The following is a 226,456-nucleotide window of genomic DNA, read 5'->3' as shown; positions in this document are numbered from 1 at the left end:
CACATTTTACATTGAGGTGTAAAATGAAACGTTAATAATTGTGCAGTGTCCCTTGTACTTAGGTAAATAAATGTTCCAGATATAAAGCAGTGTGTAAAGACCAGACACCAGATCAAAGGTCGCTGTATGACGAGATCACTGATTCTGAGAAGTGACAAACTGAAGTTTCTGAGGTCAGTTCTCATACAGTGAACAAACAGACATTAAATCACTCTTCTGATCAAGCTAGAGGAAGTCTGAAACAGGTTTTATTGGTGTTAAAGGGAAAGTAAGGGCAGGAAATATGCTGTTCCAGGAATTGGCTGAGGATCAGCATCAGGAAAGAAGAGCTTATGACTGGAAATGTACAAAAATGCAGCAATGTGGATGGGAAACTTGAGCAAATTTGAGCAATAAAGCAATATGCGATAAATAATGATGCAAGCATTTCCTCTTTATGAGGCCCCTGTTGGTCTGGCACTGCCTTCTGCAGGGGAATGGAACTGAGTGTAATGCAGGACACATTGTTTTTACAGCCAGAATATTGAGTTCATATGAGGACATTTTTACATTCGAACTGTGGAAATAGTGCATTTGGGGCTCCTTTTATGCGCAAAGAGTCGACATGGAGATCCCATTTTCTAACTTTTGTTTGTGCAAATAGCAATTCAACTGCAATGAAAATCAACGGCATGTCTTTTTATACTGTTATTTCTAAAACAAATTGATAATACAAAAAAATAAAGAGATGGAAACCTACTGGAAACACAAATGCTCCACTATTGTTGGAGGAGATGAAACACCAGGAGGTATCGTATTGCTGCTATGATTTGAAATAAGGTGGCATGTTTTTTTTGTACAATAGATGCTTGGATTTCAATGTTAGGCCTACATATACTATTTATACATAACACTTGACCTCATTACACTTCTTTTATTTCATTTCCGACCAGCGGTGTTTCTCGGGGGATCCCTGGACTTCCCTGCCTGGAAACCACATATTGTGTGTGTGCAGCTCCGCTACATATCCAGCTCATATCGTGGCGCTGATGTGACCTCCGGGATTCCCATGAGACCTTTGGAGAGTGTGACAGCTGAGATAAGGCGGCTAGACAAACAGAGACAGTGAAGGAAACTGTTCCTGCATTACTGGGCCTCGGCCTTGCTTTACAACATTCTCTCTCTCTCTCTCTCTCTCTCTCTCTCTCTCTCTCTCCTTCCCCCTTGTTTGTCTCGGTGATAGGAAATGAACACAGACTGGTTTGAGGACAGCATGAGGGGGTGTGGAGATGTGCAGCTATTACTGTCAGCAGCTGCTGACTCAGCTGTCTGAGGAAGCAACTGTCACACTTTCAGTTCTGGCCTGCAGCCAATCAATCTGGAGGATCAATGAGGCCTAAACGGGGCAGCACGGTGATTGGCTTGTGCAGTTGTGTGAGTGTGATTGTGTGTGTTTGTTTGTGTGTGTGTGTGTGTGTGTGTGCGAGTTGGACTTCTAATATGATGACTTTTTGACGTGGATGTGGGGAAATGAAGTCACAGTTACAGTACATCCCTTTAAGTATTTCTGCGGCATGACAGGGGGTTTTCAGATTAGTTACAGTCAGCCAACATGTCAGAGAGGAATTTACTATTCTCAAGACAAGGGAGATACATAAAAATAAACATATGCCATATAAACGATACCGCCTAATCTAATATTGTGAATGTTTTTACATTGGGCGCACTAGGAGAAAACAAATATGCCATAAGAACCCTCTTAAAGCCTCTGAAAAGTGGAGGTTATTATTTTTTTGTGGAGCAGTCCATGATAGGTGGTGATCGCCTCAATAAATTACTTCAGAGATAAAATAAGACAATCCTTTATTAGTCCCGCAGCGGGGAAATTTACAAGAGAGGGACACACTGGATTATTAAACTTTTGTGGCTGAAGTAAACCTTTGGCTTCCCTTTATTCTTGACTCATTTGACTCCAAGATCAAGTTGTATTCACCTAGAGTTTAGCTGCTTCGCAACTTTTGAATAATAAAGTGCCCTGTGGGGTGCCCTTAAATGGAGGAAATCTGCAGTGCCAGAAAATGATCTGCATGCTTGTGCCTGACTGCATGCAGCTGGTGCCCTTTTCATTATTTTTTTTGACCCTGCCCTCAGAGTGCTTTAGTCCACCACTGCGAGGAAATCTCCACGAGCAATATACCTGGGTATAACTTTGAGGTACTCGTACTTGTATTCATATTTCTTTTTATTCCTTTTTTTTTCTGAGCTACATATGTCTGGCAGATTACCCGTTACTTTGTAGATAACATTTTTACAAACATACTGTATGATAAACACATTAGAGTATGTTCCAGTTTCAGCATCATTATAAATGTGCCTTTAGAATAAGCAAAACATGGATAACATAATGCATTAAACACTGCTTGAACATTAAACTAACAGCAACTTTATTCTATTTTAACTTCTTATTAAATTTGATCTCTTTGGGTTTAAGGTCAAATCAAAAGAGTCACAAAGTTGCTATTTACCTTTTCTTCATATTTTGTTTTGTCTCAGGCAGAAAAATGCTCTTATATGCTGGACTTTTGCCTCAGGCACACATTGTTCTCTAATTCATTTTGGTAGGTTTATCTTTGGTCACTGCTACAGCTCTCTCTTTCTGTGTGTGTGTGTGTGTGTGTGTGTGTGTGTGTGTGTGTGTGTGTGTGTGTGTGTGTGTGTGTGTGTGTGTGTGTGTGTGTGTGTGTGTGTGTGTGTGTGTGTGTGTGTGTGAGAGAGAGAGAGAGAGAGAGATAATTAAAATAAGCTTATGTACAGCTACAAACGTTGGATAAACCAAACTGTGAAACGAACAAAACATTTCATCTGTCAATGCTCTGATTGTGTGTGATTTTTTTTTGGAAAACCAATTTAAATCCCTTTTTGAACCAGAAGGCGTCGCTGTTCTCCAGATTGAGGGCGACAGATTTGGGTGAACTGTACAGTAGATTAGACTTAATCTAATCAACCGGTCTGCTCACAGCTTTGATCATGGAAGAGTCAGAGGAAAGTGAGTCCGAATTCAATGACCCTCAGCAATGAAAGGAGCCACAGCCTCTCTCTCTTCATTTATCAGCAATTAATTAATGTATGACTCTATATTATTATTATTATTATTATTATTATTATTATTATTATTATTATTATTATTATTATTATTATTATTATCATAAATATTTGTTGTTACTATTATAACTATTATTATCAATATTGTTGTTCTTATTGTTATAAATATTGACATTATTATTATAGCGATTTAGCTTTATTCTTTCTTTTTTAATGAATTTATCTATGAAAATTAGTAGTTGGTCATTTGTATTGTTTTGCACAAATGAGTCCGTAAAAAAAGAGTGCTTAAAAATCAAAACATTGTGCATATTTGATTGGGCACATAAGACAATGTGCACAGAAAAAAGAAACAATAATAATAATAATAATAATAATAATAATAATAATAATAATAATAATAATAATAATAATAATAATAATAATAAGATTAAATACATATGAAAGGAAAAATATAGTAATACGTGAAGTTTGAGCAGATAAGGACAAATCATGATAGATCAGTGTCAGTGTTTATTTAGATCACTCTTCTCCTTTCAGCCTGAATCCAGCTTTGGTCTCAAATCAATCATCAGCAGGTGAGAAAATAAACAGAAAAACTGTTTCCCACTCGCAGACGTTCAAGAACCACCGGAAGTGGGCGGTTTGACAGAGAGAGAGAGAGAGACACACACACACAGAGAGAGAGAGAGAGAGAGAGAGAGAGAGAGAGAGAGAGAGAGAGAGAGCAGAGAAGTGTCAGGCGAACTGTTGTAAACTACCCGGCTGACTGACGGACCGAGCAGACTCTCAGCTGAAGGTTGTTCACGTCGATGCAGCCGCTTTCCTCTCATTTTTATGAAAACAACGGGACAAGGAGTCTCCAATCGCTTCCGCAGAGGTGAGTGTGTGTGTGAGTGTGTGTGTGTGTGTGTGTGTGACAGTTTCCAATGTCTCTGTCATGTGTGTCTGTCCGTCCGGAGGACTGGTCGTCCTCGTCCCGCTGACCACGGTCCCCGTTGCGAAACAACATTGTGACAGCGCTTTGTAAACAGACGGAGCGCTGCGGGGAACACACGCAGGACCAGTCCGGGTGGACGCATAGGGGGATATTTATGTTGAACTTTTTCCTCTTTTTTTATTATTGTGGTGTGTTATTAGCGCTGCAGAATCAACAGGCGAGCTCTCCCTGATGTATTTCTACAATGCGGGCTGACACAGATATGAGTTTACAGTCATTGCATTGCCATTGCTTTTTAAATAGCACTACGAGGACTGACTCACTGACATAGTGGCATCTTTCTATAAATGTAGTAGTTTTTCCCTATAGGGGCGAACATCCATAGTAACCTATACGACGCTTTAAATCCCTTTGTCAATGTTGTCTCCTACTAAATAACGTCCCCATACAACTATAATGCAATTTCTATTATGTTTGGAGGAAAGTGTGCTTTCTTTGCGATTTTAAACCGTTTAAACATGTTGGAAATCATCATAATAAAACAAAAAAAACACTACAACTTTGTTTGGTTTAGGCAACCAAACTGGTTTAGTAAAAAAAAAAAAAGAAAAAAAACAAAAGAAAAACACCAAGGTTTGGCTTAAAATGACTGCAAAATTGAAACAAAACGAAAACGCAACAAAGGTACTTGCTTAGGTTTAGGCAGCAAGACCACTAGTTGGTAATGTTTAGGCAACAACAACTACTTGGTTCACCCGGGACACGAACAGCGGTCTCGTTAGTGAAAGCCCTGGGTTTTGGATCCAGCCACCACCCAGGTCCAGGTCCAGGTCCAGGTCCCTAAGTGCACTTCTGCAGACTTTTTAATTTAAAAGTTATTTGTGATACGACTAAACATTCCCCCTTGAAATCTAATTCACAGAGCTGTTTCGTTGTATGGGAACGTATTTTATAATGAGACAGGGCTGCGCCAAGAGGAAATTGGACCTTAAAGATAACCTTCGGCAGCACACACACACACACACACACACACACACACACACACACACACACACACACACACACACACACACACACACACACACACACACACACACACACACACACACACACGGTTTCTTTCTACAGGCTTTGGCTGTAATGAGCGTTAACCAAAGCTTGGGAATCTAATGTGCATGCTTCAGAAGTTTGACAGTCTGTCTGAGAGCTTTTGTTCAGTCACTCTGGTCCTGTCACTATGCTCAGCACTATGCTGCTGCATTCAAGTGAAGCTTTGAGCTTCTTTAATAGAGGATTCCATTGGGTGGAGTGACTTTTCCTTCATATTTCAGAGATAAATCTTGTACTCCATGTCACTTGTCTGACTGATATTCTTCATGCATATCAGGACGTTGGATTGACGTCATACCAATAAAACCCGACATGAAATACAGCACAGTCACTCAGTGGTGAATACCATAAATACAATTGCAATATGGTAATATGGGTGATTTCCATAAAAAGAAAGGTCACTATTATCACTACTAGTTCTCCACACGGACACACACAAGTCTGTATAATGTAGTTGTTTTACAATTAACAGAAAAATGGCTTGAGAGAAGAATAAATTACTTTTTTCCAGCTGTGTCACGAAAGTTGAATCCTGAAATTTGAAAGGGGTCTAGTGTTAACGGAAATAAGTTTGGTCGTTGCGATCAGGTCTCTCTGCCTTTCATCTTAGCCGTCGCAGCTAAGCATTGCTTTAAAAACAGAGGATGCATTGTTGCTTTGCGTTGGCTCGATGTTGATATGTGGTCTGAAAAAGCATGAAATTATGGTTCATGAGGGTTAACCCAAAACTGACTATCAACGCTGGAGAGCACGACTCCTGAATCAAAAACCCTGGTGTGTGTGCATGCTCTTGCATACACATACAGAATTGAAATGTCACTGATGCTTTCATATCTGTGTGTGTGTGTGCTGTGTGTGTAAAATGGGTCCTTGGTTATTTGTGTTTGCATCCTGATATGCATCCTTTGTCATTATGCTGCTCGCTTGCTGAATGCTGAGTTGCACAGATAAGACTCTCTGTGTTTTCCTTTGGACAAACCGGCAAAAATTTCTTGCAGAAACCTCCGGTCTAGCTACCATTGTCTTGGTCCCCTGTGGCTCCTAATTGAGAATTATGTGTTGTGATAATGCCCTCTGCCCACTGTGATAATGTCCCCCGTTGAGGCTGCCATGTGAAGACTTTGGATGAGCACAGCAATAGGAATGGTTGGTTTGCGGACACCCTCCTGTTTGGCCACTGGGTGTGTTTTTAGTAGCTCTGAAATTAGTCAATTTAACACAAACCAACAACGATTATGTTTCTTTATTTAGTCAATTTGAAATGCAGATTCATATCCTTGGAAATGTAATACATTTTTGTTTTTTACGGAGCAATTTCAAGTACGACTGAACAGTTTTTGAAAAAATATGTAATTGACGGATATTGCAACTGATATCGGTTGCGGTATTTGAGGGAATTTTAATTGTTATACATATACATTCTCATTTTCACTGATCAAATATATAAATAAGGATTTTTCGCGGTGATCTGTACCAAACAAGGATGTTTCCCCAGGTCTGTAGAATATGATGTGTGGGGGGGGACATCTCTGCACCACGACAACATTTTATCTAAAATGTTATTTATTATCTTTTACAAGCAATGTGATTGCAATTGGAAAAGTGCAGTAGGCCATATTGCAATTTGAGAAGAAGGACGAATAATTGTTCATCTCCAATTTCAAGACATGAGTCAAGACTTATCTCCCTTGTCAGTTCTCATTCTAACTTCCCTTTTGCTCTTTTCTGCATGTATGCTCTCTCAATCAATACAATATTTCAGTCCAGCTGTCAGTGACTTTTACTGTTTAACCATGTTACCCTGCATGCTCCTTCTGTCACTGCAGCGCACAGGAATGCAGGGTTTTCCCAGGTTAAACAAGTTTCTTTTGGGGGGGGTCGGCATGGGAACAAGGCATGCTGGTCAGGCATGAATTGGCTGGCACACTGTGTCCCTGACAGAGAGACCCAGATGCTGGAGGAGTAGCGGCAGGGGGAGACAGGGGACTCCAGTGTTTTATTCCATAAGCCGACTGTGCCATGTGTCTGTGCTTTTCACTTTTTTCACTCCGACCTGACAGACAAGGGTAGGGTTCAGCAAGGCTGATGAGCATTTTAAACAGGCCCTATTATGCTATTTTCCAGGTGCATATTTTTATCTCAAACTACAGTTACAACATGTTTACATGCGTTAATACTCATAATCCGCCTTGTTTTTCTCATCCTGGCTGTCCTGCAGCACCTCTTCTCACCCTCTCTCTGAAATGCTCCGTTGTAGCACTTGCTCCTCCCTCCAGAAAGCAAAGTCTGCTCTGATTGGTCAGATAGCCCGCTCTGTTGTGATTGGTCTATGTTTCACATCTCAAAAAACTCTTCCTCCAGAGCTTCAGTGCCGTCTCTCTCTTTTGTTGTTTGAGGGTGGGCCAAACTAGCCTAATGAGTGTCACTTTCGTAACATTGTGACCTCGTAAAGTTACGGAAGTGAAGGAGAGAATTCAATGGAGCCGTTTCAGGCAGCTCAGGAGCAGTGATTCTGAGGGGGAGGGTAACTCCTTTTATGCGTGGACTTCAAGTTTTACGCTCTACAGACCTTTTTCATGTACAAAAATATATATAAAACACTAAAGAAGAAGGAAAAAGTGGAACAGCATAATAGGGCAAGTAAGGGGGGCATACTCATGATGCCAGCCAATCAGCATCGACATCGAGCCGATTAGAGAAGTGGTTTTTATCTGACTGAGCAATGAGTCAAAGGTGTCAGAATCACTTATGCCCTAACCAATGTGCTTAACATGGGGGAAAGGATGGACAGATGAAAGAAAGCAGGAATAACTTCCTTGAGAAGTTCCTTGTGAAACTCTGTGGTGAAAAAAATGATCAAATAAATAATAAACTGTGAAAGACAAACAGAGTGATGAGGGGGACATTCAAAGCGAAAGAGAAAGGGAAACACAGTCAAAAGGGGAAGTGATCAGGAAGCATGCGGTGACATGCACCCTAACCTCCTCCCCCTTTCAGTTGGGCTAACGCTAATCCACTGGTCACGTGACCATGAGCTCTTAGCCTGGTCCAGGGCAGGAGCGCTCTGATCCATCTGTCAAATAGCGTAGCTGATTGTTGGCATCCGCAGCGTGTGCGCCTGTCCCATGACCACTGCCTGCTCCACACAAGACTCAAATTTGATTTCCATCAGTTGGCTGCCTCTGCAGGGTTTTGATCAGCAGTTCCCCTCAGTATTGCTGTCTCTCCTATTATCCCTTATCCTCCATCCATCCCTCTCTTTGTCCGACTTTCATTGGATTCCTCTTTTCTGTGCAGTGACTAAGAGGGAGAAAGATGACAGTCAGCCCTTCCAGACCATCAGTAGCATGATAAGGCCTTGGGTTATTATCTCAGTGACACAACAAGAAAAGCTAGAAGAACGTTCAGAGGCACATTTGCACACGCTTGAATTCCCACGGATTGTATAGGGAGACGTCGGACAGAGGTCAGCCCAGAATAGACTTAGAATGGATTTACGTGGTCGGGATTAATCAATTTCTCATTTTTACACAATGCCTAAACCCTAAACACACAGCAGAAAAATGCTGTTGCAACTTTCTGGCCCGGCCCATAATGCTCTCAATTACACACGTTTGTTCATGTCGAGAGGCGACATGCACTTAATCACTTCATTTGCATTAATCAGAAACATACATGACTACAAACGCTGCCAAGGTTCAGTGATATGAATAATCTTCATACATCTTGTTGACTCAGAATCTACATTCAGACCCTGCCTTTGTGATTTAGATCATAGCAAATGATCATACATAGTATCTCCCATTCTTTGGATTGATCCATGTTGTTTTGTTACGCTTCAGCATCAGAAAACACACACACACACACACACACACACACACACACACACACACACACACACACACACACACACACACACACACACACACACACACACACACACACACACACACACACACACACTTGTGCAACAGTGTTTGAAGGATATCCTGGCAAGTTGCCCTTTTACTTCATATCCCCCAGAGCATTGGGAGTTGGGGATTCTGAGTGAGAGAAGAGAAGTCGCTTTCCTCTTAAACTACTATCGGTGTGTTCCCAGCAAATCTTAACACCAGAAGCAGTCCAAGAGTGACCAACAGTACATAAGTGTGTCTGTGCCTCGAAGCTCTGAAGTATGAATGTCATTAAAATGCAAAATCTTCAGGGTTTAACTGCACATGTGCTTTAGTTAAATCAATCCATTAAATGAGGGTTTGAAAAAAGGGTGATTTACTGTAGAGCATGGCTGTGCAATATGGAGAAATATAATATCAATATATTTTGAGTAAATCTCTCAATATTGATATTGATATTGCACCAATATGGTATTGGATATTGGTGTTTTTACAAAATAATTAAACAATAATTGAACTAGTAATGTGGAGATAACGACAAAGTCGATAAAGGCAATTAAATTAACTCTTATGACAATACCTTGTCTCATATGACATTAATGATATGATATTGATATATTGTCCAGCCCTACTGTAGAGTATTAGACGTGTTATTTGGTAAGCTATCGATCTCTGACTTTTTTTCAGTGAGAGTCATGCTTTATCTCTGTCATGCATGAATTATATATGAACGAACGGTTTCATCTGGGCCCTAAAGAAAACTGTATCATGTGAAGTCTTGAATCTGAAAATGAGGTAAACGCGTCGTGTTTGTTTAGTATGTATGCCATAAACAGATGTTTCAAACATCATTTTTAATATCGTTATCTCGAGATTACAAGTTAATGAATAAGTTATCAACAGAAAACAAGAGGTTGTTGCCTATTATTACTGAAAAAGTTTGGATCAAATCAACTGACGGTAAATGCATCGAGCTGACAGTGATGGACTTGGTGAAGTGGTTGGAAGGATAAACGTGTGACTGTCCGGTTTTCAAAATAAGGTGTTAACAAGGGTATACAAAATATAAAAATTAAAATAATATGAAATGGGATACGTTCAGAAGAAATAACTGGAGATCTGAGAAGAAAACATCTCAATTGATAAAATTATTTTATGTCTGTACAAATGTACACATGTCGACACAAATGTATTCGTTAATGTCAGGAATTCTTATTATTATTAGTCTTTTGAAGATCAGAGAATAAAGACATTTCCCTCACAACTTTTTGGGTATTTTCTTTAAAATTTACTCGGGACACAGGTAACATGCTTGTCAATATAATCCATTTAATAATATTTCCATATTTATATTTTGTATGTATCCTTTTTAACACCTTATTTTGAAAACCGGCCGTATCCTTCCACTTACTTCACCAAGTCATCACTGTCAGTTCAATCCCGTCTATTTGAATGCATTTACCATCCGTTTTTTTGACCCGAACATTTTAAGTAATTAGAGGCAATATGCTTTTGTTTTCTCATTATTGCAAATTAATTATAGATAACAAAGCTTGTTTTCTCAGTTAAGAGCATTATTAACTTGATTGGAGATAACTATATTAAAAAATAATTGAATCTTGTTTGTTTATGGCTTCCATAGTTTAGTGCAGAACATGTGCAAGACTAATTGTTAGTGAGTGATCACGTCCAGTGTGACTTACAAAGAAGGCATCAAAATGCAACACGGTCAAAACTGTTTAATAAGACAGTGGTGTAGAATATTAACGTGCCTGTAGACATATAAATATGCTCATCTATTCTATATTTACACTTCAGGTATAGTTATACCTCATTGCGTGGCACCAAAGTTGTTTTTTTAACTGTTTGCAGTGTGTGGGCAATTTATTTTCTCTTTTCACAGCCACACTCCACACGCAGTGGGTCGCGACCTCATATAGCCCGACCTGCTGGCCTACTTCTGAAGGCAGGTTATTTTATCACCCATGAAGTGAGCAAGGCTGTACTAAACGCACTGCCATCTGACAGTATGTGTCAAGTTCAATAGGGGCATACAGTATACAGTAACACTGACACTATGAAAATAACCGAGTTTAAAGTGTCTTCTAGGACCATACTGTACATGAACAGCTAAAGAGAAAGTTCTCTCAGTGCAGCAAAGGCTCAGGCTTAGTGACAGGAAAAGATCTGGAACTATAAGCTCTTGAAATGGATAAAGATTGTGATACTGTTAATTCAATATTACTTGACTTGACACCAATGAAAACTCCTTAACATTACCATTTTTAATTCTTACAAACTGCCATGGTGGATCACCTCTCACATCTTGTTCAGACTGTTTCAGGTAATTAGAACTGGTGATGGTATAAATGACCTCACTGTGAGGCAGTGATGTGTAAAGCCTCATCCTGTCCTCCTCCGCCTCATCTGGGTCATGTTCACACCCAAACACTTGTCCTTCTAATGAGGATGCCAATCTTGATGGAACTTGAGTCCGAGGTAACTGTACCCGCACCACAGGTGTCAAGGAAGCAGACAGGAACGAGCCCACATGCCAGTTCTCTCTATGTTGCTGAACACGTTTTTTAAATTACATTTTTCACTTTTCTTTTCACATTTTTTGCAATTAATTGCTTGCTTAAGAGCTACAACTCTTCCCACGTTGTTTGCTTTAAGTAAAGTAAAAATGTGTTGCATAGATTTAATGACTTAAAGCAAAAAAAGATCACTTAGAGTAGCTTAGCATTATAATGATTTTTAACTGTGATTATAATTCGTTGTATGATTATTGTTATACATCTTTCGTGCTTAAAGCAGATAATAACACATAATAAGTATGTTTATGATGCATCATGACATTGATGTCATAGAGGTGTTACCAAAAATCCTTCAAGAGCCCGACTGTCAGTGGATTTCTGATGCAGTTCCCAAGAAGTCCGATAACAATATATCAGCCAACAGAGCACATAATATGAACAAACAATTCTAAACAGGAAAAGTGTATTATCACAGAATTGTAACCACAGTATCTGATTTTTTACAGTAGAGAGATAAACTTCTCTGGTTGACAAAGTAAATTTTTATTTAAGTTGAATTCAAAGGACCTCCAACATGTATTTAACTTTTCAGTACGCCAGTTTCTTGTTGATTATTGACTGGCATATACACATAGATCTATATATTGGTAATAAGCGAAATTGGGCGTATAATATTAGCTGTGCTGATGGGATGTATCGGACAGGTTGAAATTTTCTTAAAATACAACTTTATTTTGGACGATTGCTTGAGTGTGAGGCTGAAGAGAAGATGATAATGCAGGTTTCACCATGACAATTACAAACAATAAATGGCCAGGGTTACAAACTGATCATGACTAACAGGAATCATTTATTTGTTATTTTAACATGAGAAAGACATGTTGAAGCTCTAACGTACTGGATGTAGATATAGGTTCAGTGATAGCTCGTGCTGTTTTTTTGCAGCGTTAAACCAGTTTTGTTGCTGTACGGCCTCCACAAAGACACTTGTGTCTTAATCGAGCAGGATGAGAGGTTGCTGCTGCCGCTCACATGTTCAAGCCTATTCCAGATGTACAGATTGGGAAACCAATGGACAGCTCATGGACAAAAATAAACACCTTTATTTGCAGGGAGAGGAAGCTGATAAAAACTTCTAGATTCTAAAAACAGAAAATATGCTGTCGGTAAACAAAATAATGTCACCTAATGTGTCTACAGTGGCAACGCTGAAGTAGCACATGTTTGCATGTGGGAAGGACAACATAAACAATTTAGCTCAGTTGTTTGTGCTGCCATTATTCATGACTCTTGTTAGAATGAATATGTGCGTGTGACAACGTCGACTAGATTTAGGTCATGGATGCTCCCTTGTGTCTGGGGGAAGAGCTAACATCTGTGTAAGATTACTGTAAGAAGCATTTGATTAAAAAATGATCATGATGACATACAAAGGGGAACAAAAAAATCTAAAATATTGATGCTTATGTATGTCAATTATATGTGGTTGTACTTTGGATTAAAGTGTGCTGGATTAGAGTATAAATAGAGCTCAATGATTGAACATAAATACTGTCTTTGGCAAGCATTTCCCTTATCCCTCTCTGTATTGTTATTTTAGAAGTGTGTTTGACTTTTGATTAATTATCTGCCCTTCTTTTTTTTCACATATATGATAATCTGCAGTGATGAATTTTAGAAAACAACACCATAAAAATAAATGCTCTGTGTCTTCTTTCCTTGTAGAGGCACTGGTGCAATATAATGCAAAGTCAGCGTTAGGATTTGTGGAGCTGTTCTCCCGTATTGATTCTGTGTGCTCATCTGGGCCCGCGGCAGTGTCTGACTAACAAGGCTCTCATCCTGCCACTCCCACAGCAAAACCACAAAACTCTCTTTGCTTTTGTTTATCATATAATACACATTCAGTGTATTGTAGATGGATTGCAGCAATGCTGATGCCAGATGTTAATTAGTCAAAGATAAAGATCTACTTGCAAATGAATGGGTCAAAGAGGGGTCTACAATGAAGTGTAACTATTTATAAAGATGTACAGCCTTGTGCCATGTTCATAATTGACATGCAGCGTGTTGCCAGATCTGGCTGGTTGAATGAAAAATGGGCTTTGAAAATATTGTGAAAACAAACAAGCTCTCATTTTATTTATTTATATTTGTACATAGAGATACAAAATGAGGTAATCTTTGTGGTGTATATGAAGCTTTGTTTGCTTATGATGTGGTTCACATTGTGCATGTAATGTTTTTACACTGGCTTCCAATGTTATGATTCAGGCTTGTGTTTTATTGTGTAGGTTTTAAATTGGGATTGGGCTGGAAACTGTCACTCTGATCCGGCAACACTACTTACATGAGTTTAATCATCACCTATGCATTAAAAGAAACCTCAGGGATTCCAACCTGGCTTACATCTTTGGCTATTAGATCCCATCTTCTGCCGTCTTCACTGTTCCCTGACACCCTTTTGAGCCAGTAGGCCATGTGAGTCAATCACATGTGCTTTTACATATACTATGAGGAGTGGGGGCAACATGTTGTTGCATGTTTTGCAAATACATTGTTTATCATCACCATAGTTCATCAAACCTCATTAAACACATTTTCGATTCTCACTGCAATCCCTGCTCTTTGTTTTGCACCCAGTGGAGCCATGAGGCACCGTGTGTATACAGTATACCTTGTGGATTATAAATAGATGGCCCAGCACTGGAGTGTTTGTATTGTTCTCTTCTATGTTCCCTTTTCACTTACAGAAAGACTGAATTGTGGACAATTTTCTTTTCTTGCTACATTCAACTTTACTGAAAAGGCGTATAAAGGACAAAGTTTATTTTGAAATGCAAGGTTTCAATTCCCCTCATATATATATATATATATATGTATATATATATATATATATATATTTTTATAAAATATATATATATTTTTTTTAAATACAACCTTTATTTCAATATCTCCTGGGTGCAGATGATTCTCTCTCTTCCATTCTGTTGTTCTTCTTCTTGGATTATGTTCTGTTGCCTGCATTCACCTAATTCCCCATTAAGAGTGCACAACTCTTTCATGCTGAGCGCTGGTGACCATACGAGTATTCATGAAGGATGAGTTGAGGAGGCAAGCAAGTTCAGGAGCATTTTCATTACGCGTTACCTGGCCTCAAACTGCCATAGCAATGCATAGATTTCACATGAATGTGGGGTGAATTAAGGAATCATCTCATGTAGGGAAAGCAGGGTAATGAGGGTGAGAGGGTGGGTGTGTGGCTGTGGCACTCTGTGTTACTTCAGAGTGCATGCTCAGCTTATCCAGATTATCCCTGTGCCACTACCATAATCACCCAGACGCTACCGTGCATACAACAGCATACGGTTGATGCCTTTGTGTTAATGTGGCAGAGATGAGAGCTCTGTCTTGTTTTTCTGTCTGTCCTCCTGACATAAGCAACTCTGCCCAAACCAAGCACTAGCAATGCAATGTAGCAACAGTGTGACATTTTGATTATTATATGATGAGGACACTGTGTGTGGGCCACTGGGTAGAAAAAAGAACATGGTGTTGGGGTTCTGTAATGTGTCATCTATAGTGTTGCTATTAAATGGACAGACAAGCCATATGCTGAGATATGTGATAATAAGTGACAGACTGCTAGCTAGGCCAGAGGATTAGCATCTGAGATCTCACACTTTCACCTGAGACTTGGCCCCTAAAGCTGCAGGACTGACTGAGGTGATAGCTGGTTCTTGTCTTAGCACATTCATTCCCCTAATGGATGACGGATGTCTTCCTCTGACTGTCACCAAGACAACAGGTGTGTTGAAACATATCTACATAAAGAGGAGATTGCACTGACAATTAAGGGACAACCACAGGGGGCTGTCAATAGCTCAAATCTGGTTTCGACATAGGATTGTGGACACCACTTGTCTGGTTGTGGTAGTGATGTCGACACCGGCTTTTTGAATCCTGGTGATGCGGAGGAGGAAACTCTGTGGATTTCAACACTAATCTGTTGATGGCAGGGAGGAGATTCAGTATCGGTCTAAACTGCTGAGGGGTTTGGACACTGCATACATCTACGGTCTGTTATTGTTGCATGGTTTCCTTCAGAGCTCACATGACATTGCATACACTGCTCTTGTCAAACAAGCTCAACCCTCATACTTAATTGTGTCAAACTGCAAACAGTGCCTGCGTTGGTTTGCAAATGTTAGTGCGCCCTCCTTCTGCTCTTACATGGGTCAGGAGTGCTCGCAGGTCAAACATTGGCTAGCTCAAGGCTGTACTTCCAGAGCCCTGACATGAGTTTACGGTCAATATTTCAGTAAAGATAAAGATGAATTAAAGCTAGCTCTGTGAACCCTGAGGACCGAAACGGTTTTCTCCGAACACCTTGGCACGATACATTTTATTGAAGCAATCAAGTTGCACTCCAGAAGCCTCTGTATTTCCTGAAAAGTGAATAAAAATGTAATCATGGTGTAATAACTAGCTACCTTGAGTGTCTGTGTTTTGATTGAAGAGGAAGTAACTGCTCGAGTGATGCGATTGGGAGCTTATTGGCAAGCCAGAGAACGAGTTGTAGGCATGTTCTTCTGGCCTTGATTGTCTTTTTGAATCATCTTTACTCTGAAGCCACTGTTAATCATTCTGGTCATGTCATTTCTCGTAGCTGGTTGTTTGTGTTTATGAACTTAACTTATGGGACATCAGCTACATGGGTGATCTTATTTCTGCTCTAATTGCCAAAAAAGTCATATATATATATATATATATATATATATATATATTTCAGATATGCTTCCTATTTTAAAGTATTGATTGGGCTCTCGGGATCTTAGTACTCAGCTCTGGACCCTGTTGGGGGCTTGAACTGGTGGTGCTGGAGGTGGTGCCCCACCTCTCTGGGGTAAAGGTGGAGTTGACCTTTAATGAAAGCCCTGAGCTTGCCATGAAGGCAGGGGAGACATGGTAAGGGGAGCATCAGCTCAGAGGTGGGGGGGGGGGGGGGCATAACATTTCTTTCTACAATCAACACTTGAAATGATGAAGGCCCTTGCAAATGACAAGGTAGTACAAAATGTAAACCATACTTTGGTGTTTCATTTTTTACCTCTTTACTTAAGAGGTAAAGCTCTGGTGACTGTGTGTGAGAAAATGCAGCTGTCTGACCTCTGACACTTGACAAGCTGGAAAGATCACAGGGTTGAGCTCCCAAAATTTGCCTGCATTGGTGTTTACAGGAGAGCTGATGGAGGAGAGAGGAAGGAGAGAAGAAGAACACCACCACGGTGAAGAGATTTAAAATTAGAGAAGCAGTAAGGTATTAGATTAAAGGTGCTTTTATCAGCTGTAACCACCATATCAGAGTAGTGCAGAGCGGCGGCATGGAGCTAACCAATGGAGCACAGTCACATGCACGTACATGCACTAAAATACACGCGCGGCCGGTCCGGCAATGTCAACAAAGAGAAGAGAAGCTTGAATAACAACACACACACAGATGGAGAGAGATACTTTATTTTCAGCTCAGGAAGACATTACTCCACTGTATCTTTGAATAGCAATTTCGTTGTTTGGTCCAGAATGCTAGAAAGCTGCAATAAGTAGGCTGGCATGTCTGCAATGAACAGTATGTTTTGAATGAAAAAAAAAAAAAAAATACAACAAACAATTGGCTAAACCCACGTCTAGACGTCTATAAGGCGTCTTAAAACACAATCAAACTCAAAAACAAGCGGCGATGAATGCCGGCCAAGTTGTCGGATAAGACACATCATACAATCATGCCAAAAACAAAATGATGTCAATGTGCTTAGCTGTGTTATCACTAGCGGCTCCTAACGGCCGGAGGACGGTTAAGTGTAGTGAGTGAGGAGTCAGCAGGCAGTCAATGGCAGTATAAAGCCAGCTATTAAAGGTGTTTTGAGAAAGTGTGAGTCACCGCAACGATGAACGGTTCCAGGAGCATGCGGTCATAACTGGGCGACCAAAATATTCTGCAGATTGCAGAATGAGAGATGTGAGAGACGCACACATGTGACGGATCGCATGATCATCCTGGCAAAGATAATAATAAGATTTCCAATAAAAAACAATTCTTTCCATTTTATAACAATACAATTCTGCCTGTCCCTTTTGCCTTTAGACCAGTTTGACGATGTTGAAACAACACACATAACCCATATTTGCCTGACCAACCTCCCTACCTCTCCCACACACACACACACACACACACACACACACACACACACACACACACAAACACACACACAAACACACACACACACACACAAACAAACAAACAAACAAACAAACAAACAAACAAACAAACACACACTATATGCATGCACTCCTTGGTTCTTACAGCACGATGTGCCTCTCAGTGCGAGCGTAGAGGTCAAAAAACCGATTTAGAGTCTGCATGACTGAAAGAGGAAATGGGCAAGAACATGAGGCCTTGAGATAATGTTTAATAGAGTTAGAGCATTCAGACACAAATTAATTTGGTGTAGCTTTGAATAGAATTTCTCGAGTTAATTTAGTTAACGTGAGGGTTATCTAACTTATCTAATCACATGTAAATGTCAACTTATTGGCTTTGGTAAACTGATTTAGCAGCACACCCTTTTATTCCAGCTGATGAAAAGCATTGATTTGTCTGCCTCAACCCGCCGTATGGATGTGAGCTCACGCAGTGCACGGCCGACTCCACCCAACTCCTCTCGCAGCAGGGCGGCTAAACCAACGCCAGCCAGGGCTCTGCAGCGAGATCCTCCTCTCACAGTTAGTTAGATGTTGGAGCAGAGCAGGAGGATAGAAAAGGCCTTTGAGATGAAGTATTTGAGATAATGATCAGGCAGTCAGTTGACCTCGTGATGAGCAATGTGTCAGTGGAAATGCACTGAGAATTCAGCTATTTGAGTCAGAGTTTATTCAGCCTCTCCGTTTTGAGCAGCAACACTTTGAGCAGCTGTGATAGCAAGACGTTGACACAACTCTGTTGATTTAAATCCCACAGGAGCATCTTGTTTTGGAAAGGGGATTTTTGACTCCTGCAGGTTGGAGTCTGTATATAAACATGTAAACCTGCACATACTCTACATAATCATCCAGTCCATGTATATCCACTCAGAATTTATTTATTTGCACTATTCACAACTAACAGAACACTTGACTTGTATATAAGTGTTTTTTTTTATTTTTTATTATTGGTCTTTTGCGCTTTTTAAATATATTTACATAATATATACACCTATTTTTCACTACTTGTGACCATAGCAGTCTGGTCGCATCATTTATTTGTTCGGCTTTGTTGTCCTTGTTCCTAGCTTTTCAGATGAAAAAAAATATACACATACTTGTCCAATAAATTTTGATTCTGAAAATCTAAAATATATATGTAAAGAACATGTATGCAGTATATAAATCCCCAGTCTCATCCCTGAATGAGCCTGCTTACTTTCAACCCTTGGCCAGTAATGATTAAAACGAATTTTCTGAGATTTACCTCAGAATTTCATTTCCTCCTTTTTTTTCCTTTTTTTTTTTTAAACAATGAAACAGTCGCTTCTGAAAATCCACTCTCTGCACTCTGTAAGTCCGGGGTTTTACGGTTGGGCCTCCTCCTGTGCACTACCACAGAAATATATAAACACCCTCATCTGGGGCCTCATCACAACTCCTCATTGTCTGTCGCCGGAGTCCTGTCTGGGACATGGAGGGCCCCCTTGATGTTTATTCACTTGTCAGATGGCATTTAACACTTTGTTTGGGAAGACAACAAGGCTGGTATCAGAGGAAGGGGGTCAACTGACAGGAGCGTGCAGGGAGGTCTGATGTGGAGGAATACTGTTTTCAAGATAAATGAAAACCTTGTACCCTGTCATGTAATCTATATGAATGTACTAGTGATTTTGTTTTTAGCATTTACACAAGTTGTAGGTAAGCAAACACAAATGGTCTCATCTACTGTTCAGACCATAAGTTATATTTGCAACTACCAATCAAGTATAATTCTGACCAAAAAATTGCAAGAATAATGGAATATATGTGTTTTGTCTACATTGTTGGACAAGACTAAACACTCTGTGAACTGGCAGTCAGATGAACAGCAGACCGGGAGCTTAAGTTGGTCATTTATTTTCCCTAGACATCTTTCGACAAATGGCAGAGCGTGGCAGTCATGCTGCAGAGGAAGGCCAGGTGATGCTCATGACAACCATGTGTTCATGGTCATTAAGTGTTTTATTAGAAATGGACACTACTGTAAAGCAAAGGTCCAGACAGAGTTAATAAAGGTGTACTATTATAATGGAATCTAATGTCGATGTGTAAAACTATTTTCAAGTGCCCATGCGTCGGGTCTCCATGTTAGTTCAAACCAAGATACATTACAAACATATATTCAAATCAAGGCAATTATGGCAATGAATCTAATGTTCTAGCAAATTAATGAGGGAGTCAAAGGTCCTTCCTCTGGCATTTGAAGTTGGCAGATGTAAAAACAGCCAGGTTGTGTGAATTATTTGAATTACTTGAGAATAAAACCCCATAAAAACTCTATTTTATAATGAATCAAAAACATATCGATAGCTGAAAACTTTTGTTCAACTATTCCTTTTCTAGTTTTTTTACTTATTTGTTTTTATTTTAGACCGAATACTAAATCAGAGAATCTGCTCTAATTGAATATAGTTTTTACAATTAATGTGTTTGTTTAAATTATTTAAATTGGTAAAGTTTACATCTTGTTCTCTGGTCTTTGAAGAGTGGTTCTGTACAGTATGCAATTTTGAGCATTGTAGACAACGCAAACTATATTATGCAGCTTTCATATTACTTCTCAGAGCAGTATTATTGTATTAATTATTAGACATGGAACCTTTCATAAAGATGGCCTCATACAGAACCAATGCAATTTGCCAGTATGAATCAGAGATTATTCGATATTTTGGACATGCGCTGTGTGCTTAACTGAACTTAAATATAAGGGTCTCTCTCTGTGTTTTTGCCAGGTACTAATTTGGCTTGGTCTCCTCTTCAGGAAAAAACAACTGTTGGCAGAAGGCCACTGTGACAGGTCCCAACTCTGAACAATAGCTTCAGTGGAAATGCTTCGCTCTGCTTCATCAGCTCAGGATGATAATTAAAATAGTTTAGTTGTTCTGTATAGATTCAACTAATATCCAGCCAAAATAATAACAAGAGTTTCCCACGGATTACAATAAATTAATTCAGACTATTTTCAGCCGTTAGTTATCTTCCATTAAACACTCCTGATCAGATGATAAAAGGGTAAAATTGGGCATTATATCAGCAAATTTGTAAATTATCTAACCATGACAGAAAGCAGGCAGAACAATGCATGTTGAAATGACACAGCAGTTGGGGGTTTAAAACCACGATGTTGTGAAAGGTCTGTGTAAGCAGATTAGAGCTCCCACCGTATGTGTTCGGTTCAGAGGAGAAAAGGGACGACACGTTGCGACAATTACCCCAGATGCCCTGAGTGGACACATGGACCATAAATCTTATTCAACTTGAGCTGGTGCATGTTCTTTGTTTCCAATTCATGCTGTATGTAGGTTAAGCTTCAAATCGGGTGATTATTTGCAAAGCGTTTTTTCTCTCTCACCAGTCCACCTAAAGCTTTCTGCTCTGTGTCTGTTGTCATCCCAGAGTGTGCTATTCACATAGATGAGCTTCTCTTGTTGGTAGTTTGTTATATGTCAAAATATGTTTGTCAACAGCCCATTTTTTTATTGACGGCTGACAATTGTAGGACTTGAATTTGAAGCAAACAGGTGCGTTAGGGATGTTTGGGGAATGTTGGGACATGGATGTCTTCAAAAAATACTTACCTACTTACTGAAAAGTTTGGCAGAACAGCTTGTTTCTTGTTTGTCCCCGTTTCAAAATTCTAAACAAAGACAGCCAAATTAGTGATGTTATCGTTGATTTAGGTATCAGATGATTTCGTTATGTGGCTTGTATCTGGCTGAGCCACACAGAATGTGTGTTAATGAGTATTGTTCTTTCTTAAGAGGATTCTGGCAGTTTGTGAAAATATGCAGCCAAGAAAAACATTCATAGTTTAAGAGTAATCAATCTTTTTGGTTGCCGTTTTTGTAATCAAAGGAAGATGCAACAAAGATTTGAAGAAAGATGAGCTGTGAAGATTCATTGATCAGTTTAATTTGATCATTGATTAATGGTTAATGGACAAAAATGGCAATCTGTTTCTCCTATTTCAATTCCGATATTTGGAAAGGTTGAGAGGTTTCCGAAGCTATCCGACCATCCAACATGCTCTTCTGAAGCATAGTGGCAGCTTAAAGGGTTGGAGGTTCTGCTTAGAACCAATGTCTGTTTTTACAGGTGGACTATCACTATCCTGCGTTGATGTATCATTACAGCAGACTGCTGCACAGTGACAACTGGTTTGCTGTCCATGTCTGCTCAGGGGTTTTCTGGCTCGGAAAATGGCTCCACTCCAGCAAGCTGGCATTCCGTCTACCATGGACTTGAGCTTCAAGCCATGTCCACATTTAACACTCCCTCAGGGGCTCAGATTATATAATCACCCACTGGTTCTCTGTAGACGACACTATGGATACACTCATACGTATAGACGAATAAATGCACACCTAGACGTCTCCTGTTTGCATTTCTCCTGCGTGCACAATTGCAGAAATGCAAAATTCAACATCCAGAAGTAAAAAGTGACGCTCCGGGGGTAGTCTGTGTTGCAGACAAGACAGATAAGAAAGAAGGAACTGCTTTTAATAATGTTAAGCATGATACTTCACTGTAGTATAATATAGTATGTATTATTCTGGTCTCACAGTTTCTGTGAGGTGTGAAAAGCGACTGTCAACTACAGTGTGATATTTTGAAAATAATGACACAGATAATTTCCTGCAGCTTTTTAAGTCCGTAACCCTATTTAGGAAAAAAATGGAGGCAGAAAGTTGAACTGCCGAGGGAAAGGATCCTGTGAACTTTATACTATTGGCAGCTACTTTTCAAAGCAAACCATTGGTTGGCAGCGATTCGTTCCTCATTCATGCCAATAACATAAATGCAAATAAAACTGTTAGAGATACTGCTGGTAATCCGTGACCTTGTACAGTTTTTTTATTTGCCTAATTAAAACATCTTCATGAGGTAATGCATTTCTAAGCAGGGACTATATAAAAACTATCTTAGTGATGCATTCAAGGACGCTCTTTTTAGGCCTTTTTGAATGAGAAATCTACCAGAAAAGGATAGCTTATCAGTTGACTACGATGGGTGTCTGGAAGGCAGGAAATCCTTCTTAACACTTATGATTTATGAAATGATCAGCAGTCTTTTTTAAGTGCATGCTATCTTTAGCTCCTTGGGCTAAACATAAAATAAAGACATTTGTGGATGGATGCCATGCACAGTGGTCCTGATAAAAATCACTGCAGTAGATCATCTCGACTGCAGAGGAGAAAGGTGAGAACACAACGGAGCTCAGCTGTTAGCTCCTGTCACCTGTTTGCATATCTGCATCTGTTGCTTTATGCACACAGACAGACACAGTAAGCGGTTGCTGTTTCATCTCTGTGTGCTCTGTGTTTATTTCAGTACCCTTACAGATATTCATTTATAGTCTACTGTACAGAGTATGCAAAAAAACATGCAGGTTACAAATAGGGCTGCTCCCTCTCAGTTGATAAGTTGACTACAATTAGTTATTTTTTTATGTTTTTGGTGCTGAATGATTTATTTCCAAGAACGATATGAACACATCTCTAAACTCTAAGATTTAAAGTGGTGCTTTTGTGTGACTCCTTACGGCTCATTTGTTTAAATCAACTTATCGATTAGTGGACAAAATCATATGTGGGTTAGTTGACTAAGAATATGACAGCCTTAGTAACAAAGTTTATACATTACATACTAGACACGGAGGTTGATTTAATGTTGCAGTTTGATCAAAAGTTCTGTGCGTTCAATGAAGCCAGCTTTCATTCTGACATTCACGTATTAAATATGGCTGTGCATTGTGGCAGTTTATTTTGCCATAGCACAACTGATCTGCCTTGAACCAACCGTACAATACAAAGGCTTTGTTGCACTTGAAAAAAACAACAGATTCAGTCTCACACGTCAAAGAACTTCAGAGATGCACAGTTTCCTTTTCACATATAGGCTGCTGCTGCTGCTGCTGCCTTTCTCAGCTCAAATACCTTGACTTGCTCTCAGGCGTCTGTCCAGATGGCTGGAGAGCGTGAGCCTGGCAAACAAAGCAGATCATTGGCTGGTCGAGCTCTGGCTGAAGTGGATGGGGTTTAGAGCGGGGGTGTCTGAGGCTAGCAGGCCAGCTGAGCACAATGAGGTCACACAGGGAGTACAGAGAACATCAATAAAGATCTGTAAGAGCCACTCAATCCCTCCATGTAAAGCACTGAGTGACACCACGTGGTGTGTGTGCGTCTTGCTGTGTTAAGCATTTAACTCATTGGTATAAAAAGTGATGTATTCAAAAATATTTCATGAACATTTGCAGTTATCTTATTTTCACAAATGAATAGGGACACTTTGAGTTTCTCTGTAATTACTCTGCCTTGGGGGATCTTAAACTTATGATCACAATAGATTGAAAAGATATTGCAGCTTCTCTGTACCAGGCCAGCTCCTTTAAATAGTCTGCCGTTCTCACAAGGTTGCAAAAGGCCACCATTGCAACATGTCATCACGGGTGAAGTAAGGCTGCCGTGTTACCAAAAAAAAAGGCTCTGCGAATGTACTTCTGCATAAAGTTGCACAAAGAGACGCAGGCGTGCTGAAATGCTTCAACTTTTAGAGGAGTCGTTTGCTTGTGGCTGCAAGTCAATGACACACAACGTTATTCTTCCGGGCTGGAGTCCGGCTGGGGACTGTCACCTGCAATATATTATGACTCCCAGATTGATCCCGCTTCATTCTGACTGCAGCTCCATCACTCTGCTCAGTCACAGCTCCAGCCAGTCGCACAGAAATAACAAATTGCTGGTGTTTCACGTAGGAGCAAAGCACAGGCGCTGTAGGAGGAACACTGTGACGGAGACAGCTAGTGATATAGTATATATTTTTCAACTTCACCTGCCTATCTTCACTTCAGTCCACCTTTTGCTTCATTCCCCAGCCTCTTCTATGCAGAGCTGACATATTCTATCTATACTTGTCTGGTGCTAAATTGTTCATACATAAATGCACCTTTGTGTTAACTGTAGCGTACCTGCACAGGTAAAAACACAAACAGAAATACATAAAAAGAACATAAATTGCTGCACAAGACTCACTAATTATTGATGGATGGCATCATCAGTCATACAACTGCATTTGAATACACCCAATCAGCAATGACCTCTTGACTATCCTCTAACAGCCAGAGTTTAAGAAGTTGAATCGGCCGGGAAGTGAGATTTTTTCTGTGGAAAAACATTCCTCTTAAAGTGGAAGGCGATGTCAAACCAGTATTTGGCCACACACTCCATAAAGGGGATCCAGGAATCATAAAAACATACCACAGTGCCATTATATTCATCATATTGTATGTGTCTTGGCTCCTCAGTCACTTTTTGGCCAATGCACATTTGAAAAGAATGAGGATCAGAAATAGGATTTACTTTACTGTTAAAATGATTCATTTATATTCTGGCATTGTGTATCTTACATGCAGTGACATGCAGATGCTTATTCACCTTTCTCATCGTTTACATTTATTGTTTTGTACAAGAAAAACAATTTAAGCAATATTCCATCCTCCTTCTCAGTTGAGTTTATCTCGTTTTGCCTTGTCTGGTCTGCCCCCACAGAAAGTTTTAGCAATCACATCATAATATTGTTAACAAGCCTACAGTGTCCCCAGGGGGGCTACTGTAGGCTTGTGAGTAATAACTTTATTTTCTCTCAGGAATAGGCTGCTAGCTTTTGGAAGATTTATTTGTGCTGTCAGCGAGAATATGCTAACGTGTGTACACATGTGTTTACTGTAAACTGTTATTATTCTAAGGCAGAGGCTTTCGTACAGTGGAGAGTATGCTTGATGCTTGTTTAAGAAAGGAGATGCACTTATGACTTCTGGTGACTAGTAGTTCTCTTGAATACCTTTGTTGAATACACTTATTGTAAGTCGCTTTGGATAAAAGCGTCTGCTAAATGACTGTAATGTAATGTAGTACAAAATGAGTACAAAACCATTTTCAGGAATCAAAACTCCAGAATTTACCTGAGAATCATTACGTTTTTAAGATTTCTTAACTATGCCTCTGAGCCGGTGACATGTGTGTCATATTGTTGTTGATGTTTTCAGATTGTCCATCCATATATCTCAGGAATGCCTGGAGGGAATTTGTTCAAATCTGGCACAAATTAGTGGTCAAAGCTCACTTTGAGCTCACAAAACACATTTCTGGCCAAAGCTCAAAAATGTATAAGCAAATTATGGCAATTTCACACAGATGTGTAATAGGAAAAAATTATGAAGTGAAATCTTGCCAATTTTGCCTCAATGTGAACAAATATAAGCTAAAATAAATGGGGCTCAAGTTGTATCCATAGTTGACTAACTGAAACCATGGCAACATTACACTTCCTGTTTGATTCCTCCAATAGAGGTTGTAGACAGAGGAATGTTGGAAGTTAGGATGGGTGCATGAAACCATGCATCAGAATCCCTACCATACCAAATTACCCATACCTCCTTTCTGTAAAAACAATCCAAACTACCCCATTACACTCACTCAGCAAGGTGCACTGTGTTATTCTACTGTTTGGCCACAATGTAAAATTTGCTTCAAAGCCCAGCGCTCTTACAAACCCTCAATGTATCCAAAACCAAACAATGTATCCAAAACCAAACAATGTATTAAAAACCAAACAATTAATTGTATTGCTGATATATCACAGCAATACAATACATTGATGTAAACAACACTGTGACCTCTTACATTTTTTGTATGTTTAAACTAAATCCTGGCCAGATGTTGCACAGTGCACTTTTTAAAGGAAATGAAATACTCACTGAGTAGTTGACGAGTGTGTTGAGACTTACAGATGTCTTTTACAGTGTTGACAATCGGCACAATACCCCCCCACAGGTCATTGATCACCTGTGTAAAAGCGGCTGTATAATGCCTTTCAGAGTCTATCTTCTCATTTTATCTGTGGTGGATCATCATTGCAGCTGGACCATCATCCGCAGCAGCGCTGTGGGTAGCTGACTATGTTGGTCTGTCAGTCTGAATGAATTGTGTCTGTGTGTCTGAGAGCGCAATACAAAAGACAGAATTTCAGCTCTGGAGAACAGAAGTGCTCGTGTTTGAACATGATAACAGCAGGCCGCTCTAGCTTCGTCAAACTGAGTGACGTATGCATCAACCAATCAGGGATTATTTTTACATCGATTGTTCATTTCTTTATTTAAAATAAAGATTCTGTCAATTGTAGATTACATTACATTACAGTCATTTAGCAGACGCTTTTATCCAAAGCGACTTACAATCAGTAGTATATTGCATATCATTCATCCATTCACACACTGATGACAGGCTACCATGCAAGGTGCCACCATCAGACTCTAACTAACACTCATGCAACATCCAGTCCACACCGATGGCAAGCCTTCGGGAGCAACTTGGGGTTAAGTATCTTGCCCAAGGACGCATCGACTGCCGAAGCCGGGTATCGAACCACCGACCCTCTGATTGGAGAACTACCTTTCTCTCCACTACGCCACAGCCGCCAGTAGATGATGTTGGGATGTGTCTAACACAATCAATGATATTTCTTTCTACATATATGTACCTAATATGCTTTTGCAGCAATGGAATATTATAGTTATAATATTTAAAGGTAAGGAGAGTGACACATTTCAGGTTGACAATGGCCCTTCCACAGCAGGTACTATTTTGTGCTGCATCACACTGACACGCAACAATTTCTGTCTTTTTACCCCGTCACCCCTCTGGCCCTGTACCAATAATTTTTTAACACATTTCTCTGTTTGGTATTCAGACTTCATCAACAATAAGGCAATAAGCTCTAACAGATTATCCTCTGGCTGCAGGCAGATGTTCTGTTGCCTTAAAATGGCCTTTTATCAGGTTCATTTTTGTGTGTTTCCAATTCATCTTGTGTGTGTGTGTGTGTGTGTGTGTGTGTGTGTGTGTGTGTGTGTGTGTGTGTGTGTGTGTGTGTGTGTGTGTGTGTGTGTGTGTGTGTGTGTGTGTGTGTGTGTGTGTGTGTGTGTGTGTGTGTGTGTGTGTGTGTGTGTGCTGTAAACACCCCTTGTGGGGTACGTACTACCACATGGCATGTCTTGTAGGTCCGTGTGTCCCCATGCACGCAGTGTGTAAACGTACAATTTTTCTAACTGGTATCTGTAAAGATTTCTTCCAGCTGTACCCAGACTCCTAAACCTGTTGATTTGACTTCATACATTGGTTCTGATTCTGATTCTGATACATAGCCATTTCTTTTTTAAATAAAAGGGACTTCATTGAAAAAAATTGATACAACATTTACGATCCTCAAAATAAATAATTCAGCCTCCACGTGAACCCCCGGAGAGTACTACATGGAACAATATCTGTTATCTGGTGGATTTGTCTTTTTTAAAGAATCACTCAGTCTCACTCTGCAACTGCATTACGTAGCATCTTTTAAGAGCAGAGAAAAAAATTTCTGTCTTTTTACCCCGTCACCCCTCTGGCCCTGTACCAATAATCGAAAGCACCGTAAATCCATTAGCCCACAAGCTAATATTATGTCCACATAAAATCAAACAGGCCTCTAACTGCTTCTGAGTGGTGCACATTTTGACTGATTATAGGTGGTTTTCAGCAGCACAGTCTTTTGGTCCTGTCCATTCTGACCTTCATGTCACTGACCGCTCAAAAATAAGAGTATCTCGCTAATGTGAGGATGTGACAGTGATGGCCATATTCCTTGTTTAGCCTGTTGCATGGAGAAACAACAACAGAAGCTGACGCTGATGGGAAAAGCCTACAGGGCAGAGATGTTCGGCTCACAATTTGATTTACCCATCAAATTAAGTCTTGTGAGCCATATTTAATTAAAGTGTCTCCACATTCAAATGTGAGAAAATACACAAACCATGTGTCACCACCTGCGCACTCCAACGCACGCTGGTGAGTGCACACACACACATACACACAAGCACTTTACTGAGCTAATGAGCGAACTTCCTCATGTTGACAGCGTGATGGGATGTGGGTTGGAGCTTAGCAACAGGACCTCAGGGCAGGTTGGACCGCACAAAGACCCTTTTATAGTCGTCTGTCCTTTGTGCTCCTGGTCATGTGCTCCTCTGTCACAACAACTCTCCCATGTCTTCTTCTATAATTCTTGATTTTTTTGTGTTCAACGTGAATCCACAGTCACATTCGTTTGACCCTCAGTCGATGGTTGTCGCCAGTTTTATATATGTTTAAAGGAATTTTCCCCTTAAGCCTCTCGTCCGCACCAGTTGTTTTCCATGTCCCCAGATAAGGAAGAGGTGCAGGTCAATATAGGCTCCAAACAGAGGTGCAGCAGATCTCAAAACTCTCAGTTTGGATCTTGTCACCTTTTTTTAATCGCAGATCGCATCAGTAAAAAAAAAGAAGGGAGTATTACTTTTAGAAATACCAAGATTAGGTTTTCTTACCACTGATACCAATTGACAATCGTTGATAATCCATATTGGTTCATACAGATCCTTTTTGTTTTTTGTTTTGTTTTAAATATCTGGTACACAAGCCTCCAGACTATTTTTTTCAATACTGTTCCTGAAAAAAAAATGTTACCTCTCCGAAGTGTAAACTACGGATTTCCCAGATTGATATGAATCTATTCAGGATATTTCAGTTACAATAGAATGTACAATGCAATGTGTACAATAAGAAATGAGCCCAAAGCAGTTACATTTATTTACTGATGTGTGTGTGTGTGTGTGTGTGAGAATACGTAGGAAGAGTTTTTTATATATATATATATATATATATATATATATATTCCAACTCTTACCACTTATTCACATAAACCAACTTTACGCCTTTAAAACTATTCCTAAAATGTCATGCCCGCAGAACTACTGTGTGAAAACGGCCAAGGCAGGGCTTAAGCACAATACACATGTTTACATATTACGTTGGACTTGTTGGTATAAGAGCAGTGTAATATGTGGACACGGCGTGTGAGTATTTGAGCGACAGATCTATTTTATATTGCTGTGAAAACATATTCTTCAAATAACTGTATTCATTCAAATTTCTTGCCAAAAACTACAAGATTTCATGTGACCATATCATGATAACGCTTTAACTTACCTTCGCCCAAAATTTTACTGAATAGAGCCCAAACGCATCATAATTGTACTGTAACTGCTGTTAGCTCCAATGCTGCCAACGTTACTAGCTCTCCTCTTGCCGATTTCAACACTGATTTTTTGTTCACAATGTAGCATTATCAGGGATCGGCGACTAGAAAGCATCAGCGCTGATCTCCTTTTTTACTAAATACAGGCCAATAACAATCTTTAGTCAAACTTTATCAAACCTGGTGAAAGTCAAACCTGATATTTCCGTCTGGAGATGATTCACAACAGTGATTTTGGTTTGTGCCGTCAGTCTGCTGAAAAAGTTGATGACTTGACAAGATTAGACTTGGCCAGCCTGTAGTGTTTGCATGTTGGAGAGCAGAGGGCCAGGTCTGAGCTGGTGTTGTAATGAGGATGTTTGGTCGGCTGGAGTCACATGTAGCGTCCTTACTGCTGCTCTGTGTATTTTGTGCCTGCAGATGACATGACTGACCAGGCTCTAAAGGTGCCTTTGTCTCTTATTTTAAAAATATCCATTAATGGGCCACAGTTGCTGCAGAAATAGATGCAACCACGTTCGTTGGACGTAACACTTGAAGTAAGTTACGGACTTGATTTACACTCTGCAGTTTAACGCAGAGGTATTACTCAAAGAGGAGCAGGGAGGTATAGGTGGGAGGCAGAGCACAGAGCAGACAGTGGAGCCACTTGTTTATTTTACTCATTTACTAGACAAATAGAGTTCTGTGATTATCTTTTCGTTTCTTTGCAAACAACTTTACAAAATATATTCTGGTGAGTTTGGGCTCAGAAAACCTTCAGGTTCACGGACACCAAGTTTAATTTAGCTTCCAGATAAACAAACAAGCGCCAGTAACATAAATTGATTTACTAATACAGACTTTATCTTTATATTGATTTTATTGACCAACCAGATGATGCAGATTTGCCTGCTCTTTGTCTTGTTTAAAAACATGTGTTAACCGTGTTTTGCATGTAATTGATAGTTTTATTTGTTATCATGTATGTATCATGTTACATTTGTACTGACCCTTTTTCAAAGGGCACCACTAAAGCTATGATAAAGTAACAGATTACTGAAACGTATAAAGACTAGACCCCTTACACATATCCACTTATTTCAACCAACAAGCATGCAACATGTTGAATGAGTGAACAGATGCAATGGACAGCAAAATGAATGCAAGATTATCCTTTATGCATATAGGATCATGCTGCCAGCCAAACTCTTGGGAGACTGCCTATACTAAAACAGAAACAGTCACCCGTCAACAAACAGTTTGCCTTTGTTATGTATTGTGTAATTCATGGAAAAGTGGGTGAAAAAAAAGGCAGATCTGGGTGAAATGGTGAATGGAGCAACGTGGACGAGAACAGTAAACTCTGGAGGTCAGCGAACTTTTGCTAATGAAACCTGAGTAAACTGGATTATGAAGTAATACTTTTTATTTTCCTCTGATTGCCGTTATCTCGTTATTTGACATAGATATTATCAGTCATGCAATTTTAAAGAGAAAGACGGGAGGTAAATAAATTGTGAAACTCCACACACTGTATAATGTTATCTCTTGACTGTCAACAGCAGCTGGCTAGGACTAGAATAGACTCCAGCTAGGTCCAATAAATTGCAGTGTCTCGATTAAAAACTAATAATAACTGATTTAACTGCAAAATAATTGATAATATTCCAAATAATCCCAGAGTGCCCCGCGTCCCGTAGGTAAATTAATGTGTTTTTTTATACTGGGTCTTCCAAGTACCCATTGGTTTCACTTAATGTCGGGACAGTATGTATATAAATGTTTTTGAAAGCCCTGATTCTTCCAGATGGTTCCCTCATATGCTGTTGGGAAGTTCCAACACATAAGATCAGAGAGCCAGTCTCTGAACATTCACAAGCTACTGTCATGTGTAAATGTGTTTCATGTAAAATCAAGCCCAGACATAACAAGTAAACATGGACACTGTGTAACGGATCATGTAAATTTGGTAGATTGTGATTACTGTGAAGCAGCTGATTTAAATCTTGATAGGTGTTTCCTACAAGCCCGTAAATGCATCCATCAAAATGACAGACTACTTTCAAATGCAGCACAGTATTACTTTGATAATGAGCAAAATACTGTGATGTATTGTCTATTTCAAGTATATTTAAAAGGCACTAAAGGATTCCTCCATTAATAGAATTTAAAAACACAGGAATAAAACCTTCCAAATATTTTTATATTTTTTAAAGCTATGAAGTTATGTTTATATAAGAAATTTAGGAGGAAAACAAGCTTTTTGTTTTTGATCATTTTAATGGTGCTTTTTAAAAATCAGTTTTTCATAAATGTTGCAAACCTGTTAACCATATGGTAAACAAAACCCCAAAAAAACACTTAGAGAAAAATGCAAAATATGCACCCATCAGCCAAAATGGCTAAGTATGTTGTAATTAAAAAAAAGTTTTATCCTTTAAAAACCCCACAGGACTAGCGGCAGCATGGTTTGGCACGTTGTTTGTGTGTGCCCTTTCGGTTCCTGCGCTCACAGGGCTTTGGTGTAAAGGAGAGCGGTGAGATTGCTCTGAATGGTGGGTGGCACTTCAGTTTCCTAACAGGAAGCGCTTACGTTGATGAATGGCAGTTTTTCCTCAGAGGAAAGAGTGGGTGACACGAGTTGTGTGTAATTTCGCTTTGTTTGCGTTGGAGCCAGCTAAATGAGCTTGAAGACATGGGGAATTAAAAAACAACAACAACATCTCAGCTGGGCTTGAGACCAACAAACACTCATCACATGCTGCTCATACTGCGCTGTGATTGTTGCAAGCTAATTTAATACAACAAAGATGATGATGATGATGATGATGATGATGATTCAGGGCCATTTTAAGAGGGATTGTCTCGTTGTTGTTGTTGTTGCTGCCTGGTTGCCTTAAGTTGTAATGTAATGCACACAAGTGGAGATGAAGGGCACAACAGGAGCAGGAGGATGTCTGCTACTTAGATTGTGTGGTCTCTCCTCACACAAGCACACTCACCCAAAAGCTTTCCCTGTTTTGAGCTCGCAATGTCCTAAATACGTTTTGGCAGAACAAACCAGTGAGGTCTTGGCTGAAAAAGGGAATTTATTTTTTGTTGACTTCTCCTCACCTAGAGTGATTGGGACTTTTCTTTATTTTCCATTGATTGACTCATGGAAAAGCATGGGAAAAGTTGTTCTTTCTATTCCATTCGCTGCAGGCACTGATGACACACAAACAAATTTTTGTTTGTTTTTTGACAGATACTGATAGTCTGTGTCTCAGTCTGTAAAAACTAGTCCAGGGGAGAATCTATCTCTGCAGGATAACTGAAGATGTAGAGCTAGAGCTAGAGCTATACTACTATTTGAGTTAGTTTGTGCTTGTTATTATAGAATGAGGCGGTTTAATTGTGTATCACGTTATCTTTATATATACTTTTATCACACTACTATTCCATTAAAGGACGATAAATTATCATGTGGAATTATTGCCCAGCCCTACGTAGAGCCCCTTCAGTCATTTAAAACAACTCTCAAACTGAATTTGAGAGGTTTTCAGGGACAACAACATCCGCAAGTTAACATCTCAAAGTGGAAGTTGAGTCTCTTATTGTGGTTGCACATCCTAAGACAGAGAGAGGCTCAGTACGTCACCACCAACATGCACAACATTTTATTAAGTATGATGCATTTTTGAGGCTGTGAATTGGTTTTGTTGACTGATAACATAACTCCTGATTTATTATTATAAAGTATTGAGCTTATAGGTTGATGTGAACTTTCTTTAAGCTCCTCTTATCATAGTTTTGCTCAGTGTTGTAGGGTTTTTAGCTGAGGTAAATAATCAGAAAATGTGAAAATGAAGCAGTCCCCTTAGGCTTTATGGGAAACCCTGTACAGCCGGGGTAGGAAAGGTTTTGATTTGTTTGTTTTTAGCAGTTGTGTAATGCTAGCTGGAACCCATTCTCCTGATTTCTCATCCAGCCGTTCTCTACTCATAAATATGCCACGATTTCTGCACACTGGGTGAAAAAGAAAACCGCTGTAGTCGTTCCCTGCCTCCTTGCCAATGGTGTGTGAAGGGACTGAGGGAGAAGACTGATTTTCCTCCAAGTTGATGTCAAACCGTGCCTGTTATTTGGTGTCTGAGAGATTGGAATCAACACACTGGAAACCATCATGGATTAATTCATTTAGCTGGCAATTCATTAGTTGAGCGACGTGATTGTCTGGTGTTGCCATGGTGTTGAATTGGTTAGCTGCAGCGTGTGTGTGTGCGTGTGTGCGTGTGCGTGTGCGCGTGTGTGTGTGTGTGTGTGTGTGTGAGAGAGAGAGAGAGATCCATGAATAATAATATCATTGAGTCATGCCTTTAGAGCTATAGATGCAGTTAAGAGAAAATAATTGATTTCAAAATTCCAATTAATTAGATGAATTCCAATTTCAGATTATGAATCGGCATTCAACAACAAATCATGGCAACAAAAAGAAAGTACAATATATGTTTAGGCTGTTTGTCAGCTGAGGCTGAGATAGAAATCTTCCTCCAATGTCATTAAATCATTTAATGAAACATGAATTTTGTCAAGTTAAACTCTGTTATTTAAAATTTCAAAGAGCTTAATGACCTCTCACAATTAAAAATACTACTGGTGAAGGAGACCAGGCATATCTCGCTGCTCAATATGTATCCATATGCCACAACCTGAGGGACAGAGAATGACGCATGCACGCACGCACACGCAGTGTAAGAGGATCAGTGGTAATTGTTATACTATATAAATGTTAATGTCAATAAAGCATGAACTGATAGAGAGATGAGGAGAAGAAAATCTGTTGGCAGTAAATTCAAAACGGACAACAAAAAGCTTGCGTGAGTCGTAGAATGGCTTTAGAGGTGGAGCCAAGGTCGTTCTCCCTCTGTTGGAAAAGAATGGCAATAAAGATAAAAGAGACCAACAACCAATGATCTTTTGAAGGAAGAGCCAACGAGAAATGTCAAGTGTGTGTGTGTGTGTGTGTGTGTGTGTGTGTGTGTGTGTGTGTGCTCATAAATACAGGGAGTGGAAAAATAAGAGTTGTCTAGCAGACATGATGACCTCCTGTGAGGAGTCAGAAGCCTTTGCCTCTGAAGTAGCATCACTCTGTTTCATGAAAACGGAACCAACTGTGCTTCATAGTTTCTGTAATGAGAGGAGAAAAACTTTAGCGGTAATTAATATGAGGCCCTACGATAAACACCTGTGATAATTGCTTCATTATTTCTCTCCAGTGAGTATGAATCTGCACTTTTGGCTGTTCCTTGGCATTGGACTGTGTGTGTCCCGTCTTCAGGTAATTTATAGAGCACACATGACTTATAGATGGCCGATCAAGGGAGGATATTAAAACAGGGAGGCTTAGTTCGAGCAGACCTTGCAGACCTGCTGAAGAGGTTATAGGTCAGGCCATTCCATTGACGATCATTCTCAACTGGAAGAGAATTTATTAGGTAATGAGAGGGTTAAATCCAATAATCAAGCTGGACGGCTGAGAAGCAAAGAAGGATCGAGCCAAGGTTGATGGATCCAGACAAAAATACAGATACTCACATATTTGTCTGTAGACTTGAGCCAGCATGTGGGCTCCTGCTGTTCCCCGTCTTCAGGGTCCAGCCAGGAATGAAAGCTGTCTGGATCCGATAAGCCCGACTTCAGAGGCTCTGGCTCTGTGCGCTACATGATGACAGAGCCATGGCGGTCTTTCAGGCTGTAGTTCAAATCTTAATGTTGCTGCCATGAGACTTTCTAGCCTCATAATCGGACCAAACACTCTAGTTCTTTCTAAGATGAATTCATGAGAAAGATACAAAAACAAAGCTTGAACTTGTCTTCAGCTGACAAGACTTTAAGAAAAACCACACATTATAACTTGGGTTGAATTTTTGTTTATCTGGCCTTTGGTGTTCTTGATGGGGACAACACTACTCACCAAGTTCATTGGTGATATTTCACAATGTGGCGATACAAACAACAAATCAGCTTCAGTAACGACAGAGGGCTGAGAGAATTTAAATTGTGTTTTTAAATTGAACCAGTCTTATGTTGACAAACTCTTTGACCTACTATACTTGCTTTAGTTGTGCACACTCACATTTCTTCTGTACTTTGAAGGGTTATTAGACACACTTGGTTATTTCTTTCCAAATAAACTAGAAGCCAATCCGGCCCTACTGTTTGCTGTGTGATGGTCGTTTTTTTGCTACGGTAATCTTTTTGCAATGTTCAAAAGCTTAGAAAATTCTTTGGTGAGAACTATGGTAATATTACCGGCAGAGTTAAGAAAATAAAATTGAACTTGTAATAAACAGTAGTATTTTTAGATTTTTTTTTATAATAGTAATTAGATGGGGATGTTTGGTGAATATCTGCTCATGCAATCCAATTTTTAAAATGCTTTCTTGCCATTTCTAACATGTCAGTGTTAGTCATGTCATTTTTGAGATCCCTATATAGCATCACTAAGAGAGCCGGTGTCCTTTACAGCATTGGGAAGTTTCATAACTGACGTTATTATGTTGACGTGTCAAAGACAACTGGAATAAAGAGAAATCTGCGGACTTTCCCTTTCAACCTTTCAGCTCTCTCTCGACCTCTCATGCTTTTTGTTAATGCTCTGGTCCTTTTGAAAAAAGATAGCTTCCTCAGAAGCACCCAAAGTTGACTCACTTCCTCCTTTTGCTTTCTCTCTCTCTCTCTTACTCTCTGTCTCTCCCTCTCTCTGTCTGTCTGTTTAAGGTTTGTGGTGCTCCTCGTTCGAATTTCCTGCTGTTACATGGTAGCACGGAGCTGAAGGCAAGAGGTAAGGTGTATTTTCTTTTTTTGTAAAGTCTGCAGTGAAGTTAGTGGTAAAATGTGTAACGTGACACCATTGTGAGTTACTTGTAAAGTGAGGACAGCGACGGAGAAAGAGATGTTTCAGTTCTCAAAGCACATCTCAGGTTCATGCCAGGGCATTTGGATGTAGTCAGAATGAAACAGGTGCTGGGAAGCAACTCTTTCTCCTGTTGGAGGTAAGAATGGAGGCGCTAATGTTGGGCAAACACCATGGAGCCTCCACCTTAAAGAGCTGTTAAAGGGAAAGATAGACTAGTAAACACCAGTTTGTCTCACTTCACAGCAAACACAGTTTAAAGCTTTAGCTCCCAACATGCCATGCTGTTTGTATAATACAGGGTGGTACAGAAAGCCCAGGGTGTCACAGAAAGAGGTGGTGGAAAAGGTTTCACGCTCTTCCTGTTCGGTTCCTCCTCCAATCAGCTGATAGGACGAGTGCTGGTGCTTGCTGCTGATGCCCTGGCAGATAAAACATGTGCATGTTACTCATTTGAAAAGCCTTTTTGATTGTTTTTTAAATTCCCCATGAATATACACACACACACAATCTGAAAACGATATGCACGTTGAAACTTAAGCAAAGATAACGCAGCATTTAGTGTGGTGTTTGTGAATTTTCACCTCATTGTTTCACATAGAAAAATAGGGATCGACCAGCTAGGTAACATATTTACACATTACTGGCTTTGTAAATCAGGTCAGGTGCAATACAACGCACCCAATAAACATTTAATAACAGAATAGAGAGAATCCCCAGCCCCTGTCCCTTACCAATTAGATAAATATGAAAAAAGATCACAAAAAAGATCTTAGCTTTGAATAGATGATGAAGTTATCGTGCAAACCTTTTGTCTAATAGTTTGAACCAAGTTGTTTGCCCGTTTTATTTGGTCAAGACAGGCAAAGATTCTCTGGTCAGTTTCCTTTAAAATCCTCCACCAAGTGTGGTTGTTGTGATTTCAGCTCAAAGTTTACTGAAGCCATCTGTGGATTTATGGATCAAAGCGTTGGCTCCACAGAGAGGTGAGCCGCTCACAGTGATACTAACACTGTTCTATAGTAGCAGCATGAATGTGCCTTCTTTCTGAAGTCTGAGCTCCATAGTCTGAAGTCTCCATTGGATAAGGACAGGCTGGAAGGTCAAAGGTCGGGACACATTCAGTGCGATACTGGAGCAGGAGCATTATTATAGGCTTACAGGATTAGTGTCTACAAATACCATAAGGAGTGGAATTATCTTTCTGAGCTCAGCTCACCTAGACTCACATATAGTGAACATGCACTCACCTTAGGACAGCTATGAGGGGTGATTGGAGCCATGACACGCAAACACATGCACTCGATTTGATATGATTTTGACAAGGTTTTTGAGTTTTTCATTAAAATCGATTTATGCTCCAGTCATGCCTCATTAGATGAATGACTGAAGGTCATGAAATCCTCTTACATTTTAAAGCAGCTTCTTTTTTTCCTTTTTTTTCCTGCAATGTGCAAATTTAACGTGAACTTTGATAACTGACTAGTTTTCAGTTCTTTAAGAGAAAATAAGGGTAAACAGTGAAATAAACCTTTCTCTAAGTTTAGCAGCTACAGCATAGATAATGCATTGTGGGTTTTGTGGATTTTTGGAAACTAAAGGTATGATTAAGGAAATATTATGTGCAGATTATATGTGGAGCTGTGTTTGTTTCAATTCAACATACATTGATACACTAAAGATGCACACACTGTCAGGCAGAACCACTGACACCACAAGCACCTACAAATACACACACACACATGCATGCACCACAAACTTCCCGCGTACTCATATCGCTGAGTCTTTTACTGACAGTGACTGTACCACTTTTGAGAAGGCTGAGTGGGTGTGTTGACTGGAAACAAGTAGCAGTGACCCAACTCAAAGTCCTCTAAACCGAGACACAGTGACAGTGGAGCTGTTGGCGACACAGAGGAGACTGTTTAAGCCCTAAACATGTTCAGAAAAAATACACACGACCGGCTCAACCACTAAGGCTTGGAGCCTTAGAGGGAAACCAGAAACATCTGTATGCTGTAGGTTTGTTTCACCATATCTATACTCAGTGAGCTCGGGGAGTTCTGTTTCAGTTCATTGGGGAGTTAGTCAATTTCCTTAAAGGTTATTTTTTTTGTATGACATTTCTACAAGCCAAAGACAATTAGCTGTTGGCTAATTGCCGCTCCATTGTCACACTTTCCGTTATTGCTCTATATAAGGTTTATAATGATAAAGATGGCAAACCCCTTGTAATTAGTACTTTTTTAGACATTGGGTCCTTGATGAAGTCTTTTCATTTTCTAGCTGGCAACTGTTGATTTTGATGGCTGAAAATGTAAACCGTTTCTGGCAGATTATACCAGCTGTAACCCGGTGAATAATTAAGCTAAACATAACTTCTGGGTTTGTTTTTTTTGTGTTTCCAGCTGACTCATTTTTAAATGAAATATCACACTTATTTAATTTTTACTTAATCTTGTTTGTTGAGCTTTTTGTCTGTATTTTATAAATCTAAGTTCACTTTTAACATGCTAAGAAGGGAAAAGAGTGGGGTGTGGACTAACAGATGTGTTTGTGGTGCCATGCCATGGTTCCGCCCATTATTTTGAAACTTTAGTTGTCTGAAAAATGTCCCATTGGACTGAAAGCCCATTTGTTTGACAGCCCATTATCACGAAAACAAACTGCTTTCAACGGCCCATTGCTTAGAAAATGCACATACTTCCTGTAACAATGTTTCCTAGGAATATAAGCTGATGTCATGGCGTCAGCTAATGGGGATCGTAATAAATTAAGATGTACGGATGCACATGGCTAATTATTGTGCAGAATGATGTCATCAGACATTCTCAGTCACAATATATTTTTTTTTACTATGGCAAGGCATGACCCGCCCTACCAACCTTCGTTGGTTAGGTTTAGGCATGAGGGATGATATTGGTTGGGTTCTGGTAGGAATATCAGAATAAACCGATCAGAAGATCCGATGGTGTGATTTTGCATAATAATTAGCAATGTGCTTCTGTGTGTTGCATGGAGAGTGTGTTTCTAGGGAGCAACGGGCTTCCAGAACAGGGGCTGTTTTTTTTTTCCGGATAATGGGCTGTCGAATGGGCTTTTGTTCCAAATGGGACACCTTTCAGATTATTGGGGTTTCGGAATAATGGGCTGTCGGAGCAATGAGCAGTCCCCATATTTGTAAGGTGTTTGTAAGGTAGTGCTATCTTGGCTATAACATTGGCTGGGGTTGCTGAAGTCTAAACCTACCACAATCTAATAATAATCAGGACAGCTAACGTTACCCTTAACTCGGATAACATCCAAATCTGGCCTCACGGTTTACGGAACCTGATATCCAGCAAACTAATGTAGTTTGTTAAGTTTGTGCTCCTTGGCCTTGGTTAATAACTGTAGGTAGTGAGTTAGCCAAAATTGCTAACAATTGCTGCTTATGTTAGGCCAGAAAAACACACTCTTTAAACCATTATTCATACTTTTGCTTAATTTTAAGTAAGTAGAAAGTAGAAAAAAGACATCTCCCTCAAAAACTCTCAGTATCACTCTTACTACGTTCCCATGCACCTCATAATATGAACAGAGATTATCTCATTGATGACAACTTTTTTTTAACTTCAGGGAGTTGAAGATGGCAGTGTGGATCCAGGCCCAGCAGCTCCAGGGAGATGCGCTGCACCAGATGCAGTCTCTGTACGGTCAGCATTTCCCCATTGAGGTGCGACATTATCTGTCCCAGTGGATAGAGGGCCAGCTCTGGTGAGTTGCTCTGCAGCACAAACACAATAAGTGTGTGTGTGTGTGTGTGTACAATTATGCCCACATGTATACTTGCACAAATGTTTGCATTGAATGTATATATTCAACATCTTAAAGCTAATTAATTAGCCACGTGCGTTTGTTTGATGCACATGTCCACGTGTTTTGTACATGTCTTGCGTGCATGCGTGTGTGTTTTGTGTGTGTGGGTCTTTAGGGATGCCATAGACCTAGAGAACCCGCAGGAGGAGTTCAAGGCCAAACGGCTACTGGACAGTCTGATCCAGGAGCTGCAGAACAAGGCGGAGCACCAGGTTGGAGAGGACGGCTTTCTACTGAAAATCAAACTGGGACACTATGCCAGCCAGCTCAAGGTGAGTCTTTAGGAAATATGCCTCACCAACCACAAGAACAGCAGTGCATACCCAGCATACAGCTCCTTACCGGTTTACTTTCCTGTAATACAGACAGTCTGATGAGAGACTTGGGGGTTCATGGTGCTATGTACTACTGTGGCTTTCAGTTATTTGTCTGATTTATCAGTGAAAGATACCTTGATTTGCTTTGTCTTAGAATTGACTTTTATACTTTATCTATGGAGGACAAAAAATACTGGAGCATGAAAGGCCTGCTGTTCACACAATCAAATAAGCCAAAAACAACACGGGAGGAATATTGAAATGAAATTATGTTTTGATCGAGACTCTAACCTTTAAAAAAATGTGTGAGGACAACCCAAGTGAGGGCCTTGGTAGCCAGCCAGCGCTGCTATTTATGATCGGGCTCCCTGCTCACAGATCCGTCCTTCTGTTTGTCTTCTCCCCTCCCTGAAACCAGGCAGAGAAACAGGTCAAAGGGGGCTGGCTGTGCAACATCAAACTGCAATCCCAAATTCCTACTACTCTGTTTTCCCCTCTGTGATCGTGAGCGTACATGTACCAATGTGGCTCAGTGTAGTATATGAAATGTGTCTTGCCTGGGTATAACACAGGAGAACCAGCAGCTTCTGATGCCCTGTGCTATTTTTCTCATCTTAGTGCGGTGTGTGTCAAACAACTCAACTTTTAATGCAGTGTCACTCCTCGACTTCAAGCAGGAAACTACAAGAACATCCCCAACTGACTTTTTTAAACAGAAAGCGAAACCGCACAATTCATCCGAGAAAAGAAAAAGAAGATAGTAACACATGTACCAGCAGAGTGTGCGTGACAATGTGTGTGAATGCTAATGAATCATATATGAAGTGCTCCGTGCTTCAGAGATGGGTCTCATTAGGCCCCTCTAATGGGTTTTAGTGTGTCCACCGCGTTGGTCCCAGAACTTAGCGAGCTTCCAAATTGGTGAGTCCTGCGTTCGGCGCCCGCTCTGCTCGTCAGGAGCTAATAGGCCTTAACACGGCAGATGTCCTCCTTGTCTTTCAGAGCACGTATGACCGCTGTCCGCTGGAGCTGGTCAGATGCATCAAACACATCCTCTACACAGAGCAGAGGCTCGTCAGAGAGGCCACCAATGTGAGTAGGATGCATGAGAGTGTTGTGAAATACATATATATGCAAGCTGAAACCTGCATGCACACTGCAGACATCCCTGCTGAAATGTAAACTTGTTTAGACAAACGCCTGTGGCTTGTTCATGCATTATTCATTACATGGCCTGTACAAAGCCTACGAGCACAAACAGAAGCACAACTACTTAATGGTGACTGATTCAGAGGCAGGGTAATTGCGTAACTAGTCTCTGTTTACTCCATTTATCTCCCCCCCATAGATTCCTATGCATTATTATAAAAACAATACCTTCTCAATCATGCCGTACAGTGGACTTGTTAAAGCAAACTTGTTGTTGTTTCTCCACTGCAAATGGAGGGAAGTCAAGAAATCAAATATTGCACGGTTTATAAAAAGCCCTGAGTTATAAAACCATGAAGCCAGCAGTGCGTAAAACATGTGACTCTCGGCAACTCCTGTGGCGAATTGATTTCCAGTCACAACATGCCTTTTCTATTAGTGGAATGCATATTTGGACTGATTGAATTGTATCGTCTTTAGCCTGAACATTTAGGCACCATAGTGCTCTCTCGCTAACGCAGTCTGACTGAGTATGAAGAGCAAATTCATTTATTCCCGCTGTATTTGCAGATTTACCTTCGGGCTTGTGGTCACTGAGGATTTTACAGTCAAATAGCCCAACTGCCACGCGCAGGCATCAATGAATCAAGTCCATCTCGGTTTCATATTTCTGCTCCATCCCCCAAAAATATCCCAAGTCTCTCAGCTCACCAGCTATTTCCCCCAACAGCTATCATAAACAACCCAATGACAGACAATACACGGGCCATGACACCCTACCAATTACCGTCTCCAAACCCGCACTTTCCCTCCGTCTCTCTCTGTGCCTGTCTCTCACTCGCACTTTGTAATTGACAGTCGAGCTCTCCGGTGGGGGGGATGATGGACAGCATGTCTCAGAAATACCAACAGATCAACCAAGCTTTTGAAGAGCTTCGCCTGCTGACCCAGGACACGGAGAACGATCTGCGCAAGCTCCAGCACAACCAGGAGTACTTCATCATCCAGTACCAGGAGAGCCTCCGCATCCAGGGTGAGACCAGAGGACATGCAGCTTGTTGTTGCTGCTCTACAGTAATGCAAAAGTCCTGACTGACTAGACTGTGAAGAGACAGAGAATTAACTGTCAACAGTTTGGATAATCAGTTATTTAACAGTGCTGGTTCAGCAAGCTTTTCTGAAGTGTTGATTTTTCTTTAATTTAAATATATTACATTGGAAATGTTGAACTGTAAGTTGAACAAAACCTATTCGTTATTACGCTATTTGTCAGAAATTTAGTAAAACTCATTGTGAAATTGCAGTGCTGTTTTAAAGAATGGTTTAGAATGTAGTATATATCATAGCTTCAAAATATCAAGGTGCAAGGTTGTATGATGAAGATCATTCCACACCCACACATACATTTCACAGCTGTCTGAAATATGCTGGACCCTGTAGATCAGTGATGGAAAACAAACACCTGGAGCTTCTATATGCAGCAACCTTTGCATTTACATTGCATCATTCACAGAACAACACCTAGCTGTTATGACGTCTGTGTTACGCTAGAGGAGGTTCTCCTGAGTAAATCATTATCCCTCTATCGGTTGTGCATGTATGTACACTGTATATGTGCAGGTTAAAGATTTTCACCTCCCCTCTCTTGTCCTCCCGTCCTCCCTAACTCCACCCCTCCTCTCTTTGGATGGCAACAACCCCACTCCTCCTCAGCTCAGCTGACCGGCCTGTCCACGCTGCCCCCTGCTGACCGACAGCTACGGGAGCCCGCCCTTCTCAGCAAGAGAGCCACTGTGGAGGCATGGCTGACCAGAGAGGCCAACACACTACAGAAATACAGACTGGTGAGACATGAACATGCACACATTTAAAGAAAACACATCGTATGCATGAGCAAGAGTGCTTGTGTGTTATCACAAGTCAAACTTTCTTTTCTGTTTATGTGCCAGGACTTGGCAGAGAAGCACCAGAAAACACTGCAGCTTTTGAGGAAGCAGCAGACCATCATTCTGGACGACGAGCTGATCCAGTGGAAGAGACGGCAGCAGCTGGCAGGCAACGGGGGCCCGCCAGAGGGAGGCCTGGACATCCTGCAGTCCTGGTGAGCCCTCCTCCACCTCCCACCAAGATCACAGCCACTAGACTCCCTCACAAAGCAAAGGGTCACAGGTTTACAAGCTTTCAATTGACTACCGCTGGGTTTATTTCCAAAGTTTATTGGCTCCTAATAACAGAGGCATATGCAGACTAGTCTGACATGTTACTATTTTTTAGGCTGCTAATCCCAAACGTTCAGACTGGCTGTGTTTTCTTCGCCTTTTTTGGAGAATCCAGTCGAGGGTTTCATAGTTGTTTTGTACTATCCTGTTTCTGATTTTAATTGCTAATGTTCTGCTGGAGTGAAATCCCCTGCAGTACAGGCATAAATTCTGTGTTTTCGTGTCTGTGTGTGTGTGTGTTAGGTGTGAGAAGCTAGCAGAAACTATTTGGCAAAACAGGCAGCAGATTCGGAGGGCAGAGCATCTCAGACAACAGCTGCCCATCCCCGGCCCCATCGAAGAGCTCCTCAACGAACTCAGCAGTACGATCACAGATATCATCTCAGCATTGGTCACCAGGTGTGTGTTGTTGTTTAGACTTTTCTTAACTTCTAAACTCTTTTCTAAAACCCTGATTCAGCTGGGTGTGTGTGTGTATGTACAGTGGGTACGGAAAGTATTCAGACCCCTTTAAATCTTTCACTCTTTGTTTCATTGCAGCCATTTGCTAAAATCGAAAAAGTTCATTTTTTTTCGCATTAATGTACACTCAGCAACCCATCTTGACAGAAAAAAACAGAAATGTAGAAATTTTTGCAAATTTATTAAAAAAGAAAAACTGAAATATCACATGGTCATAAGTATTCAGACCCTTTGCTGTGACACTCATATTTAACTCACATGCTGTCCATTTCTTCTGATCCTCCTTGAGATGGTTCTACTCCTTCATTGGAGTCCAGCTGTGTTTAATTAAACTGATTGGACTTGATTAGGAAAGGCACACAACTGTCTATATAAGACCTTACAGCGCATGTCAGAACAAATGAGAATCATGAGGTCGAAGGAACTGCCCAAGGAGCTCAGAGACAGAATTGTGGCAAGGCACAGATCTGGCCAAGGTTACAAAAGAATTTCTGCAGCACTCAAGGTTCCTAAGAGCACAGTGGCCTCCATAATCCTTAAATGGAAGAAGTATGGGATGACCAGAACTCTTCCTAGACCTGGCCGTCCAGCCAAACTGAGCAATCGTGGGAGAAGAGCCTTGGTGAGAGAGGTAAAGAAGAACCCAAAGATCACTGTGGCTGAGCTCCAGAGATGCAGTAGGGAGATGGGAGAAAGTTCCACAAAGTCAACTATCACTGCAGCCCTCCACCAGTCGGGGCTTTATGGCAGAGTGGCCCGACGGAAGCCTCTCCTCAGTGCAAGACATATGAAAGCCCGCATAGAGTTTGCCAAAAAACACATGGAGGACTCCCAAACTATGAGAAATAAGATTCTCTGGTCTGATGAGACCAAGATTGAACTTTTTGGCGTTAATTCTAAGCGGTATGTGTGGAGAAAACCAGGCACTGCTCATCACCTGCCCAATACAATCCCAACAGTGAAACATGGTGGTGGCAGCATCATGCTATGGGGGTGTTTTTCAGCTGCAGGGACAGGACGACTGGTTGCAATTGAAGGAAAGATGAATGCGGCCAAGTACAGAGATATCCTGGAAGAAAACCTCCTCCAGAGTGCTCAGGACCTCAGACTGGGCCGAAGGTTCACCTTCCAACAAGACAATGACCCGAAGCACACAGCTAAAATAACAAAGGAGTGGCTTCGGAACAAGTCTGTGACCATTCTTGACTGGCCCAGCCAGAGCCCTGACCTAAACCCAATTGAGCATCTCTGGAGAGACCTGAAAATGGCTGTCCACCAACGTTCACCATCCAACCTGACAGAACTGGAGAGGATCTGCAAGGAAGAATGGCAGAGGATCCCCAAATCCAGGTGTGAGACACTTGTTGCATCATTCCCAAGAAGACTCATGGCTGTACTAGCTCAAAAGGGTGCTTCTACTCAATACTGAGCAAAGGGTCTGAATACTTATGACCATGTGATATTTCAGTTTTTCTTTTTTAATAAATTTGCAAAAATTTCTACATTTCTGTTTTTTTCTGTCAAGATGGGTTGCTGAGTGTACATTAATGCGAAAAAAAATGAACTTTTTCGATTTTAGCAAATGGCTGCAATGAAACAAAGGGTGAAAAATTGAAAGGGGTCTGAATACTTTCCGTAGCCACTGTACACCAAGGCATCGCCGTTTTCTGCACTCAGTGGGTTCCTTTATGCAAACAAGGCCTACTTACACAACCTTAGACACTCTAGCCAACAGAGTGAGAGATATCATCTTTACCAAAATTTAATTCATCTGCCGTTCAGTTTATCCACTTTATGATTTAATACACATGAGTGACACAACTTGATACTGCAGTGTTGTAGTACTCGAGATTGGTCTCAACACCAGTCCCCAGACCACTTTTTGAGGCGCTCATCTCGGAATTGTCCACATTTTTACCTTTTTACCTTCTATTTTTTTAAGATCGATCAAGACAACAGCTGCTGGAATATCCGTAAAATGCCTTCTGCATTGATTTATTTAGTAACATGCAATGTCCTGTCCGCTCAAAGCCCTGGTCTTGTCTCGGTCTTGTTACACTCTGTGGTCTTGGTCATGCCTTGGTCTCGAATTAGGTGGTTTTGACGACAACACTGGTATTCTGTGGAAGAGAATGTTTGTTTTTATTGTCTTATTTCAGTAAGTGAGGACATTTCATTTCAGATTTAGTCTTGTAAAAGGTAATGTCGAAGTCAAAGTCCCTAAGGGGATAGTTAGGTGTCTTGAGGTGGGATTGTAGGAGGTACTTATCCATAGTCAGTGTACCTACAGTGCCTACTGTTTCAACAAACTGGGAGGGCGTGCCAACCAGCATCTACTGTAGGTAATACACTGGAGATGAATAAGTACCTTATATAACCCCACTCCAGATCACCTAAACTATCCCTTTATAATTTCAATCATGTTTGATTTGGGGACACCTTTGATTGCTATGGTAACAGCAAGTTTTAGTCAACTAACGCTCAAGCAATTATGTTGAAAAAATGATTAGTTGATTTAATCAACAGATCTTTAAAACTAAGTTTCTCAGAGAAAAGAAGAGTCACGAGAATCATGCAAAAGCACCACTTTAAATCTTGTGTTTACCAGTTGCATTAGTTTCTTGGAAATAAGTTATTCTGTCTGAAAAAGCATAAAGAACGACTAATAGACTAAAGAAATCTTAGTCGAGTTGTTTACTAATCTGTCATTTTGGTGTTGGTCAACTAAGAAGTTGCAGCCTTTGAAACTGGACTCTTTTCAGGCCAGCCAAACAAGCTCATGTTGTTTTGATGGAGAAGTTCGTCAGTGATAAATTTAACTGCAAGAAATCAAATGTGCCCAGAGGCAAAGGATGGAAGTTAAATCCATCTCAAGAGCTCTGCAGAGACAAAGAAAATGCAGTTTGCAAGAGATTGAAGGACAGCTAGGGCACTTGCAACCTGTTGCAGTTCATACTTTTTGGACCCGAAGGCACATCTGCCAGGGTCTTTTAGCCCTCCAGCATCTCTGGACAGGAAGTGTTCTGAAGACTTTGACAGTATCCTCTCTTGGTTTTCTTTTAGATTTTCCCTGAAGGGACCCATAGCACATTTAGAGGCCATGTCTGTGTCAGAGCGATTTCTGATTGGCCACAGACATGCCTCCGCCCACAAAATAATGCACCGCTTTCACACACAGTACAAACACAGGTTATGTTTCCTCAACAACATCCTCTCTGTATTCCCCTAAAGCCCCTGGAGGTTTCAGGCAGAGAATGGGAGAGTGTTGTTTTCACCACTTTGTTCAGCTACAAGAGGGCTTGAAGGCTCATAACAACAGTATGTATTTGTTTCCAGGCTGCCCCTGGGCCTGCAGGCTTAATGATCAGACTGTGTCTGCTGTTGTCTCACTTCTTGCTCTCTGTTTGTGTTCATGTGGAAATCAGAAGACAGCTAGACAGAAAATCAATCCTTATTTCCATTACCTTCAATATCTTCCATTAGTGCAAGAAGAGATCTGTGGAGTTTTCATTGTAAACAAACTGTTATTTTGTATTCAGCATTTTAGTACCAAACACATCATATGTATACTTAAAGTCTTGCTAAACATTTGCACAGTTATTTGTATGTTGTAGACATGCATTGTTTACATTCTGTGTTCAGTTTGCAGCATTTTTACATATTTTTGGATGGATTTTAAGAGAACCTTTAAAAGAAAAATGGGGGAGGAGATTATGTTCAACAAAGCGTTAGGGACATATTACACTGAACCACCTGGTCAACAGGGTTTTGTTCTTTCATTCATTCAGTCTAACTCCCTTTTTGTCTCCACAGCACCTTCATCATTGAGAAACAGCCGCCACAGGTGCTGAAAACCCAAACCAAGTTTGCCGCTACAGTGCGCCTCCTAGTGGGCGGGAAGTTGAACGTGCACATGAACCCTCCACAGGTGAAAGCCACCATCATTAGTGAACAGCAAGCCAAGGCCCTGCTGAAGAACGAGAACACAAGGAAGTAAGTCCAGTGCCCCAATCATATCGCTGTGGATTTAAAAACAGAAAACCTTATAAAACAATTAATAAAATAATAGCAGTGTGTATGATTTAGTGCCATCTAGTGGTGAGGTTGCACATTGCATTCAACTGAATACCCCTCCGCTCACCTCTCCCTTTCCAAGCATGTCGGAGTACTACCGTGGGCTTCAAATAAAAATGTGCAATAGGCTCTCTATAGGCAGTGTTTGGTTTGCCCATTCTGAGCTACTGTAGAAACATGTAGGTGCAACATGTGACGGGCTCATTCTAGACTAAAGAGAACACATCGATTCTTAGCAAATCCCGCTGAATCCTACACACTGCTACTTTAAGCTATATGGTTTATTTTTAATAAACATATAACATCATTTTTGAATCAAATGTTTCCCACACAAGTGCTTTCTGGCTGAAGCAGCAACACATCATCCTGCTGTACCCTCTTCTTTGTATCCACATGTTTTAGTATCCCTGCTTTATTAAATGGGGAAATGGCACCATTTAGATAAGGATTCTTAGTTTTCTACAGGGATTACTGGATCCCAGGCTGAACTCTGGCCCTAATGTGTTTCCATACCTCACCACAGAGACACGGACGGAACTTGAACAATGCCTCAGAGGAATCTATGGTGTGGATGCATAATCCACATTTAGCCTGTTCCACATTCCTCCTGACAAACAGAAACCTCCAAGACTGTAGGTCAGCCAGTGGTTATATGGATGAGCAATTCAACAGCTCAGCCATCATCTGCTGTTTCTCATCCAAACCACTTGGTATGCCACCAAATCTGCAGCCCAGAGACATCTGCTTGGTGTTTTTTCTCATGTAGAAAATATAGAGGTAGTTAAACCATCCAATTATATGCGTATGAACATAATTCCTACACCCTGCATGTGTTTCTCTCAGCTCCTGCCGTCCAAACGAGTATCATTATGTTTTAATCTGTTCTGGGAGGAATATAAATCTCAGCACAAAAGTCACAGCAGTCATTACAGCTAACTGACTCAACCCCTGTTGTCTCTCTCCTTTAGTGATAGCAGTGGAGAAATTCTCAACAATAACTGTGTGATGGAGTACCACCAGACTACAGGAACTCTCAGCGCCCACTTCAGGAACATGGTGAGTGTTTCTGAAGTAGAGTCACTACACTGACTTGAATATCTTTTTAAATATGGGTCTGCAGTAGAGTGCAGCTCACATTGAATTACATGTCCGTAATTACCCTAGTATGGAAATGTGTAGAAAAAATTGCCTCTATGTTAGCTATGCTTAAACTAATGTTTTTTTTACAACAGCTGTAAATATATTTTATATGGGTGAATTAGCTTCACTTTATCATTGTTAATAGGGTTCCTCTAGTTTTGGGATTTCCAGAATGAAATAAGTATACTGAAATAACATTTAAACAGATTTAAAAGTCCAGTGTAGAGCTGCAGCAGCATCCACAGGGATTGTCTAGTGACTGTGCAGTGTAAGTATTATAGTACAGTATGTACTGAACAAATTCAGCAATGCTTTGCAGGATCAGTCTGCAGCTCCAGTAGAGCCTCCCACATGCTGTTATCAATCCTTATCAATCCTCAGAAACATCCATGGATTACATTCACGTCAGCCCTGCAGTCAGTCTCAAAGTGAAATGCATGCATGTACTGTACATATGATGTGTGCATTGTCGGGCTAACTTTTTAACGTTTTGTCTTTCATGTAGTCTTTGAAGAGGATCAAGCGATCGGACAGGCGAGGGGCAGAATCTGTCACAGAAGAAAAGTTTACCATTCTGTTCGAGTCGCAGTTTAGTGTTGGAGGCAATGAGCTTGTCTTTCAAGTGAAGGTAAGAGGGCGCAGACTGACGAGTTGCAAGAAAAGACTATAATAGCCTGTACGCACAAAGATACTCCCCATTGTTACTTCTGTAACCTGTTCATTCTGAAAAGCCTCGGAAAATCTTGAACGTTTGTTCCTACACATACCATAGAGCACTGTGCACCACATCAGCCCGACCAATCCTACTCATTCCCATTCCTCATCTGTCTTCTTCACAGTGCTTTTATTTATGTTTATAAAATAACTCTAATATCCCATTAGAACCAAAGAAAGACTTTGATCATTTGGTAGTATTTATTGTTACAGCATTCTTAAACTGATGGTCTCCCCTCTTTCTTTGAACAGACGTTATCACTTCCTGTAGTGGTGATAGTTCATGGTAGCCAAGACAATAACGCCACAGCAACTGTGTTGTGGGACAACGCTTTTGCAGAGCCGGTGAGTCAATTTGTTTTCTGTGGTTAAAATTATATTAAGAGATCATCAACACCTTCAAAAACACCTAAACCTAATCTGAACTTTTTTCCAGTCTAAGACATACCAATACACTGTCAATAAAGGCTGCATGTCTTTAAACGCACATCAATTGTCTTCATCTACACAAAATAATTAGCAATTCTCAAAACCGATTGTTTCGATTAAATAAATGTATTAAAAAGAAAGAAGCCAAACACTTGTAGATCAAATCAATTTTGACTGAAATTCGGAGCATTTCTATTGCCTCCACACGGCTCTCAACTTAGTGACAGTTGAGCTGACTTCTTGCTCCTAAATGTGCAACAGCACTGACAGAGCTAACAGGGTTTACCTGGGGGGAAGTCGGGGGTTGGCCGCTACACTCCCACAATGATGCGGTCAGTCGGGACTGCGTTATCAACTGCGACCGCAGTATGAACCCACGTGTAGAGGGCGGCCATGAACTAACCGCATGCCCCGGCCAGCCAGGCTTTGTAATCAAAGCCCAGAGAAGCTCTGATTACAATTTCAAATTCAGCACATTTAAGCAATTTGAAGGAGAAGCTGCAGGGACCCTTCAACGGGAAATTTATCTGGATTTCATTTAGATATTAATATTAATAATATTTAAAAGACGTATGCAAAATATTGTTTATGTGCTCACATTTGCCTATGTTTAGCATTCTGCTGCCGCCTCGCACGCGTCGGTTAAGCTCATGTTAATTCTGTCTCCCCTGCCTCTACAGGGACGGGTGCCTTTCCTCGTGCCAGATAAGGTGCTTTGGCCTCAGCTGTGTGATGCCATCAACATGAAATACAAGGCCGAGGTGCAGAGTAACCGAGGCCTGTCGGAGGAGAACCTGGTCTTCCTGGCTCAGAAGGCCTTCAGCAGCTCCAGCAACAACCCTGACGACTACCGCAACATGACTATGACTTGGTCACAGTTTAACAGGGTCAGCGCCATGCAGTCACTCCCTCTCTAGCAGCTGATATAATGCTAATTGACTGTCATCTTCAGTTGGATTTTCAGTTTGAATATATGGGTTTCTATACCCACTTGGAGAGGGATTTTCTCCACTTTGCATTTTTTAAAAATGCCCGCAGGCCAGTTTTAGTAAGCCATCTTAGCGGCATGCTTGTTCTCCATGGAGTCATTTACTTTTGGTTATTCATACATAGAAGTATTTCATGCTCCATTTGCAGCGCTCCTGCAGCCCTATTCTGTAGTGGACTTGAGAGAGAGAGCGGCTCATTGGTGGCCAGGTCTTCATCTTAATGGGCCTGTTTGTCTACACAGTGAAAGGCTGGAAGCCTCATTTTCTGGCTCAACGCAGCTGGCGATGGCAGAAAATGCACTCACATTGCCCACACACCATCAGTCTCATTAGATTACAGGAACATCAAGTTTCCAGACTGGTGTATAAGCTGCACACGTACACACACGTTTCACCCGCTCTGCTCTTTAGTCGCTCAACATGTACACCAACTGCTGTTAAATCATAAACACAACTGGGACTAGGACATGTTGTTCTCTGTATTTAAGGACCTGGTGGACATGAGGGAATGTGGAGATGAACATATCCTGTGTGCTTTTTAAAACATATTTCTTTCTCTCCCCAAAAAAAACATTTTGCTCACAGGAAAGCTTGCCAGGAAGGAACTTTACATTCTGGCAGTGGTTTGATGGCGTGATGGAACTCACAAAAAAACATCTCAAACCACACTGGAATGATGGGTAAGGCAATATTGAGGTTTTTTTGGTCAGTTTCAATCTTTGGCCGTAAAATGTGGCAGAATGGAAAAATAAAAGCACTACCCCCCATTTTTTCAATTTCGTGTCTGGACTCCGTGTTCTGTGAAAGTAAATTAATTTCTGTCCACATTTTGTCAGTCTTTACAAATCAGGCAATAGTTCATGTTCATAATTTTCCCTGGAGAGCTGGACCTGCTCCCCCAAATAAACTAGGAGTGAAATAAAGAACAGAGGTGGTGAGGGAATGCACATTACAATATTAATGTCTTTTTTTTCTATCTCTCTCTTTCTCTCTTTTTTTTTTCCAGAGCCATACTGGGCTTTGTGAACAAACAGCAGGCTCAGGACATGCTGATGTCCAAACCCAACGGTACTTTCCTGCTGCGCTTTAGTGACTCAGAGATTGGAGGAATTACAATCGCCTGGGTGGCAGAAAATCCTAACAAAGCAGGTATGACGTGTACACATGTATGTTCCTGTCACATCACAGATAGTACTGGTAAAATATTTTGATTATAGGTCTAGGGGATTTAATTATACCTTAGCCTACCAGCTAATAAATAGCTGCAACAAATGCTGAATGCATTGATAATCAAGATAATAATAATAATAACTTTATTTATATAGCACCTTTTAAAAACAAGGTTTACAAAGTGCGTTGACAGACCAGCCAGCAAGACAGTGCATAAGAAACAAAATGAAATAACAAGTGACAATCAAATAAACAAATAAACAAAAATTAATAAAATAATGAAATAAATAAAATCAAGTGATAATGGTAAAATATAGTAAACAAATATAAGATAAAATACCACGACCAAATGAAAATGAACCAATAAAACGACGACATCACATAAAAGCCAATCTATAAAAATGTGTTTTAAGAAGTGATTTAAAAGAGATTACTGATTCTGCAAGCCTTATCTCCTCCGGTAGGTCATTCCAAAGCCGAGGGGCCCTTATGGCAAAAGCACGGTCGCCTTTGGTTTTCAGTTTCGACTTTGGAACAACCAGAAGGGCCCCACCTGAGGATCTAAGGCTGCGAGCTGGCTCATACGGGGTCAACATTTCTCCTATGTATGTCGGGGCCAGACCCAGACGTGCTTTAAAAGTGATCAGCAATTCTAAAACGAACAGGGAGCCAGTGAAGAGAAGCCAGGATTGGGGTGATGTGATGTCGTCTGTTACAACCAGTAAGAAGCCTAGCTGCGGAGTTCTGAACCAGTTGGAGGCGAGAGAGTGACTTGTGGTTAATGCCAGAGAGGAGGGAGTTACAGTAGTCCAGTCTTGAAAACACAAATGCATGTATGAAGATAGAATGCAGGCCTTATGGGAACTCACTTTCTCCGAGGTCGCTCCACATGTTCACCTGCGACAGAGCTCACAGTTGGTTTCCGTTCATTGAGATTGATAAATAGACTGAAACTAAACAAACCCCCAGGCAGGCTCATATTAGGTAGGACCTGCCTTCTTGAAGCTTGGCAACCAATCAAAAATCACAACCTGTGACGGTGACGACCTTTCAAAAATCAGCATGGCAACTGTCATGTGTCATTACTGTGATCTTAACTCGTATCCGCTGCCTGCAAGTGCATGGTCAATAAAAAAAATGTATTGCAGGTTTAAGAGGCCAATTGGAGCTTTAAGTTAGATACGCCTCTTCGATAACATAATTGCAACTCTTTCTAGTGATGTAGATTTTAGATTATTCAAGTAAAAACAACACTGTAAAATGACTGTGTTTCTCCAGGTGAGAGGATGGTTTGGAACCTCATGCCCTACACAACCAAAGACTTCTCCATTCGCTCTCTGGCTGACCGCATCAGCGATCTCAATCACCTCCTGTTCCTCTACCCCGACAGACCCAAGGATGAGGTTTTCTCCAAATATTACACCCCACCCCTCTGTAAGCACATTGTTTGTTTGAACAGGCTCGTGTTACTTTCAAAAATTGAATATCACAGCTTTAAAGCCTGTGCAGTGAACGGATGTATTGATTGCTGCACGACGACTGCACTGAGCTCTCATTCTCTCTCTCTCCCTGTCTCTTATAGCCAAAGCAGTGGACGGCTACGTGAAGCCACAAATCAAACAAGTGGTGCCCGAGTAAGTATCTACCTTCCTGTTTGCCTTTCCTCCCGTTCTTTTATTCCTACTCTGTCTTCTTCCCTGCCGTCCGCCCACCGTTTTTTCCCCTCTGTGCCAACATTTAGAGTTAATCACGAAATATTGGACCCTGAATTCAGATCAGCTATTAGTCAGCTGTTTCAGTTGAAGGAGGCCAATTAAGGACGGCCAGGGTTCCTGAGTGAGCTTGTCTTCCACTCATCATTAGAGTTAGGCTTGTTAGTTAGCAAGCCCCGCTCGCTGCCTGTCTCCACGGCTGGTTCACCCGCAGCACAGAGAACGGCCATAATGATGCAGTGAGGCCTGGAAAACACGCTGAGGGTAGTTGCTTAGGCAACTGCTAAACATAGGCTTTAATGTTGTGTGTGCGTGTGTGTGTGTGTGTGTGTGTGTGTGTGTATGTACAGGTTTACTACAGCCAATCCAGACCCAGCAAGTGGGAATCCAACCTATATGGATCACGGCGCCTCCCCAGCACCCGTCAGCCACCCTCACACCTACGGCATATTCCCACCTATGTGAGTCAACCAAGTCCTTTGAACAAATGAGCTGCTCTGTCTGAGTGTGTGTGTGTACATTTTGTATAGAATAAAGAGTGTCTTGTTGCTCCTGCTGGGTCTTTTTTTTTTTTTTTCGGTGATGTGCTGCCAGCTTGTCTGAGTGTGGTTTGGCTCCACTCTTTGTCCTGTGGCAGGAGTGACTCTATGTTGGACGCGGACGGGGACTTCGACCTGGACGACACCATGGACGTGGCGAGGCATGTAGAGGAGCTCCTTCGGCGGCCTGTAGAGAGCCAGTGGGGCGGCCAACAGTCCTGACCCTTGACCTTTTAACCCGAGGCAACACCAAACAAACCCTGATCCCCAACTTGCCCCACCCGCATTGACATTTCTCATGGTTTAATTCCATTAATTTCTCCATTTTTTTCAGATAGCTATAATGTGAAATGTTAATAATGGTTGTGATTTATTTTCTTCTGTTCAGCATGAGAGCATGCATGTTGGTGACTTCTCTTATTTTTATTTGTTTCCATAAGTGTTTGTAAAACAGACATTAGGTATAAAGCAAAAACCCGCAATGTTACATTATTTTGAAAAAGAAAAGGAAAGGTAATATTCATTCACGTTGTGCATGCATTTTTCACTTGATTTTGAATAGATCCAAAAGAAAATATGCTTCTGTATGAAGTCATTTTAACAGTTGAATGTTTCTATTTTGACATATTTTCTGCTCTGTAAATGGGTTATTCGTATTTTGATAGTGACGTTGCCCTTTGACAAGGAAAAAGAAACTTTCATGAAGCATTTTGGTTTTTGCTCTTAATAACATAATCGGAGTAACTGCTCTGCAGTCAGTTTTTTTTATCCATATACACTAACCTAAAGGCAGAGTGACTCTCTTTGCTCTGAGCGACTGACAGCACACACACATCGGTACACGGTACACACGCTTAAGTGTACGATGCATTTGTTCTGATTTGTTCACCAGCTGAAACCCAGGAAGGGAGGGCTCACTCATGCGCCTCTCTAGCTCTCACAAGGCTACGTGTCTTCTGTTCGTACACAGAAATGCAAATCTAAGCATTTACCCAACGCTGCCTGCTTCTCCTCTCAGGTCCTTCTGTTCCCCCTCATGGATGCTACCTCGCATTATTCTACTGACAGTCGTCGTTACCGTTGGTTTTCTTGTTGCCTCTGCACCATATTCACACCACTAGATGCGGCTGTTGGGTTTTTGTTCTTGTGATTTGTGCTACATATGTGAAGAAGATCTCCTTGCTGCCCGACCGCTGACTGTTGGCTGTTCTCACCTGATGAAGTCTAAACGCATTGTCACGTCTGGTCGATGTCCCTGAATATTCAGCTCCCCTCTGACTTTTTTCCTGCCTATCCGTAAGCTTGTACCTGTGGCATGACACTGTGGCAAAACCGCCCTGAGCAAGTCTCTGTGTGACACCATGACCTGCACCAGCAGCTGAAGTTGCAAGGCATACAGTAGATCGATAGATGCATTGGCTTTGAATGCTTGCACGGACTCACCAGCCGCTGGGCCACATACAGAACTCAAGGATGAAGTGTCATGTCACCTTCTTAGTCTGGCCTTTGTTTTTGGGTCAAGATCAGTTTTCAGTGCGTGTCCTCTTTTTGCTACACATGAAACATAACAAATACATTGTTCTACTAGAAAAGGTTGAGACTATTTCCCCCTCCTCTAACACACACAAACAAATACACAAACACGCACACACACACACACACAATGCTGAATAACAAAAATGTGTCAACAGCCTTGCACCTCAGGAATGAAATTGCTTTGCTTCGCTTATGTACAAGCCAAATAGAAAAATGATCAATGTATACAGAATATATGAATTTATTTTCTCTATCATAATTCTATTTTATTATTGTTTCTCTGGCACTCCCCCTATTGAATGTAACCGCTTTGCATGACCCTGTTGAGGATATTTGTTACAAATACCTCCTGAGTCTGAGCAGACGTTTCAAGTCTTGTATCACCAGAAGTACCAGTTTAAAAAAGGACACCAAGCAACTGGAAATCAGAGAAGAAGAATTTATGATGTACTTTTTTGTGTTTGTCCGACAGACATTAATATTTAAAATATTCCCTCGTCTATCTTTTCATTTCCTCCTTCAATCGTTTCTTTTTTTGTACATCTGCTGATTTTGAAATCCCGAGCTAGATGAGCTGTCTTACAATATATCCTTCATTACCAGTATCCTCATCATCTCATCAAAGCTTTGTTCCACTGTAGACTGTATTTTTTCTTTGGTTTGTTTGTTGTTTTTTCGACGATGATGATGTAGATGGCGCTGTGTGCTGTTCGATTTATGTACCATGTTTGTGGTTTGGGTTTATCGCTTGGAGGTTTTCCAAGAGAAACAGCTGTTGAGTTGAAAAGAAGAAAAATAAAGTTTTATAAATAATTTTAACTATTATGTAATTTATAGCAGCATTTGAAAATTTACATAATTTTAAGATTTGGATGTCACTACAAAATAAATGCTGTTTTTTTTGTAACGTGCGCAGTCAACAACATCGATTTAATCCCCGAGCAGCAGAGCGTTAATACAGCAACAGGGATTCCACAGGTTTGTTAACGTGTAACAAACTATTGCACTTACCAACACACTGTGTGAGGCTTTCTGTGTGATTTAAAAACTCACAGCTTATACTGGACATGAAATAAATATGTTAATAAGTTTACCTCAAAGGAACATTCTACTCATCCCTGCAGACTATTATCTAAAGCATGCCCTTGTTATTAAGATTCCTCTTCAGTGCTGCAGGAAGTTCATAATAGGTAGACAATGACTGACCCTTCTAAATGAACATCATACAAAGTTGTTCATTAATGATAATATAAGATAAAATAAGATAATCCTTTATTAGTCCCGCAGCTGGGAAATTTACAGTTTAGTGCATTATGTGGAACGTAGAGTATTAGCATATACAAGCTTCACATGATGCAATCATGTGACATATATTTAGAATCAAAACAGATCTCCATACTCAACAAACGAGTGTGACTGGGTATTGCAGTTGTAAAAAAAAAAAAGTATTATATTTCATGTAGAGGTGGAAACTCTGACATTTGAGAAGTCACACTCATTTGTTGAGTATGGAGATTTGTTTTGAATCTAAATATATATCACATGATTGCATCGTGTGAAGCTTGTATATGCTAATACTCTACGTCGCAAATAATGCACCAAACTGTAAACGGATGTAAACTAATGGTTGCGCCACGATACTGTTAGAAATGTGTAAAAAAGAAATATATAGTTTGGCATATTTGGTAGAGGTGATGTTTACAGTGATATGTAGTCAATGGTAGATGAGCTAAATATTCAAAAATGTAATGTCCATTTAAAAGTGGTCACTCAAAATCTCGACATAAGAGAGGGTAAGTACAGTAAGCCAGATGGTAAGATAATAATACAGTTTGATTATGTGCATACCCTTCACAACTTTATTAAAATCCACTGCCCTTCGACCCTCAAGCGCAGCATTCTTGAATTGATCACAAATGTTCTGAATGAGCTCAATTCTGCCATCTGGTGGATACAAGAAACACAAACAATATTTTTCAGGCGTTTGCATTGAGCTGAATCCTAAATGTTAATTGCCTGACCGGAGTCATGCCTGGGAAAGATGATAAGAAAATCCAATTTGCATGGAATTCAATAGAAGGTGACCAATTTTTGCTTCAATGGTTTTTATTATCAGGTTATTTAATTAACGACCTGCTGCTTCTTGAAGAGAGAAAATATATAATTATTATGATCGATTATGCATGCCAGATGTTTTTGAGTCATTTATACATTATCTTCAGGCTACTGTGTTTAAAGGATTCAGTTCTTTGATTGTAATCCAGTGCAAAGGACTCCTAGAGGTCAGTGATTATCGGCTTGTTTTTCCTGCAGCAGTGGGTCTAAAAAGTATTAACTTTATAGAGTGGATTCATCAGTGTCTGTTTATATTAACATGACATTACTTAAATGTTAAAATGTGTCTCATTAGCATTACCATAATAATATACAAAAATGTCAAAAGAGATTGTACAAGCCAGGTGTAAAAATGTAAGTTTAGTTATTTAGATTTAAATTGGATGACCAATGGTTTGCACTTTAAAATATAGAATATTATAATGAATACATTTTTTTAATAAATAATTTATAACAGATGTGGGGAATATATTTGAACAATAATATGTAATTTTAATTGTGAAAGCCATTGAAGAAAAGAGGGTTTGTGTTGTTCTTTACGTACACTTTCAGAGTGAATATCCCTTGAATGATGCAGTTGCAACCCAAACCTCTAGCAAACCATATCACGGCATCTGAACATCACCTGTGCACAGACTGATGCCAATAAAGGGAAGCAAACCAAAGTTGGAGTGGTTTTATTCAAGGCATATTGAGGCAGAATCTGTGCCAATTTTAAATTTTCTCAGGTAACTGTAAAACTGCCTTCATTTAATTGACATGCCGCTAAAGGGTTTAAATCCATCTCAATATAACTGTTTTGCTTTGTTTTGAAAAAATCCATCAATCAGATATTTATACATTCAAAGTAAAACCATAACTCATTGGTCTATGGGGCGGCTGTGGCACATGAGGTAGAGCGCTTGACCCGCAACCGCAAGGTCGGTGGTTCAAGCCCCTCTGCAGGCAACAATCGAAGTGTCCTTGAGCGAGACACCTAACCCCAAAATTGCTCCCCGGGCGCTTCATTGCAGCCCACTGCTCCTCCGGGATGGGTCAAATGCAGAGAAACGAATTTCCCCATTGTGGGACTAATAAAGGCTTAATTATTATAGAAACCTCGGTCCTGTGTAGAATTCTGATGCCTGTAGGTTGAGAATGAAGTAACACAATTAATCCTCCAGGTGGGGACATGTACCATGTTGTCACATGGAAGGCTGAGGAAAGGCTGATTGAATGCAATTACATCTCAATGCCATGCAAATTATTAACCACCATAGATGTAACAGATGTAACAAGATAATAAATTATGTTGCTGAATTGTGCATGAAGCAAAAAAAGTTTGACTTCTGAGCATAAATTTTAGATAAATTCTATATAAGTTAATTTATAAAATGACCCTGACCCCTGGTGATCTTTGGCATCCATGGGCCCTAGAGTAAGAACAATAGTGTTTCCTTTAACCCTGCCTCCCATCCCTACTTTGGCGCACAGGTGTACTTGATTAGGTGTGGGCAAAGATCATGTCTTAGGTTAAAATAAACCTCTTCTGGCAGAGAACCCTGAAGGCAAACTTCTCCCGCTCTTCCTGGGTCTTGATACAGACACACACGGGACAAGTTTTCCTTCAGGGTTATCTGCCAGAAAGGGTTTATTTTGACCCCAAACATGACCTGATTATCCTTAACCTAATTAAGTACGTTTGTTGCCTAAACCTGAGCAGATTATTGATAGAAAGCCCTGAAGGCAAACTTCTCCTCATGTGCAACACCATGTTAACCGTGTTTAATGCTTGGTGTTGAGGTTGTGTTTTGTTTTGGTAAATATGGTTACCATGAGCTTTTAAACAAGCTTCTTTCCGTGGTGGGTAACAGTTATGCAGGATGAATATTTAGCTACATGTTTATCATGTCCTTATCCGGACAAGAACATCATGACCAGCTGAGGGAGAGGACTTCTCTCCACCGTCCCCTATTGGAAAGACATGTCTTTGTAATGGCAGTAGCAGGACAAACTGTTTTAAGGTGTTTTTGGTATCGTTCTTTTAAAAAAATCCTAATTAAATGTAGAAGTTGTTGTATTTTAACTGCTGATTGAAATATGTTTTTAACAGTGTGCACAGTTTCAGTTGGGTTTTTAAAGTTAATCTATTTATCATATCTTTGGTTTGTCAGGGACAGTTGGCTGACTCATGTGCCTTGATGGCTGTTTGGGTAAATGTTTTGATATAAAGATCCCAATCCCTTTAGCCCACATATCGGGGGGATGTTCTCCAAGGCTAACTCGCTGTCCTTGGTTACAGGGCCATGGTTGTGTTTAACGGTATATAATAGTTTTAATGCAATAAGTTTGACAGACTTGCTTCAATAGTCTAAATAATTATAGTGATTATTACACTACTGAAACTGGTTTCATACATGTGTCTGTAAATACTATTTTCTGGTGAAATTTAACCTTTTTCAATCTTCCACCATCCTGAAGAATAACCCCTAGCAGAAATATTGATGTGGCCAGCCGAGTATGACAAACTTGTCGTTCGACTTTTGACGTTTTGCGCTATAATTTAACAACCCAAAAAAATATGACCTCTGTATTAGGCGTTAGACAAGAAGCTCATACCTGGGTATTTAGTTCTTTATTCTAGCTTATCTAAGGCAAGTCACCACCAGGTGTCAGTGAAATCCAATGGATCAGACTGATGTAGTGACCGGGCAGATGTGGATGTCCTTTTGTTTAGATCATGAGATTAGTGTGCATTTAAAGACCAGCTGTGAATGGAAAAACTACACTACATGAAAAGCCTTCGTGAGAAGTAATTCATGCAAAGTTCTCGTTGCACTGATGATCACATGGGCAGGCACAGGAAGTGCGGTGGCAAAGCTCAGGAAAACACACCCTTGGCTCCCCGGCTGTGATCAGCAGGAACTTCCTCTATAGACATCATTATTCATTCAAATATGCAATGCACAAACTGCATGTATCTGTGAGAAGTAGATCCTTGTTTGTGTAGTTTTATTTTTATCCCCGTACCCTAATAAACATACCCGTGTGGGCCCACTGTGTGTGCGTGTGGATTTACTGTAGCCAGTGTGGGCTGGGGCAAACCCACACCAATTCCATCTGGGCCCCCTGTGGATTGGAGTACCAGGACTAAGAAGTCTCTGACTGAATTTTTCCCCAAGTGTTAGAGTTGAGGGGTTGTGGGCCAGGCCTGGTCCCGCAGAGATTGCTGAAAGGGTGATTCGGGGCTGGAGGGTCAGAGCTAGGGTCGCTGGGAGAAGGTTAGGAAGACTGGGGTCCAGTTTGAGCCTTGGGAGCATACTGATGGCTTCCCAGGCTGTCCTGGGGCTTTAGAGTTAGGGTGAGGGGTTAAGGTTCAGACCTGGAGCTGGTGAGCTTGCTGGAGACAAAAACTATTCATTAGCGATTTCTTCTTTTTCATCTTATGTGGTTTGAAGAGGTTTTCCTGTTCTGCAAAGGGTTAGAAAAAACAAAATCTGCGGCTGATTAGCGGCTGAGTAGTGTTTGCAACAGTGTTTCCGCTTGTAACATTTAGCCGTTTATTTTACCTCTACTACAGAAGGTATTATCTTCCTTTTAAGATAGGAAAAGGTAACCGTTGATGTAGACACAGTATGTTTGAAATAAAGGTGTGAGGAAGCAAGGTGACCCTTAGCTTTCTACAAAAACCTTATGGGGTAATAAATCCTGAACATTTGATGACCCTCACTTCTATTCCCCTGTAGCCAGCTGGGATTAGGAGTCTTGATCAATAGCCAGCTGTCATCAATAAAATGGCCTGGCTGCTGTTGATGGCCCTGGAGGGAGGAGAGGGGCCATTAGAGACCTGAAAGCATGGCGATATAGAGATCCATGGGTCTGAACCGACAGCTTCTGTATAGTAGGAGGGAGTGGTGCCTTAACTGTACATAGGCATGGCTGACATCCTGCCACAGGAAACTAAAGCAAACCTCAATGGAAAACAACAAGGGTGTTATTAAGAGTGACATCGCCATTTCAGTGTTCAAAAGTGCTGGTGCAGTCTACTCTGTCTTTCATGTTCTCTCACATTCACTGTTTTATTTGAGCTCTTTATAGCCTAATCTGTTTTGTTCATTCCTCCAGTCATGATCTCTGATGTTTTCACTACTTAACAGTGCACTGAACATACTGTTTTTGTGGGTGGATCACTGGGAGGCCCCTGTAACTGTGGTCACATCTTGTGGACTCACGTGAACTACTATAACCCCCTCAACTCGGTTTAAATCCGCACGGAGCTGAATTTTAAGTTCAGAGACTGGCCGTCAGACTTCTCACATTAAAGTGAGACAGCAGGGCTGAGCGGGGAGGCTTTTAAAAGCAGAACTTTTGCTAAATAATTTCTGAGAATGCATAATACATGACCCTGAGAGATCACGAGGGAAAGAGGGTGAGTGTGAGTTAGGAAAAAAAAACAAGGCCAGATATCTCTCCGGTCCCCTCTTCCTGGAGATTTACTGCCTCGGTCTACCAGCAAGCATTCAGTCACTTCATCCTCCTTTTCCCCCTTTCCTTATGTCACATCATCCATTCACAAATTCCATTCCCTTCTCCCTCCCACTGTCCTGTCCGTCCTTGAGAAGAAGCTGGGCTCACACAGTACTCGTATTTGAACTGAATGTGATTAGGGAGGCTGTGTTTTGGCTGCAGATTAAGCCACTTATCACCACCAAGGTCTGTGAATAAAATCTACGTAGAACAATAAGACCATTAACTTCTTCAGACTGTCTCGCCCTCTGACAAAATATCTGATGATTACAAACCACGTACTGTAATCCGCTGTGTGTCATGTGGGCATTGCTGTTTACCAGGATAATTTCCCTCTTTTTTTTCAGTATTTACATGAAGGACAAAAAAATCTCAACACAATCAAGTCTGTCTATGATGTAACGACATCTATTTGGCTATGATTAGCTTGGCCATATTTGACAATTATGAGCAGACACAGCAATCCCACTCTCTGCTGCACATGACTTCTTTGATTCAAATAGGCTGTGATTTGATTTGCCTCCTCAGTGGTTTATAAATGGAGTTGCATTATCCCAGCTTACTGGCCATGTCTCGTCTGATGATGGGAGTTGGCCTGACGTTGAATGTTACACCATTGTTGTAGTTTATTTTGGCCTGGCCTCAGAGGCGTGAGCAGATGCTCAGTTTTGTAGAATGTTAAACAGGGGCGTCGAGGTCAGACTGCATGCGATGATGATGCACAACTGCAATCTTTCCAAGTTACTCAGAATGCAATAGTTAATGAATGGTGCTAATATTTACAGTCTCCACTCTGTTGTTTGTCTGCATATTAGTTTCTTAGAAGCAGGGAGGTGGGGTTAAGGATCTTTGCTGAACAGCGATACTGTGAAATGATGTGTTAGTGTCAACGCAAGTGTTTCCACGTTAACCGTTACTATTCTCCTTATCACGTTTGGTGGGTGAAAGCAGTGTGTGAGATGTATTGTGAGACGTATTCCCATCATCGAAGCTACAACAGCAGTTGAATAAGGACACATATCTGGGAAGTGCTGCATTGTAGCACATTTCCTTGGAAACAAGGTGACACTGTGACATTGATGTAACGCACTTGAAGCCAAACTCGAGTCAAGTCAATTTTATTTATACAACCCAGTATCACAAATCACAGTCTGGCACAGCAAAGGACATTGTCTGTCGTTAGACCTTAGTCCATAGATTCAGAAAAAATAAATAAATAAAGAAAACATTTAATAGCGAACACTGGAAGAAGAACAGAGGAGGGATCTCTGTCTCTGGACGGACAGGCATGCAATAGATTTGTTGTTTACAGAATAGACCAACGTTGTAAAAACAAAAGCATAAACAATCTGGATGAAAAAAATGATGGATAGATTGTAAACAAATATAAGGAATGGAATCCAGGAGGACGTCGAGGAACTTCCAGGTGCCGCCACACAGATAGCCACACGACCTTCACCCCACCACGGAGACCTAGAAAGAGGACAGAATACGAGGAGTTCTCAAGGGCACCATTTACACAAATAAGAGAAAGGAAACAAACACTGAGGGGGAGAGAGACAAGGACAACGAGGCATTCAGCTTGGGACACTCATGTGGCTGTGTGACAACAGATAAACAGAGGGTTGGAGAGATGTAGTGTTTTTCAGAAAGTTCTCTTCAGCAGGAAAAACATGGAAGCAGTGGGCTTAATCTCCTCTGTTGGCTCAGCCAGTATCATCCAGTTGCAGAAGCTGCAGAACTGGCAGTTTCAAACCTGAAATTATGGACCTGGTTGCTGTAGTCCAACCAAGGAAAATAAACAGCTGACTCCTACAACTCAATTTGTTTCATATAGCTGTTGTTCACGGTTAAAGAGGGGTGCAGAGGCCAGATGAAATAAATTATCAAAATTATAAACTTTACGGTTATTGAAACAACGTGTTGTTTATTGACAGTTGGCTCTGGACATGTGACCTCTTCTCACGAAAATGTGCTTGTTTGAATGATAGTAATGTAGTGTCATTGATGGTTTAGAGACTGAAATAAATGCTAAATTAATTGACATATCTTTGAAAAGTTGCTTATTAAACTTAAACTTAAATAAGCAGCTAAATCTTTATTGTATTTGTTTACCAATATCTTAATGCACACCAAAGTGGTTGTGTTTCCTTTTCCATGATGACAGTGTACCTTTTTTGGGGTAGGTCTGCTCCTCCTGCCATGAATCTGCCATGAAATATAGACTTTTTAAAATCCAAATGTTCCCTCATTTTTAAAAAAAAAAGTGAGGCTACCTAGCGCCCTCCTATGGGGAGGCTGATACACGGTACAGAGTGAGTTTGTTAGTGAGTTACAAGCACTTCACTTTAATTACAATGATGATATTTTAGAAATAAAACCATAGAGCCTAAAGTGTAGGCCTATGATACATTTTCCAAATGTTGAACGGTCACAAACGTTCAATATAGTCCGCGTGCTGCTGGATGAGACGCTGCGTGCGCGCGTTAAATAAATCAGAGTGTCACTGCGCGCGAGAGAGACCGGGTTTAATTGTACATGCATGCGTTTTTTTTGGGGGGGGGGGGTTTAGGGGGCTTATTGCGATTGCGCTCTCGCAGTCTTGAATTTGTCCCGCGGATGCATGTGAGAGAGGGGAAGCGCTCCCGTTTGCAAGCTCTGCAAAAAGTGAACAGGACGCGAGGCGACGCAGACCGAGGAGAGTCCACAAGAAGAAGAAGAAGAAGAAGAAGAAGAAGAAGCGGACGTGGGGAGAGGAACAGATTTGGTTGTTGTTGTTTTTTTTTAAGGACAAGGACACGAAAGTGCGAGCTGTAAACAACAGAGACGGCAGCGGGGAACCCTCCGCATAAGTTAATACCCCCGGTGTTTGTGCGCGCACGCCTGCAGAAAGCTAATTGCGGGTTGCGTGTTGCGTGCGGGGGTTCAGCGTCTCCTCATTCTTCCACCAGGACCATCCACAGCCCGGCTTCCACACGCCACCGTGCGCCCCCAGATGAACATGGACCACCGGTGATCCGGAGAAGAAGAAGAAGAAGACGACGAGCCTCCCTGGACGTCAACAAGTCCGCCGTGCTTTGAGAATATGGGCTGTTTTTCCACTGAGGAGGGGAGGGCATTGCTGTAACACCGGCGGATCATGGCAGGGGTTCACGCTTCAGATGTTGTGTCGGGACATTTTCTGGATCCTACCATCGGCGCGCCGCCAGCCCAGGGCGCGACCAACGCAGCGGGGATCACCGGCGATGCGGCCGCGCTGACTGCGACCGGTACCCGGGCGTACTTGGAGGTGTCGGCCGCTGCTCAGGGCTACGGAGCCGAAGGAGTTTACAGCAACGGACGGTACCGGGAGCACCACGGCAGTCCACGGATCGGGAGCGGCAGCCGAGATAATTCTGCCGAGAGGATCCAGGGAGCTGGAAACGCACCTTGTGGCATCATGAAGGTTGGTTGGGTGAAAATAATAGATTGTCCTTGTCAACGATTGTCAAGGTGACACGAGGGGAATTTGCCAAGTGGCTGTGTCACATTATATGGTAACAAAATAATAAAAGGTTATATATATATATATTTTTTTTATATATATATATTTATAAAAGTGTGGTAAGCCTACATAAACTGTGGTCCAGACACTTCCAGGGTTCCTTAAAGTTCCACTGGATCCCCCACAAACATGAAGTTTAGCACAAGGAGATAATGCATGAAGGGATTACCGCAAATTAGTCTTTAAGCCACCACTAGACAATAGAAACACAAGACGCTCCACATCAAGAATAACAAATGCTGAAATCTTCTCCTAACATCTACTGTATTCTGGGTCCTAGACAAATGGATGTCCCTGCATGTTATGTGTCAAACTCACTGATGAAAAAAACACACTTTGACATGAAGTCTGTGCTTTAATCATCTTGATAAACTGATATTTAAAGAGATCCCTCATTTACGCAGGTTTGCATCTGTCAGTTAAACCAGAACCTAAAGAAGCGTCATTATTTTTTTTAAATAAGCTGCAGTTACCTTGTTGTGGCTAAAATACATGATGTAGTGTATTTGTGATATTTTTAGGTTCAGATTTAGGTAACATTGTTAGTATTCTGCTGGGGTGTCAGTGTTAGAATGCATTATAAGGATAATTAAGTTTTTAGTAGAGTTGCAGTACACTTGGGGTTAATTTTTTAACAATTGAAAATGTTGAAGTTATAGCAGGTTTATGTGAACATATGGTGCACAGAATTTGGTGTTCTTTGAATCTTTTGCGTAATATAAACTTGATTTGTGGGCCACTTGCATATAGCTCTCTCAGTAATGGATGGTGTGATGTTAATATTTTTAATGGTGGCCCAACCCCTAGTGGTCCCATTACTGGAGGTTAATTAACTGGTCTTACACAAACAGACATAGGCAAGTTTGCTCATAGGATTTATGTTATATCAACCCATATTGTGTTGTTTTTTTTTGCCCAAGACTGTGTTGTTTTTACAAAACAGAGCGCAGTCCTTAAGTATGACAGACTTCATCATGGGGTCCTTGGTGGAGATACAAGTATTGCGTAGGTGGGACACGCTGGGGAGTTGCATTCTGTCATATCAGACCTAGTTTGCTTAGCAACTGACACAAAACACTGGCTAATTCTTTGTTGGCCCTATTATTGGATTCCCTTTTGGGTGTTGGCAAACACAGTGAACCCTCCCACAAACAAAATGTATATGAACCCAGACACTGGTAATTTGAGATTTAAATAAATGTACAATTCCTTGCTGTTTTCACGCTGAGCCTTTTACGTTTGTATTTTCGGTGAAAACATTTGTTCTTCATATCAAAAAAGATTTGGAGTATAACAAGTACAGCAAATTTTCATGTGTTGTATCCTAACATATCCAGGGACAGCTCTTAAAATGGGTTGATGTGTAGTTTCAAAACTGTGATCTCACTACGCCGGATGGAAACCATATGTGTGATATATTTGGAATTCAGCAGAATAAGATAAGATAAGATAAGATAAGATAATCCTTTATTAGTCCCGCAGCGGGGAAATTTGCAGGCTTACAGCAGCATAGAGTAAAGTGCGCACAAGAGACATAGTAGAAGAAAGACAAGATAAAAAAAAAAAATTAAAAAAAACGGAAAAAAAAACAACAAGTATTATAAATAAGCAATAAAAACAGTAGAAAAACAACAATAACTGAAATATAATATTTACAGACAGAAAAAACTATTTTAACTATTATTGCACAATAACAATAGAAGAATAGAAAGAATCAGCATATTGTAGGTATTTGAGTGTCTTCAATGACACAAAATGTCAGTGGGCTGTTGTCACTTGAGTGTGACTCTAGATACATTTAATGACCGCAGTGATCCAGAGCACTCTCTCAGAGGAGTGCACTTACATATCCAAGGCTCTTCTTCATCTGTGAAAGTCTGGATTTTATCCTGATAAATTGTGCACAGCTGGTGGAATTCCCTTCTGTTGTGTTTCAGCTGCACTTATGACAGTTTAAACCATAGACCGTATGTAAGAAGCGGACGTAGTCATCGTGACCTCACCCATTGGTTTGTTGGCTGCCATTAAGAAGCCTAGAGTGCTGAGATTTTGCCGTCGCCATCTTTGATTACGGCCATCGCATTTTTTTTTTTTTAATAGAAGTTACCATATTATAGTGCAGAGGAATGACGTAGAGAAACTGTATACGTCTTTGGTAGCGAAAGCGACCTGTAGCCCGCCCTAAAGCATACTCATTACATTACATTACATTACAGTCATTTAGCAGACTCCGCTTTATGGCCTATTTAACTCTAGACTGGACCATAATTTACTAAATAAACATCATGTTGTGTTGGAAAGTACTTGATACTAGAGATTTTGACCATAAACTCATGTTAACAATGTTTACTGAGGGAGGATAATTTTATTATAGACTTCTATACAATCAGACTTTTTTTTTTGCAACCGGAGGAGTCGCCCCCTGCTGGTCAGTAGAGACAATGCAAGTTTTAAGACACTTCCACATTGGCTTCACTTGGCAGCACGGGAAGTCCCAAACACATCACCAGTCCAACGTCTTCTCCTTCTTGAGGCCGTTCCAAGTAAAGTCCTTTAGCTATATCTTGTTGCTGCAGTTACTCTTGTCTTGTGTTGATCATATGACGTCCTTGTAGAACAGGTTTGACCATTAACATGCATATATTAAAGGTGAAACACTCCTTTCACAGAGCCTGAAATATGACTTGAACCATTTGATACTGTCTCATCAGGGTTTGATTTGCCCGAACACCTCCAGAAAGATGAGTAGCACATTATAGGCACGAAATCATACGCACTGTTCGTGCAGAGCATGGTGGGAAACTGGGTCAGCTGTGCTTCATGTATAGCTTCAGCACAGCCACCCACACTTGAGCAGCACTTTTCTGCGCGTGTTTGTGTGTGTGTTTGAGTGGAGGTTTAAAAGGTGAAGGGTCCACGGGTCCATGGGAATTGGGAAGCAAATGAGCAATTACCGCACCGCATTACCTCATTAACTTGACCCTCAGCGAGCGAGTCTTAGAAGAGAGGAGAGTCTGTGTGTCTGTCCCTTAAGCGGGCATGCAACTCTGTCCTCCTGCCATTTCCTCAGCGGGGTGACAGTGTCATGGTGGAGAGGCTGCAAAGTGGCCAGAGGGGGGTCTGTGATGCAGCCCTGTTATGTAACGCTGGACTGTGGACAGCTGCAAGGCCGGCTCCAGCACGGCTGCTGGGTGAAGGCAACTGACAGCTAGCACAAGTGAGGGAGGAGCAGGATTTGATCAAGAATTTAAGAATGATGCATCTTTATTTTGATTGCATCTCTCCAAAGCATTTTTCTTTTCTTTCTTTTTCACCCTCTCCTCTTGCCTGCGCTCTGTAGAGTCCTTAACCTCAGCAGCAGATTAAAGGTCAAACATTACATTTTTCAGAGATCTGCAAGAAGAAAAAAAATTCAAGGTTGGGTTTAAAGAAGGAACGACATCATTGATGTAACACTGTTATCATCAATTCATCTTCTCATTTATGACCTCATTTAATAGTTATGGGCCTAAATGACAAACGTGCCCCTCATCAGCTCAAGAGTGTGCTGTGATGTTTAATAGGGGACTTGCCTGATTGGCTGATGGAGGGGTCAAATCTATCGACCGAGATGAGTGACAAAGCACCCTAGAGGAGGAGGTGATCATCACTCAGTCCAAGAGATGACGGATTCAACTAAAATTGGTATATTTAGTTTGAAGGGTATACTGAAAAGCCATGTTTTTGTTTCTCAGAGGCTAAGAAACAAAATGGGGTTAAAAACAGGAAACTTGAGGTGTAATTTTGTCACAGTTGCATCTCAAAACCTGCCTCTGGTGAAGCGATGCATTCTGCCACATAGAAACAGGACATAAAAGTGATGTTCAATAACCACAGGCACTGAAAATGCTCCTCCCACTCTCAAAGTCACCCTCCTCCGCTCACTGAGCATTTAAATAGAAAAAGCGGTTCACTACTGTGTTTGGCCATCTCTGGCCTCCATAACAGCTCCCACGCGTCGTGACTCAACAGTGGGGCCAGTGTTAAAGCTGACCGTGCAGACATGAGTGCCTTTCATAACTGCACAAGGTTGATGGGTGGATGGTCTTTTTTTTATTGTGCATTTAAGTTCATCCCACAGGGGTTCAGCGAGATTGATATCAGTGATGGTCGCTAGGTCGCTTTATCTGAATGCTCCTAGAATCTGGAGGACTTCTTCATTGTGACAAGGTACATTATCCTATTAAAAATATATGTCCCCTTGGGGATTCGTAGTGGAACTTATGATGGGAAACTATACTCTGGCATCAAGGCATTGATTCTGCAGGTATTAATAGAACCTGTGAAAAAGAATTGGTCCCTGAACCCTCCACAAATTTATAGTGTGAAATGAACCGCGGCACCCACGAACATGGCCTGTTCTGTTATTTTACACTTTTCAGCAAATTGTCACTCATCACCTCTCGTGCAAATGTGTGGAAATGGAGCTGTTGTAGCATATGTTTGTTTGTGCTCTGACATATAGAGCAAATGCAAATAGAAAGGGAGGGCCCACCTCTTCTGCAAAGCATGTTGTTTGCATTGGAAAGCAGATTCAAATCTCTCCTACATCAGCTCACCAACACCTTGGGTTTTGCCCTGATTTGTCATCATTTTGTAACCAAATGCTGATGATATTTCCTCAATATCCCTAAAAGTGTTTTAAACTCAGTTCCGTTATATTATTGCCTCTCCATTTAACCCATCCTGAGCATTTTTAGGAGCAGTGGGCTACTGAAAAGCGTTCAGGGAGCAACTTGCGGTTCAGTGTCTTGCTCAAGGACTAGAGGACAAGAAGAGCTAGGAACCAAGCTGCCAACCTTTGGATTAAAGGACGACCCATATTTTTCCCTGAGTCAATAAAGAAGATATTGTATTTGTCATTGATTGAATGATGTATGCTCAGCAAAACCAGCCTGACAAATTGTTCAGTAGTTGCATTAAGTGACTGCTGATGTTCCGTATCTTTAAGCTTCAGCAACAATTTGATTCGTATCAAAATTATTAGTAGACAGGAATTGTCCTATAATGTCAGTCGTGCCAGTTGACAGTCAAAGTCAACTGGCTAAATAGTAACTGATTCTTAAATTAGTATTTAGCTACGGTTTATTATATTTTCAGATTGCCACTCGATGAAAGAAACTCAAAGTAATTCACAGTGTCTCTCTTTGTGACATTTGAAAAGTTAACTTAAAACCTGTATGGACACGTAGCTGAAGGGGAGCTGTCAGACAGGAGCAGTGTCTCAAATCTGTCAGGCTGCCTCTGCTGTTGTCTATCGTTTAGCTAATGTGAGATTTGGCTGATCCCCTGTAGAACTGAGGACACCTCAGTACCAGCCTGAACTTATAACACTGATTACATTTAGTGGGATCATCTGTGATGATGATGATGGTGATGATGATGATGATGATGAATTGGATAAGAGCGTGTCCACGCCTCACTGCTCATATCACAGGCTTTACATAGAATCGTAGATTAAGAGCTCCCTCCCCAAAAAATCATTCAAAGTAATGAAATATGGACAGCGCTCCAGAAAGTTGGAATAACATGCACGTCTCTTTGAAGTTTTTTTTAAAAGTAATTCCCACGTCTCCTGCCGCAGCAACCCCGAACTGAGAGCTCAGATATTTTTGGAAAACAGAGATCTGCGCCGAATCGTAAAGGAGGAAGCAGAAGATGTGAAGTGGTGATGACAGACGTCTGGGGCTGCTGAATCATCGCTTGCTCTCTTGGCCGCTTCTCGCAAAGCAGCAATCTGCGAAATACAAACATCTCAAATAGGCCTCTTTGTATCTGAATCCACAGCTTGGCATCAAGCAGGGAGAAAAAGCGTCAACAGTTTTGTAGAGGTCACTCACCCACAGAGGAAGACTGAGCTCAAGAGCCCCAAACAACATTCATAGAACAGCAGTGAACTTAAACGAGGAGAAGCTGAGAATTATGTCTGCTTTATGTTTGGCTTGTTACTTCAAGGTTATTTGAAAGACCCTTGCAACTTTCTCTTGTCTCTCAAAAATGTCTTATCACTTGAAGCTGATCAGATCATGGCAGAAATAAGAGGAGCACTCTAGAAAGAGGGAAAAGTCAAATAGAGTTTCTAATGGAGACATGATACGGAGGGTCTATACCTTTAAGCTTAGTTTCGAGGATTTTAAAGGATTTTTAAACGGTAATTAGTGTCAGACTTTGAAAACCCCTGGCATAGAGAAATGTGTCACCTCTTCAACTAGGGAATTTAGGGATGAGAACTCTTTACTTTGCCGGACCCTTTATTTACTTGTGGCTACAATTTCAAAGCACTAATGCTAATTGGCAAACACTAGACTAGACTAACCGCTATAAAACCCCTGACAAGGATTTGGTGTATTTAACTTCCCCTTCCCTTCACTCCCCCCTTCTTGAGAGACGACACACAACCAATGGAGTTCCTCTTGTCCTTGTGGCCATCCGTCTCTTGTTTCATGGGGGTGGAGTTATCCAAAGTTGCCTCCTAATCCCTCCTCCTCTTTTATTCCCCTTAAGGGATAATGACTTGAGCTGGGAACCACAATTACTCATCCATCAAATAGAGCCCCAAACAAAGACAGCGCTTTGAAACAAGGACAATTGATTTGATTGGACACCGTGTTTGTGCTGATGCCTTATCTCGATGATCCTTGTGGGACATCTGAAAAGGTGATGACACAACATCGGGGGTTTTAATATGTGTGGTCCTCGTGACAGAGAGAGAAAAGTCTCTGGGCAGGATGTCTGAGAAGATACCAGATGGGTCTCTCAGGATAGCTTTTATCATTCCAAGGACATAAGTAAGGATGAGTAATATACAGATTTGTCAGGCTCGAAGTTTCCCAGGTTCATCTGGGCCAGAAGAACGGTGGTCTGATGGATGAATAGGACAATATGTATATGAGAGCTGCTGCACCTGGCTTTGCTCTGACATGTTTTTTTTACCTGCCTGTAGAACATATGGCACATCCTTTCAATCACATTTGTTCTTCATGTTCGAGTGCAGTAAGACGGGAAGAGAATATAACAGTACACACAGACGAGCACTGTGTGTCTGAGGATGATGAAACAGTTTGCAATCATCAAAACAGTTCACCAAAATAAAAAGTTGGCTGTTCATTTTTTTTACTTTCCATTTAAAATCAAATTGAAATCCGTGTAATGGCCCAAAGAGCCATTTTGGGCTCTGGAACTATTTTTTAACATTCAAGGCTATTAAGGAGAGTCAAATGTTATGTTGTGCTACTCTTTCTGTAGTTTATTTTTTTCTGTCACGACATGTAGCACCAGCGCCTCATGTTTTCGCTTCTTGTTATATTACATACTTAAGTGTGAATCCTAGGTAATCCCACTGATGGGAAGGAAACTCAGGAGATGGAGCAGGCTCTGTTTTCTTCGAGTTTCTTTCATCACGCTACTTAATTAAAAAGAGCAGAAAACAGGAAACAGGTACGGCCAGCGGCAAGTCCTCCTTATCCTCCTCGCTTTATTTACTCAGACAGTCAATCTGTTAGGTTTGGCCCGTCGGAGGGAGCGCACTGTCTTCACGTCTGCACCATTTCATTCTTCTGTTCCTCGTCCTGCGGGAGGGTGCAGCTATCTCTGTGCCTGATGACGAGAACAGGGAGAGAACGATTAGCAGAAGGAGCGTTGTGATGGATGAATTGGGACGTGTGTGTAATGTGTGTCTTTGTGCACGTGGGTGGTCATTTTCAGTCGCGGTCCCTCCAACATCTGAAGTGACGTCGCCGGGCTAATGTTGCAGCATTCTTGCACAGCTTTTTTTTTATTGAAACGAAAGGAAATTTCCCACAGAAAGTCAAGACTAAAACCCTTCAGTCCTGCTTCCTGAGAAAAAACGGGAAAACTAATAGTGGAGGATAGGACCAGAGAATTGCAGGAGGAAGGAATTGATGCAACTTGACCTTATGACCTTGTTGGAGGATCTGCATTAAGACATGACAGTGAGGTTGAGATGTGAGGACATCACATCAGGGATATTATTACGTGTTACAGTAAACTGTATGTGTGTGTGTCTTGCAGCTATTTGAAACATGCGTGTATGTGTGTAGACATGCAGGACATCATCAGTGTGTTTCAGACCGAATCATGGCCAACAAAAGTTCTCCTGCAGGAAAAGTAATCATTAATATTGATCGCTAGCCACAGTTATCTCTACTTTAACTGAAAGAACATACTGCTTCTCTTTTTCTGTAGTTTCACCACAGGTCAAATACAGTGGTTATGCAAGAGTGCAAGGTTGTGTTTGGAGGTTTGAACTTTCATAGTTTGGAGTCGAGACTTCTCTTGTGGAGCTACTGGAAATCAAAATAAAAAACTCTGGCTCTCTTATGCTTTCTTGTTGCTATAATGTGTCTCCCTTGGCAGTTTGTATGCCGGCGCTGTTCCTGGATTCTTGTGTCTGCTCCGCTTTGCATTTTCTTCTCATTGCCTTCTGCCTACCTCGCACCATGTCATGACCCAGCCAACCAAGGACCTCAGCTTATTTATAGATTTCATAATGGTAGGCTAGATCTTATAAAGGTGAACAACACAAAGTGCATTCTATTTTTTTGTTTTTGAGTACCACAAAATGTGTTGTTGATAGGCATCATGGTGAGATCAGTCGCGTGTCTTGCAGTGCACGGTGTCAAACCTCAATGCTTATTCAGTACCGACAGAAATGTGTCATAAAATACTGAAAGCAGGCATTGAATGTCTCGTTTGATTTATAGTGTTGTTTACTTATTTCAAATCAATATTTCTTTCATTAGGCTATTGTTTTGATCTTGGTTCCATAAACTTGAGTATTGTATCAGTAATTGTATATATAAAAAGTCAAATGATGCAACCTGCAGAGAGAACAAGCCTCTTCACCTCATGAAACTATTCTCTTTAAAGTCAATATGTCTGTAGAAAGAAATCCCAGTGATACAGGTCTCCTTTCCTATCCTTTTAAAGCTAATTTGTATGAACATTTTACCTGCAAACCGTTAGCATTGTCATTGTGAGCACGTTTCTATCAGGCAGACTTCAGTTTTTGGCCAAAAGCAGTGCTGTGCAGACGTACAGCCCTTACAGATCGACTGGAATGGCTGTAGACTATAAGTATTGTATGGAACACAATGCATCGCAAAACCTTGATGCAAAGTGCACAATGCATTATGCATCGTATAGAAATCTTTTGGCTGCTGAAACCTCAAGTGCTCATGTTCATTTATACAGCAGCACTGAGGCGACACCTTTATGAAAAAAAACCTTTAACCTTCTGTATTCAAAAGCATGTTCTGGCTTTATAGTGAATCGTGACGTTCATGAACATGTCTATGGAGATGCTTGTGGTATTCTGATGTCTTTTTACCACTATGGTTGATGAAAGCCACTGGTACACAGACCTTGCCAAGGATTCACAGATGGTGTCATTTTTTTCTCTTTGCCCTGGCACAGATGGCGTGGGACGAGGACATTTTAGGCTTTATAGGCACAGGAGCTGAGTGTGTATGTGATCGGAAGGGAAAATTTAGGTGTCTCCCTTTTTGGAATTTTATGTTGTTGGAGGTCAACCTCACCGTGTGGTCAGAATCTGCCTAGAAAATAAAAGAAACCGAGGATTTATTTAGGTTGAGCTCTTTGTGAGTTGGTGTTTTGTTTCATGTTCTCTCTAATTTACTGGTAGTTGTGGTGGCTGCCCGCACATTATAATACATCTCTTGTGACTTTTTATGGATGAGCCATTCTTAAACTGCAACACCTACGCAAGCTGAGCAAGAGATGGAACCATCCATCCATCCATCCATCTGCCGTAACCGCTTATCCAGTTAAGGGTCGCGGGGGTGCTGGAGCCGATCCCAGCTGTCAATGGGCGAAGGCAGGGTTCACCCTGGACAGGTCGCCAGTCTGTCGCAGGGCAGACATATAGAGACAAACAACCATTCACACTCACATCCACACCTACGGGCAATTTAGAGTCTTCAATGCACCTAAGCTGCATGTCTTTGGACTGTGGGAGGAAGCCGGAGAACCCGGAGAGAACCCACGCTGACACGGGGAGAACATGCAAACTCCACACAGAAGGTTGTCCAGCCCGGGAATTGAACCCGGGCCCCTCTTGCTGTGAGGCGACAGTGCTAACCACTACACCACCGTGCAGCCGAGATGGAACCAAATGTGCCTCAAATCTCTCCCATTAGGCTCTACTCTTCCACAGGAGACGTTACCTTTCATATTTTCAGTAATTACTGTTCATCAAGTTATGCACAGATGTTACTGCCTGGCTTGTTTTTATAGATGTTCCACTGACTGTTTCTAGTTCCTCTCGGGTCCTCATACATGCCACCTGTGTCCTAGTGTGAGTTGCCCCAGGGTGTCTTCCTGTAGATTACAGTGCAAGCCCGGGCAAGTCACTCACACATTCCACCGACGCTACTAGCATCTCCTTTGCAGCGTCGGTTTGTTTCCCTGCGGCTTAAACTGAATACATTATTTACAAAAATCCTCTTCAGGGCTTCACTAAATCGCTTCTTTTCACATTCTACAAGTGTGTTCTCAGCTTAGCAAGCTCTATGTCTGTGTGTTTTCATCTGTTCTTCACACTGCATGTGTCTAGATGGTTTATTTATGTTTGCCATACTGTGGGGTAGATGTGTGGTGGTTGTCACTGACAGAGGAGGCCTTGGCTCATCCTTGAGAATATAAGATATGAGTTTGGAGATTGGAGGCTTGGGCACAGGGGTTTCATGCGCTCCCAGCTTTCTTTCTGCTCTGGGCCTCTGGTCCACCAGACCCCAATGTTCTGCGTATCAGCTTGTATATTTATGTTTTCATAACATATACAGTTTGTGTGGGAAAGGGGGAGGAGGCTGGGCTTTGCTGGGACTTTGGATTGAGGGATTTTATGTGTTTTCTTTGCATTGCATGTGTAGGGGTCTTGAGAGAGATGGATCTGGACTTTACAGTGTGAAATGATACTGCGCATTGAGCTGTAGAAAAAATAGAGGGAGAAATGAGGCCGTGATGACAGAGAGAGGAGGTTCGTTGATGTTGCTATTCTTGATGAAAATGAGCCAGCATATAGTTAAACGAAGGTCAGAGTTAACATTGTAGATCCATTAATTTGTTGAATACCCAGCTTCTTTTATGATTTTTAATCTGATCTCTCTTCATGAGCAATGTGAAAAGCGTGTGGAAAGTGTGAGGACGTCTCACTGAACAAGGAAATGAAAGATTTGCAGCGTGGCACATGTGCATCAAATCAAAGTAAAGTGAAATTTAAAAAAAACGAAGTGTAGGACTCAACCACAACCTGCCTAATCGGCTGCAACCATAAGTGCAACACAATGTGACAATCGACGCTGGCTAGATGCTAAACTGGAATGAATATTATTTCCACCACCTCCTATTTATTTCTGCTGCTGCAGCTATAGCTGAGCCTCTGGGCAAGGAGAAAACTAGTTTTTTCCCTCACAGCAAGAGAAAAAATGAGTCAGGGAAGGGTCGATAAAAGTCACAGAACAATGACAAAACAAGTGGTGAAAGTGCTTTCAGGACAGTTGAATCCCTGTGGTTTACTCCCATCCCCCTCATATTCCATACAGAAAAACAACAACCTCTTCCACATGTGGGCCCTGACTACACGTAACTACCAACAATGTTTTATGCATACTGTAAGATTGATTTCCTACCTTCCAAACAGCCACTAGTTGCATTTTGTGTACATAGACTTAAATCCATCGCATGGAACATTTCAAGTCTGTGTTTTTTTATCAAATTTGTTGTCATTGTGAGGTAACGTAGTTGTTAGCAGAGAATTTTTTTAAACTTTCTTAAGTGGTCAATTCAAGGAAACAGACCAAGGTTTGAAATGTAGTTTTTTTTTCCTCAAGATCTTGAATGCATCCACAAGGAAGAGTTTTTAAACCCATCCATTCGTGTAATAGTTGTACCATACAAAAATAATGTGACTTTTACATTTAAATAACACCACTTATTCTAGACATTCATCCTGTAGCGCACTGAAAGAAAACCAACTGCTCTCTTGAAGAGTGTGAATCTTGACACTGAAATGCAGTTTGTAATTAATAGACAAAAACATGCCAAATTATCAGCATGGAACTTTAATAAGTTCCTAGCAACAAGGCGTCCTTTTTATGAGGGCACCATGCATAATGTCAGATTCCAATTAGCCTGAACGAGCAGGTCAGTCAGGGTAAGTGGGTACAAGCACTCAGTACAGGGTGACCCATTTGTCAACAGCCTTGACAGTGTGTGAGAGGAGCACTCGTTGTCATGGGCCTTTTTTTAGGTGTGTGTGTGTGTGTGTGTGTGTGTGTGTGTGTGTGTGTGTGTGTGTGTGTGTGTGTGTGTGTGTGTGTGTGTGTGTGTGTGTGTGTGTGTGTGTGTGTGTGTGTGTGTGTGTGTGTGTGTGTGTGAGGATGTACGCACATCAGCAAAGGGTGACTTTGAGTGCATGATTGTGTGAAAAGGTCAGGCACTCATGCTACAGGGAAGTCTGTTTGGTAATCATGGAGAATTAAGGTCAGTGTGCGGCTCTGATTGTCAGCGGGTTGGCGGGTACCGAGGTGTGTGGGTGATGCACACACAGCGTGCGCCAGGAATAAACAGCAGAATCTCAATCTAACTAATTGAAAGCTCACCATTGATCCTGGAAATGGTTGCAATCATTTCTTCGAGCATCTTATCTGACACATTCATGGCTGTTATGTGTTGTGTGTGAAAGTGTTATATTAAAACAATTATAAACTTCATACTTTAAACACAGGGAAACCTCTAGCCTGCACTGTGCAAAGGTTACACTTTGTTGCTGTTGGATGTCGAATGCCCCATGTTAGATCAGAAGTGAGGGAATAACATGCAGATCAAACGCCAGACTTCTCTGTTGAATACTGCTCACCAATGGAGAGGAAAGGAGGAGGAGGAGAGTCAATCAAAGACATGGAAGTTTTAAAAGGCAGAGGGATGGACATGGTGAAAGGTCACTGCCTGTTCTACAGCTATAGGCCATTAGCACCTTCAGCTGGCAGTAATCCTGAACAGCGAGGACTGCAGTCTTCTCCCAGCAGCCCTGTCACGAAGCAGGAGGATGCTGAGGGAGACGGGGAAGTGAGAAACAGATAAAGGGAGAGAGTGAATGGCCAAGCCATACATTCTGGATGTGCATGCTTCAGTGAAGCCACAGGGGTGCCCCTCCTGTCGTCCTGTCCTCATCTAACCGGAGTATAGTGCAGGCCTTGTCTCTCATGAGAGGTTTGAAAAGACAGAGGCAGCTCTCTCACCACTTGTTTCAAGCAGAAATATTCTGCCTGTGTGAGGACCGCTGGGCAGACCGACCCCTTTTGCCTCGAGAGACTCTCGCAAATGTTCGTGTTCTTTGGCAGCTGTAAGGCCCCATTTTGAAATGAAGTGTAATAACTGGTTTTACAGACAAAACAAAACAGTGTAAGTGTGCACTTCCAGCAGATTCTCAGTCTAAGGGATCGTTTCAAACCATTTGATTTGCCACATTGTATTAGTTACACAATGGGTTTTGTACAAGTCATATGAATATGTGTTGGCCAATCAATCTTTTGATTATTTTTATCAAAACATTTTTTTCCCATCGCAAGTTCCTAGATGCCGTCTAATTGCTTCTTTGGTATCCACTGTGTAAAACCCAAAGATGGAAGAAATCTACCCATTTGAGAAACTCAAAGCAGACAATATTTGACATTTTTGCTTGAAAGAATGACAATTGTTAACAATTATTTGATTATCAAAATAGATGCTGATTCATTTTCTAGTCATCAGTAAACCAATGAAATGTTAAAAATGAAAAAATGAAAAAATATATATATATCTGACATCAAAGCTGCAATGCAATAGCAGTTTTATTTCCTTTTCTTCTTTGTTTTTCTTATTTCTATAGTTGAAGGACTCACTGATGAGGGGATGGTTGGAGGTTAACTGTCTGCTTATGCTTTTAGGAATCTCTTTCTCTGCCAAATTTCAGTTCTCTGTTTTTTTCTCATTTAATTTTCACAGTTTTATTCAAGTCAGTCTTTACGCTAATTGTTTACCCAACACGCAGAGTGAATATCATCCATAACCAATTAGAAACCACATCAGCAGAAGTCCCCTTCTCTCAGCTGACACTGAATACAGATGCACATAACTGCATTTTATAGTTAATCTAAGTGTTATTCTACAGTTTAATGTTATAACTCTCTATTTTTTTAAATCATATGTATTTTTTCAATGCACTGCAATCAAAGTATACAGCAAATTAAGGATTTCATTTTGCATTGCAACTTGTTCCCCCATATGGTAAATCATGAGTGACTCATTGAGGTCATTGTAGGCAGAGAACTGGACAAAGTAAGCAAAGTAGGCCATCTCTGCTTATTGAAGGCAAATAGAGCACCCTCATCTCCTAAATCAGTCATTTTTCTGAGAATTAATAATTGAGAGAATAGATGCTCCACTTCGTGTTTATCTGATAACAGCAACTGAGCTAAGATCAGAACTGTTGTTACCAAATGAAGCTCGGCTTCTGAGAAAAAGCCCTCCAGGAAACTGCTGATTCTCTAATGGCTCAGTAATAGCAGGTTTGCACCAAAAAGCACGAGGACCCAGAGACCAGGTGGATGAAGTTAAAAGTTCAGCTTTACTCGTGGCCAAAAGTCAATACCAGACAGGAATGGAAGGTGAGGCAAACTCATCAAGTTAGGAATCAAGGAAAGGAGGCAGGACTCTGGCAGGGCACATAAGAGGATCTGGGTGAGGATGAATGGGAATGGGCCGGTGTATATACTGCAAGGCTAATGGAGAAAAAGGAATAAGTGTGCTGGTGGCGAGGGAGGTCAGGTGATGGGGTCAACTGAAGGTCAGGAGGGAGGGGTACATAGAAAATTAGGAACTGGGATCAGGTTAACGTTGTGACAGAATCTAGTGAACGAGAAAAACAGAGCAGACACGTAATGCATGTCAGTCATCACCATCACCTCAGGTAATTAGTATTCACACTATTCACAGACACCTCACACTGAGACTGATAAAACTCCCTCTGGTCTTGCAAATGTGTGTGTGGGTGTGTGCGTGTGGGTGTTTAAGTATGGGAAACAGGTTTGCATTTCCTCAATTGTTTACATGGCTTGTGGCTGTGAGGAGGTTACTGTGTGTGTGTGTGTGTGTGTGTGTGTGTGTGTGTGTGTGTGTGTGTGTGTGTGTGTGTGTGTGTGTGTGTGTGTGTGTGTGTGTGTGTGTGTGTGTGTGTGTGTGTGTGTGTGTGTGTGTGTGTGTGTGTGTGTGTGTGTGTGTGTGTTGAGACTGTGGAAGAAGCATCCATGGTGCCGGCGACAAAGCCAGCCCCTGTGGTGCAGCCTCTCTCCTACCTGCCACTTAGTGTGCCGACTCCAGAGACCTATAGAGCCATATTGTGTGTAAACATGTGTGTGTGTGTGTGTATGTTTGTGTGTTTGTGCCACTTCACACCACTGCTGACCCACACTTAGGAGCGGCATGCTTTCACAGAGCTGAAGGAGGCGAGGAAAAGAGTAGATGTAAGGATGAGAAGAGGAGGTCTGGTGAAGGATGAAGGGAAAGCGTCAGAGAAAGAAAAACAGTTGTGGTTGGCTGAATTTTCACGTTCTAAAAATTATGGGATGGAAAACAACAGATTGGGAGAGGGGACGAGAGACAAAATACAGGTAGAACCCGAGATAGGATGCAAGTTTTGCACCAATCCGGAGAGTTCAAGGTTAAAGCTGCAGGGGTTTTTACAAGACAGAATTATGCTAGCAGAGGAAGAAAATGGGAAGGAGGTGGAGAAGAACTTTAGGGTGGAGTAGGGGGGTTGACGGTCGTCCAAATCTTGAGGCTGGCCAGGCGCCATTAGATTAGCAGATAACTGCGCAGCAATCCGATTATCAATCAGTGATGTTAGGAGAACTGGAGTGGAACACGGGTGAAGGCCAAACTGCACATCCCAGGATGACTTCAGACTACAAGCACAAGCATACATTCAACCACACACACACATACACACACACACAAACGTGTACTGTTTGCTAATGTTGTTAAATGCTTTCCTGTCCGCCCTGGAGTTTGTCCTTGTAAGAGGATGTGCTACTCCTCCCCCCCTTTCTCCCGTCAGCCCCTCCCTCCCATGTCCCAACTCACTGCCAGATAAGAGAGAGATAGAGGAGGAGAGGAAGGAGGATCATATTTCCCAGAGTCAACGCTGCACAGGTGATATAGGATCCCAGCAGCCAGCTATCAGTCATAAGCATCTTCCAGGCCGGCCCCGTGCCAAGCACCTTCACAATCCCCCCCCCACTTCAAGTATTGATTGCAGACTGACGGGAGTTGTGATCGCCAGCGCCGATGTGGCAGTGTGTTTGCCTGACCTGCCTGTATGTTATGGCTGTCATGTATGTAGGGCCATTAGGGTGCTTGATGTATCAGGTCAATTGCTACGTCCCTCTTATTGATGGAGCTCTTGGCTGAATGACTTGAAATAGAGGCCTGCACTGTGGAAATGTGTTATTGACATACCCTGAGCTGTATACTAAAATAGTATTCCTGCGGCCGTCGCGAGGTTGAAGGGCCACGCAGGCTTAGAGGACCCTAGCTTTAAGCAATAACACTAAATATAGGTTACACTCTATAATAATAAATGTATTTTTAAGAGCCAAATTATACACATATATTTTACATTTCTCTATAAACATACACACAATAACTTATATATATATATATATTACATTTTATTTTTTAGATGGTCCCACTTTCTGCTGCAGCAACTGTGTTTGAAACTGTCGGAAAGAAATTACATATACAAATATATCTTTAAAAAATATATATTAATGAAAAAATATATAATATCATATCATAATAATAATAATAAAATAATCTGCACATGGCTCCCCACAGCTGTACCGTTCGTTCCCCTTAGTTACTGAGGATCAGTCAGCTTTCTCACATGGCACTCAATGCCGGTTACAATGATATTGTTGGCGGACTACAACATTTTCTTCGTCATTTTTTGAAGCTCTGGGTTCTTGATTTCAGACAGAGGTAGACAAAAGCAGCTTCTCACTTCCAGACCACATCCGTTGTTTTTTTCAGACTGAAATGAATGTTGCAGTGCAGATTTAATTAGCTCTTGCTAGCTTGCTAATTAATCTAACATGAGGGAAATTAGTTTGCTAAAACTAGTTAGGGTTAGCCTGCCCCGCTGCCGCACAGAACCCTGATAGCTTGTTTATTCAAAGTTTATTCACACTGAACGTGGCGCATGTCCACATTACATCAACTGCGTCACTGTGTGTCCTTGGGTCCCCAGCAATCCACCAGCCAAGTGTGAAGTAGATGGGTTGAGCTGCTATGGAGATATGCGAAGGACAGTCACACACAGACAGAGATTATTTGCTTTACAGTTAGATTGCTGACTGAGGTTGTTTCCAGCTGACTCATTTTAAAATTAGAATCAGGTGATTTATTTACATAGCTTTGTCTGCTCTCTGAGAGTGCATATCAAGCGATGTAGCGCATATCAATGAGGACTATCTCTCCTAAATTCCCCTCACGCTTGTAAGACGTCTGACGGAGGAGACGTATATTTTCACACCTCCAGTCAAACATCCGTTGTGTGTAAATGTTCTCATCAACTCCCATGAAAATGTTCCTTGACGGAAGACTGGCAGTGCCACCTGACTGGCTCGACCACGATTTCCCAGCAGATTAAATCTGCTGTAGATTTACATCTCATCTGTATCAGGCAGGCTGTGGTGTGTGCTATTGTATCATCAATGATGTGGTGAAACGATACCCATAAGGCTCGTCAATCCTCAGCCAGTCATATGAGCAGATCAACTCCTACATGCTCTTTATGACTAGAAAGCAGGTCACTCGATTAAAGATAGCATTTTGGTGGAAACCAGAGCAAACTAAGGTCAACATGTCTCCTAATAGTGTAGACATCCATGACTATTTGAAAATTTTCCAATTACAATCACACTGGAATCTTCACATAGGAATCTTGACACATATTTTGGGCTGTTTATTTGTCTGTCTAGTTACAGCTTTGTCTGGTCTTAGAGCATGACAAAAAGTGAAAGAGGATGTGCCGCTGGAAATTGTTTTTCTCTTCACTTAAAAAAAGCAGAAGCTGAAAGCTGAACAATCAGCCGGAAAAAGTGGTGAGTAGGCTGTCTTTGTGTGTTCATGTTTGCGTGAGAGAGAGAGAGAGAGACAGAGAAGGAGAGACATCTGTGAGGTAATGCCTCACAAGGTTTTCTCTGAGTGTCTGGCTTTGTTTTGGAGGGACGTTGTGAGGGGGGTGGAGGGCGGGGTCTGCCGGGAAAAAGAGACACCCAAAACAGCTGGACCTGGGTCGAAATGACAAACAGCGACCCAAATGGCAAAAAGAAGGTGAAACATTTGCATGTTCTGAGGCTGGTGGAGGATATTGTTTCGCCCATAGATGTGATACTGTGCAGCCCCGGATGAGTCTTGCTTTGTGCTCTGCGTGCTTGCATCATACTGACTCAGCACTCAGAGGAATAGAAACAGAGAGAGTTAGAGAGTCTATAAGTGCACTAATGCCTTTGCTGCTGTTGGACGCTTCTAAAGACTGCTTTTCCATCACCCCTTCCACCCTCCGTCCTCCATGATCGAACTCGATGTGAAAGAACTGTGTGCGTGCAAACTCAAATCAATTCTGGCAGACTGATGAGAACATCCAGAGAGTGAGGAGAAAAAGTGGGATTTCATTATTTTTTTTTTGTTCTGACTTTTTATTCCTCTATTTGCCATCTCTGCACCCTGTCTATGCCCCCTATTGCTTTTTTTCAATAATCTGTCCTTTGCCACTGTCAGAATAAGCCACTGTGCTGGATAACGCACAGCTTCACTCACCTTCTCTCACACCTCCATCAACCGGTGTATTGATTCCCCTCTGCATTTCACACTGTTTGGACAGAGTTAAAACAGGATGACTCATTTCGCCCTGTCCATTGTTTTCCTCATGCACCGGCGGTCTACACTTAGATTGGTGTCCTTCAGACCACCTCTGCACAGCTCAGGAACTGGATGTACCAGGCTCGGTGAGTGGTGCACAGCAGCTCCTGGCTGTCTCATACCACATATTTTTTTCCTGGCTGATGCTCATCATCCACAGCTACTTCCCCATATAATCATTTTCATTTCCATGTAGAAACAGGTGATGCATATAAACATAATCCTCATGGAGAATGTGGAGTAAATATATACAATAAATATTAAATGCTGAATGTTTTGTGTAGTTTCATGACCTTCTTATAATGTAATGTTTTTTATGTACAAGCGACCTGACGACATTTTAATTGCAATGATTCTTTAACCTGGTGAAATAAATGTTACATACGTGTATAAAATGTATATTTGAACATAGGTTATAGGTGTAAAAAGTTCATAAAAGGTTGAGGGAGTGAATGCTTCCTTTTCACAGACTCTCTGTTTTAACATATCCAAACGTTCCTTCTTCTGTTGGCCCTTGAGTCGCTGACCTTCTTTGAGTGTAAATTAACACATGAACGGCATTGCTGAGTTGCTAGGCAACCAGGCAACTCTATTAACCTCTTTTTTACATTTCTCTCTGCATCTCAAATTAATGAATTATTGTAGGAATGCCGGATGAACACAAACAAAGGAGGGTATAGTATACAGTCCAATAGGCTATGATTAGAGTATGTATATCACCCAATAGAATTGAACTAGACCGGAAACTCAAAACACCAAACTCCAAAGTGACCGTAAAGTTGAAGATTTAGGAGCTATGCAGCGAGCTAAACAATCTTACAATAAAGGTTCAAGACATGGTGTTTGTACTAGAAGCAACTCTGAAAACAGTATAGCACAACAAATAAATTATAGTGATTACAACAAAATTTGAGGTATCGAAACAACAGTTGGATCAAAAGTACTGTAGAAAGGAATTTCAACAGTAACAAGGTTTCTCAAAAATATAGTCCAGCTTTCAGATTAGGTCATGTCAGGAAGAAACAAAAAATCACCAGTAAAAGATCAACCTTTGCATTAACTGGTTAGTTTGTAGGTCTTTCCTTCAACGTCACTTAAAGGAATAGCTTGACATTTTGGGGGGGAAAAAAATATTTTTTTAGATGAGAAACTTTATACCGCTCTCACAATCACCATATACAGATATCAGTATATGAATGCAGAATCTGTAGGCAACAGGACAACATTTTGTTACCAGTACCGTTCTGGTTTCCATTTGTAGTCTGTTTGTAGTTTGAGTAGTATTGACCAATCACATTTGAGCAGGCTGTGTGGGAGCAAAAGAGCAAAACATGTTGGCCAAAATGCAATATCAGACCCGCTATGGTCTGATGACTTTACTTTTTTATTAAAAAAGCCTTTTAAACTGGTCATTTATGAAACAATCTGGTCGTAGACATTTTTTTCCAACTATTCTCACACCTCAAGTTACTAATCCAGCTGTAAACAATGACCAGCGTACAGAAGAGGAAGTCTTGGCTATATCAGTTTTCTGGACATCAAGGGGCTACAACGAAACCCAAAAAATATAAGCATTCACCCTCGGAGGCTACATCGTTGTCAGACTGATAGCTGATGCGTTCTGATATTGCTGCTCTCATGTCTGTTCATTAAATGTGTTGCTCTCACAAGTAATATGATCATTACCAACCGTGAAAGCGATCCTGGTTTTGCCATTGGCCCACTCCATGTTACACCCACCACATTACGGCCCTGGCCAGATTTTACAGGTGTGTAGTTGAGATCAAAATTAAAGCTGAGTTCAAAGATGGGCCTGGTCCAAGCAAGGGCTCTCAAAATAGCAACACAATTTGGTCTGTAGTCTCTATTAGATCTGTTTTTAATTGGATTCTAGGGAGAGTCCACTTCCCATCAATCCCGAGTTAGTAGGTCATCTCCTACATTGCTGAGCAATGATCTTTTTTTTTTTTCCAGCAGAAAAGCCATCAGTTTGGAACAAAAATGTATGCAAATAAAACCTTCAGCCTTGCTGTGACACTGTTTTGAGTTCTTCTCAGCAGATTTTTTAGATTGAGGATTGAAAAGCAGCAATGTATATTACAGGTTCAGCCATCCTCTACTTCAGCTGAGCAACTTTATTGCCTCAACACTTGCACTTATCTTGAGAAGCATTAATTTTGTGAGACAATGAAATACAGGAGTGCTTGCTACGCTGAATATAATATATAGCAGGATGCTTTTTCACTTCCCAGAGCCATTACTAATGTTATTAGTCATGAATGTTAAAAGTTACACCAGTGAGTCAAAATATCTGCCCTGAGAAAGATGCACTTTTAAATGTTAGCTTAATTTAGACTAAGAACCCATCGTTGTTGTATGTTGTGCATGCTGTAAAGCAGAATGTACTTTAGGTGAAAGAAAGGTATTAAGTCCAGTTTCACAATATTTAGAGAAAGGTAGGGGTGGGTATGCAGGCTTCTTAGTCTGCATAAAAGCATGTCAGCTCTTAAGCTAGTTGTATAAATGTCAATAGGCTAAGCTTCTCCAAGAATGAAACAACAAAACGCTTTATCTCCAAAGGCTCCTCTGTTCTGGTGACAGTGGAAAGCAGATCAGGCCACTTTAGCGCTCAATTCACCCCATTATTTAATCTTGGAAATGTACTTCTGTACAAAGTTATCATTTGAATTGGCTCTTGTGATGCCTGAATATAGGCTTTGATGGGTTTAGCAGGATGTAGGGATTCCCCAAATCGAGGTTCCTCTCTGTTTACATAAGCGTGTAATTTGGGAAAGACTGGAACAGCAGCAGCTACAGCCAGAAGAAATGCACCCATATGTAGTACATTTGATAGTTTGAAATTTTCCTTTCTTGCAAAAAGTTGTTTAAAATGCTCTCATCCGACATTTAACTTTGCATTTAGATGTAAATGCAAAACTCACCATTCAAAAACTCTCCATGCCAACATATCTGTGTTATCATGTGTAACAAAGCTGGTTCATTCCTCACCTGATGAGTTCTGCTATCTGCTGCACGGCTTCTAAACTCCATTAGCCTGACAAATCATGTCAGAATCAATCCATGAATTATCATTTAATTACTTTATTGACAATGATGTATATCGGAAATAGAGGGAAGTCTTTTTATTTGGTAATTCTTGTTTCCTTTTCCTGCTCATAAACTCACTTTTATCTGTCACAGATAGGTTTGTGATTAAAACAAAAATGCTGGATGCAGCTATGCCTAGTTTCCCTGAAGATAAGATAAGATAAGATAATCCTTTATTAGTCCCGCAGCGGGGAAATTTGCAGGCTTACAGCAGCATAGAGTAAAGTGCACACAAGAGACATAGTAGAAGAAAGACAAGATAAAAATAAAAAATGAAAATAAAAAAAACAAGTATTATAAATAAGCAATAAGAAACAGAAGAAAAACAACAATAACTGAAATATTATATTTACAGACAGAAAAAAATATTTTAACTATTATTGCACAGTGTAATGTATTGCACAGGTTTTTATTGTCATGTGTCATGTGGTCTGCTGGGAGCAGAGTTGGTTGTGCAGCCTGACAGCAGCAGGAAGGAAGGACCTGCGGTACCTCTCCTTCACACACCGGGGGTGAAGCAGCCGGTGGCTAAAGGAGCTGCACAGAGCTGCCAGAGTGTCCCGCATGGGGTGAGAGGTGTTGTTCATCAGGGATGATAGCTTGGCCATCATCCTCCTGTCTCCCACCACCTCCACCGTATCAAGTGGACACCCCAGCACACTGCTGGCCTTCCTGACAAGCTTGTTGAGTCTCTTCTTGTCAGCTGCTGAGATGCTGCTGCTCCAGCAGACCACTGCATAAAAAATGGCTGATGCCACCACAGAGTTGAAAAAGGTCCTCAGGAGTGCTCCCTGCACTCCAAAGGACCTCAGTCTCCTCAGCAGATAGAGTCTGCTCTGACCCTTTTTATAAAGTGCATTTGTATGATTAGTCCAGTCCAGTTTATTGTTCAAGTGAACACCCAGGTAATTATAAGATTGCACAATCTCAATGTCCTGTCCCTGGATGTTCACTGGTTCCGGAGGACAGTGTTTACCCCGGCGGAAGTCCACCACCAGCTCTTTGGTTTTACCAGAGTTGATCTGGAGGCGGTTCCGCCGGCACCATCCTATGAAGTCCTGGTTCAGTTCTCTGTATTCCCTCTCATCGCCGGCGGAGATGAGGCCGACGATTGCAGAGTCGTCAGAGAACTTTTGCAGGTGGCAGGTAGCAGAGTTGTATGTGAAGTCTGATGTGTATATGGAGAAGAGGAATGGAGCCAGAACGGTTCCTTGTGGGGCCCCCGTGCTGCAGGACACCCGATCTGACTCACACTCCCTTATCCTCACATACTGTGGACGGTTGGTGAGGTAGTCCAGGATCCACGCAGTGAGGTGGTGGTCCACCCCGGTCTGCTCCAGCTTGTCCCTCAGAAGCAAAGGCTGGATGGTGTTGAAGGCACTGGAGAAGTCGAAGAACATGACTCTCACAGTGCTTCCAGCCTTTTCCAGGTGAGAAAGGCATCTTTGTAGTAGGTAGATGACAGCGTCATCCACCCCGATGCCAGATTGGTAGGCGAACTGAAGAGGGTCCAAAGATGAGATCACCAGGGGGCGGAGGTGCACAAGGACCAGCCGCTCCAGGGTCTTCATCAGGTGGGATATTAATGCCACCGGCCTGAAGCTGCTGAAGTCCTTGGCCCCCGGGGTCTTTGGGACTGGTACCACGCAGGACGTCTTCCATAGCTGTGGTACCCTCCCCAGCTTCAAGCTCAAGTTAAAGATGTGCTCCACTATCCTGCACAACTGGTCTGCGCAGGATCTGAGGAGCCTTGAGCTGATGCCGTCCGGACCCGTGGCTTTTCTCACCTTTATTCTCTTCAGTTCTTTTCTCACCTGGTTAATTGAGAGGGACAAGTTGGGGGAAGGGGGCTGTAGGTTGTTGGAGTCGGGGTGGGGGTGGGGTGTTGGTGGAGTGCAGTGTTTGAGAAGTGTGGAGGGGAGCCGAGTGTTGTGGAAAAGTGGGTGGAGGAGGAGGAAGAAGAGGGGGGTAATCCACAAGGGGTGCAGACGGTGGGGGCTGCAGCGGCAGGGAGGTCTGGGTGGGGGGAGGGGTGGGTGGCTGATCAAATCTGTTAAAGAATGAGTTCAGATCATTCACCCACTGTTGGTCCCCCACAGGCTGTTGGTTGGGCCCCTTGTGGCCAGACATGGCCTTGAGGCTCTTCCAGACTCCGCTGATGTTGTTCTGCTGCAGCTGATCCTCCATCTTTGTCCTGTAGACATTTTCCCCCTCCCTTATCTTCCTCCTCAGCTCCCTCTGCACAGTCCTCAGCTCCTCCTTGTTTCCTGATCTAAATACCCTCTTCTTCTCCTTGAGGAGGGTCTTTATATCCGGATTGATCCAGGGTTTGCTGTTGGAAAAACACCGTACAGTCCTGGTGGGTACGGTGTTCTCCACACAAAAGTTTATGTATTATGTAAGAAAGGTCACCATTGATGAATTACAGTTACTCGTACACCAGGAATTGGCAGTCAGTTTAATCGTAGTCAACTGCATTTTGATTGACAACACTGCGCACTGCGTCGCTCAAGGGAAACAAAAAAATTCTGTGTGTGAGGGACAGCATGCAGATGAAGCTGTTAGGATGTCGGCACTGCTCAGGAGGCATTTGTGAAATCGATAGAATGCAGAGCTTTGATTAAGTGTTTTGTGAGCATCTACCCTCTGCTTTTCTCTGGTGGGGAAAAAGAAACTATGAAATGTATTTATGTGCATATGTATCTATGTGGCGTTTTTTTGCTTCCTTTTTGAATGAAAGTGAGAAAAACTTTGTTCTAGAAGAAGCGACGAGGGACACGACATTACGTCATTCTTCTTTTTCTATCTCCTTTATGTTTGATCTGATTTGCTGCTGATAATTTGCATTATGTTGTGTGTGCATGTCTGTGTGTGAGAGACACCTATTGTCCTTCATGTGCCCTCGCAATGCAAACAGAGATCTCAAGGGAGTTGATTGACATATATTCATAGAACATAACATGGAGATTAAAGCAATGGAAGAAGCCCTAACATGCCTCCTCCCAACATCCAGTGCAGCCTTGTGGTAGAACTTTCAGTATTATCATTATCACCTTGCTGCAGTCCTTCAATACTGGTAAATCCCTCCTGCACACTAAGCCTGTACAGTGGAGCAGTGCAGAGCTGGCATTGCTGTTGTTCTTAATGAGTGTAGTAAATCAGCCAGGATGCTCACAGATGCCGCATGTTAAATCACAATAAGCTCTTTGTACGGCAAGTGACAAAAGGGGCTTCCACTTGCCCGGCCAAGTGATTGAACAACGTCTGGTTAACATCGCAGGCGGAGAGAAGTCACAAAGACACCGTACAAATGATGGTCATATTTGTAAGGGTGGAGCGTCCTGCAGATGAGTCTGTTTAGACCTGGAAAAGAGATGCCAAAAGGAGGGAAAATAAGGGAGGGAGGGGTCGGGGGAACAGCAGATGGATGAGGAGAGGAGTGCCCTGTGGGACTCCGGCAGCATGTGACTCTACGGTGGACCGACCTCAAATGCCTCAAATCGCAAAGTTTTTTTTTAAGCGCACATAGGAGTTTCATTCCAAACTTGTTTAAGCATACAGCCAATATATATACTTCTTTTTTCACAGGGTATAAAATAACTGGTCTTTCATTGTTAACTTTATTGTAAGGCCATGGTTGAGCTAGAATTGTCACTGCAGTTGGAAATTGTTTGTTCCCCACCCTCCACCACCCCAAAGCCTTCAACAGCTGTTCTGACCCTGGTTCCCCCTCCATGTCCTTGAAACACCCACACAGTCCAGCGTTGTATGTCAAAGCAGCCACTCTGCAGTGGGATTTTTATTTGCCACTTTTGAAGGACATTGAGTACCACACTCTGCACTTTTCTCTCTCTCACCATAATTAAGCAAATGCCCAACAAAAGCCTCTTTTGTCCTTGGAGAGATGTGAGTAATGCTGTGACTTTGGGAACAGTTTCTACCATTGAAATAAGGCCTCCACCCATGTGCGCTATTTTAGATTTCATGTTCCATCTCTAAAGAATGATAAAGGTCCTTCATTGTAAAAAGTGGGATTGTCATGTCTTTTTGATTATAAAACAGGTATGGCTGCTATAGAAATACTGTGAAAGCATCTATACACTCAATCCATGGAGAAATACACAGCCCGTATTCAGAAACTGTGCCTTCAAACAAGCCATAAGGGTTTCTGTACGGTTGTGATGTTACTACTATACAGTTTATAAATGTGACAGTTGGGTTAAGTTTTAAACTTGCTGTAATTGGCACCTATGGTGAAATTGACCGTGATAGTTTTTATAATCCTTGTATTATTCTACAAATACTCTATTATTATTATTAAGTAATATCTTTAATGTAGAAAACCCTAAATAGATTCAGTATTATGGCATATAAGGCAATTACAATCAGTTACTTCCTGTTGACTGTTGGATTTGTTTTTTTTTGGTGATGAGAGGAAAGGTTGAAGAGCTTGGCAACTCTAAATGAGGAGTTGTTTTATTTGATAAAGTAAGTTCTGTTTGGAAAGGTTAATGCCTTTCAGCAGAATTCCTGATGGACTCGTGGCAATTGTCTTTCACTCTCATACCAAGGTAAAATTATGGATGTAATGATAATGCGGACAAATTGCTGTAGTTTTGCATAATTGCAGGCTCTACCTGAGCCTGCAAGTACAAATCTCCTTTCTCTAACTGGATTACCTGATCAAGACATGGATTATTTTTTATTTGCTTTACTGAAAGGAAAATTGTGTAAAAGCATGAGATAAGCTGACAACAAGTGATGTTAAAAGTATGATGACTGATTGGAGGACTCAAGGCGGATCCTTTTGGGTTAGTTAGATGTGGTGAACATGTGACCTCACATGCGTCCCTTTGCCTCACGCTAAAATGAACCATTTCAGACATATGGTGGATACAGGTGTATTCAGACAGACAGTATGAGAGAAATAAAGAGGGTTCTGAACATTAAATCATGTAAACATGTTATCAACCTGGAAATGAGCATAAAAAAATCTATTTTAAAATAAATGTGTAGAAAATGGGAGAAGGATGCAGTGTAGCTGGAGAGTGTTCACAGAGGTGATGCTTGTTAGGAAAATCGTTTTCTTCAGGAACCAATCTTCAGAAACCAGGCCTAGCTCCCCACAGAGAGAGAGGTAATGACAGGGGCTGTTGGCCCAGCCCTGGATGATCTTCCCTTTAACACTGATGTGGTTCTGCTGCCAGAACCGCTGCTCCTGTAGAGGCTGGTTGAAAGCTAACAAGATTTGTTGTGCTCCACAGGGAGCTATAAAGTCAACCACATGAAGAGATACAACCGCAGAGGACCAAAAAGAACCTAACTTCACTCACTTATCAAACTCATTTTGGTGCTTCCTCCATTTGATATCCCTGAAGCTTTGTGTGTATGTGTGTGCACTTGGGGTCAAAGTAGATCTACATAGGCTAGTGTAGTAGTGCCAAGATGATCTGTTTAAGGCTGCATTACAAATCAGAATTCATTGAAACATGTAGAGGTTACACATAATCTCAAAGTGAATTTTACTCCATTTGAGCCAGCAAAAAGAGCGAAGACAGACTCTTCGTGAGAGGGTTATCTCGATGACGCCCAAGATTGTGGCTGAGGCACTCTTCCAGTTGATCCTTTTTACAATAATGTAGTATAAAGCTCCACATCCCCTCAATATGGCAGTTTTTATACCAAAGAACTCCTGAGAATCATGTTGCATAAGATTACATCCAATCCGTTAGTTGGTTTGAAGAAACAATCTTGGCTAAGAAAAGGTGACAGCATGAGAAATGACGCTGGTCACAGGCGACACTATCCTCTCCATCACCTTCACATGACCTTTAGCAACAAGAGCATGTCCTTGCTAGGAGAGATAAGTTCAGTTTAATGTGGCGTCCAGGGTTTTTCAGTGAAACTGGGTCAGTTTGTATCGAGGCCTGGATATCAGCTTGGCTTTCTTACGCATCCTCATCACATTCACCTCCCCTCCTGCTGTTCACTTCTCTGCCAGGGATTCCTGACTCCCCCTCTTCTCAGTGGAGGAGTGAGGCCAGACCTAAAAATAGGAACCGTTGTTCTCCCTGCTCTTCCGTTGCATGTCAACCCCTTCTTCCATCCTGAGGAGTCACCCAGTTTGAATCCATGTCTATGTCTTCTCAATCCACCAAACCCCAGTCAGTTCAGGATGGTCCTGAGTTTCCTCACTGCAGTCCTGTCAGTCAGGTTCTCCAGGGCAAACACCAAGGTCACCTTCACCCAGAGCTCTTCTGCAAAGTGGGCACATTGAACCATTCTACCCATCCCTTCACCCTCCCTCCACTGTACATTTACTCAAACACACCCACCAACTCCAAGGTCCTACTTTTGTCTCCACTACTGGGAGAAAAAGCTAATGAACCTGTTATTCATCGAGATCCGCTCCCAGCTCGTACCAGTTATCGCTAGTCTGCGTTAACCAGTGGTGGAACAATTACCCTTTACTCAAGCAAAAGTAGCAATTACACATCACAGTGACACATTATTATAATCCTGCATTCAAATTACTCATTGTGCAGAATGTCCCTTGGCAGTGTTAACTGTATTATTTTTATATTACATAATTGGATTATGATTACTGATGTGTTAATGTGTAAGCAGTATTCTAGTGTGGTGGGTTGAGATGGAGCTGCTATTAACTATTTCCTATATTGTAGGATGTCACGTTTTACATTCTCATTGTGTTTTTTTTATATCTTATTTTGTATCATAATTGTTGTTATCGAATAAATGATGAGTAAAATGTAAATCTCACTATGAACTGCAGTGGGATAGAGGTTTAGCGTAGTACGAAGTGGAAATACATACACAATACATGTACCTCATAATTGTACTTTCTGTAAGTACCGAGTAAATGTACTCCGTTACCTTCCATTAACTGATTTGATAACATTTTAGAGTTAAGGCACAGTCTAAGTATTCCCAACCAATTAAGTGCAAAGGAGAATTATTATCTAACAGAGAACCACAGGAAAGGAGCTGTGGAAGAAGGCTTATCATCCTCCAGATCAAAGAGAATCGGGTGCAAATACCAAACCAGAGTTGTTTTTTCCCCACTGGAACGCTCCATGAGTTGGTTTGCCAGCCTCTTGACGAGACAGAAGGAGCCCAGCCAAGGATCAGGCTCACGGGGATTATTTATAGAGTTGAGTGGGCTTCACGGACGCAGGCGTGGAATGTGTCAGAGAAAAATGCATCATTGATCAAAGCCTGCTCAGAGATGTAGTCTTATTTTTGCCAAACGCTGAGCAGAGACGGGGGTTTTGGAAGAAAACAATAGCCTTTACCAAAGGCTCCATGAGTGTTGTGCTATAGTACGCTCCTCCTGTTCCGCTACCCACACAGAGTCCTTCTGCACCCACACAGGTGACTGGACTTCACTGAACACTCGCCAATTTTAGCGTCCTCCATCTCTTTCTCTACACCAGCATCGAAATAGCTTCTCAGCTCTGGATGTTTTAAATACACACATGGTGGGCGTTCGCTGAGTGAGTGTGCTGCACCTGGAGGCAGTTGTGTGTACCTCCACAATAATGTGTGGGATTTACAATGAAGCAGCAGAGTATGTGTGTGTGTGTGTGTGTGTGGTGCGGGGGGGTGTGGGTGTACATACATGAGGAGGTGTAGAAGGGAAAACAGAAGCTCTTTTAGGATCGTGTCACAAGAATTGAAGGCATCGATTACATATCTTGTTTTTTTCTCGAATTTATTATCGATGTTGTAGCGTTGTGTACCTCAAAAACGATGGAGACAAACACAGAACTGCTATCAAGGACAGACTGGTGTTGGTGGTGTGTGTGTGTGTGTGTGTTGTGTGGTGATCCATGAACACCTTGAGGCACATCTGTCAGAGGACAGTGCAGGGTGCTTCTCCCCCTTTATCTCCCCTTCTCTTTGGTCCCGTTCAGGGAGTAGAGGAGAGGGGGGAAAAGGCGAGGTGAGATGTAGGAGGGGGAGGAGTGTAGCAGAGGTGTCCTGTACTGCAGCAGCAGCACAGCTCTCTGGTGGCAGGCGGGGGCATTTCTCTCCCAGCCATTCGCTGCATTGCAGACGGCAGTCAAGGTTATATCTGCGCGGCCGCATTGTCAGACTGAAGTATTGAGGATGCCGGGGCGATTGAGCGTCGGGAAACTTGTGGCCTAATTGTCCTGTGATGGTTTTTATTCATAGCCATGGAACCTTCATGCTCAGACTTGCATTTCCCATATCAACACCTTCAATAGCACTTGATGTTTCTGGGGCTTTAAAGAAACACATTTTGCTTCTTTTTACGCTACAAAGATAACATCTCTCTTATTTTCCTCTCTCTCGCAGAGTTGCCTCTAATCTTTTGGCGGGCTGTCATTTCATACGAGCATTGTGTCTGAGGTGGAGGGTAAATGTTGCAGAGATGTGTGGCACATGGACTGGCAGGGTGACATTTGTTGTTAATCAGCCTCCTGCTCATCCTCAGCCCTCGCTGTCTGGCTGTGATAAACATGTCAGTCCCAGCCATGCTGCACCACTGAGGACTGCAGGCTGCACATAGTCGGCGCTTTCAGAGACGTCCCGTGCAAAGTTTCATTGGATCAGAGGAAGGCCGGATCTGGTAGCGTTGCACAAAAGAGCCACGGCAACATTCTCACTTCCTGTTCAAAGTGAGCAAAGTGAACAATGACACAGAATAGGAAGCCGAGCAGGATCGCCAAATTTTTCACATCCTGTTTGTGTGCATGTACCCATAAGAATTCCTCTGGCTTCCTCTTTTGTAGCGCCAGAAGCGCAGGCAGACGATTCAATGTGAGCAGGTTCAGAACAGCTGCCCCTGTCAGATGTTATTGAGCAAGTGATAGATCATTTCCAACAGGGTAGAAACATTCAGCACACCGCTAGTCTGACCTTAATTGTTTCCCAGTATCAAGCTTATCTCTTTATTGGCGCTATATATACATGTGTGTGTGTGTGTGTGTGTGTGTGTGTGTGTGTGTGTGTGTGTGTGTGTGTGTGTGTGTGTGTGTGTGTGTGTGTGTGTGTGTGTGTGTGTGTGTGTGTGTGTGTGTGTGTATATAAATATATATGTATATGTATATATATGTATATATATATATATTTGGCCAACACCCGATGATGACCAATAAAAGGACAGTAGTTAACAGTAATGCTTTCCTCATCAGTCCTCCCTTTTCTCTTTACTGCTTATATATATATATATGTATGTATGTATGTATGTATGTGTATATATATGTGTATATATACGCAAGGATTGAGTGACAGTGAAAAGGGTAATTGGGAGAATAAACAATAGTGAGAGAGTGGAAGGACAAGCAGTAAAGAGAAAAGGGAGGACTGATGAGGAAAGCATTACTGTTAACTACTGTCCTTTTATTGGTCATCATCGGGTGTTGGCCAAACACACTTAATGTCACACTCCACACCCTCCACATCTTTGGCAAACACAGCCACGGATCCGGTGGGGAAATGAGAAAACACTGTGGTAATGAATGTAATGAGAGGAATGCTTTGAGAACAGACAACACTGTTTAATTAAAGCATTGCAGGCCACAAGGGAGTATTAAACATAGTTATATCTGATAGGAGTCGATGAGTGCCTCCAGTAGAGCTAGCTGTGAGGGACCTGGCACACGGATAGGCTATTGTTTGATAAAAAGCCTGCATCTTTAATTTTATCGACTCTTATGATTTTATTTGTGTCGGAAGGATACACAATTGTCCATGTGCTGTGAGAAATTAAATTAGTCTTTTGCTCATGGTAAAAAATTACCAAAGCCTCATCTATGATGTTTTAAACTAACATGACTGGACCCCCTCACCAAAGCTGCAAGAGATAATTTCATACCATTGCTTTTCTTTTAAATGTTTATATTTTTCTTAGGGCATTTTAAGTATGCACGATATGGATTTTCTTTTTGCCGATATGGTAACCGATAATTACCTGCTTCTCATGGCCGATACAATAAGAATTGATAATTTTGCATTTTTGTTTTTAAAAAAGAAGTTCATAAACTGTAGTTCATGCAAACCTGAGTGTAAGAAAGACAAAGATGTAGTAAGCAAAGATGATTTAATATAGCCGATATATATTGGCTATATTATCATTAGACAGTATATCTTCATCGTGTATCCCTACTTTATTTGACAGTTACAGTGAGAGAGACAGGAAATGTGGGGAAAAAAGAGTAGGAGAATGACTGATGATAGGCATTTTCCTGCACAGGAAGATACTAATCCATGCCTCAAAACAAAAATGATAAACTAATTCCTATACATAAGCTAGCAATAATCACCAGACCTCTATTGGCACTTTCCTGCCTTCTATATTAAAAGATTAAAGTTCTAAAGTTATTTCAAAATATCCAAACTACTTCTTATCACTGTCACGATTAAAACACCAAAGTGCAAGGGTACAAAGTGCAGCTTTGAGTAGCGAAAACTTTTGGATGCTTTAGGAGGTAAAGATTTTTCTTTTTTCAATGTTTCTAACAGTGCCATGGGTGCATGAATCTTTTAAATCAATGGGTGTCTCCAGTGAGAATTGAACCCTGTAATCTCGTCAGATTCTGTTCTGGAACACTCAGACACAGTTGCTGAACTGGGCCACTTATTTTGTAGAAAGTTGGAACAGTCAATGGAGGAGGTGTAGGATAGAAATCATTAATATCTGATAAAACAACTGCAACTAAACCGGGGAAAACAGTGGAGAGTGCGTTCAAAGTGCGGACAAATAAACCCCTATGTGTGTCCCCCTCCCATATACGAGGATTATACTGTTATTATTTAGCACAGATTCTACAGAATTACCGACATGACCTGACAGACACACAATCACTGAGAGTGACTGGGAGCTGAGATTGACAGCGGGCACCTTGTCAATGGAAGAGGATGACCTCAGACTGACAAGACAGGAAGTTGACCGTGCGGAAATCTTGAAGTGGATGTGACTTGACCCTGTAAAAGAAAAGAGACTCCCTCTCTCTCTTTCTCACTCTCACTCTCAATCTCACTCTCTCTGTGTGTCTTACTCCCTGTCTGCCTCTCCCCCTCATGCTTAGCAACAAGCATGCACACATGAACACACTCAAACTCACCTGAGCTGAGCTTTTGAAATAGTTTCTGCAGGAAATAATTGGCCCCATTGGAGATGGCAGGTGATGGAAAGCATGAGGAGCACAGCTGGGGAGAACGAGTTCGGTGTGACGGAGGAGCCGCAAGAGAGCTCAACATTGGTGCGCATTCAAATGTATGCTGAACTCGAGAGGTGCGATATGATTTATGACCAAACTGAATGTATTGAGCGGACTCATGACTGATAGTGCAGATAAATGGACTCCTAAACACAAATGCTGTGTGACTGAATTATCTAAGCTGGACTGCAGCACTTGGTGCTTTTTTTTTTTCTGTGGTTCCACGGCTCGATAGCATTGACTTCCACTCTCTCTGTGGGCCGGTAATTAGTGAGACTGCTTGGTGCTCTTTAGCTTGTTCAGATTTCTCTCGGGGAATTCCACTTATTATCCGAGCACGGAAAGAGTGTTAACAAAAGAACCAGGGCTTTACATTCAAGGTAGCAGTGAGCACAATGGACCACGTAGAAGAAAATGTGTATCCATTCGTGCACTTGGACAAACGTGAGAGATTATCACATCCCCTCTCAGACCTTCGATTTCTTCAGCTATTCGCACGTGTTCAGCTTAACTTGCACAAAGATGGTGCGATGATTTGCATGAGTTGTGGTTGAAGAAACTTCCGTGAGAATTAAAGCAGTCGCCCACATGAGAGATTACAGTGACAAACAGTGACAGGCTCGACTTCTCCCTCCCCCTGACTCTCTTTCCCTCATCTGTCTCTCTTTATTCTCTCCATCCCTCCCTCGGCTCTCCTATTTCCAAAATCTGTATTCAATTCGGAGATGCTTTATGGGCATGACAGAAAACAATGCCGCGTTGCTGAGGCAAATTATCGTATTTATCTCTGCATCCATCTCCTTCTCTCTCTTTTCTCCCTATGAGAATTTAGCTTTCCAATTTGATTTAATTTGCTTTATTGGCATTGAGATTGCACAGCATCGCAAAAACATCTGAACAAATGAAGTTACCATTAAGCTCATTAAACTTGCTCTCGATTTCAGTCAATCCCTCCTTGTATCTCTCTTTCTTGCATACACAATCTAAGCATACATCCACTTAACCTATCTCTCTCTTTCATTCTCTCTTTATGGATGTCTCTTTCCTCTCAGATTTATGGAGTAAAGTCTGTTAGAGGCTGAGTTATGTCTGTCCTGAGCTCTGGCAGGATTCAGATGTCAGTTTGTGTAACCATCTTGGATGTTGGAAGTGTGGTGCCTTGGGCTAGTGGTCGGCAGCCCAGACTTGAGGAGGGGAAGGGAGGGGGGGTGTCCTGATGATGACCTCCCACCTACCTCATCCATGCACACTGGGCCTTACTGAGCTGTGAAATCCTTCCAGCCAAAAGGCAGAACTCGTTGGCTTATCTTGCCTAGAGCTTCGGCAGGAAATGGTGTTGGGTTTGTTCCAAAAAAAGAAAATACACATAATTGTCAGATCACCTCCACCTTAATAATTAAGTTAATTTAGCTGTGTACTAATTCATTCCTCATTCATCAATTGTTGCATTCTATCGGAAATCGCTTTTTCGGTTGTCGAAAAAAACATTTATTGAGGTAGTGCAGTTAGTGACAGTGTGGGCTCCGTGGTAGCTCTGAAAGCTTAATGGAGTAACACTGAAAAAGCGATTTCAGAGAGAATGCAAACGTCTGGGCTTAGCAAAAGGTCATTTTTTTTATGTTTGATTGCCAATCACTTTGTAACATATGAAAAAATTGTGATATCAAATAGCAAAACCTGCATGTTTAAATATTGCTTTTACAGTTTGAACTGCACGCTGCACGTGTGTTGCTTCACGTGTGAACAAGCATCTCTTAGAGACCATGGTGGAGCAATGGTCTCTGAGCAATGGTCTTTGTTTGGATTTGGCTGAAAAGTTTGACTTACTAGTCGACATCACAAACATTTGTGAAGACTTGGGAGGCTTAGTATTCCATCATCTTTGAGCTGAAAGGAATAATTATATTGCAAAACATGCACACACAGGAGCTGGAAGGAGGAGGAGGAGGCTGCAAGAGTTAGCACACCCATTGAAAGGCAGATGAACATCAGCAATCACATGATTTACTGGAAATATAAGGTGATTAAAAGGGCAACCATGGTTTCAGTTTAAGCAATCAAAAGCTGATGGCTGGAAACAACTTGAAAAAGTAAGTGTTCAGCTCTGAATAGTGATAATAATTCAACCCGGAGACAGTGAATTATTGCCTAATTTTTCATCCAGACAGTCAACCCTTACAAGATCGACCACGACTATGATGAGAATCTTCAATCTGATAATAAGGGGAGAAGATATTTTTGCCTTGACTGTGATATCAGATTATTGTTTTCGTAGTAATTTGCCTCTGCACTATACTTTTGCTCTGGTTTATGCTTTTAGATGCTTGTTTAAGAAAGGAGATGCACTTATGACTTCTGGTGACTAGTAGTTCTCTTGAATACCTATGTTGAATACACTTCCTGTAAGTCGCTTTGGATAAAAGCGTCTGCTAAATGACTGTAATGTAATGTAATGTAATCAGAGATTTAAAAAATAATAATTAGTTGCACGAATTCTCCTCGATGTTAACGCTTTTCCATCAAAACGCAGTAAGCGGTCTTCTTTGTGGTGTCTATGTGTGTTTGATTTCTCAGTGTTTGACATGAAAATATGTGCATTTTATGTGTAATGTTGCAAAGCTGTGACTATTTGTCTGCCAGGTTGTTCTATATGTGTATAGACATTGATCCTATGATTTCCCAGCACACATGCAGGCGAACATAGCACACATACTGTGACTCACATCTTGGCGAGCACGTCATCAAGAGGGCTCTGCTCTGTTCTGCTCTGTCTGCATTCTCCATTACCCACGCTCTCCTTTTGCCTTATTCCCTGATTCACATTGCGCACACATACACAAATGACACAGTAGCTCTGTGGGCGAGAGGAACTGAGCCGTGCCTGACTACTTTCTGGAGACCCCTTTTTTGGAGTTGAGATATGATAGGAGCAGGAGTAGCGAGTGGCAGGCAGCCAGTGGAGCCATGACGACCTGGTGGGATGGTTTGAGGTTTGGTGGGATGGGGAGGATGTGGGCCAGTGGGTAGTGAAAGAGGCAGTATGTCCAGGGTCCCAAAGGAAGACCTTGAGGGGAGAGATCCATCCTCCATGTGTTCAAAAACAGCTTGAGCAGCTCAGTATGATATTGTAATTTTCAGTTGGTTTTGCTTGTACTTTCTGACATAACAAGAGATCAAGCAGCATAGTAAGCCCTTGGGGTATTTGTTGGGGTGCTTGTGTTGCACCCATACAAACACACACACCCTCCGGAGATGAAGCCGGCAGTAGTTTTGATAGTGCTGCATTCCAGGACACTCAGCGGACCGTGGAGTACAGGAAAGGCAACCAAATGTTATTGGTTTTAGATTATAAGATGCTATCAACATAACATTGGGAAGATAATGATTATAGAATTATACAAAGATAGGAATTTTATGAAAATATCTTGTGAATTGTGCCCTGCAGTACCATTTTAAAGAGTTACTTTTTAAATACTCCACTCAGTGGGGCACTGCAGTGTAAGAGGCAACCTGAGAACTCATGTTGCATGAATTGCCTCCCTGCTCATTTTTTGCAAGTCCATGTAAATATCAAGTATCAATTGGCAAACTGTATTTGCCCCTAAAAATGGATGTACTCCAACGTTACTCGAGGTCACAATTTTATTGTGGGTTACAAGTCTGAATGAAATACATTTTTTCAATTAATTTTCTTGAGGGTGGCTTTATTTGATGGGAAAATAGGATAGGCATATATAAGCTTAATGCTTCTGCCTATGCCTTTCCAGTTATATTGTATACTATATTATATACAGGCTGTATACATTGTATTGTGTGTGATGACTGAATAAAAAAAACTAACTAACTAACTAACAATAAAATATTGCTAACATTGTAAGCAATAATATCCAGAACTTATAATTCAACAACAGAGTACATCCGTATTGTAAAATTACACTGGGTCTCCTACTCACGACAGCTTAGAACTTTCTATAATTTATCACAACACTGTCAGTCTCTCAAACTCAGACATGCTCACAAGTCTGCCCTGGAGTGAAGTCCACCATGTCCTACTGCCTATTGCGCCTAGCATCAGGGTGTGACAAAAGTCACGGGAGGTAGAGAGAGTGTGACATACCCCTGCCCTTCAGATGATGTTGGGGGACACGTCTCACAGCCTGCCCCGTGTCCGTCTGCGTCACCCTTCCATCAGGGAGTGTTTGACCCAGCCCAGAGCAACCACTGTCACCACGGGAGAGGGGAAGGGGGAGGTGTTGAGGACTACCAAAATACCCTCTCATCACAGCAGCAATAGGCAGCCAAGCCAGAAGCTATTGAGCACAAAATACTGACATCTTTATCAGGAAAGACCCCAGGGGCTGTGAATAGTGAGAGTGCAAATCAAGGGGGAAAAATGGCTTCATGCAAGATATTACAGAGACAGTAATAAAATAATTGTTGGAAGGTCATTTAAACTTTCACAAAATGTTTCTCTTCTTTGGCCTTGACCTTTGTTTTTTAAGCATACACTGTACATCCACAACACACATATCATTACCCAGACAAGTGATTAGTCATTTAACTGTAGATCACCAGCCAAATGATTTTGCATTCAAATCCCTTGAATATAATACATTTTCATTTGTGTGTTAAATGACCCCTAACAGACACATTCTGCCTAGTTGGTTTTGATTGAGAGGCTGGAGCTGAGCAGTGTGTCATCCAACCTGGCTGTCCAGCTAATTGTAACAGCATGTTAATGAGACACAAGATTACCGTTGCACTCTTTGACCCTTTATGGCTGCAGGACTTCCCTAAAGAAGGCCTGGAAACAATCAGACATGAACAGATCTCCCCCTCTTGCCACTTTCTCAGTCAGCTTTCTGTCTCACAGAGCTCTCTTCACAAATCCCCAATACCCCTGTCAATGTAGACGTCCATCTGGCTGATTTTTGCAAATGGCAGAAGATCAAACCAGATGAGAGACCAACTGTGTTTTGGGACTGCTTTAAAAATAGGCTAGAGTTCTCTAGTTTTCTCTCTCGTGAGGTGAAAAAAGCAGGCTAGTGAAATAAAACAGCCGGACATTAAGGTTGAAATGTGACCTCTAGATCACAGCCTCAAGATTTATCTTCCTCTACAAGCAATATGATGTATTGGGGGCGGATGATTTATTGGAGGAATCAAGAGCATGACAAAATGAGACAAAGATAGGATTAGCATCAATGCGTTGGACTCTATGCCTCTCATGAGAATTGGTTGACAAGTTCTTTACACTCCAAGGTTACCTCCGTTAAAGAGTTGGAATTGTGTTATCCTCCAGCTGAACCAATAATACCCTTCCTTACCCTCACAGTCTTGGCAAGGGGTACCTGCATTAACATGTGCCTGGGCGTCTTGGCATAGGCTCTCACAACAATTGCATGCAAATACTTTATTGAGAGAGAGAAAAAGAAATGCCTGAATGACTGTTTTTTAACATAATAAGCAACCCTTATGACCTGGGTGGTCCCAGAATCATCGGGGACACAGCACACCATCTGGTTTCAGACCAGTGGGGCAACTAGAATGTCCAAAAGCTATTTGCATCCACATCTTTTACAGATTACAGATTTGTAAAATATGATATTGAGTACTTAAGTGATGGGTAAAGAGATAGAGGTCGTAAAACAAGAGCGATGATCATGTCATATCTTCAGCTTTGCATCAAGTGGTGCTCATTAATCGTGATGATGTGCCGGGTGTCAGCTGGCTCGGACCGTCAGGTAGAAGATGAATGGTCTTGAGGGATTTCACTGGGACTAGAGTTGAACCATGCTCGGGGGAGATCCATCAGACCTGTATAGGCAGTCGCTGTCATGGAGACTAAGACATACTCATTCCTCCGTAGCCCTGGGGCCCTCTGGCTTTTCTTTCTTCAAACCAAAAACGCTCAACAGTTAGGTAACAAGGAACAAAACTAAGATTAGTTTACTTTGGTTACCTTTTTTTCATATTTGAGGTATTGCAAGTGATCAAGCATCAACAGTGACACTTACTGTGGTAAAAGATAGTTTTCCCGAAGTTCTTCTTAAAGAGAATTTGTCCTCTTTTTGAGTTTCAACAAGGACAGTCTCACAAGCTTTATGTATAGACTTTTAAATATGTAACAGTCATTTTTGGATTGGTTTAGTTTTGATTTTGATGTACTGTTTCTATGTGATGTGCATTTTTCAGTAAGCCTATTTTCCAAGCCCTTAACCAGGCCATCTGCATTCAGGCTATCTAGCTAACCACAGCCTTGTGTAGAAATGGGGCAGTGCTGTCTGTCTGCTTTCTGCCAGCCAGGCACACAACCTAAAAGCTGCAAAAGTTCAGGTTCGCCATGGCAGGTGGTGTGTGGCACATCTGTTTTATTTCTTTCCCAAGTTTGGCTTTTGCCTTAGAGCATTTCACATTTCAATGGCTTTGGAATTGGCTGGCAAGAAATGTATTTATGAGAGGTAGCCCACAGGATGATTATTTAACCACATTTCATTTACAGTTAAAAGGTAACTTGAAACCAATTTAAAAAAGCCCTTAACTCTGTTTGAGAGATGAAACCATTTTGACTTGAGCCAAGTCAAAATCGTATCTCTGCTTTTGTACCCTATCATTACAGCAAGCAGCCCCGTTTAAAAAAGAAACAGACCTCATGCATTACATTATATTACAAATCTGTCTCAAGGGAAGACCCCAGAAGTAACTCTGCCTTTACAGGAAGTTGTGCAATTTAAAACATGAGCTGAATAATTAAACACAGAGATGTGCATTTTAAATTAGCATATCATTATCTCTGAGGCTATTGGCCAGTCAACAATATATTATATAAAGATTGTTTTTTGCCATTTAAAAGTCAAATGTCAAAGAAGACGCTTCATCATGCCCGTCCACCACTGTGTCCCATCTCCATAAAATTGGCTCTAGCATGTTGGCTCACTCATGGAGAGAAAAAGAAGATTTCCACTAAGCTTTTGAGAACTGGGTGTTTAATGGCAACCCGTTAATATAATCATATTATGTTATGTTAGTCATGTTAATGCATTCATTTTCTTTTAGGATTACATTTGCACATATCAATATAGGTGTAGAGTCACTCTGTAATGAAATGGCTAACTCAGTCTTTGTCTCTTTTCTCATCTTCTATACATTATAATCTCACTGTAGTGTTCACTACTGTTCAGATAAAAGATACAAAGATACAATGTCTAACCAAGAAATCCTTCTCTACCCCAACCCTCCCCACCCCGTTCTGTTTCCAGGATGGTTCCAAACAGAGACAAAAAAAAACGGTGTCCTTCAGCTCAATGCCAAGTGACCGCAAGATCAACAGCACAGCTGCATGCATGGCCTTCATGATGGAGGGTTGTGAGATGAAGAAGGTGCGCTCCAACTCACGCATGTACAACCGTTACTTCCTGCTTGATCCAGACATGCACTGGCTCCGTTGGGAGCCATCCAAGAAGGATTCCGAGAAGGCGAAACTGGAGATCAAGGGCATTAAGGAGGTCCGTTTGGGAAAGAAAACTCCAGTTCTGCGCAGCAATGGTCTCTCAGATCAGTTCCCTGATGAATGCGCCTTCTCAATCATATATGGGGATAACTATGAGTCCTTAGATTTGGTGGCCAGTACAGCAGATGTTGTCAGCACCTGGGTGATGGGCCTGAGGTATCTGGTGTCTTATGGCCGGCACACCGTGGACATGGTGGAACCCAGCCAACCGAGTCTCCGAACGTCTTGGATTGGCTCAGTGTTTGAGCTAGCAGATATGGAAAAGGAAGGACACATAGACCTGTTCAGGGCCACCCAGATAATCAAGGGGCTCAATCCTGGAATGAAAGAATCGAGGATTGAGCTGAAGTTCAAGGAACTCCAGAAAGCTAAAGACCAATACGGTGAGGCGATTAACGCGGACACCTTTGTGGAGGCCTACTGTGAGCTCTGCACACGACCAGAGATCTTCTTCCTACTGGTACAGTTCTCCAGTAACAAGGAGTATCTGGACAGTAAAGATCTGATGCTCTTTGTGGACGTGGAGCAAGGTGTGGAGAGTGTAACAGAGGACATGTGCAGGGATATTGTTCAGAAATTTGAGCCATCTGCTGAAGGTAGGGAGAGGGCCTACCTCTCCATTGATGGCTTTACACACTACCTCCTCTCCTCTGAATGCCACATCTTTGACCCCCAGCACAAACATGTGTGCCAGGATATGACCCAGCCTCTGTCCCACTATTACATCAACTCATCCCATAATGCCTCTCTTCTGGAAGATCATTTTTGGGGTTCGTCAGACATCAGCAACTACATCCGAGCTCTAAGAATGGGCTGTCGCAGCATTGAGGTCATTGTATGGGACGGCCCTGATAATGAACCAGTGGTTTATGTGGGTAGTTCTGTAGCCTCACATCTTGCTTTATCTAAAGTCCTGGATATCATAAACCAGTATGCTTTTGAGAGCTCTGAGTATCCCCTGATTCTCTGCTTAGTGACCCACTGCTGCATCCCCCAGCAAAGGGTCATGGCACAGCATGTGAAGAAGATTCTTGGAGACAAGCTGTTCCTTGAACTCCCCAACAAGGAGGAAAACTACCTACCCTCCCCTGAAAAACTCAAAGGTAAAATCCTCATCAAGGGCAAGAGGCTTCCGCCGAACTGTACTGACGCTGAAGGTGATGTGACAGATGAGGAGGAGGGTCTGGAAATGTCTCGAAGAGTTGGAGCTGATGAGAAGGACCAGCTAAATGGCTTAGGTTACAGAAGACTCAGACTGTGCAGGGAGCTCTCTGATCTTGTATCTCTCTGCAAGTCAGTCCAGTTTAGGGACTTTGAGATCTCAAAAAGAGACCAAAAATACTGGGAGATTTGCTCCTTCAATGAGGTAGATGCAAATAGGTTTGCCAATGAGTTCCCAGAGGAATTTGTCTGTTATAACAAGCGCTTTCTCTCCAGGGTATATCCCACACCTATGAGAATTGATGCCAGCAACATGAATCCCCAGGATTTCTGGAAGTGTGGCTGCCAGATTGTGGCCATGAACTACCAGACGCCAGGCCTGATGATGGATCTCAACCTAGGCTGGTTCAGGCAGAATGGCAACTGTGGGTATGTTTTGCGCCCAGCCATCATGAGGGAGGAGGTGTCCTACTTCAGTGCCAATGCTCGGGACTCGCTTCCAGGGGTGTCTGCTCAGCTTCTTCACATCAAGATTATCAGTGGGCAGAATCTGCCAAAGCCACGAGGCTCTGCAGCTAAGGGTGATGTGGTTGAGCCCTACATATATGTGGAGATCCACGGCATCCCAGCTGACTGTGCTGAGCAAAGAACCAAGACTGTGTCCCAGAATGGTGACAACCCTATTTTTGATGAGAGTTTTGAATTCCAGATCAATTTACCGGAACTTGCAGTACTGCGCTTTGTGGTGCTGGATGACGATTACATTGGAGATGAGTTCATTGGCCAGTACACCATCCCATTTGAGTGCCTACAGCCAGGCTATAGACATGTCCCCCTACAATCTCTGACGGGAGAGTTCTTACCCAACACCACTCTGTTTGTCCACGTTGCCATCACCAACAGACGGGGAGGAGGAAAGGCGCATAAGAGGGGTCTTTCTGTCAGGAAGGGTAGGAAGGCCCGGGAGTACACCACCACCAAGACTACAGGGATCAAAGTAGTGGACGAGCTCTTCAGAGCTTCCACCCAGCCCCTCAGGGAGGCTACTGACCTCAGAGAAAATGTGCAGGTAAGAAACCACATACTTAAGTTATTTATGAAACCTATTCACAAAACCATTACCTATATTAGGTGTGGCACATTGGGTTGTGTAAAGACAGGGTTTCGTTTGGAAGTGTTTTTTCACATTCTGGTAAAGCGTTTATGATGCTGATCACATAGTTATTAATCAATAGATGCTAAATTGCTTCATAGAGCTCATGAGCTCAGCAACTGGTTGTCAGCTATTCAGCACCTGATTTCTTTACCAAGAATGTCCATGAGACCAGGGATGCGGCATCATTTTCCACACCTCAGTATAGTTGATTAGAGTTTGTTTTTTTACATATGGGTCAACTAAAACTACAAAGGAGAAGTGCTCATAATTGCATTTTAAAATATCTTAAAACGTATCCAGCAAGACAGCGTCAAGGGATGCCCAGGCAAACAAACACAACGATAACGTTAACCATGTCCTTGACAGCTAGGAGAAAACATGTATATGTTAATTTAGTTTTTTTATTAGTCATTTATTAAATATATAAAATATCCATCCATCCATCTTCCTCCGCTTATCTGGGGCCGGGTCGCGGGGCCAGTAAGCTAAGGAGGTCCTCCAGACCCCGAGGCATTCCCAGGCCAGACGAGATATTTGTTTTGTTATGGGTCTACCCCGGGGGCCTCTTGCCAGTATATAAAATATGAATGTATTAATTATTATGAATTATTGTCTCATTTAAAGTAAAATAGACAATAAGGCATGGTATGATTTAGGGCGTGTTTACTTTGTGAATGACTTGGAGTTGTCTGTTTTTTGTCTTAGGACTTTGTTTACAATTCATGAAAGTAAATTCCCTACAAATGTCTTGTTTAGCATTTGATTGTATTTAGCTTCACCTTCAAATGTAACTTCTGGTTGCATAAAACCAAGCAAGTGACGGCCAAGATGCCAAACTTGACGCTTCACCACCGTGGTCCAACTCCAGGCTTCAAAGCCGAAGTCCACAAACCAACTTCATGGTGACTAGATCCACTTCTCATACACAGTCAATGCAGTTGACCAGAAAAAAATGGCAAAACAGGAAGTGACTCAGTTTATGACATTAATATAGTACAGTAGGTGTGTTTCTTTTTTGTATTTCTGATTTTAATTGCCTGCATATAGGCCTTAATACTGAATCTATCTAGGATTTCTTCATAAAGGATATTGCTTTATTTTGTATACTAGACAATCAGAATACCAAAGATGTTTTTTAAAATTCAGGCAAATTTGAAAAAAACTAAATGAATGAATCAATAGTGAGGAACAAGTTGCATGGCACTTGGTGCAATACTGTAGAACTCCTCTAGATGATCAAATGATGAATAGTAACCATGATGTGTCATTTTGTTGTAAAGACTGAAGGGTGTGATAGGAAACTTGTCTATTTAGAGGGCCAGGCTCTTGTCTTTTCTGACAGATAACAACATTAAAATGCTGTACACGACTCCATCAACAAAGCTTTTTCAACCTAGGAAAATGTGATAATAGAATTGTGTTAAACAGATAAGTAATCAAATGCAATTTATTTATTTTTTTGCTTCTTAAAATGTATGTAATAGTGATTTGACAATCAAGTAACCAAACAAGATTACTTGCATTCTTAAATTCTCAACAAAAAAAAAAATACAATGAAGAAGTGAGCAAAATAATAACTTTATAGATATGGTGGTAGGTTGAAAAATCAGAATACTGTTTGTCTTTTCTAATTTCCTTGTGCAGGAGTCAATGCTAGAAAGATGCAGCAAAATCAAATATATAATGTTTCTATATAAGGAGAAATACAGTTAGACGGGCTCATGTGTATTCCTCCAGAAGCTAATCTAGCACACAACTTTTTATGCATCAGGTCATAAATACCAAGGTCTGTCCATCTGTCTTCAGTAAGCATTAACCTAAGTCTAATGGCACAGCAAACAAAAGACCAGACCAAACTAAATAAGCAGAGATGCGATTAGAGATCCTGTGGCATGCTGTCATACATTTTTCAGTTGTGGAAATAGGAAATGATCTGAAAGAGGACATCATTTTCCTCTCCAAGACCCCAACACAGAGAGAAATTGGTTTCTGTTTTGGAGGTGAAATTGATCCTGTAATTTGTGAGGCAGTAACATTAGAGCCTGAATGGGATATGCGTAAGGTAATTTCAGGAAAATCTTTGGAAATAAAAGTGTGATTACAAACAAATAATGAACAATCCTGGCCAAAGTGTTTCCTCACTAGGTAAAATAGTATAGCATTTGGCCCAATCAAAGTGTTGCTTGTTTGAATATATAAATGTGTGACAAATTGATACCTCAGCTGTTCGTCATGATTAGGTCCTTGTCTTTTCTCGGGTGTGAGTCAGCATGCTAGCATTTAATGAATAAGACATGAAATATGGCTTACTGTGAAGACAACCCCGTCATTCTGACACAGCCTTAGCAAACATGTTCTAACGTTTGTATAACTACAATCAACTAATTTATGGTACATATGTGATAATCAAAAGCATGTTACATGTCACAGCTGACACTGTCTGTTCTGTAACTTTGAATTATCTCTCATAACATATGGCTTCGGAGAGGAATATTAAGGCATATTTAAAGAAATGGCAGTGGATCAAACAACACAGACACCACAGCCGCTGCCAAAAACGCAATATCCTCTGGTTTGAAATGTAAATTTTTCTTTTTGAAATGCAGAGATAAAGGTTGATGAAATGAAAGAGGTGAAGTTGAGAGGAAGGCTTTAAAGAGGATAAATAAAAAATAAGGCCTTTGCCATTTAAATGTAGAAAATGGACATTGGTTAAAGCTTTGTAGAGGCCAGCTGTGTGGAGCCTGATGCCTTTAATCTGAAGGGAGCTGGAGGGCAGAAGTGGGGCCTGTGGCCAACAACCCACAAGGCACAACAACCAGGCCAGTTCTGGAGGCTTCCCCACCTCTGACTTGAAGCCAAGATTAGACGTTAACCCGAGAAAGAAAAATGCCTGATATCATGGCACACAACCTTGGCCATGAAAGAACCGCACACACTAAAACACTCAATTAGTTATGTCTCCTCACTAAGCTCTTATAAGACTCCTTTTATCCTGAAACAGCCAAGCTTCCAGGTGGTCGGCTTTAAACAATGCCAGAAAGTGTGTTTGACTATTCAATTGAGTGACAAGATCCATGAACATTGACCAGTGGGCAGATATTATAGGTTGCCATGTTTTGTTCGTGGATCTAGGCAGCAAATGTATTATTTCTGTGGGGGACTTGAATTAAGTCTTCTCCGGAGTGCTGCTGCCCATGAACCTTAAGTGTTGGTGGAGGTGGAGGCGAGCTGCCAGCCTGGAGTTTCTTTTTATTTGCTGAACAGTGTGTGTTTGTGTGCAATCATACGCACAATGACCACCACTCAATTCTCTGGACCGGAGCGAAGCAGAGGGAAACACAGATTGAAGCAGAAAGAGAGAGAGAGGGGTGCAAACAGAAACAAAAGCAGTGTTGTAACTGGACACAGAGCTATCATTTGGGGAATGTTAGAAGGGGAGTAAAGTGGGGGGAAGGGTGTAATTAAAAACCCAGCCTCTCATTGGTGTTTTTTTTTTTTTTTTTTGCACCATGGCTTGGAAACAGTATAGCTTTTATTGCACAACAATTATTGAATAAAACATACACCCATGTGGTCCCATGCACACATGCGTGGAACATTACAGAGCATAATGAATGCTAATAACTCTGACTCAGACCACACAGAGACAATAACACATGCAGTCACACACATGCTCGTAGCTCTCACACACCAGGTTTAATCCAGCGCCCCAGAGCTGTCCCGCTTCCACCATTGTGTTTGCTCCCGTGGCTGTGCTCAATGGTGTCAACTGTGGTTGAGGTACAGCATACAGATTTTGTCTGCGTCCCCTGGCCAGCCTCTCCGTCTGCAGAATGGCCGGGCCCTGTGGTGACAGCACATCCTCTGGGGTGGGGGTGGTGGGGTGGAATTTTTCTGGAGGTCTAACCCAGGGAGACAGCTGGTTCCCACACTGCACTGAGTGCCGAGTGTGTGGACGGATTTCTGGGTACCAACACTGGCACTCTCATCAAGCGCTCTTACCTGCCTTGTGTTTTCAATGATTCTTATCATTTTGTTTATTTATTTAATTTTTTAGCAGGGATATTCCCCATTGAGATTCAGAATCTATTTTTTATTTTTATTTTTTTTTTTAGCAGGGATATTCCCCATTGAGATTCAGAATCTCTTTTCTTTTTTTTTAGGGAGTCCTGGCCAAGACTGCAGCATAAAAAGTTTCAAATAAGACAACTAGATCGTCAGTTTTAATCACCCTCACTCTTTGCATTCTTTGAGACTGCTCTTTTGAACTCCTTCTCTTTCACTGTCCCCTTCTCTTCTCTCACCTCTCTCACGCTCTCCTTTTTTGGCTGTGTTAAAACCAAGTTAACAAATGTGGTGCCGTGTGAAAAACAGTGGGCCTGGTTTTGTTGCTTGAATTCCCATGCTGGCAGAAGAATGAATGATATGCTGTGAGAGGCAGTTGCCTGGTTGCTGGGGCTGCAAAGCCTTTGAACCCAGACGTGCAGAAACTCTGGTTTCGGTGGACTGAAAAACAGGCTGGCTGCTCAGAAACTTTGCATCTGCTCTATTGTGAGACTTGTGCCGTTCCAACAAATGATCAAATTGGAAAAAAAACAAAGGACACTGTTCACCAATTTCAGGTTGATGAAGGCAACGTCATTGCTGTGCAGAAATCTTACTAGACGGTAAATCAATGTCCTATTAGTTCTAAATCTCAGAACAAAAACAAATTAGGTTTTTTTGGGGAGATAACGGAAGGTGTACGAGTCAAAGTCTTCTGAAAGGTTTGACTAGTTATATCAGCTCACAGTGCTTGCAGTCTTTGTCACTTTCTTTGATGACACATTCTATTTATTTGATATATGCGTCCTACACATCAGGAGTAATTTGGGGTTCAGTGTCTTGCTCAAGGACACATGTGGAGAGGAGGAACTTGAGAATCAGATGACTAACTTTGTGATTGATGACAGAACCGTGCTAGCTGAGCTACAGCTTCCCCTTTTTGCTGTCAGTACTATATTAAATAAACAGGACATGTTTAGATGGATTTCTTTATTTATCTAGCAGCATAGAGCTAAAATGGTCAGTGGTCGATGTGGTAACAGGAACATAGGTAGAAGAATGCTTTGGTATTTCCTTAATTTATATATTTTTGGCAGTGAGAGGAGAAAGATAAACACAAAGTTACGTGAAGAGAAGGGAGAGAAAAGGGGAGGAGGGATTTAGTAAGAGAAGGTCAGGTGACTGAATGTACGTAGCACCTTTAGGCCGGTCAGAAGTTTGTCTCCGGAGCCCCTGGGCTGTTGAATGGACAAACTGACGTTATGGGAACCTGATTTACTGTCACCAAGACAAACACTCTGCTATCTTATCTCCTTTCTGTCCTGAGGGGAGTGTCACAATCCCTCTCATTAAATCTCCTGACTCAAGGTCATAAGCATAAAGTGGTAGCAATATTTGCCATTCCATCAGGACCACAATCACCTCATTTGCCGAGCACAATAACTCTACATCAATTCGTCTTAGTGGCTTCGGTTGCTTTGGTGTTGTAGGGACATCTAAGAGTTCAGAGCACAAGGACATACAGAATATGTATGTCTTATTTCTTTATTTAAATATCCTGGTGATTTTAACACTTACTTTTAATTAATGCTGCTTCTCAGAGCAACTTAAAACCAGTGAACAGCTATTAAATAAAAATAAAAATGGACACCAATTCAGCACAGAGTTGATTATTTTCACTTATGCCTTTCTATGTGTTCATACCCAAATTCTTCATTGTGTTTTGTTTTTTTTCACCCAGAATGCCTTGGTGTCCTTCAAGGAGCTCTGTGGCCTGACCCCGGCGGCCAACATGAAGCAGTGTATCCTGACTGTGTCCACCTGGCTGATGAACAGCGAGCGGTCACTGAGGGTTACCGTGGACCTGAGCGAGACTTACCCCACCATGGAAGCTCAGGGTCCTGTGCCTGAGCTGCTTCGCAAAGTGCTCAATGCCTACGACATGGTAAAAACACTGCACACACGCAAAAGAGTGTACTTGATGCTGTCAGGCAAACAGAAATGCCTACAATGCCGTTGTGAACGACTAAGTATGGTATTACACATAAGGGCAATCTTTTAAACAAACTGTTTTCAGAAATTCTTGTAAAAATAAATAAAATATTGAATTTCAAATTCAGTACACGCACATATTTATCTTATACAGTTTCCATGTTAGACAATAGCAATCTTATTACAGTGTGTAGCCTCTCTTTAAATATGTACGGCAAAGCACTCTAAGCATTTAAGTAACATTGCATTACTGCTCTGTGCAGATCTTCTTGGGTACTGTGCTTACAAAAGTAAAACAGAAATATTAAAAAAGAGGAGAGTTGGCTTGCTTACTCCCTTAATGCTAGATGGCAAATCATTTGATTCATGCATCCACACAGATGGTTTTACAAGGCCTCTAAAACCACCTATTTGACCAGTCAGATTGTCAAGCTGCAGATACTCATTGTATAATTTCACGTGTCCCTCTCCATACGCCTCCTCCTGTTATAAGAACACTGCATTTTTCACCACTTGACATTGGCACAGCCCAAAGGGGGGTCTGTAATTACTTTACACCCACTGCTCCCTTTCCCCTCCTGCGAGGCTTGATGGGAGCTGGTGAAGCAGGTCATAAGCTAGGAACAAGGTTGTTGCCCCCACACTGCTCAGGTTGTCTTTACTCCTGCTGCTGACACCTAGAGGAGTGCACTGACATCAGGAGCAACACGGCAAACCGCTCCAAATAGAATCTGCTTGGACTTTTATGAGGCCTCGCACCAGGCAGGAGGTTTGAAACTGTCAGAGCAACTCTTACACTCCAGTCCACAAAAAAAACATTTCAGAGTTCAGAGAACTTTCATTCATAGGCCTTTAAAACTTCACCCAATAATATGATGTCATCTCACTCTTTCTAAACCTTTTTGGTTCTTGGTCGGAGCTCTTACAAAGTTTCCACCTGGAACCCTTTTAGAGGGTCCTACCTAGAACCCAACATAAAAGGTTATAGAGCATGAATATCTATAAGTGAAAATTAGAGTCTGATTTAAAATACAGAAATGATAATGTAAGAAATAACAGACTCACACAATGTTGCTTTTTATTTAGTTATTCATCCTATATTTTTGCAGGAGGACCTTAAGAGTTTAAAGCATATTTAGCTAATTATGCAATTATTTGGATAATCGTGACATTACATTTAAAAATGTTCATATCGTCCCATGCCTACTCATGAGGCTCCTTCAGGGCTGTGGCTGATCTAGTGCAGTGCAACCCACAATAATCATGGTTCACATCACAACCCTAGAAAAACCCTTTCTTCAAAAAATAGTTCTTCCAGAAGCAAATGTTTTTTGGAAGAACCTCAGCCCTTCAGAAAGTTACCCTTTTGGCACCCTTATTTTTTAAGAGTGCATCAGTGGTTAGCAGTTTTCAAGGGTGATTATAGCCTAAGGAGTTAATAAAATCTTGTATGTACATTAACCTATGGTCTTGTCCTGATGCTTGGTCTGGTCAGCTGAGTGTTTGTGTTTGCTTCCCAGGGATTGGCCTGTTGCCACATTCCCTGATCAAGAACAGAGGAGTGTGTGTGTGTGTGTGTGTGTGTGTGTGTGTGTGTGTGTGTGTGTGTGTGTGTGTGTGTGTGTGTGTGTGTGTGTGTGTGTGTGTGTGTGTGTGTGTGTGTGAGAGAGTAAATGCATGTGACTTCATGGCTGCCAAAACCCATCCATTAACAGTAGGATATCAGTGTGTGGTGCGTGTCCTCAGTCCCCCTCATGTGGGCTGCTGCCAGCCAGCGTTGTAACCCTCAGCTGAACAAAGCGTCATTGACTACACTCACCATTAAGAAAAAAATGACCCAAGATGCTTGAACGCAACACAGGCATTGAATACAGAATTAACAGACATTAATTTCTGTATTCATACCGATGGTGTGTTTTTATTATTTTTATGCCTCTGTGCCGGCGACAGACATGGCCAGAGGCTTTGTGTTTTACCCGTTGTCCATCCGGTCTGTTCTCCTGATCGCGATAGCTCAGGACCGCCTGGAGGGAATATCCTCAAATGTGATGACATTTACGACAGACATGGACGTAAACTGGCGGAGGCATACACCCGCTAAGGGGTATTTCTAGTTCATGGCTAAATGGCAAAATGTGAACAATGCAACATCTTGTTAATATATTTGCAGTCTTTTTTTTTTTTTAAAGATTAATGACTCTTCCTTGCTGCTGTTGTAAAGATTTGCTCTCTGTCTTACTTTCAATATTACTACAATTCTCACCTACGTATACAACTCACACTACTCACAGACTTTTGGGGGTTGGTGAAGAAATTATTGGAAATGTAGTGTCATAGATTAGGCATCACATGTTCCACATATTTGGGATTTTTCCTTCAGTTTCTTATCTTAAACCGCCCCCTTAATAAAGGGACTGTACAAGATGAGCTTATTTTATGATACTGTTTGCACTTATACCAGTTCTTATAAGGATTGCAAAACAAGAAGAGGCATGCACATTCACACACAGTCTGAGAGTCCACTTCCTGTCTCACTGCTAACAAGGAGTGTGAAACTTCATTAGCTTTCTCCTCGGTGCTGCAGGGCTGGTCCAGCTGCTCCTCCTCGGGGGATGATGTTTATGGCTCAAACTAGCGTTGGTCAGATGCAAAAGTAGAGGTGATAATAGGCAGTTGCATCTCTGCCATTCTTGATATCATTGTGGTACCAATACATGTGTGATTTCGATGCAGATATTCAGAGACAGAATCAACTATTTATGTAAAGTATGTTGAAACGTATTGCATAAAGAATTTGAATCTGAGTAGCTATTAATGTATTTTCTTTTGATTGATTCACCAATTGATGGTGTAATTGTTGCATCTCTAATGATTATATTTTACTCTACATACAGAGGTTGTTTAAGAGTATAGGTACAGTTATATAATCCACTGTATTAAGTGAGAGGCCACAGTAGAAGCTTGTTTGGAAAGCAAATCTTTAAGCCTTCTTTGCTTTTTGCAAGATAATATTTACAGTTAAACACTGGAGTTATGCGGCTATAATACTAAACCGACTACTTATAGCTTAGCTTTTCACATGAATTGTATCTAGCTTACTTTTGTACTAGAAATCTGAACACATGACACGAGTTACATGACAGCTCCACTAAGCTTATTGGGTTAAAAATGATATGTTAGTGTGCCTGTTAACATAGAAGCGTTAACATATAAGTGTTTAGTCCAAATGCTTGCTGTTGAGGGGATCAAATCTTTTTGGTTATAGCATAACAATAGGACAACATAACACCTCACAGCAATTTAGTTGCGTGTTTCCCTCTCGGTGTGTCACTTTGCTTTTTATACTATACCTTCTTACACTATACCTTGAGGGTCCCCAGTGTTTGTCTTTAGTTTTGCCACCGTTATGATGAGATGTAATGTAATTCAACTAAGTGCACATATTCTTTGTCTTCTAGATGATCCAAACCAGCAGAACACTGATCGAGTCGGCCGATGTCGTCTACTCCAAGCTCACACAAGCACAACGAGCAGGTAGGCTGCATTACAGGATGAGTCCTCAGCTTTATCATTCCAGATCATCCTCTACATCGTCTGCACTGCAGGGCATGTTGAGCACAACTGGATGTGTATTCCAAGCTGATATTTTGGTTTCCTGCAAAAAAAATAGATTCTTTATTTTTTTTATTTTTTTTATTTTTTTTAAATGAATATTTTCTTAATTTAAGACATTTAATAAATGAAGCAGCAGCACAATTACCAAAGCAGGATACGTTTGCTACAGTGAGGAAAATGACTGTATTTGACCTAAATTGAATGACCTTACTTGCATGTTTCTTTAATTTTAATAAGAAAAATACGACACAAAGAAACAAACATTAGTTTGAGGAGATGAATGTTTTCAGCCGCTCTGCATCTTCAGTCCAGATGAATTGTGCGCTGTAAGAATCCAAATCTAACATATCATGTGTCGTGTCCTCCTGCCTAATAACATGAGCGTAGTATATCCGGCTGCTGCAGCATCTCCATCAACATCAGCAGCAGTGGCTGCTGTGGATAGAACAGGCCATCATCAGTGAGTCAGCACCAAGTAGTTATCATGTCAGTGGGCAGGTGAAAACAATCAGCCAGCCACACAAACAAAAAGCTACAGGAGAAAGAGGACCAGAGAGCATAAACATCCGTTGAGAGTAGGGAAGATTGACAGTGATGTCAGGTTAGAGGTAATGCAAAACAGAGAAAAAGGGATGTAATTGAAGCTTTTCATCAGTATGGCGTTTTTGAAAAGGGTGCTCGATGTAAGAGGACCGGGCTTTTTAGGGGTGAAGACAAGATTCAGCCTAATAACATCGTTAGGAGAGAATCTGCCTCAAATCAAGAAATCCTGTGGCTTGTCTTCTCCAGCCTCTTTTTCATTCAGCACTAATTGTTCCTCATTTGCTTTGCTTCTCTGCCACGCAGCAGTGCTTCTGCTGAAGAGTTCCTCAAATGGGAGCACATAGTCTGAATACTGACATCTTCATTTTGCATGTTTATACCTCACATTCTCTCTGTAGGCAACCAAAGACATAACTGGGACTAATGTGAAACCTACAGATTCAGGCTTATTTCAGTTTGTAATGGCTGGTGTCAACATGGAAAGCCATATGTTGTTTGTGTGTTGTCGTGTATGATGCACACGAAGTAGGAAGGGAATGCTCACTCACTGGCTCATGCCAACCCAATATCCTGAGGCCGATAAGCCAATTCAAGCCTGCTATGCCCAGCATTTCTCCCTAGTGTCACACAGGGGCAAGCATATGCTTCACTCATCCCTTCACCACAACAAGCCAAGCTGGTATTCGTGTTGCGCAATTACCCAGGGATGCAGGTTGAACGCTGGGGCTTCAATCACAGAGTTGTCCCCTGGCTCTGAGGCTCCCCGGCCCAGAGCTTGAAGCATCTTCAAAGGCTATGACTACAGAGTTAAGCAGATCCTAAACCCCACACAGCCACAGCCACACTCACAATTGTAGTCAGTCGCTGGATACCGGAGGCTGATGCTCAGATTTCTGCCTCAGTCTGGTGTAAAATTACAAATTTTTCAAGAGCTACAATAAGAAAATCAGTTATTGATTTTAAAAAGGTCCTCAAAAGCCCAGGGGTTGAAGCATTCTCTCAAGGAGCATCTAATCCTTACAATTCAATTAAAGTGAAAACATGGAAATTCCAAAATTTTGAGTTACAATGTTATTTTTACTAAGTGCAGCGTTATGTAAGAGCGATACAATGAGGCAGAGGGTTTGGAGCAACAGCCCTGAGGGGCCTCAGCTGCATGCCAAACATAGCACTTTCCCCAGCGCCCACTCCCCTGCCCCCAGCGCAAACACACATGCCTCAATCCAAACCACCGGCAATCTTAAATGAACATATCTGCCATGTCTGTTCATTCAGGCTTCAAGAAATCCGTGGTATATGTTGTAGTTTTGATGCGTGGGGCTGAAAGATAAATGGGATGTACAAATAGCAGCTTTTTCTCTGACATACTGTGGTTTTCCAACAAGCTGCCGGAGAAACAGATGCCCCAGCACTGTTAACCAGAATCCAATTACTAAGCTTGTTATGTGTAAAAAGCCACATATTGTAACCTATTGCCTCAAATAAAAATGTGAAAATATCAATTCCAAACTTTTAATGAAATTTTAACCTTGTTAGCCCAAGGGTATGTAAAGCAAGGTTGCTCAGAATACAGAGCTGAATGAATCCAACAGCAGTATAAAATATTGTACATTCATAATTACAGACGCAAATATAAATGTGTATCTGTGTTTGAAATGAACTGAATATCAATTAAGAGGATTTCAAGATAGGAAAAATGCTTGTTTGGGAAATGATGATGCTTAATTGTGCCTCCGCAAGTGTCCATTTTTAGATCTGCTTTAATAATTCTCCCCCCTCTTTAATAAAGTAATTACTTTCCAATATTAATGCAGACCATTCTGTCCCGCTTCTCCTCTCAGCATGCACTCCGTCCCCTCCATATGCTTCCTGTCTCATCAGGTCCTTGTTTTCTGTGTATCTGATGCTGCTTTTGCTCACAAATATGCAGACTTCTTTAATAAGGGTCTATCCAGTTTGAAAGCTAGTATTAAATGTATGGTTTAGTGCAAATCGAAAAATGTAATTAATCTCTATAGCAATATTTTTAAATTAACGTTGAGATTGTGTACTGTTCAGTGTGAAAGTGCTTTAATATGGGCTTGGACATGACCTTCATAGAGCTGAATATGTGACAAATAGAAAAGTTGAGAGGGTTGAGCTACTTCAATCTAATCTTACAGTCAATGGATCTAATGTGCTACACAGACTCACCTGTCTCCGAGCGCAAAGGCAACAACAAAAACACATTCTCCCTTAATGGGCGTTTTCCCGCTTTCTGTCATCTTGTCCTGTTTACCATATGTCTCAGTTCATTACAAGCATTTTATATCTTCGAGAGAGCAGAAAAAAACCATGGAGGACATTTGGATGCACTCATGAATCCCCAATAAAATGCTGCATCTACATTGTGATGGCTGGCAAAGCAAGAATTTACCTCTTTTGACAGACTGACAAGCACTGAATGCACCCTTCAGCAGACATCTCATAAGCCATATGATTATGTAGAGACTGAGCATGACAATAGCAACAGCCTGAAAACAGAGAATCAGAGAGGGGAGGCATACGAAGAGCGCAAATTGGGCATCTGCATGGAATTGAAGGTTTTGTCCCTATGATCGATCCGGAAGCCAAAGATATAATGTTAGCGTAATGGCTATGTGGGAAGTGGAAAAAGGTGCTATTAGAGGACAGGCTCTGAGCATCGGCGAGAGAATTTTGGGATGTGTTAGCGTGCGTGCGTGTGTGTGCGCGCTGCACCTAAAATGAATTAAAGGCTTTTGATCGGACCTGACACGTTTGCCCTACGACCATTAAAAGTGTGCTCTGCTCATCAGCAAAACCCTTTGTGACAAAGCCACAATCACAATGACGCGCAGGCTGCGGTCTGAAACGAGCGACCTGAGCTAACGTCTTACAGCCCAAATTGCCTTTTTCATTTTAGATCAAAGCTACGTGGACTGAGTGTCACGTTGGCAGATTCACCACTCAGACAGTGGGCGATGAGAAGCGTCGATCGGGTACAGTTTTGGGTTACTATGGCTCCTATCTCCCTCCTCCCTCTCCTCTTTTCTTCCTGTTTTCAGTTTATGCCCAGTCATTATTGCAGCTAATCAGTTTAATTTGGGCAGAGAAGCTGACGTGTTGATGAGGATGGAGAGGTGCTGGATGATTCCCCCCTGGGGCACTATTGACGGCTGGCCATCTCATACACACCGCTAATGGGGGAGCAGATAGACAGCTGGGATGCACCTCCTCTGTGTGTTTGTGTGTCTGTTTGTGTACGCTGGCTTATGTGATTGCACATATCTAATCTGTTTGTGTATTGAGAGCACAACTCACACTCCTCCTTCAGCAGTCTCTCTGGACATTTCAAACCAAAGAACATCACGATTGATAAGAGGAAGGACATCTTTTTATTCGTTATGATGGATATATTTCCTGTAGCGGATTTTGTGCCCATGTGATTTGATCAGTTTGGATGACTAGCACAGCTCCAGTCTGCAGTCCGAGTGCACAGAACTCTGACAGATAGGCCTACTGAATACAGACGTGCAGCGAGAGCACACAGGGAGCAAGATGCCTGAATATTTCATATCAATTTTGAATTTGAACACTTCACATCACAATTCGATAGGTCAGAATTATGCTACCTTTTATAGGAGTCACCCAAAACACAATATATATCGATGAATATAGCACTGCATCCCAGTTTGAACAGGTGCAAACTTGCTGTATGAGTTTAGGAGGTTCTGCCTTCCTGCAAGCCTGACCGTGCTTATTTATTGATGTCCTCTTTCCATGCAAAGACTCTCTCCTCTAGCTGACCACTGCGATTTTATTTGTATGATTTTGACTCCATGTAGACTCCATTACCATAGAAATCCAAGGGATAAAGACTTCTCCCTCCCTTTATCATCCCTGGCTTTGTACTGCCATTGTTTTCCTGTGAAAAATCCCCTTCTCTATTTGCAATGATGATATTCTGCCAGGCCTCTGCAGTGTGATGAATTAATAAAACACTGATCTGACTGTATTCATCTCCTCCTCACCCCCTTTCTCATCTTTGTTTTCATCAGATCCTGTTTGGAGATTCTGTTTGATTTTTATTATTTACCTACCTTTCTCTTACTCTCAGCCTGTAGCTGTCTCCATTTTCTGTTCATGTGTATTTGGAGCATAGGAGGTGCTTCTGCAGCAGTACTCATTACAAAGGCAAAAAAACATTCTTTCTGTTCTATGCAGAGACTGTAAGCCTCTACCGAGCTGTGTGTTTTTGTGTCTGCATGTACTATGTGTCTACTCAGAGAAGACATGTTGTTGTCCCATCGGTCCTCCTGTCTGTCTAAGCACCGATTCCTTTCCAGTAGAGAAGCAAAGCATAAGATCGCGTCTCGTCAGAGTGTGCCATGGGGCCACATTTAGTTTATTATTATTAGTTTAAGTGACGGTAAGGAACAGCAACTGTGTGACTGTTTGGGGGAAGGAAATGTTTAATAATTGGGAAATTAAATGCTTGAAGAGGCTGTATTGCGACGAGCCGCCTCCGGCTAATTTCATCTCTTATTCAGCTCCCTGTCTGCTTTTCTCCCCAAGTCCTGCGATCTCCTCGGCTCAGCTCTGCACCAGCAGCAGCCCATTAACTACACCAGATTAGAAGATCAAATCAGCCCTAAACCCTGTTAACACAACTTTCAGGCTCTGAAAGAGATATTTTTTTGTACGGTTGAGTCTGTTGTGCACTAAAGGCCAGAGATCATGTTTTCTGTATTTACTTCTTGACCTCTTGAGCTGTTTTAAGTTTGCTGCAGATTATTTTGGAAAATGCTGCTGTAGTGAGTGTTGTATGTGTCAAAATCCAATTATTTTAAGTTGCTGGAATGACATTTGCATATATTTGGTTTGGTAAAAAAAATAAAATAAAAAACTTGGTGGAGATGTATATTGAAGGATACAGTAGAGATTGTTCAGATGATGTGAGTAAAGTGAGCTTTAACCTAAGGTACTGTATTTTTGAAGAGATATTTGGTAAGACTAGGATTTGTTGTACCTTCTTCAATATTTAAACGTTGTTTTCTACCTTTTCGACGTTGCCCTGGTGCAATGAATCAGATGAGGAGGCTTGTATATATGTGTGTACATGCCCACACATGTTTGGAGCCGGGGTTGTTAAAGTTAACTAAAACTTAAACGAAAATAAGCAGTGAAAAGTATTGTTAGCAAACTGAAACTAAATAAAAGAATATCCTGTGAGAAAAAGTGAACTGAAACCTGCATGGTTAAAAAACAAACACGATTGTATTTCCATAACATACTATATAACATACCACTACGGAAAAAAAGGAGACAGCATTAATTCCTGTCAATTGTTGTGACATTGAACCACAGAAATTGAACAGACATGCCAAGAGTTGGCGCTGTGCCACAATTGCTTCAAATTGGATACTAAAGCAGAGTTGATTATTGTAAAAATAAAATATTATGGCTTTCCTACATAGTTCTCCAACCATGTATTTTGTACAGCGACATACTTCTGAGACCTTAAACCTGGTCCCAACAAAAACAAATCTGTAAAAAGTAAATCTAAATCTTTCTGACAACTGAAACCTAGCTGAAATGCAATTAAGAAGTAAAAACAATTAAAGTTTAAATTGTTTTTACTTCTTAATTAGAGGCATTTGTGCATTTGAGCCCTGATGCATGAATCAGGATACTTAACTTAGACAATTTAACTTCATGACTAGATACTTTTTTAGTGCAAATTGTAAGCAGAGCAGTAATAATAATGTTGCTTTTCATATTCAATGGCTCTGTTTATCTCTTCCCTTGGAAAAAGGATGTCTAGAATTATTTTTCAAGAGTCTTCCACTGGGCAGAGGTAATTATCCTGCTCTTCAACAAAAAACTATTTTATGTAAGACTTTTCTTGCCAACAATCAAGGTGCCGTATATGCCTACAAGTCACTAAAGGAGCAGAGAACTAAAGAATGAACGGCTTGTGATGATGGGCTTTTTGTGAATTATAGCGTATTATGTGTCTTCAATGTCTTATCAGTGAATCAAAGCTGGGCATAAGGCCAGTGGCTGAGAAACCCAGCTTTGGGAGGAGTTTGTTCTTAAAGCCCAGAGGATTAGTGATGGTCTGCGTCGGCTGAATAAATCCGGACCTACTAATTAATGGTTAGGCTTCGTTGCGCTACCTCAATTTTACCCGTATTAGGAATGCAGTACTTTGTATGGTGAACTGCTATTGTAGCCATTAAGGTGCTGACTTTTGTTCTGCAGACTTTGTGTTGTACACACTGCAATACAGTGGAAACGTGAACCAAAGAGCAGGAGAAAAAGGTTACTTTGATATTTATACCTTATAAATCTAGAGACTGGCCACAGAGTAATTCTCTCACTCCTATACTTAAATATGTTTGTGCTCTGGTTACCTCCTCATGATACACAGTAGATATGCATATAAACAACATAAGAGGCCTCTCCATCTCATAGTCCCAGGCTGAATTTCAGTCCAACTATGTCCCTGCATACAAACATGATACAAAGTACAACAGCAGCTGTCAACAACTCTCAATGGGACGAGACAAATTAAGCTAAATTCTTTAATTAGGTTTAAATTAAGTAATTGTCTCTAGTTGTCGGGACACTTAGTTTTTATATGAATACTATACTTTAAGACAGACTAACTTTCTAAAATGTCATTTTTGCATTGCAGATCTGATTTGGGCATCACTTATATAAACTTAATATTTTTTTTCTTATTATTTTATAATTCACATGCCATGTATGTGTCTTTGTCTGTGTGCAGGTCTGGACTTCCACGTGGATCTGCATCGCATCGGAGCAAAGGAAGGTCTGAAAGGCCGCAAACTTCAGAAGGCCATGGAGAGCTATGCATGGAACATCACTGTCCTCAAGGTAAGATGGACTGAGCACTACAAATACCCTTATAATTGTACTATATATACCTACAGTTTGTGTCATGGACCGTCTAATACCTTTGATTGATGTCAACATGTGAGATTATTTTGGAGACTTTAATCAAGTGGATAAGCAATCCCAGATTCTGCTGCTGAGATTACACTACATGGTGTTTTAAGAAAGCCCTCTGGGCTAATTATATTCCCCTCCTCTCTAATCCCGTCTAATCTCTTAATTAATTACTGTTGATTCCAAACACTGTTTTATTTATTTGCTCATGCAACTATCTTGACAAAACAATGAGAGGATTGTTCACACTTTCACGTTCGTAGACACACACACACACACATTGGGTCGCTTGGACATGCTGAAGATGACGCACGGGAAAATGCGTTCTTGTCTACACCTGCCCCTGGCACGGTGAGATAAGGTTGCCCAACGCCCTCATCTCATTGCCTCTATGAGTCTGTGATGGTAATACCAGCACCGATAAAACACCACATGCTCTGCACAGTGGGCCTGTTTTGCTTAGCGAAGACAGAGCAGCCAGGATATTTTTATCTCATCTCATCACCCTGAAATCATTTAGTATTGAATGAAGAAGCTCCCTTGGCTGAGCTTTTTGCTTGAGTGTCAGGCTAGGTCGGTGTTTGATTGCAAGATTCTTCTTTGCCTTTTCCATGTCTGCCTTCTCAAATAGGAAGATAGCAAAGATTTGGTTGTTTATCAATTAACTGATTAATAGTTTAGTTTATGAAATTTCAGAAAATAATGAAAATTTTCTAGTGCTCTAAAATTAATGTGACAACTTTCGATTGTTTGTTTACCTGACTAACAATCTTAATACATTTAATTAACTATAGTTTGAAATGGTTGATAATAAAAGTATAATAATGAAACCTCACATTTAGGACACTGGAAACAACTTTGATCGGTTTCTGCTACATTTTGACTCATTGATTTACCAACTAAGCATTTCAGCATGAGTGAAGGTAGTAATAATTAGCAGTAATAAATCAGTGTTAAATGTATTTGTGTTCTTATTGTTTTTCTTGCTCTAATACATCAGCCGTATGTGCAACAGCAAGATTTATCTAAATTAAGCTTCATGGCACTCTCTAGAATTGGGAAACACAGGTTGACAACCAAACATAACCCCTTTGTCACCCGCACTCCCTCCATTAACCCAAAACTCCACCCATCCCTGCCTCGTCTGTCCAAACACACACTTCCCGTCTGTCGTCCTACAATAGTCCTCTAATTTCTTCCATCAGCCTCATTCTCAACGTGAAGGCATCTTGGCTGGCACATGCAACTCCTCCTCCTCCTCCTCCCCCCTTCCTCCTCCCATTCTTCAGTTGTAAGCTGTGTCTCATACTGAACATTTGGTGAGAGCCTGCTGCATGTTTGCCAAGGCTGGCAGCCATGCACAGTTATGTCACCTGTCGTCCTCTCCAGATCCTCAGCAGCAGTGGCAATTTTGTTTAAGTGGGGCCACACGATATTCATACAAGAAAATGTAATGTTGCCATCCAAACGAGCCATAGACATATCACATTAAACCATACTGTCACAACTGTGTGCGAATGAGAGAGTGGAGACACTGTGATTGCTTAGACCAATGTATCACCAACAGCAGTGATGACAGAATTCCAGCCGAACAATGCCATTTAAAATAACACAATGAAGATCTGATGACAAATCTAACCACACCAACATATAGGATAACCAAAGGACAATGTTAAAGATCTCTCAACATCAAATAGCTTACTCTAGACCAGCAACGAAACATGCATTGTCATCTGTTGTGAAACCTCACCCTTGTAAACATTGTGCATGCCCTTAAAATAGGGTTTAACATCGTAATGGTTCCTTGGCCTGGAGTCTTACTCTCACATAGTCTTAAATATGCATCTTAAAAGGCCAGGGTTTAACGAGCCGGCAGATTAGTCATGTCCACGCAAGGCAATCTTTGCACTTTTCACAAAGATTTATACAGGTTATAATTCTGCCAAGAACATATCTGTTTTCTTCAGTCTGACGGTTTTATTGTTCAATGACACGTCTCAACACGCAGTCAAGCTGAGAAGCAACATTTGTTGTTCCCATTAAGCTTAATTTGATGGCATTATCCACATGAGATGCACAACTAAAACTTGTGTTTTACCAGCGTTTCTGAAAGATCAAGTCTTTAAATCCACTGGCTGTCCGGACAGTTTCCTCTCAAAAAACAAGAAATGGAAAGCATAACAGAGCTTTTTTTATATATATATGTTCCCTTTGAACTACTCGTGGTTGAATCTTTTTTTTAAATCTTTTAATCTTTTAATTTATCTCTTCCGTCTTGAGATATGATTAAGTCATCTGGTTGATGTGGTCCCAAACGTTTTATTTCCAATTTTTGCTAAAAGGGGTAAAGTCCTAAATCATACTGTAGTAAAATAAACCTCCCGATTCATCCCTACTGTTGTTATTTTAACGTTAGTACCATTTCAGTCCCTCTTTAGCTAGCTAGCCAGACATGTACACCCTTGCACCATTAAAATTTACCAATGGGATGCTTATAGGAGCCCTGACCCCACTTATAATCTGAAAGTTCATGTTGAACACGTGCACATGCGCATTTGGTTTGTCGGTCTAGAGCTACAAGTGCATTAGGGCCAGTTCTGTCGTGCCCCTCCAAGTGTAAACGGGCAAGCAGCATTAGGTACAAATACAAATTTACACACATTACAAAGCAATATGTTTATAGAGAAGAGATTTCATTCAGAATGTGATGTCAAATTGCAAATATGTTATTAAGTAAACAAAGTTGAGTTTGCCATTATTGTGTCTGAATTAGAGAAACAACTATAACGTCTTCTGTACAACAGCGCCCTCTGGTGGGTCGTTGCCCCACGGGCCCCTAATGCATAACAATAAGGCTCAGCAGGCCTGGAAATGGAAATGGAGGGGAAGCTGTGAGAGGAAGAGTTGTGTACCCTCTCTGTTTATCAAACTGGCTCTTAAACTGGCTCTTACTTTGATTATCAGATCAAAGCTGTCATGTCCAATTTCTACCATTGAGACCACCCTGTCACTCTTCATACCTCAATGCCATAAGAAAAGCCAGAGCGACATAAAGAGAGGAATATTGTAGTTCCTTTTTTTTTAAAGAATAGCATGCTCCAAAAACATGTGGATTCTTGTTGCCTGCCAAATCACTCACCATTGTAGTTTCTACTGTAATTAACTGTTGTCTGATGTATTTTATTACATAACTAATAAAGCCTCTGCTAAAGTAGCTCTTCCATTAAAAAAAACCCTGGCCTCCTTTTGTCTTGCCAGCACTGGTTTTAGGTGTTAAAACTCTTGGGCTCGCAGATTTGTTTTGTTCTATAGATTATAGTTCAAGTGGGCGCTAACAGAGTCCATAGAAAACAGTTCTAGTGGAGATGCACGGCTCTCAGTCCTTGTGATCTGCTGTCACAAACCACTCTCTAGCTAGGTCAACAACCTTATCATAATATAATAATAATAATACATTTTATTTAGAAGGTGCTCAAAGGCACTTAACATGGTTAAAAAAAAGAAAAAATAGAAGCAAAAACAATATAAACAAGGCGGAGAGGTGACATAACGTAAAATTAAACAAAAACATGCATAACTAGCATCAAAGGTTAAAAGCAGATTTAAATAGGTGAGTTTTAAGTGCAGTTTGAAAGAGGTTAGTGACGGAGAATGTCTGAAGTGCTGGGGAGAAAGATAGAGAATATACAGTAAAGGCTGGTTATTGAGTGTCCAATTTCTATTAAGAGATGGACTGATTTTGATAAACAAGTAGGAGATTAGGAGAGAATTTAATGAGGATATAGTGGTGGGATTTGGTGGCCGCCCTTGTTCGGGCTTAGCCCCCCATGGACAGCTTTGGGCCAGCTGGAGAATGTACCCGAATACGAGTGCCGTTGTGATTTAGCTCTGGCAGCACAGAGCAGTCTTCTCGCTGTCTTATATTATCCCTGGTGAGTCATGACTTACATAATTTCCGGATTTCTTTTTTTCCCTCAAACATATGACTTATTCATGCTCGTGTATTTGTATGCTGGAGTGGCTCAGGTAAAAGGCCACTCGCAGTGTATTAACATCACCTGGGAGTAAAGCGTTGTGGTCGTCATTCTGCAATATGTCACGCTGCTGTGCCCGCCTCCCTGACTGAGAACATTATCCCTTTCGCCATTTACAGTTCACTTTAGTCCGGTGCAGAAGGGGTCATCCTGTGCCTCTTCATAGGGATGTTAAGTTAATGAGCTGTCAGATCGGGTCACACCGCGTCCAGACTGAAGTTCAGAGGGAGGGAGGGAAAATAGACAGATTCACCAATGAGAACTGCTTTCAACTTGTTTGTGAACAGATGTCGGAGGGAAGGTGGTAAAGAAAGCGTTGAACCGGACACTGAAAGAGACGGGGGAGTGGCAAGGCAGCAAGGCCTGAGGGGAGGAGTCAAGGATTTAAATACTCTAGATGAGGAGAGAGTTCTTAAAAAGCATGTGGTCACATTTCCTATCTTTAATATATTTATTTGGCCAGTTCTAACAACATAAGCACCTCTTATTCACAGAAGTAGCAGCAATGTGGAAAAGACTTGACCACATTTCCACATGGCTGAGACGGCTAACTTAAGGTGGCAGGCAGCCATGGCAGTGTCCCCGGATTGACTTGACAGTGCTGTAAAGCAGGATGCCTGCCCTGACCACTTCCTCCACATATGGCAGGGATTTGGCTCTCGGGTGCTCCCAATTAAAGAGCAGAAATGCAGTATAACATTATCACCATAAGACAGCAGTATTCACCAGCTGAGAGGAGAAGTGTGACTGGCTGGCAACCAAAGCCCTTCATTCAGTGGCTTTATACTGCCCCCTTCTACAATTTTAAGTCAGTGCACCATGGAAAAGGTATTCCTAAACAACTTTTACCTAATTTTCCTCCCTTATTTCATTTTATTTAGATGAAAGGATTAAAATCTCTTTTACAAAAGAGACCAGGCCAGAAAAGGTAGAACCAATCTAGATGATGTTGAAATTCTCAGATAGACTATACATTACATTACAGTCATTTAGCAGACGCTTTTATCCAAAGCGACTTACAATCAGTAGTATATTACATATCATTCACCCATTCACACACTGATGACAGGCTACCATGCAAGGTGCCACCATCAGACTCTAACTAACACTCATGCAACATCCAGTCCACACCGATGGCAAGCCTTCGGGAGCAACTTGGGGTTAAGTGTCTTGCCCAAGGACACACCGACTGCCGAAGCCGGGTATCGAACCACCGACCCTCTGATTGGAGAACTACCTTGCTCTCTACTACGCCACAGCCGCCTCATAAGATGAAGTAGCCCTGAAGGGAATGGATATCAAAGATGTTCCCTGCTATTTTTGTCACCACGTGTTGTTAACAAAGCCTCTCTTTCTGTCTCTCTCTATCTCAGGGCCAGGCAGACCTGCTGAAACACGCTAAGAGCGAGGCCCTGGACACCCTGCGTCAGATCCACTGTGCAGCTCAGTCCTGTGGTCTCAGTAAGAACGGAGCAGCCTCCCCACAGCTCCAGCACCATCCTCATTACCAGCCGCAGCAGGTCCAGATACAGCAACAGCCTCAGGCCAAGACCCACCCACAGCCTCCTCCGCTGCACCAGTCCCAAACCCAGACCCAGACCCAAACCCAGACAGCACCTCAGGCTTATCTCCATCCGATTCCCCATCAACATCCCCAGCCCCCAGCTCTCCCTCTGGTTCAAACTGTTTCAAAACCGCCGGCATATACTCAACCCCCACCCCTAACCCAGCTCCAGTTTCAGTTCCAGAGCCAGCAGCAGAGGGCGGCAGGACCTCAGGACGCCATCCCTGAGAAAGGGATGGTCAGTGACGAAGCGGCTGGATCCTGCTGACCCGCAGCCTGTGCCCACAGAGAATCCTACCCAAAGAGAGACGGAGGGAGCCAGACAGAGATGGAGAAGCAGAAGGGTGTAGAAGAAAAGCAGAAGGCCAGTAACGCAAGGGAGATGGAGGAACTGGCTGAGAGGATTAAAGAGATGATGATGATGAGGAAGACACGTCGCGTCCGAAGCGAGACACAAGTCTGAGACGACGTTTGAGTCGGCCAGAGGGCTGGAGGAGTCAAGATTGAGAGAGACCTTACACTTCAATCACACATTTCTAAACAGGATGGAAAACTGGAAAGGCAATGTTTATTTTTCTCCGTCTTGTATTTTGAAGATAATCTTCCATCTGAGCCAGGAAGTTAAGGTCTCTTCTGTCTTCTCTCTTGTGAAAAGCCAAAAGGGTCACAGCTGGTAACGAGCTTCTGGTGTGTGTCTCGGGATTGGAACGCGTTGAGCAGTTGGATCAGTTAGATATCCCTGTCTCTCTCTGGGAAATGCTAGAAACATGCCCCTTCATTATGTACTCTAGCTCTGTGGGTACAGGCTTTACCTCACGTTGGCATTTTCTGCCACAAATTTGCCTTTTCATTTCCATGGAATCTTCAGCACGTCTTTGAGCTTTTTGTTTTTATCATGTTCTCACTCTTCCATCTTAGACTCAAAGCTAAGCGTAAACCCTCACTCCTTTCGACGAAGAGGATGCCATTTTTATTTCGAGTGCACAACGTAGAGCAGCTCGACTAGGCTGAGCTCTGTAGGCGCCCAGATGTCTCATTCAGCACAAACCGGGAAGCTTTAGAGCCAAAATAGAAAAACAAAACTGCAGCTGTTGATGTATTTCAGTCACATTGTTGCTCTTTTTGAATCGCTTGCTGGTGCCGACCTCCCTCGAGCTCCGCACATCTTCATTGTCATTCCACAGGATTTAAGTTCTTCAGCATTCATGGACTCTCAATACAGGGTCTCCTTGTCTCCGCCCCCAGGGGCTGTGTGTGTGTGTGACGTTACGTGAATCAGTGTCTTGGCCCCCAGGGTGGAGCTGGCCCACGTCAATTAGGGGCGGAGCTCACCAGCCAATCACAACTGGAATATTTGACCCTGCCTGTTGAGAGGTCAAAGGTCATCAGGAACATGGTACTGCTGTCAATAAGAACACAAATTAAAGTGAATATAGATGTAAAGTGTATGTAAAATGTACGAAGGGAACATATATTGATATAATTATTCTTCAGACACAGATTAATGATTGATATTATAGTAAATGTTGTTAGATCTATTGATATTCTGATTCTTTTTTTTAGCATTACTTCCACATATACAGTGATTTGACACCTGTTGTTCTGTGGTGCAGATCAGGACAGCCAGTGCATGTGGGACTGGAACGAGGGATTACTGGTTAGCGCCACAACACGAGGGTCAAACAGTAACCCAACGTGTGTTTCACTGCAAAGTGAATGTGGATTCTGTAAGAGCTCCTTTAAGTGGCCCATTAAAACTGGCTTCATTGTTTATCCTGTCTCCTCTTGTTCATTTCTCCAGTGCCTCGACTGATATTTTACTGAAAATGATTTCAGAGAATGACTGTGAGTGAGTATTCAAACTGACGTCAGTCGTGCTTTGGAGTATTTTTAATGCAGCTTTCACAGTGAATGTAAAACAATCAATAAAGCTTTTTGAAGGCTTTATTGATTGCGGTTGATGCACTATGATGCACTCTTGATTTAAAATTTGTTTCTTATCAATAAACAAGAGGGAAGCCATTTTTTGATCACAAATGAGTTGGTCTATTTAAAGCAGTGCTTCCTGTTGTCCATAAGATGGCAACAGATATTAAGTAAATGAGGATGAAAACAATAATTGATTTTAAGAGATTTTGTTATCCTGATATGTTTACTTATGAGAGTGGCAGTATTGAACGGTCTATAAAGCATAATTTGGGAGCAGAGGTGAGGCAAAGAGGTGCTGTCTTTTATAATTAAAATAATCCTACTTGACGTCATAGATTCATCAACACTGTTGACCCCACTAGTGAAACCTCTGTGAAGGAAGAAGCCAAAACTTCTCCTGATGTGTGAGTATGGCGCCTTTGTATGGCAGAATAAAGCCCATAGAACCTAATTAGTATGCCTTTTGAATGAGCCATTAGAACTGAGAAAGGGCATCTAGGCTTTTTTCATATTTATACTTTAGAACTCGTAGGACACATCAGCTAATTGACTTCCGTCCCTCACTCATCATCATAATGGTATGTTTTCATAAAGCTTCGGCATGCGGCCACAAAGAAATACCTGTAGTTCATCAAAGGTCCAGAGCAGTGCCTTGGAGATGATCTGCCACAGGAGACTAATTAATCGCAGCGAGCGCTACATCAACTCTCCAAATGAGCAAAAAACAGAGTGAGTGGTATTGTGTCATGTTTCTGGTCGGACAAATGACGTCCACCGTCAATATAACAATATAAAAGACACTATTCTTCCCCTGGGGAGATCAGAAGATCAGATTACTCCCATTCACACAAGACAGAAGATGTCCTGGTTCCCCACCAACTTCCAGAACGCTGCTGGGATGGACTCGTCTAACAGGGTAAAACAGCCTTTTTCATTTTTATTTAAAGATTAGTGAGAGGTTTGCTTGACATCAAAAATGAATGGTGTTTAAAGTTGCTAAAGTTGTTTAAGGTTGGTTTCTCATTTATGAGTTTTTGGTCTTTTTACTTGCCATTTATTTTACTATCTTCACTGAAACAGAGGCGACTAAAACATTTTTTTATATACGACTAAAAAACGACAAAAACATTTTTTTATATAAAAAACAAATATTCCAGTTTGATTTATTTAAATTGATTTAGTTTGCCTTTATGTGATTTAAAAAAAAAAAAAGTTGTTGCATTTGTTAAAAATATTTAAAATCGAGCATTTTATTTTCATCATGTCACTGGTATCTTGTGAAGTTACAAGTTCACATGGTGAAACCAGAGTACTTGGCTTGCATTAACGGAGAACTGTAGGGCGCCCTTCTACAAAACTACTATTTCTATGTTAAAGGCATTAGGCATTCAAGCTTATAGTCCTATAATCAGTGCTATAATTTCACCTAGTTCATTGTAATTTGTACTTTCTATGTTTTGTTTGGGATTTTTTCATGTCTAAGGACAAGGGTTTTTAAATGGGCTCCGGCTACATGTTCCTCTTTGTTCTTGTGTATCTGTTTCTATAAAAATAACACATTTCTCTAAGATTTAGGCAAATTGCTTAGGCACGACTATGCCCATATACTTAATAGGGTTGTACAGTATCTATGATGGGATTTTAACACGAGATGAAGGTTTTAGCACGCATATGTGGAATAAATGTCAGTATGATATTATTGGACATTCAATGATTCATATTTATTTTACATAGAGGTCTATCTATCCACCCATGAATATCTAACCAGAAACATTTTGATCATGTTTCAATAAAGATTTTATCAGGAATGATAAAGAAATCTTAAATAATTATTTATGTGTCTTTGTACCCCTGCAGATCACATTCTTGTATGAGTTCATTTGGGTGTAAGCTAATCTCTTTTGCCCAGCAGAAAGTCCTGGTGCTGGTTTTGATGTTGCTGCTGTCTCGACTGGCCTGTGATGCTCAAAGCGTGTCTGAATGCTGCAGACAACCAACTCGCTCCTGTCGCCTCTCACGGTTCCTGTGTCGCTCTGGCAGCAAAAACTTTGGGGGAGCGCTCCCAGGAGACGCCGTCGCTGGCATCCTCACTCTGGGCAAGCGAAAGGATGATGAGCACAACTTGCAGAGCCGGCTCCAGCAGCTCCTCCAAGGCTCCAGGAATCAGGCAGCAGGGATCCTGACTATGGGGAAGAGGAATGCAGAGAGGGCTGGAGAGCACTACATGGACTGGATGGCTCGGTCAGGATCGACCATCACAACGCCACTACCTGATTCAAGTTAAATACCTCATTATATAAGTAGCCTATGAGACTCTTTTAAAATCAAGGTGGAAAAAATCCCACCTATTTGGTGAGTTTCATTACACCAAATGTTTATTTCTTGCTCATGTATAAAAAAAATGTGATTTTGGGGGTGTGTGTGTGTATATACATGAATTGAATGAATTACACTTCAAATATGAGTGCAAGGAGGCACAGGGTCTGTCACCATAACTGTATAAATAAAATTATTGAAGAGGATTGTGCTGGATGATATTATGATGATATCAATATTTCAATTATCTAATTTTAAATGACAGTTATCGCCAATACCGTTATATCGTCTTATATCGCGACACCCCTCAAATCTCTCTTGCTCTCTATCTATCTATAGATAGATCTATCTAGATAGATAGATATGGTTTTAAAAGGGTGTGATTCAAACAACTTTAAGCATAATCTAAACAAAACTAGCAAAACACTTAAGTGTTATTTTATATATTCAAACAATATTAGTGAGTATTAGAATGTATTCTTTTGTTTAGATTGGTTTGGGAGACCAGGGAAGTTTTTTTTTTCTTGCCCCAGATTCCTATTGCATTTCATTATTGTAAGATTTACAGAAAAAAATTACTTAGTGTTCACTTAGTTGCATCAAAATAGTAACTCCTACCCTATCCACTCCAATCATTTTTGTATAACCCTGCGCACCAAATCAAAGCCTAGCAACTCACCTCAAGTCTAGACTTCTATTTTTGATTTAGAACAGCTTGTACATAGGAGCCCAGTACAGTGTGGGAATAAAGTGGAACACAAGATGGTGCTGATAAGATAAAAACTAAGAGGGGTAGTGATACATGTATATACATGTACATATATGATAGACTGTCAAACAGGATGCCTTGTGCATGCTTTTTAAATATACATGTAAAATTGTTCTACCATCACTGCTGTTTTCCCTGATCTGTGAGTGGTATTGTGGCTCTGGTTCTGTGGCACAAACCTATCAGAACATTTGTGTGTACTAATTTACACTCGCCAAATCAAACTATTCATCTATTTACATTTTATCCAATGTCAAAGTTTGTGCTACTATTCATTTCACATGGGAAAAATTAGACCTCTGCTCTTAAATCTGCGTTTAAATGTAGATGTTATCAGATTTTTTTTACCTTTTGCTTTTTTGCACTGAGATCCGAAGTCCTGCCACTCGTTGAGACTACCTCTGCACCACTGGCCTCTGCTCGGGCTCAGTGTGTTTTTCTTAGGAAGGGGCTTTATGATGATGAAAGACAATTTCTACAGCAACTTTTTTGACGTAGAAGCATGATAGAAAATGATTGAGAAGCTGTTGAAGAAATGTCCTTGAACTGAGTTCGCTGTGCAGACTGAGATGATGTTATTCCTCGCATAATTAATTTAGCTAATTCATTAATTGGCTAAGCTTTAAAACACATTTAGAATACATTAGGGAAACCTTCGAAGATGACTGCTGCTAGGCAACATGTTACAGCATATTGCTTGCTTCCAGCTGAATCTGCTGATGTTGGTTTTGCAAATCTGACATAAAGGACTCTTGCGTGGATCAGTATAATATTTCACGGCTAAGTGTAGAGATTTTAATAACATGCTTTAATGAAATGTCAGGTCTTAGTGGGTGTTTGATTGTGCACAACAGCGTTACACTCCACATGAAAGCTGGAGGACAGCGGTAATTGGCACGGATTCTATACAAAGAACCGGTGCCTGTTGTTATTTAGAAATGCCATCAGTGTTGGTGTGTGTGTGTGTGTACTTGTGGGCTTATACTCTGTATGTTACAGCCACTGTGTGTGTGGGGATGTTTGTTTGTGTACAGTATAGGTAGTGAAGAAAATGTGATGTAGATATGGTGATACAAGCAACCTGCTGCTGGCAGACATCCTGCTTGGCAGCAGATGGACTGTTGTGTCATTGAGCCAGACAGTGAATCACCATTGAGTGTTTCTCTTTACTCTGAGCACCACATGTCCATAGACTATATATATATATACACTCCTTCTGTACAAGAGATTAATGATTTGAAGAGAGCAGCCTTAGCAACAGAGCAGCATCTTGTAAGTGTGTTGATAACTTCTCTTGGGAGTGATACGTACATTTGGGAGGATACAGGTTTTGCATGGGAAAGAGAGAGAAGACGAGAGAGATAACTAATAAATTCACTGTGTGTGTAAAAGGGGATGGTTCAGGCTTTTGTATGAGAGAGAGAGGGTGGGAGAGAGAGAGAGAGAGAAGAGAGAGAGAGAGAGAGAGACAGGGGACTCTGAGATGGCAGGAACCATGGTGAGTGGAGTTAGACTGACTAAAGAGCGGTACTGAGAACAGAGGGATGCACGACTGAAACCTGAAAGCTCCTGACTCAAGACTAAGAGAGAAGCTTTAGAGAACCACGCCACCTCCAAGCTCTTCACCGCAGAAGTCAGTAGTTTCATTTTAACAACGTAGAATAGAAACATCTTGCACTCCGGCAGAACAAAGAGTGAGAAGCGAGCCCAAGAAGAGGCACCGTGGTTTTTCTTTCAGGTCCTCCTCTGGGAATGTTGACGGGCTTCTGGAAACTGCTGTCTGAGAGTCTGAAACCTTCTCTCCTAATCTAGTATAAGATGCCTGTGATGAAGGGCCTCCTTGCTCCACAAAACACCTTCTTGGAAACCATTGCAAACCACTTTGATGGCACTCGTAAGTACATTTTGCAGAAAAGATCTCAGTAATACTCTACAATTGTCCCTGCAAAACCTAATGTAAATATTAATGATTTTATGTCTTGTCAACGTAGTTTATTACTGCAGTGCGTGTACCAATGGGCATTATTTTAAGTATGCAGTTTAAATGTAATTTGTGGAACAAACAAGACACTCATTTGGATATTTGTGCTGGTTCTTTGGGCAAACTGTGTCATCACAATACTACAGTCAATGTGTTTCAAACTTTTTTTCCCCAGGGACACACGTGATCAAAAAATTGTGATGACAGCAAATAGATTCCTCTCAGTTTTGACGCTGCAACTTTACCAGTTAAGCTTTTAGGAGTTTAGCCTTTGGCAGTTTTGTAACCTAGTTTAGGACTTTTACTGCCACTGAAAATCGCTGCTGTTGACGAATGTGTCCAACGGTAGTGAGATCCAATTATGAGACTGTAAGTTGTGACAGTAAACCAGGGCTGGAAATGGAGATGGACATTGCCATCTAGAATGATGTATTGGAGCTGAGGAGCCACTTGTTGAGCTGCAGAGCTGCTTTTTAGGATGTTTCATGATTCAGGCATTTTCGGTCCAGATTTGTCTTTCAAAACAAACAAAGCAATGTTAAATCCTTCAACCGCATTATTAAAGGCTGTAGAGCTCATATTTGTCATGTGAATCTACCAAACAAATAATATCCTATTAATGTCCACATGTTTTCAGATGGTTTAACATGTTTGTCAAATATAATTCTTCAACATTAAACTTTAAAACATATAAGGCTCTATGTTCGAGGCAAGATATGTTGGTATCTCTTGATCTTGGTATTTGCTTTGCACATCCTTTTAGTGTATTTGTGCGGTGCGTTGTGTGCGTGGTGTAAGAGTAGCAGGAGAAGCACAGCTAAATGGAAGGTCCATGCAAATGAGGTAAAGGAGGTGTTAATATTTTGGTGAAATTGGCTGAAAATAGATGTCTCAGTTGGACCCAGATCTGTTTCAGCAGAGTGTCACTCATTTAATAACTAGGCTATGTGATTCTGCCTGCCAGCATATTAAAATATACTTGAAGGAATGTACAGCCATTATTACAAAAATATACTAAATGTTGAATTTGAAACCGTAATTAAACATTAAACATTACCACAATGCATTTTATAAATGAAGAAGCAAAACTTTTATGAATTTTACTTTCATTTTTTACTTTTCTGATTTTATTTTTACCATTGATTTTACAGTTATTGTGTAAAAAAATGAAAATTCAAGATTATGCACCGAGTTTCATTATCTCCACAAATGTGAAATCAACTAACAAAACCTGCATTATGGTTCTGCTCTTGTGTTGCCACTCAGACAGAAATCTTAGTTTTGATTTGGAAAAGCCTAGCTCCTTGTTTTATACAGTGTTTTACTCCATTACTTTTTTGTGCAGAGTTTAACAATCAGACGGTGCTTGTTTATTTACATGCTTCGACAGTAATGATATTAACCCATTTTCCATTCATTTTGACCCCTTGTTTTGTTGTTTTATGTGTGTGTTACTGTCCTGCCATTGCAGTCCAAGTCTGTCAGTTAGAAAGTCATCAGCAGGCTCCTCTCAGCTCTTTCCAGAACACGATGAAAGGTGTGACATGAGAGTGTGCATAGGTCAGACTGTTCATGTCCTTAACAACATAACAAATTCAGTGTGATGACACTATCGCTGTCACACACTCAAAATCTTCCACACACTGGAAGCTGGTGAGGAAAGCCAGCTCTGTGGTGGGTCTGGAGCTGGACAGTCTGGAGTCAGTGGGTGAGAGGAGGATGAAGGCCAAACTCGGAGCCATCCTGGACAATCCCTCTCACCTTCTCCATGAAGAACTGTGGCAGCTGGGCAGCTCTTTCTACCAAAGAGCAGGACTGAGCGCTTCAGACGCTCATTTGTGCCCACTGCCATCAGACTGTATAACAACAGCGGAGACCACAGTCTGTCAACATGCTGACCTGGGCTCAGGGGAATGGAGGTGGTATTCACATGGTCCTGATATTTGCAGGAAAATGTATTAAAATGAACTATGGATTAGCCAAGGGCCAATTGAATACCATCGGTCTTGCTCAGTCAACCTCTTTGAAAGCAGAAAAAAATACTTTTGACATTAGTTTACTAAATTCACCTCCAAATATATCAGCTATAAAAATTGACGGTTTAGAGTAACACTTATGATGTATCCTAATGTATCTTAAAAGTATCATACATCTTGATCTTACATTGTTTCAATGATGTAATTGTACAGTACCAGCCATAGAAAACTATAGCTTTTCTTTTTTTCTTTAATGCCTCCTTGTCAAAGTCTCTTCTGCTAATTGCCAGCAGTAGGTGTTGAAATTACATCTTTCTCTTTCCCGTAAGTACCGTCCTGGATAATAAGCAGTAAGAATCATTGTGTTTGAGTGAGCGCACTTAAACTGAAAGGAAGCAAATGTATTATGTGAATGCCAAGTGGAATTTGAGATGTGCTAATTTAAAAAGAAAAATTGTATTAAAAGGATTCACAACATGCACTGATTTGCTAAGCTTATGCAATAATAGTTAAATAATAGTTAAAATAGTTTTTTCTGTCTGTAAATATAATATTTCAGTTATAGCTGATTTTTCTACAGTTTTTTATTGCTTATTTATAATACTTGTTTTTTGTTTTTTTCATTTTTTTACTTTTATCTTGTCTTTCTTCTACTATGTCTCTTGTGTGCACTTTACTCTACGCTGCTGTAAGCCTGCAAATTTCCCCGCTGCGGGACTAATAAAGGATTATCTTATCTTATCTTATTTTATCTTACTGACAAGAAAAAAATCTTTCTTTTTCCCAGTCAGGCGTTGATTGCTGTCAGTGTGAGCCATACTGTTACTGTTCTCTTGAATTAACCTGAAGCCATAGAAACAAGATGAGGGGAGGAAAGAGAGGGAAGTGGAAAGACAGGACCTGACAACTGGCGGTAAGGAATCCAAGCAAAATAAATCTTTGCTCATGAAGATTATAGTTGAGACAACAATCTATTGATGATGAGGTAATTGACAGAAACTGCTCAAAGGGCTTCAGGTTTATATTCATTTGATATCTTAGTAAATCCTCATGCGTTCACTTCAGCAATTATCCATTAAATATGTTGAGTATGAATCAGAACAAGGCCAATGTTTCAGATCCTTTACTGGCTCCATCTGTGTATCGGAGGGCACAGTGTCTTGGTAACCCTGTATATGCAAATTCTAGCATTGAAATACGTTTTATTTTTCTCAACACAAGTTGCTATGGCAACAAGATTGTGGAAAGATCTTAATCTTTCTCTATTTCTTGTGAGTTGAACAGCTTAACAGGTAAAGAATGTCCACACATGACATCTAAATGTATTTTCCTCTGGAACAAAATCTTGGTAACACCTCCTCAATTCTCTTTGGTTTTGAAAATGATAAAAAATGGATCAGATGGAACTACAGCTGCATGTGGTATTCTTGTTGCTTGTTTACTCTCCTTTAGCTTTAGTGAGAAAACAAAGCATCCCTCTCATTAAAACTGGCTGTGGTGGCCTACAGGTGTTCATTGTTGTCTTTGCAACTATATCATGATTATAGTGTTTTGCAGTATAGTCCAACAAAGATGTCGAATCAGCTTGCATTCAGAGAGCTACTGAACAAATAAATGAAAGAAGACTCCATTCAGTGGACTTGGTCCATCTGTCTAAATATTGAAAGGATATTCAGGGTTACATGCAGATGAGTGCAGAAGAGAAATGCATTAATCAGTGAATGCTTGCAAGATTTTGCTTGGAGTGCATAACCCCATAACATTTATTCTTACAAACCATTCTGTAATTTATAGAGTGGATTAAATTAGCTAGGTTACTTTATTCAGATTTTAGCTGATAATAGCTTGTCAAGTAAGAGGTTACTCTTACAATGTTCCCCACAAAGCAATTTTTTTGTATGGTTTCCATGAACAGAAAACTTGTGAATCAATTTGGTGTTTGTGTACATTAATAGTTCTTATAGTACATTACTTTCTATCCACCTGTCACAGCCCTCCTAATAGATTAATGTGAAGAAACTCTTTGGTATGCAGCTATTCTGTGTTTTATAAGACATACAGCATCTTGCAGACAAAATTCAGTAATTTGTCTAAATGCAGTTTCATTATCATTTTCTGCAGCTTCACCACCTACACTCCCTGCCCTTAAATGGCTATTCAATGTTCCAGCACTCAGCAAGAATATTTGTTTTTCAGAAAAGGCTTTGATTTTCAAGTACCTCTCTGAACCAAAGACTGTATTGTCTGAATTGACACAGTTTTTCTTTTCAACCATTATTTCTCAGGTATAAAAGCATATTTTAGACAGAAGTATTCTCTCTCTCCTGTCACGTACTCTTATGTAATAACTGAATATTGAAATTTTAGTTGTAATATGCCTCTCAGCAGAGTAAGAAAGAAAAATAAGAGACCCAATAATACTCTATGTATTGTTTGTTTAATCCGTTCAAAAAATGGTCTGTACAAACTTCAAGGAGTCTTGGCTGGTTGCCTGGCAACTGCAAGTTTATTAAGTTCACATAGCTGAGACAGTCTGACAGTCCTGTATTAAATCAAACCTGAAGGTTCTAATGTTCAATTTCTGTTTTAACATCTTTAGAGAGGTGTTGATTTAACTTCATAGCCCATTTTGGAGGATGTAATCTGTGGTGCTGTTGGACAGTATTGCATTATTACTTAAAAACGTTCCTGTTACTTAGCCTACACTCATTGATATAAATGGACAAAATGATTGGAAAAACCAATACATTTCACAGCACCACAAATTATATCATCCAAAATTATCATGAAGTTGAACTCACTAAAACAGTTTGGGAGTGGATTTTGTTTCCCAAGTAAAAGAGTTCAAGTATCTCAGGGTGTTTATCACTTGTGCTGCTATTGTGTTCTCACAATAAAAGGTGCCAGTTGAGGTGTTTCAGGCATCTGATCAGGATGTTGCTATGGGCGCCTTCATTTGGAGGTTCTGGATGCACATCCAACTGGTAGGAGACACAGAACACGCTGCTGAGATCACCTTATATATCTCATCAGGCTTTCAGGAGCTGGAATACGTTGAGGGACATCTTGTAACCTACTACCTCGCTTCACCTGTTGCCACCCCGACATGGCCCCACAAAAGCATCATCATTTTTTTTGATTGATGGATCTTTTAAAATATAGTGTGTCTGTGTCTGAGTGTGTGTATGTGTGTTTGTAAAATACATCACACAACCCATGGCTGGATGAAAACATAGTCCCCATGCTAATTAAGGGCCAAAGCCTCACTGAGGGACTAGTCCCCCATGGATCCAGCTGGAGCCCTGCATACATAGAGTTCATACACACCACCAGCTTACTTCAAAGCCTTCTCTGATACACACTAGACTATATCAGGGCTCTGAGCTGAAGGCAGACAGGATGACTCATATGAAGAAAAAAGAAAAAAAATGTTTTGCTGGTGCAAGAACAAACAAAACAAATCTGGAGAGAAATATGTGGAGGAAGTTAGTAACGATAAGAGAACCTTGTCGCCATGTCCGAATGTTACAGAGCTGCAGCTTTGGTGTGTCACCTGTGCTGTTCGAAAAGCAAGAAATATGCCTGTTGTTCAATCAGACTTTTCTTAATTTCTCGAGGTCACACAGTAGCTTTACCTCTGACCTTTATTTCCCTTGCAGATAGTAACTTCCTACTGGGAAATGCTCAGGGTCGTCATGGCTACCCCATCGTGTACTGCTCTGATGGGTTTTGTGAGCTGACCAGCTTTGTACGGACTGAAGTGATGCAGAAAACTTGCACATGCAGCTTTCTCCATGGAGACGAGACCAATGAGAATGTTATCCAACAGGTAGACAAAGCTCTGGAGGGCCAGCAGGAGTACCAGGGAGAAGTCTGTTTCTATAGAAAAAATGGTGAGGGTCACATGCACATGTTCACACAGGAGATGAATTGGACATGCACTCTGGAACACACACGTTTTAAATGGCATTTAACCTGACCTAAAAAGTATTTGTACATTGATCATTTGTGATGACGTCCTAAATCCATAACATTTTCCTGGCCTTTCTTGTGAGAACAGTTATTTTTAATGGAAGGTGATGCGAGGTTAGGAACAAGAACAAAAAAGTATTTTTCATTATTTTATGGGGGAGGAGTGGTCTTGCATTATTGTTGGGTAATCTCAGTGTAATAACCCTTTTTTCATATCCTCAGGAAATCCATTTTGGTGCCTCCTGAATATTGTGCCAATTAAAAATGAGAAAGGTGAGGTGGTGCTGTTCCTCTTGTCCTTCAAAGACGTCAGTGAATCATATGGGAAAAGCCATCACTTCAGCCAAGCAGACGGTGAGGCTCCCTAGATTTTAACTGTCCCATTTTAATTTCATCTTCAAAATGTCACGCTGTCACCTTCATTTATACAATTTAAAGCTAAATGGAATATGGCATTTGCATTAAATCAGCGGGTGTCTTGATTTTGCTCACAGGTATGTCAGAGGCTGCTTACCAGAGCAGGAAAACCAATGGTTCGCACTTTTCCCAAGCTCGAGAGAGGGGGAGGACTATTCTGCATCATTTTACCAACCTGTTCACCAAGAGGGGCAAGAGGAAACTGACCGAAGTGAGTGCGAACCTCAGGATCATTTAGATAATTAAACACACAATATAAATACAGCATGAGTCTCAATATTTCATAATTCATTATTCCTTAGAACATAAGTATTAATCTCTTCAAACCACTGCTGTCCAATCAGCAAGCCCATGGAAATAAATAGTTTATTCGATTCTATTTAAAAATGTATTCAAAATGTTATGGAGATGGTGATGAAGATGATTGATGATAGGCAGGTACACCCTCAGTGTTTCATGCTGAGTTAATTAATGTCAGCGCTACCTCACTAGGCGCTGAAGGAAATGCACATCATTATTTGTATTTTTTCATTTCCAAGATTGGTTTCTTTTATCCAAAGAACTCATTACACATCAGGGTTGAAGGTGGCTGCAAATACAATCCAAGATTTGTAAATTGAAGTTAGTTTCTCTCCAACTGTGTTGACTCGCCTTCTATTTTTCACAGAGTTCAATTTCTTGTGAGGATTCTTCTGTGATTTATTTGCGCCCTGTGTTCTTTCAGAGTGTGTTTCAGAAACCGTCTCTACCCGAGTACAAGGTCGCAGCTGTGAAGAAGTCACGATTCATCCTGCTGCACTACAGCCTCTCCAAGGCCTTGTGGGACTGGCTGATTCTTCTGGCGACCTTCTACGTTGCGGTCGCTGTTCCTTATGACATCTGCTTTGTCAGTCATGTCCAGGGCGGCGACTCTCACTCACTTGTCAGCCGCAGCACCATAGGCTGTGACATTGTGGTGGAGATGCTCTTCATACTTGGTATGATGTATTTATTTGATTAAAACGTTTTTCTTATCGTATGTTTGCAGTCACCCATGTTGGTGAGGTTTTTCTCCAGTTATGGGGCGAAGTCTTCTTTATGGAACTATAATTAGTTGTGTGTACCACTATAATTTTAAAGTAAATCTTCTGCACTGATTGGATGCCTCTCTGTTGAGGCACCCTTAGGAGTATGTTGAAGGGCAACAATTTTCAGTTTGAATTAAGAACAATTATATTACTCAGTGCAGCTGCAGTGGTTTCCCTGGCGATGGCTAACACGTACGACGACACCTCCTACCTTTCTTGGCCCACTCACGGTGTCCCTGTTACCCCAGGTTACGAATCATAATTAGATTTATCTCACTTCGTTCCACATTTTCCTCCAAACGAAGTGTGATAGCACATCTGTCATGAGGCTCTGTGACTTCCAATCTCTCAACAAGTTTGTCTGTGTACAAAATATGTTCACCTGGTATTCACTTCAGAATTTAGTTAAACCTAATAATTTTGTCAGTGAGGTTCTACACTCCCTATTGCAATGTAGTGAAAAGCTAAATAAACTGGCAAGATTTGTGTAACGTTAATTATGTCATATGTGTGCTAGGAAATACTGCTAATGTCCATTTCAGCCTGCAATTTAATGGTTTTTTCCAATCATCAATGAAGAGCTACAGTTTTTTTTGCTTTAAAATTTGTTATGATTTTGTTATGATTATCATAGCACAACTGCAATTTTGAAAATGATAATTCTATTTTATAATTCTGAAGTCTTTTTTATTAATAAATCAAGTTGAATAATTTTCTATATACCTTATAGCAAACTCCAAAACTGCCAATCTGAGACCTAAACAAATCATGCAATCATGAAACGTTGTTCTTTTTATGTTTTATTTCTGTTCTGTGATGCATTTCCTTTGCTTCTCTCCTTTGCAGATATCATCCTGAATTTCCGTACCACCTATGTGAGTCAGTCAGGTCAGGTGGTGTACGACGCCCGCTCCATCTACCTCCATTACTGCACCACTTGGTTCTTTGTGGATCTAATAGCAGCGCTGCCCTTTGATCTTCTCTATGCTTTTAACATCACAGTGGTAAGATTATCCTTTTACATATCTCGAAGTACAGTATGCCCCAAGGTTTTATACTTTCCTGTCTCTTTTAGTGCACTAACGTTAGGACCATAGCCACTAATGATTTAGTAGTGTTGTTCCTTCAGAGCTTTTGACTAGAGATGATTATCCCTCTACATTCAACCACTTCACTGAGCATTGTCGTTTGTCTGCTCGCCTCCATTTTATCGTAGTACTTCTCATGCACTAGTCTTACTTTGCTGCAGGCATCAGCTGACTCACAAAGACATCTCTCTATCAGGGCTTTAAACTTTTCTGTTTGACACTGCATTTTATAAAGTTAAACTTTTTTTTCTTATTGTATTTTTATCTTCTTATTTTATTTTGTTTAAATATTTTTAAATTTATATGTGTCTTTTTTTGTTGTCATTGTGATTCTTTCATATTTTTCTAAATGCCTTTCTTTTGTAAAGTTACTATACAAAAAAACTGGCCTTTCCTCTAACTACAGCCTTGGTTTTGTTGAAATTGAGTGTGAATAAAAACTTTGCTGCTCATTGTAACATTGAATTCAGAGCAGATGCTTGACTAAAGGGACTATTTAAAGACAGTGAATAAAGGTTAGAAGTGAAAAGAGGATGTGTCACAGGTTATATAAATATATCTAATGGAACAAGGGTGGAAAAAAAATACATGTGTAGAAATAGGTATTAATGGAAGAAATTGACACCGATTATGTGGATGTCCTATCAGTGCTGATGGTTAATGTAGTCCCCATAAGGAATAAATTCCCCCGTGTCTGCTATATTGACCGGCTGTGCCTATGAACCAGGATGTCTTGTGCAAGGGGCAAGTTTGTCACGTCACACAAGCTAATAAATAAAAAACATAATGCTATGCTGCCAAAGCTGATGTAGTGCTATGTAGATCTTCCTTGACTCCACTGTCACGTCACTGGATGCAGTTTACAATACAATATATCCCTAACTCAGACTTCAAGAAGTGATACAACAAAATAAAGTGATAGCAAAATGATCCAGCTTGCATGTTTTGCTCTCTCTCTCTCTCTCTCTCTCTCTCTCTCTCTCTCTCTCTCTCTCTCTCTCTCTCTCTCTCTCTATCTCTCTTCACTCAGACCTCGCTGGTGCACTTGTTGAAGACGGTTCGTCTTCTGCGTCTGCTGCGCCTGCTGCAGAAACTGGACCGCTACTCCCAGTACAGCGCTGTGGTCCTGACCCTGCTCATGTCTGTGTTTGCTCTGCTGGCTCACTGGATGGCTTGTGTCTGGTACGTCATCGGACGCCAGGAGATAGAAAGCAGTAACCCCGTTACCTGGGACATAGGTGAGCACATTGTGTGTGTTTGACAGCTCCATCACCGCTGAATCAAGATTATAATGTCCTTCCCTGCTCATTAAGCTTTGCTGAGACCAAAGGGCCTGGACTGCACATCGCTAGTCATGCTTGAATGCCTGAATGCCTCAGCATCATTACAACCTCTAGCTTGTCTCCTCTCAGCACAGAGGAAGTTTGGGTCACAGATTAATTCCATTATATCACCAGTATTACGTTATATCATTGTATTATATCACCCATTATATCATCTACCAAAGGAGAAAGGGTCATCCATTGAATCAGTCTCATTAGTTTAGTCGGCTATGACCCCCCACATAAATCTTACACAACCACCTTCCAACCTCTTCCACCAGGCTGGCTTCAGGAGCTGGGAAAGCGTCTGGAGACACCATACTTCAACCGCACCATGGGTGGTCCCTCCATCCCTAGCGCCTACATCGCCTCTCTCTACTTCACCCTCAGCAGCCTCACCAGCGTCGGTTTTGGCAACGTGTGTGCCAATACAGACGCGGAGAAAATCTTCTCCATCTGCATTATGCTCATGGGTGGTGAGTTTGCTTGTGAGCACGGAAAATTCCCAAGAATTATGAGAATATGGTAATGTTCCATCCCTCTCCATCCTCCAGCCCTGATGCACGCAGTGGTCTTCGGCAACGTGACAGCCATCATCCAGCGCATGTACTCCCGTCGCTCTCTCTACCACACCCGAATGAAGGATCTCAAGGACTTCATCCGTGTGCATCGGCTACCTCAGCTGCTGAAGCAGAGGATGTTGGAGTACTTTCAGGCCACCTGGTCTGTTAACAATGGCATTAACGCGAATGAGGTAGGTGAAGAATGGCAAGTAGGAAACCATTTGTGATATCTTCAAACATTTTAGCCCCTAATAAGAGTTTTTTTTGTCTCAGTTTAATACTGATGCATCTATATGATCTACATAAGTAAACCAGAACAGCTGCGAGAAGATTGGCTTAAAGTCATTCTTAATGCTTGTCATCTGTGCCACTGGCTTGCATTTGGGTGAAATCCGTCTCCAGAAATCCCTTCAACTCAGACAGACCCAGATCCGTCTTCCTTGTGCTACCTCCGATACTGCTTTTGTCAACAGGAACTGCCAAAATCAAAATCAAATGAAAGTTCCTTGTAGTAGCTTTAAAATAAGTAAACTGAACATGATGTGAGCTGTTGAATGTGTTGGCTGCAGAAATGTCTTTTTCAGGAAGAAGAATAACATTTTGTGCAGGTGCTAGATTCTAGATTCAGTAACGTCATCCTTTCATGGTGGGTCACCACATATTCTCTGGTGTCTCATTCCATTTCCTTAAGTAGACGACACTTTGTTGCAAATAGAACTTCAGTAGCGATGCCAGAACCGATCTAGGAGAAGTTCCCTGTAATTATAGGAGTAGGACTTGAAATAGAGAGAATACTCATTAACACCCTCGCAGCCACCATCTGTACATAATTAATTCACTGTTGAAGGTAACAGATCTTTGAGAACATGCTGGCTTTAACAATTTGTGTCTGTTTTTATCGAGCAGCTTGGCACATCATGTGAGTGCATCAACCTTTTAAACTACAATCTGTAGCTTTTTTCTTTTTTGCTTGAGCATTAAGCACAAGTATTCAAATCCTCATTTATGCAGTTTTACGTACCTCAAGGTAAAAATGTTTAATTCAAAAGAGAAGTCCTTTAGGAAAGTCCCCTTTGGAGCTGCACCAAGTGATTTTTGACCACAGGGGCAGAGAGAGACTCCTGAAATAGAGAGACATGAGTATCCCACTGTAGTCACATGCTTTTTACAGTAGCTCTGGTTTTGTCCCTACAACCTCTTGACTATAATATATGTGTGTTTAGCTTGCTTAGGGCAAAGAGCAACCTCAGCTGGCCTTGGGATTCAGTCATACAGTTGATGTGTGGATTAAACATCTAAAACTATGAAGCTGAAAGTGGCTAAAGTCTGCATTAAGCTGCAGAGATGGGTGTTTAATCCTGCACCCTGTCTACAACATATGTCTTCCATTCATGTTTTCAGCTGTTTAAGGCTTAAACTATATATTTTTCAATTTAAACAGGTAAATAAAAAAGATGTAAAAGGCTATAAGTGTGATCACATAAATAGATCCAGTGAGACTGAGGACCCTAGCTGCTGCCATCGTCAGGGCCACGTTAAAGTCCCACGGGCCCCGGTAGTATGACTTTTTTAAGGCCCCAAGCCAAGCCTGTTTTTTTGATTAAGTGTTAGAATAAAGGTTTCCCCATAAAGCTACATACTACACAGCCTTACATTGTTTAAAAACTCAACCAAACCAAATACATTTTTTAATAGACACTAGGCAGTTTCTTGCTTTTATGAGTTTTTGAAGCGCTGATTTTCATTCTTTTCATGAAAATCAATAAAAACAGACAGTGATCACACAGAGAGGTGGGGGTATATTGTAAGAACCATAGCAGATGCATTCCAGTGGTGCTTAAAAACTTTCCTGTCCTCTCTCTTAGCTGCTGCATGACTTCCCAGATGAACTGCGAGCTGATATCGCCATGCACCTGAACAAAGACATCCTGCAGCTGCCTGTGTTCGAGCGAGCCAGCAGAGGGTGTCTGCGCTCCTCTCCCTGCACATCAAGACCTCTTTCTGTGCGCCTGGGGAATACCTTATACGCCACGGAGATGCTCTACAAGCCAACTATTTTGTCTGCTCGGGCTCCCTGGAGGTTCTGAAAGACGGCATGGTCCTGGCCATCCTGGGTCAGTGTGCACCAAGTTTTAAGCATTTCCTCTCTTACTTGTTCTGCACCTTTCAGATCGTTTCAATTCACAATCCCTACAGGAAAAGGTGACCTTATTGGGGCTGATCTTCCGGAATGTGACCAGGTGATCAAGACCAATGCAGATGTGAAGGCTCTGACCTACTGTGACTTGCAGTACATCAGTGTTCGGGCTTTGAGGGAGGTACTTGGGCTTTACCCGGAGTACGGCAGCCGGTTCAGCTCTGACATCCATCACAACCTCACCTACAACCTGAGAGAGGGCAGTGAATGTGACGTAAGACATTTGCTATCAAGTTTAAAGAGTGGAAAACACGGCAGACACTTCAATGTACCAGTGTTTCTTTGCTCCTGCTCATTAACAACTACATACCTATACTTTTCCACCAAATATAGAACGTGTGTGTAATACCTTGTTAATTTTGATTTGAATATCTTTAGGGAGTAACGAAGTTTCCATGGTCTTCCAGGCTGCCTCAGGTATGTGTGCCTCTCTGAGGGTAATTACTTCAGCCTTCATCTGCTTGATACATCTGGCAATCAGTTACAGATACATACCCACAATCTGTGTTCACATCATACACGGCATGAATGTGCTCTAAAATCTTAGAACTGTTGTGGTAAATGTGGTAAAAATGGCACACTAACTGCCTAAATGTATATAAATAGTTTAGATAAAGATGGTTATGATGCTGCACAGTAAAGTGATTGAAACATAGATTGTAGATTAAGTCCGCTAAAGGATTCTGCAAGAGGAGCTTAAAATAAACCTGTATGACACTGTCAAGAATCAATAAAACAACAAATGCTTTGCTATATTTGTCAATTCAAGTTTGTGTGCACACAATTCATTATTTGCCTCCAAAAGACAGAAGGTTAACCTTGCATGATGACAAAAAATAGAAATGACAACAATAGCGAAAATTCAATCACAATGAAAGGCTGTAGCTGTTTGTTTTTTATTTTTGTTTTCTAGCCTGTTGCAGAGGAGAAGGCTCTGCTTTTACATTTTGATTATGCACTCTCGTTACATGCAAATATGTGTTAATTTACCATATTTGACACCAGAAATGAAATTGGCCTCATGGTATGGTTTCCTACATCAAATGGGATGCTCCTATATAGTATGTTTAATCCCTAATGTACACTGATATGATGGGAATATCTTTATCTAATTTACCATCCATTGTCTCCTCAGGGTCGTGCTTCTATGGACCATAAACTACCGTATGTTGTTGAGGCAGATGAAGATGCCGAACACGGAGAAGACGTGAGACACTCTCAGCAGAGGAGAGTGCCCCTGTTACATGGAATGGGCAGCCCTGTTCATCAGCCCCGCCTCAGCACCATGTTAGGAGAGGAGCTCCACCACATCAATGCACTCCGCATCTGTCGGTCACCTGTTCAGGGCGGTAGAGGCCCCAGCCCCTCTCCTCAGCCATTTGCCAATCAGGAGCTCTCATCTTCTCCTTTGACCAGTCTTACCAGTGACCCAGACTTGAACCATCGGCCTGCCAATCTACTCATGCCATCCTTGTCTTGTGTTAGTCCATTGAACCTTAGCCCCAGGTAACCAGTTCATCCTGATTTACCCAAACATGATTCAGTAATCAGTTTGAATATATTTAAAATGATTTAACATTGATTTGTGTCTCTGGTAGGGTCGTGGATGGAATTGAGGACAATGGTCGCACGTTTCAATTTAATGTAGAGCAGAGCGAGACAAAGTCTAATGTAACAGGTAAAGTATCTGGAGTGCACAGTGGATGAAACGTAAAATATATGGTTTTGGGGCGCCAAAAATATGAATTTAAACACTTCAGGAACAAATCCTTAACTCTAAATTATGTATGATTAAATACATATAGGGAAATGTCAGATTTTTACACTTTGTGACAAATTTTATTTTCTCTTTATTCAAGGCAGTAACTATAGTCCTACTCATTTAGAGTTATAATATATTCTATAGTGCATGTAGAGGGTAATCGCAGATCGGCTGTATTGTAAAACTCTGTTTATCATCCCTTTTCAGACCGGTTCCAGGTGAGTGCGAACCTGCTTCTGGAGACAGAGGAAGTGAGACAGAACATCGGCAAACTGAACAAAGAGGTATGGAATAATATTAGACCCAATGCATTAATATGAAAATGGAAAATACAAATTATATCAATGCATTCATTTTTGGTTTTCAAAATAATGTTAGATATACTGTAAGAAATTTTAACAGCTAATCATCTTCATCACTGTTTTTTGTCATTTAGGAGTCACATAAAATGCTTAATAGACAGATATGCCCTAGAGTCAAATCATATTTTTTTTCGTCTCAGGTGAGCAACTTGAACCAAGAAGTATCCAACCTGGCCAAGGAGCTCCACGACATGATGCAGTTCTTACAGTCTCATACGGCCATGCTCCATACCCCTCCAGTCTCCTCACACTCCTATGGCATACAGATGGTTCCCAGTCCTAGTGTGACTGCTTCCACCAACTGGCAGCCCCATGTCCCTTTAAACATTGCCACCGGTCTGCACCTCCATCATGAAACAATTAGCCACCCTGTCAGAAATGTGTGGGACTGCAGTGGGATGCCCACCCAGGGCAGAAGTCCCACTTTGCTGCACTCTTCAAGCCCTGCGTCATCCTGTTTACACCTGTGCTGCTCTGAGCGAGAAGGTGCCACAGCCCATAGGTTACAGAGCCAGTGTGGCCCCTTCCAAACCTCGAGAACAACTCCAAACTCCCCCTACATGACCCACTCGCATGCCCGGGGTGGTGCATCCCTCCTGAGCCTCAGTTCTGCCTTCAGCAGCTTCCCAGTGATTTGTCAGGCCCCACATGTGCCGTACCATGCTACTATTCCCACGATGACCAACTCTCACCCTCTATGTTCCCCAGTAAATTCTGGCTACCCTCATGCATCTCTGAGTGTTCAGACCAACTCTGATCCCATGCATAATCAGACCAACACCCAGACACCCATCCATTCCTCCATCACTCTCTCTGGCCAGCCGCAGTATCTCACTGCCTTCAGCCCCCTCACCGCTTCAGCAGTCCACACTTCAACATGCATAGGACACAACCAGAGCCAACAGGGCTGTATCAACACCGCCAGGCAAAATGACCCCGTAGGATCAAGCCCTATCCACACACAGGACCTTGCATGTTTGCTGCTGGGCCAGGGGACAGATGGAGACTGTAGAGCTTCAGTTTACCAAGAGAGGACAGACAGTCTTGACTCTCAGGATACCACCAGCAGTACCCAAACTGTAGAAGTTCAATCACCTCGCTTGGATGTGGAGGGAATGCAAAGCCCACACTGATGACTCCAGTATCTTGTTGTGATACGATAAGGGATAATGCACAGCAGGTCGGTCGTTACTTTAAAATAAACTGCAACATGCTGAACAGGTCAGGTGAATCACCCTGACCCGCTCACTGCATATTAAACCGCTTATTACACAGATACTACAGAAATCAAGAATTTGACACAAAAACATAAGTACTTTTATGTGTACAGAGATCAGAGCTGCGTCCATAGCAACAGTCCCTCATCCATAGCAGCGGTCTGCTAATGAGAATTAACAGACCATATAGTTTCGTAAAGTACTAATCAGAATTGAATAACTCTTTTTAACAAAGCTGTGTAAAAATGGATGATAATGATGACTTAATTGTACCTTAATTGTACCTTGTACAATTTCGAAGATTTGTATTTAAATCAATGCCTGTTAAGTCACTATCTACCCCTGAAGGAGGTAACACATTGGTAATTGAGCCTATGGCCCACTGATGAAAATTCTCTTTATATATTTGCAGTATATTAAAAGCGGCGTGTCTTTGCCGACATTTCTGGAAAAAAAATGATGTATTGCAGTTTTTCTACATTGTATACACCCCACAAAATGCACAGAACTCAGACTGCTAAACTCTTAGCACAAGTTCATAGTTTTCACTCAAATAGAAATTTCTAAATAAACTAAATCTGAAATCTGCCACTTTAAAGTCTTTCAGTGTAAAGTTTCCATTGGATAATGCTCCCTTACAAATGCACACACAACTGCTGAAACATTACTGCCACAACAAAATAAAACATTTTGTAAATTATTTTGTATTCATGTTTCATATATGACAATGTCAACCAAGACGTGCACCTCTCTCTCTCTCTCTCTTTAGCATTCAACACGGCATTATTTGGATATTTATAAAAGCAAGTTATCAAGTACATTGAAAGCATTGGCACAAGGGAGATTTTCTGCATATATTTTCATCACAGAAATGATACCAAATCATTATACCTTGTTATGAGCAAATGTACGGGTGTGCAGCGCCACTCAGTGGTGAAAGGTGGTTACAACAAAAGGCTGACAACTCATCACGCAAAGCAGAGAATATGATACTCATCTGATTTTTCACCTTGCAACTTAGATAAAAGTCTGACGAACAAAAAGGACTACAACTGTACAGTTGATGGATAAAAATCACAATATTTTGCATTGTATATTTGCATTAGGTTTTTTTATAATATGTTTTCTATATTTTTATTTTAGCCCTCATAAAAGAAAACACAAGATCACTCACAAGACCCGAGTCCCACTATGGGCATTGCCACAGTGTTAATTATTTAACTTTTAAATAGTTTCATCAGTAGCACGATTTTAATATATTTTTCTTTATTCATTTAGGGAAGAAACAGTCATGCAAATTGTTATATGCATCAATTTTTATAGTACTCCTTCAAAACTGAAAAATACTGCTGAGGCACCTTTATGTAAGTACCATCATAGTGAGTAAAGATATCAACATATTTGAGGGGGCAATATATCTCAGTCACATTAAATATATATTTTAGATTTCGGTAAACCAGAATTCAAGCAAAATAAGTGTATTAGACACTTGTGCCGCTTAACGTTTCAGACCTTGACCTCATCATTCTTGAGGGAGTGACATTTCTGATACTTCTACATCTTTTTGAGCGTGTGTTAACGATTAACAGTCCACTTCAACTTGTATGATGTTTAGGCCATAATAAGACACTAAAAACACACTAACACCCTCCTCAGTGGGACAAGAGCTTATTTGAATTGCTATATATATTAATTGGTGAGTTTATTTATATTTTTTATTAATCATCTAAAACTGCAAAGTAATCAGAACTAATATGCCAAATAAATGTAGTGGAGTTAATAGTTGTATATGCCTTCAAAATGCAGTGGAGTAAAATACAAAGTAGCATAATATTGAAATATTAAAATGGTACAGTACTTGAATAAACATACTTTGTTACATTACATTACATTACAGTCATTTAGCAGACGCTTCTATCCAAAGCGACTTACAATAAGTGTATTCAACATAGGTATTCAAGAGAACTACTAGTCACCAGAAGTCATAAATGCATCTCCTTTCATTCCACCAATAATCTAATTAATCTTTAATTTGTATGACAGTATTTTAACTCTAAAAAACCCCCCAGATTAATGATTAATTGACATGAAGTACTCATAACATATTGATGACTTGGTGCTATATTTGTACATTTTAAATGAAGACACTGACTAAAAGGCCCTGTAGTGCAGAGAGCGGTGTGATGAGCAGACAGCTGTTGTCATTGGTCAAACAGCCGCTGACAAAAAGTGGGACGTTCCCGGAAAAATCGCTAACCGGAAGGGAAGGCCAGAGCCTCACGAGAAGAAGACAGCCGCAGCACCTGAGACCAGCGAACCAAGAGAAAGTATTGTAAGTCAAACACCTTGAAATGATTTAAGAGTATGGTAAAGAGCGACCCTGAACGTATGTCGGACTTTTTTTTTTGTCGACGGCCGTATTTAGACACGCTCTGTCACATTTTCGGTCAACCGATCAGCCAAGTCCGGGTTCAGTCGAAATGTCCATCAGACAGGATCCAGAGAGGCTACGAGTGAGACCACATAATAACATGTTAAAGGACAGGGAAACAGCCTGGGCACACACATCGCTGAGCAGAATATGACATGTGTGTATAGCAGCAGGAGAAACAATACAAAGTCCGAGTACCCGACTTTGTCAAATGTCAAACAGCTGACGACGTGTGGCCGAGAAAAGGAAAGTTGACTAATGACGTGATCGCTGCTAGCCGAGCTAACGCGACCACGGTTCAAGTTGTCTCCTCCAGAGTTTAGCCTGAAGGCTTGAGTGTTGACGTTAGCAAGCCAGTGCTAACGTCAACACTGTCATATATCTGACGGTAGCTATTCGACGTGGCTAAAATCGGCAAGCTGCTTAGCATAAGAAACCTTAACAGTGTTGTGCTGCCCAAGTTATTGATGGCGGTCGCTTTATTTTGACCGTCAAATAGCGTTAAATCTCACCGGCCACCGTAGCTATGTTACCTTAGCTGCGTTACAGTAGCTGATACTTAATTGTCATAACCTCTGCTACATATCACTCTGCTAAAACAGGACAGAATAAATATTTTGTAACCTGCCAACTTTAGAGTTTTACATATCATTTAATTGTAACCATACATGACATCATTGTTAGCATGCCCTAACTTTAGTGGGGTGGGACATTGCTGTGCTAACTCTGAGCTCGTCAAGTAGCTTATACATGTTGTTACCCTTAAGTCCCAGATGCAACTGGTTTTCCCTAAAGTAAAGTAAGGTGTAAGAGTTTTGTGAATGTCGTTTGACAGTTTTGACTATCTTTTGACATGCTGTTATGGTTGTAAAGTCAGATTATTTTTTTAAGCTTGCATCAATTCACAAGTTTGCCTTTCAGCTTTAACTTGCAGACTCATCTGAGGTATTTAAGTGAATAGGGCTCACGGTTTCTCACAATCACCATGCCACATTAAGTAAATATGTCATTACTGCTAACCACATTTTTCTTGTAATTATGCCACTTAACATTGTTTGGATTATTATGTGTGTGAGAAGGTGTGTCTCCTTGCATTTAACAGCATTTTCACATGTTTGTATCATCTTGGCTCCTTTTTTATGGCTGAATAAGGGGAACAAGGCATGGACCTTTGAGACCGAGAGGGGAATTAATGTTACTTGCTTGAGCTCATGTAAGCTTTATGACGTTTGGACCTTGTCCTTTTTAAAGTGGTGACACAACTTGACAAACCAGCCCTGAAAGAAGGACTGTGACTTTGTCCCCCATCAGTATACATAATATTTGGGATTTGGTTGTAAGGACACCCCTCACATTTTTATTCAGGCTATGTTTCAGCACTGTCTAAAGTTGTAGGTCAGTACTGTTGAACTGGCAACTAGGGCCTAGTCATTTGTTATCCTAAAGTGTATTATGGTCGCAGTATGTGTATTTAGGCCGGTGGCTTTGATTAACCATAAACAAGGCCCCAACTTACTTGTTGTATATCTGCAGAAAGGAGCACATTTTGAAGCACTTGTTTTTGAAAGGCCATTTTTTGGATTGCATTCACGGGTGCAGATGGGATTTTATTTGAATTTTGAACTAGAATGCACCTAGATTTGAATGCATAAAGGACGAATTTGTAAGAGAAGGTCTTGCTTGTGTCTTTTTAAATGCCATGTTAAAAAAAAAAACTGCAAGACTCAGCCTATTTTATAAGAATCATCTCAAATAGTGAGCAATTATGTAACTTGATGCCTTAAGAATTAAATGCTGTTTTCTTGTTTTTTCAGTTAGTATTCTTTAACAGATTTTGCAAGGATGGGCATGTTTTAGCTGGGCCTATGGATAGCTATATTTCTCTGTTTTAGGTACGGAGCGTTTCAAAGATAAGTAATGAGAAAAGGAAGTGCCTGTGATTTCCTACTGGCCTTGCTAACTGCTAGTGATGAGTATCATGTTTGCTTTTCCTGTGTTATGTCCCCAGTTTCCCTGCCACTGTTTCCAAAGCCATTCTTTATTAGAAACCTGAACTGTTGAATGGCTTACCTTGGATCAAGACCATTTCCTGTTTCATTAGAACTCTCGAGGATTGTTCTGCATTTGTGTCTTTGTTGATGTCTTGGAGCAAAATGTTACATAAAAAAGCTTTTTTTTTTGTCAATAATGTGTAGGTCTTGAATTCCATTGACATAATAGACAAAAGTAGGATGGTGTTGCAGCCCCTCATATCAGACACCACCAGTTCTTCTAGGACCCCACCCTTCAAATGAAGTGAGAAGAACAAGTCCCTACTTGTGTTCTTAAAACTAGTATGGCAATGCCAGCTGCAAAGGTTGTTTGACTAATACTTAAATGGAATGTGTGACTGATTTCAGATTTTCTCTTTATAAGTCGGTGCACTTTCCACAAAATGTACTGCAATATTATATATGCCACAGCAAACGGCAATTATTTCATAGCAAACGGCAATTATTCATAGGAATATTGTTTTGAATTTGAAAAACACTGCCATGAATTAGTTTTGTGTATCTATACACATATTTAATGTGTGATCACATTCTCATATGTAGGTGTTCAATGCACTGCAGCCCCTGCTAAGTGCTTGGATATCATGCTGGCAGCAGAGCATACAGGAGGCCGCGATGAATATTTCACAGGCTCTCTCTCTAGTTTGCTTCTGCCTTTTCTCCTCCCCCTTTCGGTGACCCATGTGCCACTGTCTCTCTGTGACCCACTTCCCCTGTGGAGGTCTTCAGAGCCCATTAGGGATGCCATCAAAGCATCTGTCGCAGGATGCTTTAGATGTGTCCAGGTCTGTCTCAGTGCAACAAAGAGCCTCTGATTGCTAGACAGACACTTCTTCTTCCTTTTTAAATGTAATGGTCATTATTGATGTTACTGTTTTGGCACTTAACCGTTACTACATCATCAGTCAGTAGGTAGCAGACTGTGTGTGTGTATTTTGCTATTAATAGTTGTGTTCTAAAGTATCTGTCAGAAGCAAAAGCAAATCTTCAGCCGAGGACACGTAATCTGTTTTGCATCCTCTGGGTTGCTCTTTATGTCTTTGAAACCTTCTTTCACTGCACTCCTCCTGTGAATGGGTGCAGCACATTATTTTTGTGCAAACTCACACCAAACTGTGCTGTAGAACAAAAGCTTTTCCTAAGGGTTGTTGTTGGTACAAGTCTGTATCATGCACCTATCTCATACAAACCCTTCAATTAGTGGTTTCACTGAGCCAGCAAAAAGTATATTATGTAAAATTGTCAATGTGCTAATGAAGGCTTACTTTTTTGTTAAAGGAAACGTGCATGCATGAATTGAATTCCTGCAAACTGTTAGCTAAATGTCAACTTTCTGCACGTCTTCAGTTCATGAAAGTCAATCGTGCTAGTCTTTAGACATCTGCTAGTCGGGGTGTTTTCTCGGTCTGATCCGACAAACCCAGTCCATCCATCCACCCGCTCATCTTTGCTTCCTCTAGTGAGGAATGTGAACAGGTGAAAGCTCATCTCTGCTGCTTGCAATCCAATGAGTACAGACCTCATGTCTGTTTGACCCAGTGAACAGAGTGCCTTTATCCCCTTTCTGCCTCCGCTGTGAAGCATTCCCTCTGCTCTTTCAAGCCTTATGATAGTGTGTGTCTGCAAGTTAAAGAGTCCAGGGGGACCTTAAGTGAACTGCTGAAGATGTCTGCTTTTATTTTTTTAAACATAACACATGTGGAGCCAACTTGTTTTAACGTTTAAGTAAAAGACATACACTGTAAAAGAACTGGTATGTTTTTAAGTTCCTTAATGCTCTGTGAAAGTGATTTCTAAAATTAAACCAGAGCCACAAAACAAAATAGCAGATGTTAACATGCACAACAAAATATGTTCATTCTTATTCAGCATGTTTTGGTTGGTACACTGTCAAATGAAGAATGCCGGTTCTGAATACTTTATGGACAGAGCCATGATCTCCTGTCACATGCTCAAGCTTAAGTCCGGCTCAGAAACGAGCTGAGGAAAAAAGCCTAGCACAACCAAACTCTAATTATCCAAGTATTAAATGAACTCTAAAGACTGTCAGCAGTGACGTCTGCACTTCAGTTTTTCCTCTTGTAAATAGTCTAACCTCCTTGTCTTCAGTATGCGTTGTGTTTCTGCATTAAGTTGCCCCGGTGACAAAGCCGAGGCTATCCCAAGTTTTAATGTGCTCAGCAGTAAAATGTCTTCTGCAATCTTCACTTCCTGCTTTGAGCTGAGTTGTATTTCCTGTCCTTTGACCAAGCAGAAGCTGGCTGACCTCATGTGTATCAACCAACTGAAAAAAAGATTAGGCAAGGTTTTCATAAATGCAAAGCAGGCTGCTAATTTTTACTCTCTTTCTACGCTATTTTCAGGTTTGTAGATAATTAGGGCCAAATTAGGCTGGAGGAAATACTTTTATACCTTTAGTGTATACCTCTGTGTAACAGGTTCATCTTAGCACTGAAATCTACAACAAGACTGAGTCAATGTGTCGATAAATACCACCTGGTCCTTGCAAAACAAAACATGGTGACCGTAAGTTGCAGCGTTAGAAATATTATATTTTTGACGTACTTAACTTAATGTTTATATTTCATTATCTGATTTTGGTGTTGCTACGTGGAAGCAGCCACAGAGATCTTAACACTATACGGGCCCGTCGTGGCTTCAAACTGTGGCCAGATATCTGTTAAGAGATGACTCACAGGAACAAATGAGTTTTTCGGCATGACTTAATACTAGATGATATGGTTTATACATACGTTTGTCTTTCATATCTTCAACTTTAGTTTTACATTATTTTTTTTTATGTCCTACTTCTGTAGATTTGCGTCATCAATTCTCCGGATCCACATCATTTTTTTTAAATATTATAATTTTATGCCTTTTTATGCTGTGCTGAAGTAAAGTAAAAGTTCCTCCTCCAGCTCTTGTTTATACTAAACATGGTTCAGTGATAAACCCTTTATGTGCAGGCCCCGCCCAGTGGGATGCATGTTTCTGTGTCAACAACTAGAACTCTAAATTGTCTGTTGTTGTAATCTTGGGTAAAACAAAAGCTTTAGTGCAGATATATTTTACAGATACACTGTAGTTAACATGACTCTTTACTCTTCAGTCAACTGCCAGCTAGAATCAACAAATTCATCTTGGTTAGTCTTTTTAATTAAACAACAACTACACTAATAATGAACTACCACAATATTCTACTATGGTTGTTTTGATGGAAAGCCTGATTTCTGTTTGAAGTGAAGCTTAACATACTAAACATTATGTTGTTTTTTTTCCAGCTCCCACTGGCGAGGTCTCCTCTTCCTCCGGCTCATCTACCTGCCTGAACTCAACTTGCCCCCCCGTCAAGCTCAGCCTCACCAACCCCCCTTGCCCGAAGCCTAAAGTCAACCAGACTTCCTCCCTCTTCTCCCTGCGTCTTCTTCTTCTTCTTCTTCTTCTTCTTCTTCTCTCTCCCGATTTTTCCCACACTGCGCTATGGCAGGGCGAGGCGGACCGGCACGGACCAACGGCACTGCAGCAAGCAACAAGATCTGCCAGTTTAAGCTAGTGCTGCTGGGAGAATCAGCGGTGGGAAAGTCCAGCTTGGTGCTGCGCTTCGTCAAAGGCCAGTTCCACGAGTACCAGGAGAGCACCATCGGAGGTGAGGGGTTTGTGTTCGAGTCCCATAACTGTCTCTGTTCTCCGTCATGCTTTACTGGCACCGAAGCTTAACATCTCTTCAGCTATAATTTACAGCTCCGAGGGATAAAAGGATACACTCGAGGGAAACGATTAAAAACTTCTATTATAGAATTTGTGACTTATACATTTTCACACCGAAGCAATGATAGCAGTATTATTATACCGATTTCATCCCAGTGTTTAAAACATTGTCATAAATGGATCATGTGGCTGTAAAGAACCTCCATTTTTGTTTTTTTTGTCACGTGGTACTCACTCTAAAACAATTTCAACATGTCAGTTGACAGAAAAAACATGTCCCTGCCAGTACAGAGGAACCGATTACTTGCTTGTTGTCTTAATCGTGTCTGTTGTCAGAGCCTGTGCAGCAGAAGGAGTGGCAGAACCAGTTCTTTGCACCTGACTCTCCTGTGTATTGATTTTGCAGAAATAAATTACATTTCTAAATCTTTTTAGACAACAAAGAGCTGAAAGTGGATAGAACATGAGCAGATAGTCCTCTGCAAATACACTGCAGTTCTAAGGAAGCAGAGGAGTGAGGTTACTTGAAACAGGAAGGAATTGAGACAACAATGGGGATTTCCTGGACCTCCTGCAGATCAGTGAAGCTGGTGAAAGAGTATTGTTACATTTTCATGCAAGAATATTAAGTCTGTGGCTTTGAGATGTTGCAAAGTGGTGGGGTTAAATGTGTTGGTGTTTTCTACATTATGGTAAATTCAGCTTGAGGGCTACAGAAGTAAACTTTCAACTTGGACGTTGAGTGCAAATCCTCAGGCCAGTCTGGAAAATGAACAGTGACAGGTTTCCACTGGAGCTGCTGACTTCTGAGAATGGAATTATTCATTATTTCGTTCTGACATGCACCGATTGTTTTTGCTGATTGTGATTTTTTTTAAGTCTGATCTGCCGATTGCATATTTCTTTGGAATAACTATAATTGACAACATACACATATATTTTTTTATTTTCTTTTTATGTAAAATGTTATTGTATGTTCATAAATATCAGAGAAAATATAACTTCTACTATGTACATAGGACTATTACAGAGAGTCAGCTTGTAATTATCTATCGAACACTGCAATTATTATTATTTTTTTTTCTACAAACCTATTTATGAATCAGTATATATTCACAAAAAAGTAAAGGTGTGTGTATTATTCTATTGTGTTATATTATAGTATAATAGTCTTATTAAGGTGAGTTGTTCCAGATGTGTTTAAGGATGTTCCTCCACGCCTTATTTTGGACTTGCAGTTGTTTCAGTGTGCGTGTGCGTGTGCGTGTGTGTGTGTGTCTGTGTGTCTGTGTGTCTGTGTGTGTGACGTTAATGTCTGCCGCTTTGTGTGGGACGTTAAACAATGTATAAATTTGACCTGATCGGCTGCTCACGGCCTTTGGACGATCCACTGCCGGCCGGGCGGTTTGGTTTAGCAGCCAATCGATAACTTCGTCTCTAACTTCGTTAAGGTTACTCACATCTTTACCACCCATACCTTCACACTCCGAAGGGTCTGAATCCTTCAGTCTATTGCCGTAAATGTCAACATGCTGAGTTTAATAGAGGTTTGATCATGTACGTTTCCTCATATTTGTAAATTATATAAGGAGATTTGCTTGCTTTGATTAGTCTGCTGATAACAGAGCACAAGATGACACAAGATGACGCCTTCAAGTTGCTTGTTTTGTATGAACACCTATCCAAAATCAAAAGTTACTTGGACGTAAAACGGATAAAAACGGCAAACGGGAGCCGAGCGGGAGCAAGTGAATGTTTGGCCTTTTGTACTTGAAAAAATTCTGAAGCGATTAATTTCCTGTCCATCTTGTTTCAGCTCTATAAGTAGACTGTAGCTGGTATTCTGTGAGATTAACTATCTGGTATAATTCTATGAAGACAATAATATATTAACTAGCAGCAGATCTTTTTTTGTGTCATTCCTATTTTGTTTTACGTTGAACCAACGTTTCTTTTCCGCGTTTCCTACATCTTCTGAGTAATGTGGCTGTAGGATGTGAGAACAGGATGCTCAGTGCTTACACTCACCAAAGACTAACACCGACTCAGCATGTTTTATATACTACTGAACCTCGTGGTCAGCTGAACGCCTGGTCAAAGATTACAAAGCTTTAAACAATGTGCAAGTCAGTGCTCAGTTTCCTCCGTCATGTGACGGGCGGCTAATGAGCGACTTGTATGGAGTTGTGCCTCCTCGTTATGTGTCGCAGTACCTTTTTTTTTTTTTTTTTACGACACATGATTTTTAGTTTTCTCTTTTGTGTATCTCCATAACACTGTTTCCCCTCCATGATGTTTTCTTAACCTTGCTGGGGTTTTTGCACTCTGTCGGTTCTGAATGGGTGAAGTTGTTTCCTGTATATGGTGGATTTAGCAGCATACCTCCTCAAACTCCATTTAAATGTCCTTTTTCTGTATTTTTACAATTCCAGTGAGTGAACATTATTCCTTGTTTACCTTGTGGTCTTAATCACTGCATTTTTAAGCTGGGCTGAAGTCCGGTCTCGCCTATTGAGAACTGGTCAAGTTGTTCCTACTCCGTTATCTTCTATTATTAAACATTAATTATTATTATTATATATATATATATATATATATAGCATTAACAGAAATGTATCGCTGTAAACCAGGCTGTGTGCATGTGTTTTTGCAGGACAGCCTCCAATGAGACATAAGCTTGTGTCAGATAATATGAGCTGTGCAAATGCAAAAGCAAGTCAGAAATCCTTTTACTTCCCATTAACAGTGTATTAGTCATGTGTTTTTAGCACTACAACAAACAATTTAAGGTCTAACGGTTATTATACCTGTAGAAACCGTACTTTTATGCACTGCTTAGTGTGATGTTAGAAAATAGATCAATCTTGTTTATAGATTGATTATTAACTCTTTAATCACTATATTAGCATTCAAAAGACTATTTGCTCTGGACTTGGTCTTGACTGAACTCTCTTCAGTTGGTCTTGACTACAGACCTGTTTGAGGTTTAAAAAAATGAAACTTTAGCCCTGTAAACAATCATTCTGGGCTTTTCTTCTCTGATATTCTTTCTCATACGTATTCTTTTTATTTCCAGCTGCCTTCCTCACCCAGACGGTATGTTTGGACGACACAACAGTCAAGTTTGAGATCTGGGACACTGCAGGACAGGAACGGTATCACAGCTTGGCACCCATGTACTACAGGGGAGCCCAGGCCGCCATCGTGGTCTACGACATCACCAACACAGTAAGTCACATGGACTGAGACCGGACGCCAGCCGGCCTTATGTCTGTTGGCTGACCCTTGTCTTCCAGTTTGGGTTGATTATTGCTTAATTCAAGAACCTTTTGGACCTTTTAAAGTTTAAAAGCACAATGTCTAATGTATATGCATGTTTTTTTATTTTTATTAAAGGATACATTCACACGTGCAAAGAACTGGGTGAAGGAGCTCCAGCGACAAGCCAGCCCAAATATTGTTATTGCACTGGCAGGAAACAAAGCAGATCTGGCCAACAAGAGAGCCATAGATTTCCAGGTAACGAAGGATTTTACAGTCTGATATTTAAGTCTACCATTCTTTAATGACATTTTTGAATAACAAGAAATTGTCAATTGTCCATTTCTGTTATTTCTCTAGGAAGCACAGGCATATGCAGATGACAACAGTTTGCTCTTCATGGAGACCTCAGCCAAGACTGCGATGAATGTCAATGAGATTTTTATGGCTATAGGTGAGTGCTCCACACAGTTTACTGTTCTGTCAGCAAACAATTGAACGAAATAGATATGCCACTATCTTAATAGTCAGTGTTAAACTCTAGTGCTGCAACTTATCAATTAATCAGCAAATATTTTTTTGGTCCACAGGGGCCACAAATATTAACACTAAATGAAAGTCCCTTGTAGTAGATTTAAATGATTACTTCAGTATCGAAATAGGTACAGATTAATTCAACGTTCAAAATGTCAGCTCTGTTAAAGTAACTCTTTTAAAGTAGAAATGACAAACATTTCAAGGTGCCACTTTCTGTGACGTGAGAATTTGCTGCTTTTTCCTGTCATGGATTACAGTACATTGAATATCTTTTGCGTTTTGGACTATGGGTCAAATATAACAAGACATTTGATGATGTCACCTCGGACTTTAGAAAAAATAATTTCACTAGTTCCTGATGTTTTATTGACAAAACTATTGAGAAAATAATTGTCTGAATAATCAATCATAAAGATAGTCAACTGTTGCCATAATGCAGTGATTCATTTGTTGAACTCCAAATCCTAAACAGCCAAGAAGCTTCCTAAGAACGAGCCTCAGGGTGGACCGGGCGCTGGTGGACGGACCAGAGGCGGCGTGGACCTGCAGGAGGCCGCACCGCAGGGCAGGAGTGGCCAGTGCTGTGGAGGCGGGAACTAACTAAACACAACGAGTCGGCTGATCCAACCAATCCTCAGTTTCGATCAACCAGACCAGATATTAGCCAGCTGTCAAACAATGTCCCATTGGTCAAAAACAAACCACGGTCGGACCAACAACCCTTCGAGCAACGCTGCACCAATTAACTGTTTGGCAAACGAGTCCACTGGCCAGTAACCTGCCCCTCTGACGGTCGAACCATCCACCAGACCAAGAAACCAACCCACAGGCTTATTTACAGAATCCTATTTGAACCCCAGGACTTGCCGATCCATGACCTCTCTATTGATGATGGACACTTGACGTCACCTTTGGGGGGGGGAAAAAACGTCCCATTCATGGATGAAGGAAAAATAAAATAAAAAGATCAGTCATTACCAATGGCACCTAATAGGGCCATCTTGCTCATCGTTCTTTTCTGTATTTGTGTAGAGGGGGGGGGGAAATGAAAGCAACAGGAATGGATTTAAAACAGGCTGATTGGCCCTGTCCTTTCTCTTCTGTCTCTTCTGCTTTCTCATGCACCATAAATTTCTTAAGTATTTCCATCATGGTCGTGTGACACTGTTAAAACTCCGGGTGCATGCGGCAGTCCTTCGCTTTTCTGTCTTGTTTCCTGGTCAGCTTTCCTGGAAAAGATGGAGAGAGAAAGGTTCGTAACAGGGGAACGGGAATGGACAGATATTTCCTTCTTGATAGAGCTGTGTAGATGACTTATTACATTGTTATTGTTATCACTATTATTATTATTATTGCTTCAACTTCTTTTGACACAGGCTGTTTAATATGATTTAAAGCCTTTAAGGTTTTACAATCACCCATCTATGTTATCAAACCATATACAGTAAATAGTACTTTAATAACATCGTCGCCCATGAGTAATTTTAGCATTAATGTAATGTTTTTGAATCCTCATTGTACAATGACAAATACATAAAGCAAAATTTGTTTTTTCTTGACCAAAATCACAGCTGTGTGTTGACGACGTTGCTGTATTTGTATCAGACTTTTCAAGTTTATAATCAATCAGTAGTTATTGTCAAAACGATATCTTCCCAATCTCTACAGGATGTTTTGTCAACCTTAATTATTTTTGTGATGGATTATTATTTTTTATGTCTTAACTTTTTTTTTTTTTTCTGAAGATCTATGGTATTAAATGCACTGGTTCTGTCTCATCATCTTTGTGAATTGAGATGTTCTCGTCAGCTTCCTTTCCTTTTTCTCTCTTTGTTTTTACTCTTCATATCGGGAGGGATTGCTCTCAACTGTAATGTCATCATGTTATGGCATCGACATCTAGCACAACAGTACCTGCACAGCACCCACTGCTGTTAGGTGGGGGGATAATAATGGCGAGGGTGGGGTCATGGGTAGATAATGGAAAAAAAAAAAAAAAAAGTGTACTTTTACCAATAAACAAGGGGAAGGTATCTTTTCTGTATGCCTGTTTAATCATTTTTTAATATCCAAATATTGATGACTGTGATATGTTTTAACTAGTGACAACTACCAATGGAACGTTTGCCTTTTATTTAACACATCATAGCTCTGCGATCAAAAAATAAAAAAGGCCAATATGAAAGAAATTCTAAATCCACAATTAATATAATTAGAATTTAATCATTTCTACGTTTTTGTAAATGTATATCTGACTTGTTATACTTGTGTCCACAAACGACACCACCCAAAATCACCACAGAGGAGGCGTGTTGCTTTCAAGTGCTACAACCTTTCTAAGTCGAAGCCAGATGTACTGACACTTCAATTTGGCTTCCTTTACAAAATAATAAGGAAAAATATAGAGTTGGAGACTTCAGTATTCCTAATATTCTGTCTACTAGTAGGTAGCATGGTAATATTTTATATATATATATTCCTTTATTGATCCCCATGGGGGAAATTCAAGTGTTGCAGCAGCTCAACTACACAGACACAGACAATAAATACACATACTTATTGCAGTAAGGCTGTTTATTGCAATCTATTACATGGAGTGGAGCTTCATATTGTTTGATAACAAAATGACCATTGTTATTGCCGATATTCTGCACTAACGTGGCACACCACCTTTATTTATACATCTAAAGGATTTTGAATAAACTACATGCATTTAAAGATAATGTGTTAGTTCGTTACCTTATCATGAAAACATACAACCAGAACTGATAGTATGGTATTGTATATGCATTGACGCCAAATTTACCAATTGAATGTGTTGTAGTTCATAATTCTGACCACTTGAGGGCAGTGAACGCTCATGACTTTAAATAGACTGGAGTGTAACTGTCATCTCCACCTAGCGGCGACTTTTAAATGCTTTAATTTGACCAGTGAACGCCCTTCAATATGGCCAGAGGTGTAGTTACGCACTTTGACCACTAGATGGCAATGAACACTCAAGAAGACATCCACGCACTATACAAGTATAAAGTCAGACGTAAAAGCATACTAGAATATCCGGTGAAGACATTCAGAATAATACATATAGTTAGTCAGAGCCGTAAATACTATTAGGGTAATGGGAGTATTGTGCTATATGGATGGTTATTTTCGAAGTACATGTACCGAGGCCTCGTTCGGCGTGGTCACGTAATTTTGTGATGTAGACGCGACAAATCGTGGTGAAATATTTTTAAAGGTTGATACTGTGTCGAAAAGTCTGCTTCGAGCGTAAAATGAAGTGTTCGCAGTCTTTGTCTTCTTAATGTCTCTCCATAAACCCTCTGCTTTAATGAGAATATCTTAAAAAGGTCGTTTCCATTTCTAAAGATTGCTGCGGTTCTCGTTTTGACGACGGCGCTTGAACGCAGCATATGAGGTAAACGAGAGCAGAGGAAGAGTCGAGCAGCGTGGACATGTCGGACCCGGCGGCGCAGGCCTTGCAACCCCGGCTTCTCCAAGCCCAGACCGCTGGGTCGGCGGGGTCCAGTACTGCCGCGACAGCCTCCGGGACAGCAAATAGCGACCCGGCCAGACCGGGACTTAGCCAGCAACAACGTGCAAGCCAGAAGAAAGCCCAAGTCCGAGCTTTCCCACGGGCGAAAAAGCTCGAGAAACTTGGCGTATTCTCCGCATGCAAGGTAGCTAGCTGTTAGCTTAGCTAGCCAAAGTTCACCACAACAAAGCACCTCCTCGGGCAGAATTAGCATGCATTGGTGAGGGGTAGCGGATTGTAGCACAGTCATGGCAGCGCACACAAAAACATGAACGATAGCGTAATGACTTGTCGTAACTGTCAACTTTTGCAGGTAGCTAGCTGACTACGTAGACAGTCCGGACACTTGTATTATCCACATTAACGTTAGTGCTTTGCAGGCGCCCTCATTATCAGCTAGCTTAACTCAACGGGTTAGTCATTCATTGACGTGCAGAAACACCAGCAAGTGACTGTTGTACGCCGTTTTATTTTGTGTTCAGCGTATTTCTGCTTATTCTCAGGCTAGTGATACATGCAAGTGCAATGGATGGAAAAACCCAAACCCACCATCAGCCACACGTATGGACCTGCAACAGCAAGCAGCCAGCCTGGGCGAGCTGTGCCGCAGCTGTGGACATGCTCTGGGTACAAACTAATCAACCTCCACATTAAACACCTGCCTCTCTCCTTATAGCAAATACATCTACATTCCAGGGACGTTTTGTCATCCAATTAGTATATACTTTTTATATGTATGGATTCTCGCTTTAATCGTATTTTATCTTTCACTTGCAGCTGATCATGTGTCCCACCTGGAGAATGTGTCTGAGGATGAGATTAACAGGCTCTTGGGGATGGTGGTGGACGTGGAGAACCTTTTCATGTCCGTCCACAAAGAGGAGGACACTGACACCAAACAGGTCTACTTCTACCTATTCAAGGTAAGCACAGTGAATCCCAGATCTGTGTAACCGGTGAAACAAACCTACCAGTGACCGTTTGTCCATTTGCATATTTGTTTTAGCCCTATGGCTTCAACAATCAGCACAGTTTTTAATCCACCCCTGTTCTCCTTAGCTGCTGAGGAAATGCATCCTGCAGATGAGCCAGCCAGTCGTAGAGGGATCGCTTGGAAGTCCACCCTTTGAAAAGCCCAACATTGAGCAGGTAAACATGATGAGAAGAACCTCCAGGTCGTTTCCTAGCTGTAGCCGATAAAACAACAGGATCATACTGCCTTTCTCTAGCAACAGGTTTCTTGTGCTTTTTGTTCTTGTTGTGCATCATATCATTTTGTAATATGACAATAGGTGTTGGCCTGTGTGCACAACCTGTGGAAAATAATTTGTGAAGACAAACTGATGCCACATTGTCACATTCATCTCACGCTGTCTCTTTTCCTCTGCCTCCTTATCTTTTGATTCCTTTTCCTCTAAAGGGGGTTTTGAATTTTGTTCAGTACAAGTTCAGCCACCTGGCACCGAAGGAAAGGCAGACCATGTTTGAGCTGTCAAAGATGTTCCTCTTGTGCCTAAATTACTGGAAGCTGGAGACGCCAACGCAGTATCGCCAGCGCACCCAGAAAGATGATGGGACGGCATACAAAGTGGACTACACCAGGTGTGTGGGTGTGTTGTTGTTTTTGTTGTTGTTAAAGAAAACCTGTACATGCTTTCACTTGTGATATATCTGTGTAGATGCTGATATCTGTCTGTATAATAGCAGTATTTGCTTATGACTCCTAGGTGGCTGTGCTACTGCCACGTCCCTCAGAGCAACGACAGCCTACCGCGCTATGAAACCACCCACGTGTTCGGACGCAGCCTGCTCAAGTCCATCTTCACTGTCACCCGACGCCAGCTCCTGGAAAAGTTCAGAGTGGAGAAGGACAAGCTGCTGCCAGAGAAACGCACACTCATCCTCACACACTTTCCCAAGTAAGCTGACTCTGAAATATTGTGTGAGCTTTAATGACAGCTGGAAAAGATTTAGAGTCATTAGAGCATCCATTTTTTATCTTTTTAATTCATCCCATGGTGTCGGTACTAATTTGAATTTGTGGAAAATCTAAAAATCCTGGTCCTCACTTGATTTACGTTGGTATTCGTAGAGATGCTTGTGCAACCAGAATATCTCAGGGTTTCTACAGGTTTTGAAAAAAAATCAAAGTCAGGCAATTCCACGCCCAGCGGGGTTTTGGCAAGATAAATATACCTAGAAATGAAATTAAATTAAATTTGCTTGAAACTACCAGTATAAAAGGTAGGCACAAGTGTTTTTTTGAATTAAGAAAATAATTTTTATAGATGACAAAACTGCAATAGGATAACAAGTAGGAAACAGCTATGTTTGAGAGGGACCCTAACATCAAAAATGTGTTATTATTTATATGAGCAGGTGTTATTATTGACAATATATTATTTGAGAGGTTTAATTAAGGCTTTAAAGAATCAATCACAGTGTGCACATATTGTTTATACATGTCTTTTGATAATACACATTATGAGGGTATCACCCAGTCTGTAGAGGTTAAAGTTATTTGGGAACCTTATTTCCAGTGATGTGAAAATAGGAAAATATATGTTTTACTATAGCTTCCCCTTTTGTTGCCATCTGCCCTTGAAATTACATTTTACTCTGAATGGCATCAGGTTCTTGTCCATGCTGGAGGAGGAAATCTATGGGGACAATTCACCAATCTGGGAGGCTGACTTCACGATGCCCGCCGCTGACGGCACACAGCTGGGACATCAGACAGGTGAGGCAGGTGTACAGCCTGTTAGTCAATTACTAAACTATATCTATGACAATTTTATTGGGATGATACCAGACCATTTTATGTAAATAAACATTTCTCTACTGAAATCATCAATCGGATCACTTAATCATGCAATCATGTAAACGTACTGCTACTCTCAAGAAGGCATTAACAATGACAAAAAAAACACAGGTGTTACAACCGATTTAGATATGACTGAATGTAAACTCATCCTATTACAATAACATTTGGGGGTAAAAAGATTACTTGAAATTTACATGTTGCAACATGCAAAAAACCAGGGTTAATCACAAGTTAACAGATCAGGAACAAAAAAACAAAGACTGAATCACAGAAATTGAAAAGAAGAACACATATACATTACAATACAATTGGTCATATACATGATGGATGAATTATTTAAATATACATATGTGCAGAAACAATGTGCCAAGTAGTGGAACTCTAAACGTGTAACTGAAGTGGTATTGTATATAAATATACTTATATAGGTATGAAAGTAAATAAGCTATTCATTAAAATATATTTTAAACAGTCACAGTTGAATGGTTTGTAAATAATCACCGTGACGTCTCTTAACGTTGCAGTGATCAGTCCTGCTGTAGTGTCCGGCTCCCCCGCGCTGCCTAAAGGTCTGAGCAGCATCTCCTCTCTGGGCAGCATGGACACTGGAGCTGCAGAGCCCACCCCAGGTCTGTTAGCTCCGCTTCTTTGATTCTCCACTACCTCTCTAGCTATGGTGGTACCTCACAAATGTCTCATGCAGTTTAAAGACTAAATGGAGTATTGTATAATATTTAAAGCCACTGTGAAGCGCACACACTCCTGTGACTACATATGTTAGCGGTCAATGAAAGTAATAAACACTCACAAATAACTAGGGTTTTACCCTGCATGTTGTAGTGGCTAACAAAACCTTTTGGTGGCTGTAAAATCATTGTTGGCTGTCTCGTCTCGTTGTTTTGATCTGAGTAATGTCATCGTATGTTCAGGTGAGAAACGCAAACTTCCGGAGGCGTTGACCCTGGAGGATGCCAAACGAATCCGTGTGATGGGAGACATTCCTATGGAGCTGGTCAATGAGGTCATGATGACAATCACTGACCCTGCTGCTATGCTCGGACCAGAGGTAAATCCTTCAATCTCAGAAGGTTAAAAGATGTTATTTAATACAAATATTGATTGTAGTACTCACTCTGTGTTTTATTTTACTAGACTAATCTTCTGACTCCAAACGCTGCCCGGGACGAGACTGCCAGGCTGGAGGAGAGGCGGGGAATTATAGAGTTTCACGTCATTGGAAACTCGCTTTCCCAGAAGTCCAACAAGAAGATCCTGATGTGGCTCGTAGGCCTGCAGAATGTCTTCTCTCATCAATTACCTCGCATGCCCAAAGAGTACATCACACGGCTGGTGTTTGACCCGTAAGTAGATGTTCTGTCACCACATGTAGCCATTGATATATCTGCACACTGTTCTGATATCTCCGACTCTCACAGGAAACACAAGACCCTGGCCCTCATCAAAGATGGCCGCGTGATCGGAGGCATCTGTTTTAGGATGTTTCCCACTCAGGGCTTCACAGAGATCGTCTTCTGTGCCGTCACATCCAACGAGCAAGTTAAGGTAAAATTATCATTTTATTTTATTGAGAGTTGTGGTGGTCCAAACAGACTAACAAGGTGCTTTTCCAAAAAAAAAAAAAAATCTTAGTTGTGAACATTTATGAGGACTCATAGTGTTAAGATAACAATTTGGTAACAAATAGAAATCAGAGATTCTCAAAAACGTTCTCAAATGTAGCCACAGTGCACCATACTGATTTCTTATAACAATAATGACAACCGCCACCTTTTCCTTTTTTAGTTCTTTTGTTAATTATTTTTCATAACTTCTGTTTTAATACACAGTGCACAGTTTACATTCTATGAAACTTCACCTCTTCTGATTTTAGACTGCCTGTCTCATAAATAATACTATGAATTTAAGCGTTTCTTAAACCTTATGGTATTCATTGGTCCTAAAGAAAGAAACGGCTACACAATACTTTATTCCACCTTGTCTTTTTATCAGGAAAGGAGCAGAATAATATGGAGATACCTTTTGTAAGAACACATTTTTGACAATGTCTATTCTCTTGTCTTTTTTAATTGATAGGGCTACGGTACCCACCTGATGAATCACCTAAAGGAGTACCACATCAAACACAACATCCTCTATTTCCTCACTTATGCTGATGAGTACGCCATTGGTTACTTCAAGAAGCAGGTACTGCGGGCATGCCCTGTTCATTAGCTCTGCTCTTGTCCTCACCCTAAACCTTGTCATTTCACTATTTATTTATTTTCTTTCCTCGCAGGGCTTTTCCAAAGACATCAAAGTGCCGAAGAGTCGATACCTGGGATACATCAAAGACTACGAGGGAGCGACCCTCATGGAGTGTGAGCTGAACCCGAGGATCCCCTACACTGAGCTCTCTCATATCATTAAAAGACAGAAGGAGGTATGTTAGGCTGTCAGATCTTCTCATTACAGCCAAAACATGTGTTTTCTGCTGGTAATCTTTGTGTTTTTAATATCACATATTCAATAAATGTCACAACAGATTATTAAGAAGCTGATAGAGAGGAAACAGACCCAGATAAGGAAGGTTTACCCAGGTCTCACCTGTTTCAAAGAGGGCGTACGACAGATCCCGGTGGAGAGCATTCCAGGCATAAGTGAGTGTTTGGCCGGTGTAAAATGAAAAAATAATAATAATCTGTTTTATAATATTACTTAAATTATTATTTTTCTTCCAGGAGAGACGGGATGGAAACCCAGTAACAAGGACAAAGGGTAAATATTAAGCATATGTTATTTAAAGCAGTGTGTTGTCGTTGGCATCAGGTCTACCTCCCATGTTGTATATATTTTTTTTATCACCACTGGGGAGTGCCAGGAGACTTCAAAATAAAGCTACCTGACAAAATATAACAAAAAGCAAAATTCAGCACTAACCCAACAAGATAATTCCAAACCTGGGTCAGTATTGAGAATGCTAATACAGCTTCACAACTGTAAATACATAACTATAAAAACTCTGATGCTAAAATCTTTATTCATTCAATTGGATTCTCAGACTGTAAATCCAGAAAGCCTTTTTTCCCCTTCTGGGTCCCAGACTGACCCCATCAATACCAATAAGAACAAGTTGAGTTAATATTATACTCGCTAAGCTTTGCACATGTTTTGCAGGAAAGAGGTGAAGGACCCTGACATGTTATACAACATGTTAAAGAATCTCCTGGCCCAGATAAAGGTAAGGGTCACCTGTCTACGCCAGACAGGAACACACAGACACCTGCAGGAGTAACAAGAACAGAGACTAACAAATGGCTTTATCACTTCAGACTCATCCTGATGCCTGGCCCTTCATGGAGCCAGTGAAGAAATCGGAGGCCCCAGATTACTACGAGATCATCCGCTTTCCCATCGGTGAGCGAGCATCGCTGTGATTATTCAGCAGCTTCTCTTCTCTCTGATTACATTTAGTTCCTGTTAAAGGTGCTCAATACAATATTCAGAGCCTATCTATTACCTATAAACATAAATGCTCTGAATCCTGTATATACTGTAGAATCTTTAATGTCACACACACACTCTTCATTTAATTATGATTTCACATTTATCGTTGTTCTCGTCTTTCAATTTCTTCCCCCACAGACCTGAAGACCATGACAGAGAGACTTAAGAATAGATACTATGTGACCAAGAAGCTTTTCATTGCCGACCTGCAGCGAATCATCACCAACTGTCGCGAGTACAACCCTCCAGACAGCGAGTACTGCAAGAGTGCCAACACCTTGGAGAAGTTCTTCTACTTCAAATTAAAAGACGGAGGACTGATTGAGAAATGAAATCCACATAAGTATTTACAGATGTCTAAACAGACGTGGGGCGACTTTCACTCACCCGGATGACGAGGAAAACGTCGCGTTCTATTGTCATATCTGAGTTAATAAAAGGGTATGTACATGACTGTAATGGTTGGGCAAACATAACAGTTTGGTAATATCAGACAAAGTGTCAAAAGGGCATTACCTTTACCAATTTAAGTTAGCTTCTGTCATTTTCTCTTTTCCAGTACTCGCAGTGGGTCAAGACTCTGCATATACATGATTCATTAAGTGTACCAAAGTTATAGGTCCAAGTTATAACAATGCCACGCTTTCCACCATTATTTATGGTATGATTGACGTGGTTTTGTCGCATGCAATGACATTCGTTCATTCCAATTTGCTTAAAACTTGTCACTCGAGCAGAGGTGTATGTAGTGTAGAATTATTTCACAGAAAACTGGACCTCGGGACCTAAAGCCACGTTGCCTTCCGTTACTGACAGACACTTGAACATCTCAGCCATCTTCATGGGTATAAAGACAGACGTTCTTTGAGGGGTGAAGTCCTTACAACACGCTACTTTGAATCTTGAGTAGTCTGGAAACAATTTCATCAGTTGGTTGTTGAATAATTAATCTAACACAGTTGTAGGTTGTTAATGAGGTGCAAATCCCGAACAGTTGAGGATTTTGGCTCCAGTGTATATTGATTATTTTTGTTAGACTGTTGGTCTGAAAAGAGCAAATTATTTATCATTTAGCAAAACTTTGTTCCCATTCTTCGTCCAAAAAAAAAAAAGTATTGATAACTAATAACAAAAAGCGTTTGTTGCATTCCAACTCTTGTGTAGTTTGAGACACTGCTGATGATGGGATGGGCATCAAATATTGCTAAACACAATAATTTCCCCGTCGTTGCCTTCAGGAAAACGCTGTTGTTTTCACGTCGACAACAACATAGTGGATGCGTAATTTATACAGTAAATATGATACACACTGTTTACACATCATTTTCCACTGGCAGGGTTTTATTCCAAACCATTTAGGATGAGGTCACACATTAGTTTAGCTTGTTTCGTGCTTGCAGGTGTTTTTGATTGATTTGTTTCAATGCTAGACTCTATAGTGCAGTCACTGCCGCACACATATGCTAAGTAGTCTACGTCGTGTACAGCCACATTGTTTGTGGTGGTCACAGGTTTACTGGATCATTTATGTTGATGAGAAGCTAAGCCGCTGATTCTGGGCTTTTGGAAAGAAGATAACTGGTTTATTTATCGTACACCATACACAAGCTGTAGCGGGTTACACATTTGAATTCATAAAATACATCAAACTTTCAGCCGTAGTTGTTGAAGGTTGTTTCGTTTTCTTCACAGTGACACACATTTTATTGTTAGGTCAGCGGTCAGTGCTTCCTGAGTCGCATCCACTTCTTTTATTGGAAGTAACTGTCCAATGCTGGTCGAGCCTGCTTGTTGAATGTTTCATTGACTTGTGTATATGTGTGTGTGCGTGCGAGTGTGTGTTTATTTCGTACTTGAATTATGACTAGCTTTGACTTACTAAAGTGATGTCAGCGTTGCATTATTCAGGGTTGTCTATTGCGTACTTTTCCCTCAATCTACCTATGCTGCATTTCAGATTTTCTTAAAAAGATCAGTCTGAGTGAAGTTTCCACCTGTTTGAAGATGGTTACTGTCTAGTTGCCATTTACTGTAACTGTAATACTGTTCATGACAATAAAGGTTTTTTTATATATAAAACAAAGGTTGTGAACTTCAGTTACTTGACTTTTTGAGGATATCCGCCAGGTACTCCGGGCTTCTATTTGGTACAAAAGCACAAACGACACTTCCTCTCAGCGACTCGCAGTTGCATAGAGGCAACCCTCTTGTTCCCTGGGGAAAACTCCCAACACAGAGGAGCACAGCCGGGGGCTCGTGAGTACCCCCCCAAACCCACCTGTCGCCGCCAACCCTGGGCACCTCAGGAAACGGCTACTCTCGCCTCTTCTCCAGAAGTTTGATTACAGATCCATAGCTATGCATGAAAGTGATTCCACCTCACTCACAAGCACAATTCATTTCCCGCCTTAGAGGTGACATTAAATGTCCCAGGATGCAAAGTGTAGGCATGCTGTGCCCGGCATAGCCCCATGTGTCAAGGCCCCCGGCGAACAAGACACTAGCCCGCAAGCTCCCTCTCCAGTTCAGGCTCCAGAACGGGGCCCAGGTTTCCCTTTACCGGGCGAGGTGCAACAATTAATTTATGGCCGATTCATATCGGGACGGGTAATCTCCCTTTGTCTAGGCCCTCCTCTGGGACCACTGTGCCTTGGGAGACTCTACCAGTAGCTATTGCCCCTCACAACACAGTTCCCAGGGTCACTGGGGCAAACACACACACTTCTCCACCATGTTAAGGTAACAATTCATTGGAGGGTCACGAGGTCGGAGTAGGGGCGTCAAAGCAGTTTGATGCGCCTCAAAACGCTTTTGGTGCATGTTCAGCCACATAAAACAATAATTGTAGTTTTAAAAAAATATCAGATGCTTTCAGTGACTTTGGGCCTTTAGTAACTTCCTTTTGTTAAGGCTTTATAACAAATCTATCCCTTAACTGTCTTTAGTTAACACCTTAATTGGTACATATTTGTCTCTTAAACTATCCAAAAATATTTTGTATGTTAAATAGTGGATCAGAAAGTGCATCGGTGGCCAAATAGGTGCCTATTAAGGTGCATCTATTTAAATAATGATTTTCTGAAGTACTTCTCTCGTAGTAGTTTGTAGTAGTACAGTGCCCTCCAGAATTATTGGCACCCTTTAGTAAAAATGAGAAAAACGAGATGCGAAAAAAAATCTTTGTTTATCCTCATGATCTTCCATTCAAAATATTCACAAAAATTTAACCTTTAACTGAAGAAACATAATTGAAAGAAACATTAAATTCTTATCATGAAACAAATATTTTTCTCAAAAATATATGTGCCACAATTATTGGCACATTTAATATTTTGTGCCCTTCATTTAATATTTTGTGCAGCCTCCCTTTGCCAAGATAACAGTTCTGAGTCTTCTCCTATAATGCGTGATGAGGTTGGTGAACACATGGCACTGGATCTGAGACCATTCCTCCATGCAGAATCTCTCCAGATCCTTCGGATTCCAAGGTCGACGCTTGTGGACTCTCCTCTTCAGCTCATCCCACAGATTTTCCATGGGGTTTAGGTCGGGGGACTGTGATGGCCATGGCAAAACCTTTATTCTGTGGTCGGTGAACCATTTTTGTGTAGATTTTGAGGTGTGCTTCGGATCATTGTCCTGCTGGTATGTCCAACCACGGCCCATCGTCACTGTGTTCTCGGGTCTTTCCCATAGTGATGAATGACTAAGGGAATTTGGCCTGTGTCACCTCATATTTATACCCCAGTGAAACAGGAAGTCATGGTTGACCACTTAAGAGTTCCTAATCAAACAGGTGAATTTAAAAATGTAAAATATGACTGGAATTATACTTCAGTTAGATTGTAATCATGAGATTTTCTAGGGGTGCCAATAATTGTGACACATGTTTTGGAGAAAAATATTTATTTAATGTCAACATTCTTTTTTTCTTTCAATAATTTTACTTCAATGAAAAGGTAAGATTTTTGTGAATATTTTGAATGAAAGACCAAGAGGATAAACAGCAAAGACATTTTTTCACAGCCTGTTTTGCTCATATTCACTAAGGGTGCCAATGATTCTGGAGGGCATTTTAGGTTTTCTTTTCCTGATGCAACAATGGCAGGGCCCATTCAGGGTGTACTGTACACAAAACCTTACACACCTTTTTCAGTGTCAATGAAACACCCAACTCTTAGCCACATATATAGCCTAAGATATATATAAGATTTCATATAGCTGGATTATAAAGGGTTTGTGAAATGTTTACTTATTATCAGTGCTGTTCAAGCCTACGCTGTCACTGCAAAGTGAAGACCAGCTGTTGTTGCTCCAGAGCCTCCCTCAGACGGACCATTCTGTGGACTCAGTACACAGGTTTTAGTTTTGTTTCTCTGAGTCACACATCTGATCACGGATATAAAGCCACGTAGTGAATTTTGAGTGCATGTGGTTCACTTGAACAGGCAAATTATATGTATGGTTTTGAAAGTACATTTATCATACTTTTTCCAAATTATGCTGTGATATTCTGTTAAGCCGTACATTAATATACAGGTAGAGATAATTCATACACTATGGCATTGTGCTTATTTTCTATCTCTACTTGTGCCTAGTTTTTTATACTGCTGTATGGCTAGTCAAGCCCAGAATGTGTTGTAAACTTAGAATGTATTTTCCTTGCTTCTATAGGGATAGTAATACTTTTAATATATTATGTATTTTTATGTATAAATATAGAATTTCTGAATTTGTATACAGGTTATATATATTATTTCTGTGTATCTGGTTGCTCCAAAAGCCATTTACAATATGTTATTCTATATCACTTTATCACTCTGAAAAAATGTGTGTGGCATATGTGCAAATCTACACAGCTTCCAACATTTAGCTTGACTTAAAACTGTCTTTACCCAAGTGCTGCAAAACAATGACTTGCAACTGTAATGGAAAATAAAATACCTTACTGGCAGAAAAGATCCAGTTACACAAGTTGCTGTTAGAACATGGGGATTTCCTGCTTCACCACCAACAACAACAGTAAGTTTTGCTTTCCTGATCAAATGAAGAAAAAGTAGGGCCCATTTAGGGTGTATGCAAAAGCTCAGGACGTTTTCAACACTCTACAAACACACCTCTGCTGTAAGCCACTAATATAATAAACATAACGATAATATATACACTAAATATAGTCTTGGAAGTGGCTTTATTTAAATGGGGGAAAAAAAGGGTTGTGATATAACTCATTAATGTCTGTGTAGTTCAGGCTTCCCCTGTCACTGCGTAAAGTAATATATCTGTTGTCCCTCCAGAGCCTCCCTCAGTAGCGCCCTCCGTCTGAGCTCAAAGGGCTTTTACTTTCGTTTTCCCGTTTCTACATCACACAGCTGATCAGCAGAATTAAAAACCCCACGACCGACACTGTGTGATGTTAGTGGACAAGGAGCAGCTGGAAACACCACACAGCTGACTGGTGAGTTAATAACGGCTCACTTTTTTTAGCAGCTTAAAGATAAATGATACAATGATTTAGCATGCATGTCTCTCAACTCTACTCTGATCTAGCCCGACTTTATGGTGCTATTGATCACAGCATTTGATGTACTGGTATGATCTTGTGCACTTTTTTTTTTATAATATTAAAATTTCTGATGTGTTGTCAAACAGGAAGAAAGTGCAGGATGGCACATTTAGAACTGCGTGCATACCAGCAGGAAGTGGTTGAAAGGGCTCTTAAGAGAGAAAACATAATCATCTGGCTGCCGACGGGAGGTGGAAAGACCCGTGCTGCCGTGTATGTGGCCAAAAGACACCTGGAGACAACGCCAAGGGCTAAGGTGGTGGTCCTGGTAAACAAGGTACACAGAATGCACCCAGCAGACAGGAGGGAATCATTTTGATTAAAATAAAAGACTTCCAGTGGGGCCGATTCTTTATTTTTTTTTTATATATTTCATATTGTAGGTTCACCTTGTAGACCAACATTACAACAACGAGTTCAAGCCTCATCTGGGCCATGACTACACCCTGGTGGCAGTCAGTGGGGAGAGTAAGGAGAAGGACTTCTTTGGGCCCGTGGTGAAGAAATCCGACGTGGTCATCTGCACAGCACAGATCTTGTACAATTCTCTGACTGACATGGAGGACACCAAACATGTTGAGTTCTCAGGTCAGTAAAAGTGAGCTTTAACGTCCATGATCATAATGTTGTGATGACTAGTTGAATTGATGTGAGATTGTACCCATGATGCGTTCATGCTTCCTTACAGATATTACTCTACTGATAATCGATGAGTGTCACCACACCCACAAGGACTCAGCCTACAACAAGGTGATGGCCTGCTACGTGGAAAAAAAGTTGAAAGGAGAACAATTATTGCCACAGATCTTGGGTCTCACTGCCTCACCGGGAACAGGGGGCGCAAAGATCCTGGAAAAGGCTGTGGATCATGTACTGCAGGTCAGGGTTTACATATGCACCTTGGGGTTCTACTGAATTTGTCACTAATATGAGAGATTCTGTCTGATCTCCCACAAGTCTCTTCATCATCATCTCTCTCTCTTTCTCAGATTTGTGCCAACCTGGACTCCGCCATAGTTTCAGCTAAAAACTATGTCTCAGAGCTGAAGCAGAACGTGCCAAGACCCGTCAAGAAGTTTAACATTGTGGACAAAAGGCCTGAGGTAAACTACATTTGTTCTTTGTGCTTTAAAACAACTAATGTTTCCAAAACACTGTAAAAGATGTTAAAATCACATAACATTTGTTCTTTTAGGATCCATTCGGGGATCATCTTAAGTGCATGATGCAGATGATCCATGAGTACATGAACGTTCCTCCAGACTTCAAACTGAGAGAGTGTGGCACACAAGACTATGAGGCAGACGTGGTGATACTAGAGCAGCTAGGTAAGAACACTTTTTTTTGTGATGGCTAGTAGAAAACAATTGAGGCAAATTAAATGTAAATCGAATGTGAGGAGAAAGCAATGCTTCTGTTGATGCTGGCACATTATTTGTGTATATTTGGATCAGGAGTAAAACAGAACAGCAGAGTGCTAGCACAATGTGCACTCCACCTCAGACAGTACAACGATGCCCTGCTCATCAATGACACCCTGCGAATGATGGATGCTTACCGCTCCCTAGAGGGGTTCTACAACAACAAGTTCACCTCAGCGATTGATGGAACAGACTTCTTCCTGGTGGGACTTTTCCAAGGTAGGAATCTAAAAATGATACATGTATGTTAGTATGCACATGACTTCTCACAATTTTGTCCATGCAAGCTATAATTAATATCACTGTCCTTAAAAACAGAGAACCAAGTGGAGCTGCAGAAACTGGCAAGAGATCTTCGCTATGAGAACCCAAAGATGGGAGAACTTGAGAGCACTCTGCTAAAACAGTTTGGTCCAAGTGCGGAGTCAAAGGGAATCCTCTTCAGTAAAACACGTAAAAGCATCCATTGCCTAAATGACTGGGTCGTCAACAATAAAGTCTTGCAGGGAGCTGGCATCAAGGCAGCCATCCTCACCGGAGCTGGCAATGGTACCACTTACATGACGCAGGTGTGTTCATACACAATCCATGAGCATTAAGTTATTTTAATTCAGTTATAACCTATCTATAGATGCATTTGTTTGCCCTTTGTTGTTTTCTGTTTATTTATTACCTTTGGGAAGTATTATAAGTGCATACAATGTGGCATATCATTTATATGCAGATGACATACAACTCCGTCTTTCATTTAAACCCATTGAGGTTGATAGTGTTTCCAGGCTTCTAGACTGTGTAAACGCTATAAGGGACTGGACAGCTAAAAATTCCTTACAGCTTAATGGTGATAAGACGGAGGTCATGATTTTTGCACCGGATGAAGTTGTCCCTATGATCGAGCAGAGTATAGGTCCACTCAACTCTGCTGACAACTCCAACCTACGAAATTTAGGGGTAATTTTTGACCGCCATGTTAAACAGCTGTCCAAAACTTGTTTTTTCCTCTCAGAAACATTGGTAAACTGAGATCTCTTGTATCACAATCTGAACTTGAGATGCTCATACATGCATTTGTTTTATCCCGCACTGACTATTGTAACGCCCTATTCTCCTCACTCAGTACATCTGCACTTAACCGTTTACAGTCAATCCAGAATTCTGCAGCTAGACTACTGACTAGGACTAATAGACGGTCTCACATCACCCCCATTCTCAAATCTCTCCACTGGCTTCCTGTTGAATATAGGATACACTTTAAAATTCTCACCCTTAATTACAGATCACTACACGGTCAGACTCCGTCATATGTAGCAGAACTTCTTCACCCCCATTTATCAGCCCGCACTCTACGGTCAAACGATTTGAATTTGCTTTCGGTACCACGCACTCGCCTTAGAACCCGTGGTGACCGAGCCTTTGAGGCAGTAGCGCCAAAATTATGGAACGCTCTGCCTGCACACCTACGGTTAGCTGAATCGGTTATTTCTTTCAGAGGCCAGATTAAGACGTACCTTTTTAGAAAGGCCTTTGTATAATACTCATGCTCCAGGTCTGCTTTTAAACTTATGTTTTTATTATTGATTGACTGTCTTCTGTACCTTTTTAACGCGTTTTAATGTTTTATGTCTTGATTTTATTGATTTGTTTTTGTTTTCCTGCTGACTGTAATTTCCGCTGCTGTTAAGCACTTTGTGACCCCTGTCTGTGAAAAGCGCTTTATAAATACATTTTATTTATTATTTATTTATTTATTATTTCTGTTCTACATGACTAAGTCCTTACATGCTGTCCTCGCAGAACGAGCAGGCGGACACGATCCGCAATTTCCGTAAAGGTACTGTCAACCTCCTGATCTCCACCAGTGTGGCTGAAGAAGGCCTTGACATCCCCGAATGCAACCTGGTGGTACGCTATGGGCTGCTTACAAATGAGATTGCCCAGCAGCAGGCCAGCGGACGTGCCAGAGCAAAAGACAGCCAGTATTCAGTGGTCGCCGAGAAAGGGGGACGGGAAGTGAAGCGGGAGCTCACCAATGAATATCTGGAGGAGCTGACTGGAAAAGCCATCGCTAAGGTCCAAGACATGAGCTTCCAAGAGTTTCGCAAAAAGGTGAGGCTGCGGTACTCTGTACATCTTCATCCTTTACATCCTTTACTCTCACTGCTCAGTGTTTCTGCCATCACCTTCTGTTCGTCTTTGTCTTCAGATTGCTGAGCTGCAAAGGGAGGCAGTCATTTGCAGGAAACTTTTAGAGAAACGCAAAATAGAGAAGAGGAGTCGCAACACTGCCGCTAGCGTCCAGCTCTTGTGCCGGAACTGTTTCAAGCCTGTGGCCTCTGGCAGTGATATTAGACTTCTTGACAATGTGCACTTTGTCAATGTCAATCTTGACTTTAAGTGAGTTGAACTCTTTGTGGTATAAGAGAACATGTAAAATAATATGCAGGCTGAAGTCTTTACGGTCTTGTTTTAACTGCTCTAATCACGGCTTACCTTTGCTCTCAGGAAACACTACAAAGTTGGAGGGCAGGTGATGCTAGGAAAGAGTTTTGAGGACTGGGAGCCCGGGCGTAGGATCAGTTGTAGCAACTGTGACAAGGTAAAGTGGGACCTCTGCCAATTTAATTTAATTTAAAACTCAGAAAAAGAGTGAGTCATTAACAGAGTTGATGTGGTCTGGGATGTCAGTTTTATTCTTCTTTATATTCACAGGAGTGGGGATTTGAGATGAAGTACAAGGAGGTTGCCCTGCTGCCCAATCTGGCCATTAAGGACTTAGCCCTGGAAACCCCTGAAGGCAGGAAGATGGTGAAGAAGTGGAAAGATGTCCCATTCACTGTCGAGGACTTCAGCTTTGAAGAGTACTGCCAAGACCACTATCCTGACCTCCTTGATTGAGGCACCAGCAAGAGAGCTCTGTGTGGGTTTTCCCCTACTTCACATATACATTTTTATCTTCCATCTGTGTTAGATTGCCTGTGCTTTTTTAGCGAGCGCGTCATTGTATTGTTAAGATGCTTATATACAAACACAGGCTTTTTAACAATGCTCTACTCACATGCTTGCATTAATTTGTGCTGCCGGGACAGTGAGGCAGCAGTGTACTAAAACCCGTTATGCATCGGTCATGCTTGAAATTAGCATGACTGCTTTGTTTATGCCCAGGGTCCTAACTCCCTGTGCATGTTTTTGTGCTTATTTCCTCCGCTTCATGCCAAGTCAAGCACAGAAACAAAGCACACAATGAACTCCGCTGTCACATGAACCTCAACCATCATGAACACTTGAGATGTCATTAAGAAGATGAACTCTCTTTTAGCTATTTTAAGAAGTTTTATTAGGAACTTCCTTTTCACAGTATGCATGTAATTACGTGTGTCTGTGGTATGTGGATATTGTGTATGTGGATATTGTGTACGTACTGATAATCTCCAGTATTTTATGTAAAATTATTCAAGTGTTTTACAGGAAAAAAGACACTTTTAGATGATTTTATTTTGTTGCTGAATACTATAAAAAATGATGGACAATATAAATACATTTTAACTAAAGAGATGAAATTTGAATAAACATTCCTCTTGAAATGTCAGATCTTGTGTTGTTATATTTGCATTAACCACTAGGTGTCAGTGTTGATTAGACAATCAAGTCCATTTCTCTACTTCAGACTGTAAAAATGAGGTTGAGAAAGATAAACGTGTAATTCTCTTCTGACACTCACCACACTTTGCTGAGGTATCCTTGAGCAAGGCACGTTTTCCCTACAGTGCTTCAATAGTGCAGCTCATTGTTTGCTAGTACAAGATGGTTGATTGCAGCCTCCAGATATGTGTATGTGACATCTGGAAAAAGAAAATGTAATCAGTTGAAAGGGAAGTATTTTCACAATTGAGTTCTGATGCAAACAGTAGTTTATTTTTAATGTAACTGTGTCTGTATGTGTGTTTGGATGAGATGATGTAAAAAGATGCCTTAACCACCTCTCCTTCTGCATCACTGGATCAATACAGGGTTATGTATTTCAGCTTGGATCATTTAACACCATCTACACAGTCCACATAGAGGAACAGTTATATTAGACTTGCAAATGATCAATTAACACACTGCCTTCAAAGATACATTTTACTGCATAATAACTTGAATCCTCACAGCTTGATTTAAGCAATCCACAAAAGACAGATTTATCCAGCTAATCGTGTAAAACAGTCTCTGCTAAAGCTATTTACAGCTTAATTTTTCTGCTGTGTACGTACATGAATCAAGCTTGATATACAGCAGCACAGCTTCAGCTATAATGAGCAGTTTCCAAAACAAACCCAGATTATGAAATTAAAGCGACTGGTGAGGAAGCCATTAATTTCAGGCTGGCAGCTGTATTGGAGTAGATTCACTTTTTGACCCACACAACACATCTTTATGTGTATCTCTTAGTAAGACATGATAAGGTCAACCTCACTGTGTCACATGTGCCGTAATCCTTTCAAATCTGGCAGAGAGCTGGAGTCAGTGCTGCTGCCATGGATGTAATCATGCTAAAATCAGGCTCTGTTCCGGTGTCATGCCTGATTCAGATTCGGGCTGGCGGAGTGTATGATTTACTCTGATCAGGCTCAGGCTCGATAATCAACGCTGATTACTTCCTTTTACTTTCCGGCTCAACACCCTATGCATCTTAATTGCAATTAGCTCTCTTCTGAAATTAAAGCAGCTTGGAGTAGTTGAGCAGAGGAGGATAACATGGTGTGTTGTGTCAGTGTGTGTGTGAATTTAGGTGATGCCACTCACATTTATATTAGGCCTCTTGTCATAGGTATAAGAGTACCACGAGTCTGTTTCTAAACACACTGGTTTGTCGAGGGGTAGCAGGTCTTACAGCTGAAAGACTGACATCATGTAGAATATTATTAAACTATGGACACAACTTGTCAAATTTCCAATATACAACTTGCTAAATCATGACATGACTGTAAAAATTTTAAAGCAAGATTTAGCTTTTCTGCATGTTTTGACAAAAGCAATTGGGATCCCTGTTCTTTTGGGGCATGTTTAAACTAAATTAAAGCTACTGGAAACTCAGGACTTATGTGTTGGTGTTTAAACGGCTAATTGGAGCTGTAATGATCAGGTGTGTAATCGATTAGTTGTTCAACAGAAATTAACAATTTTGATAATCAATTGTCATTTATCAAGCAACAAATGCCAAACCTTGCTTGTTCTCAAATGTGAATACTCGCTGCTCTTTTTTTTGTCATATATGAGTTAATTGAATGCATTTGGATTTTAAACTGCTGGTTGAACAAAACAAGAAATCTGAATATCAACTTGGGAAATTATAATTGGCATTTAAACTATTTTTAGTGATAGTGATTATTAATCAATTGAGAAAATACTTAGCAGATTAATTTAAATCAAAATATTTTAAAACTATTGTCTTTTTTTCAGGTAAAGTTCGGTTTTTGGTTATTAATTGTTTTATTACAGAGTGGAAATGAATCCTTGAACACCTCGGGTGTCGCGTTACGTGTGATTGACACATCATTATCCCAAATATTACCTATTTTAATGGAGGCTGGGTGATCTGAGGACCTGTGTTGAACTATGCACAGACGGCAGCAGAGACTTGTCGAGTTATCACAATCAAACAGGATATTGAGTGAGCATTTCACCTCCTACACACAAAGCAAAAAAAATATAAAGTGTGCGATACAACGTGACGGCAGCTCCATAGTTTGCATTTGGTGGTGAGTGTTTTCAAATGAATTATTTTTTTTATAGCTGTAACGTTTTGGGTGATCTGTAATGATAAACAGATTTCTGAGATTGCTGGACCAATGTGTACTCTGAACGTGTTTTTCCATTCATGGCATTGTGTTGAATCAGGTTGATGACAGTCTCGAATTAAAGTTTGTTGTTGTGTTGAACATGAAGAAGTGGCTCTAGTCTAGACTGTAGTGGGCCTGTTGTGATTGTACATTGTTAAACGCTCATCTGCCTCAAACAGAAGGTGCATGGCATAATGGCTCACGAGTTAATGGGAAACCTCCACCATATATGTTTGTGGGCCTATTTCGATCAATATAATTGTTACCTTAGTGCAGTCAAGAGTTGTGAGCAGTTTAACCAAAGAGTGCTTTTTTCAGCAACAAAACACAAACTCTACAGCCATACTAACAGCTCTGCAGGCTGTAGGTAAACCTAACGTTATAGACACAGTGGTAACATGTTGACAACACAAACACACTGGTGTTAGTTTGTCTGATGTTTACCATCTTCAGCTTTATGTTATCCTGCTAAGCGGTCACCCATATTTACCAGGGTCCTATGTTCCTGATTTAAACTAGTCATCAGTACTGGTAACCGGTAATTGCTACACTGTTTAATATTGTTAAAAGCTATCCTCACAGTCTGAATTGCAAAAGAACGAAAGGGACATTTTTGTTTCAAATGCAATTAGAATGGTAGAAAATCTGTTCATCCATTGTGAAGATATCTAAAGTCAAGAAAACTGTATTTCCTGCCAATTTGAGGCCAAAGGTTTCAAGGAGTATAACATCAGTATACACTGTAAGTGGGTAATTTCAACGTATTGACCAAAGGAAACATACATTGAACATTTGACATAGGGAATATCCTTAATGGAAATGCCATAAGTTTTGCAGGTATTTGGTCGCATACTTTTTGGGGGAATTAGTAGTTTTAATTAAATATTATAAGCTGCTTGGAGATAGTTTTTAGGAATTTAGACAGGTCATCATTTTTTTCTGTGATCTTTGATGTTGCTTGAATGCACCATATTGTAACTCAATGTAATCTCAGTTGACATTAGCTGTTAGCTCCGTTATGAACAGGAATGTGCTTGGGCGAGACCCTGTGCTGTTGGTAGGAGAACCGGTTACTGCTATCAGTAACCGGGTTGATCGGACTGGCAACTACAAATATGTCGATTTATCGACTGCATATTTTTACTGAACATCGGTCCCTCATTTCACTTGGCCCTATCTGACAACTGCATGAAGCTTTCCACTTGACCAAACACAGTTTACTTGCACCCAGCATGCGGGCAAGCTTTCATTTCTAGCCCTGGCACATACCTCATCGTAAGCAGTTTCATGTCAGAACTAGTAGATAAAGTTTTTAGATGCCTAAAGTGGTGGAACTAGTTCCTACATGAAACTGCTCGCAACAATGTCGGTAGATCATTCTGATTAACCGGGTCATGATTTCAGGAAAGAGATTTCAGGAAAGAGACAATTCTGTTGAGTGTTTTTTTGGCACTTTGAGCAACACAAGCCAGATGCCCTATAGTGTCTATCCCCATATACTGTCCCTTTTTAAAATGTAACTTGGGATACCTTGGGAGGTTCATCAACCTCCAGTTCTATATCTATATATGACTTTTTAAATAAGGAAGTACTGTTAGCAGTCTGTGCATAAAATGAGTGGAAGGCAACATTTCTAGGAGTGGCCTACAAAGTCCATCACTATGTCCATTTCCTGGCTGCAGACAGAAATCACACCTGTTAGGCCAGTGTCACACACAAAGTAAGTAAGACACGCGTACTGTCAACAGTTGCACAGTTGCTTCCTGCTTGTGTAGTCGACACACACACACACTCTCTCCAGGACGCAGACAGAGACAATGACAGCCACAAATGTCTCGTACAGTACAGTGAGCCAGCCGGTCACCAGGACGGGCATTTCCTCTGGGACCGATCTGTTTGTCAGCCAGCTGCTTGGGCTGTCAGAGAGCTTGCTGAATTGCTTGTTGGCCCTCTTGTCGAGGCGATTGGACTTCACAGTCTCTAGTCTCATGGCGACAGCAGTGGTTCAGGCTACTTTTAGTGACAAGATGGATGATGAAGTTTACGTTGTCCTTCAGTATGTTGTCACACCACCTGTCCATATTCCTAGTTCAAAGTGGTTATTGAGGTGCCGCTCAGTCTGTGCCGATGAATATTACTGCATGTTTGGAGTCATGTGGTTTGTAGGAAGTGTGGGTATCTCTGACATCTCTGTTGTGTAATGACCTATTGTGGCAAAGTCATGTCTTGTCTACCATCAAAAAGGGTGAATTAAAGAAGGCATTTTAATTTCACACAAAACAATCCTTTCTACATTTTAATTTCATGGTATGTTCCTTTTTACCACCCAGATGCTTGAAAACATGTTTGTGTGAATTTTCTGGGCAACATGAAAGCAGTTATAGAATGCAAATCTTTGTTGTCCAAAGTCTCCTTTGATTGAGGATGTCGCTCTCTGAAGTGGACTGGATCTCTGGTGTCTGTGCCGGAGTCGAGAGTTAGCCTATTTCATGCTTTATTATAGAGCAGACAAAAGAGACTCTTGTCTTTTCTGTCTGCCACTTTGTGGCCGGGCTTTAGTCTGCTCCCCACAGTCTCGTCTCTTTCTTTTGTCCTTTTGACAGAACTGCCTGCAAGATTATTAGTTTAAATACTCAAGCACAAACTCACAATAACTTCTTCATCAGGATCTCTGACTTGCCCGCAGATTGTTCAGCTGTTTTACCATGGCAAAATAATTCCCTCTAAAAAACAAAAACAAATGCAGCTCTCTTTGTTTTTGTCCCTAAAACATTATGACATATCAGAAGTATAAATACTAGTGCTCACATCAAAATGTCTCGAAGAAGAAGACGCTGTTGACAGAGTCATGATCTTAAGTAATTATAGTGCTTCAGATATTTATTGTAAGTGTGTGTCCATGTGCATAGCTGTGTGTGGTTGGTTTGGTCTGCACTGAAATAAATGTGCCTTTCTGGCCTGCTTCCTCTGTCTCTTCCATTGACTGCGGTTTGTGTCACTCTAATCCCTGTTATTAATCCTTGTTGAGTCATTCAGGCTGGAGGGGATTATGTGGACTTGTATGACAGCCCATAGTTTTTTTATTTACTCTTCTCTACGCCGATGATGGGGGATGATTGTAAGTGTGGCAGTTAACTGAATAAATGTAATTAAATTCAAAGCAACAACAACTTTCAGTTTGAACTGAAACAATTAGTTGATCGACAGATAATCAACCTACAATTTATAGATTATCAAATAATTGTTTCTCTTTGAAGCCAAAAAAATGCCCAAAATTCACTGTCTAATTTTTGGACTTCTGGTCAGACAAAATAATTCAAAAATTGCCTTTGGCTCTGGGAAATTGACAAATAACTTTCACTGTTTTATGCCATTTTATAAACCACCCAATTTGACAGTTTGACCCATAATGAAAGGAATTGTTATTTGCAGCCCCTAATTTAGTATTGATTACACCATGAAGTAATTTATCAAATTAAAACGGCAGAATTCTAATTTGTTTTATATCCTAGTAAACTGGATATCTTTTGGGTTTTGTTCTGATGGCTGGACAAAACAAAAAAAAGTGACTTTGGGTTTTACAAACTTGCGATTGTTCACTATTTTTTCTTTATGATTTGAATTGAAATAAATGGTTACTTGGAAAAATGCTTGTCAGATTAATCAATAATGGAAATTATTGTTTCAGAAGACACTGTATTCCAACATGGTTGCTTTCTTTGACTGTCGATGAGTTTCTTAAACTGTAAATGTTTATTTAGTTGTTTTTCTGAGAAGGGCAGTGTGTCAGACAGCTGCGGGAATCCTTATTATCAAGGCAAGGCCAGGGGGGCTTTTCATTGGCTGAAACAATTGCACACACAAGAGGAAACCAAAAGCATTTGACTAAAACAGGCTATTGCTGAGGTTGGTGCTAAGGGTTTCAAATATGCCATGAGAATCTCACTAGTATGAAGCTGTCAAGGCTTAGACATGCCAGGTCTGTTATTTCCAAGAAATTAAAAGACTGAGTAAAAGTAAAAAAAGCAGCCTGAAAACAATCTAACTGAAAGAGAGAAATTATGAAAACAGAACGACAGGGATACAAAAAGTGAAAAATGTTGATTATAGAAGGGAGAATAAGGGGAGCTATGAATACCCTCATAGAGGGAAGAAAGTGGGAGGTTGAATTAGAGAGGAAGAACAGAAGCATATGTCCTGAAGGGGGAATATGTCCGTACGAAAGGGAAGCCATTCATCATCTGTAACCTTGCCAGGACACAGGACAGACTCCCAGAAATCTGATGTAAACAGAAAGAGACAACAACAGTCTCATAGGGCCAGTTTATAAAGTGTCACAAATCCAAAGCAGCCCAGTCAAACGTAGAAAAAGCCTTGTTTCTGTGTTCCAGTTGGAGCCGGAGATAAGTGGAGGGCTCATATAGCATAAAGAGATTTCTACTGATTTATGAGGCTCCAGCACAGAGATGTATTGATCCCTTTCCACCATCTGAAAGTAGAGTGGAGGCTCCCTCAGAATGGTTTACTTACATTTTGTATTTTGGGTATGTAGGTTGTGTTCATTTCCAGATTAATTTACTGTAACTGAAGAAAAAGAGATTACCAGAGTTACTGTCAGAAAGGTTCAATAGAGGGTCAAGTAAGAAATATAAATACTGGAGGTGCTCGCAGCAGTGTCTGTAGATTATCCTGAAGAACAGGACTTCTGGAAAGATTTATCGCTGTTGCGTTTTTAAAGTGTAAGTTTCAGTCATTTAAGCAACGCACAAAGAGTTCCATTCGCCTCTATTGTATCTTAGTGCTAATACAAGTCTCAGTATCGACATCACTGGGCGTGAGTGTAAAATGATTGGGTTTTTTTATGTCTCAAAGAGTTAACTAAAAGTCTAAACCCCTCCCTGTAGCAGATGTCCAATCATAGCGTAGCAACCGTAACGTGGTATGGCTGGCCCATCGAGCTTTGGATTTCTCCACATACTTGGTATCTAAAGGATTTGAAGGGTTGCCTTTTTTTTAATTTTCTTTTTTTACTGAAAACACCAGATTTTAAAAGTATAAGGAATATAAACATGTGTTCATCTGATCCAATATAAGTTGCAAACTAGCATGTCTTTGTCCAGCAAATCAGTGCTGCCAACTTTCTTGAGAATTTAGGGACTTTTCAGACCCTCTTAGCAACTTGGAGAAAAATATAGAAATATATTCAAATATACTATATTGTAATTAATTCCAATGCATGCTGCTCATAGTTATCTCTCCTCTTCTTGTGCCGTGTGCTGGCAGGCGACTGTCGACTGCTGACTGGAAATTTTAACCAAGTACTTCAAAATGTTCTATTGTCATTATGGTCATCATAACCAACAACAAAAACAACAACAGCAGCAAAACAACAAATGGAGCTATCCATCACACTGTGAGAGCTGCAGGTCATGGGCTGCAGCTTTGCCTAATAGAGGCACTACATTAACTGGTTGCAAGTTTTGACAGATCCAATTAGAATGAGCTCCATACCTTTGCCACTGCCCTGCCCTCTAAGCAACCCTCACGCATTCAGGGCGCTCCAGCTCATCCCTGTTCTGACGAGTCTCTTTGGTCTTCCTTTGGTGCAACACAAGTTTATGCAATAGCAAGCAGTTGTTCAATCTTTGTTTCTATTTTTTTTTCTTTTGAGCTTTTGGTTATTCTCATAAAACTAATCATACAGTGAATATACAGTACATTACGCAAAAAGCATGTTCCACGCTGAATACCCCCCCCCCCCCCCCCATCCCCTTTCCACATCCCTCAAAATGTCTATTCTTGTCTTTGGTAAAGCTGCTTTTCTGTCGTCTATCCACAAATGTTCAAATGATAGGTTTTGTGTCTAAGTAGAAAGAGGGGGTTATGCCACACAAGATGGAGCACAGCAGAACATCTGTCTCCTGCCAAGGCGAGGAAACAAAGCAGGCTCATTTTTGCAATATCCATTATTTTGTCCTCATCTGAGGCCTGCTTTCTTTGTGTTCGCCTCACTCTCCCTCTAACCGCAGTCCTCCCTCTCAATTATTCCTGAGAAACAACGCACTTGTCAATCTTTTCCTTTTCAATAGCTAATGGTCTATCTATCTCCCTCTGCCCCACAGTAAAGCCAATTAATGCGATCAAGCTGTTGAAAGTCATTTCCAGTCACAGCAGGAGGGCAGTACCAGACTGACAGCGTTGACTCACTATAGCCATTGTTAAGGTAGGAACAACTCTGAGTAAACTAAGGTAAATTAGCCCGAATGGATCCTGAAGTAATTTTATATTCAATTATGTTTTTGTGTGCATCATTTCCCTGTTTTTTCCTCTGTCACACAATGTGTGTGTGAACACATATGTGTACTTTTGCACTCACATTCAGTGCAAAACCCGTGGCTAGGCTATGGCATGAATCAAAATGACTCGTCAGTGTGAGTACTTCAAGAAAACACAATAGCGTTTCTTTGTCACTTGTGATGGGGAGACATCAGCCTCGAAACGCCAATGATTAGAGGGGTGGGCCTGCAAACGCGAGACACATCTAGACTTGTATCACACACTCAGAGGGATGAAGAGAGGACTAAGCTTGAAATATATTCTCTGTTGGTAACTACCGAAGTACCTGAGCCCACAAAATGGTGCTCAAGACAACTCTAGCAATACGTATTACGGCCCATAGAATTGTTGTATGTGAATTCAACCCTTCGCTTAACCCTGCCCCCTGCTGCTATTCCGTCAAGCTGTCAGAGCTACGATGGAGCCCACACTGTCACTAACTGCACTCACTGAATGAACTTTATCAAATTTCTGGGAAAACAAAAAAAGGTATTTCAGAGAGAAGCAGACAGAAGGGTCAACAATATGCAGTTTGAAGGATATATTAAAGATGTCAAACTGAATCAGCAGCAAAAACATGTGACTGGACTCCTATCACCCAAAACCCCATTTTAATACAAGATGTAAAGGAGTTTCTAAAAATTAAACATTGGCAGAAATATAACCTCTGTTGCAAGCGCAGTGAAAGATGATGAGTTGTCCAAATACTCTTGAATGAGAATTGTGTATGACTGATTTTCTTTCTTTTTTTTGCTGATGTGAGCTATCAAACCCCTCATGCAGACCTTTGATGTAGCTCTCCATTGTCTTGTGGAGCTGCAGGAAATTGAAAGGGAAGATCAGGGGAGTGTTAGCGGAGGAGAGAAGGGGTGGAGGGCGGGAGTGACGCGCAGCACGACAGGGTTTTCTGGGACATGACAGACGGAAATGAACAGGCCCCGCATGACCTGCAGGGATTTTGCTCTCAAAATGTGAGGATATACAGGGCAGAGAAGCCAGAACAGTTGTTTTAGAAAACACAAGATCAAACAAGTGAGTTTTTTATTTTTTTATTTACTTAAAGAAGGTTTCATATTTCTGTGGCATTGTTCAAAACACACTCACTCAGCCCTTAAAGAGCAGTTGTCCCTCCAGTGTTCAGAGTGACGTTTTAATGGATGCAGAATTTGATTTAACGCTCTCTGTGACTTGACAAAAGGTGAGCGGCTTCCTTTATCTGTCATTGATCAACACTGTAAGTGCTTTTTCCGTGTCTGTCAATGAACACACTTTCCCATGCAAGGTTAATAAGTACATTTCTGCTCTTTTTGTGAAGTTATTGGAAGCAAATTAGCATTTTGTTTCAACATAGCCGTTGCATATCTTTGTGAATATATTTGAATACCATATTCCATGAATTTTTCCATTAGAGGTTGTAAATACTTAAAATGACAATTCGCACATTGTTCCTCTTGTTGTTATAATAGAATATTCATCAGTGGGTTTTCAACTAGTTGAGATGCAATTTCTGACCTAATAAATATTACTGCTTCTAGTGAAAACAATCATTTAATCACAACATATATGGTTATTTCTAGTGTAATCAATTTCATTGAAATTTATGTCTCTCAGCTTCTCCCTCGTGTGTCTCGATTGTTTAAATGGTGAAGAGCGAAATGAATAGAGAGGAGAATGGAAGCAGTTATGGGAGTGCTGTTCATCTCCCCACTATTGTGCTCAAGTAGAAAAAGAGGTGGGAAGCGTGATGTGCAACATAGCAGGTCTGACCCAGGAAAGTGGGTTTGCTCTGGCGGGAAATGGCTATTTACGTAGCTGAAAATGGAGGGGGCCTTTCTGACATTTTCATAGCCCTGCGGGCAAGAGTAACCTTCTACAGAAAACAGAACGATTAAAGAAACGGGCGGGGGGGGAGGCAGAGCGAGAGGTGGGGCAGGAAGCAGGTGAAGTGATTGCATGGGAGAACTGGAAATGATTGGAAACCGAGTTTGGGAGAAGAGACAGGAATTTAATAAAGATGGACAGAAATAAAGAAAAATGATTTGGAGATCATGCAGAGTTGTGAGGGGAGAATCACTACCTGACACAGATTTGGCAGGTAGACAATGAAGGACATATTGGAGGAAAATGCTTGACAAGGTTAACAAAATTCTTGCATCTAATCTATACAAATAAAGTTCAATAAACAACATATTACAGCCTTTTCCGAATAGCTTTACACCTTGTTGCACCCCTTAAGCACTGCTATCAAACCATGCAAATCACTCAGCCTTGAAATGTCTGTGCTGATGTGACATGACAGAGAAATTATGCATGTATAAATCATAATAGCCACGCACATCAGTGCAGGTTAATATTTCAGTCTTCAGTCTCAATAGATTTGACATGATGATGTGCATCAAAGTGTCCTCTTCCCTATTATTGTCTTGTGTGGGTGGACAACCGAATACAACCAGGTATCTCCATCAAAAACGTGTCACACTGCGTTACTTCGACTTTCAATCACAGGTGCAGTCAAAATTTGTATATTTCTGTGGCACAAGCTAAAAATGGAGAAAGAAAAGAAAGAAAGAGCCAGACTCTGTATTTAATGAGTCATTGTTGAATAGTAGGTCAAGTTCTCTGAACCAGATGCATTTGCCATACCTGCAGTCTACAATGTAAGCAGCTCTGTGAGGCTGTACTTAGCCTAAATGCTAACATGCTCACGATGACAACGATAACATGTTGACATTAAGCATGTATAATGTTAGTCATGTTCACAATCTTAGTTTAGTGTGTTAGCATGCTAACGTTAGCTAATTACGACAGAGTACAAAAAGTGATGGGCATATCATTAGTTTAGCAAGTAATTGACCTTTCCCAAAGTCCCGCCCCTCAAATGCAGTATGACCAATCACAGCGTAGCATCGGCCAGCTCTGACTAGATTTCGACAACCATCGGGCTCTGCTCCATAGAATCTAATGTAATCTTTTGGTTACCGAAGTGTTTTGAAGGACACGTTTCTTTGTAAAAAACCTGTTGAGTATGTTAGCACATCAAGAAGCGTAAGCACTTCTATGCGCTTCTAATGATTGTAACAGGGTTTAAAGACCTACACGACTTTACCGGAAGAGTGTTGTTCCTTAATTTGTTAGCGAGGGATCAATCGCTCATAAAGCAAAGTAGTAATTGGAAGGAATATTGCGTTAGTCAGAGGATTCAAAAATCGGAATATATAGGATTCATCCTATGGGGACGCACAAATTGAATGACAATACATCCAATGAAATATCTCAGTCTGGACAGAACCAGTGGTGCTGATCGTTCTACAGACACACAGACATTGCCATTTCTAGAGCCATGTTGAATGGCAAGACCAAAAAAAAGTAAAAACACCCTGGACAGATTGCTTGTCCATCACAAGACCACCATGTAGACAAACAAATTCATACTCACACATTTAAGTGTTTCCACCTCATTGGACCTGCACGTTTTTAGACTGTGGGAGGAAATCAAAGAAAAAAACCCACCAAGGCATGGCAAAACGCAAAATGGGACATCAGAACAAAAATATTACAATTGTGTAAAAATGAAAAAAATAATGAATAAAGCCTGTAGGGGACTCATTCAGTCTTTTATCTATCTCCCACACATTTCTTCTCCTGATACAATTGTGCAAATCACCCAGTTTCCAGATGAAAATGTTACAACCTTGCTGGTAGAATTCATCAGGTGATCATCAGACAGACAGAGGATTCAGGAGAAATTGTGAGAGAAAATAAATGATTTCCATGTTCGCAAGTAGCCAAAAGAAGGACCGATTATATCAGTAGATGCAGCTAATAGACAATGATTATGAGCAGCCTCATTTCCTACAAATGACTCCTTTGCTGAGCCACAAGTGCTGGAATATATAATTTTTTTTGTATGTCTTTCATTCAAAGCATAACAATGTCACCATAATGAGAAACTTGGTAAAGGCACAAATGTATTCAACTTATCTATGCATTTTCTTTCCTGTAAATCGGTCCCTCTGTCTCTGCTGTGTAATTAAGTGAGGCTTCGGGTTCATGAGCTATACTGTTTCATTACTTTTGAATAGGCCAAGATGTGCTGATATGGGTGAGAATGAGATATTAATATGACCACCATTACTCAAGTCTTTATTAATTTTATTCTACCATTCACTGCATACTTTTCAGTCAGTATCCTTCTGAGGTTATAACAGGATGGAACATTTTTAGATGATGATAATTTGATGACTTACTAACTTCTGTTGAAGCAAAGCTTTGGTTTATTTAAAACCCTATAACCAAGAGTTTAGACTGATAAAATATGATATATCAAGTATGAACATTTACTGTCTTATTGAAACAAATATACATGTATCATCTTGCTGAAATCAACATACAGGTAGCTGTAGACTGGAGCAGAAAGACAAGCTTTTGTGGTATATTGTTCCACAGGGAAGGCTAAAACTGCTAAATCTCTCTTCATCAACAGAGAGGAGGTGTGAAAATGGCTCCTGCGCGTCACTTTGACGATCAATCCCGTTGAGACCCGATAGGCAATTATCTGTAACGTAGGTTCAAGAGTAAAAAAGCCCCAGCCTCTACAAAGTGAAGTGTTATTCTGGACTTTTAGCTAGGGTCATTGCCAAGATCCAGAGGATGAGAGCTGCATTTAAACGGTGTAACTGACTTTGTACAATAAACTATTTTCAGAGGTTGCACATAGAAATATGCTCACATAAGCTATACATGCCAGGGGGGGAGCTTCCTTGTAAACTGACAGTGGCTCAACTCAGCAGCAGATTCTTTTGTGTGAAAGGTGTGGAAATCGGCATTTCTACTTCTTATTATGTATAGCTTTTGCTTCCTCGTTCTCCCGGTGGAATGAAAATCTGATGGCGTGTAGTGATGGTGTGAAAGTTGTGAGGCTTTGTTTTTCTGCTGGTGATGTGTCTCCCTCAATGGGGAAAAAATGCTATAGAGTCACCAGCAGCGCTGGGAGGTAAAATGCCAAGTTATAAATCACACAAGGCAGTTCGGCTACTGTGGGTGTTATTAGTATATGGCTGCAGTCACTCTCCTGTATTACCTTGAGGTTGTCATTTAATGTAATTTAATTCCAGGTTAGGGGTGTCACGATATACAGTTATTGACAATAATAGTGATTTTTAAATGATAATGTTGTGTAAATAATCTAGAGCCTCTTAACTTTTTACCATTTCTTTGCCACAAATGCCCCACGCACAAAATCTATTTGAATAAGAAATGAATTTGCCAGAAAAAAGACAAAATGCACAATAAACAAAGTTAAAGGGGAATTTTACTTATACTATAATTACATTTTTTATTTTTTCTACAGATATTGCAATACCGTTAGTGTGAATTATTTTAATGAATACCGGTACTGAAGATTTAAAAAATAAATAAAATCAATAACAATGGGAACCTCGTATGACGTGTAGAGGTTTGTAGTTTGCACATTAATCCAATCAATCACTGATTAATCTTCTAATATTTAACTAAAGGACTTCGATTACACTCATTCCAAAACTTTGAGAAATATGCATATCACAAATTCATCTTGTGACTTTTCAAAAATATTATTTTACCATTTAATGGTAGGGGAAAGTTTGGCTTAAACACTGCCATGAAATTAAATCTTTATTCCTAAAAAGATCAATTGAACATTCAACTCTGAACATCAAATTGCCCAAAAATGAAACCAGCACTTGAAATCAAATTAAATACCTTGGCCCAATACATACGATATCATTATAACTAACAATATTTAGATATTCCAATTTTTATCATGCTGCAATTCTCTGATATCAAAGAAGCAGCGTCCCACTCCCAACACCCCTGCATCTTTCGCAGTGATACTTCATTTGGTAACTGTCAGTCACATGAGTCTGTCCTACTGCAGACGTCTAGAAAATTGATTAAGCCTAGCCGGACAACCCAAGTCTGACTGACAGCGTGTGTGGTGCAGATAATTAAGCAATTTCTGCTCCAGGAAGTCAATAAATATCTTGAGAAAGTGTAACACATTGTTTGTCTTCTCCACTGAAACATGTTTGTTTTGATGTATCTTTGCTATTTATCCTCCTACCCATAAGTCCATGCTGACCTCTCATTGGTACCAGTCTTTTTTGCCATTAGTGCCTCAATGGCCAGCAAGCATAATTAGCTCTGTGGTAATAATCCCACCGGACCCTTCTAATTAAAACCAACGCCAAAGGCAAGTGACCATGAACGGGGGCGCAGCAGGCCCCTACTCTGCAGAAAGGGTGCAAGTAACCTATAATTTATGTCGCCCTGGGTTGTGGGATTTAAGTGGCCTCCCATTTCCTTTATGCAGGGAACATTAACTGCATGAGTTACTTCACAGGGAGCTCAGCCTCTTTATAATGCAGCAGCCAGGTATGCAACAGTCACATTTAAGTTTAAAAGTATTGCTACTGAGAAATAACTTAACTCATACAGAATTGAATGTGTAAAAAATAAGTGGTTACAGCCACTGTTGCCAGTCTGTGAAAACAACAACATTTCATTTAGAAGAGGAAAAATCCACTTTTAGACACAGTCAAAAGAAAGCACATAACACGGCATGAAATTAGCCCTGAGAGGACTTCAGCTTTACGACTATGTTTGAATAATGAGTTCTGTAAATTGAGGTTGTTTATATTCCTTTAATACCATAACACAACAAATCTTCCCCTTTGCAAAGACGATGCAGTGTATCTACACATTTTATATACATTCTGTGTTTTAAAAAATCACAAATGTACAGCCTTTTTAGTGCTACATACTGTCTTTAAGAGACAGATGTTATGGATGATGAACACAAATGAAAATCCAGAGGAAATGTTGAATCTAAATGGAGTACAGTTTTACTGCATTCCTCGCTCGTCAGCCCTATTTTTTTTTATTTACATATTCCATTTTTTTCTTCATAATGCCACTTTGGATGCACTCACGCTGAAGTTAATCAACTGCCTGAAGTGCCATCGTTCCTTCACCCGCCCTGCTTTTGTTTTGCTCGTTTCCGCCTGCACTCACTCTGGTCCTTCAAAGGCTGCATTTAAAGATGGGTTTTTTAAAGTTCACTTTGGATGGACACAGCTTGCCAATTTGGTTGCTGTGGAAACCAGGTTGACGCATGGACAGGTTGTTGAGAACAGTGGGAGTGGGAGTTAAAGAGGCTATAGAGGCCTGTCAAGATTTATGGATTTTACTGTACAGCTCTACAGACCTAGTGGCGATTTATCCACCAGAGGAAGAGAAAGAATATACGTTTGCCTGCAGATACAGAAACCACAAAAAGAAGCAGAGGTTTTTTTTTATAATGTTCATAATTTAAGTAATATTGTAGTATGCAACTTTACATCACTAGTTCTTTTGGCTCAGGAGATGTTACCAATCTCATCTGTTTATGGTGAATATGAAGCTGCAGCCAGCAGGCCACTTACCTAGCTATGCATGAAGGCCAGTGACAGAGAAAAACAACTAGCCTGGATCAGTTCTGACAAAATCTGCCTACCATCACCTAAAGCTCACTGATAAACACATTGTATCTCATTTATTTAATCTGTACAAAAAACAAAGTGTGAAATGGTTATTTGCTGGACTATTTCTTATTCAGCGGCAGTTGTAAAGCAACCTGCAGAGACTCCAGGGAGTGCCTGGTCCAAGCCAAGAGAAAGTTGGTACATAACCTGGCAAATATTATTTTCACACTGTGCTCGGGCAAGCAAGATATAACATGAATGGGCTTTAGAGGTGCTTGTATAGCTGTTATTTGTTTTTGTTACCTGTGGCCAGAGCCCTGCTGTTTCCAGTCTTTAAATAGGCCCTTTTTTTCTTGGTTGCTGCCACATTATTTCATGAAAAAGACAGACAGTATTTGATGAATAAATAGTTTATCAATTGCAAAGTGGTTACCGTTGAATCAGAGTGCTACTACTTCACTTTGAACGCTAGAAACGTACACTAATTTAATAAATATATAGAGTTAGCATCAGTTCCCACCTTGAATTCATTAGGATTATTTGGAAAGACTATTCCATTGTTGCGAGAATAACCTACAACATTATTTTGAGGAATACACTTTTTGTGTGATCTGCATAGCTTAATCTCAAAGACACAAAGCTTTGCAGTTTCTGTGTGAGTGTATGAACACAATGATTGATGGTCTAATTGGCTGCGATGATCAGGGGGCAGGCTAAAACGTTGGACCAAATTGGTTAGAGCCGGCTCTGGCTTAACTAACTGAGCCAGCTGCTGGCTGTGCTGCATGTAGCTTCATATCGGTAAGAATCTTCTCATCTAACTCGCACAAAGAAAGCAATTAAACGTATTTCCCAAAACTTTTACTTAAAGTGGCCCTATTGTGCTTTTCCACTTTTTCCCACTTCTTTAGTGTGTCATATTTTTTTTTACATGTAAAAGGTCCGTAGAGTGTAAAACCTGAAGTCCACGCCTAAAAGGAGTTACCCTCCCCCTCAGAATCACTGCTCCTGAGCTGCTTGAAACGGCTCAATTGAATTCTCTCCTTCACTTCCGTAACTTTATGAGGTCATAATGTTACGGAAGTGACGAAAAACTCCTTCCGGCTAGTTTGGCCCGCCTTCAAACAACAAAAGAGAGAGATGGAGCTGAATCTCTGGAGGAAGAGTTTTTTGAAACGTGAAATGTAGACCAATCACAACAGAGCGGGCTACCTGACCATTCAGAGCAGATTTTGCTACAAGCGCTACAATGGAGCATTTCAGAGAGAAGGTGAGAAGAGGTGCTGCAGGACAGCCAGGATGAGAAAAACAAGGCAGATTATGACCATTAATGCATGTAAACATGTTGTAAGTGTTACTTGAGATAAAAAAATATGCATCTGGAAAATAGCATAATTTAAGGAAAAAGGGCCATAATTCAAAACTTCTGTTTTTAGGATTTCTCTTTAAATTTGAAGTGAACGTTTTAAGAAGACCACTGGACGAAGGTCACAGTTCACCCACTTCCTTTATTTACCAGTAAAAGCTATCTATAATCAGCACTGTCAGCACTTAAAGGGCAAGTTGCGCCAGCACTATGGTCTGAAACTGTTTGTGAGGCAGGTGCATGCTGGTTTGATGGGGTGCAGAGTTTGGACAGTGACCAATAGGATACCTCTTAGGGCTCTGAATCTTGCTTACATCATGCCCTTTAGCCAATACCAGGGGCTCTGTATGCAGGCGGAGAGGACTACTGATGGTTGGGAAACTATAGGTAAATCGGTTAAATGAGAGAAAAGAGTCGTGCTTCTGGCATGTTTCATTCTTCAAAGGCTGAACAGAATCTACATTACCGAATTGAAGGCTTTTAAGGAATCTTAGTCAGAGGTGCAAACGGCTGGTGTTACTGAGAAGAGACGACGGTGTTGTCTTTCATTCACCGTGGCCGCCGTTCTTGACTGTGGGTTATTTTTACGACCACCGCTTGTTTGAAGGACATATGTATCTAGTGCTCATAAATAGGAGAGCCGAAAGTATCCATCATATCACTGGTGACAACTTGCTTTCAGTTTGTCACGCTGCTGTAAAGGGCCGTATCTCACTATAATGAGGCCAATTAGCCCTTCTGTTAATCACGTCAGATTAAAATCAGTTGAAAGCCAATAGGAAAATAGAATTTAGTGGGAGAAATTATGCACAAGAATAAAGCTGGCACTATGAGATGTTTATTGTTCCATCAGTTACTATTTTGGAGTCTAGAAAACTGGTTAAATACACCATAAACACCTCATAGACTATACACTGTATGTCACATAAGATTTTACAAATACCATTCACTTTCAAAGCAGATCAATAATACCATTACAGAATGGTGTTTAATGTTTTGCTGCCAATTTTTTTTGACGGTTTATGAAGTGCAGCGACAGAATGTCTGTTAATAAACACAGTTAATATACTTTTATTTACTAATTATATTACAATGAATGACACTCACTAAATCACCATGGCTCAGTTTGTTCAATCTCTTTTTTGTGGTGGCAAATAAAATGTTATGCCATATAACATTAAGTGAGTGGTATAGCCAAAGACGCATACACAAAAAATGTGTACACAAAAAAGTATGTTTGATGAGGGAAAGAGAGTGACTTGTGAAACAAAAATGAACCAGTTTTGTTTGTTTTTGTAGATTAGATCATAATATTAGATATTGTTTGTGTTAATTAGCCTACAGTCAAGGTGTAAAGATCAATTTAGATCTGTGATGTGCTGCTGGAGTTGGGTCAAGCAACTCTCATAAAAAGAGCGAAGACATCCGGTCATATATTTCAAAATAAAACTATTGGAGTTATAGGGAAATGAACTCGAAAAGAAGTGTTGAGCTATGCTGTAATTTTTCTTAATTTAACACAAAGATTATGGCCTCACTTTGAATGAAAACGAACAAGAGAAACTCAAAACGCTTTGAAGGTATAGTCTTCTGAAAAAGTCCATTCCTATTAACAGCTGTGGTATGACAGCTGCTTCTCTACCGGTGCGAACACATTTACGCCTTTATTGTTAAAGTACACTTCCGCCCTAAATTGCATAACGGTGTCGGTCTTTACAAAAACCGCTGCACAGGACAGCTCTGCTTTTTTTCTTGCGTTGGAAGCCAGGCTGTACCAATCCACTGTTCGCTGATCACGGACGAGCACCTGGGAAGTCGTAAACGGAACGGGACCGGTAAGACGAAAGCACTCTGCTCTCTTTTTTTTGTATTTTCACATGTGAGGAAAAAGGCTGTCTATGCAAAAGTTTGGATATGACTGGAATTGATCTTGATGCGGTAGTTTCAGGTGGACGGGTTCTGAAAGACAGGAGTCAATTAAACATGTGGTGTTGTGAAGTTTTATTTTGCTCGTTGCTATCGCTGGATTAACTGCGCGTATGTTTTGGATAAAGACCATGGGTTTAAGACGGTATGCGTAATTGCGCATCAGCAGCACCAGACATTTAATCCCCCCTTTTCCACACTTTTATTCCGGGGGGAAAAAATACTTTTAAATTGATTTATGAGTGATGCAGGATGATTGTACTGAACTGATACAACAAATTCATGAATAAACCACTTAGAATCAAATCATTAACTATGCGACTAAAGGAGAAAATACATAGATCACCATAAAGCCTATAATTTGGGATGGTAAATCAGTGTAAAGTAGACATAATGATTTTTCATTTGGTACCTCGTTAGTATTCTAGCCAAAAAAACAGGTAGATATCCTTAAAACACTATTCAAGTTACTCATATTTATAGTCAACTGTGGTCGATATTGCTACGTTTGAATCATGTACTCCATTCTCCTCCGTACCCAATAGTATGCCCCGAACTCCACTTATGGTCTTATTTCATTGTTTTCCCCTGTAAATTGTCAAATGTTACCCTCTTTAGTATTATTATTTTGTGTAATTATAGCAAATAGAATATACACTTTTCTCTGAATGGAAATCCCTTTTTGTGTTTTCTTCTACAAACTTTAAAATATTGAACTTGAGCTTTAGTGACCTTATCAGATATTGTAGTGTTTCTGTCACCTTTGATAACAGAAAATAGTATTCAGATGATATTATCCAAATATGTTTACATATCTCTGTGTGCTATTACGTCCTCCTGTCCTGCTGATGGGCATAACGCTACATCTTATATCTGACTGGAAATCAGGGTTTATTGCCTTTTTGAAGTGGCGGACAATAAGACTTTACATGCAAGATCCTGGGACATGTACCTCTAGGATGCGTTTTCATGTTGAGCATTCATTTTACAAACACACATACACTGAATATTTCATTGATAAGAAAATTTAATTTAACTATCACAACAGTACAGAGATGGAAGGGAATGTTAGTGATCAGATGTTGGAATCAGAGTCCGTCCTCCTAAAGCGAGCAGGTCTATAGTGGAGCCTGTGAAACTATCCCTTTTTATATCGGATTTTCTACTGAACACCTCTTTTGCTGTAAACCTAGTGTTCAGTAGCTGTAACAAGTAAGAGGTCTGATAAATCAAGTGGACTATTACAGGGTTGAATTGAAGAAATTGTCATGGTGTGGCTGCTCCCTCTGTACTGACTTTATTTATGGACAGCGCCTTTAAGAGCTGTCTTCTCCCGCTGAATGGCCCTGGCTGATAAATACTGCGATCCTTCTTGCTGTTATGATGAAGTGTGCAATAAGTTTCTCAAAGTCATTGGTGTTCTTTTGTCAGAGGGAGTTTGGCATTTGAGAGCTTTTACAGAGACTTGTGGAGGTATACAAGAGGAGATGGTGGTTTATGGTGCTCTGCACATGTTTGTCATGAGTCGTTTGGTTTTGGATTTTTGGTTTTCAGGAATACAGCACTGTAATTATAGTCTGTGGACATGTGTAACCTGTTTATGTTCTTAGTGAGAAACTATAAAATGTCCAACAAGCAAACAAGCCTGTTTGTCACTATGTCTCGTTAGAGGTGGAAACTCTTCATGCTTCTTGTAGTGCTCAGTGCTGAAGACATTTATTCATCTCAACAGGTCATTTGACAGAAAGGGGTCACTCTGGGGCTGCACTTTTCTGTCCACTTTGGGAATTGGAAGAACTAGCTTTTTGGAGATGGTTATCCGAGATTGTTAGTGTTACTTTGCTGTAAAGCTCATATGAAGGGGAAAATGTAAACATTAATCCAATGCTTGAGTGAAGAGAAAAGAGTGGAGAAAGAAAGAACTGAAACAGAACATACCCCCCTTCCTATAAATATGTAAATAAATAGATGAAATACATTTTTTTAAATCAGCAAGGAGGACTTAATGCAGCAAACTCAAATAATAAAGTTATGTATCTGTATTTGTAGTGTTGCAGTATTTCTGCCACTGTTTCTTGGTAAATATATTCACTTGCAAGGCATTTCATTTAACACATTTAAAAATGTATGTTTGTGTTTGTTTTTTTTTCTTCTTTTTTAAAAATAATTTTGCAGTTGTTTTCTGTCAGACCCTTGCTCTTATATCGCTGCCTCTAACCATATCATTTTATCTATGATTTTGCTCGTCTGCTGTTCACGTGGCCTTTCGCTATTTTTCTTCGACCTTCTTTTGATCCTCCTCCTTACTACTGTTATCCATGGTATCATCACCCGCTGAGCCAAGGTGACCAGACCGCTCACACTGAGCAACACACACTCACAGCTGGAGCTCGCAAGGCCCAAGACTGAATTTATATAGTTTTTGATGACATCTGTTGTTCTCTCACTTCTCTCTCTCTCTCTCCCTTTGTGTGTGACTTATACCCTCGATTTCATCCAATGCTGAAAATGGTCAGAGTAGCACAGTGACCTTCAGTTGGATTCTACGAAAAGTTTTGTGCTAAAACTGTAACGCACTTGCTGGTCGCTTTTCCAATTGCCAACGCAAACACACAGTTAAGCTGGGGGAAGCTTTGCACTGGAGGACGTCACTGTTATGTCATGGGAGGACAGCACTGTTGTGGCTGATGGTTGTTAATGTGAAATACACAATAAATGAATTTTAAATCAGACCAAAATATTCAGACTCACGTTTGTACGTGGGTTGTGCTTTCTGAAATTACAAGCTACTTTTTAAATGTCACTGTTTGGTTATCTCCGCAGCATTTTATTCTGTTAAACATGTCTTTTGGGGGCTGCTCAGGACAAATCAAAAGTGGCCAAAAATTCTAGCATTACTCATCAATTCAAGTGTTGTCTCAAAAATGACATTATTAAGCAAGCTTGATAAATTATACATTTCCTTGCCACACTCCAGGGGTTGGGTGATGAGGAGTGACAGGGCAAGTCACAAGCTGTGCAGGGCTTTGCATGACAGGTAGAATGAAAAATTGAAAATCTCAATAAAAAGGCATCAATACCCGTCAACCCCTGAGTCCCTCCTTTGGCCCGGGTTGGTGCCCTGTGTGAGGCTTGATGTGGCAGAGACAGGGTGGGGGTGAACTCGGTAGGGGTCACAGATTCTGACAGCTGCACGAAGCCCGCCTCAGGGCATGCAGTCTGCCCTTTTTCCCGTTGCGAGTCCCCCTCCTACCTCCAGCCGCCTGCCATGGCAGACTGGCATGTCCAACCGGAGGTGCACAGCCCCTGAGGGAGACTCAGCAGAGGCTGCCTGCTGCTCAATGGGGAGCTGGAGAAGTGACACCGCTGAACCCGGGGAGGCCAGGTTGGGCCTTTCAAACCAACTTCAGATGAAACCACGCCCAAATCAGTATAACAATGCCTCAACAGCCTCGTTGTCATGGAAACCAGTAACTTGGAAAATATGGCACACTGAATTCGATAAATTTAGTTTATCAGACCGCAAATGAGACAAGAATTAGCGAGGTAGCCTGCTATTTCCCAAATGTAAGTTCAGTGGATGTCTGGAGTTGAAAAACTCCAGACATCCACCACAGTTTGAGTCAAAAGTAGAGAGTGTATTATGTGTATTTATAGCTTAGAACGTTATAATTGGCAGGTGAGAAATTTCCTAATGACAATATCAACTTTAGCCAATGTAGCTAACAGTTAAAGTGACAGAAACTTTCCTCCATTCTCCAGTCAGATCACAGACCTTTAGTATGTTGAGGTATTAGCATGAGGTTTCACTTTGTCCGTCTCTGTGTTTACATGTCCAAACAGGACGTGATCTGGCAGTGAGAAGTTATAGCAGAGGAGAAAAGGTAACGGGAGTCAGGTTCACCTAAAGTAATAGCAGAGGGCAGTTGCACATTGAGTATTATTTTATCTCATTTTGATTCGTTGTTATGAAATAGTTATCCTCATCATTAACAGAAATCCGTCTCACTGCCATGAGTTTTTACTTTAAACACACTCACACCTGTGTAATGACGCACACTGACAGTGGCCCCTGTGTTAGAGCCACGCACTCACCTACACAAACACACGTGCACACACAGTGGTGCGTTTATGCTCCTGAGCTGCTGGTGAATGACGGTGCTCTGGGGTTAAACACTGGCTCAGTATGTTCGGCCAGGTAAACCTCCCAAACCACTCCGCACAACAACAACAAGCGCTAAATGGGCCGCTTGTTTGGGCCCAACTGCACTCTAGCAGGAAGGGCGGCGGCTAAAATCATTTGATCAGAAACATGCAGTTAAAGTTTGCTTTCATGAATATGCAGATATTTTTTGCAGTACTGTGTGTGTGTGTCTGTGTGTGGTATCTGGTATCGTCTTTTCCCTGTATTTGTGTAGGAATAGTTTGATCCATGGCTTTTTTCAACAACTTCTCATTTCACATACACTGATTCATTCAGTTCCACATAGTCACACATGGTAGCCGCCCAACACAACCACAGTCTTTCAGTGGGGCTCTGCTGATGGAGCTGTCAAGGGTTAATTACCTTGCTCAAGGGTATAATAGTCATCAATATAGACAGAAGGGAGAGTGTTGCTCATTTGCTTTCTCTGTGTCAAGATTATTTATAGCTGAGGAGAATAGTTTCTCAGTCTCGGACCGTGTGTGTTGAGCTCTTGTCCTAATCTCTTTCCATGCTTTCCACTGCTAGGATTAGGATGGCAAAAATTATGAAGGCTGTGCTTTAGTGAAATGAATAACTAAAAACTATAAATAGTATTGTTTTTTTGTTTGTTTGCTAAATCTGAATGAATGAAATGCATTAGTTTAAGTAAAATCCTTTAGCTGAGAGGGATTATTCTGAGGTTAAATTTCAGAATTACCCTGAGCTCTAAAAGCTTTGAATAATATTGTATATTTAAGCACAATTTGTCCTTACTTCACTTTAGCTTTGGCCTTAACACTATTTATAATTTTTTTCTGTTGTGAAGAGATACAGTAGTTAAGTAGTTTTCTCTGCAAGTCAGATACAAATCTAGATAAACTCCTACTATCTTGTGTTACAATTTCTGAAACACATATTATGTTCTGAAATAGTCCTTTGATCTCACTGGAAGTGCATGGATACAGCTTGAAACAGAAATTAACATTGTTGCCTACTGTATACATGCCTGATCAGAGAAGATGGTTTTGGAGAAAAAATACCAAGGTCTGACAAGCCATTTGTTGTTCAATGTGAAAAAGTATAAAATGATAAATATGTGACACAAGCAGCCATCAGGTAAGAAAGGCACCCGGCAGATATTTGTATCATTATTATTACATTCAGCTATCTAGGGCTTGCAGTGATCTTGTTACTGTCTGTAGTGAGTCACATCTTTCCATCACAGTAAGAGTAATTTTGGGTCCAGTGTGTATTAATGATGATTGATTAAATATTGTCAAACAGCCCACAATCTTCTTTCTCTCTAAGATCAAGATGTTAACAGCCCCTTCTAATGCTTGTTGTTTGGCGGAATGGTTTCGAACCTGAACGAGAAGCTGACGTGTGATTTTCTCAAGAGTCACACTTGTCTTGCACTTGACCTGAGTGTTTTTGATTAAACACAGTGAGCTCAGCTCAGGAAGGTGCCTAACAAATCAGTTACATAATTAATTTTACCAGGTAAATTCAATTCTGAAATAAACATTGTTTCTTGAGCAGGACAAGTCAATACACTGGCGGTGCGTGTGTGAATGAGAGACGGTGGTTCTGTCTTTTTGTGGTTTTGGGCTTACATTCACACGGCCGTCCTTTATGAGCAGCATCTGTTTTATCTCCTCCACGGCAAACAGCTCCTCTTCTGCCTCCCGCAGCTCCAGATACCAGCTATCTGAGTCATTACAGCCCACAGGAGGTGGCACCAAAGCTTCCTCCACCCGACCAAGCCACCAACCCCCCACCTCGATATCTCATTGATCAGGCTGAAAAGACATCTAATCCATGCTGATCACAGTAACCTCCACCGTCTGGAGGGCTGGATGTGAAGCACACGCTCTTGTTTTACCGTGTCTCTTATTGAACCGTGCCGACTGTGAGGAGAGGATGCTGGGTATTGATGGGTGCGTCTCAGGTCGCCCCAGATAGCCTGATAGCGTTGGTGATGCAGAAGATGGGCCTGTGATGCCACTATTGACGTAGCGGCTGACTCAGAATCACTGATATCATTCAGCTCCTCTTTCATTCAGGACTGCCACCTCCTCACACTGTACTGGGGCTTAGCAACCTATCAGAGGTGGCCTGGCCTTTGATTAAAAGTCAGATTATCACCCTCTGACCATAGTGTATATGTGCTAAGCAGCTTTAGGAAAATGACCTTGTTTAGTCTTTCCACAATCTCAATATTCTTTCACAATTTTTGTCATCTTTGTGTGTGAGTTTTGTCCTGTGGTATCTTCCTCTATCTTCCTCCTCATTTATAGCTGAGGCGTTTTTTCTGCTGTGCACTAGTGTGAGTGGGTTATGTGCCTTTGCACTCTGCTTGGGGCCTCTTATCATCTGTGTCGAACTGGTGGGCTGAGAGTGGGTGAAGAAAGCAAGGGCAGCTCTCTGCTCTTCAAGATCCAACATTTACTCCACCTCCTCCAGTTTAAAATTCCTCTTAGCCCTGCAGCAGCCAAGACATCAGCTCTTAACTCACACGGCTGACGCACACATCGACTCACTGATCCACTAAATCACTTCTGTTAACTGCATTGATTCCTTGTCTCTCTCCATTTTACCTGTCTGGTGACTCAGTGCTTCTACAGTACATCCTGAGTTGAATAAGATTGTTTCTACCGCTGACTTATTGCAAACTTTTCACCGTCAAATTTTATATTTTGTTGATTTCTCTTTGTGTTTTCAGTTCTGAGTTTTAAACTAAGCTGTGTTGCATTAATGACCCCTCCCCAGCTCCGGCCATCACAAACTCGTACGGGCATGACAGCCCCTGTAATTGAACCATATATATTTTTTTCTCCTCAGTAAAGAGAAGAAGGGGCATCTTTCAGTGCTCCGCTCCTGGGAGCATTTTTGCTGACAACACAGAGGCTGCTGGGGTTGGGTTAACAACTGTAACGACATTGCTGTCAGAGGAGGGGGCACCACAAAAGATAAAGAGAGGAAAGGAATGGATATACCTGCTCTCTGGAAGAGCCACACATAGCAGACACTTAGTTTGTTCTGCCAAACCTTAGGGAGAGAGAGTGGAGAGGAAAGTACAGATACTGACTTTAAAAGGATCCCTGAAACAACAATATTGTATTAGAAATTGCTTTCACATAGCCCGCCTCTGCTTTGCACTAATAACTGTCTGCTGCACTTTTTGCCACTCTACTTTAAAGGAAGTTATTTTTTCACAATAATTGACATGATTTGGAAACCTTGTTGTCAGTGAATTTGAGATGTTTCACTCAAACAATCTTAGCAAATGTTCATTTTAGAATCATGTTTTGTATGCTTTATGTAACATTTGTGTAATATCATGACAGAATTTTTTTTTTTCAAAGATGTAATGTACTTTTTACTCATAGTACAGATTTGTTCTTCTTTCTAGTTGTTACAGTTGGCAGACCTGACATACAGAATATCAAAACAACATCAGGGGAGCTTATTGTGTCTTAGTGGTATGGACATGGTGGTACAGGATCTGCAGCCCAGTGATGCCTCAGTGACTCTGTTCTAAGAAACACGGCATCAATCGAAACTTCTTCTTCAAAAGCCAAATAAAAAGTCTGTAGGAAATAGCTCGATTGCTGTAGTGAAAAGAGAACACACTTCTGCAGGGTTCTGCTTATGATTTTAATGGTAAACTTGGAGAGAAAACACAGGAGGGACCATTTAAAAAAGAGAACCTGTCATGCTCTTACTTTCTCTTTCTACCATATATACCATAAATACACTTGCAGACATGGGCTTGTGTGGGGCATGAATTTAGTTTGTTTTTTATCCATTGCACACATAAATGCAAAGAATCAAAATTGATACTATCCTTGTCCACCTTCATTGGTAAATATGTCCATGTCAATCTTACTTACAGATTTAAGTAACAGGGATTATTTAAGCCCTCTCCCTTAGGGTTATTTGAGTGAGCGCAGGTCTGCAAAGTAATCAGGGCTGATTACTCATAGATGTGACAAATCCATAAAATCTTCACACAAATAAAGTGTATTTCAAACTTGAGCCATAAATTCAAACTGATAATAGAAGAAGAAAATATTCAAAAACATAAAAAATCTATTGTTAAAAATGTTATTATGCTATAATGAAAAGTAAAATATAATGTATACATATATTCTAATACCTGTAGACTCCAAAACAAGTGCATAAATTACACATGCAGCTGGTTTTAAAGGATTAGTTCATTTGGGGGAAATAAGCTAATGTTGTATTTCCGCTGCATGGTTCTTCTCGTCTTGACTCAACTCACTTTTGGTACAAGGTCCTTTTCTCTATATTGTTTCTATTGCACATAGTAGCCCCTAAGTGTCAACAGGACTCTTAGCTGATCGCCATAACGATGCTCGCTGAAACTGCCATTACATCATCTTCAGCGTGACACCCACTGAATCATTTAATCAGCAAACAATAACAAAAACAATTTGTCTACTTCCTCAATTGGGCACCATAGTTTGGCGGGCTGCCGTTTTTTGAAACATATGCAGAATGAAAAATAAAATTGCGGTTTCTTGTGACTGTAGCTTTGAACTGCTTAAATGTTGTGTTTATACAGCATGTAACGTGCTAGAGAGTATTCTCTCTGACCAATCAGTGGTCTGCAGTGTTTAAACACAACCTTCTAGTATCTGCTCAGCTTACTTGAAACCTCGACCAAGGGGGTACCGAAAAAACTACTATTTAATCTCAGGCTGGTAGCAGCAATCAAATGTCAAATGTGTTGCAGAGCTACAGGTGGTCGTTTAATTATCTAATCATGTTACATCCCCTTGAGTACATTAGCATAACTACTGCTGATGTAAACACACAGTAGTTCACATTTTATTTAGCCATTAAAAAAAACATTTGGATGGAAGCCTATCACTTGAATGTGGCAAATTAGACTATTAATTCTAGTATATAGCCAACAACTTTTTCTTAAATGTGTGAAGACGGTATGAAAATGATCAGTAGGGTACCACAAAATTACAATATCAAACACTTTTAATTTTCCTCTCGCTGCATTTTAGCAACGCAGCCATTTTGAGCAACAGAAAGGCTATTTCTCACAGCATTTCATACGTTTGCATGAAATCCTCTTGACAGCGGGATGGAAAGGTATTGGTTGCATAGAATGAGTTTAATATTCTTAACACTGCGCTCAGTCATTGCCTCTGCTGGATCTCGACAGCCTGCCCACTTCACAGCCTATATCAAGGCACTCCTCCTTCAATGTAAACTTTTCTGTGGCACATGAACACACAGGCCTCCTCTGGCCTGGGCTCACATCTAACCCCAAAGCACACAGTGAAAGCTGCCTGCAAGGAGGCTGACCCCCCCACCCCCCCGCAAGGTTCGGAAAACACAGAGAGGAGCCCTGTTCCCCCTCTGGCCAGGGACACCGGAGCACACTGGAGCCTTCAGAGGGATGAAGGCAAGAGGACGGGATTGGTGGGGAGGACACACATTGGAGCTCTGTATTTCTGTATTCAACTTCCTCCTCCACCTCCCTCTGGCACAGCCTTCTTTCTACACCATCCTGTTCCCCTCCTGTCCACAAATATGCCTGAGACACCAAGCCCCAAAGTTGCGTCTGATTTTGGCGGGTGCTATACCTCCTGCTTTTTTTTTCCTGTTTTTCTCGTGTGCTGTGGCCCACATCTCCCGGGCCCCAAAAGCTCCAACCAAGTTAAGCCAACTTCCTCTCTATCTGTGACCTAAAGTCTTCTACCAACAGAGCTTTATATCGGGGAGAGAGAGTGAGCGGGAAGTGAGAGGCAGCCTGTCTTTCAAAGAGATGAGTAAGGGGCCCTGAGGGCACTTCTCAGCTCCCATGGAAGCCTGCGAGCTCTTGCCTTTCTGCATGCTCAGAGAGGTGTTTCATAAATGCCATCCTCGATGGCCACTTTCTGTATGCTAAAAGCCTTCTCCCAGGTTGGTGTTTATGTTAATGACTTTAGTCAGGGTTTTGAAGTGCCTGGATGATGAGCAGCTAGCCTAGAAACGGCTCTGACCTTGGCTCACTTCAGGGAAACGCTCTGGTTTCTGACTAATAGAGTATGCCCTATTCTTTCTCCCACAACATGCACTCAAAATAGCTCTGGCATGCCCCATTAAGCATCACTTTAATTGTTAACACGGCATACTCTGTCCTTGGCACACATTAACTACTTCATTTAAATGTCAGTCCCAATTAAAGAAGGACTGAGGAGATGTCCGTTTTAACTGGGAACGAGGGTGGTGCTGCAACCACAATCGCCATTATCTGCTTTTAAGAGGTTGGAGTGCAACCTCAAACTGTTTTTTGGCATCTCACCTAATGAATGATGAATGACTCGAGGGTACCTTTTGTTATAGAGTTATAAAGAAGAACTCTACTGTTTTCACACTTCTAGATCTGTTTACTAGTCATAATGGGAACTACTCAGCCTGTTAAACATACGTATATTAATATATATTTTTATTATGTTGTAGTTTTTGGGGCTCTGAAGGAGCTTTATCAATTCAAGTGAAAATGACTGTCACCAGGGATTGAAGACATTTTGATGGAAACCCAATATTTTAATTTTGGAGTTAGGAGTTTGAACGTTGTGAGTATTTGCCAGGTGCAATTTGTCTAAGGGGCCCGGGTCGTGCTTGAAAAGAGTGAGTTGCATGACGTGTTGGGCGAAGAATAAGGGTTCCCCCAATACAGATGTTGGAAAGGTGTGGGGGTAAGGGGTTTCCGAAGCTGTTCGACCATCTAACAAGCACTTCTGTTGAAGCATACTGGTCTCTACTGGTTTTACTTCATGGTCATTTAAAGATCAAGACATTTTGAAGGTTGACTTACACCATAGTCTGAAAGTAAGGAACATCCCGGCCTTGCCTGCATCACTTTATACCATTTAAATCCCTGTTATTGGGATAACCACAACTTTATAGCAGTACAATACTACATTTTGCTCTGGTTTATGCTCATAGATGCTTGTTTAAAAAAGGAGATGCACTTATGACTTCATGTGACTAGTAGTTCTCTTGAATACCTATGTTGAATACACTTCCTGTAAGTCGCTTTGGATAAAAGCGTCTGCTAAATGAGTGTAATGTAATGTAATGTACATTGATAGAATATTCTACTAAGTGAAACAAAGTTCTATGGGGTAACTGTGGTGTGATGCATGCACTAGCACTATGCACTATTCAGTCTTGGGCTCCCCAAGTACTTAGAAAAGAGGTGCTTGTATTTTGTCACGTAATGCAGTGACAAAGCAGATGCCTGTGACTGATGTTTGTTTCCTAGTGTGTACAGTGCCTCCCTTCCTTCCTCTAACTGTCGCCCTAGGCCTTACCCTGAGAAACGGAGGGAAAACTTCCACTCTGGCAACCGCCTCTTTCAACCCCAGGCCTGTAGCCTGCTCAGCTGTGCTGTGACACAAACCCCATTTCCCCTAGAGAGCAATAATGCTAGCATTAGGTCCTGCACAGAGTGGTGCCAGCCCAGGGGCCTGCATGCAACGGTCCACTGCTGCAGACAGAATCACGCAAACACTGAATCCATTCCCAGTACTGCAGTACCAGATGGATGGCAAACAGGGATGCTCCGAGGTCCAAATCACCTCCTGCAGCTGGGCGATAGAGTCCCACAGCATTGAGAGGGAGCAGGCAGGGATTGGAACCTACTGCGTCTGTTTTTGCTGTTTTGTTGTAGCACTCCCGTTATCTGCCACCCAGGTCTTTTGAGCTGATTTTGAATTATCACACCACACTCAGAATCTGTTGTTTTTGGTGCATATTATTCTGTGAGGCTCTAGCTGCTTGTTATGCACCATCTGGTTATGGGTAATGCATCAGTGGCTGCCTGCCTAATGACTTAGATAGGTAGAGGTGCTCATATTGGCAAGCAGGCGTAGTGTTGTCATGGGGATGATGTGTGGGCCCGTCCACATCTACTGGAGTGAACCAGTGAGCGGTGCTTAACTGCCCACCACCAAAAAGGCGCAAAAACGGCACCACACACATGCTTTCGCACACAAGAACACATGTAGAAGTACCAACATTGCAGTATAAGCAGAGTGGATGAATCAGTGAGCGCTAGCATCTCGAAGAGGAGGAGGGAGAGGAAGTGGGGAAGGGGTTGTCTAGATTGATCCAGTCTTATAGCGTGAGCAACAATGAATCACAGTGTTACCTCGGTTTTAATCAACACACTTAGGTTACAAATGACTCACTCGTGGAAAAGCGCATCATTTAAATTCCTGGTTGTTTGCTATTATAATGCTAATGTGTTCCTCAGCGCCCACCAGCCTACTTGAACACACTTCATCATTCGGTCCTTCTATTTAGAGCATCTCTCTTTCTCTATCCGTCCATCTCTTGCTCTGTCAACCCATCCACCCACCCACCTTTCCCCCCCTGTCCCTCAGCCCCCACTTCTGTCTTCTGCCATGCTCCCATGTCTCCCATTAGGAAAGGAAATGAGGCGAGGTACCGATGCAAATATCTTGGACCCCTCGCTGCTCCCTGACTCATCACCCAGAGACAGAAACAAGGATGGAGTGAGGAGGAGTGGAGGGAATGGAGGGTGGAAGAGGTGGTGGGGCGATTACACAGAAAAACAGACCTACACAAAACACGCAGTCGATTGGTACACAATGAAAAAACTGCCTTCACACGGCTGCAAACGCTTTTCCCAGAGTTTATTAGCATGCAGAAAGCTTTTTCCGGCAAAGTAGAACAACAAAGGGAGCATAAACCATTCAACAAAGCATTATTACTCACTTTCACTCCCCATCCTTCTTTTTTTGTGGTGTGGCTGTCCTATCATTCAGCCCGCAGTGCTATTTCAGCAGTTCGGAGGGGTCATTCCTTTTCTCTGCCTCCTGCCTCGTCTGTCTCTAACGCACTTGATTGTTTTGTAGATTATATTGTAAAGGGCTCAGCAATGCAAGCTCCCTCATTGAATGCGCAGTTTGCTATTCATTAATATCTTACTCTGTTGGATTGCTTTGTGCTTCCATGGACAGAGAGGGTATAAAGAGAGATGAATTGAGATTATTGCCATTCCGAGATTCTGTATGTGTATGTGTCTCTTTGCAATTCCTGTGCTAGAGACAGACAGAAGTATAGGGAAGAAAACATTTAATGAATTAAGCAAAGGAGTGTGAAACATATATTTTTTTAAATGTATTGTCACAATTGCTACAAATCTGGCAGCCTACACTTTCTCAGTAAAGTGCTGTCAGCTCCACCAACCAGCTGTAGGTGGAAAACCACTCCGCACATTCACTGTGTGATTATTAGAAGCTGCTGTTGCTGAAGTACTCAGTAGTCAGGATGTGAAAACTTTAATGTACTTCTTGGGGATGTTAAAGTCACTTTCTTATCGGCAGGATTATGGAAATGAGGGGGTGTATTGCTGACTCACATTCATATCCAGAACAGTAATTGTAGACAACTAAAATATTCCAGTTGCCCCAAATATATGTCTGTCTTTTCATAACAATGAACTAAAACATATTTAAAGTAGCAGCTACATCTATATTTTTTGGGGGAACTGAAAGCAAAAGCAAATGTTAAAAGATTATCCCTCGAACAAACGTGAATATCAAAAAACAGATAAACATTAGATAAATACAATTTTATCATTGTTCAACTTTGCCCTTCATACTTTGGATGGGTTTTATACCAATGGACTATTGGGTCAACCTCTGGGTCTGAAAAGTGACTTTTAAGCATTCTGTCTAATGGCCATCAGGGGGCGACTCCTCTGGTTGCAAAAAGAGGTCTGACTTTGTAAAAGTGTATGAGAAAATGAACCTACTTCTCACTTGATGTATTTATTTTTTTTCTTTATTTAGTGCAACTCATTAACAGTTGCTGGTTCAAATAGTTCGTCAATACAGTATTATGTTCATTTAGTAAAATATGGTCCCTTTAAGAATTAAAAAGAGGATAAAGCAGGTTACGCTTTAAGGCGTGCCTACCATGTGATTGACAGATCGCTACGACGGCGTTGTCCGGTCTGGGTGATGTCCGTGTTTTCGTCATAGAACTTTCACCCTTTCACAGTGTGTTGTCAGCTATGAAAGTTAATTGTGATGGTTTAGAAGTTAGAGGGTTAGATGTCATCCATCAAACTGCTTTAAACTGACATTTCGACCAGGTGGTGGAGATAAATTATCACAGTTATCACAATTAAACCTGAGGGGGGGATGAATTTGTATTCCAGAATTTAATTGCAATCTATCTGATAGTTGTTGGCCATTTCAGCTAAAACCACACATGTCAACCTTGTGGTGGCGCAAGAGGTGAAGTCAAAGGGGAACCATGAGTGTCTGTAGATGTTAAGATATTTCACAAAATAAGTGTAACCTTTGACATGCTGGTGGCACAAGATTAGATGTCAGGGGATCACCAAAGTCATTGAGCTTTGTTAATGACCGGCTGAACAAAACTTACAACTAAACTTCAATCCATCAAACATCTCAATATTTCAGTCTGGAAAAAAGTGATGTGAAGACCAACCAACCTATAGACTGACATTGCCCTCCCTACAGCCAACCATAGCGCGACAAAAAATAAGATTGAGTTTGTAAAGAACAAATAAAAAAAATCTTCCTTCATGTTTCACTGTTCTGTCAATAAAAAGACAAAGCACGGCCATGTGAAGACGTTTGTCCCAGCTGGGTGGCTGGCCCACAAAGCTTGCCCTTGCCTCCAGCATGACAGTTTTGCTCTGAAGGCATGGGGTGCCCGATGATATGAAGACAGCACAGTGGAATCCTAATGAGTGTAATGATTATCTCTGTGGCCAGCTGGGCCATTTACCCGGCTGGTCTCCTGCTCCATTCATGCTGTGTGACAAGCCATTTATGAACTGATCTTGAGACGGGTAAGATCTTTCTTTGTCCTCAAAAGAAAAATATGTAGACGGGAGCTGAAGCATCTTTTAACTGCAGTGCCACAACATTTGTGTGTGTCTGCCTGTGTACACTTGTGTGGCTACCTGTGATGTCTAGACTGCAATACACATTATCTCAAGTGTCAATTCGAGCCATGTTAGGGGCTAGTCAGACATTTCCTGTGAATTTTCTGTCACTCTTTTTAACTCTCTCTCTCTGTTTAGCACTTCTAATATTACTCAGGTCTAATTGCTGTGTTGAGTGCTATCTAAAAAGCTAATTAGGGCAGTGATTTCTGGTTGAAGAGGAGGAGGAAAGTTAACAGAGGGTTTATATTACAGTAACAGGGTCCCCACCCAGACCCTGACAGTGCGGTCTTTTCCCCCACAACAATCTGTTGGATTAGTTGTTTTGCGCCTACACATTGAATTGTCTGCTCAGGAAGTACAAGTGTGTCTGCTGAAATTGCACTTCAGCAAATGGTAATAATTCACAGAGGAAGTGGCTGCCAGATCCAGAGAGATTTGCAGAGGATTATGTTCCACTGCAACCTATACCATAAAAGAAGTCAACTTTAAACTCCTGAAAAATATTTGTTCTTCTTCTTACTGTTGAATGACCCCTGCCTCCAATATTATGGTGATCAGACATCTGTAAAACACTTAAAGTCAGGGTTTTCAACTTCTAAATTATTATTTTTTTCTTTCTAAATAGCTCGAGGAGGCTTATTCTTACCTTTGTAAAGTACCCGGTGATGAAAATTTTGCGTTCTGCACAAGAGTATGTTTTTTTGTTCGGGTAATAGTGGAAATCCTACTACAAAAGATATTATTAAAACAGCCAGACAGCAATAGCAATATTGATGGCAGAGAATGTTACACAGTCAGCCATTTAGCTGGCAGCCTGCACTTGTGTACACTGACAACTACCTTGTATTAAGTTTTAAAAGATATCTGACATAAATATGTCATGTTATACCAATCTAATCCCTGTGTTTTTTGTTTACTAGTGTAGCTATATAGTTTTTATATTAACTATATTTTGGTGGATTTTGGGAGACACATATTTCATCTGCTGAGGCGCTGTCGGTGGTTTTGTAAGGTGCACTCGTTAGGTGTTCTAAGCACTGACATAATTGTCCCTCATCCTGATGAAAACGAATATTGTGCATTCATAAGTGCATACATGTGCACATGCATGAATGTTCGGTAGGCTACAATTAAGGGGACCTGGTTTTGGGGTTTGAAATGATGTTCACCCTATCTAACATGTACCCTGAATCTGCAAGGATAGTGGACAGTGAGCACTTGTGTGTGTCCAGGTTAATGACACAAAGATGCATGAGGACGAGGACATGTACAAGAGGATGTGTGACTCACTCAAACACTCACAGTGAAAATGCAATACAGGCTTTTCACACCAATCTTCTGACTTTTTTTCAAGGAATCTTATTAAAATCTTCTCTGCCTTAAGGTTTAACACTTACACAATCTTTCCCTTTTTATTTTGGTATTGGTGAATTTTCCCTCTGCTTCCTCAGCTTTCATGAGTGCAAGCAGAGTGAATAAATTAAGACCTAGCTTATTAACAAGTCAGCCTTTAAATTCCAACAGACTGGCCTTGCATGCATGGATGACTGTCAGAGCCCTCTCCCCTCCACCTCCAGCAAAAAACAACAGGGGAAGGCTGGGCCTCACTGTCCCTTATGTTATGTCCATTCTCGGAGAGTGGCCTGATTTAACACCAATGTGTTTTAGGGTGCTGTGAGGGTGAATTCACATCATGATGATGTACTGGGCAGCGTGTGTGTGTGGCTGCAGTATTTTTGTCTGTTTCATTAGTCAGAGGGTAATGAAAGCCTTTCTTCACGCAGGGGAAAGTCATTTTTGTTTGGCTTGATTGTGTTTAAGTCTTGTCAAATGTAGAAGCCTTGCTGTTGTCTTTCTAGGCTGCTGATTGCTGTTAATGTTCTGTACTACTCTGTTTTGGTCTCTGTGTTGAAAAAAAGATGCCTGATTTTATCTTGAAAAGCAGGCTCAGAGGATGTAGCTGTTGCAAAATTTTGTTTGTTCTGATTACTGGATGCTTTCATGTAGCACCTGCTGTAGGTGCTGTGTTAGGATCTATATTTTGTATCATTGATTGTGATAATGCGCACTGTTAAAGCACACAGTGGAATAAAACACCTTGGTTATGTTTTACAATCAAGAAAAGCAGCTCAGTTTAAGGTGGGGTATTTGCAGGGTTTTTTGAAGAAAAAACAATTAAGCTACAATTAAAAGCAATTTAGAGCATGATTGGACCAGGACTCCCTGAAAGAATAGAACTTTTATTTCAATGGGACTTTTCTGGCTAAATCAAGGATAAAGACTTTTATCACATAATAATAATTGTTAAATATTATGTTATTGTTAGTTAGAACAAGTCGAAACAGTCAGTCTTTGATGTTGTGAACAGAACGCAATATTGACCCAAATGTCCTTATGACTCCAAATATAAAAATTTCCACATTTTCAGGAACATTAACTTTTAACATTGCTTAAAACTGCACTATTCCATTTGCTTTAAACCCTCCAAATACAGAATTTGCTAGTATTTATGTTGGAAATAAATTCAGAGGAATAAACAAACTGCATCATTCCCAACGCTGTGTATATTAGGGCTGTGAATCCGGTGATACGATACTTATCCCAATACAGGGGCCACGATTCAATATAGCAAAACTGTAAGCAAGGTGCTCTATTGCATTTTTTTAAATCTAATATTTGGAAAACTGTATAAAAAACACACAACATTCTTATTGTATGCAATCAGAACAGTGGGATTTGCATTTGCATTTATCACAGCCCCTGTAACATTCAACATCATAGCACAAATGTGTGCAATCTGACTGCCACCAATCTTTGCATGAAAATATTAATAAAAAATCAGTAGTGTTTCTGAGAATAGCTGCAGTATCAGAAAACATGACATCGCAAAACTCAAGTTTATTTATATTTTACTTTCAACCCTAGTGTTGGTAAAAGTATCAAAACATGAAATCCACAACAGCGTTTCACATTTCATAACTGATCTTTGGTTTTCTTTACAGAAAGGTGTGTGACCCCATTAAACACACTTCTCTGGAGAGCTTCGGTAGCCCCGTGGTTAGTGTGCATGCCATATAATTGTAAAGTCCTGGGTTCTTTTGGACTTTTTGTTGCAATTTACACCGCCCTCCGTCAAATAAAGGTGAAAATGCGATAAAAAATCAAACAACATTTAACTTGGTAGCATCTGTTGTAAAAGGGAGAGATAAGTTCCCAGCCACTTCAAGATATCTGCTCCATATCTTTTAATTTGATTGTTGTTGATAAGACCGTCCAGCAGAATGAACCCACATTGTACAGCGGT

At 41.0% G+C, this 226,456-nt stretch overlaps 7 protein-coding genes across 8 annotated transcripts; all 7 read left to right on the top strand.

Moving 5' to 3' along the window:
- Positions 1–3,828: 3,828 nt before the first annotated feature.
- stat5a (signal transducer and activator of transcription 5a) lies at positions 3,829–58,199 on the top strand. 2 transcript variants are annotated; one of them, XM_054607111.1, is made up of 20 exons: positions 3,874–3,961; positions 36,699–36,762; positions 40,453–40,590; positions 40,808–40,964; positions 42,012–42,101; positions 43,017–43,191; positions 43,872–44,002; positions 44,108–44,259; positions 44,621–44,776; positions 48,653–48,832; positions 49,882–49,969; positions 50,559–50,681; positions 51,020–51,112; positions 51,877–52,083; positions 52,771–52,865; positions 53,192–53,334; positions 54,634–54,789; positions 54,938–54,989; positions 55,418–55,528; positions 55,705–58,199. In XM_054607111.1, the coding sequence occupies exons 3-20, from the start codon at positions 40,463–40,465 to the stop codon at positions 55,826–55,828; spliced, it is 2,361 nt and encodes a 786-aa protein (XP_054463086.1). In that variant the 5' UTR covers positions 3,874–3,961; positions 36,699–36,762; positions 40,453–40,462; the 3' UTR covers positions 55,829–58,199. The 2 variants fall into 2 exon arrangements, with proteins under 2 accessions (XP_054463085.1, XP_054463086.1); XM_054607110.1 differs by lacking the exon at positions 36,699–36,762 and having other exon boundaries at positions 3,829–3,961.
- An 8,151-nt stretch (positions 58,200–66,350) lies between these two features.
- Positions 66,351–135,016, top strand: plcl5 (phospholipase C like 5). Its single transcript, XM_054607911.1, has 6 exons — positions 66,351–67,208; positions 107,923–110,403; positions 116,279–116,482; positions 119,988–120,063; positions 127,481–127,590; positions 133,070–135,016. The coding sequence occupies exons 1-6, from the start codon at positions 66,903–66,905 to the stop codon at positions 133,526–133,528; spliced, it is 3,636 nt and encodes a 1,211-aa protein (XP_054463886.1). The 5' UTR covers positions 66,351–66,902; the 3' UTR covers positions 133,529–135,016.
- Positions 135,017–136,027: 1,011 nt separating this feature from the next.
- hcrt (hypocretin (orexin) neuropeptide precursor) lies at positions 136,028–137,473 on the top strand. Its single transcript, XM_054608123.1, has 2 exons — positions 136,028–136,105; positions 137,102–137,473. The coding sequence occupies exons 1-2, from the start codon at positions 136,049–136,051 to the stop codon at positions 137,471–137,473; spliced, it is 429 nt and encodes a 142-aa protein (XP_054464098.1). The 5' UTR covers positions 136,028–136,048.
- Positions 137,474–140,092: 2,619 nt separating this feature from the next.
- kcnh4a (potassium voltage-gated channel, subfamily H (eag-related), member 4a) lies at positions 140,093–156,114 on the top strand. Its single transcript, XM_054607477.1, is given in 17 exon segments — positions 140,093–140,168; positions 145,891–146,124; positions 146,426–146,557; positions 146,698–146,831; positions 147,345–147,597; positions 148,534–148,691; positions 149,806–150,013; positions 150,379–150,573; positions 150,652–150,851; positions 152,526–152,631; positions 152,634–152,774; positions 152,857–153,071; positions 153,236–153,274; positions 153,993–154,363; positions 154,456–154,535; positions 154,827–154,903; positions 155,122–156,114. Coding segments are annotated over 17 exon segments (3,612 nt in total).
- Positions 156,115–158,409: 2,295 nt separating this feature from the next.
- Positions 158,410–169,226, top strand: rab5c (RAB5C, member RAS oncogene family). The gene is made up of 6 exons (XM_054607428.1): positions 158,410–158,530; positions 163,962–164,326; positions 167,465–167,616; positions 167,785–167,907; positions 168,010–168,103; positions 168,659–169,226. The coding sequence occupies exons 2-6, from the start codon at positions 164,161–164,163 to the stop codon at positions 168,784–168,786; spliced, it is 663 nt and encodes a 220-aa protein (XP_054463403.1). The 5' UTR covers positions 158,410–158,530; positions 163,962–164,160; the 3' UTR covers positions 168,787–169,226.
- Positions 169,227–171,281: 2,055 nt separating this feature from the next.
- On the top strand, positions 171,282–180,125 carry kat2a (K(lysine) acetyltransferase 2A). Its single transcript, XM_054607425.1, has 18 exons — positions 171,282–171,869; positions 172,228–172,351; positions 172,502–172,647; positions 172,784–172,873; positions 173,145–173,326; positions 173,452–173,643; positions 174,358–174,464; positions 175,073–175,177; positions 175,478–175,614; positions 175,701–175,909; positions 175,985–176,111; positions 176,643–176,753; positions 176,845–176,988; positions 177,091–177,205; positions 177,287–177,323; positions 177,723–177,786; positions 177,878–177,962; positions 178,191–180,125. The coding sequence occupies exons 1-18, from the start codon at positions 171,645–171,647 to the stop codon at positions 178,382–178,384; spliced, it is 2,394 nt and encodes a 797-aa protein (XP_054463400.1). The 5' UTR covers positions 171,282–171,644; the 3' UTR covers positions 178,385–180,125.
- Positions 180,126–183,414: 3,289 nt separating this feature from the next.
- Positions 183,415–188,622, top strand: dhx58 (DEXH (Asp-Glu-X-His) box polypeptide 58). Its single transcript, XM_054607426.1, has 12 exons — positions 183,415–183,507; positions 183,702–183,892; positions 183,999–184,203; positions 184,304–184,494; positions 184,605–184,718; positions 184,811–184,943; positions 185,070–185,255; positions 185,355–185,605; positions 186,831–187,142; positions 187,240–187,430; positions 187,539–187,632; positions 187,746–188,622. Exons 2-12 carry the CDS (start codon positions 183,716–183,718, stop codon positions 187,929–187,931), a joined length of 2,040 nt encoding a protein of 679 aa, XP_054463401.1. The 5' UTR covers positions 183,415–183,507; positions 183,702–183,715; the 3' UTR covers positions 187,932–188,622.
- The last annotated feature ends 37,834 nt before the right edge of the window (positions 188,623–226,456 follow it).

This window comes from Anoplopoma fimbria, chromosome 11 (assembly GCF_027596085.1).
Source record: "Anoplopoma fimbria isolate UVic2021 breed Golden Eagle Sablefish chromosome 11, Afim_UVic_2022, whole genome shotgun sequence".
In the NCBI taxonomy this organism is placed as follows: Eukaryota; Metazoa; Chordata; class Actinopteri; order Perciformes; family Anoplopomatidae; genus Anoplopoma; species Anoplopoma fimbria.
The sequence above is the reverse complement of the archived record's forward strand: the minus strand, read 5'-3'. Positions and strand labels throughout refer to the sequence as shown.

What these genes read in the sequence shown, in the direction of transcription:
- hcrt (XM_054608123.1), top strand. Translation starts at nt 136,049, where the DNA reads ATGTCCTGGTTCCCCACCAACTTCCAGAACGCTGCTGGGATGGACTCG. An exon ending in GGATGGACTCGTCTAACAGG is followed by an intron (nt 136,106 to 137,101) that starts GTAAAACAGCCT and finishes TTTGCCCAGCAG; the next exon opens with AAAGTCCTGGTGCTGGTTTT.
- dhx58 (XM_054607426.1), top strand. Translation starts at nt 183,716, where the DNA reads ATGGCACATTTAGAACTGCGTGCATACCAGCAGGAAGTGGTTGAAAGG. An exon ending in GGTGATACTAGAGCAGCTAG is followed by an intron (nt 184,944 to 185,069) that starts GTAAGAACACTT and finishes TATTTGGATCAG; the next exon opens with GAGTAAAACAGAACAGCAGA. An exon ending in AATGTCAATCTTGACTTTAA is followed by an intron (nt 187,431 to 187,538) that starts GTGAGTTGAACT and finishes CTTTGCTCTCAG; the next exon opens with GAAACACTACAAAGTTGGAG.
- rab5c (XM_054607428.1), top strand. Translation starts at nt 164,161, where the DNA reads ATGGCAGGGCGAGGCGGACCGGCACGGACCAACGGCACTGCAGCAAGC. An exon ending in CCAGGAGAGCACCATCGGAG is followed by an intron (nt 164,327 to 167,464) that starts GTGAGGGGTTTG and finishes TTTTATTTCCAG; the next exon opens with CTGCCTTCCTCACCCAGACG. An exon ending in TCTACGACATCACCAACACA is followed by an intron (nt 167,617 to 167,784) that starts GTAAGTCACATG and finishes TTTTTATTAAAG; the next exon opens with GATACATTCACACGTGCAAA.
- plcl5 (XM_054607911.1), top strand. Translation starts at nt 66,903, where the DNA reads ATGGCAGGGGTTCACGCTTCAGATGTTGTGTCGGGACATTTTCTGGAT. An exon ending in CACCTTGTGGCATCATGAAG is followed by an intron (nt 67,209 to 107,922) that starts GTTGGTTGGGTG and finishes TTCTGTTTCCAG; the next exon opens with GATGGTTCCAAACAGAGACA. An exon ending in TGCTCAATGCCTACGACATG is followed by an intron (nt 116,483 to 119,987) that starts GTAAAAACACTG and finishes TTTGTCTTCTAG; the next exon opens with ATGATCCAAACCAGCAGAAC.
- kat2a (XM_054607425.1), top strand. Translation starts at nt 171,645, where the DNA reads ATGTCGGACCCGGCGGCGCAGGCCTTGCAACCCCGGCTTCTCCAAGCC. An exon ending in GCGTATTCTCCGCATGCAAG is followed by an intron (nt 171,870 to 172,227) that starts GTAGCTAGCTGT and finishes GCTTATTCTCAG; the next exon opens with GCTAGTGATACATGCAAGTG. An exon ending in TCATTAAAAGACAGAAGGAG is followed by an intron (nt 176,989 to 177,090) that starts GTATGTTAGGCT and finishes ATGTCACAACAG; the next exon opens with ATTATTAAGAAGCTGATAGA.
- stat5a (XM_054607110.1), top strand. Translation starts at nt 3,894, where the DNA reads ATGCAGCCGCTTTCCTCTCATTTTTATGAAAACAACGGGACAAGGAGT. An exon ending in CTTGGTCACAGTTTAACAGG is followed by an intron (nt 52,084 to 52,770) that starts GTCAGCGCCATG and finishes TTTTGCTCACAG; the next exon opens with GAAAGCTTGCCAGGAAGGAA. An exon ending in ATCAAACAAGTGGTGCCCGA is followed by an intron (nt 54,990 to 55,417) that starts GTAAGTATCTAC and finishes GTGTATGTACAG; the next exon opens with GTTTACTACAGCCAATCCAG.